General features: G+C 40.9%; 1 protein-coding gene across 2 annotated transcripts; it reads right to left on the reverse strand.

Annotated features, from left to right (window-relative positions):
• Positions 1-8201: 8201 nt before the first annotated feature.
• On the reverse strand, positions 8202-225940 carry ARID5B (AT-rich interaction domain 5B). Of its 2 annotated transcripts, XM_063133076.1 has the most exons (10): positions 225861-225940; positions 225198-225452; positions 183086-183311; positions 122014-122244; positions 69250-69362; positions 58280-58481; positions 53365-53417; positions 41523-41620; positions 22353-22551; positions 8202-13244 (listed from the first exon to the last, which is right to left on the reverse strand). In XM_063133076.1, the coding sequence occupies exons 1-10, from the start codon at positions 225879-225881 to the stop codon at positions 11094-11096; spliced, it is 3549 nt and encodes a 1182-aa protein (XP_062989146.1). In that variant the 5' UTR covers positions 225882-225940; the 3' UTR covers positions 8202-11093. The 2 variants fall into 2 exon arrangements, with proteins under 2 accessions (XP_062989146.1, XP_062989147.1); XM_063133077.1 differs by lacking the exons at positions 122014-122244; positions 183086-183311; positions 225198-225452; positions 225861-225940 and adding an exon at positions 70706-70911.
• Between the last annotated feature and the right edge of the window lie 62418 nt (positions 225941-288358).

Raw genomic sequence — 288358 nt, forward strand, 5'->3', positions numbered from 1 at the left:
ATTCGGCTCACTGGCCCAGCCCCTGGCCCTGTCCAACCAATGCGACCAATCAGGGGTTGGCATCTGCTGGGGCATACCTCCAACGCAGCTCCGGAGCAAGGTGACAGACGGCAGATTCCATCGTCACCTCGCTCCAAGTGAAAAAAGTCGGGGTAAGTCCCCAACTTTTTAAATCCGGAGCTTCAGGGGAAAGCCCTGGGATGGTTCTGCGATGGCTGATGCATCGTATAAATGACAACGCCACTGTGGATCCATCCTGGGGCTTTCCCCTCGTCCAGACAAGCCCTCGGACAACAAATAGGGTCTTTGCTTTAATCAATTTTAAGTCTTTTGCAGGCTGACTTACAGTCAGTGAACAAAACTATGATTGTACATCTGCATCCCTCAAAGAAAGCTTTTAAGATGAAAGATGTACAGATTGTCGGTATGATATACTTAGATTCAAATGAGGCCCAAGTTATCCTTGCGCATAAGTAGGCCTACTTATGTAAGCTGATATTTACTGGTAAAAAAAAGCCTGTCAAAAATTAATGTCAAGGTTTTCGGGCCAGCAGTAAGGCCCCGAAGCCTAAAATTTTGCCTGTCGTTTCAGAGCTGTGAGCTTTGCTGCTTTTGTGGTAAGTAAGTAGAGGCACAGCAGCTGGACAAAGACTGGCCTCTTCAGTTCAGTGTTTATGCTCCAACGATTTCATTTCCGTAGCCAGCGTAACTGTAGGGGCCGATTTGCAATGTTCTATTAGTAAATGTTCTAGTGCGCAAAGAGCGCAAATACCGCGATATTTCCACCGAATAATAAAAATGAATTTTCCTAATGACAGTAATCAGTCCTGGAGCATACCCAGTGGCCTTTCCAAAACCTGCAGTGAAAGCATTCGTTGAAATGTGAAATCCCTACAGAGGGAAAATATGGCGAGGGTTGTGCACGCGCGCTTGTGTTTTGCGTGGAAATTTTACATTAGCTCCTAATGTGTGGCAAAGGAGGCTCTCTCAAGCAAAACTGCAATTGTAGCAGTTTCTGTTTATAGCTGTAATTCTTTCCCCCTCCTTATTCTCCATTTGGGAGTTGCTGGACAACAAAGAGAGATTTTGGCTGCTGTGCAATCATTAGGAGCTGCTGTTCCTTGAACACACGCTCACTTATTCATAGCTCTTGGCACTCTGCTACCAAACAACACTGACCAGGAACCTCCTCTTGAAATGAGTGCATGGGAGGTGTGGGGCAGGAACACATGCTGGAGATGAGCAGCCATTGAAACAGAAATGCCAGCAATCTCCTGCCCTTCAAGTAGCAGCCAAAGGAATGAGGCAGGTTCTTTATGTCACCAATGGGGCACAGTAGTGCCTTTCTGTGGTCCAGTCAAGGACCTGAAGCCGGCTGTTTTCCTTTAAAAAAAATTGTGATTGTAAAGAGCTCTCCTTCTCTGAGTCTTTTTTTAAAAAAAACACATTTGCAAAAATGGTCAGTGCAGACAAATGAACTTACAAAAGATATGCACATCAATCCAATGCTGCTTTCAGATGCATGCATGCTGTATTTCTTGTCTTTAATGGAAACTCAGACGGGCTTTTATCATCCAGGAACCTTAAAAGGGTCTGGCAGCAGTCCAGCTCCAGATGTGGGCAGAACGAGTCATGTGTCCTCACTGGTGGCTCTGGATGAGGTTGTGCCTCTAGTCATATCAATGAGGCCTGAATGTACGTTGTGAGAGGGCTTGGGAATGTATTCACAGCTATGCGTCTGTGTCCACATGCCCCACTTGGAAAGGATTTCCCCTTGAAACATTTTTTTTTACATTTAAAAACCTGTCTGGGGAATTAAATGTGAAATCTGGGGGCGGGGGGAATGTACAGGCTTCACAAAAGAAGCAAAAGCTTTTTGCAAAGGTTGGTTGCTGCTTTTTGTTCACAGGACAAAAAATGCACACAATGCCATCTTGTGGCGAAATGTTTGCACCTTTTTTCTTTTCTTTTAAAGAAAGGTATCAAAAGCATTCTCCATGCTAGTACATCATAACAGGCATTTAATATTGCACAATCACTACGATCCAGCACAGACTGAAGTGCACTGAAGCCCGTCGATTTTAATCGCCTACTTTTGGTGGATTGTGACATTGTAGCACACAGAACATCCCATCAGAAATGGGTGGTGTTACCATCACTTCTATTTCAAGCACTGGATAGTAGAAGTGGCATTGATGGCGCTATATAAATAAATAATAATAATAATAATAATTAGAGTGTTAAGACTAGCATGTGGGTGTCCAGGGTTCAATTTTCAACTCAGCCTTGAAGCTCACTGGGTAACCTTGGACCACTCACCATCTCTCAATCACGCAGGTTTGTTGTGAAGATAACATGTGGGAGGGGAAAAACCATGAGCTCCTCGGAGGAAGGGCAAGATACAAATGCAATAAATAATTAAATAAAAAAATATATACTCAGCGATCGGAACTGAGCATGAACGAGGGCCAATGCACATAGCCAGACTGTGCAAGATGAGAAAACTACTGAACTGTTTGATCTTAGCACATTGAATATATTATATGAGACATTTAATTGACCTATTGAAGTATACATTGTAGGCCTATTTAAGTGTTCTTGACTTATCCTGAAATGTGGTTGCATTTTATTACATATTGTTCTATTCTGATTTTCTTGTAAACTGTTTTAAGCATGGTTTACAATGAGAAAGCAGCAGACAAATATACGGAAAAACATGTTGTACTTGATTGAATTTTACTGATGTTGAAATGGCTTTGTTTTTGGGGTTGTTGTTTTTTACAAATCATGGTTATAGTAATTTATTTTGTTAAGTCCTATGATCAAGACAATATTTTATTTTAGATTGCAATCTGACAGTGTTCTGTCATTCTGGCTAATTTTCTTTTATGTAGTATATTGATCGGATCATGATGTGAGATAGTGTTCTCTTTCATCTAAGTCTTACTTAGTCACTGGTGAATCGAGATGAGTCAGGCTTCAGTTCTACTACCTCAACATAATACTTGTAAGATTTGCCACATTCTTTCAGAGCTTTGGATAGAAGGCGCTATATAATCACGAAGCATCATCAGCATTTCAGAAGGATGGATTAACAGCATGTTGCTGCATAGCAGATGTGGGGAATTGTGTCACCACCTCTTGTCAATTCTGTGGGAGAAACCAGTGTGCCATCAGAGGCCCTGCATTGCAGGTTACATGTAGCTCTCCATAAATGCAGCCAGCTCAGTTTTAAAATGAATGAGATTCTTTGTTTTCATTGTTCTTAAAGAGCCATTCCAGAATGAGTTACTCTCTTCTGTTCTCCAACCCAACATTTTCAATGGAGATAAACTGAAGTCCCTGCACTCATTTAGCTCCCATCCAAAGCCACCAAGTACAATATTTAACTCCTCCCCATTCCTACACCACAACTTTGCATAGTACTGAGAAAAACTTCCGGAAGTGCAAAGGAATGGATCTTCTCTGTATGGAAGAGGTGATGTGATTTTAACACAAACAAGCCACTCCCTTGTATGGGATTTGTGTGGGGAGACGAGTGCAAAAGAGCAAGATGTGGTAACAGCCATAAAATCCAGTTTCAAACAACAACCATAACAAATCAAATTAGTAGCTTTTAAGATTGAAAACGTGTGAGCTATGTCTGGTGAGAAATAGGTAGGAAGATGCCTTCTACCAAATCAGACTATTTGTCCATCTCGTTTGCTCTTGTCTTCTCTGGCTGAGTGCAACTATTGGGGCTCCCTTTCTCATCACTGGCTACCAGAACTCCTTTGCCATAGGATCTTCTGGATGAAAAGTATGTGCTTTACCACTGAGCTATGGGACGTGCCATAACCAGAGGTCTTGCTGAACCATATTTCTGATGGCCAGAAGGGGAAGATTTGGGGCCTTGCTAAACCTACCTTTAAATCCGGGCATGTGGAGGGGCCAGCCCGTGCTAGAAGTAGCGCGGGCTGTTGCTCCTGTCTATACATGACACACGATGGGGTAAAGGAAAGCCCCGTTGTGTCAGCCATTTTTTTAAACATTTAAAGGGGCACCAACGATAGGGTAGGCTTTAAAAAAAAAAGGGTTCCCCGCTCCCCCCACGATGTCCGATGCCCCCCGCCCGCCATGTCCGATGCCCGCCTGCCATGTCCAATGCCCCTTCACCTGCCATGTCCAATGCTCCCCCGTCCGCCATGTCCGATCCCTCCCAGCCGCAATCTCCCTCCTCCCCAGCTGCGATCTCCCCACCCTGGCTCTGCTCTTCCCCCCCATCTCTCCCGCCGGCCCCGATCTCCCTCCCCCCCCACGATTCCCCCCCCCCGACCAGATGGGCACAGCACGGCTTCTCCTGGCTACTTGCAAGTAAGCCGTGTAGCTGGGAAAAGCCACGGAAAAGGCTCAGCCCGGGGCTGTGGAAATACCGGGCCACAACCGGTGCTGGTTATCCTGGGCCAAGGGAGGGTTTAGCCCAGGCTGACCCTGGGATCCCCTGTGCATCATCTGGATGCACAGGGGTGAGCCCAGGTATCAGCCTAAACCCTCATCTAGCAACGGCCTTGGGCTGCCATGTCGACCAAGAGCAGGGTAAAGTGTGAAAAATAGATTCTGCAAAAGTAAACAATATTTATTTGCATAATTTATACAGGTTGCAGAATTCCACTTTTCTGGTCATAGAATTCAAGTTATCTTGGCCTAGATTTTTTTTTCATGTTTAATGTATACTTCCCTGCCCATCCCCACTCTTCAGTAGAAAACAACTGTTTGTAAGCAAACAGCTGGATTCTCCCTCTTGGTAAACTGTGAAGTTGCATTTCTTTCATCTGACTGCAAGCTTCTTTTCTCTAAAGAAACTGCCTTTGAGCGGGTGATAGAAAGTTGAAAGGGTTAATGGCGCAATCTGTAATCCCTTGGGTGAACAAGGAACTGTTTATAGATATATTAAACACAAAAGGGGACAGATAGTAACATTTTTTATTAAATATTACAGTGGATCAAAAAGTACAAAATATCTTTTGCTTGCTATGTGATTGGGAAACTATTGGCACATAATACAGTATCAAAAGCATTAATACATACAATTTGGAAAACATACAAAAATTGAGTGTTTATAGTTGGCTCAGCTTTTCTTTCTTTCTGGTAGTGTTTAAACTTATTTAATGTGAAAGGTTACTCAATAACCCTTTAATTTGTTTTAAAAAATGGGAAACTATATAATATTACTGGGCCATTTTTTTTCTATATACAAATAATCACCTTACAGAGCATATAACCTACAATAACTTGAATCACAAGAATGTATACACTATTTACAACAAAATAACGTTCCAAACAAAGTATAAACAGCTAGTAGATTATGCTGCTTTTGTTAGACCATATTTAAAACTATGGGAGGGAGGGGAATACATGTAAAATATCAAATACATTTACAGCAAACACCGGTTAAGTGCTCATGATGATAGTTTCAATACTGTGGATCTCATGTCAGTGAAATATTTTCCCACTACAAGTGATACACATGGTGAAATGGGGCCAGGTTTGACAATGCTCACTGCCACAGAATCTGACCAGGCGCATTAATCAATGCGTAGAAATCAATCTCTCCCTTTAAAGGCACACCCTGCACTAAAGGTTGGATCCATGTTTATTCATATTTAGAGTAGACCCATTGAAATCAATGTCAGTCATGGTAACTTAAGTGCCATTGAGTTGCCATGACTGGCATTGATTTCAATGGGTCTACTCAAAGTATGAATAAATCTTGATCCAATCCAAAATATTTCTGAAGCTACCTAGCAGCTTCCATTAGCCCACAAAACAGCTCAGGACAGAGTTTGAGATTATAGACACTACCCAAGAAAACATTAGATGTGACTTTGGGCCCCTTTACATGTTGCATGGAGTAGCATGGCTCCTATGACACTCCCAGTAACATCCATCCAGAGAGTCAGGGTGGATTACAAGATTATGTATTAACCTAGCCATACTCCACCTTGAAGGTTACTATTAACACTGTGGGCAGTTGTTTTCCTGAATAGTGTAGGAGCAACCACACAACCCTAGATAAGGTGAAAGTAGAGCCAAATTCACATTTCATTCTCTTGTCCACAAAAATGTAGACACTACCCAGAGTGATGTGGGTATCACCACAGAAGTGGTAATGATCCCATTATTCTCGGTAATGTATTAAAGCAAGGCCCAGGTCACAGTTATGCCTTTGTTGGTTTGGGGGCTGTGCACTGAAGGATTCATGCAACAAATAAACTAGGCTTTAGCTTTATTTTGGGCTTGGATTAAAATGGCAAACTCCTCTATCTGTTCTGATGATTAAAGTGAGATTCCAGTTGCAAAAGGCCTCACCCAACACAGTTTCCCCCCTCCCCATTAAAGTGAATAGTTTCTAACAAGACATTATATGAAAAAGGATTTTCTTTGTCTTTAATCTCTCCAGCCTTCAGAATCTTTAATAAATCCTGAACGTAGTGAGTTGGAATTGCAACATTTCTTGGAACCATCTCTTGGTAAATAGATTTATTACTCTGTTGCCAATTAGATCTCACTGTTTCCTTTACCAACCTACCAATAACAATAGCTTGATTGCACAAAGAAAAACTTGTGCAATTTCATTCAATAATAAGGCCCCATGAACTCAAACAAAGCCCCATTTAAGACACAAAAAGTAGTTATCTGCCAGTGGAAAATTTAATACTTAATAGAAATCATGGATCTTTTTTTTCAGAGACCTTAGATACTCCCATTGCTCTTCATTTGCCCTCATTTTAGCCAGTATATCATGAGCTTCCAAAAAAGAAAAGAAAAAGTCTAGATTTCTATGGAACAAAGGAAGGGGGGGAATTAAATAACCCTGCATCGTGATGTTTTGGAACTATCGGAACCATTTCCAAAACAATGCAATAAAATTGAAATTGGAAATGTGCAAAATAAATACATGAGGTTAAGACTTAATTGATTATAGGCTGCCACAGCAAACTTTCAAAAATAAGAATCATTTTAGACCTATGGGATTTGGAATAAGAGGGTAGTGACAAACCTCCATATGCACACTGAAGTCCTGGGCACATGGGCAGTTCCATTCATTTCAATGGAGGCCGGGGGCGGGGGGGGGGAGGTCCGCCTGTGCAAAAGGATTGTGCACAACGCTACCCTCTCCAGGGAAGTGTAAGGGGAAATTGGTTGTGGTCGGCGTACCTCTCTGAGCAAACCAGAGCTGCCTTCACATGCAGTAAATCACTTGATAAGGGTGAGTAGGTTTTATGGAGCTGTGCTGTTCTAAAACAAGGAACATCCCTTAACATAAGAGATATCAGGCAATCCTACATGCAGATTATCCTGAATGAATCAGAGATGCGTTGCGTTCCCTGGATTACAATACCGGGCACATTATTCTGACAATGTTCACTGCAGGCAGGCTTGGATAATCCTGCCAGCTTCCCCTCCCTCCCCAACCTCGATTGTTACATTACTCAGGTTTAGTGCAATTTTACTAACAATGCCTTCTGTGGCATCTGATCAACCGAGATTGTGATTGTTGTTTTCTTTCATGTCTGGAGCACAGCAGAGAAACAAAATCTGCATTGGCACATTTATGTTCTAAATTCTACTAGCCTGCTTATGCATCATCAGTTAATATCATTTTACCACAAGAACATAAAAGCATTTAATTGAAGATAACATTGATCTTTAACAGTAGATGTCTATTATTCTGGATTTTCCACCAGATTGGTATATTAAATAGGTTACATTTATATATTGCAATTGGCTTCATATCACAGGAATTTTTAATATAGGTTATCTGGCATGCATGCACGGTGTTGCTTAAGTAGTTTCCACTAGTTTCCAGTAGTTTTGATGATTACTGCATTTGCATTGCAATCTGGGATGGGTTCAGATCATAACCAATGTTCACATTGTAAAATGCTTCAAAGTTCAGCCTCTCTGTGGGGTAGCTGTCCATACTTTGAGCGCCATAGCAGAGAAGTCCCTCACAACAACACAAATCCACACCATCAGAGGAGGACTATTTTCCCATGGGAAAAGCCACCACTTCCACTTAGGGACTTTTCACTCTGGAAATTATGTCTTGTAATTGGGGGAAGTGGCTGCATTTTGGCCTTTTGTGGAGGCCCACAAAACGCTGGCTGATCCGGGTTTAGCTTTGGCCTGCTGCTTACTGTGCTGCAATGGCCTATGGACCAAGGAGGTGGGGTGGCCTGTATACATTTGGCTGCCATTGATGCTTTGAGGTGGGAACTCAGCAAATCAATGAGAGAGCCCTGAATCTACAAGCCCTCCACGAATGGGCCCTGTGTCGTTAAAGCTATGCTGTGGATTCCAGTCAGGCTAAGCTTCCATTGCTTCTTTGTCTTGAACGGAGTCAGCTACGGTCACATCATGTGAAATCCACCCCTCAAGTGGGAAATGCCCACTGTACTGCCGCATCATAACAAGGGGCGGGCAAAATAGATCTACAGAAGTTTTAGACTTGCAACTCCCAGCATTCCATAGGAAATGAACCTATGGCATGGGAGGCTGTCCCAGGGAATGGGGGTGGGGAGAAGGGCTTTGTTCCTCTTTGGCCTTCTGTACAGCTCCTGATTCCAAGGCTCTTTCCCCCCCTTGTGCACCTCAGGCACTTTCTTTTACATGACTGTGTTGGCGCAAGAAAAAGACTCCTTAATACTCTTCTCCGCATTGTGAACAGGAAGAAATGGTTCAACAAAGGCCTCCCCTTATTAAGCCCCTGGCTGCTCACTCAAGGACACAGGCAAAGGGCTCTTGGAACTAGGCAGGTCGGAGGAATCCATTCCCTGCAAAGTCCAATATGAACCGACCTGATCCACCCCTCCTGGATTAAGGTGTGGATCATTATCCTCTGGATCTTGCGTTTCTCCCAATTTTGTGATGCAGTTCTTGGCTCAAAGAATGCATCAAAATGCGTAGTTTAGAATAAAATGATTTTAGAAATGCCGACTTTGGGAGAAAGTATGTTTAGAAATGTGGATTTTCTGAGAAAATGTGTTCCAAATACATATTTAAATATGTATTTACATTTTTGTGTGGAATTTTTTTTTAAAAAAAACACAGCTAAATGCTGAAATGGATCGAAATTGCCTATGAATGAACACATGCAAAACTGACACAGAGTGTGAAATACTTTGATCTACCACCCCCTACTTTGAACTCTTCTCCCACTATATGCTCAAAAACAGAGAATGTAGAGTTCTCCTTTTTTGCACTTTAAGAGCTCATGCACAGGCCAAGACAAAAGCAAATAAGATAGAGAAGCCAGTTGAGGGCCATAAACTGAGGAATCTTAAATCTTGTGGTTCACACAGTGTGTGTATGTGCGCGCTAAAAGTGCCCTTTGCCATGTGCAAGCATCGTGGATATGCTGAGGTGCTCATGTTTGATTGGCCCTTCAAAGCCTTTGCTCAGTTCAAATAGGTTCCCCTTTAGAAATCAGTAGCTGACCCTTTGTACCGTGGTCCTGATCCTGCAACTATCTGATCACTCTAGCCTGTTGCAGCAAAATAACATTCTCAGTTTGAGCTTCCAGCAGGAACACTCTCATCAGAGTCCATAGGATGGACGTTCAGGCTTAGAAGTCCCATTGTCCTGGAACTTTTGTTGAATGGGACCACAGAGTCAAAAGTTAATTTCCTGGCTTGAAGTGGTTTGTAGATTAAGCTGCCATTATGTTTAATACTAAATCACATGTTTAAAGTACTTTGTAGGAATGAGATGGGATGGTCAGCATTTTGTAGGACTGACTGCAAGGAACCACCAAGCAGAGAGCACAAGTGGTTCTCACAGCTCAGCTCGCCCCTTGAATGGCCTCCGAAATTCTGCACTGCTCCTTGTCATAATCTCGTTCTTAGGAAGGGCTTCCATCCTGACCGATCCCCCTTCAGCAGCACAGAATTCAGACTAAAACGTTCCGCCACCACCACCACCTTTCTCTTCTGATGGCTGACATTCTCTAAATAGTTTCACAGCCCACATGAAAGATCTTCTAGACTCCGATGTTATTGAGTAACTTGTTGCCAGTGCAGCCCTCAGTATGTTCCCTCTCTGGTATGTGGGACAGTTTCACAGCCTAGATAAGGTGAAGTACAATTCTTAACAAATTCACAGACCATGATACAGGAAAGGCAAATCTCAGCGGCTAGTAAAACAGCAATGTATTGAAAGAACCGTTCTGATGGGTAAGGAGATGGCTCAGTACTTTTCAGCCCCAGGTCGCTGGAGAAGGAAGTGATGTTAGGAGTAAGCTATACCAGTGCTTCTATCCATTAGAAAGGTTCATTGGAAATGGATGCTTTTGCTTTGTAAACAATGACATAAGCAGAAGGGAAACAAGGGGAGGGGGCAACCTAGACACCATTTTAAAAGCCCTCAATAGCCAAAGCCTTTTTTTTCTTTTACCAAAAAAAATAAAATAAAATAAGTAGCAGATAAAGTGAGACTGTTTAATTTAAAACAAAACAAAGTGTAGGATAAGTTGAAAAGAAGGGCTTATACAAATTGTACAAGTGAACTTGACACTGGTCATTTTTGTTTTGTTTTTGAAGCTGATATGTACAGTCTAATTTAACTGGTTCCCCCCCCCCCGTTTTGATAGTGTTAAGGTGAAACTCGATGCAGTTTTACTATACATTGCATTGATTTGAATTCTGAAAACTCAGGAAGCAAAATGGTACTTGAAGAAGCAACATCCACAGATCATCTGCAAACCTTGCACTACTTGGGGTGGGGGAAGAAACAGGTATTTTTCTCCAAGGCCAGGAACAATGCCTAACCTACCACATGATCTGCTCTGACAATTCTTTTCAGCAAGAGATGGATCCTTTCCAAACCCTCTCGTGCAAGATGACACGGCCACGGAAGGAGTAGACGTGGGAGCCATAGGTGAAAAACAAAGCCCAACTAAACAACAGTCTTTTCTCAATCAAATCTGAAGCATTCAACAATGCGGGACAAACTGCTTATTGGTTAACACAAATATTGATTTTTTGTTTGTTTTAAATTTTGCAAGACATCACAGGCTAAAGGAATGTAGTTTGTTGTCATTGTTAAGGGAGGGTTTACAGTTTTGTGCTTGGGTGTACAGAAGACAGCTGAGAAGGTGGGAAAGCAGCCTGAGGATTGATAGCAGCCAAAGGATAAATATTGTTGTGCAAAAGGTCACCATACGAACTGCCTACAGGTGTTGCTGCAGCTAAGTGCCGGTAAAGCTGCTGCGAATTTCCAGGGGAAGTAAGGAATTGTCTTTGCACCATGAATGAATGGAGAGCCAGTGGCTGCATTAGCGGAGAAAGCACAGTCTGATTTTTCAAGTACTGCAGAGGATGAGAGTACCCAGCTGGGATGCGGTTGCTCAGGCCGCTGCACAAAGTCCCTGGGTACAAGCTTGTGAAGATGGGGCTCGGGAGAGGGAATTTGTGGCCCTCCAGCATGCCACTGGGAGGTAGGCCAGGCACCGGTTTGCTGCCCTCCACCTCTTGCTCGAGACTCTTGTCTTTCACAGGGGCTTCCTTTGGTAAGCGGAGGGGCGAGACAGCTCGGATCTTCTTTTCTGAAATGGCTTTGTCCAAATCCTCCAGGCTGCGCTTCAGAGGCCGAGCTGCCCCGATGGTCTGAGCATTGCTTTTGTGGCTTAGGATGGGGTGGACCATGCCTTCCATCTTCCTCAGGCTCTGCTGCTTGCTGGACCTTACGAGAGGCTCGCCATGCTTCTTGGGGGCCGCCACGGTCATTGGAGAAACACGGCAAGCTTTGGGATTACAGTCTAGGCTTAGAGAGGGGCCGTTCAAGGCTTGGAACTGGGAAAGGCTTTTGCTCTCCGGCTGTCCGCCTGAAGCATGCAAGAGGGAAGATGCCAGCGTTTTGGCAGTCTGTTTGTGTGTACTTTTCGGGAGACTCAGATCTGTCGGCTGATCGTCGGACGAGGCTTCCATGGGGCTCTTTTTCTCTTGCTGATGCAAAGGCGGGTGATAGGATAAGTTACGTTTGTCTTGGTGCTTGTGCTGAGGGTACATTGAAATGTTCTCTGTATCTCTGTACATGTCTCGCGGCAGGTACTTCGATGCCTGCTCGTTATTAAGGTGGTGTTCGGTTTGCCTGTAAAGGCTGTGCAGGTGAGGAGATGAGTAAAAGTCTGCCAAGAAGCTGGGCATGTGGGAGTGGTGCAGGGCCCTTTTCTCACTCATCCTCTCTTTCATGTCCTGGATTTCTGACTTCAGTGCATAGGATTCAGCCAGAGTACTCAGGTGCTGCTTGGAAAAATCACAACATTCCAAATCTGCTTTCTTTAGCAGCGTCTCATGCCTGTACGTTTCATGAGAGGGCTTTCTATCATCTGAATTCTTGGATTTAAAACTCTGTACGTGCTGGATCACCGACGGCCTGCTGACTGCCACAGTGTCCATCACAGGGGCATGAGAAGCCTGTGGCATGCTTGACAACAGGTCTTCTTTGCTGCTTAACTTCTTCTTGCTGATCAATGGTGGGGGTGAGCCATAGGGATAGCTACATGAGAGGGTTGCCCCACTGACTTGCGACAGGAGCTTCTTCTTTGCCAGAGGTGACATGATGCCCGGGTTGCCTTTGGAGTAGAGTAGTGGTGTGTAACCAAAACTAGGGTCACCGTTAAGGGAACTCGGTGGTTCTTTCTCTTTGAACATGTCAAAATTCTGTACGACAAGGACTTTGGGACTCTGTTTCAGTGCATTGTGTATGTCCTCATTTCCTAACTGATCCACTTTAACAGTGCAGTTGGCAATGTAGTCCGCCATCTCAGGGAGCTTATCGTCTTCCATCTCATTTTGACTCGGCAGTGGGAGTTGGATAGTGGGGAAGCTATTAAATGGAATTTCATGGGTATCACTTTCTAAATTGTCAGCAAAACAAGGTGCTCTTTCTTCCTGCTTTGGCTCATCGTGGCCTTCTGATGGACTGGGTAGTTTCCCGACTGCAGGATCCAAGACAACCTCCTCTTCCGGGGGCACCAAAACACTTGAAAAAGAAACACTGGGTGGCATTTCCTCTTCCTTGACTTCCTCATTGCTTGAGCTGGTTTCCTTGAAGTCCGTCTTTTCCAAAGATTTCGTCTCAGTTATGTCTGACTGGGAAAGCTGGGACCCTTCTACAGACAACTTCATCTCCTCTGCCACAGTAAGTTCAGATAAGCTTTTCTGGTCTGGACATTCTTGATCCTTCTCTTGTTCTGATGAAACCTAATAAAACATTTCAATGGACAACTTTGAGAAGAATGCAAGACTAAAAATCCTCCAAACCCCCACACAGAAGGTAGTGCCATCTCTTGGAAATAAACTTGTCAATCGTTGTTTTGTTATCTGAACCTTTTAATAGCCACTATCAGTTTTAAACAGACGCATAGACCTTATGGAAATATTAAGAGATACAGACCTATCTTTTAATGCCATGATAAACCTTTTTAAAAAATGTTATGAGACCCCATAAAATAGGTTCCACTGATGTGCTGACCAGGCAATATTTATGCTGAAGTCGTCTTTTAATTAAGGGGACAATTGCTGTGCTCACAATGCAACCTAGGAACATATAAAACTGCTCCCATATTCCACACACACGCACACACAAGCCCAAACATGATTGACTTGACTTCTTTACCTCTATTTTAGATCTAATCCCATGGTACTACTAAAAAATATACTTACCAAGATGATCCAGCCCTATTAAAATATTTAAAATTATTTCGGGCAGAAGGGAGGTAAGCCATCACTGATGCCTTCTGAACAATCACCGCTGTGACTAAAATGGGGGTCTCTTTTATTTAGTGATTAGAATAAAGTTGTCAACATGCAGCAAAAGCATTTTTGCCCTCTTCCAGATATAGCTGTCCTGTTATAGCCAATGAGGCTGCATCCCTTTCTGCTCCTTCATTAATAAAGCTTGTGCACTCCTTTCTTGCTATTCATTCCATTATGTAGACGAATGAACTGTGACCTGGGAGGTCATTAGAGTGCGCCATATATGATACAGCTGACTGACAAGCCTTTTCAAAATTACTGCCATTCTCCTCTGGCATGCTTCTTAGTAGAAGGCAGTCATAAAGCAGCAACATTGTCTGAGCTCTTCTATTATTATTGTTCTTTTTCTGTCTCTCTTTCTTTTTCCCTTTCTTTCTTACTTTCTTTCTTTGCTATAAAGAGGAGGCATCAGGGAAGTTATTATCTAAATGCTGCATTAGAGGGTGTCGTGTGAGAGATGGATGTAAGGCAGCGAATGAATCACAATCTTCTCCAAGATTTATGCCTTTACAGCTGCTTTTAAATTTTCCCGTGTGTTGGGTTTTTCTATTTCCTATTAGTTAAAGTGTCCGTTACTCATTGTGACTGCTTCCATAATTTTTTCCGCAAAGAAACTCAAGCTAAAAGATGCATTTTGCAGTCCAAATACCATCATTAGCCCTTTTGCAAAAATTCAATCATTGGCCTCTAGAGCTTATACAATTACATGAAAATTCCAGACAGATGAGCAAAGCAGACGGAGAAAAACTCATATTTAATAACTGGATGTCCTGCTCTTTTTTTTCTGTAGGGGAATACTTTGATTTGAGTTTTTAGCTGTGTTAGAGCAGCGGGTATAGTAAGAATAATAATTTGTCATGTTGTACTGAGTTACAGTCATAACAACAACAGAGTCAAGTGTAACACTGAATTGTAACCAATTAATGGCCTATTCACATAATCATTTTTGAGGTAATAGAAGGTTCCTTAGAAGATGGCTTTCAGCCTCAGTGTTTAAATTGAAAATATGAGTTATTATGTTTTGAAAAGCATTTTAAAGCATGTGTTTCTCAGGATGTGGAAAGTTGAAATCATATCACTTGGAGAGTACTTCCACAAGACAGTTTGACATAGCCTAAAGACAGATCATTATCAAGAAAGATGTGAAATTATTTTGGTGTGTACAGTGGATCTTATTATTTTCTTTGTCCTAACAGCATTGAAGGGCTGTTTTGATAGGGAGCTATCAAATACAAGAGGGCTTTTGATAGGGTTGCCATCTGGCCAGTTTTTAAAACAGCCTTACCAAATCAGACTTTCATTAAGACACAGACATAGCTGTTAGCAATGCATGTGTCCAGCTTCCTAATAGAATGGAATGCTGGAGCTAGTTGCAATTTTTAATTTCACAGGGACTGCATGGAAGTCAGATGTATGCATGTATGTATGTTACCATTAATTCACATTACACACACACACACACACACACACACATGATAATCAATTGGTTTTTCAGTCTTCTACAACCCTGGATTCCCAGATGTTGTTGGACTTTGACTCCCATCATTCCCAGTGAGCATGCCCAGCTGGCCATAGGTGATGGGAACTGTAGTTCAACATCTGGGGACCTAAGGTGGGAAAGGCTGGGTTAGATGTGAAGGTTAAAAAAACATGCCCTTGAGTAAATCAGGCAGCACAATTTTAAAATGCTAATTATCAATCAATTGATTAATCAATCAATTAAATCTGCATAAATGTGCTATGTTTCTGAAGAGAAACACAGACTTCCTTTGTTTCTAGATGATGCATACATGTGTTGCAGCAGGCATAATTTCAGAAGAAGCATTCCCTTCATTGTGAATGAGATGTCTTTAATCAGGTGGCAGCTCTAGTAAATGGTTACGAGAACATTAAGTTCTCATAACCAGCTGTATATTTTCCTGGAATGACAGAATCAGAGAAGTGGACTCCATGTTTCATATAAATCCAACCTCTTGCAACAGCAATAGGATCTATCAGTCTAGTGCCTCCATCCTTGGTGTTCTCTCACTGGAACACCTACAGTTGGTGGGGGCGTTGTGCTCTGGAAAGAGCAGCCATTGACTGGAAAAAAACATGTAAAGATGAAAAACAAACAGCCATGCAGAAGAATTACAGGTCAGGCTGGCTTCAAATTGGGCAGGTGCCATCCCTATCAAAAGCTCTCTTCTCCTTTGTTCTATATATGTGACAAGCTGATATACCTGCCGTTGATCGGGCCCCTTAACATATATGCCTGCGAGGTAATCATCTTAAAGTAATAGGCTGGTGCTAGGCCTATGAGTTAACTTTTAAACAAATTAAATTTGTTTCTTTTTTCCTCTCTCTCTCACCCCCAACAAAGGTCAGGGCTGCCTTGAAGCCACAGCTCTCTGTGGCCTGCTTAACCATCTTCTGCTCAGGGCTCTTGGTGGGCACTGAGAAGCCTCCGAGGGCGGCTGGGTCAAAGGCCTGTGCCTGCCTTGGCCCACGCTTCTCGCCCCACCAAGGACTCCAGCAGAAGGCTGTACTAAAGTTCGGTGTTGGGCCAGGCAATTGCCCCTCTTTGTCAGCCCTACTCAGGCCTGAGGAAGAAGCTGCTGCCATGATTTCCCTTGTCCCGGCAGAAAATAAAAAGTATAACTCCCACCATGCCTTTCACTGCAGTGCCCAACTTGCCCAATGGGAGTCTTACTGCTGAGGCTCATGGGAAGTGAAGTCTCGCCAAGCCGGCCCATGCTGCACTGCACAAGTGGTGCCCATAGGGAGCTGACCGGCTGACTGACTGATGGTTTGCTCAGCCATTGCCTTTGTCAATGGGCCCGGAACTGCGCCCATTCCCTCCCGCTCTTGATGGTGCCTAGCGACCAAGGCAGCTGGCCCCAGGTGTTCTCCCTTCATGCCCAGGATGGCAAGCCACTTCCAGATGATGGCGCCAAAGCCCGGTAAATGTTCCCTCATACCAAATGCATGCTGAGAGTTGTAGGCATAAGCCTAGGACCCTGAATAACACATTGATCTTTGAACACAGTCTGAGATGTGGTGGGAGACTACGGGCATGTGGGCCTTCTTATTTGTGCCACCCTGATTAAGGATTTCTTTTTCCTAGGCAGGTTTGCCTAGTGACTGCATTAATGGCTTTCCAGTGCCAAGTGATTTCCCCACAAGGCCTTTTAACTAATTTTTTATGCTGTTTCCCCCCCTGTTATAACTAAACTACAACATTCCAAGACAGGTACAGGAATTACTGAATAAAGTTTATGACTTTTATGTAAAAGCCTGACTATACCATTGAAGTAGAAGAATGAATGGAGGAATGACTGATAGCTGAGGCTAGAATGGAGTGGTGGGAGGGGGTTAGTGGCAGTTGGAAAAAGTCAGGTAGAAGGAGAAGAAAGACAGTTAGTGAGAGGTCAGGGAAGTGGGAGTTGAGTTAGGATTGAGAGATAGAGACCTGGTTTGGACATAGTGACTTGGTTTGCTAACCCATGCTTCATTTAAAACCAGCCACTCTACATGCCAGTACTACACCTCCCAGCATGCCTTTGGTGGCCTGCTGGTGCATGCATCCTCTGAGAGACGCTACCCTCGTTTCATTGCCGATGTTGCTCTTTGATATAGCGTCGAGGAGTAGCATTGCTGAAGAGGGGAAGTAAGCGGCTGTCAGTAGATGTGACCAGCTCCAGCCAAGTCCTGCTGGGACTGCCGCGGCCTTCGCTTCTCACCCACCAAGGGCTCCATCAGGAGTCTGTACTGAAGGGCCAGGACTGGCCTGGGCACTTGCCCCCATTCGTTAGGCCTGTTTCTGTGCATGCATAAAGTGTTTCTCCTTCCTAACTCTTAAGGGTGAAGGCCACTTTCACACTTCTCCCAGATTCTGAGAAAATAGTGATATCAGGACAGGGTGCATTTGAGCATGTTCAGAGTTTGGCCTCTCAAAGTCATGCTGTTGTATCTAGTTATGATTTTAAAATCATGCACGGCAGGTGGGAGGAGGCACTGCAAATAGACGCTGCCCATTTATATGAGCGTGTTCAGAAGAGGGCAACCAGGATGATCAGAGGTCTAGAAACAAAGCCCTATGAAGAGAGATTGAAAGAACTGGGCATGTTTAGCCTGGAGAAGAGAAGATTGAGGGGAGACATGATAGCACTCTTCAAATACTTAAAAGGTTGTCACACAGAGGAGGGCCAGGATCTCTTCTCGATCCTCCCAGAGTGCAGGACACGGAATAACGGGCCCAAGTTAAAGGAAGCCAGATTCCGGCTGGACATCAGGAAAAACTTCCTGACTGTTAGAGCAGTGCGACGGTGGAATCAGCTACCTAGGGAGGTTGTGGGCTCTCCCACACTAGAGGCATTCAAGAGGCAGCTGGACAACCATTTGTCAGGGATGCTTTAGGGTGGATTCCTGCATTGAGCAGGGGGTTGGACTTGATGGCCTTGTAGGCCCCTTCCAACTCTGCTATTCTATGATTCTATGATTCTATATGGGTTGTTTCCTTTTATGTGGAATTGGGTTGAATGCTGGAAATCGACCTTAGATGTCTGGGTTGTGAAAGGCATGCAGCAGCCACTCGCCCACTCACAATGGCCACCAAAGCCCAGTAAGTCTGGCCTCCCAGCCAAGGCATGCTGGGAGTTCACCCAAGGCATGCTGGGAGTTGTAGCTGTAATTCTAGTTTTTTTAAATTAAATACTTAAAAAAAAACTTAAAACTTCAAATTCTGTGTTTTTAGATTTTTCTGGTACATTGTACAACTAGACCTATCAGCATACCAAATTTAAAGTTTCTAACTCATCTGGAAGTGGGTAAACATTTCTGGACATACATTGAGGCAAAAGGTTTTGGATGTGCACTGCCCAGAACTATGGGAACAGTCCAGGAAAAGGTAGTTGCAACTAACTCTCCGAAAGCAACAAGTGTATTGTACTTCTGAATAAGACTTCCTCAAAACGAGCAATTTATTGCACGCTCTTGTTGGCCACTCACGGAAATTTGCAGGTCTATTATCATCATCATCATTATCATCATCATCAATATTTATATACCGCTCAATTATCTAACACAGATTCCAGAGCGGTGAACATAGGTATAAATAGTAAAAGAAAAATTGTAAACCACCCAGAGAGCTTTGGCTATTGGGCGGTATAGAAATGCAATAAATAAATAAAATAATAAAAAAATTAAAAAAGCAAATTAAAATTGTTCAGTTCAAAAAAAAAGGAACCAGAAAAACAGTGTCTAGTCAATTGAAGAAGGCTTCTCAAAACAGAGTTGTTTACAAGAGGTGCTGGAAGCACATCCTAGTGCCCCTCCAGGGGCAGAGAGTTCCAGTTATACAACTTCATCAATGTCCAGGACATTTCTTGCGCTATCCCCTAGAAATCTCGCTTTTAAAAACCCCCAGAGATAATGTGGTAATATCTTGGAAGTAGGGGGATCTCCCAGTTTGTAAACTCGGGTTTGCGCTATAATTCTGGCACTAGATGGCGCATTCTCATTAAAGAGAATGGAAGTGAATGGAGTATGCAGAGATAGGAAGTATTCAATTCAAACCACATGGCTGCCTGTATAATTGAGCTGATTGTAATCCCAGAAAGAAAGTGGAAACAGAAAGCTTTGGTAAGGCAGTGGGATTTTTTGTAGAGAATCTTATTGTCTATTGATTGCATGAGATTTAGTTGCGTGCAACTAACATTTGCTGGGTTTTTCCTGTTGTCTTTTAAAACTTTCCAAACCACCTAACAAACACTAACTACAAAGGACACACATGTGGAACTTCTTCCCTCTCCTTTGTATACCAGGCTCCGCAACTGCAAGAAGAATTTGGTTCACAGTATTGTCGCTTTCCATACCTGTGTACAGTTCATTTTTCTGTATAAACAGAGATAGTTTGAACTTTTCAGGAATGCCCCAAATCTCAACATTTACTTTTAATTCTTAAGATTTGACCAAAAAATATTCTTGGTTTGGAAATTCAATTTCAAAAACAAAAAGGCATAATGAAAATATAGTAATACATGGGGTTTTCACAAACAAGAGAATTAGCAATATAGTTTTGGAACATATAATAACTGATTTTGCAATAATTAAAAGCTTTGCAAGGTTCTTGATGAATTTGTGAGAATTTGATATTAAAAATAACCACATTACACAGTCTGACAGAAGAAAGAATTATATTACTATGTTCTTGCTGTAGGAAGCTCACATAATTGCATTTTGTGCTACACACTTTCTACTCTCCATCTAAGAACTTGACCTGTGACACACATAAAAAATAACTGCAGTTTAAGACACAGGAAATTTGAGATACCGAACGACAAAAGCAAGGAAGTTCAAAGTTTAGATTGACACTCCATTGCTAGCTTGTTACGCTATGCTTAGCTATTGCAGCACATGTGGTATGTAACATAACTTGCTGATCCAACCCTCCTGCAATAAATAACAAGCCATAAAGGGATGAACGAGGAAAGGAATGCTAGACTTAACTTTGTATTTCCTTGCTTTTGGCAATTTCTGTTGCAATCTTGTTATTGCTTAAGCAAATCTGCATAACCTCTTTTATGTCTCTTTTAATCTTTTTCTTAATATGTCTTGGTTTACAATTAAATTAAAAAGAAAAAAAAAGCCCATTCTAAATACTCAATTGCAAAAACTGTGCCAATCATAAATGTGAAAAATATATTTCCAAGTCAGTGTTCTCCCTCTCACATATCCCCAACACAACCTGTGTTCTTTCTGGAATTGCTCCTCATTCATAACACTGTTTACACCCCACACTCCAGTTCTGCTACCATTTAACTCACGCTTTATGGCTCACCTGGACTGGTATGCTTCCCCCTCCCCCATTATTTCAATATAATTCAGTGGCTTTTATTATACTGCCCCCACAAGGTAAAATTGCAAACTAAATTGTCCTGAAAATGATACTGTAGAGAGGGCTGTGCTGTGATAATTTGCAGTTTTATTATGTATTATTTATTTGATTTGTACCCGACTTTTCTACCCTCAAAAATGGAACTCAAGGCAGCTTACAATCACAAATAAAACTTGATTAAAACAAGAATAAAACAAACATAATAAAACACAACAATAATAGAATAAACATCTAACCCATTGGACCTGCTTACACAACAAAGGCCTGTTTGAATAAAAAGTTCTTTGCCTGCTGGTGGAAGGACAGCAGAGAGGGAGCAAACGCAGCCTCCCTCGGCAGGGAGTTCCACAGCCTCGCTACCAAGAAGGTCCACTTACTCATCAACACCAAACCTGCCTCTGAAGTCGGTAGCCTTGAATGAAGGGACTTTCCTGAGGATCTGAAAACCTGGGCAGGCTCATGTGGGAGAAGGTGATATTTCAGGTAGCCTGGTCCCAAGCCGTATAGAACTTTAGAGGTCATAACCAGCACTTTGAATTCAGCCCAGAAACAGACCGGTAACCAACAAAGCTGTTGCAACAAGGGAGTTATATATGCCTGGTAACCAGCCCTGGTGAACAATCTGGCTACAGCATTCTGGACTAGCTGAAGTTTCTGAATAGTTTTCAAAGGTAGAACCCACATAGAGTGCATTACAGTAGTTCAAATGGGGTGTAACTAAGGCATGGATGACTTTGGCCAGATCAGACATCTCTAGGATGTTTACTAGCCTCAGCTGTGTAAATGCACTCCTGGCGACCGCTGAAACCTGGGCATCCAGGTTCAAGGAAGTCTCCAGGAGTAACCAAAACTGCAAGCCTGAGTCTTCAGGGAGAGCATAACCCCATCCAGCAAAGGCTGAATCCCCATTCTTTGATCTGCCTTTTGACTGACCAGGAACACTTCTGCCTTGTCTGGATTAAGCTTCAATTTGTTTGCCTTCATCCAGTTCATTACTGACATCAAGACACCAGTTTAGAACCAGAAAAGGTTCCTTGGGTAGTGGTACCAGGACACTTTGCCACCACCACGACCAAGGGGACAAAGGGGATGGGGAGATACAGGAAAAAAATAGCAAATTGTGGCAGCAATTTTCCTATGTCAAAGTAGTTGTGAAGATCTGGATTTAGGCTGCCCAGTAATACAGATACTCTCACACAACGGCTAAATAGCCAGAACTTATTACTTGCCCTCCAGAAACACAAAAGTGAAAATATTATTGATTATAATTCAGTTCCTCTGAATATACTGAGGAACGTTTTCCTAAACTTCTTTCTAATGTTAGGCTTTTTAAATGCACATATGTACATAAAACATTCGAATGATTATTTGCATATTACTAGATGCCTTCATAGTATCAACTCAGGTTGTGCAGAAATGGGACTTTTTCTGTGTGTCATCTTTATACAGATACATATTGGTTACATATACATCGGGACACACATGTATCCATTCTCATAGCTCTTTAGAACATATGACCATGTCAGTAAAAATTAACATGGGACTAGCGCTTATAAAAGAGAATTCCTGTTAAAGAGCTCTGGTTCAAAAGATGATTTCTGGACATTATGTGATCAAAGAAGCCTTGTACAAACAAAAAAGATAAGAAAGAAGAAAAAATAAAAGACGAAACTAACCTCAGGTGCATCCTGGAGTTTCTGTGCATTGTCTTTTTCTTTCTTGCTCTTTTGGTTTTCATTTTTTATGCGTTTTGTTCCAGACAATTTCATCTTACTTTCCCCCTCTTGGGTGACATTATCTTGTTTTCGAGGCTTCACAGGAGGTAGTGGCTTATCTTCCTCTCCTTTAATAAATCTTTCATATGGCAGGATTAATCTAAAGAACAAATAATTGATCAGTTCTAGAAGTTCTCACAAACAGGGAAAATAAATGTTTTGGCTATAAGGCGTTCATTGTTAAAAACTTGCAAAAACTGAAGATACGAATGGTAAAGGTCACAGATGTGCATTGGAAAGTAGCTGTTCCCCCCCTCCAAATGGTTACTTAATTGAATTAGTGGCCTGGTTTGCACATCATGATAATAGTTGATAAGCAGCATGTTCATGCATGCTGCCCAATTGGGAGTGGCTAAACTAATCACCAAGCTTTTGTTGGTGGTAAGTTTAGCATTACATGCAAACCAGTAACTATGGCTTGTCTTCTCCCCGGCAAGCCAGAGTCATAAGCCGACAGAACATGTAATACTAAGGAAAGAAAAGGAACCTCTCAGGCAAGCACTTGAGTCATTGCTGACTCCTCGAGGGACGCCTGCTTTCGCTGACGTTTTCTTGGCAGACTTTGTAGCAGGGTGGTTTGCCATTGCCTTCCCCAGTCGTGGCTGCCTTTCCCCCAGCTAGCTGGCTCGGAAGGATAGAAGGCTGAGTCGACCTGAGCCGGCTGCCTGAGAACCAGCTTCCGCTGGGATTGAACTCAGGCCGTGGGGAGAGTTTCAGCAACAGTAACTGCCGCTTACCACTCTGTGCCACACGAGGCTAAACAAAGGTTTATATTTGTTTCCTCTGCCTACTGGGCCGACTAAAGTCAGAAGCTCCCAAAAGAAGTTCCATATACATCCTGGAGGTACATTAAATAGTAAATAATCACAACTGGGCTAAACTGGAAAACCCAGGATGGATTCTTAGAAGAGATGTGCATGAGTCTTTGGGCCTTCAATTCGGTCAACCCAAATCTTAGATTCCCACAAGAGATTTGAGATTAGACCCACCACCTTTTCTTCCAGCCCTTGCCTCTTGATGCTTCCTGCTCTCTCCACTTTGCTATCCCTCTGATACCTAGCATGGCTGCTTATTATTATCATCAGTGTAAACATACTACATAGTGATACTTGCATACTTAAAAAACACAAGCACAAAGTAAAGCAGGCAAGGGTGGGAAGGACTTCAGCAGGAGTGTGCACAGGACCCAACCTCCCTCCCCTGATGTATATGACACCTGCAGTCATTTCATGAAAGCCTGGTCATGCAGAACTTCTATTATGTTGGACTACTGTGAATGGGTCATCAGGAATCCCTTCAATATCTAGTGGACAAAATATAATTCTATCAAAACAAAAAATGGGGTGTAGAACATTTTTACCAGCATGAATTTCCTCTTTATGGAAAATGGAAGTGTGATGGGGCACATTTTATCAGTGAACTTCTCTTTCTCTAGGAAAAGAATAAAGAGAGGCAAGCAGTTTTTGCCAGGAGGTAGTTGGCACAGAGGACATGGCTCAGGGAAGTAAAAGGTTTTTGTTTTGTTTTTAAATCAAAGAAGTTTAATTGCAGAACTTTGTCTTCTGAAGTGTGCAAAATTGCTTTCGAAGAGAAAAATAATAATCAACGCTTCAATCAACAAGTTTCCCCTCCACAATGTGGTTCTTGATCCAAAAAGGGAAAATTCACCAATGTTATTAAAAGGAATGGTTTGCATTACAATCTGAGTTTCAGCGTCAGTGATTAAAGTTTTTATAATACATTCAACATGATTAATGAATGACTCATAGCAGGAATAATGCAAGACTGTGATTTTTTTAAAATATAAACGTTTATATGGCAAACGTGTATTTTTAAAAGGTATCTGTGAAGAAAATGTACTTTGCCTTTTAAACAGCATTAATCTGGTCAAATAGACTTCCTTAATTATAGCTTAATCTGAGAGTTTAAGGAAGAAAACGCTTTTGCTCAGACACAGATTTTTTTATTTTTTTTTGTCATTCCAGAATCAGCTTTGAGTCATGCAGTTTTGATTTAGATGTTAAAACACAGTTTGGCTTCAAGAGAGCTGGGATTAGCTTGCTCGCGATGATAGTATTTCACATTTTAATAAAATACAACATAAATTATGTTAAAATATAAACCTAATTTATGCCATATTAGAAACAAAATTCATTAACTGAGCATGCTCTGACATGGGTATGTGCAGAGAGGCGTGAATAATACTTTTGAGCCCTGAATTTGGCAGCCGTCCAGTAATGAAGCTAAGCAATGCCCATGGGGAATATTGGTCTTCAGATCCCATTACAAACTGAGTTTAAACATGTTACAGCTGCTAAAACTGAAAACGTCTCTCTCTATGCATGCTTAGCAAAATAATACGGACTTTGCCAAATACTTGCTTCCCACTGTAACATTACAGTTAATGTTTATGTAATAAAAAAAAAGAAGCATAACAAGGCAGAATAAGAGGGGGGAGGGGAGAAATACGATCTTGTTCATACTTGAGGCTGCTAAATTTCATTTGTAACAAGCACAAAATATTCAAGGCACACTCAAACATCTTCCTGTGCCTGGGACTGTAAGCAAAGGAGGCGAGGTTGGGTTTCATCCAGAGCAATATTTATATCTTTTCTGCCATGTGTTAAATATTTAAAGAATCAGATTTAACCAAAATACATTTTTTGTGGCAATAGTTGTTAGCACCGCAGAAAGGATTGTTTGACTTTGTTTGGTTGCCATGGGAACATGCAGCCCATTTGAAATCTACATATTCCGTTGGTAAATGTTTCAAAAGCAGCTCATAGCTTTAAATTAGAGGATGATACTAAACCATCACTAGCCCTTTTAATAAAATATTCTGTGTGATTATTGCCCTCACAGTTAAAGCACGAACAAGGCCAGACTTGACAAGATTAATCACTGTTAGCGCTCTTTCTGAGGAACCTTTTATGGCAATTTTAAATTTTGACCACCAAAAAGAAAAGAAAAGAAAAGAAACCCAAACATTCTACCTCTTTGTTGTCATATACATCCCCAGAACTCATTAGGTCCAGGGATAATTAGGAATCTGGGCTGATGAGAGTTCAACGCTGGGAGTATGTTTCCATTTTAGTCATTTTTCACTGAGCTCAGCAGTTGGCAGAGGTACAGTGGCAAAAAATACATTTTGCATAGCTGGTCGAAGGCCTAGAGCCAACAGCAGGAAATCTGGAATTAAATGTTTCTTGTATCTGGAGAGAGGCATGACTAAGGTAAAAATTGAATCAAAACACAAGGATGGCTTGTTCTAGGGCAATAGCTTCCTTTCCTTTTACATAAAATGTGAATACAATCCTACAGCAATGAGGTGGTGGTAGTGGTGATTTTTAAAGCAAAGCATAGGTGAATATGCATCATATTTATTTATTTATTTATTTATTTATTACATTTCTATACCGCCCAATAGCCGGAGCTCTCTGGGCGGTTCACAAAATCATAAATTTTAGGATTAAAATGAAGCTAAACACCATGAACAATCGCAACTTGATGGAGAGGTTTCTATTGGCTAGAATTTTCATTGAGGTTTTTTTCTCCCTCTTCAGTTGCTGTGTCACGGTACAACATAATTGCCCAGAGGATGCGATTTTATCATTTGATTATTAGAAGCTGTTATAGAGCAATAACGCTCACGGAACATTCAGACCTTCAGCTAACGTACTATTAAAACATCACACACACAGTGTACTTAAGCAACTGTAGGTCAATACTGCCCAAGACAGGAAGAATGTGGTTCTTTGCTTTACAAATACCTCCACAGAATGCAACATGCCTGAAATTAGCAGCTTGATTTTGTGTTAAATAGCTGTCACTCAGCAGAAGATTTTGATCAACCTCTGTATGAGATAAAAGGAGGTGTTTCACAAACATTACCAGAAAATGACCCAGAATGCATATAAACCCACAACCCCCACCCAGATTAGATTTGAAAAAGGTTTTCATTTCACAAGAAGTAGGGAGAAGAGTCCACAGACTCTTAAGAAGCAATTCTGCGGAAATAGGTATATGGCATGCATGTCAATCTAACATTTGATGATGATGATGATGATTACAGTGCCGCAAACTACGTAACTTCTTTGAAGAGTTTCATATATAGTTTATGTCCCTGCCCCCAAGGAGATTCCAATCTAAATTTTAACAAAGGGGAAGAACATAGATAAAAGGGCGGGAGAGGACAGGAAGGCAAGGGTATTTATTTCCAAGTAACCCAATGAAGGTTGTCTTTTTTGTCAACACCTTTATTGTAAGTGTAATTCATATATTCAGATTAATTGAATGCATTATTTATAGAATAATTAACATAACTATAATGTGTAAACAGTCATGTATTAAAGAACAATCCTTCTGCAGGCAGCAGATTTCTGAACAGCACGAGGCTATTTTTCCCCTCTGGAATAATACAAGAATAACATTTTCCAGCCCAGAGCAGAAACAGTAGGGAAGTATTTGCCATCAACTGAGCTTCTGATTAAATTCAATGGCTATGAAAAGCAAGATTATCCTTTTTAAAAAGTATAAAATAAAGGCAACTTTAAAAATCAATACAAGTTGGATGAACAAACCAGTGTTGTATTAATCCTGACTTAGTACAAACAGAGATCCATTACATTTAATTGTAGCTATTTTTCCCTCTCTTTTAGGGAGGAAAAGATTTTGTTTAGCTAAATGTTGAATTAAGTAATAGTCCCTTCTATTCTGAGTTTTTAGCTTTCTATATCCTCTGATGTAATGAAAAATTCAATGTACTTCTCCGCAACAGAAGTCAGAGGTCATCAAATCTATTACAGTAATGTAAGTAGTCTGGCTTTCCGCCAGCCTTTTAAAAAGAATGGGAGGTGGGGGAAGAGAACCATGGAGGCAGATAATGTTATATTTACAAATTCTAAAATCCTCTGGGGACTTTGTCTCATCTCCAACAATAGGCAGAAACTTCATATTAAAAAAATGTATTTCACAGCATGTCAAACATGTCTTCATCATTAGTATTTCATAAAAGGCATTAACAGAGGAAAAACCACACATCTTTTATCCTTCATTAGCCAGCATTCTTCCTTCATGTCATGGGAAAAATGTAACTCAAAATCTTTTTTTTAAAGTGATAACTACTAATGTTTCATATACTGATTAATGTTTGTGCCAAATAATTACTCTTTTAAGCCAAAACTCTGTTTCACAGGAAATAGTAGCACACACTATTTATAGTAATAATAATGAAAGGGGTTAGAAGAATGACTCCAGGAAAAAAAATGCATGAAAGGAAAGGAAATCAGGAGTCAAGGCTGCCAGCTCTATCTTTAACCATTCACTGTGGCCTGATTCTTGTGGCATGATTAGCACTCAACCCCTGCCTCTCTGCTAATGTAAGAATGTAGAAACCACATGGGAAGAAAGGGGTTGTGCGGTAAGAATATGGGGAGGAACATAGCTGAATCATAGAGAACATGCTATGCATGCACAGGGTCTGAGATTCAATCCCTGACATCTGCAGTTCAAAGGATCAGAGGAGCAGATGATAGGAAAGACATCTCTCTGCTGAAACGATAGATAGGTGGTACCAATCAGAGCACACAATACTAGGTTAGGCAAATAATCAGCTCTGAATTGGCATAGAAGAGTTTCCTAGGTTCCAATGCCAATGCAGTCACAGCCATTTCAGCCTCTTCTTCCATTACTGGACTAGTATGATGGACCATGGGGAGCTAAAGGTTCTAAGATGAGGGAGAGTTCCAGCAACACGAGTTCACACTTCCCTATTTGTTGGGGTGGCTGAGCATGAATACTCCTTTTTCCCTCTCTGATTGTTCCCTGTTTATTGGTTGTTTGGGACTGTTTTCTAGCAATTCCATTCATCTCTGAGGCAGGGCAAGAGGGCACTCAGTGCGCGGCCCCTGGCACACAGCCTCCCATTATCATCACAAGGTTTGCTGAGTCCATCTGAGAATTCAAGACAAAAGTACTAAAGGGTGAATTGAATTAAATTAAGGGCTTAAAGCTCCAAAACTTAAACCAATTGTTCTAGGGTAGTTTAACTGACCTCAACAGGAGTTATACCGCTGCACCGAAATTTACCTCTTTAATGAGAAATGTACAGTTATACTTCCTGTATGCCAGCTATGGTTCCTTATTGGAGTAATGTATGGAAGCAATCTAAATTGCAGTCTTAGTTATCCATCAATAAAACCAGTGTAACAATAATCTACTTCATAAGGTTGGTGAACTAGAAAATATTTTTCAATCCCTGGAGAGAATACAACACAAATGTGTAAACGATGAAATAAATGTTCCCAATAGCTTATGGAACTAGCTAGTTATTCCAGAGGTTTAGAGATATTCCTATGCACATCAGCAATTAATCTCTCCACTCCCCCCCCCGAAACACACACACACTTTCTTTTCACCCTGGAAATAACCCAACCCCTTAGCAACCAAGATTAATAAGAGAAAGCCACTAGTACAGCTACATCGGTTCATCATTAGCCACCTGCTTCCTCTGAAAATCTTGGAAGAGGAGACTCTCACAGACAAGCTGTTTAGAGCTAAGTTGTGGAGGTGGGCCATTTCTTTCAGAGGGGAAGTTGCTATGATCTTATAAAACAGCAGTACAAGCAGGAACATGAAATGTGTGCCTAATAATTTTCACCCTTTAGTGTTTCTATCTACGTGAAAACCAATACAATGAACAGCACTCTAACTATCAAGAAGAACTGTAGTTTACAACAGATTAATAACACTGGGACTGCATGTAATAACACATGCATGACTGTTCTCTCCAGGACAGTATTTCCTAAAGGGGTTGTTACAGCAACAGAGTTTGGCCATTTCTTCAAATGTTCATGTTAGCTCCAGCCACTGACCTGACAGTGCATCTCTGTTTTTAAGACATTTTATCTTCACAATACTACATGGGCTCAAGAGAAGGGCAATGCCACACTGAATCTCAAAAGTAGTTGAATTTCATAATTCTACTATTTATAGCTTGCAACCTGTATCTGTGTATCACACATTGAAATCACATTACATAACATCAGGATCAAATTGATGGGGCATATTAATATGGATACCTGAATGTCTATAGCCCATGCTTAGTAGGATATGTGAATGGTTGGCACCGACACTGACACTCTCTCAAGGTGCTTCTAACACTCTGGCATCCAACCAAAGCTAAGCATTTTAAGGTCCCATTGATTTTGATTGAGAGATTTAATTATATGCTTAATTTTCCCATAAAAAGCAGTGCAGCTTCAGTTTTATTCTCATGTACCTTCAACCCACATTATAGATACCTCATGTATGTATTTGGGTGTAAGTGTAAGTACCTATACATGATTAGTTCAATGCATGTAAATCTGGTAATGCTCAACCTCCATCTCCCAATTTTGCCAAGTAATGCTCACATGCTATTGGGCTTACATGCATTGGATTGTACGTAAGGGGCACACAAATTATGCCCAGTGTGTATATGCAAACCATGCTCAGGGCAGGGCATGCCTGCCCGATCTACTGCCTCACCACACATGGAGGATGTGCATAAAAGGTATGTGAGTCAAGGACTTCAGTACTGATATTTGGCTGCATTGTTCCACTTGTATTAGCAAAGCAAAGCATGTCCTTAGAATAGGATCTGCACTGTTAATAAGTCTGTAGCAAGGAAGGCGTTCAACATTATACAGGCAAGGGTTGTATTTCCTCCATCTTACTCAAAACCTTGGTACTCATTCCCAAAGCAAGACCATCAAAGTTAAACTTCCAAAAGAATGGTGCTCTCATGCACAAGGAAAACTTGTACTGATCTAACATGTATGACTGGCAAAACCAACCAGGGTGCTTTGTTCCCAAACAAGATCTCCTCATTGCTTGTGGAAAGCTCTCCTTATTCCTTTGTTCAACCCAGTGAGAAGGTTACCAGGTACTTCTCATAGCACCGAAAGGCAGAAAAGCCTGTATGTAAAAGGAAGTCAGCTGGATTTAAGTAATTTAGTGATTAGGGATGGCCAGTTGATATCAATATGCTGTTGAATTGAAAACCTAAAGAGGTAGTGTAAAAGGTTACACTATTAGGTGGAAAATTAACCTTGCCTAACACAATCCTTTGGCTTCCATACAAGGTAGATATGAGTATTGCTCAAGTCCAATTCTTCTTATCTCTTTTTCTTAAGTAGATTCTCAGCATTCACTAATGATGATTATCAAACTTCTTCAGACTATAGCTGTACCAAAACTTTTCTGCTTTCTGTTTTTGATTGGAAGCTAAATAGCAATTTCTGTAGAGTGCGAATTTCTCTTGATTTTTTTTTTTTGGCCAATATTTATTTATAAATCCTGTTTGGTGTCATTATTTTTCCTAGCTGCCTACTACTTCAGCACACCTTCCCCACCCACCCCCACTGCTTCTTTTTCCTCCTTGGTTTAGTCAGCCTGGGTGATCTCAACCAATCAGGGATCATGAATTGAATGGAATGATATGCCATATAGCCAATCCAACAGCAACCTAAACAAATGTAAGGTTTTGGCAAGGGGTGTTGAAAAATAATAAAAAGGGAGATGTGGTTTACAGCGTTGCCAAACATGTCTGTGAAAAACCCTGAACAATTTCAGCTCAGCTCTAGCTACCTAAACTCAGGCTACCTAAACATGGTTCTATAAAACATGTCTGTTTGCTTTCTAACATCTTAGGTTAATTTGGAATCAGGTTTTCAACAAATTACAATCTGGTGACTGGTCTGCTTATGTCTATAAAGACTAGAGCTCTCCCTCAATGACTGGACAAGATGCCCAGAGAATGGAGAAAACTGATTCTTGTGACTTACTTTTAAATCCATTCACAATGGCTGGACAAAAAGTAGTCTAGCCAAAGGAAAGGTCCTTCTTTAAAACAAAAACAAAAAAAAATAACAAAAAAACCCATCACCTCATACAGGCCTGGTTCAGACCACACGCTAAACCATGCTGCTTAACCACAAAGTGGTGTATTCCCTTAACCATTTTGTGGTTAAGCAGCATGGTTTAGCGTGTGGTCTGAACCAGGCCATTGTTCTTACTACCAGCTTTCAGACTGTCACCAAAATTGCAAAACAAACTGTGAACAAGTATTGCAAAAACACACAATGTTCTAAGAGATTCTGACTACAGATTTAAGAATCTACTTTAAGGGGTAAACAATTGCATTCTTCTGTCACTAGATACTTTAATTTTAATATTTTTTTAGTTGTAGGAGAGGGAGGAGAGAAACATGCTTTCAGACTTTTCAATAGTTCTTTTGTTAAAGCATCCATTACTCACATAATTGAAAAGATGTTTGTTCAGTGGCATGCTTGAGAGTACAGTTATTTAATCTTAATGATAAAGCCCCGAGGACAGAAGTATAAGTAGAAACCCTCTTGTTATTTATCAAACAGGGGGGGAAATGCCAAGGCAAATAATTGATCCTCAAACACTTGCTTGGTAGAAAACATGCAATGCAATTCACAGATTGCAGAGGTTTTCTTAGAGACTGTTAGAGGCCCCGACTCCTGCCAAAGTCAGATCAAGTAGTATTAGAGGCCTGAGGTGATCACTAATTGTTATTTTAGATAATAAGTTTTTTATTAATCTGTTTTTAGTTACATTTGGCGGAGGTGTTTCACTTCCTTGTGAAATTATATTTATCTTCTTTTGCAAGATCAGCTTGCAATAAAGAAGCAGATACAGGTTTTCAACAGGATGGCGCTTGAAGGAGAAAGTTTCGCCTATGCAGGGCACCTATTCGCTAATTCCTGTGATGCCACAAATTCATTGACCCATCCACCCCTGCCCCCTGAAGCAGTTCGCTGGAGTCCTTTCTTCTTTTTTTTAAAAAAAATCCATTCATTTAAACAAAAAACTAAAGTGAAAAGATGAATGCATAAACAAATAAACATAACACTGAGTTCTCTGAAAATAAAGAAGCAGTGCCAGATTTAGGAACAAGCCAAGTAAGCCGTGATTTAGGGCCTAATATTATGAGGGGCCTCTTAATACGTTGGAGATAACTAAGATTTATTATAATTGAAATTGCTTTGGCTTAAATAACTGTTCATATAAAAACCACCACCAAAATTCTGAACCCTTAGTTCCCCATCCCAATCTCATCAACTTCACTTCCACAGCTGCTGGACTACTCACATCATTCACTGTTTGCCCAAACTCACCTCAGACCTCTGAGGAGACAATGGCAGCTCACCTAACAACACATTTTTCCAGTCAGTTTCAGGCATCCTTCTCCTCACTACTTTCCCATTCCAACTCCTCCATATACCACCACACAGGCCTGCAGCCAGCCTTGGTGTTCTGAGGGGAGCCACAAAATTTAGAAGGGTGTAGAATTTCAGAGGCTGTGCCCATATGTGACCCCCATGGTGACTTTAAAAAACATATAACATTAAGCCTTTTTTCATCCATGACGCTATCCACAGCTGACAGTTTTGCTCTATGCACTTGGTTTTAAGTCTTTGAACTTTACTTTTCTTTTGTCACTCGCAATGACCAATATAGATAAATGTAGGCTTCAATCCTATGTCCACCTGGGAGTAAAAACCAACAAAGTTAGTATGACAAAGAAAAGCCTGCTAGATGTACTTTACATCATAGAATAACACTTGATTAATTTTTGTCTCAGGTTGTTTTTATACTCAATAGCCTAAATCCAAAACTTCCTATTAATTATAGTAGTAAAGATACCCTTAAGAATTTTTATACAGATAGTATAATCTTCCATTTTCTCTTCTAGGAGACCAGCTAATAGTGCTTACAGATGCCTCCTTTGATAAAGTTATATCTAAATTCTTTAAGCAACCTGAAAACTTTTTGGTTGGAATACTAGACTCTCTTGTGTATTACATTACTTTACAAGGTAAGAATATGGCTTTACAGCTGCCCGTTTCTTTTACAGGAACCTGTTTCTAAGGCCTTAATTTGACCTAACTTAGTTTTGTGAGTAAAAATAGATTTTGCTTTTCATATTGTAGGACAGGGATATTGGAAGAAGAGACATTTTGCCTTATGCAAGAATCTTATTGGCAAGTTTAGTTGGCTATTCTGTAAAAGCCAGCATTTGAACTCTTCAGATGCTTTACAAATGAATAGTTTAAAAGCAAGACAGATTAGCTGATTATTTTCCATGCCAGGATTCATAGTTGTAAGACTATGAAGATCCAGCTATAAGGCTGAAAAGAGGCCTCCAACTTGTTCTCCAAAGTATCAGATTACATTTTAAAATATAATAAACCTCTTGCTGTTATGGCTGTAGAATGAGGCCCTTTAAACCAAGAAATCAGTGTAACCAATAAAAAGGACCATCTGTCTGAGTATGCGGGGAGTCCGTAACAATAGCTTTGAGGTGTCAATTACCCCATTCATTTCAATAGGTCCTAATCCAGATGCCTATGATATTTTAAATGTCAACATTGTTAACCGACATCAGTGCTTATTAGTGCATGTAAGAAAGGAAAATAACCATACCAATGTGAATAACTTTTTCAATGTGTCCCAAAGTGGATGAAGGATGACAAAGCACTAGAGGGGATGAGATTTTGGGGCGGCATAGAAAAAGGTAATATTCAAAGTTAGCAGCATTTAAAATTATATAGTAAGATTGCTTGTGGGGGGAGGATAATTATTTTATTGTCCTGCAAAGAAAGGTCCAACAGAGGCTGTGTTTCCAAAGTATGGGAGATATACGTAAAAACAGCAAAATGAGGGAGACAGGAAAGGAATATTCTTATAGACAAGTAAGAGAATGTATTAACATGCAGCTAGGATAACACTGCCCCACATGTCTGAAAACAGCACCTTTCTGCAAACAAATGTAGGAAGTTTGGACACCCTCCAAAGTAATCCGTGAAAATCAAGGCTAACCAGGGTTCCAGATGAATTGAGATTAGAACTACACTGACCAACACAACCAAAGGGTTATGGCCTTTGCTGATATTGGATGGCGTCTTTGTAGAGTTAAAGCACATTAGCTCCCAAACATTCTCCTCAGAACTTTGCTCTGCAATGTTTAAATTTATTACTTATTCCAAACATTTCTATACCACCTTTCTGGAAAAACCAACCAAAGCGGTTTGCCAAAAAAAATAAAATATTTCGAATAGTCATCAAAACTTTAATGAATATTATTAGTTGCAAAATATTTTATATCTGTATCACATAACTTTTGGGCATTTGATTTTAGTATAACATTTAAGTTTGAGATGTGATTTCAATATTTCAAATTTGACAGAAGGTGTTTGATAGTTTTTGCAAACTGGCATGCAATGGTATTTAGTATTTCATAGCTGGCATGCAATAGTATTTAATATTTGTGTTTCACAGTTGTTACGCAATGGTGTTTGACAGTATTTGATAGCTGGCATGCAATGGTATTTAGCATATCACATTATTCAACAGCTTTTGCTTTTGAGATTTTATTTATGAGCCTTGCCAATTGATATCAAGAGATGCCAATAAGTCTAAAGCACTTGAATTTTGAAGAAAAATGGAAAATACAAGCTGCAATTCCAAAGACAAACATAAAGACAACAAATAGTCTTGTGATACCTTAAAGACTAACAAACTTTTTCTGGCATAACATTTTGTGGACTACAGCCCATTTCATCAGATGCATGGAGTATTATGGAGAGTTTCAGGTTTGTATACAGATCTGGAACCCCATGTAAAGAAGCAACCATCTGCGCAGTCCAACACCTGGCAGAAATTCTCTAAGACAAGTACTGTTGTCAGTTAATATAAAAATGTTAGGGTAATTCCACAGCAGATAGAAAGCAGACATTTCGTATGCAAATAGTTCAAGATGTCCTGATTACTAAAGAAGCTTTAAAAAAGGATGCTTGTATTACTATTGTTTGAAACTAAGACATGAATTCGACAATGTCCTTTACAAAGTGAAGGTGCAGAAGATGTGCTGGTCCCTTTAAGGAAAAGAACCTTACAGGAAATGAAGATCAGAGCAGGAAGTTGCAAGAGAGAATATCATAAGGGTGAAACTACATGTTATATAGTAAGTGTGTAGCACGACAATATGTACTTTTTTCAATGTTAAATAATTGCTGCAGGGGGGCAGGTGAAGGACCAGGATTAAGATTGTAGTGCATGAAGAGATGGCTTTAACCCTTTCCCACACACCAGTCCCAATTAATACCCCCCAGCTACTATTTGGCATGAGAAGTTACCATTGACACCAATGGCAGCTTCCCTGTGGTGTCAAATCGAAGTGAGGGGATTTTCATTGGGACCACAGCTCAGAGGGAGAGGCTCAAACGATCCTACATGGTTTGGGTCCAGGTTACCTACAGGATCACCTTCTGCCATGCAGTCCGCCCCGCACACTCAGGCCGTCTGGGGAAAACTTACTTCAGTCAGCCAAAACTAGGCTGACATCTGCTACCCAGAGGACCTTTTCTTCTGTCCCCCCAGATTGTGGAGCAGCCTGCCAGAGGAGATTCATAAAATTAACTGTCTCTCTCTCTGTGATTTTAAGACAACTTTGAGGACTAGCCTTTTCCGGCAGGCCTACCCAGATGAATGTGAAATCAAGAATTTTTAAGATGTGTTGATTCTTGTACTAATGTTGTTCCCCGCCTCGATCCAAAGGGAGAGGCGGGTAATAAATTATTATTATTATTATTATTATTATTATTATTATTATTATTATTATTATTATTATTATTATTCCATACTGTGCAGTCTCTATCCTGATCCCCTCCTGAATCTGCTCTTTAAAGTTGAAAAAACATACATGCATCAGCAAAGTACCTTATGAGCAGAGGATTGTGAGAGTTTCACCTCTACACACCTTAACTAACCTGAGATTATGGGAGAGCCAGGGACCTCAATAGACAGAAGGGGCTTGCGGGTTTCCCTTTCATACACTTCAATTATACAAGGATTGGGGAAGGATGAACAACCAGTATAAGGATATGTCCTATATACATGTGTGTGAACTTTTAAAAACAACATTCCTAAACCATTCCTGTGCTTCGGTATCCCTAGAAGTAAATCTTAATACTCTGTGTCAGGCAGCATTACAACTCCTCAGATTTACTTTTCTGGAAACGAATGAACAAACAACGAAGGGGGGAAAGCCCTCTTGTATAGACAATTTATAGAAGTATGCATGACCTTAAAGTGTAATTTGTTTCCTTTCTAATTACATTTTGTTTAGGAAATCTGAGCTCTCACATACATCATGAAGTATTTCCTTGTAATCTGTTTTGTTTTTAAATCCCTGACAAAAATCACAACATCCTGCTCATTTACAGAATTATGTGTATTTACTCAGGGAAATTAAAGTCGAGCATCACACATTGTGCCTGTGTAGAGATAAAAAAAATAAAACCCCAAGTGAAAACCACAACTGATTTGCAATCATTATTCCTGCAACATGTTGTGAAGAACACCCTTCTAGGAGAAAATTGACCATTTCCAATGCTTTCTAAATCCCTGATGATACAGAATAGAGAGGCAAGATCCTGACAGTGTAGTGTTAAGAATGTCAGAAATGCAAATGTGTGTTGCTGGAATAAGAAAGGGTCCATTAGAACCACTTCATCTCCATAAAGCAAAGCACATACTGTTTTTACTTTATGCAATCACCCAAGGTAGCTAACTACAGTGAAGAATTAAAGCCTCATGACCAAAATAACAACTTGTACACTTTGTATGTGTTGAGTCATGTACATAGCAACAGCTCTACAATGGGAAAACATTAATGCTTTTTATATTGGTAATCATCTGTAACACAAGCAATTAAGTACAGTACTAATGGACTATGGCCAAGAGCCTGGTACTAATATTAAAAACTGACAGAGATGAATAGGTTTGGAAGCAAAATGGGGCTGACAAAGACATTTTTATGAAGTGCTTGGTCTGATTTGATTTAAACCAATCAGAGAGGCAGGTTCAGACCAGTCAGCCCTACAGCGACAATAATGCATTCATGGGCATTATACAATTCCTGCTACGCTTTAAATAAAAACATCCATTGATTCGACTCAGAGCAACCTGCGCTTGCATTATTGCACTCATTAATAAGGCAAAAGCAGGCCTATAGTGCATATCCAAAATAACACTTAGTGAACCCACCAGCAACATTGCCTTGTTTAAAAATGAAAATGTTTACTGGAAGTGATCCACATACAATTAAAAAATGACAGTCAATAATGCATTCAAGTCATGTTCACTCTTTCTTTTTGTGAGGGGGCGCATACGCACCCTTCAACAATACAAGCAGGGGGAGTTATGAGTAATTTGGTTGTTTTAGAATCACTTAAAGATCAGAGACGGGGAAAGCTTTTTATTGTCAGACCATCTACCCCAGTTTCCCCCAACCTGGTGGCCTCCAATAGCCACGCTTGTTGGGGGATGATAAAAGTTGTAGTCCACCACTTCTGGAGAGCACCAGGTTGGGAAACGCTGAACAAGTCCAATACTCAATTTGTTACTACTAGCAGTTCTTCAGCGGCTCAGATAGAGGTCTTTCCTAGCCCTGATACCTAAGAACCATTTGTTAAAGATAGCAGGGATTAAACCTGAGGCTTGAGGCACTGCTAAACAAGTGTGACATAGCACTATTCCTTTCTAGTCCAAATAATTAGTAACAGATTATTCAAATGCTCAGAAAATTATGTGAACTGTAAATCCATTCTAATACTGTTTTTACATGCCAGTGTATTTTGGGTGGGGCATCTGCCAATTTTGCTTATCAAAATTAATGTCCAAGTTAGTGTCCTAATTAATTAATTAATTAATTATGGAATTGTTTTATATGTTATTGTAAAGCGCCTTGATGCCAGAAATGGTGAGGCGGCACTATAAAAATGCTTTAAATAAAATAATAAATAAATAATCAAGACCGGGAGCGCTCCAAATGGACTAAATACAGACATGTCCTTTCTTTCCTAAAATTTATTCAGAGGATTTGCAAAATGCTATCCAATACGACGAGGCAAAGCTTCCTGAAAATACTGAATGACTTTCCAGTGTGAGGCACTATCAAACTCATCAGAAAGGTACATCAATTCTTTCCCGATTTTCTCTCATTTTTTTTTTTTAAACTAGCGTACATAGTAGGCCTTGTACTGCAGAAAAAATAGTGTAAACTACAGCTTGTTTTGCCACCATTTTAGGAAAACCTAGTTGAATAGTGAATTGCTCCTGAGGATAAGCAGAAACACAGCATCATCAAAAACGGAGAACTTTTGCTGGTAAAGTAACATCCCAATCCAAAACTGATGGGACCCAATTCACAAAACCTGGAGTAGAAATGGACAGATCAGCCTCTTTCTGTTCCAAGTCAGTTTCATAACTCCCTTCTGTCCCATTTCTGCCCTAATCTGCAGTTTTTTAAAATACACACAAAAGAATCATATTTAAATATACATTTTCTCACAAAATATGTATTTCTGAACTTATTTTCTCTCCAAGTACTTATTTCTAAAACGTATTTTGTCCGTTTGGTACCTTTTTTGAGCTTAGAAGTGCTTCACAAAATTTGGATAGGTCAGAACTATGGAAAATTATTGTGTTCTGATCCATACATTGGTCAGGCATGAATCAGGCTTGTTCACCTCGAACTGTGAACTGAACAAAATCCTCATGCATCCCTAACTAGGAGTACAGCATAAGGCACCCATTACTCCTAAGTCAGTTCTCAGGGAACAAAAAACAGAAACATGAGTCAGAACAGCAGAAGCGTCACACCACCCTTGATTAACCCTTCAAAGTATGGGAGTGGGGTTCCCAGATGTGAGCCCCCGAACACCCTCTGCCATTTTGGCACACTGAGGGAAAATTCATGCCCCACTAGTGCCTGTTTGGCAGGGGTGTGAAGGGAGGACATTCACACCAAACAACTCTTTCTCTGTCTTCCTATTATACCCAAGACATGATCAGCACAGAAGATCAAACTACATGTTAAGCACATTTTAAAAACAAAATACATACCCCTGACCAATGTATTTTTCCAGGAAAAGCAGACACATGCTGAATCAGGATTACAGCAGGTATGGATGAAAGGTGCTACATGCCCCTGAGGATGATCCCTGCATGTTTGCGATTTCTGGAAAAATCCAGTGACCAGTGAAACATGCTTCTTAAATGTGTGCTGACCTTAACACAGGAACTGGATGACCCCTCTACCTGGCCCTTCGTGGGCCAGATGACATGAGGGGGCATGGTTACTCCCCCCCTTACATCATTTGGTTCCTGGCCGAAATGAAAAATTCCCAGGCCGGGGAAAGCCCAAGAACACCAAAGCCATGTCCCCAACCAAAGCACTAAGCAAAGAGAATTCCCATTGCTACCTTTCATGAACGATGGGCCAGATGGGGTGGCGTAGTGTGCCTTAACATGTACTTTGACTCTGAAAAGGGCCTTCACTCTGGACCCATCTTCTATTGGGGAACCAACACCGCCCCTCCCATGCAGGCAGTTGCTGAATATGTTCTCCCCCAACCCCGCAACCCTATTTTAGAGGAGGTTAACGAAAAGCAGGTGAACTGAGGCAGGTGAACCAAACTCCCATTGAAATCAATGTATCATAAGCAACTGGATAAACTAACATAGCCCACTGGCTATGATCTAAGGAGCACACAGAGAGAGTAGTTCTTGATGGCTCCCCATGAATACCAGAAGTCCAAGGGCAAATCTACACCAAGCAGGATATTCCGGTATGAAAGCAGTATATAAAAGGCAGGAGTCACACTACTGCTTTATAGCGGTATTGAAGTGCACTGACAACTGTTGGGGCCCTTGACATATACCATATACTGCTTTCATACCACTTTCATAGTGTTATATCCTGCTTGGTGTAGATGTGTCATGGGCCCCAACAGTTGTTAGTGCACTTCAGTACCACTATAAAGCAGTAGAGTAAATCCTGCAGTGCACTTCAATGCCACTATAAAGCAGTAGTGTGTCTCCTGCCTTTTACAGTATCTACCGCTTTCATAGTGGAATATCCTGCTTGGTGTAGATGAGCCCAGAAAGTAAACAGTCTGACTTGTAGTATTCAGGGGGAGACATTATGAACTCTTCTTATCTGTACAGACCATCATCTGTATAGATCCAGTCTAAGTCCTATTTCTTAGCCATGCTAGAACATGAGAGAAAGCTGTTATATCTATCTGTCCATCTATCATACAAATCAGATTACCACCTTAGAATTTAACCATTGTCCTATATGCAATATATCACCTTCCTTCTATCAGTCTGGCTGATAGCTAATGCTTTAGAAAAGGCATGTATGTCAAAAAAGCATGCAGTGCTGTAAGATGGTGATAAACAAACACTTTCTTGGCCCCTACAGGCAACTAGTTAGTGATCTGGAGCATGAGATCATATTGCTCATTTCAGAGCTTGAAAGCACACATATTTTATTAATGGCCATATTTTCTCAAAATTCTTTTAAGGAAGCATCACGACCATATCATGTTATCAGATGTGCGTTGGATACCCAAGCTTTGGAAACTATTATTAACTCAGGGTACAAAATCAATGCTTATAAAACAGCAAGTCTGTTGCACTTTAGAAAGATAAATGGTTGTCAGCTGCAGGAAGAAAGGAGAGAAGAGAACATTAAAGGAATATGGAAGAAAGGGTTTCCCCCCCCCCTATAATGGGATCATCCCAGTAACTTGAAGACTGCTACACATTGCTCTATTTTCATATATTGTAGAATGATTTTTAAAAGACAATAAATAGCTCAAACAGTTATCACCATATCTTCCTCAATTCATTATCTGTTTTGCTTATTTGTTACATCTTCTATATTAGAGAAGCTTTAGTAAAATGAAAGTATGAAGCAGGAAGGAATCAGATTCCGAGCTTGTTTGCTTTCCTATTCGACACACACAGAGAGAGCTTTAAATTACAGCATATTATAGAACTAAACTGCTGGTAGAATATTTACTGTGCCTTTGTAAGAGGCCTTCTCACTTCTCCCCCTCCCCACCCCCAATTCTTTACAAAAGGCTTTGAAGGCCCTCCAAATTAATTTTTCTCCTTTATTAAACAAGCATTTCATATTTGTTATCTTACCTTTCATAATGCCTACGAGTACATGTGGCTGCACTTGTGCTTCCAGGGTTACCACCTAATTCATCATAAATATGTTTCCATTGTCGACGGGCTGTTATCTGTAAAAGTGGCAATGGAAAATTTAATCTTACATCTTTACAGATTTGTGTGTGTGTGTGCAGTGTTTGAGTTCACAGCAACAAATATATATGCGAGACATTTAGAACAGCATGTATTACAAAGCACTGCTAAAGCCTCTGCAGAATAGATTGAATGTGTATCTATGGCTCCTTTTAAAGCAAAAGATGACATTTTATAGATTTGTTTCACATAAATCTTTTTTTTGGGGGGGGGGTTACAATTGGGTTTTACCGCTGTCTCATTATCAAGCCATTTTACTATTTTGTGTGCGCAATTCCTTGAAAAGGAACTTCAATCAATTGAGGGCCATTAACCATCAAAATGTATGCAGACAAATCCCTTGGTAAATTATGAAAATGAATCTCAAACTAAGCACAAATAATGATTACATAGTTATTTTAACAGTTAGTGAAAATGAATCCATTGCAAAGCCTTAATCCATCACAGGCTCCCCTAAATCCACATAGAAACACAGTCTGTGTAACTCTATATGTTACAAGCTGTTTATTTTCATCCGTCTATGTCAGTTAAATATATAGATCAAATGGTAATGAAATCCAAACACTCTCCAAGGTTAATATCTGAGCTATGTCCTATATTTGACTAAATGGAAGAAAATAAACATCTTATAAAGTATTATGTTCCATGCTATCGTTTCTGGGAGGTGGGAGAGGACAGAAAATAGTACCGATATAATAATAGACGGAAGGGAAGACCTGGCAAAATAATTGTTTTGAATGCCACTTCATTATTTTATAGAGCCTGCAATATTTTAAAACAAGGAAGAAAAACAGGAATAAGAGAAGCAAATTAACCCTTTATTGGCTGCAATAAATAAAGGGGGTTGGTGGAAAATTTCAGAGAAGGGTTTTTTAAAACCTGTGGTTGAATTTTGTCATTTTTGTGGAATGCTGTGGTGCTTAATATATTCAGGCCCGCAGGCTTCTTTACAGTTACCCACAGTGCTGCCGATGGAGTTCACGAAGGAGCCGAAGGCAGCAATCAAAAGAAAACAAATATCAAAACTTGCAATCTGGGGGCCTATAATTTTAATCTAAAAAAGAGGAGATGAGTGGAGCAGTTAAATATTATAGGTTAAATGGCGCCTTTCCTGCTCTGCATAAAGATAAAACGCTTCCTTTGCAGAAACCAGGCTTCAAAAGAAAAGACATGTTATTTGGTAATGTTATAATTTCAGAGAAACATCCTTGAAGCTTATCTTTGTTTTGTTCTCATTAGACATAACCACCACCTACTTCTAGCTGCAGATTAAATCAAAATGCCTATTTGTTCATCTGTAGCATGAAATACCTCAAACTTTGATAAAGCTGCCTTATATGTGGGCAAATTAAATATTCAGTTACAACTTATCTCCAAAGGGTTGGTTTTTTCCCTTCAACTTGAAGGAGCAACTGCTTTACCATAGACATTGCATGTACGCACACCATAATCCAATCAATGATCCCCCTCCACACGCTGTAGGGATGTTGGGTGCATAGATCAGCTGTTCCTCGCCTACAATCTCAAACACATGGAGCGCAACTGCCAACCTACTGGTCTGCTTCCCATATGGGAAAAATCCACACAATATGTCTGTGCATCTGTACATCTACAGTTCCATTTATGCATATGCTACGCACTATACATGCAGAGATGCGCAAAATGGAACAACAGGGCAAATTAGCCAGCTTCTCTTCTTAGGGCCCATCTACACCAAGCACGATATTCCATTATGAAAGTGGAATGAAAGTGGTATATAAAAGGCAGGATCTACACTACTGCTTTATAGTGGTACTGAAGTGCACTGTCAACTGTTGGGGCCCATTGACACATCCCATATACCAATTTCATACCACTTTCATAGTGTTATATCCTGCTTGGTGTAGATGTGTCATGGGCCCTAACAGTTGTCAGTGCACTTCAGTACCACTATAAAGCAAGTGTAGATCCTGCCTTTTATATACCACTTTCATACCACTTTCATAGTGGAATATCCCACTTGGTGTAGATGAGCCCCATGTCTAGCCAACCTAATTAATATGTAAATTTGTATCTGAATAAAATGTACTGCCATCTTGTGCAGAAGTAGCCCAGAGTATTTTGTACTTAGAATAGTTAAAGGGAGAAAGGAGACTTAGGAGAGCCGGTGTGGTGTAGTGGCTAAAGTGTTGGACTGAGAGTCGGGGATCCGGGTTCTAGTCCCCACTCAGCCATGGAAATCCACTGGGTGACTTTGGGCCAGACACACACTCTCAGCCCAGCCCAGTACATAATCCAGAGGAGGATTATGTACGCCGCCTTGGGTTCCTTGGAGGAAAAAAGGCGGGATATAAATGCAATAATAAATAAATAAATAGGAGAGTTCATGTCCCTCATGCGTAAGGACAAAAGCTAGGGTGGGACACCCTCCAACTACAAGTGTCCCACCCCAGCTTTTGTTGCATTATTCCCAACCACTGCCTTCCTTTATTTAGGTACCTCATGTGTAAGGAGACATAGGAGAGTTCATGTTCCTCATGTGTGGGGAAAGTGTGCCTCATGTGGAATAGAGAGGAGAAAGGGGATGTTCCAGGTATCAAGCCAAACCCTTGCACACACATATACAGAAGATTACATGGGGATGTGATGCTTATGTGCCTTCAGGATGGCATTTCAGCTTCTAGGGGCATTGTGGCAGTTCTGTGAAAGAGAGACAACGAATGGGTAAAACCTCAGCACAGCGTATCTGTAACAGCAGCCGCCAATCTGTGCTGGCACATTCTGTACCTCAACAACCTGAGCTGCAGCCTTCCCTGACTGCAAGCAAAGTAATAGCTGGGTACATGAAGAGCATGGGTCTTTTCGCTCAAACTGGACATCCTTGTTGACATATTGCTTTTGTCCCAGGCCTGCCTAAAGGGAACTTCTGACAGACCTGGGCAGGTATGTGTGTCTGAGCTTCAGGGAGTGATGTGCCTTTGCCTTCCTTTCCCATATGACATCAACTCAACATTTATTTTGGAGCCTTACATGTGCTTCAGTGTGAACGTGAAGTCCCAACACACGTGGGCTTCTTCATTTTGTGAAGGAGGCAACTCTGCACTCATCCCTTTGCATGCAGTGACTTGTTCTCTCCAGTGAACTGGGTAGGTATGGGAATTATGTTGCCCAATACTCTAACCACTATGTCACACTGGCTTTGAAGATGAATGATCTTCATCCTGTTCTGGTTAAGCCAGTTGCAGTTTGACTGTTTACTGGAGGGTTGTTGTTCTTTGCTATCCCTACAGGGCAGGCCCAAAATAGTATGTACTTTGCACTTCTTCTCCATGAATGCTTCACCCCAACTAGCCCCCAGAACTCTTGCATACATGGACAAGGTTCTCAGAATAGCAACTTCATTTTGTTTTTTAACCAACTAAGGGTGCAATGCTATGCAAGTTTAGACAGAAAAAAAGTCCTACAACCCCCAGCATCCCCCAGCCAGGTGGCTAAGGAATGCTGGGAATTATAAGACTCTTTTTCTGTCTAAACATGCATAGGATTGCGCTTTAAGGCTCTCAAAGATCTATAGTGTAGAGGGGAAGCCATCCAGGAAGCCAGCACTGAATAAGAACATTGTGTTCTGATGACCCCTGGGGGTTAAAATAGTTCTTGAAATCATTATCAGAGAGTGTTCAATCAAGCCCACTAAGGCTCAGTGAAATAAAATGCCATGAAAGCCAATAATAACTCATCTTGGATTTTGTGCCAAATTGCTGCTAGTTTTGACGATCAAGGTAAAAACGCGCTGCTTGATTGTGCTCATTGCACTCTTTCAATTAAAATCGAATAACCCCAAGATAAATGTACACTTTAGCAGAATAGATGCTCCTCTCTCCATCTGTTAATGTTAATTTTTAAGGTGTGGAAATGTTTAATAGAACACTTATTTTCTAATCCAAATTCAATTTGGTTTTTGGCAGTTATGCCTGCTCCAAAATCAATAGGCAGCATTACTTATTTACCATAGTGATTGCGATAAGTTATGCTGACATGGTGCTGAAATATCCAGTTCCTGGAAGTCTTGACACTATGTCTTATTTAAATTTTAAAAATAAGGATTAAAACCTGATGTCATTATCTTCTTAAAGGATGTGAACAACGCACTATTTTCTGGAAAGTTCAGAAAGCACTGTCACCATCGTATTTAGGGCATGGCTAATCACATTTAACATTAATATTGCCCACATCAGCAATAAACTTCTCATTGGTTGATGTCCTTTCAGTAAAATCTCTTCTCCCCACTCCCACCCCACATATTTAGTTAGTGAAGAATGTGCTAATATGATATGGGGGTAGTATAGTTTACTCAGTAACACCCCAACTACTGTTCAACTATGGTATATTCCACACCAGGCCTAACAAAAGTGGTTCACCAAGGCGGCACTATCCCGGGGATCGCCCAGGGATCGTCCCTGTGCGTTCACATGACGCACAGGGCATCCCGGGAGCAGGAAGGGATGATCCTTCCATTTCCCCGGGATTTTGCCCTACCCTTCTAGCTCAGTTTTTCTGTGGTCCTGGGTTGATCCCGAGACCGCAGAACGTGTGGCCGGGCATTGCGGGTTGTCCTGGCTCCTCACAAGTAACCGCGAAGAGCTGGGGGCTGGACACCCCTACCATCGGGGGTGGAGTGGGGTAGGGTTTTTTTCTAAAAAAAAAAAATACTCACAGTTTTTGCATGAGTAAAACTTTTGCGTGAGTAAAACGATGTTGTGCGTTGCGTGTAGACCAGAGCGACAATCTCGCGATCATAAAATCACAGGATTGTCACCCTACTGCCCCCCTCATCTAGCTGAGGCCCAAGTCAAATGTAGCCCACCAGTCATGTATAGCAGCCCACCAAGGGCTCAATAAAACCACAGCTTTCTAGGATTATACAAATGTAGGGTGTTTCAAGCACCCATCAGACCACAATTCCAATACTAGACTGCAGCTTCTCACAAGGTTACTACTGTAGCATAACACTGGAAAGGGGAGGTATCATGACAAAATCAGGTACCAACTAGCATAGGGTTTGTTCAGTCTCTACCCTGGCCATTTTACCGTCAGCTCGCCATTTTAGATTAGCAGAGATCAACAGGAAAGAATAGGCACAATTTGTTCTTTGTGAGTACTAGAATTGTGAGTATCAGAATTACTGACTTGATGTGCCTGACACTCAAAAAACGCAAACAGAAAAACAAACAAACTGCCCCTTAGAATGGCAGCATCCAAATAGTTATCTTGCATTTGTGTTGCTCAGATATCCCTGAGTGGTGAGAAGCTGAGTAGGAATATATGTGTATATATGTACACAGAGACCTTGGCCACAGCTAGACCTAAGGTTTATCCTGGGATCATCCAGGGTTCGTCCCTGCCTGAGCACTGGATCCCCTGTGTGTCACCTAGATGAACAGGTTTGACCCCTGGACGATCCAGGGATAAACCTTAGGTCTAGCTATGGCCCAACAAAGCATAATGGAAACAAACAGACTCTTGCAGTAGGCAGTGAAATTGCTGATCCCCAGAATCCAGATTACCAAAGCCCTTCAGGCTATTTCCAAGATCAACCTACCTAAAAAACCTCTGACTCTCCCTCTGGATTGAAATTTGCTACCAACTGTATATTCTCACCCATTTTACAGGAGGGGTGATTTCCTGGCCAGTTACAGACACTGGCCACCTATTATTCTATCAGGTGAACCAATAGTGGCCCATGCTCATCAAAACAATGAAACTGTAAACAGTGGGCCCATTCAGAAGACACCTTAAACCATGGCTTTAACCATTGTGGTTAAGCCAGAAAGCCAGTCCGTGTTCAGAAGACACCTTAAACCATTGCTTTAACCATAATGAATAAGGCTTTTTGCTTTATTTGCTGTGGTTAAAGCCGTGGTTTAAGATGTTTTCTGAATGGGGCCAATATTATTGCATCTTATGTCCAAGCCAGCAATATCAGCTCGCTAAATGAAGCCTCCATGTTCCAAGGCAGTATAATGTGAGTTCCAGATGTTGGGGATAAACACCAGAAGGGCATTATATTCATGCTCTGCTTAAGAACTTCCAGAGGCATGTGAATGGCTGCTTTGGAAACCGAATGCTAGACTAGATGGTCCTTGGACTGATCTAGAAAGGCCACACTTATGTTCAAAGCTTTGTACAAGCTAATTTTATGAACTGCAGGTATAACCTTGCACCTTGCTAAAGAACAAGCAGCTGCTGAGTTGAAAAGCAGGCATGAGCTAACCACATACCATTAAGACCACCCAATGGGGTAGCATATCTGAAATCCCCACAGTCAATGCAAATTTTAAAAAAATGAATTTTGGGGCAAGCAGAATAACTTTGGAAATTGTGTCAGTATAGATATCCTTTGATTTAAAGGATGAATGGTGCCCAGAAGCCTTGATTTGAATCTAGTGTAAAGGAAAAATACCTCCAGGATGACAGTATTACTTCCAAAACACTGATGTGCTGTTAACTCAGAGGAAAATAAGCCATTTATTTTGAGTCATCACAGAAAAAGTTTTTCTACATTTAGATTTTCCAGCCTGTATATAGAAGAAAACAAGACATATGCCTGAAGATAGTACATTGCCATTATTTTACCTTTTGTTCAGGCCTGTAATACATCTAGGCCACAGCTAGACCTAAGGTTTATCCTGGGATCATCCAGGGTTCGCCCCTGCCTGAGCACTGCATGCCCTGTGTGGCACTTAGATGAACAGGTTTGACCCCAGGACAATCCTGGGATAAACCTTACATCTAGCTACGGCCCTAGTCATTTGTTCAAGTTAAGTGATAGCCAATGCTTTATTGCAATAGCCAAACTGTGGTGGGCTTATCAATACTCAGCTTCACTGCCAGAGTTGGACAATTGCCTGCTCTGAGACAATAAACCAGTCATCATGGACCAGTGTCTTTTAGGGGGTATCTGGTAATAGCAGTTTCACACATTTCTAACCATCGTAATTCCCAAACGGATAATATAAACTGTTAGCCAAACTACAACTACTGTTCTTTGGGCAGCACACACCATGCATGTTGTCCTGAATTCAGAACTTCAGAACAACTGTCCAGTGTACTGAAGATTCTCAGTAAAAATGGTACAAACGTTTTTGGCCCTTAAACACAAATAAGCAGCAAAGGAGTTCTAAATAAAATACAGACATAACATGATTCGTCCCAGGTCAAATCAGCATGAAGTGCTCATATGGGATTTAAATTCAAGTTGTGCGTGTAGTGAAAATCTGCCAGTAAGATCTGCATCAGATGCAAGCCATTAGGAATCCAACCCATGTAATCTACATTATACTTGGTATGGGAACCAAGGGGCTGAACATGCACTGCAGCTTTTGAGGAACTCCTTCAAACCAGAAGCCACTTCTGCCTAGAGATGGGTGGTAAATTCATTCCGTCGAGTTGTTTTTACGGATTTACCCAATTGGCACCTCCCAAACTTATAAGCAAGCTGAGGCAGAGCTGAATACTGAAATTCACATTATTACAGGCTTTGCAATGCAGCTTGTCTTGGGAAAATGCCACACAAAAATGTGCCTATTAGAGAAAAGCATGCACAAAATGCATATATTTAAGAAAAGTGCACAAAATGTGTACATTAGGAAAAATGAGCAAAAAAAAAAAAAAAGTACAAATTTCTGTATGGAGTTTTAAATTTAAAACTTCCAAACTTGTGTGGAAAAAGGAGAGAACGTGCAGCACCTTAAAAATCCGACAATTTGGTGAGAATCTGTCTCTACTACTACACCACTGAAAAGCTGCTCCTGAAAGTAGGAGCATCATTACACAGGGGATAATCGCGTTTGCTTAACGTCTCTTCTCCGCCTTATTTTGAAAGAGGAAGTAAACAACTTGCACGTGGCCCATTCAGTGGGCTGTTTTGACCCTGCTGCTTCTCCTGCACATAGCAGGAGATCACAGCAACTTCCATCTTTAAAAATAAGTCGGACTAACTGGGGTGTTTTTTTGTCGCACGAAGGGTAGAAGAGGCGGGAGACGCGCAGGAGGCAGACGACGTTGTGAGAGGGACCCGCGAAAATCCATGACTGTCCAGTAACGAGTGTGCAATAAAATGCTTGTCTGATGCAGCTCTAGGAGTGCCCTCCAGAGGTACATCCGACATGGCACTAAAAATGGAAGGGGAAAATGTAGACATGCGGCTCTTGTTCAATCCATGTCCATCAATGCCAATATGAGCAGCTTGTGTTCTCTGCCTCATAATTCACCGAGGAATACTTTCAAATGCACCTGCTTTAGCTGAACTGTTCGCAGCAAAACATGAGTTGCTGGCTGGGCAGACATCCCATTGGTCAAAGTGATGAAAGCTTAAATCAGAACTGCTAATTCCTACACATGATGAAATTTCAATATGTAAGCTTTACTCTAGTGGAAAAGAAGAAGACCTCAAAGGTTTTAACATGGTGAGAAAATACAAAGGAAGTGTCATTTAAGGAGATAAATATAATATTTTACGTGCATGATAATGATGACAAGTTAGATACCATTAGGGAAGAGGGATTATAAAAATATTGTTTATTAATTTTAATAGACAAAATGATCGGATTGTTAGAAAACTTTAAGGTCCAATTTTACTTCTCTTTGGCAGTGCCCCACACTGAATTTATTTTTCTTTGCTGCTGTGTTTTTGTGTAAATTACAACCCTATTTGAATAGGACATGTTGAACAATGTAAAATCATGCTTTAAGATGGTAGTCATTAACCTGATGGCTCCAAATTAATAAATTTGTCTAATTTCATTCTCTAAGCACTCCAGAAAGGCATCCCATATGCCATCAAATTTATACACTCCTTCGTATAAATGTCATATGCTCCTGGGATGCCAACTCTACAAGTTCTAGTATCCAATCATCAATATTGAATGGAAGGCTGGATTTTGAACCTATAAAATCAGTTGCTTAGCAACTAAAGATGTATGGTCAAGTTTCTTGTGATATTGCTAGGGATACAGTTAGGTGTAAATGACTGTTTTACTGTTAACTTGTACTTATGTAAATGTTCTGATAATTGCTGCATGTAGGTAATTGGTCAAGACTGTAGCATAGTGAAAACTAATACTACTGCCATCACCTTAAGGGGGTTGTGCAGTATATTCTGTTACTTATTTTTATATGAAATTCATATATGTATTATTTTCTTTAAGACTTGAAAACAAATAAATCTTTGACAACTTGGAACTGTGGGAACATAAATTACTATACCTGTTTTATTTGCAAATTTGCAGGTCCTTCTTAGCAACCAATTAGCAGTTTATTCTATCTGCAAGTGGAAGACCTACCACATTCTTATTTGCTTGGTTTCTGTAAAAAGCATATAATCCAAAGCCACACCCACTCTCTATTCTCTCTCTTTCTCTCTTTGAGTATTCTCCTTGTAATGTGCAATCCTAAACTTGCATAGAGAAAGGAAGTTCCATCACTCAGTGTGACGGACTTCTGAGTAATTATCTTCAGAAACTGAATGTAAATGTATTAATTCTAAAAAGAACATTCCCACCATATGTAGAATAAAGCTGGTACTGCGCTTGTAACTAGATACTTACTGACCCCGTTCACATGTAATTGCAACAAATCAAAGTTTAATTAACCCACAATTTGCCATGGTGCATGCCAGGTGCATTCTGCTGACATTTTGAATAATTGGGGGTTGCTACATGACATCCAAACCCAGACAGTATAAGTTAATCATGGGTTAAACAACCCACAAATATCTGTGGTTTGCTTAACTGATAATTAACCTATAATATCTGAGTTCAGAAATCATGTTGCAACCCCCAATTGGCCCAATCAGAGGTTAAATATTCAATAAGGCTGCAGAATGTGCCCAGCATTCACCACAGCAAATTTTGATTTAATTAACCCATGATGTACTGTTTTTACACGCAAACAGCCCCAAAGACTCTAAGGAACTGCCATCATATTTTGTTGAAAACAACATTCAAAGAAAATCGGGGGAATAACTGCTAATCCAAAAGCATCAGCTCTTTTTGAAAACATAAAACCTTGTTATGAAAAAGCAAACACAAAATACAATAAAAGATAACTATGAACAATATATAAAACAATTACAATTACAGCGTTCACAGAGTTGTGTACTGAAATCAGTCCAACAGAAGACTAAACTTTAAAAAGCTTTCAGAAACTGAAAGATCTATTCAATTCCCCCTCCCCTAAAAACTATCAGAACTGAGTACCTGCAGGCACCATTGGGGGAGGGAATTCCTTATAGTTTAGAATCTAAACCATGATTTGAGCTTCCAAACAGGCAATAGACAACCAATGGTTAGAGTTGCTTGCCTATTTTTGATTTCCATCTTGTCATCACTTTACTTCGTAAGTTCACTTCTGTCTCCATGGTACTGGAGCCCCCAGAGGTTGGACAATAGCCAAAACTCTTTTTAATTTGTCAATTAAAAAATGACAGGAAACCATGTGATAGGTTAGCACATTAAGGTTGCCATCTAACACACACTTAGTTTGAAGTAAGACCCACTGAACTTAGTGTGGTTTACTCCAAGTAAATAAGCATAGAATTAGTACTCAAATACAGTCTAAAGAAAGTCAGCTAAAGGATGAGTTAACAAATACCTGTCTGTGATCGCTATTTTCCTTATTAAAACAAAAAGATCATGATCACAATTATGGTAGCTGATAGCATAGGTATTAAAATGAGAGAACAATAGGCTTTGTTCTAAGGGTCAAATGCTAATGTGATTGTATTTCAGCTTAAATTAATTTCAGCTTTTGTTTTTCTTTGTTACTTCATATCGTGCAGATGATGCCCAGATGTATACTTGGTGAACAAAGCAACATGTAATAAATATATTTCTTTTTATATATTTTTCACATTCAACTGTGGCAGGAAATGCCCAACCTAATCTGAGCTTCATGGGCAGAGAAAATATTTCCAATGATGATTGTCTTATGTCAAATGGATTTTATTACAGATGCCATCTCTATGTGCCATATTAGAGCAGCTCTTTCTTTTCTTTTCAAGATCTTAATCGCTGTTTGTTGCTCCAATATTTTATTGGTTTGGAATACATGCTGTAAAATCCACAACCATCAAATTTCCCTGTGAGCTAAAAATAAAGTGGCCATGTCAGATATGGTTAGTTGATAAAAAGCGTCAGTCTCCCCACCCCCAACCCGCACTTTATACTTTAGATAACTTCCTGTTTATGGGGCACTGATCCTTGTCTAATAAAGATCTTTTACCATTCACAGTAAGGAAAGATACTGCACCAAGCTATTCCTTAATGGTCAATGCTGATTACTTTTGAAAGCATTTAATACATTTCCCATATTCAACATGAACAGATGTCAGGGACTATGCCAAGTGAAATTTTGTTTTATGCAATCTTGGCTTGTTGTACAAGAATAGCCCTTTCTCAACATGGGAAAAAATTACAGACCCAACCAATTTCCTTGACAGGGGAAGAATTACATATGTTTTCCACTCAGAGCTTCTTTTTTTAAAAACAAGTTTACAGTTTTGCCAAACCTGGAACTAATTGGGTCTGTTTCCAAAAAAAAAGGCCCAACAAACCCAAAGTGTGTATATGCATACTACATGATAATTTCCTTTGTGAGTGTGTTTGAAACGAAAAGAAAAAACAACAACACCAAAACGGGAAAGTTAGATTGTACTTTTTTTCATTTAAGTGACTTAAACACTTACTGTTTCATATCCTCCCAGTTTTTGAGCAGCTTGAAACATAGTCCAAAGGTTAACTGTTAGAGGGACAATAAGTATTTAGATAAGCATTGCATTAACCAAAGTCTTTCAAAGAAATGCAAATCAAACAGTTTTTCTTTTACAATGAAGCAAAAAGATAACGATCACATCCACACACACAAAAAGGTTTAGAAAAAACACACACAAACAATCTGCAAATGACATTTACTTAATTCAAAGAATAAACATTGGGTTTGCACATAAGCCATTCTTTTCTTAAAATCACAAGGGAAACATTCTATTGAGATACAGTTACAGGTATAAAAGAAATGATTGCTGAGCTTAAATCATTTCCAGGACAAGAAACAAACAACATTTCTTTTTAAAAATAAATAAATTAAGCTTTGTTTTATATGTTCCTATATAAAACCATCGTGTTAGTTATTAGAAACGAGTATTTCTTTTAAATGTGATCTAGCTAATGTAGCAATAAACTGGAGTGCATACAAAGCAGTCATTGATTAAGCAACTATTCAGTGCCACTCAGATAAGAGACTTGGCTGGGATCCAGAGATCCTCTTCCGCATGAGGAAACAGGCTTCTACATGTGGAGCAGCTATTTTCTTCATGCATAGAGGGTGAAGAAAACCGAGATGCATCCAGAGAGTGTCTTCCATATTGGGGTAGCTACGGCAAGCAACCTGACCGCTGCACCCCAGCATTCTCTAAGCCATCATAAGGCATCTCTCAGACCATGCACTGCTTTATTTGCATCCTCTAAAATGTTTCCACTCCCTAGTAACTAGATGAGCTGCTTGTGCATGCACAGGAGGAACCCTGTTCCATACAACTACTGCTCGCACATCATATGCAAGAGCCCAAGTGTATTTCCCCCCCTCTTCCAAATAATGTATGTACTATCAGACAAATTACTGGCTAGTGGTTATGTGAACATATTGCTGAAAATGTAAGGAGCCTAATTACTTGAGCCCAACACTTAGCCCATAAGTTTCAAACGTCATCTCTACAGGGAATACTTCCAACATCAACCTGTTTGTTGAGACACCTCTGGGATCTATCATGGGAGTGCTGCATGTTGAAGAATATACTGGGCAAAACTCTACGATGTATACTTCGTTCACCCAGAGCACTTGCTAGGTCTTTTGAGCCACTCCATGAGTACTGAGAGTGTGCCTTAAAACACATCCAACACTCCCCTGCAGCTGCAAACAGTCTTTATTTCAGGGAAGTTGTTCATTGTTATTGATCTTCTTACAGAACAAAAGCTTCCAAGGAACACCAGGGTCCCCTTGAACACCATCTAAAGAACAGTGAGCTAGCTCATCCAGTTGAGATTTTGAAAAGCTTAATGGCAAACACCCAGGAAAACTCCTACTGCCCTACAGCCTAGCTTGAATGGATATTTTGGCAGGATTTGGCCAAAGGCAAGTCTATATATTATATTATTATTATATTATTATTTATTTATATAGCACCATCATGCCCTGGCTAAGCTACAAAACATGGACAGTATTATAAAGAAGCAGAGCTGGAAAGATGGAAACAGTTGCTGAGACAATAGTTGCTGAGACAACACCCCAACCTGGTGTTCTCCATATGTTTTAGACGTCACTGCCCATCAGGCCCAGACAGCATGGCCAATGGTCAGGAATCCTGGGAGTTGTAGTCTAAAACATCTGAAGGGCATCAGGTTGGGGAAGGCAGGTTTCATTGTACAATATCTGCATTTGCACCTTAATGCTTGACATTTCGCTTCAAGTATGGAATTCAATGCCTCCATCAGATTTATTTTTAAAAAGTTCAAGTTCTTTCCTAGGCCTTGTGGTCATGAAGGTAAATTTTAGAAGGCAACAGGAACATTTGTGAAAACCTTGAAGCTAGAGAAAGTCCTGTGAGGAATTTCTACTGGTGGGAACAGGGGGAGAAAACAATTACAGTTCCCCTTATTCATTCATCCCTTTCAATGTACCCTATAAATGGCTATCATGTATCTCCATCATGAGAGTTTCCCCTTCTTTCCTGCTGATTGCCCTGTTTTGCAGTTGGAATACAATACATAACAACCGTGTATACCAACGTTTTAAATAATTTCTATTACTGCTGAAGCGAGTGTCTAATGAAGCTAATTTGGATGACATGATTAGACTAGATGACTTATAGAATTTTGGTTTACAACAGCAAATACTCTTAAGCATCCATAGGGCCAATCCTCATGGACATTTCTGAATTGCTAACTAAAACTTGGTCCATTATAGATATGTGATAAGGAAATTTGCAAATTTTTAGTATTTCTAAATGATGTGAATGTCATTCATTGACTATTAGAACTCACATCAAAGATCTAATATAGAAAGATAGACTGAAAGATATTTTGATGTGATAATATTTTCCGGTATGATCATGATTTATTTTGTAATTTTATATATGACTATGCTTTAATTTAATTGTCATTGTTAAGTTTTAAATTAAGAGGGAAAAGTGCAAATCCTCAAAACACTTTTATAGTATTCTATATTGAAAGGTATAAAAATGCAGTAAAAAAATGGATTTAACTGCATTTTTGTCTCCCTTTCCACTGTCCTGCCAAGCCTCCATTATCCCATGAAAGAGCTTCTTATACCAGCCCTGTATGAATTGCCTCTAGAATATTACATAAATTATGGGTGTTCCCCAGTGAGTAGTACTCATTACTGAGCCAGATAGCAGAGTAAAGAAAACTCACTATGCTTATTTACCAACAAAGGAATTATAGAGTCTAAACCGGTTCTTCCAGCTCAATTCAGTGTTTACACATGTCAAGGTAGACAAATACAGTGAGTAATCTTGGCCATCATATGAGAAGCTCAGTTACACTCAAGTAATCTTGTTGAAACATACATGTAGCACTTAAAATCTTGCAGGACTGGGTATATGTCGCATACTGATAAATGTCAACCAACCCAGTTTATTTCAGCTACATTTTGCAGAATAATCTCAGCCTAATATTGGATTATTAAGATCCAGTAATTTCCCCCCACAACCAAAACCACCTCCTGTTTTTTAAAATGTGTCTTTTTATTAGGGACATATAAGAAAAAACACATAATATTAAACACACACAGACATTCATCTCAAAACATTATAAATAAAAAGCCTCACTGAACCCTATACTCTCCCCGCTAAGCTAACAAGAGCTTGTCTTAGGCCTTGATTTAATCGGAATCAAATGCATAATGCAACAAAGCTGTTCATAGTACATTAATTTTACTTCTATTTCAAGCAGCCAGTTTTTCAGGCAAACATTGTAATCATTTTGGAGTTATATAAGTTTCTAATGGCTGCTAGAGGTCTGTTGCAATCAGTGTCAATTGCTATTAGGTATGTAAATTGTTATGTAAAACATACAGGTTTGACATTCTTCATCAAAATAACATACGGGTTTAATCTGGGAAGATAGGTTTGAGCAAGTAATATTCCCAAGAAAGGCATCCTCCCTTTAGAATAATTTAGATACTTTATAGTCTATTAAAAACACACCTTTTATACTTTGTGTAGTTCATTCTTCCATGTTAGAGAATGTTTATGGAGAATTTAATTACAGTTGCATGTTCTCTATCAATTATTGCTTTACAAACTGTGACACTCAGAAGTGTTCATTTGAAAGGAATTCTTAGCATTGCCTTTTGTGTTTAAACAAATCCTGTCTATTTTTATAACCAGTTAATTATGATCTCTAAACTCTCTGACCTCTCTCGCATACTTTCTGGCCACCTTTAAATGTCTTAGTTTAATATCTGTGGTTCTCCCTGCCCCAGAAAAAAAGTAACATCTGGGTCCAATAAAATTATGCCATATTATTAATTCAAAGAAAGACATCAGCTGCAGTTTATATCAAAGAGAGAAAACAGGAACCTTTTGAACATGTTTATTTCTGGTCACTGGCAGTGTATTTTAAAATGGTAACAGTGCAGTCTGCTCAGAAGGATGTCCCACTAAATTCAATGGGGCTTACTAACACGTAAGTGGGTATAGATTGCAGCCTAAATCTTCAGCAGCAATTGCCCAGAGGGAAGAGACACTATAAGACCTGGAATGGAAAATATATGGCCAGCTACAAACAGAATGGGTTGGATCCAATGGTAGTCTTCCAGTGATAGAAACCAATGGCGGAACAGTTTTTCCCTCCCCCCTGCAGCCTCCTCACATACCCCAGAACTGCTCCAGAGAATTGGGGGCCCCTCTGGAACAGATCTGGGGGCACACAGGGAGCTGCAAGGAGGAGAAGAGGATGGGGAAGTCCCGTAATGCAAGCAGATGTCCATTATGGCCTTAGCTAGACCTAAGGTCTATCCCGGGAACAGGGTCATCCCTGTTCATGTAAATGACACACAGGATATCCTGGGAGCAGGCAGGGACGATCCCGGGATAAACCTTAGGTCTAGCTAAGGCCTGAGTCACATAGCTACTCTGGTTTTAAGAGCCCCAGCCAGTATATATGTATGTATTTTCCTGTATTTTATTGTCTCGGATCCAAAGATGCAGTATTTCTGCCTAAGGGAGCGTTGGGCTTGTGTTTCTCAAATAGCATTCCCCCCTCCCCATGCCACATGGCAAACCACTTTGTAAACTGAGGAGACTTTCAAAAGTAGTTTACTTTATGGCATAGGGGACTGCTACTCAATTATTTAAAACGGCCAAAAATCCCACTGGCCATGCCAAAGACCTCAGGCATGGCTAAACAGCCCTTTGGATGCAGGCCATTAGTTTTCTAATAAGTGTACAATGCAAATAAAAGGAGAAAGAGAGATCAAGAGGGCCACATCAGCTAACAAAGTTGGCCCTCCTTACCAAGCGAATCAAACCCAGAAGCCATATTCTTCTAAAAGTAAACTCGAAACAGAATGAAAATTCTACTTACTCTGCTTAAAACCAAGGTAGGGTATTCGTTCAATTGGTGTTTTTCTTTCTTTCATATATTTATAAAGTGCCACAAGGAATGCCTGTTCATCTTCTCTGCATTCGTCACCTACAGAAACTTTTGATTTATTTTCACTGGAGCCCTTTTTACAGTTGTTGTGATTTTTGGTTTTGGACAAAGGCAATTTAGCCTCACATTTTACCTGGAAGAAAAGAGGAGATGCCAGATTAGATCTTGAAAACTGCCTGATCCAGACTTCATTCCCATTTAAAAGATAACCACCTTCTGACCCATTACAACTTCTCCTTCTCAGAATGTCAAGCTGCAGCGTCAGTGTTGTTGTTTTAACAATAACACTCTGTTCTGCTCTTTAGTCACACTAGTTCCAAATTTTGACATCTAGAAAGGTTTGTAATGCAAAGAGAACAAATGCCAGATCTGCCTTATGGTTGTGGGGAGGACACATTCCCCCTACTTTGCGGATACACCAATAACTGTCCTATATCCAAAAAATTCATCCCATTTTAATATGACCAAGGAACAGATCCCAGTATGGGTTTATGCAGATAGAAGCTGCCTCGATTGTCAGGTTTAGCTGCCCAGCCAACAATGCTTCTGTACTTTTCCCCAACGAAATGAATGGTTACCAAGTAAACTGCACTTGAGGACACTTCATTGCAGAGAGTTTGGGCAGCTCCTACCATGCAGCAAGGTGAAGAATTTAGGGGGATAGATGAATGTGGGAATTGATGTCTGAGTGGTGCAGGGAAACTATTCAAAGTGTTGGCCCCTGCATGGTGGAAGGTGCATTTCATGCTCTGCTTCAGGCAGCAGAATGTCTTAGGAAAGGGATGGCCATATGGTGCACATGTCCTTGGGCTGGAGCAGTTTATTGTTACATTGCATTTTCAGGCAGTGCTGCTTACACTAAATGTCCAGGCTGACACTGCCGTCCCTCCACCCCCCATTGCCCATCATGATGATGGGCGGCTTGCTAGTTAATACGAAAATCAGGTTTGCAAGGTTTCAGCATATTCTAGCTGCACCTCACCAAAAGATGGAACTCAGAGTGGGCAAAACTATGCAGATAGGAGCTGCCTCAGTCCTCCATGGCTTCCATTGAGTTCTGTGGGGCAAAATACAAGGGCTTCCACATCAGATATGACTGAGAAGTAGATGAATCCTGCCATTCACACCAGGCACTGTTTGCGCTGATTTAATTTCATCTCAGCCATGTATCTTTTCACTTTCTCTCACATAAACAAACAGCTGCCATTCACCTATAAGTAGAAACTCTCAGGCACTTGGGAACACTGTGGTGGTGGTGGTGGTGGTGGTGGTGGTGGTAAGGCAAAACATACCCTGGCTAGCTTGGCCCTCCCTCATACAGATCTGCAGAGACTGAGTTCAAGGCATCTTTGTGTGTAAATGCAGAGACACACATTGTGCCATCCCAGGGGTGGGGGTATGCATTCTCAGCAAGTTCCATATAAACACAGGGGCGGGGGGCATGTAGCCCATGGGACACATGTGCGCCCCTCTGAAATTCAGCAGCGTTTAACAATCCATCCACATTGGTGTTTTGCTGCCGAATTTTGGCAGCAAACCTCAACAGAGGTTGAAAAAAGGTCAAATTCAACTTTACTTGTTCCCTTTCAGCCTCTGCTGTGGTTTGCTGCTAAATTTCAATGGCAAACCACCCCTCCCTCCCTTTTTTTTTTTGCCAATGGTGCAGCGGCAATAACAGGAGTGCAGCCCTCAGAGGGATGGAAATTGGGTCCCACACCCTCTGAAGTTGCCTGTCCCTGATATAAATAGACTAAAATCAATAAGACTGTTGGGGGAGGGGCAAAATGTGTTCCATTCCAGCACTGACCCTCTATCCCCCAGCCCCATCCTTTTCAGCTGGCACCTAGCGCCAATGCCTACTTGTTGTTAGCCTGGGCTGTCTTTGTTTGACCTAGCTGTCTTTCCCCACACTAAGTGAGCAGGCATTGTCAAGCAGCCCAGCCTATGCACTCCAGAAGGCACCTCCATAGATAACCTTCAACTTCAGGTGTGCTGGCAAACACTGTTCTATCACCAGCGTTGAAGTAATATCCAACGGCCAATCTGGTTAACCTCAGGCAGCAAAAAGTCTTGGGGCTCTGTTCAAAGCCCCAATAAACTGTACCCGTCATCAAGGGAAGGGGACAGTTTTGCTCTTGCCCCGGAAGGTATTCCATGGTGCACCAGTTTACTTTTCTGTCATTCATTTCTGTGGTGAAAGGAGATCACACTGCAGTGGGAGCAGAACTCAAAAACCCTCAGAGATACTGGAGGCCCAGCCTCCACCAGCAGGAACTATATGGTGGTTGCACTAGAGTTCACTTCTATTTTTTAATAGATACACATGCACCAAGGCAGTGCTGAAAAGCAAATATCCTTTTCCTGTGCTGTTGCAATAAAAGAGCAACTCTGGCCTCACATCTATAAACATTTATGGGAATATGGAGGATTTTTTTAAAACAAAAACAAAAAACAATGTTTGTATCAGAAAAGATGGTTGTATATGGGCTCATTTGAAAATAAACCTATAGTGGACTGCCAGTAAAGGAAATAAAATGGGAAGTTAATTCTGGCACTTAAAAATAAAAGATGTAGTTTAAATGATTCTGTATATTCTTTAGTATACAAAATATCCATCAAATCAAACTAACTGCAGGTCAAGCGTGTGCTATGATCAGCTAGCCATGTAATTTTGTGATGCATAATCAACCATTTTTATGTGATTATTTGTAATAAAATATGCTTGTTAGGGGAGATCAAGAGGGATACATGATCTACTTTGGAAACCCTTTTAAAAAATCATTGCTATGTAAAAGAGACCTTTGAAGACTGCATAACCTAGTGAGAAAACTTCCTTCATATGCTCAGAACTGGAGCAGTTTTTCTATAAACAAAGTATCCAGTTTCAATATCTCGGGGTGAGGCATGAATTGCTTGCATTAAAATTCAGCAAGAAGCAGGGTATATTAATTGAAGTTGGAGTTTTTAAAAAAAGAAGCAGCTGCCAACATGACATATTTTAAAGTGTTAACTTCTTTAGATTTATTTGAAGAGAAAATTTGTAGCCCTCGTGATTATGGGAAATAACCTGAAAACAATTGTTTGCTGAGGTATTGCTAAAGGCTTTGAAAACTGAGGAATTCTTTTTTGGGCTTCTATTAATTAAGGAGGGACTCAAAATACCCAATTTAAATATATCTTAAAGGACACATTTATAATGGCACTGAACCGTATCCATAAACTGACTGGGACTATACTTAACACACATTCAAGTAAACAACGTACCCTCAGTGCTGAGGGAAAGAGTGTATGGTCTGGTTCAGACAACATGCTAAACCATGCTGCTTAACCACAAAATGGTTAATGGTATGCATTTACCTTTATGCATTCTATTAACCATTTTGTGGTTAAGCAGTATGGTTTAGCGTGTTGTCTGAACCAGGCCTATGTATTTGTAAGAGAAAGTATGGCTCTGTTTGTATACTTCAGAGCCAAAAATATGTAGCATTTGCAATTTATAAATAGTTAATCTACAAAATGGGAAAATATAACCTTTAAATTAGGTTAGGTGCTAAGAACAATAGATATACTTGGGGTCACTGCTCTCAGGCACTTTCTCAAGATGGTGGCTTAGTGCTGCTGTGAGAGAAAAAGGAGTAGTAAAGTAGGACACTAAGCTTGGGAGTCTCTCTCACCATACCAGTGTGAATTCTTACCAAAAACTGAGAATGATGAAGCTCTGAGGTGAGGGTTCCAAATTCTCAATTCTGGTTAAAAGGTAATTGAACCCGTTCCTTAACTGAAGCCATGATGAAGGTCATTGTTACTCCCATTTTACAAATAAAGATCTGCTATCCAACCCAATCCTTCATTTAGATCATGGATTTTAACATGGGTTTCCCATCTTTAGCATCCAAATCCTAACATATTCACATGGAGGTAAGTACAACTGAAACCAGTGAGATTTAATTTGACATAGACGGAAGGGGACTGAAATGCAAGGCTCACAGTAACCACTTGCTCTTTATTTATTTAAATATTATATTCTGCTTGCTCTTGTTAGATGGTTTTACGTGTTTCCTCCAACATGCCCTGACCTGATATTAAGAAAAACATTGTTAATGTATTGGTTTCGTGGTGAGAATGCCCCTAAGGTGTGTTTTGTAAAGAACAATGATGTAACCCATAACACACAAAGATTGTTCTTGAACTATGGAGTAATCTCTTCATTTAATTATCCCTCCTGCCTACAACAAACACTTTGTATAACTATTTGCATACTCAGCGGTAAACAAGCAATCTGGGCTGTTTTGAGGTCACTGGGGAAGGGAGAAGGCTGTATCTTCCTCCCCAGTGCCCCTGACACTGTTGCTGATCTCCAATCTCTCATCAAAGATCACGGAAGAGATTCCTTTGCTTTATTCACAAGGGGATCCCTTGCTTATCTCTGATGAAAGACTGGAGAAGGGATAGGAAGTACTGCCATGGCAGCATATGCGGGGCGTGTGTGTCTGGCGGGCCACACTTTTTGCAGCCCTGCACTAAACTATATATTTTACAGCTACATACATGACAGGAATCCTGGCTCACATGATGGGGAAAAGAAATAAGCCTGAATTCGCTTCAGCATATTCCTAGGTTCTTTTTATGTACAAACCCGTCATTGTGGTTTTAAACAATATCTAGTTTGTGAAACAAACCAGCAAAAAAGAATCTCAGGTTTTATTGTTGGCTTGTTTAGTAATTTATGAGAGTCTATTTTAAGCCTCACTTCCTGGTTTGACAGGAATCTGCTAAAGTGAAACAGAATTCTGGTTTATTCCTAAAGCCAGTCTCACAGGAGGAGAAGTGTGTAAGCCTGAGTTTTATTGGTGCTCCTTTCTGTCCATGTACATAGTGCTAAATCATGGTTTAGCATTATGTGTGAATGCGGGATGGGGGTGTCCCAGTATTAATCCTTGGAAAGTTATTTAAAGTGCTTATCATTTGAAGTTTGTATTCCATTGTTTCCACCAAACAGGTGGAATTTATAGGATTTATTATTTACCTCCTAAAACTTGGAACAATGTTCCTTGATCTGAAAGCCATTTTTATACCCTTTCTTATAAAAATGCCCGTCTGTTCATGTCTAGCCTTGTTTTTCAGACAGTTCAATATAAACATCAATATACGTACATGGACACATGGGGAGGGGGAGGGATACTTATATGAAAACAAATTAATATCAAGGGAATTTGTTCTGTTTGACAAATGAGTTAATAACTGAAACAAAGTATATGAAATTAGTATGGTATTCAATTCTTGGTAGGAATGATGTTAATGTGTCCATCAAATGGTCAACAGAATACTCTGATGAATCTCTCTTAGGCTCACTGACATTTAATTCAGATGGACTTACTTCTGAGTAAACATGCATAGGATCAGATTGCATATTTTAAACAGAAAAATCTCATTTGCAGAAATTCATCACCGTGGGAAAGATAATAGGAATTGCCACTGTGACCAATGTATAACTTGGACTCGGGGAGTCAGAAGTGGGACAGGCAAAGAGATTGGTTCTGGTTTAGATTACGCTAGTAAAAGTTCTGCACACAAAGACAATTTACACCACCAATGAATATAGCCCGGAGTTCTTATTCAGTCTTCTGGAATCACATCAATAGGAATTTGCATGGTTTGGGCTATTTTGGTATTGTGGTAGCCAGAAGGAATAAAGAGATGGGCAAAAAGCATGGGAATGAAGAAGGCCCCTTCTTGGACACATATTCAAGAGTGAATTGTTCAATATATCTTACTCGTGGTCTACAATTGTTTTTATTACATATGAATGTAAGCCTATGCAGCAGGGCTTTGCTATTTTATTGTTTTACTCTGTACAGCACCATGTACACTGATGGTGCTATATAAATAATAATAATAATAATAAATAATAATAATAATAATAATAAATGAAGTTGATTCTCACAACTTTCTACTCCATGAAGTGACCTTTATGTGGCCACCTTGCAGTGGAGATCTATGTGCACCCCCATCTTCTGAACAATTGGACACATATTTAGTTTCAGGGGCTGACACAAACAACTTCAGCAAACTTCAAACTGCAATCCTATGCGCCTTGGTAGGCTGCTCCACTGAAATAATTAGTAATCGCTTCCAAGGGAACGTAGTTGAACTCTAAAAAGAACTTTGCCGTAAGTCAATGTGAGAAACGACAGCTTGATGAAAGAGCATTTGTTTTGCTCCCTGGGTCAATCCCTGGTATCTTCCATTACAAGAATCTCAGGTACTAGGGCTAGCAAAGAGCCAGCCACTGCCAGCCAGGATAACCGGTCCTTCACTAGACGAGCCATTGGTCAGTTTCAGTATAAGACTAAATATAAGACTCCTAAGAAAGCTCCTTCTAAGTCTGCCAAAATTTTGCCTGTGACCTTTGTGGTTGTTTTGCAGAATACATGTGTTCTGCAACTTTGTGTTGGCTACACCCTTGTGGAGTGTGAGTCAATTTTCTTATAATTGCAGAACAGGAGCAACGTGCACTTGAATTTTAGTTAAGCACCTGCCAGCAAGTTATGCTTATTTTCTCCTGTATTGTCAAGAACTGCCTTGACGTTTCTGATGAGTCAGGATATGGTTGTTTTAAAAAGCTAAAAAAATCCCATACAAGTAAATATGCAAATTAGCAGCAGCCTTCACACTACATTCCCTTCATGACCCTTTCTGATGAACAAATTACCTAGCTCTTCCCTCTGAGATAAAAACAGAAACCTGGCCTCCTAAACACGAGTGCTCCCTCAGTTGATATATCTCATATTGTGTTCCTGAAGGCATAACCTAGGGACATCATGGGAAGACCAAAGCTCATTGGTAAGAGCAACAAATTGGTCCTATGAGCATCTGAGATCTCTAAGCACTACACTTGAGCCTTAGGATAATAAAACACAGCACTGTAATTCAGTTACTTAAAAGGCTGCCCCAGCTGGAATTTATTCAGACCTATTGAAACCAAACCAAATGCCTTTGTATGGTAGGTAATAAAGTCCACAGAATTATTTGCTCACAGATAAAGCTAAACAATCTAAATGAAACTAGAGTCCTGATAGCTTAAAGAGCTTTTTGCTGTATGACAGCTAAAAATATGATATTTAGCACCTGGGCATGGCCTATGCAGGACGTGCAGCCAGAATTCAGCCAGGATCGCACGTGGTCGCTAAGGATTGTTGAGTCTTTTGCTGTCACTTGCCCCTCATTTCGTCTGCTGGGCTCCAGTAATAGGAGCTCAAATTGGTGGTTTATCGGGGTGGGCAAAAACTAGATCTCTGGATATTTTGGACTTCAACTCCCAGCATTCCTAACCATCAGCCACGTTGGTAGGGGCTTCTGGGGGTTGAAGTCCAAAACACCCACCCCTAGATTTGATGCTGCCAGCCAAAGGCCTATATACAGCAAGGGACTAGCCTGGCACTAACAAACATTGTCAAGCCGATAAAATATTTGCACTGCTGGAACACCGCAAGTCCCTCCCTCAAGCAGATAGCTGCCAACATGATCCACTATGAGAGTGCTCAGTCAGGAAGAGAAGGCCCAGCTTGTATGACTTTCTCCCCTTTTTCTGAGGGGAAGAAACTGCACTCTTGTGGAGGATCCAGTTCACACTGGATGCTTTCTGCATGACGGAAGGGAGAGGCTCACACTGCTGCTTCCCCACAGTACTGCAGCATCACCTACAACTGAATGTATGAACCAAAGGCAATGAGGTTGATTATGACATGATTACTGCTCCAAAATAGGATACAGCTTCCATTATTCACTCAAGGATGTCATCAGCACATTCATTTAGTTTCTAGCCTTCAGAAAGCAAGTTACAAGATGCTAAATAAAAACAAGCAAACAATTAAATAGGGATGTAGCCAGTACAAATTCATAACGAATAAATAAGGCCACTTAATTAAAATATATTTTCCCATTTCTCCATAAACCACATGAAACAACAAGTAAAGTTTATCTATGTGCTCAGCAAAGGCTTCTAAGTAAGTGAATTAGGCAGTTCTTCAGAGCAGGGATAGGAAACCTCAAGCCTGCGGAGGCAAGAGTTCCTTCCACTCCCCAAGCTCCACCCTCTCTCCAAAACCCACCCACTGGAGGCTACCAGGGGCTTAGGGAGGAGAGGAATCCCTATTGTGATGTCCAATCAGTGGGGAATCCCTTGTGTGCAGCCCCCATCCCTCCAGTAAAGAAGGAGGGAGAAGGTTCTACAATCAGAGTACTTTTGACAATATGACATAGCCAACATCATGGCCAATGGTAGTTGTACGTTGAGAAACACCATTACAGTAGATAGGGGATGAGGAACAATATGTGGAAACAGCTGTTTCTTCGCTTAAGGGTGGGGGTATGCAGGGAAGCAAGGATGAATGGAGAAAGCAATACCCAAGCAGGTACCCTCAGATCATTAAAACACTATTTTTGTCATTGTTTGTAATGGTCCTCTGGCATGCAGAGCATACTCTTCTTAGGGGATGCTTTTTATTATTATTTATGCCCAGCTCATGAAGGGCAAGTTTTGGAAGGGAGATGATCACCTGTCCTTTGAGCAGTTTAAAAAATTCAACAAAAGTAGAGCATCTGCACAGGCAGGCTCTTTGAACTTTTATGCACTCCACAGCAATGGAAATCTGAGAAACTCATACAATGTTTTATAGAGTTCGCAAAGCTTTCAGACATCAAAAATCAGGTTTTTAACCAGCATTCCTTTATAACATGATACCAGTAGATCTTATTACACACAACAGCCCACATAAAATTTAGCAACACAAAATTAATTACATGTCATCATTATTTTAACTTTAGAGTTTGGTTTCTGCAATCACTTTGTGTCAATACGTTATGATCAGTGAAATATCAAGGAGACAATGATAATAATTTAATCACAGTAAATGTGACATAGGATATAACACAACCATTTGACCTCCTTAAACTCAAATCATTTCAAGACATTCAATGTGAATACCACCACCTCCACACACCCCAAAACGAAGCCTAACCACCATAAAAAGTAGTAGCAGCAAGATTAATTCCACACAAAACCCTTTCTATACAAGAATTACTGCTTGCTGGTTTGCAAGTACATCACTTCATTTCTTGCCTCTTGATCAGAGATAAGGAACCTTTCCCCCCCTATGAAGTGCAATTGATCCGCGGGGGGGGGGAAATCAATGGGGGTCCAGTTATAAATTATCTAATTAATTAATTGCATGAATTGGTTAACTAATAAATGGCCCCAACTGACTGACTGATTGTATTACATGTTTTAATTGCTTTATACCTATCATAAATAAACACAAATATTGTAATGCCTAGGAAGGTATTGTTGAGGGGTTGAACAAAAAGCACCATAACAGGCGACCACCAAAGGAAGTAAAGTAATTGTTATTCAAATTTGTACATATTAAACCAGTAATATGAGAGTAATATGCAATCAAAACAATTCACAATTCACATACATATTGTTGAGGGGTTGCCATCTGCTGAAGCTCTGGCTACTTAGGTTAGGACCCGCTGGTTAACTGGAACTATACTCCCTGGAGAGGGAAGCAGGTGAAGACACATATCTGCTCCTTCTACCAAGGAATATTTCTGCTGGAGCAGGAAAAGCAAGTGGTGGGGGAGGGGTTGGATGCCACTCTCAGGAGCTGTTCAGAGCACCTTCCACTCAGGAAAGGCCGGTGGGGCACAGTGGGGCTCAAATGTGCTCAGCTGCTCTCCTCACCAGCCCTTCCCATGGAGTGGGGGGAGCTCCCTGGAAATGCCCTGGGGTTGGATGGATTAAGCAGCAGGCAGTTTACACTGTAAATGGAAAGCTCACATTAGACTGTTTATGCAGAAACGGCTGGATTCTGTCTTCTGATAGGCAGCAGATGCTGAGATGGAAACATTCTGCACAAAGCAACAAAATAACTAGGTGCTATAATTTACAGCCATAATGGAGAAAGCCATCATCTGGGTGCCATTTTCTAGCAGTCTGTATGATCATTATAATGTGTGCTGCTGTTTCTCTGACTTCACTGAAAACTATTTTCTTTGAGGTGATGAGAGACGATATGAAAATTATTTCTGTAGAGGTTGTGATGGATCATTCCTGCATACAAGTCATCACTTGATATTTCATCAAGTGATGAACATGTGTATGTCAATCAACCCTTAGTAATCTGAGATCCATGCATTGTTCAAGCAGAAGGGGTGTTTAAAAGATGTGATCCAGTATGTTAACAATCACCTTGAATTTCTACATTGACCTTTTTAAAGACAGAACTTCAATGTTGTTTTAGATAAAAAAAATATATATGTGTTTGCTGAAATCCAATATTCAAAAGGCAGTTCATATTTCATACATGGTTATTTTTGATTATATTTAAATGGTAAAGTGAGAAGAGCTTTGAGCAGTTTATTTTTCTACATTGAAGATCAGATTAGTAGGTTCAAATCCTTACTCAATGTGAAGCTCATTGCGTGACTTTTGGCCTGACCTGCCACACAAGATTGTTGTGAGGAAAAAATGAAGAACCATCTATCCCTTCCCTCTTGAGTTCCTTGGATGAAAGACAGGATATAAATTTAAATTATTAAATGAATATTGGAGGAAACAATGGTTGGGTGTTCAAGGTATTCGCAGTAGATCTCATGTAAAGCTTTAAATCAAGATTCTTTTGCCAATATGCTTATAATAATCAACTAACAGACTGATGGCCTTATTAATGTCTTATACTAAGGCAGTCTTTAATAAAAAGCAGGGGGACCCCCCCCCAAACAACTGCAATCTGTGCTCCTTTAAATGGAAAATACTCTTGCTTGGAAATGTTATGCTAGAAAACACAGGCAAAACTCTATCTAAAATGAAGTTTGATTAAAATTACTAAGCATCTTACCTTGGCAAGTGCTTTGCCTTCACAATTATTATTGGAATCTTTAATGCCATTGAGTGAATCTCTTCTTTGTGGGCATGGCTTCTTTTTGCGTGGTCTGCCTTTAAGATTTGGCGCTGAAAAACAAACAGGGAACAATTTCAACACAACTTCATACAAAGGGTTAACAAGGCAGAACACCTTCAGCAGCTGAGCAGTTTTCTAGAAACAAGCATATGAAGAGTATGCATTTTCCCTATTATATATAAGGCCATCACCAGTAGTTCTGATTTACTAGGTCACTTATTTTTATATTATATTCCCACCCACCACCCCAAGCTAATCTGTTGCTGCTTGCTTCTAATAAGGATCCTAAAGAATGTTGAATAAGCACAAATTGCTCTCTTGCAAAACAAAAAGTACAAAATAGCTGATTAGTGAACATTATAGACACAGACAGAAACACTGAGTTCTGTAAAATGTAGGCATTCGCTGAATTCCCTTCTTCTGGAAATTTCCTTAGAGTAGAAGGTTTTGATTAAGTAATATTTATTTCTGGCAAAGATCTTCTAAGTTACAAAAGCAACTATTTCTAGATACAGCAGAAGGAACAAAATAATAGATTGGTACTTCCGTTCTGTACAGTTCAAGATGTATGGCATGAGATGAATGCAAATGAAATCCTCACTTTACTAAATCCGTGCTTAATGCAACACGTCAAAGGTCTTTATTAAGACAGCCAAGAGAAAATCAAGTATAGAAAATCAAGCCATTCAGAGTTGGATTTTGAGCAGTATATATAGGTCATAAAAGGAAAGTTTAAACTTAGCTGCCTTTTTAAAAACAAAACCCCCACCACACTGCTGATTATGACAAATCTATGGGGGGAAAAGAGTGAAGTAGTTGTTTTGTTCGGTATGAAAAGTGATCTCTGTGTCCTCAGCCACCAGACTTCAACGACATTAAAAATGATAAACAATCATTAACTTGTGATTATAGTGGAGATAACTTGCTGCAAACCTCTCTCTTTTAAGGTAACCATTGTTTTCATTACTTCTAGGGACGATTACAATAATGTCAGAAATCTAAACACCACAAGCCTCTCGAGTGGCTTTCTAATTGTTTCTAATCTTACATTTGTCACACAAGTGGTTTCAGGACATTTTACATTTTAATTAGCTCTCAGATGCAAGGCTGCTATAATTTGATACTGATGCTCTGAAATAACAGTTTCCTGCTGGTGGTGGTTCAAGGGAAGAATGAAAACAAAACAAGCCCACCGCCCTCAGTTTAAAAGCAAAAGTCCTACCCATCACCCCCCCCCAACAACCGCCCCCACCCCTCAAATGTTTCATGCTTCAGCACTGTCATTAAGTGCCTTACAAAACAACTCCGAGGTTGTCATCTGAGGCTGGCATGCAAAATACACAACACACACACACACACACACAAGCAAAAGAGAGTAAAAAGACATTATTACCCATTCCAGTCGACAAACATCTGCTTGATTTATCTCTCGACTCATGAATGCTACAGCATGTGACCGTACGCGCGCTACATCCCTGGAAGTCTCAACTCGGTGTGCATGTCAGTCTTACACAGAATGAACACTTGGAGAATTTGCTTGGCGCTTACAAATCCCCTCCCCCCCCAGCTGCTCCGTTACTCATATAAACACAGATGAGTGACTCGAGCAGAAGAGAGTGGATGTGCACTCTGGACTTCAGCTCTCTCACTGCTGACACGCTGCCAAGAAGCCTGCTCCCTCGTTTACAAATGTAGCTCATGATTTCATCCTAATTGTTTTGTTGCTCATGACCTCCTTGGTTGACACTAGTTGGAAAGCACACCGAGTTCCACAAAGCCAGGGCCATATTTAAGAACCAGAGAGAGAGAGGGGTGTGTGTGTCAATAATATTTCCCTTCAAAAGAGACTGTGTAAAACCCAAAGTGCTTTCTCGATTTATTACAGCCTGATGCGAGCACTAAAACTTAATGACCATCGTAGAGTAAATGGGGCAAATTCACGTCTGGCAAAACCATCTGAAGTTGCTCAAATGACAGGGATTAATTCTGGTGCAGGATCTTGGTTTCATAAGGATTACTTGTTTTATGGTAGCCAGAATGAAGCACAGCTAATTCCTAGTGTGGCATTTTACAAAAATACAGGTTAGCCCTGAGTTAGAGGGGCCTACAATGTCATATTGTGCAAAAACAAAACACACAAGCCCCAACACACTTCTAATTTTAAAAGATTAAATTAATTAATTGAAAAGCTTCAAATGGCAGAAAGGGGCAAATTCCATCTTGCCTCAACATACAGCTTATATTACTGGGTATAGACGGTGATAAAGAATTTCTCATTTCTTCAGTCACTGAGGAATTTGGACGGAAATGGCTCCTTCTAGAATGTTCTGTGATTACTTCATATATGACATAATACAACTTTAAATCCCATTCATATCAGATGCGTAATTAAAAGGAAAGCATCTCTATGAATCAATGACTGTGGTATTTTACTGCGTAGCAAGAGGCACGTCTGACATTAAAGTAATATTTCCATTACCTAAACCACTGCACATGCCATCTGTACTGCTCCTAAGTGAGCAACATTTCCCTCGGCTCGAAAAGCAAATAGCTGATAGCAAAAGATTTATATTATCTATTTACAGTGATGACAGTATTATCCAAAAATATTTGATAGATCATTGGGTTAAAAAAAAAGAAGACCCTTCTCACCAAAGTTTTTAGTCATCAAAAGTATTCAGAATGTCAAATGGTTATAGGTTACACTGTTTTTTGTTTTTTGTTTTGCATTAATTCTCTGAGAATGTCAAAAAGGTAAAACTAAATAAATCCATATCAACATGCACAGAAATATCTCTCTCTCTCTCTGTGTGTGGACATACTTAAGGTCAGATGAGCCAAATCTCTACAGAAATGTGTCAGGGAAAGTAAAGCACTTAGCAGGGCCTGCTAAGAGGGTGGAAAACCATGTGAGATGTGGTGCCTGGGGGCCTTCTGGTAAAAAGGCAACCCAAGCTTGCCTTTTCTGCACTGATTCTGGGAGTCTGTTGCCTGCTCTATCTTTGCACCCTGCAATATTCAACTCTCCATCCAGCCTTTCTTTTTTCTGCCATTCCTGACCAGCCAAGCATGTACCACTGCGAAGAGAAAGTACTAGAAAGCAGAAGCAAACACAGTGATCTGGGCAGTTGCCAGGAGTTGCATAGTGGAAAGTCTCGCCGTACAGTGGGGAGACTTGCACAAATCCTGCTTATACAATGAATACTTGTGGAAAACCTCAGTGCAGCAAGATAATTATATGTGTGCGTAACAGACACCCCTATCATTACTTCTTATCTGTGAAATGGACAAAATGAACAAAGACCCCAGGAGAATGAGACAGCAAAGATTCTGGCCAAGTACATGGGAAAATAAAGAAAAGGTAATAATTAGAATGGCTGGTTTTAAGCAGTTTAATCAACTCAAACTTTAGCTGATTAGTAGGTGAGTGAAAATTTTATTCAGTCACACTATGAGTTAGGGGGATATGTATTTGAGGCTATTTTAAGTTTATTCTGTAATAGGGAATGAAAAAGAAAATATGAACATAGTTTAACTATGAGTGGTACTTTTGTGTATTAACTTGTAAGTTATTACATACTTAATTTCAGTGACTTCAAATGGAAACTTAATTCGGTAATATGCAAATTGATTTGATAAGCTAATTAAGATAGCTGACAGCCCTAGTAATAATATATACAAGTTTAAGAAACTACAAGAATCGACCTCTCCCACCAAATGAATGTATAAAAGCAAGGGGCTGGTTTCAAATGCAATGAACACTATCCAATAAAACAGCAATTCTTAAAGTCTCTTCCCCCCCCCCCCCACAGACCACTTGGAAATTGCTGGGAGGTTCACTGGACCACTTTTTGTACAAATCAAAGCATACATGTTATTCGTGTTTTAATCACTTTTTTTCCTTCATCGCTGCATCGTTGTCAAAACAAACACCATATTATGAAAACTATGGGTCCTGGGCCATGCCATTGAGACATGTTCTCTTAACTGCTAAACTGAGGAGGGGGGGATTATAAAACTGCACCAGCACTCCTTAGCCTGTTCAATAATCTGGCCCTAGTCAAAACAGTATTGATCTCAGTAATCAGAAAAAAATAAATGAATCGCAGGACCAAGTAAAGATATTCTTGACTGTTCTGCAGCCTTTCCAAGTACCTTGTGAATGGTGCTTAGCTACAGACCGTAGTGCAGTCTATTTCTGAGATAAGCCATGGTTTATTAGCCCATAAACAAGCCATGTGTCTACAAGGTCCGACTTTGTCCCTTCCCTATTCCCCCACCCCCACTCACTTTGGCAAAGATTTTCCAGTTCCTTAACCAATTTCCCCTTGTACAACCTACAATGGCCATGTGTCAAATAGTCATCTATTTGAAGGGCTGCCAGAGGACTGTCCTCTGTTTTGAAGGCATAATCTATTTGAAGGGCTGTCCGCTCCAACGCCATCATAAAGAACCATCAGGAGAAAGAGCCCAGGGGCCTTGAAGTTGCCTATCAACAGCACTTGGACAGCAGATTGAGCAAGGCCTACAGGTCACCTGGTCAGTCTTCCACACTATGGTGAGATGGACTATAATTCTATTTAAATTATAATTACTATTTTTAAATCTACATCTATATAAATTAGCATATGCACATTCTATGCAAATTGGTGTCCTCTTTTGGTGATGCAATTCTTCTTTTTTTGGTGATTCATAAATGACCACCCTAGTACAAACTGGGAAACTGGTTTAAGAAACCAGGAAAGCTTTGCCAAAGCCAGGCATATGAAGGGAGGAGGAAGCACTCAAGCACATGTTCCTTTCACAGGCTGATAACTGAGATTGTTACATTTAATCAGTCCCTTCTCTTTATGAAAACTAAAGCCCAGCTCCATGTCTGGTATCAAGTAACATCCAACGTGGAGGAAGTTTCTTTTGCTGCTGAATGCTGCAAAACGTTGCAAGTACATCCAGGAAAAGGCATGCCTTGATGAAATGCAGTATGTCCCACGTATGGCTTAGCACTGCATAGAGTTCAACAGCATCCCAATCAACAATGGCAAGAGAGGATGAGGTAAATGGCCAATTTAAATGCTGTACAAAGACACTTATACATATACATATATCGGTATTGCCACTTGAAAAGTTTTTGTATTCTTGTTTGTAGAACAGTTTCTGAAGAAGGAAATAAATGTTTCTGAAAAGTGCTGGCTTGGTAAAATTAGGCACTTCTTGAAGAATTTCTTCTCTGTTGTGTGTTGCACAACATGCTTTCCCTCTTTGTTTCCTCAGTTTAAATACTGTAAGTACTTTATTTTGCACTTGCACTAAAATACAGCTGCTTGAAACATGTCTCATTCACACACACACACACACACACACACACAGAGGGAGGGAGAGAGAGAGAGCGCATCCACCTTGATATATCAGCCTGTCATCTCTGTTATAAACCACTGCAACTGACTCCATTGGCATGACTGAGTGGATAAATAGTGTCCATGATTTACACAATCCTTGTCTCTCACAGTTTTCCCATTCTTCCTGTTATGTCCCTAATCCTGACCTTTCTGACACTAATGATTTCTGTGGAAACAGCATGATGACACAATCAAAGATGCGGGGTAGGGGTGGGAGGAAGGGTCTTTTTCAAAATAAGTGCAACAGCTACAAAAAAGGAAACTCAGCTAATTATTGGCAAAGCAAATTGCCCTTGATACAATACCAAATGATTATTTTTCCACCTAGCTACTTCCTGATGTTAAAGTAGTCTGATATTCTGGATGAGGTGAAATGGTGTGAAATGGAAAGTTTGCAAATAACAAGAACTACACAAGCTATTGCTGACAATTTGAGCTTAACAACTCTTTCCATTTTAGAATGACTTAACACCATCCATAGCTACAAATTCCCAAGATAAATTCTTTTGTGGTTTTTTAAAATAATAATAACGGGACATAGATTTCCTGTGTTAGGAAGGGATGATAGCAATATGAAAAGTTACACTAATAAAGTGAAAAACAGTGCCCCGTGCTCTTACACCGGAGTGCCATTGTTTAAAGGAAATAGAAAGCAATTAACCCATCCTATCTTTACTCTTTGTCATAAGGTTGATGAGGAAATAAAACGTGTTTGGTGAAATAAGTCTGATGCCTTAGATATTTCAAAATGCACTAGGTTGAATATTAAAAACTGTTAAATTCAATTAATGCCCTAGTCACCATCAACATCTGGAACATCTTGGTTTCAGTGCAGTTAAAGCAGCTTCTATAGTTGTCGATTGCTTGCCACTGGAGGCTGATTTTCTTCAGACTCAGGAGGCATACCAGAGTCACAAATCCTGTCAAATATGAATAGTGCATATATATATATTTCTTGACATGCTCCCATTTAAAGTGCACTCAATTACTTGGATTAAGATAATCCTCATTTCCTTAGCAGAATCCCAGTTACAATCATCTGTGGTTCCATAGCTATTTAGAAAACAGAGAATCCCAAGTTTATGATTTTTTAAAAATTGTCTCGCTCTCATGGTTGGAGGCCTCCTTCTTAAGACTCTTTTTCCTATATGGGTATCATTCCACATTGGAAATCTGTCTACAGAATGCATGTACACCAACAAAAGTGACAACTGCACACGAACATTTTACTGTATGCATTCATGGTATACATGAACTGACAAGCCGCAGACAACTAGGCCCACCACACTATTGGAGCAATTAAACTAGAACAGCAGTCTTTGGACATGTCTACACCATGCCTATATCCCAGAATCGTCCCGGGATCATTCCTGTGCATCCAAATTACACACGGGATCCCAGGAGCAGGCAGGGATGATCCCTCCATTTGCTTGGGATAATCCTTAGGTGTAGAAAGGGCCTTTGATAGAACGAAGTTGAGGAATCATAGTCCCTCAGTGAGCAGTATGCGGAGTAGAGAACCTACAGGACATTGTCAACTGTAGTTACAGCATACTAGCCATGATGAAAACCATAGTGTATAAAGTTTGAAAATCTGGTGATGGAAGAAAAATGCCTGATGTGGTCTTCCATGGCAAACATAGTAGCTGTAAAGCAGCCTCCCCCAACTTGGCACCCACCAGATGTGTTGGCTTGCAACTCCCATCATTCCAGCCATTCCCAATGGATATGCTGGCTGGGAATGATGGGAGTTGCATTCCAACAGATCTAGACAGCATCAGGTTGGGGAAGGCTACCATAAGGCAACAAACATGTCAGCTCACAAAGTGGTGGAACAACAGTCTTTGATACAACAACATTGAGGAATCATAGTCCCTTAGTGAGCAACAAGAGGTGGGGCCCCCCACAAGACACAGTGAATTACTAAGCTGCAGTGGGAGGGAAGAAATGCCCCAAATCAGATAGAGAAATCTTGCAGCACTCAGACAAGGTTCCTAATTTCAGCAATTGCCCTCCTCCACTGTAGTCTGATAGGACACAGCTCACAATGTTCTATAGGGTCCCCCTGACCTCTGGAGAGCCTTTCGGGGAATACAGGGGATTGCAGAGGGAAATATCTGTGTTGCATAAACCCGTGTCTCACTTGTGCAGTGATGGATTTCACCTATAGCATTTAGAGTGATCAATGTGCTTCACGTGCTTTATTTTGAATAATTCTTACAAAAACTCTTTAAGGTAGGACTCTATCATTATTCCCATATTGCAGATGTGAGCAACAAGGCTGAGAGATAGCGGCTTGCCTAAAGCCACCTGGTGAGTTTGTAGCACAGTTTGGAACAGAGACATCCTACTTCACAACTCAGTCTCTCAGCCACTCTACATTAACTCTCATGCAAGCCAAATCAAGGTACAGAAATGATGTCAACCCATTCTTTTATTGTGGTCCAGCTTCAAGATGCCATACAATTCTTTTCTGCCATGGGCAACAAACAGATATATAAGACTAGCAACTCCAACCTAGATGTAGCATTATATAGGCTTGGAAGGTTCACGTTATAGCATGAAATATTTCTTACTACTATCCGTTGAGTCCATGTCATAAAACAACAACAACAACAACAACATATATTTTGATTGACTTCAAGACACGTTGATACAGACAGGGTGCTAAAAGGAGGTATTAGCATGGTTGAAGTCCAGCTAGCTACCTGGGCATTTTGTCAAAAATCAGTGCTGTAGCCAAAGGCTTTTAATGAGAATGGAATGTATTACTTCATTTGACATACCTGGATCATTTACGCATACTAAATCCAAAGTACTCATGGACTTCTCTGGCCGCTGAACAAACCATGTAAGTAAACGACAACCTACACCATTTCCTGCTCATTTCATCTTACCAACTTAGAAATGTATTAAGCAATTATCAAAGTCCTCTCCTTTTTCATTTCACTCTCATATTTATTTCCTGATGTGACTATTCAGTTCTGGCCTGTAGGTATTACGGTTTCTCAGAAACATTTTAAAAAGACGCTATTTTTGTATGACAGTAATGTACTGTGATAGTCATTCGCCATCCCTCACTTGCCTCCAGCTCAAAGTATTATAGAAATCTCTGTTGCATTTTTCTTTCCCTCCTGTTAAGTGCATTGAAGAGGGCTGAGAGGAAGGGAAGAAGCAGAGCACGGATAACAAATTCTGGCTGATAAAGAAGCCAGATGACTTAATAATAGTAGTTGAAACCTTAGCCAAATGGAGGTCTGGGTGCTATCTGGACTCTTATGAATGAATGAATGAAAAAAATCACTTTTATTAAATTGTAAACCTACAGGTAGAGTCTATTTTGCAATCTTTGCACAGCATCTAGCTATGTTAGGAAAAACAAGTAATAACAATAGTAGCAGCAGCAAACCTGAATCCAAAGAACTGTGCAACTATTTGTATGTGCCTAATTGATGTTTGGATTTGTGTTTCTTGAATTACAACCCCCACATGGCTAACTTTAAAAAAATAGGGGGGATTTCATATGCAGTTTGTGACATTGGGTGGTGGATGAGGATTTGCCATTCAAAGGGGGGGGACTAAAAAAAAATTATTTGGATCACAGCCATTATATCCTGTTGCTCCTATAAACTGCTTGGAGTCGCTTATTTATGGTTCCCAGGAACTTTGTAGGGCCATTTTGTTTTTAAACTTGCCCACCTTTTTGGTGGCCACAAGCTAGCTTTTACCAGTGCTTTCAGCCTTAATGGTAGGAAGAAGCACCGTCTATCTTGATAGTGAAATGAAGAGCAGCTGATGCAAATTGTGACTGGAAGAACATTTGAGTCTGATCGAAAAAGCTGGAATAGGCATACTTTGAGGGTTTACAGAAATGTTAATACAAAACTGTGGACAAAGAGGACCAAGAGGAGAGCTATTTCATATGAATGAATAAAGGGTGTGTGTAAATTAGGCAATAGAGTTCAGGATATCACTACAAGAAGGAAGGAAACAATTCCTTTTCTTAATAAATGGAATTCAATCCAATTCCCTATTATTCAGTGAAAGATGCATGTTTAGAAATTAGTCTCTTTTCTGAATATTGAGAATTGTCTAATTAACAGAACTGAAGTATTTCCAGTGAAGCAATTCATGACATCCTCCTGAGATAATTTACTCCCTTTGCAACTATGCTTGGGAGAGTTGCCATGGCAAATCAACCTAGCTATACTCTTTCTAGCTTCTCTCTAAGTTCCCATCAGCCTCAAAGGCTGGTCAAGTGTTGCTGTAGCTGTGAGCCCCTGTCAAACTTTGCTAAGTTTGAATGGCTTCTTTCAATTTTAATGCTTTCCAGACTTTGCAGAGGGTTATTATTTGTTCCTTTGACCAAAATGCGTTGAATCAGCCTGATCTGCTATAGCTGATCCCTGGCTTACCTAGACCTTTTTTATAACCTGTTTGGAATTTAAACTGTGATCTTTGATCCTGTAGGGAGTACTGGATCCAACCTAATGTTTTAAGTCACCATGGTAACAAATATGTATGTACTGGTCCTCAGATTATACTGAAAACAACTGAAGTATATGAGACACTAGTAAGAGTGGGCTTTCAGTTCCCATAAAGTATTACCACAAGCCAAGCCATAGAGCATTCAGTGATTTCCACCTGTGATAGTATGAAAAGGTCAAATAAGGCCACAATTTAGTCTAAAAGCAGGGGGGATACCCCATGAGATCCAGTAACCTCCCTGAATATTGGCAATCAACTATTTAGTTGATAGAACCCATAAAACAGGCTGAAAATATCTACATCATAGCCCAGAATACTTTTACATGTGACCTCTTTTGCCTCCTAACTTCACAGAGTACATATGCATAAAAATAAACAAAGTGGTATATTTAGATTTATTCCTTTCCAAACTTTATTCTAGAATTAGATGAACTCCAGTGCTATTTTTGGTGATAGCACCAAAATGTCCTTCACTCATGTCCTTTTGCTTGAGCTTCAATTTCCCCCCCTGTTTAGACTGCAGATTAATCTAGGGTGACCATATTTGGGAAACCAAAAAAGAGGACACCTAGTGTGTGTGTGGGGAAGCAGCTTTCTGAGTCCTGCAGAAAGTATGTTATTCCCCCGCCACCTTAAAGAACCCGATTGGAGTGGAGGAGGGGACAGGATTTCATTCTGCACCACCACCATCCACTCCAATTGGGGCCTTTTCTATAATGTCCACGAATGACCCACTTTCCCCTTTAAGACCTCAATTGGAGCTCAGGGTGGGGGAATGATGTGCCTCAAGAAAGCATGTCACTCCCTCCTGCCATGCTAATGGCAGCCTTAAAGGAGAAGGTGTGTCATTCCAGGACATTATTGAAAATTATAGAAAATCCCTCCTGACACCATGGAAAGAACAAAAACCAGGACAAATCCGGGGAAATCCTGACAGTTGGTCACCCTAATTAATCAACTAAAGTTTTAATTGATTAGTAAGTTGAGGCTAATTTTAATTGATGGGGCCAAGTTTTAATCAGTAAGCTTAAAGGCTAGTAGCATGCTTGGTTTGTTTTTGTTTATTGAGGCCATTTTGGTTATGTTATTGCCATAGGTAATGAAAAAGAAATTACAAAAATTGTGTTTTGCTCTAACAATGAATGGTAAATTTTGTTTACTAATGTCTAAGTTCTCACACTTCCTTCAATACCTCAAAAATACACCATTACTAAGGTTTGGTAATATGTACAAGTGCTTAAAATTTAATAGCCAACTGAGTTAAAGGAAGGAAAGGAAAGGAACCTCTCGTGCAAGCACTGAGTCATTACTGACTCTTGGAGGGACGCTAGCTTTCGCTGACGTTTTCTTGGCAGGCCTTATAGCGGGGTGGTTTGCCGTTGCCTTCCCCGGCCATTATTACCTTTCCCCCAGCTAACTGGGTACTCATTTTACCGACCTCGGGAGGATGGAAGGCTGAGTCGACCCAGCTTCCGCTGGGATCGAACTCAGGCCGTGGGGAGAGTTTCAGCTGCAGAAACTGCTGCTTTACTGCTCTGCGCCACACGAGGCTCCAACTGAGTTAAAACAGATGCTTAAAAATCTAAAATTCTTTAATCTGTTGACAGCCTTTTTTATTACCCTATTTCTTTGATTCTAAGATGCACTTCCCCCCCCCATATAAACATCTCTAAAAATGGGGTGCGTCTTAGAATCGCGGGCGTGTGTTAGGGTGTTTTTTTTTCTGTTGGTGGTACTGAAATTAGTGTGCGTCTTACAATCGATGGCATCTTACAATCGAAGAAATACGGTAGATGTCTTCTACTTTCACTCCAGGCTTTCCCCTTTGGTACCATTTCAAGTTATGGCATTAAACCTCCATAGTTCTGTTTCTTGACTTTCTCAAGGGGGAACAGGATGAACTATGTATCAGTGATAGATAGCTGGTCAACAACAGCAATTGTTCTGACAGGCCAAAATGCCAAACACAACAAGGAGGGCTTTCTCCGCTGTGGCACCCCGGTTGTGGAATGAGCTCCCCAGAGAGGTCCGCCTGGCGCCTTCACTGTACTGCTTTCATCGCCAGCTGAAGACCTTTTTATTCTCTCAGTATTTTAACACTTAATTTTAACTTAAATTTAAATTTTACTGTTCTAACTCTGTATTTTAATCTTATATCAATTTTGTTGCGTGGTTTTATCCTGGCTTGTGCTTTTTATACTGTATTTTGTAATTGTGCTTTTAACCTGTTGGTTGTTTTATTATGGTTTTAACTTTTGTGAACCGCCCAGAGAGCTTCGGCTATTGGGCGGTATAAAAATGTAATAAATAAATAAATAAAACAAAACCTCTAATGAAAGCACCCCGCAAGGCTAGACAATGGGACACTCACAAGTTATTAACCAAGGTTCTTTCACAGGTGGCTGATACTTGACAAACACAAAGCATCTAGGAGGGGACTCACGGGTGCTGAAAAGAAGGTGGGCTGGCAACACTGACGGCTGTTCAGCCCTCAGTGTGTATGGTAGCCAGATCTGATAGTCACAGAGCACATCCATGTATTTGTGTACTTATGTGTGTGGCATTTTTTTAAATTAAAAGGCTAGGTTTGATGGGGAGAGGGACGTACCTTGCCTCTCTTACTTTTCTGGCAACGAGAAAGAAAAAAAGAAGCTCTCTCTCCCCCCCCCCCAGTCCCCACCCTCTCTTCTGGTCAGCTGACAACCAGAACAGGACTTGGGGAGGAAATCTTTCTATTGGATTGTGCCTACTGACTTAACCATAACAAGACTAGGTCTATACACTCTTCTGCTATAGCAATGTTGTAAACATATTAAATCATTTAAAAAAAAACTGTCAAAATCTTTTTACAATATTTTATGTGCCAATACATACATATTTTATTCATCACATCAATATTTTGTTTTTAATAAATACAGCTTTTTGCCATGTTTGAACATCAGAAGGGTGCTTTTGCTTTCTTCTGTGTACAGGGCTGCATGGATTTATAACCGAACTTTCTAGAATACATCTGAAAAATCACTTTAATATTGCTATCCTTGCAAGCGAGGTCTGCTACAATCTTCAAACACTTGGTTGAGAGTGATACCAATCTTCAAACACTTGGTTCATTGGCACTGCTCCAGAATAATTGAGATGGTGGCTGCTCCACATAATTTTCTAGCTCACATGTCTATCCATGTGCAACCATATCTAAAAGTTATGTTATGAAATGAGATATTTTGTTCTCAATGTAAAGAAAATCAATTTGCTGTTTTTCCTAGGAAACATGGAGAATGGGCACTTCAGGAGGATGTGCAATTTGCATGTTAACACATTATGGGCCAGTTCGCACATCATGATAAGTCACCCTGAAAATAAGCTAGGGTGGGGTGGTTGTTCGTTCACTAACCCGTGTTACACCCAACAGACAATCAGGTGTTCTGTGGCCTCTCGCTCTCTCCTGGCACGTACCCCGTGGGCCTCTGCAGCACAACCCCAACAGCCTACTTCACTAATGGGAACAAATGAGCTCATTGGTGGAATAGAGTTCATTTTGTAGAAGTAGATTTATGCATATTTAACACTACTTTTCCCACATTAAAGGAGTTACTGCAATTCAGCAAATTTGTGCAAATCTCCCCAATAGTTTGTTTGTTTGTTTTTTTAAAAAAGACTAAATTTGTGCAAATCTCCCCGAGGGTGAAAAGAAACACACATTAAAGATGTGCAAATTTCAAAGCTGGGGAAAAAGTTAAATTTGTGCAAATCTCCCTGAAGGTTAATTTTTTTTAAGGTGTCACTATCTAGGGAGGCAACAAAGTGGAGAAGTAAATTGACTAGGGCTATTTCAAGATGTAATGGGGGAGGGGAGAGATTATTAGCAAGATCATGAGGCATGAGTGGGTTTTTTGCCGCTCTCGCCAGGTTGCTCTATAGCCCTGTTTCACATGTCACAACAAGACACCCTGAAAACAAACCACTCTGAACAACCCAACAACAACCCATGGAAACCATGCTGGGTTCAGATGTCATGACAAGCCACCCTGAAACAAACAAGGCTGACAGCGGATTATGGGTCACCATGCAATGCAAATCAGGTCTTGTGCTTTAGACTGTTCAACTTTTAGACTGTTCTCCCCATCCCACCCCCATTGCCCTGACTTGCTTTTAAAAAGCAGCAGTCCATATGAATTACTTTTTAACATTATAATTAAACGGTGTAAACATACTGGATGGAATTCAAGTATTATAAGCCATGAACTCCTGGATCTGACCTGTGGGAACATATTAATTCCCATTCTCAATGCTATTTTTTAAATGATACTTGGACTATATTCATGTTAGCAGCTTTAACAGTATTCTATGCTGGTGCGCAGGAACTTGGGCTTATGTGAACCCCTTTCCCCCACATAGAGCATTTTGTACAGAAGCCTACTTGCATACCTTCACGTGAAAGTTTGGGTGCTTCCAGACAGACAGCTCCTATCACTACCTATCAAAAGATATTGTGCAACTATTTCATCTTTTCTTCCTTAACAAAGATGGAAGAAAAAGTGGAAAAACAGGAAGGTTACAATTGGAGGACAATGTCATCTGGTCTCTGTGAGGCAGGGGAATTGAATTCGAGAAGTCTAATCTAGAAGCACCCTTCATCTTTCTGTTCTGCAGTTCATCCACCACAAAAGGGGCTGAACTGATCATGTCAATGTAGTGTTCTGGTGTACAAATACATGAGCAGGCATCAGTTCATACAAAATGTTCTATGTACAGTAAAGGAGCTCACAAGCCTGTGAATTCTCCCCTGGACCACTGCATGCAGACTGTACACTGTGTGTAGACTGTAATGTGAAACATCCCTAAGGCAGCCACCACATGCAGATACACAAACACACAGCTTAACCTACATACCCTCTAAATGTGCCCATCTTGCAACATATCTTTGCTAATATATGCTAGCTTTTGAAAGGGGGTATTAGATGTTGAAATTAACATTTTTTATTTTTTATTTTGTATCGATATTAAAAATATGCACTTTGCAGTTAATAGGAAAACATACATGTGAAAGTGGATGTTCCAAAAATTCTGCCAGCCACCAGACCTCCCTCCCTCATGGAAGCAGCCTCGTCACCCCATGCTCTCTACTTTGCTATGTGGAGCGACTCTCTTGTGTAATGTCAAACAAGTGTACCTATTTTCATCCAACAACTGTTCGAGGTTATGTGAAACTGAGGATATTAATAACCTCATTCATTCGAATATGCCAATGCTTAAAAGTTAAGCAGATGGTTAAGCTCCTTGACTAAATAAGAGACAAAGTTCTACAAACTTTTCCAAGGAGACTTCCCATGAGAATAAGGGAAGAGTGTCTTGGGGGGAGGGGCAGGAGCCACCTGGGACCTTAACTGGAATATATGATCCTTGTTTATTAAAGAATATCTCCCTTGCAAAGACAGATTGGCTTTCTGCCACCACACCCATAATCCCCAGTTGGCACCTGGTATGATACATCCAGTTGGCAATGACTCTGAACTTGTTATTCAAAACTGTGCAGAGATCTCTGAACTGGCAAGAAAAACTTTTTCCTTGTGCCCTGAAAGAAGATCCTATTAGAAGATGCAAAAAATGCACATACACAGACTGTGCGTCTAATGAGCAAGGCAAAAGAAGCACCAATGCAGAATGTGACAAATGGAAGTCCAGAAGGCACAGGACAGGTCAACAAGTCTGTCCCCTGTAAGACCTCTGGATGGAAGACCGCCTGGGGAACATATGAAAGCTTCTCTGAGCTCTTTGGAGGAAAAGTGGGGCAGAAATATAATAAATAAGTTAATAAATATATAAATTTAAAAATATGTGCATAAAATTGCCATATACAGAGGCAGGTCACTTGGCGCATCTAGCCCAGCACTGTCTGGCATATGACAAGTGTCCTGCTCTCATCTTACTGGAAATGCTGGACACTGAATCTGTCCTCCGCTACTAAGCTATACCTCCCCCCCCCAGGATACCACATTCTTTTCTCCAGTTGCATGGCCTCTGCATAAGGCAATGCCACGCACACATTTTAACATATATATTCATTAACTTATTTATTACATTTCTGCCCTGCTTTTCCTCCAAAGAGCTCAGAGATTGGGATAAAGAAATAGTAGAATAAGCAGAAGCAAATCTCTGGATCAAAAGTGAGGAAAATCTGTGGTGTACTTATATCAGCATCCTTAGTGATCAAGTATCTTCATAAAGAAAAAAGACAAATGCCTATACGTGGAAATATTGGGGCGGGAAGAAGCACAAAAGGGTTTTTACCGCTATTAAGGGGGGGGGGAAAGGCCTTTGTAAAATTGCTGTGTAGCAGAGTCAGCACTACAAAATGAAAAAAAAAATCTATAAGCAATAAAATGTTACTCATATACCAGCAAGATATTTTAAAAGACACATATTTATATAATGTTCTCTTTTTGGGGTGGGGGCTAATACTGATTCTTAGGAAATAGAGCAAAGTAAGCTGACATGCCGCTACATGTTTTAGTCATTTCCCCATGATCCCCCCCCCCCCCCCGGTGATGTGTAACTATAGCAGTGTCTGTACTTATTGGCAGTGCTCTTTTTCTACCACATGGTATGCATATTTCAGCATCCAGCATTATTAACTCATGACCAATTGTCAGTTGATCATTATCTAACACATGAGGAAGCCAAAAAGAAAATCCTTATTTGGGCAAAAGCTTTTCTCCACCATTATCTATATAATTCCTTCCCAGGCCCTTTAGTTGGTTTAATATTTGTTGTCATCTAAAAACCATGTATATTACATGCATATGTTGTTGTTGTTGTTTTAAAAAAACTGAAGGGAAAGAAAAAACAATCTTTACCATGTTTTAAACACTTAGTAGATATTATTAAACTGAGCAGATTTGTTTCCTAAAAGAAAACTCTCAGTTGCCCTCTAGTGTCGTCTTAATGCTACACCCAGTAAGAAGGAAATCTACATATAAAATGTAACATGCAGTCATTGTTAATAACTGATGGGAATAAACATTCTCAAAGCAAAAGGTTATACAAAAGGTCAGACCAGTTTGTATATTCAATTGGTAAAGCTGTTCCCAGGCTGTACCATTCCAAGTTGGGGAGGGTTGCACGTCTGAATGCTCCACCACGGGGGGGGGGGGGAAATAGCATGCCAGTGCAAAGGCTAGGATGAACGCTTCTCTGTGACAGGCTATTAATGTATGCACAGGGGTTTTTTTAGAAGATGGGGAAGCACTGAAATATATAACCTTCCACCTGCAGCCTGAAATGCTATGGTAACGTCCGGGAAAAATCTGTCCACTGTAAAAACTGGCCTTAATACTCCAGTTCCACTGATTTTAAGTAATGTGTTTCATGACTGGGGTGTCAGACTAGTTGTGATACATTCTCATAATTGCGCCTTTCAGAATGGGAGAAAAATACACACAAGATTTAACACATATTGCAAGAAATAAATAAATAAATAAATAAATAAATAAATAAATAAATAGTAATTAACAACTCTGGCTTCACAGGAGGAAAGGAAACTGCAAAGGCACAACTGTTTCCTATGCTACTCTGATCATTTGAGGAAGCAAACAGTAGGTTCTTCCCTCCATACTTGTTGCATGATGGTATCAATCCAAGTAAGGATTAAGTAAGGAATCTACACTAGAGTAAGAAAAAAGCTAATCCTCAAATATATGCTATGTGATTAGTGTAATGTGTAGTTTGGCTCGAAAAATACAAGAGAGAGAGATCTTCCTGAAGGGGACAGTTCTTATAAATCTCCAAAAGACCTCCATAACGTATGTGCACCAAAGTTGCTCTGGAAAAAGAATTGCAGTGAACTAGTATCAGTGCCAGAAAAGTTCTGCTTATTACCAAAGGCCGGCACCATAGGTAGGCATCATCGGGCACTTGCCAAGACCCACTTCACTGCAAGGGGCCCACTGCCCCTGCCTGGAGTGTTCTGGCCATGCCACTTCTCCTCCTTGCTACCACTGCCTTTTCATGTGTCCCCCTCTAAGAAAGTGAGCAGTGACTACAGCAACAAAAAGGAGCGCTGCTGACCCCCTCTCGAGAGCTGTGCAGATTAGGCCCAAAGAGAGAAAGCAAGCAGATCAGCAGCAACAATAGCTGCAAGGAACAGATGGACCCACAGGGAAGGCCCCCACTGTGGGCATCTTTGCTCCCAAAACCTAGAATTGACACGGCTTATAACTTTTCCGGGTGACATCCCCCATAACAAGGAAACACAGATCTTAATAACTGAGGGGGCTCATATGGAAAAAGGTATTCCTCAACATAGAGGACTACTTATGACTTATGCCTTTTCAGTCCTTCATTTTGTTTTTCCAATCAATGCATCGATGGTGTTTAGCCCATTACATTTACAGGATGTGGGGCAAAGGCTTTTAACAAAACTTAAAGTCTTTCATGAGAAATCACTGTGCATATAACTTTCTGCAGAACTTCATTCCTAACTTAAAACAGCCTGATATGCCCAGTAGCTCAGTATATGATTCCAGGGCAAGATCAATACCAAGCAGGATATAGCACTATGAAAATGGTATGAAAGCGGTATATGGTCTGTGTCATGAGCCCCCAACAGTTGCCAGTGCATTTCAATACTGCTATAAAGCAGTAGTGTGGCTCCTGCCTCTTATATACTGCTTTCATATCGCTTTCATAGTGCTACATCCTGCTTGGTATAGATCTGGGCCAGGATGAATGGGACTCTGTAAAATTTGCTAATATGTAAAGGAAATATAGTTATTTCTGAAAAGGCAATTTATTTGTTTCTACAAATAGGTAACATGTGCAGAGATCGAACATAACCAACCCTGGTGTGTAACTTTCTCCCACCCTACACCTATTTTTTGTGTGTATTTTTAAAAGGTTGTTAACAGCTTTAAACTAAACATTTAATATTAGATTACAAAGTTAATTCTTCACAATCACTTCATTAAAAGTAGTCAATTCAATTTAAAATACAGCTGGAGGGTTTTGAACAATTTCCTGAGCAACAGACCCATCCCTGAAATGCAAGTAACGTCGTATTAAAACAAGCCAGTACGGGAGGAGGGGAAAGACACAAAAACAAATGCGTTTTCCAGTACATCTTTAGTAAAGACGCCAAACATTTATTTTGCTTGACTGTTGCTTTGATAAATCACTATTTCTCAAACAGCCAGTCTTTGTTAGCATTTTTTCTAAATGTCCTGTTATTGTTAACATTGCATGAAGGATGACTACATACTACTCTTTTTTCATTTTTAAAGTACAGCTTTCATAGTACAATTAACTAGTAAGAGTTTTGCTATAAGAATGTTCCACTCCTTCCCACTGCATCATCAGCACCCTTGAAATACTGCTAATATAAAATTAAACAGTGACCTCTTTAGAAATGCTATGCATGACATTGCTTGCTTGCTGTCTATATCAGCCACAGTTGTGCAACTTCAAAGTGTTTTTCTTTCCCAACTTTTCTTCGTCTATGAACCTTTATATATTTGTGCGTGGGTGCAAATTCTTGGTGGCATTTTTTTTAATGAAGAGAATGTAAAGGTCACCTGTATAATTTACAGAAAAAAAGAAATGTAAGCGTGTTTGGAATGTGGAAAACCATAATAACGCTTTCTTATTTTAGTTTAGATGATACTGAAGTTGTTCATATGGTAGTTTATATATAATCAGGAAAATGAACACTGGAAATGTGGATCTCTTTCATTTGCATAATCTGACATTTATATAGCACCTCCTTGTAAGTGGATCTCAGACTGATTTACACTATACATAGTATAGTTGCAGGGCAAGGCCATCACTTACATTTTGGAGCCTTTCAATTATTTGAGTATCCTTGCTGATACTCAATGTATTTTATTAGTGCAACCAAAGTGAATTTGCATGGATGAAATGGAACCCCGCAAGGAATAAAAACATGTCATACTTTAGGCCTGTAGGAGGTCTATCATGGGAAAAGTCAGAAGAATGGCACAGCTGGAGAGAGGCACAGCAGCACAGTACAGTATGAAACAGACTCAACACACATCATCATAAGGAACAAGCTCAACACACGTCGAAAGGAACAAGCTCAACACATGTCATCAAAAGGAAAAAGTCCAAGTCTGGCTGTTATATGTTTGGGCCTATTCAAATCTCCGTACCAGCCACTGTCTACAAGGCTCTAATTCTGCTTGTAAATGACACATTATTTTTCATCCACGTTTATTGCCTTTCTGTCAATTTTATATGGCAACCCCCTGTATAGTAAAGAGTGGCAGAACTTTAAAATGTTGAACATTTTATAAGACACTTTGGCCTTAGCTAGACCTAAGGTTTATGCTGGGATCGTGCCGGGGTCGTCCCTGCCTGCTCCTGGGATATCCTGTGTGTCATTTACATGAACGGGGATGACCCTGGGATGATCCCGGGATAAACCTTAGGTCTAGCTAAGGCCTCTGTGTGTTTTCCAGTAAAAACAGAAGAGGAGGAGGAGGAGAACTTCAACCCTGCACATACAAAGATGTCCATGGCTGCTGTTCATGTGATTTGCACAAGCCTAGGTTTCATTACTCGAAGTCAAAATAGGGGAAGGGAAGAGCAGATTGAATGCCACAGAAAGACATTTGTAATGACATTAAAATTTAACCTGGAACCTACTTTGTGGACACACATATCTAAATGCCTACTAAAAAGTTCCTGTTGACAGAATGGTCTTTCAGCACTGGCTCTGATGGGTCTGCATATCCAAGCATTGGGTTGTTGGCACCAAAAGGCAGGGCTCACATCTGATTATAGTGATACAGAGTGATTACCACTGAGAAAAGGCTGGTCCAAGACTTTGTTACCTGAGATGAACAACAAGATGGCATCCCCAATTCCATGTATATAATCCAACCAGTTTGGAAGTTGGATCTTCAACAATGGAGGCAGGACAATGTCCTTCACTGCACCTGAAGACAGCAGGCTAGTTTAGGGGGTGCAGAGCTAAGGGGACTCAGGGGGCAGAGGAGGGGACACTGCCCTGACCTCAGCATCCACTTCCTGAGGCATCTGCCTATCAAACATCTAGCACAGGGTCTCTGTCCCTCTCCTCTCTTACCAGGTTCTCTAAAGATACATTTTGGCATAACATTGACAATGCTTTCTGGGTGAGCACCAGAGGAAGCCCTGCATAGGAAGCCTTGTCAACAACTTAGGCAGTTGTGGTTTTTTTGGGGGGGGGGAGTAAAGCACTGCATAGTGTAAAGCACTGGAATGATCACTGTATGAAGCCTTGGGGAAGAGATCACTAAGCAGATAAGAATTTTAGAAGTAACCATGTTTATTCTCTAAACTGAAAAGAGAGAGGAGGAGAAGGATAGAATTACGTTGATGCCTAGTTAGAATAATTTCCACTGACCACAGCTAGAACAATAACAGATAGATGCATTCTATAAATGGTGTCTGACTACTCTGCATTCCATACATCACTTTTACTGATTTCAGAGGATGTGAACAATATAAAATCACTGACTCATCATTTACATTTTTAGATAACACTGAGCAAAATTTTCCTCTTCTGTTGAACTTTTTTGAATGATCATCCTACTTTCCAACCACTTGAATAGAAATCCCACTCTTCCCCCCATTCCCAGTTTCAGCTGAGGATTCTTCAAATAAAACCAAATTATTTGCAAGATAGCATCCATCAACATCTTTGGAGAAGTTAAGAAAATAATTACTCCCCCAGTCAAATCAAAGCCCATTTATTTCAGTGGCACTTCCAAGGGAGTATACTTATCACTCCAGCCTTACTGTTATTGGTATATTAATTCTGTCATCAATTAGAAAGGAATTCAGGTTTATGCCCTCATTTCTGAGTTAATTATCCATTCCATCCTATTCTCTGAATCACATTTGTCTTCTTCTGCATTCTATCTTTGCCAGTTGCTTCAAACATACCAGTGCCAACATTCTGAATGGGTTGTGTTTTATCTTCTTTCTTACTTACACCTTTGTTTCACAAGAGAATAGTATAACCCTGCTTACTTCTGAAGTCTTCCTACAATAATGGATGGGCTTCAGAATATAATTCTGAATGCAATTCATTTATAATTGCGGTTAAGCCAGGAAGTAAATGCACCCTAACCCAAGCTCCATACTATAGTATGGTAGGCATAGTTATACATACTCAGCAGCTTCAGGAGTCCTATCCTCTTTCAGGGGGTCATGAAGGCAAGATATAGTATCATAAGGGGAACTGTAGACTGTAAAGTGGGGAGGGGAACAAGGCAACAAACCCATTGCTTCATACCATCTTCTGATAGCTTATTGACAGTAGCTATCTATATCGAATGAGTGGAGTGGGACAACCTGGGCTAAAATAAATAAGTCCTTAAAGTCTGCTGAATGCTTAATACACATCTGCCATTCTGAAATGTTGTGTTGGAGCTGACAAGGAAAGAAATCCATGAGATTCTTGAAGTTATATAATGATGGGACTCAGGACAGGATGAGGCACACATATATAAATAAATACCAAGTTACATTCTGAAAACATAGCTTTTAAATAATAAGTTTGTTCTGACCCTATACTGTCAGCTTCACCCTACCCGGTGCCTGTTTACACTTCCCTGTGCCTGTTTGCATTCTCTTTCCCTCCTTATTGTTTACTACAACTTTATTAGATTGTAAGCCTATGCAGCAGGGTCTTGCTATTTACTGTGTAATCTGTACAGCACCATGTACACTGATGGTGCTATATAAATAAATAAATAATAATAATAATAATAATACCACTAGAAATTCCCTCTCCCCAACCAAAGAATGGTTTAAAGTATATGAAAAGAGGGAGACCACTTCACTCCCCTATATTGCACGTGTGGCCTAATCCATTTTCAGATATACCCAACAATTCTGCAAATCCCTCACTTCTCCGATCCAAGTTTGCTTTGAGAATGTGATGGAGGAATTATTAGACCTGACTCTGGCTTAGTTTGCTTTCTCGGTGTGCTGGCTGTTCTTATCAGGGAGATGTTATATCCTGATTTTTGAGCGACTTTTGTAAACATTTTCCATTTTCAGACTATTCTAGTAATAAGAGAATGTGGGACAAGGTGTGCACCAAATTTCAGCTTCCTATCTGTTGTGGAAATAAATTAACAATTTCAGTACCTGACAAGTACTGAATTTCAAGCATTTTTATATATAATAATAAGCAACATTTATTTTGAAAAACACACACACAATTTTATTCATAAGTGAACATCTCAAAAACATGTTTGCTTAAAAAATTACCCCCAATCCCAATCCATAAAGTGGGTACTTAAAAACTGAAGTAAAGATTTACCAGAAAAAATCAATAAAATGCTTTTATAAAAGAGAGAGATTGATTTGCAGCTTTAAAGTTACAGTAATGTAATGTTTTAGAACTTTCATAAATAATGCTTTTATCCTGATTACAAAATAATACCCTGCCATGAAAACACAGAGCATAAAGCTAGGGAAATGTTCAAAATGTCATCCTTTTCTTTCTTTTCTCTCCCCCCACCCCCGAAAATGAAAAATAACTACCATTTCACTATTGGTGAAAAACATTTCTCATACTCATTAACTATATACATAGTGCAATACTTAATTTCATAATGTGATCTCTCCTGAGCCTATTATCCAGCCATACTTACTTAATAAAACCTTAGTTAAATACATTCCTGTGTTTGTAGCAAAAAGTAGATATAACTACAGTAACAATGCCAACAACTATTAAACTCAGATGCAATCGCGTTTGAAAGGGAAACATTCACAAACAACAGACAATTCAGAAGAATATTCAGTGCACTTGTGTTCAACTGCATTTGTCTCAAAACCTTATGCAACTATTCATTTTCTGTTTCATTTGGCTGCAATCCCAGCTTGTTCTGTGCTATGCCACACTAATTTTATAATAATAAACTGTTTCTCAATCTTTATGCAGTGATACAAATAGAGAGGTTGTGGAAGACATTTTCATTTGATTATCTTCTTAACAAAAGGCAACATCTTGAAATTAAATGTATTCTGAGGAATATGTATGGGGGGGGGATCTCACTGTCCTAGGATATGGGAGAATGCTGCTTTTAAAAAGAGACTTTTTTTCTCTAAACAGCCTTCTAAACTGTCCTTCATCACCCCTGCCGAAGCCCTGCATCCTGAACCACAACAAGGCCTTCCACCAACTCAACATACTGCACTACATCCATTTTTAAAATAGTTCTCTCACCTATTCAGTGTCTGCACCTAGGTTCTGGAACTCCCTTCCAAAGGAGGTTTGCCTCACTTCCTCATGAATGGCCTCCCAAAACCTGGCAAACACCTTCTTTTGCCCTGAAGGCATTTAGAATAGCTTTTTAACTTCTTTTTTTAATCTGTCTCTCTTTTTTCAGATATTTTAAAGTTTTAGATTGTTGCTGCATTGATGCTTTTGGCTTGCTGTTTTCATGTTGTATTTAATGTTAGTTCTACTTATAGTTGTCCCATTTCAGTGAGTTTTTTTCTAAACAGGACTAACATTTGTATTGTTAAATTACTGATTTTGTAACTGACCATGAAGTCCTTGGAGATAAGGCATGTTTTAAAACAGACAATAAATATTTAGATCCTGATGCACTTCAACGTCCAACCAGAAATCAGGCTACATCACACAGCAGAATGAAAAGGGAGCAAAGCCATTCAGTGGAAACAATCTTTTTTTTTAAACAAGTTTCTCAATTTAAAAAATAAGTAGTCTTCAGGGGAAACTACTCAACACATACATTGAATTCAATCAAAAATACAGATTTCTTACAGCACAATCCTATGCATGCCTACACTGAAGTTAGTCCAGCTCAGTTCAATAGGCTCATATTCCCATGTAAGTGTAGTTAGGATTACAGCAACTATCATTACCAGCTTACTCTATAAATGAACAATGGTACAATTGCAGAATGAGTAGGGTGACCATATGGAAAGGAGGACAGGGCCCCTTTATTTTTAACAGTTGTGTAGAAAAGGGGATTTCAGCAGGTGTCATTTGTATGCATGCAGCACTTGGTGAAATTCGCTCTTCATCACAACAGTTAAAGCTGCAGGAGCCCTGCCCTCTTTTGTATCTGATCACTCTACAAAAGAGGGCAGGGCTCCTGCAGCTTTAGCTGTTGTGATGAAAGAGAATTTCACCAGGTGCTGAATGCATACAAATGACACCTGCTGAAATTCCCTTTTCTATACAACTGTTAATGATACAGGAGCCCTGTCCTCCTTTTCATTTGGTCCCCCTAAGAATGAGTAAGCTTGGTTTGAAAATTTCAGCATGGTAGCCAAATGTGAAGAGCCTTTGCATGCTCAAGAAACTTGAATGGAATCAAGGCTTTGCTCCACTACAACTGTGATGAGAAGGCAAAGCTTTAATCCCATTAAAACAGCAGGTAGACCAAACAGAAAGAAGAACACAGGAAGTCATGGGCCATGCAAAAATTCTATGCAAAACGGTTACTTCAAATCCTCCATTTGTCTTTGGAATTATCTTGGGGCTATCTCCTAAAACAGGAAAGGAACTTCAATAACACTTGAGTAAAGTTGATGTGTTTAGTCATGGCGTAGTGCCAACAAAGCAATATTGACTATGCAACAAGTTGATCCCTGCCTCCTCCCTATATTCTGTTGCAACTTCTAAAGCTTGATGTGGACATCAGTTTCTTCCATGGATGATTAATACTATTGCACTAAATTGGAACTGGAAGAAAAGGGATTTCAATGTATCAACTAGCACAGAGGTTTTGAGCTACAATAATTTTGGGAAGCCAGACCACCTGAGATGTACCACTTCAGAGTGTAGATGAGGGAACATTTGAGTGCTTCTTCTACATGCTAAAAACTTAGCATGTCAGGGAGAATTCTACATTACCTCAAGAGAATTCCTTAACTTTTTTAGAAATTTCATCCCTACCAATTTAAAGTATGAATATTAGTTAGTGGTTTGTGTGTTCGCAGACACCATAGAAAACAATTATGCAGGTAATTCAATAAAATATTTACATTTGAACTCATTCCCTTCTTCAACCCCAGCTGGTTAACCAGTGGTGGGCAGGGTTTATCTATCTGGTTTAACACTGGATCAACAGTTTCTGACCCTTTGAGACGGGTTATGTTTGATTTTGCTTCAGTGGCTATTTTAGTTAACGTATACAAATGAGCAATGCCATTTCTCCCTCCCTCTCTGAGAGAGGTAGTAACTTTACAGTAGATAATTAGGTGTACATATTGCTTTGCATTAAAATACAAATAGCATTTACTATAATGGCTGTCTCTCTCAGACCGGGGCCTAGGTCACTTAAAAGCTTGACTCAATTCTACTTAAACTGAGAGGTGAGAAAATCGGAGATTGGATGGTCTCCAAATTGGGGTACAAGTTCAAATCAGAGGAACATATATATAATTATTTACATTATAAATGTACTCCCTTGATTTGTAACTATTTCCCCCCATCCTAATGCCTTCCTCAACTCACCTGCAGTGGCAGCTGACATTTTTTGTTCAGTCACCTCAGCCTCTTTGGCTCTGCAGCATGCTACTTGATCGTTGCTAGGCAACTATTGTTGAATACATGCATAAGACATTAATTGTCTGAGCACTTTTAAAAAAAGAGAAAGAGAAATTCTTCAAAGCTGAGGACACTGTCATATCTAAAATTGGACATGTTCTTTATCACAGCCATCTCTCATAGTTGGTGCACTGTGTGTTTGTGTCAAGGGGTGAAATGAGTCACAAATTACTCAGACATCAATCCCAAAATTGTAAGTAGCCTCATCTATAGCAATGACTCATTCAAAGATTTTTATGTCTTCTTAATCTTCTGCTTTTCATTATCCTGCTTGTCATTTTATATACTTCTGCCTGACATGTATTTGCCCTATTTTTATTTTCTATATCAGCGAGGATCTAGAAGGTATATTTGTAACTTATTATTTCAGCTCGTTTAAAATATCTATCTCCGCAACCCATAATGGAACCAGCAAGAATTCTAATTTGTTTCACTTCAAAGGGACACCACAGCCTCACAGCTGATGCCAAATATTCTGTGTTCCTTTACGAGTAAGTGCAGATTATATTGTATAGTGTATCTTTTGCCCTTCCCTCCCCCACCCCACCCCACCCCCCAGCCACATTCCAGTGTCATGAACAAGCTGCAGAGAACGTAAACACAGACTCCATAAATTGACTCAAACTTTACCAGCTAAACAACTGCAGGATCTAAAGCTAGGTAATAATTTTAATGACTAAATCCCCACTGTCATGACCAAAGCTAACACAAGACATAAGGCACATCTAGTTAACGAAAGTACAGAGTGTATCTCATGCAATGCTTCCATTAAGTGTTTTTGGTAGCTCTGTGAAATGATTGCAGGATCAGTGGGATTCAGCCTAATGAGGATAAGTGTGTTGCTGATACAGGAATTTGTTATTCTAAGCAATTGGCTGGAATCAATCCAGGGAAGCTTCTTTCTAAAATGGCCACTGAATTTTGTCTAAATAGAAATATAAAGAACACTTGGAGGGTTCTGTTGAGGCAGAAGTCCATAGAAATTTAAACGGAAGTATTAAGAATTTTGAAAAGATGAGTGAAATCTTTCGGGATGGGGGCATTCACACACATCTCTGGCCCTCTGCTTATATTACTTCAGCAATTTGGAAGCTGCTCTTCAATGGTGAAACCCCACAACACTGGCAAACACAGTGGATTCATTCACATCAAGGCAATTTACATCACTAAGAAAAAGGATCACTGACTCAAATCAAGATTCCAAATTTGCAGCTCCCTCAACAAGAATGTATGCTAACTGTGTGGTGCATGGTAGCTGCAAGGATGATCCAGCCATCTGGAGACCTGATAGTCTGCGGCCACATGGTAAGCTGAGCTCCTCCCTCTGGCTTTTCATTCAGTTGCAAGAAAATAATAATAGTTGCCAATTTCCATGGCTAAAGGTGGAAATAACCAGTACTCTAGGTCAGGGGCAGTAGAAGGTCACCGACAGCCATGAATCTGAACCTGGAGGATGTATTTTCCAGGATCTCTGAGTTAGTTGTTTGAGTGGTAGTTAGTAGGCTTTGATCAGTTGACCAGGCAAGGGCAGAAATCGACATGCTTACGATTATAAGAGGCCTAGGCAATCCAGAACCCTCATGGTGCCTGCAATCACAGGGTGGATCTGGACATGGACTATCTCTAGACTAAATCCCAGTCTAGCCCCTGAGATTCCAGATTCAAGCCTAGGAGATGGCATGATTTCAGGCACAAGGTACAAGCTTTCCACAATGTTTGAACCACAAACATCTTTAAGCATCTACCATGTGGAAAGCATTAAACTTGACTCCCCCACCCGCCAACACACAATTATCCTCCTTGATAAAGTTATTATACTCATCCATTTCAGCTTTTCTCTTACTCTTTCTATGAGTTCAAAACTGACTATTTAAAATCCAGATCCTCCTCCTCCTCTTCTCTTACTCATTCTCTTAATCATTTGCTAACACACACTTTTTAATTAATGTAGTCATTAAGATTATTATACAAAATTTCCAGGTGAATTGAGAAGTGGAGGAGCAATCTGAAAGACCTATTTAAAATGTACTTTGAGTCTCTGCTTGATTGTTGAGCTTGTATTAGTCAACATACTTCAGCCAGCTTATTTTAAAATGGTATAATCAAGTAACATTTTCCAGCTTTGACTCAACCCAAAGAACAAAATAAGTGTTTCTCACTGTCTATAGTGAAGCTAATGTACCGGGCATTTTGGTGAACTTAACAGCCTAGTAATACTTCCAAAAATATATCAGAACTTTAAAGCTGCTCTATGTACACACACATTTAACTATATACGCCACAAGTCTCTATCCTCACTGGGCATAGCAAATACAGAATGGAAATGGCATCAGTTTATTGATTCTGCCAACCATCAACACAGTCAAATAGCTATGTAAGCAGGAGGGACTGATTTAACAGCCCTTAGTGTTGGTTCACATATGATTTTATTTCACTTTGCATGTGATTTCTGGCAGCTGAATGTGTGAACTCAATTCACTGAAAAGCACCATTTTGGTTAATGAGAGGTGACAAAAATTCTGTCTATGGTGATATATGGGTGATGTCCCATTCACACATGCAAATCATCACTTGACGTTGCAGTCAACTTGCATGTATGAATAATCCCCATCTCATATTGAAAAGTCCAACTGAATGCCTACTGCAAAAATGCATGCATTCATAAAGCCAGTGTGAAAATCCTCAAAACAAAACCAGCCTTTATGGCAAGATTGGGCAGCTTGTGGATCTCCAGGTATTTGGGCCTACAGCTAATGGGAATTGCAGATCAAAACATCTGGAGCTATTACAAGAAAGAAAGAAAGAAAGAAAGAAAGAAAGAAAGAAAGAAAGAAAGAAAGAAAGAAAGAAAGAAACTTTTCTTCTTTGAAAAGCCATTTATTTTGCTGAGTTTGTGATATTAAGTGCTGATTGTGAGAAAGACCCATTCATTATTATTACTTTTTCTTCAAAATGTAAGCATGTTTTACCAGTGATCCCAAGGAATAGATTTGGATGTTTAGAGCAGATTTTTTTAAAAAAAACACCAACCCCTGACTTATCAGTCAGTCAAATGTCAATATTCTCCATGACCTTATCAAATTCAAGTTATTCATTAAGACATTCTGTGTTGGGCACTGATGTTGGCTGTCATCCTTAAGCCATGTCTCCTGGTCATTTAAAGCCAGTTCACACACAGTACACTACACTGTGTACACACAGTGGGATGCAAGAATGAGACATGGGGCTCAATGCGTCATGTCCAATTACCTGCAGGGGGGTCCTCTGTCTTGTTGGAGGTGTTCAAGCAGAGCCAGCCTGGAAAGTCATCCTTTGGGGATGTTCTAGCTCTACATTTCCTGCACTGACTAGATGCTGGACTAGATGTCTTACAAGTCCTCTTTCAACTCAATTATTCTATAACTGAAGATTAACCAGGGCCTACACATAAAGGCCCTAATTCATATCCACTTATGGAGTAGACCCTGTTCACATTATCTATTTTCCACTAATAATGGTGAACAGATCATGTCAGAAGAACCTACTCGTGTAGACATTTACATGTGAAGGGCCCAGGTTTTGTGTGTGGTGAATCACAGCAAATGAAACTGAGGGTCACTCCTACACTCCTGCCTATGTTTGTTTTGAGTCCTATAATTGTATTTGGTTGGTTGCTTTCTTTTTAAGTTTACATTAATGCTGTACAAATCAATTATGTAGGGTTTTTTTTTAGTTTTTCACTTATGTATTATAATGCTTTGTAATTATTATTTTAAATATCAAAATGCTAAGTAAAATTTAGTTGTTACTTGCTTTAGTTTCGTTTTATTGCCTGTTATGGAAGCGATATTCTTGAGTTGTATTTTTATTGTATTTCATATAAATGGTTTATCATATATTTATATGTTGTACCGTGCCCCTGAAAAATGATCTATATTGAGATTATGTTGGGCTCAGTAAATATACTTCTGTGGACCTGGAGGCTTCCTTCCTTCCTTCCCCTCTTCCTACACCTTGCCACATTAGCAGTCTATACATTAAAGCAATTGGTGAAATGCCCCTAAGTCTGCAACACATAGCTGGGAGTAAGCCCTATTGAACATGCATAGGATTGGGCTATAAATTTGCAGTCTACATGAATTTAGGATAGGAGCCTTATACTGCATCTGACCAATGATCCATCTATCCCAGTACTGCTTATCTTGACTGGCAGCAGTTTCCCAATGGTCTCACCAGGACAAGTGACTTCATCCTTTAAGGTGATTTTCACATGATTTAACTTAAAAATTCTGCCAGGTACTTGTACCTCATCCTGTATCAAATTCCTAATTCTTATATATTTGTCATACTTATGTACCACTTAACATAATGACATCTTTAAACAGTTTAAACAAAATACTATAAAACACATATATGCTGCCATATAAAAACAATATAAAAATAAGAAACAATTAACAACTTATATCACGATACAATAAACAGTAAAACCAAGCATTGTCATGGTCAGTTACAAGCCAGAGAAAGCCTGTGTAAACAAGCAGGTTTCAGAAAGTGCTCGAAACGTGCCACAGTTTCCACTTCTGGAACCACATGTGGGAGGTTGTCCCAGAGGGCAGGCGCCACTGCTGACAACATCTGTTTCCTGATATTTATTAATGGAGACATTCTGTTGGTCACAGAACAATCAATCAGGCCTCCTCTGAAGATCTTAAAGGCCAACTGGGTATATTTTGGGGGAGGCAGTCTGCTAGGTATCCTAGGGTCCTGAGTTGGGCTTGGTATGTTAACAACAGAACCTTATGCATGGTTTGGAAGGCAATCAGTGCTATTCTTTTAGAAGAGATGCTATATGTATATACGGAATAATGGGCTCAAGTTACAGGAAGCCAGATTCTGGCTGGACATCAGGAAAAACTTCCTGACTGTTAGAGCAGTATGACAATGGAACCAGTTACCTAGGGAGGTGGTGGGCTCTCCCACACTAGAGGGATTCAAGAGGCAGCTGGACAACCATCTGTCAGGGATGCTTTAAGGTGGATTCCTGCATTGAGCAGGGGGTTGGACTCGATGGCGTTATAGGCCCCTTCCAACTCTACTATTCTATGATTCTATGACCTGGGTGTCCCACTGAGTCTCCTAGCTGCTGCATTCTGCACTAACCAAACCAGGTGCAAGGCCATCCCCACTTAAGAGCACGTTACAGTAGTCAAATTGTGGAGTTACCAGTGCATGAATGAAAGTGATACTATTAAGTAGATATTAGCTTTATTACAAAGTCCTTTGTTTTGATTTGGACAAATGTCTCAACTGCTGTTCTGCTCTCCACTTTTGTTATTTCACTTCTTTCAAATTGTTATAGAATACATTGCACATATCCACCTACTCAACGATCCTCAGACAACGACCCTGTTCATACGACATGTTAAGCCATGGTGGTTAAGCATTTTGAGCTAAACTTTACGGCTTAGCATGTCATGTGAACCATGACTTAGCACATCATGTAAACCATTCCTAACCATGGTGGCTACATAACCACAGTTTAAATACACTAACTAACCATTTGCTGAAAACGGGTTAGCAGCCTAGCCATGGCTAATAATAATAATAATAATAATAATAATAATAATAATAATAATAATAATAAATTCTTACCCGCCTCTCCCTCTGGATCAAGGCGGGGAACAACATCAAATATAAAAATACTATAAAATATATAAAACTGATTAAAAACATGTAAAACTACTACATTATTGAAATAACAGCCAGACGTTTTAAAATTTGACTGGGTAGGCCTGCCGGAAAAGATTGGTCTTTATGTTGTCTGAACAGGCCCAATGTGCTTCTTTCTTTTTGAAGGACTAGAAAAGAAGAGTTGCCTTTGCCCTCCAACAATGCTGGCTACTTCACAAACCCATGGAAAAATGCCTCCCCTTACCTGCATTTTTGGCATATCCCAACAAATACTGCTATGTGTGCAGTGGTGTGTAGCAGAATGCATATTAAATGTTATATTTTAAACCTGAGCTAAACTTTGTCTATATTCAGAGCATGTTCATACTACTAAGGGTAGTACATTTAAACAGGAAAAGAAGTTCTACAACTGCCAGCATTTCTCAACCAAACATACTGGCTGGGGAATACTGGGAGTTCTAGGAGTTTTTTCTGTCTAAGCATGCATAGGATTGCATCCTAAATAGCTTGCAGATCTGGAAGCCTTTGGCCTGTTCCAAAGGAACTAAAACATAAGCCAGAAAAGATCTTCCAATGATAAAAGAAGTAAAAGAAATATATTTACCAAATAATTCACTTACAACCTGATCCTAAGAATGTTTACTCAGAAGTAAGTTCCAATGAATTCAATGGGAATCACTTTCTATTAAATTTGTTTCAAGGCTTAAAGGGGGAAAAGAAACTGAGCCTTTTGGACAATATGACTGCAACATAAAAAAGGAAGATTAAACTACTGTTTGTTATCAATTTTCTTCCCCCATTTGTCACTGTGTTGTATCATCACCCAATTACCCCAATTTCTGCTGAGTATGCCAATTCCTTAAAGGCCCAGCCATAAAACGTATGGACTAATTGTTGAACAGAACAGAGGAGCTATTAAAACGGCAGTACTCCCGCACTTCCAATGGAAGTCAATTATTTCTACATGATTGGTTTTGTACGGCTCCAACTCATGCACTGAAGGTCTAAGACAAATTAACCCTTTCATCAGAGACTGCAACAGAAAACATGCTTTCCCCCCAGTGTTTTTAATGGTATAGAGGTTATACAGGGAACTCCAAAGGTCACAATTTTTTTACTCAAGAGACTACTTGGACTATTGAGTAAAGATTTTAATAAGCTTGTATATGATTTCCTGAATCACGTTTTTTTTTTTTTTTTTTTTCCAATTTTATGTTCTGTCATCTTAGGCTTGCTTAAGGACATTTGCAGAGCGTTACAAACTGTAACGCATGAGCCCATTCCCTCTTTCTAAACAGCCATTCAAGAGAAAGTCTGAAATGTACACATTTCAAAGATTGCTTTCCGAGCACGAAGCCTTTTCCCAGATGTTTTACATTTTGAAATTTCCCAATAAATGAATAACATACTAAGAAAGCAAACAAGAGCTGACATTATTTAGTCTAAAGTTCTAAAATGGCGTAACATCTGTAGTGAAAAAGTACTTTGAATAACTATATTTAACTATCCACAGTCTTCAATTAGATTCGAAAGTAGTTTGCTTTACAACCCACCTCCAGGACTTAAAAGGCTCGAGGCACACCAACGTTTTTGAGGAAGCTGAAAGTCTTTAATAGAGGTGTTGCTCTATCTCTTGACCCAGTGTTGCCTCTGGTTTAACAGGTTTACAGGTTTTGGCAGTACAAAATCCTGCCAAACCTATTTACCAGAGTCAGATGTGGGATAAAAGTGAACATAAGCAAACAATGATCCTTTTTTCAAACTGCCTTCAACTCTCTCAAAAAAGCTATTGTGTATCTCCAGCCAAATGAAACAGCGATAGAAAGCTGTTAAACCAACACCATTTTAATTGTTCAGGCCTTCTGAACAACAGCAAAAGGAATAAAGTTTATTAACACGAAAAGCTCTTACCATCATTTTCTAGTTTTCACAAAGTGCACACACAGATTTTCACATGATTGATCTCAGCTAAGTGCTAAGCTCATTAACACACATAACTAGGGCCAAACCAGAAATTACAGACACAGGATAATTTGTGTTGTTATCGGGTGTAATGGAAGACAAATTCATGGAAGAAAAGGCTATCAATGGCTACTGGTCCTGACAGCTCTGTATTCCTTCCAGTATCAGAGGCAGTATGCCTATGTTCACCAGTTGCTGGGGAACATGGGCAGGAGGGTGCTGTTGAACTCAAGTCCTGCTCATGGGTTTCCCGTGGGTAGCTGGTTAGCTATTGTGCAAACAGAATGCTGCACTAGATGGACCTTGATCCAGTACGGCTCTTATGTTCTTATGAGATGCATGAGCAATATCTGTTTTATTTGTTTTTTTACTAAAAAACAAAACAAAAACAGTGTTGTAGACTGCAATCAGGAGTAGAAGAGTGCTGGGGGGAGAAGCTGCATGTTAATTTCCCTTCCTATTGTTCGTCTAGTCAAAGTCTCCCTCTCCCTTGCCCTGTTGCTTTTCTGGTTGTGGTGGAAAAGACACAGGCCTTAGCTAGACCTAAGGATTATCCCAGGCAAATGGAGGGGTCGTCCCTGCCTGCTCCCGGGATCCCGTGTGTCATTTGGATGCACAGGGATGATCCCGGGATATAGGTCTGGTCTAGCTATGGCCATAGGGTCTCAGTACATTGTTCTCTGTACCTGTGGTGAGCCCCTCACAGCTGCTTTTCAGTTACACACACATAAACACACACACAAACACAAACACACACACACACACACACACACACACTGGGAGACTGTCCATGCACCTCCAATTTAACATCTAGTTTGACCCTCAGTCACATACAGGGAATACTGGAAGTGTTTGAAACCGTGCCAAAATGAGGGCTTCTGCAAAAGGTACTTTGGCCCCTTTCACAACTAACTACAATCTTGATTAAAATCGCTCCATAAAACTTCAGATCTGTCTCCTGCCTCACCCTCTTTTATCTGCTTTATAAATACCTAATATTCACTCATTAACCCAGAAATAGTTTCGCTACATTCTATAATGCAAGGTTCTCTTTTCATTTGCAATGGCTTGTGAAATGCCTTTAATTAAAAAACCTGGAAGAATTCTAAATCTGGTTTGCAGACTCATTTCCAAGGCACTGAGGCGTGCTGTCTCCTTTTTTTAAAAAAAAAAAAAATCCTACAAGATCCATGTAAATGTATGCACGTTCTATAATAGTCACATTTTCCTAGTTGCATTTGATCTAAATAATGCATGAAATGGATTCACATTTCACGTGAAATGTTCACATACATATGCACACTCCCCCTTTTAAAATTAGGCTGGCATTACTGGAATCTTCCTCCTCTCGCCATTTCTGTTGTGTTGGGACAGAGTTCAGTTCCCACCCCCAGCAGACTATCCTTTCACAACAGTCACTATGAAACCCCACTAGCAGCAAGGAGTTAAGTGTTACCCAACAAGAAACAAATCAAAGCTTTGATCATTTTATGTTGCTCTGACAAAGATAAGGATGGAAAAAAGACACATGCAAATTATTTTGGCTAAGAGTAATTAACTAATTGTGTGTTGAGAAAAATTAAACAATGTTCGCATGAGTCACTAGATGTGTTTTTTGTTCTTTGTTCAACTTTCTGGCACACCCTGTGTGCTTCCTTTCTTGCTTAAAAGAAATACACACTGGAAAATATGCTTAGCATTTGGAGCTAAGGGCACAGGCACATTAATGCAAAGTTTGCTGTTCCATATTTAAATACAGCATAATTGAAACTCAGAACTTGCCTGCACACTTTACTTGCATTCTAGAATTATCCTTTTATGGCCCTCTTGTAGGTAATTGTGTAATAGAGGATAAGTCTAGAATATGAATTCTAGAACTGCTGTATTAAGCCTTTTCAAGGAAGGAATGTTTTAGCCTCCCCAACGTGTTATGTTCTGATTTGCTTATCAACCTGGAAGTAGGTAAGCATCTGAATGCTATGGACACCCCCACTGCGACCCAACCCAGAGTGGTGGGTGAAGATAGAAACAGAGGAAGTTGCCTTATAATGAGCCAGTTCACATGACATGATGGGTTATTTAACCCACAAGGACCCACAGTGCATGCAGCCGCCATTATGAAATGCAACTCCCTTTCGGGAAGATTGGGTCACGGTGTGTCATGGGAGCCTTACATGACCCTACTACTAATTGAAGGTTATGTGAGAGTTGTTTAACCCTCAAATAACCCACGATGGCCGGATTAGCATGACACGCTGCTGCATACATCCAGCATGCACCATGGCTCATCGTGGGTTAAATAACCCACAATGAGCCCACCATGTCATGCGAACCAGATCATTGAGTCAGACCATTGATCCATTCGGCCCAATATTGTCGACACTGACTGGCAGCAGCTCTCCAGGGCGGATTCTGTCTTAGCCCTACGTGGAGAAGCCAGTGATTGAACCTTCTGCATGCAAAACCTGTGCTTTACCACTAGCAAAGGGACAGCACTGCAATGACATTCTTTCACACTAGCTCCAGACTTTTGAAGACATGGGCAAGGTCTTTTGGTCATAATGTAGCAACTTGACATGGGGGAGGGGGAGATAATTATTATTCTACCCCCACCCCCCAGTCAAATCAAGAAACATACAAGATAAGAGAGGTCAGGAAGAAAGATGTGTCACTCTCTGGCAACTTTTCTGATTCCCTAGGGAGAATCCTAAATATCTGAACTCCTTCCACAAGCTAATGGCAGGTCACTCTTAAAACAGCTCAGCTGACTGTACTGCAATTATCAGCATTGCTGGCAAGTAAACAAATTAATGAACACATCAATGCAAACTCCTTGGAGTATATATACATTTGGATACAGAAATGGGGAAGACTATTTATTCAAGCTGTCAACCCATTATTATTTTTTTAAAAGGTGAAATACCTTCATTTTTACCAATGATTTCCTTAATTAATGAATAACATTTACATAAATTTACATATTACCAAAACTGCAATATAGGTGGCTTTTTGAGAAGGTGAAGGAAGTGTAATAGTTTACAATCCAATACACAAAAGTTACCATCCACTCTTAGATGGATGGAACATCTTCAATATTTTGTTTTTAATTCCCTCATGTAATATTACACCAGAACCCAAGCTAAACAAACAAGTGTCTCTTTAACTTTCAGGCCTACAGTTCCATCAACAATACTAATATTTAACACCTCCATAGCTCTCCATAGTGTTTGAACTGTTTCAAAAACATTATCACAGTAATCCTTATTAAGTTAGGTGCCGATTATCATCACCGTATTATTGCAGATGGGGGCGTGGAGCTGACACAGAGGACGGGAAGACAGAGAGGATTGCCTAACCCTTAGGCCATGAGTTCATGGCGGAGGTGAAATCTGAATGGGATACTTCCCAGATCACTATTCACATCCTTATTAAGTGAGCTGCACCCACTGTTTAATCTACTGATTAAATCAATTAAAGTCTATACACACATGGTAGTTTTGCAACCAGTCCTTTACTTGGATGTGTGTGTGTGTGTGTGTGTGTGTGTGTGTGTGTGTGTGTGTGTGTGTGAGAGAGAGAGAGAGAGAGAGAGAGAGAGAGAGAGAGAGAGAGAGGATGTGCCCTTCAGTATGCGTGCTTAGGATTGTAGCCTTTGCCTCATTACTCTGGTTGCCTCATTACTTTGCCACTGCAACTTCCAGCTCTGTTCCAATTGATAATAACCAAATGGTTCTCTAGAAGGAACAAAATACAGCTTCTAGTGAATTCAGGTAAGCTGAATTAGGCCTATTCCTAAAAGAGCATTAGCTAAAATTACATTGGCTTTCATTGGAGGAGAGCTTCAAGTGCTGACATGTACTGCATGTCATGTGATACATAATAATACTCTTAAACCAGTCCTGACATAATATCTCCCAAAGCATAATAACCACAAATGACTGCTTTAGTTAAGAACTAGCCAGAAGCAAAATAGAGCCGTGTAAAAGTAGATTTAGCCATAAATACCTCAACAATGTTTTATGCCACTTTGTCTTTAAAAAAATTAAAATTAAAGGAGCCCTATCATAATTAACAAGGAGGGGACAAAACCCCACCACACCATGTTCTTTACTATTGTACAGGGGCTATGAATAGTTATTTCATAGCCCCACAGCTGCCAATGCAGTAAATTATGCAGGCACCAAGAAGCATTAAGCAAGAATAATAACAATTTAAATGAAAGCTGATGTAATTCATGATAAACAGTCATTGGAAAATATTACGTTGTTGTCTCCCCCACTTTTTTAAAAAGTAGGTTTAATCTGAAGAATGAGTCCATATTCTGACATAAATCGCTTCTCTTTTCCATTGTGTTAGCTTTAGGAATGTTGGCACTTACACTGGATTAAAAAAAAAGAGTCTCTCTTCTGTTCACAATAATTACTGATCTCACAGTATGAAGACCTCAGGGAATGTAACAATGTAAATTTGATAGTGTGATTGATTGAAAACTCTTCCAAACACAAAATGCAGGAAGCCCTTCAAAAGCTTCCAACACGAAACACAAAAGGCATACAGGGTGGTCCAAGGGGAGGGCAGAACTTTGGGATAACGTATAAACAAAGATGCTGTCTAAAGAAAGCATATATAACAGATGGCTTAAAATAACCATATATGATTTGGTTCAGACAACATTAAAATTACAAAGGTTGCAACACACAACATTACCTATTGAAGAAGGCCCTGACAGCCCTTTCTCAGGCTACGTGGATGGAACAGATTAACCTGCCCTGAATGGACATGATTCTGCTTCCCTGCTCCATGTATGTGTAACAGCCCTTTGTAAAAGCCAAACAGAAACCTTCCCTCTATCCTGCCAGGTGAGCCGTAATTGCTGAGCTGGGCAATTTATTTCTAAGAGAGATCCTTTCACACTGCACACTGGATGAACTGCCAGTCCCTTCTTCCTCAAAGTTTAAATTATTTTACACCAAAGAGGAATGAGCAGGAAGAACTCTAAATGCAGCAAAAGTCAACTTTCCACAACACATTATCACTTAAAGGAAGGGGGTGCATAACACCATTCAGTCCAGAGTCTGAAATTAGCTAAACGCACCACTGGAGGCTAGGATCTAGTCTAGTGATCTACTGTGGACTGTGTGCATTCAGGCTTCAAGAGCTCTTTTCAGATGCAGGACAGAGTAGGGTGTGCAACATCAGCTCCTGCCATTGGCCGGCAATATGAAGCCTCTGGGTTGGCCAAGCTATTATAAGTACTGGGAGTCTGGACTTCTCCCCTGCCAGGTGAACTGAATAGTGCCTGCTGGTTGCTGTACTCCAATTTCAAGCGCAAGTCCCTGATCTCAGGGATCCCGAGCTAGAGAACAGGCAATACAGATCAAGTCTCAGGGGTGTGGACTGTCTTGGTCTGGTCAAGACATTAACAGTCCTAAAATGTTGCAGCCTCCCGCAGATTTCATTCTGTTTTCAACTGCTCCAATATCGTGCAGTAGGAAACTTCTAAACCACAGCAAGAATTTTACATATGAGATAACACATGGGTTCTTGTGGTTAAGGAACTAGAACAGAGCTCAAAGAGATCTGGGCTTCTAACAGCTCTGCCACATACTTCCGGCATATTATTTTTAGGTGGGAAAAAGTGATTATGAGTTTATACTGCATTCTTGCAATAATTTGATTTGATCATGAGGGGCAGAGTTATGACTGCATGTCCTGTATTTGTCACTCCAGATAGTGTGGTTTAAACAAATGTCCCTTTCATACATACATTCAAGAAAGTAGGCTTTACAATTATGAGGTATAAACATTATTGTGATGATTATTTAATATCAGTAAGCTCTAGTTTGCCTTCTTATATAGTTACTTTAAAGTTGCTTTCTTATCAAATCCCCTTCCCCAAACATTGTTTTTTTGTTTTATAATTTATGATTATTTATAATTTAGATAGACCTTTAAGGTCATGTCGTGTACCGTATCGTGCTGATGGCTCCTTGGTGCTCCAGTCCCTCCTCCAAACCCAGCTATATCTGGGGGCTATCTATATGCTATGGAAGCAGCAGGGTGTCTCCGTATCTGCACTGTGTCACTGATTCGGGGACACTCTGGGGCAAAGAGCCAAACACCTGACTTATTTTGACTTTACCTGCCTGAGCAAGATCAGCATAGCTCTTCCCTTTCTTCCTGGGTGGAAGGCGACCTCTCATTGGTGAACCTAATGGCTGCCGGAAAGCCTGTGCTGCCTCCCTCTGTGTACATAATTTGTTGCCTCCCTGTACCAGCAATATTGCGGGGTTTCACAGTGGAGAGGCGCCATGAAGGCAGTGCCATGGGATAGATATATCACATGGTCCGCAAGCTCCAATGCTATTCCAGTTGCAGTTGTTGCTTAAACCACAAAACATAACTAAACAGTATGAACAATAATAAAAGTCATGATAAAATCAAAAGAAACAAATCAAACCAAAGAGTACCATATACATAATGCCCCCAGTAGAGTCCTAACTCAGATCTAGGCCAAGTTAAACAGGTGAGTCTTTAAGACCTGCCCCAAGGCATTGAGTTCCCACTCCTGCATTTCCCACTCTGGAAATGGCAGAATTGAAGAACAAACTAAATGTTCTTCTAATCATACATAGTGAAGCTGTATGTAATAGGTTTCTTTACTCCACTGTAAGTACATTTGACCCCAGTTCGAATCAGGTCCACAATGCTCGGGGGGGGGGGGATTAAACCTCCCCACAACCCATTTTCATCTCAAAATTCCATCTCCCTACATGGGGGTTAAAAAAAGAAAAAAGTCTCCAATGGTGACTTTTTTCTAACTTCTCCCACAGGGGGTGAGATTTTGGGACAAAAACAAGTGGAGGGAAAAGTTTAAGCCTCCCTTCCCAGATTGCTGCAGTTCCAGTCTGAATTAGGCTATGCATGCTTACGCTGGAGTAAAGCAACCTATGACGCATAGTTTTACGATGTGTGATTAGAAGCATGTTTTTAGTTTGGCCTTGATGCTACATGATGCCTGGTGCTACATGTTATAGCTGCAGCAAAGGCAAATTATCATGCAGCGATCATATCAAACATCTCTGCATGATCACTCTAAAGTGTACGCAGTCATTTGGGTTGGAATGGAACACAGATCTTTCAACTACCAACCCAAAAGTTGAAGCACAATGTGCCTCCGTAGAAGAGATGCCCCTCAATTAAGTTCTGCAGTGGTGCTTGGACTAAGCTGATGAGACTATCAAAATCAAATCAGTATCTAACCAAGAAGGATATTATAGATGCAGTATACAGGAATCAGACTGTTTCTAAAGAGAAACAGAAGAAAGAACCAAAATATAAAGACAAAACAAGTTATTACAAGTTTATATTTGCACTAGAAGTGTTATTGCAGGGACATGTCCTACCATCAGTCTAACTAGTGTCAATTCAGGACAAAAACATGAATGTGGATTAAATTATAGCAGAGTTGCAGGAGGGAGGCACACTGTGACCCCATTATCTGTGATTTTTTATGCTTAGAGAATGCAACTATTTTACACATTACAATGAATGACAGAATGTAAAAATGTGCAAATATTTATTCTGAGATTATGGGAAGCGGGAAGCAATTAAAGCTAAAAATGTTTAGAATGAAGAAATCATTTAACAAAAGCAATTATGCTCAGCATATAAATTGCTCCGTCTTCAAATTGTTATTCCAAAGCATACTCAAATCTATCACTGGTGTATGTGTGTGTTTTTAAAAAGCAACTATATGTATTATTTCACAACTGAAAATCAATCATCATAAGCAACATCTGGGTATCATTAATAGCTTATTCCACAGCTGGATTAACAAAATAAGAAAAAGGCTTGACCAAGAATTCAAAACATTTCCAGATTTCTCATTTTAAAAGACTTCAAATTTATGCTAACAACGATGGGAAAGAACTTTTACATACGCACACACATAGCACATAACATTGCTATTCATTAATCGTACTTCCCTGTGGCTATGCCCTGTTTTCTGTTTTGTGAAAGTTAAGAACTGCAATATTTAGCTAAGACACTGTACTCAGAGTTTTAGAGATTTGCATATTTTTCAGACTGCTAAGGATGCCACATTAAAGCTGCATCTGAAGAAGTCTCAGAATCCATACAAATACAAGTGCTTTTAAACTCCAAGTCACATTTTTAAGAACAGAAACAAATGCTAACATTTCTGGCCTTGCCATGCTTGTTTCTTGGTATAGTATTATGCAGTATTTAAATACATGCCCTGATAATTTTGAGAAGATCATCTTGATAGTCTTGAGAATATCACTTGGTTTAAAGTGATCTTACAGGTATAAAGACAGAGCAATCCTAGATCCTCTGGCCAGGAGGTGTTAGAATAGGGTGGATGCTAGCAGAGAGGAGCGCTGCCGACAGGGGGGGGGTACATCTGCTCCAGAGGCCTTAGTTACATCCATGGAGAGATCTGTAGGTGTAATCTACCACAGAAGTCCCCCAAATGGGACATTCCAGGGGCAGCCTTGGATCTGCTATATAGGCCATAGCTAGATGGTGCGAAATCCCAGGGTGATCCCCGGGATCGTCCCTGTGCATCCACATGACACACAGGGGATCCCGGGATCAGAGAGGGATGATCCCTCCTTTGCCCCAGGATCTTGCCCTCCCCTTTAGCCCTGGTTTTTCCGTGGTCTTGGGCTCAGCCTGAGAATGCGGAATGTGTGGCCAGGCACCGTGGGTTGACCCAGCTCCTCGAGATTCCTCGAGAGGAGTCAGGAGCTGCGCACGGGGCACAGCGCTCCTCAGGAGCACTGCGCCCGTCAGAGGTAGGGTGGGGGGAGTGGGGAAAATAATTTAAATTAAAAAAATTAATTACTTTTTGAGCACAAGCGTTAATTTAAAAAATGGTGGGCGCGACACCTCTCCTTCTGAGGTCATTGCACGTCGCATGTAAACAGGAGGGATCTCGTAATAAACCCATCGCGAGATCTTCCCTCCTCCATCACGTGATAACAGGTAGGTCTAGCTAAGGCCACAGACCCAACCCCTTTCTAAGCCCATCTCTACTCATTCTGCTTGGAAATCTTAATGCTCCAGTGGTGTTTCCCTCACACTAACAGGGCCATGAGAGTATGTTCTTCCAGATCAACAAGAAATGAGGGGTGGGTGTGGGATCATAATGCAATTTTGGGGAGAACCTTCTTACTAGTTCACCAATAAGCCATGTTGGCATCACATCTTGTTCTGCCCTCAGAGGTGCATTGGATTCTATAGTTGTGTCTACACTGTCTGGAAGTTCTGCTCCAAGAAGGCTGGAAGTAGGTCCAATATTACAAACCACTTAAATTAGGAAGAACATGATACATGATTACCCAGCACCAACAGGATTCCTAGAATCCTGCAAATGCCAGGTATCAAGGACTCTTAGCACTTCAGGTAGAGATGGAGAAAGATAGGAGAAACCAGGTAAAAGTTCCCAGTTTACAAGGTCATTGTGGGTTGGTCCACATGTTCAGATTAATCACTTGATGACAATTGTAGTGTGTGACATGTAGATGAGCCATCAAAAACAAAACACCACAGATAGATTTTTGTTGTATCACCTTATATCACAGCCCAACTACAATGACTTTAAGCAGAGCCAGCTCAACTACAAGTTATTTCATTTCATTATTTATATCCCACCTTTCCTCTAAAGAGCTAAAGGGGGTATGCTTACCCCTCCCCCAATTTTATTTTTAAAAGAGCCCTTTGAAGTAGGTAGGGCTGAGAGATGATGGGTGGCCCAAAATCACCCAGTGAGCTTCGTGGCTGTCTGGAGATTTGAACTTGGGTCTCCCCAGTCCTTGTCTGACACTCTAGACACTACATTTCACAGACTCAAACGTCAAGTTATAAAGAGTAACAAGAAATTCACTTACATGTGTGAATTGGCCCTGTGTTAAATACTTGTAAAATTTAGGTATATCAGGCATGGAGCATTAGACACTATCTTACTTTCCTATCTGCCTACCATTTCTTTGCATCTAGTCATAAGCAGCTCTCCTTATGGCTTAACCCATGAAGCATCTACTGGAAATTAATGACCCTTACATTTTTCATTTCCCTTATTGGGCAGTAAAGTACATGCATTTTCAAAAGCTTACTCAAGAATATTAACCAAAGGCTGAATCACAACCAGCTTGTAAAAAGTTCTTTACTGATACATTTCTGTTTAATAGAAATTACTAGCTTACCCAGAAAAAGCAATCTTTTCAGGAATATTTTACCATCCCAGCCGATGTGGGTGTTTGAAAGGAAATGAGTGCATGGATAGAGTCTAGTCATGCGTGAATGCAAATAAAGTGGGATCATGATGAAGAACCAGCCCCCTTTGATCTTCTGTTTGTGGCCTTTTATGCAAAGGGTAAAGTTGCTACTAATGCAGCCCTGCCTTCTGGTTGACTGGGGAAAAGCTGGTTCTTATTAAGCATTTTGGAACACTTGTAGACCTACCATTTTACACAGCATTTTAGTGCAGAAAAGTCTTATCTCTTATTTAATTACTTTTTATTGTGAAATAGCAAGGTTCTTGTAGACCCTTGGGAGAGGAAAACAGTTGACGTTCTTAACATTTAGCATCCATGTTAGCAATTCCTGGAGATGGCTCCTATGGGTGTATACTAGGGTTGCCATATTGCCTGGTTGGCAAAGTTTTATCTGGATTCTAGCCATGCTTCTCAGTGCCCATTTTTACTATTAGCTGGCCAAGATTCCCAGCTTTCTTTTAAAGAGAGAGAGAGAGAGAGAGAGAGAGAGAGAGAGAGAGAGAGACTTCCTGGTTCATTTTGAATCCATTCTTTTGGACTTCCCTGTTTTGCTGCCATTATTATTATTATTATTATTATTATTATTATTATTATTAATTTATATAGCACCATCAATGTACATGGTGCTGTACAGAGTAAAACAATAAAAAGCAAGACCCTGCCGCATAGGCTTACATTCTAATAGGCCTACATTCTGCCTGTAGAAAACAATTGATAAATCCAGAACTTTAGTGTAGCTGTGATTGGGCAGTAACATCTCCAGCCCAAGCAAAAGGTAACCACAAAGATAGGAATTCATGCTCTTTCTAACTCAGGCCATGCTATCTCCTGCATTTGTACATATTACCCATATTCCTAGGCGGAGTATGATAACCCTGCAGTGTAATTCAGTGTTTCCTGGTAAGTATATGTGTGTGGGGGGGGGGTTGTTTTTGGGGGAGAGTATGCAGCCAGGTAGGAAAGAGATGATTATTTGCTTTCCTACTCATCAGCAAAAAAGGAGGGGCGCTTTTACAGGTGGGTTTTTGACTGTAAAAACAGCCTGAAGGGAAAGAGTTCATCACACTTCCCACTTTGCAGAACTCCCACCACCACCCTCAACTTGCATTATCCTTTAAAAAAACATCAATAGCCTTGAAACAACCTGGGGGCTGTCTATACGCAAGGAAAGCCCTGGGGTGGGTGTGCAGTGGTGCTGCATTGATTATACAATGCAGCAGCCACCACACAGCCATCCTGGGGCTTTCTCGCGAACCTGGGAAGAAAAATCATTGGGGACTTAACCAGACTTTTTCTCTGAAGTGAGGCGAGGACAATGCATCCACCCTCTATCCTTGCTCTGGAGTCACAGCAGAGGCATAGTTGGCTGGGTGGATGGCGCCCCGGTTGGTTGCTGTCCACTTGGGCAGAGGATGGCCTGACCGCCAGAAACTCTGACCTTTTGCTGCAGCGTCAGGATTAGCGCGAGGTTTTGCTTATTGTGGCGGCAACCTGCCATTGTATAGGCAGCCAGCCCCCCAGATGTAATTTGAGCCTCAGGATTGCCGCGGTAGAAGTTACTGCTCTCACTCCTCCATCCCATCTGGTTCCTTTCTACCAATGGCTTATTTGTTCTTCCAGCAAAAAAATCATCTCCCCAACCACTATCCCCACCACCACGATACTGCTCAAGTCAAAGCAACAAACAGCCCTCTCTCAGATTCTCTTACAGCCCAAATTCAATGATAAGCTGTATGCAGAAGCCTCATGCTCCACTGACCTGTATGTAGCCACATACACATTGGATATTTGCTCCAGCAAAGCATCACATGATATTACCAAGTCAACCTTTGAAGCAGTGTGTCACTCCTAATTTTCCTATCTCTATGGTGACAGTCAGCTTTATTTCTGTCACAGAGAGCTAGTGATGCAACAGGCTAGATTGTAGAAGAAACTGCATGTTATCTGAAAGGGCTTTTTTAAACAAGTGATCTTGGACTTGGCCATTCATGGAAGTTAGTGGGTCATTTTTACAACATCCTGAGCCTCCAGCACATCTCCCACTCCTTCTCTTGGTTATTCCACTTAAAAATAAACCCTGGAAAACCCGATTCTTCTGAAATATCTCGGGATTTTCTGCCATGTGCAGTCAAAGTTGCATTACAATGCACCCACTACAGGGTGCTGTCCCACTGAACTATATGAGATAGGAGGTTTGAAATTACAGGCCACATGGTTGCTGCTCTGTTCCCGTGTAATTCAGCTTGTTTCAAATGCAGAAGAGAAGCAGGAAGCAGAGCAACGGTAAGTAAATGCAATTTCCCTTTAACCTAAAGGGCTTTGAAGTCTGCATCTAGTATTTGTTTCACACAGACCACAGCGTGCCTTCCTGCCCTCCCTTGGACCAAAAGTACAGAGTGCTTGTTTCACTCCTGCCCAATACCCTAAAGCATATCATGCAACTGTGTCAGTTGGGCAGGAAAGGTCTTTTAGACTGGGTTTTCAGCTGGACTTTGAAGAAATTAGTCTTCCGTTCTGGAGCCCATGCTGCATGCTCTCTGTGGAGGCAGACACCCCCTCATGTGAATTTCCAAATTAGTCCACTCTCAGTTGCCTGTGTTTAGCCTCTGGTTGCCAAGGCCACACTTTCCAACTTCCTCTCCCAGTCCTATATCCCATTGTCTCCACCCCTATGATAATCCTGAGCCCCACTCTTTCCCCCTCCCTCCTAATTCCAGATCTCATTCTGCCCCCCGCCCCCCCCCGCCATCCTGCTCCTAACCCCCAACCCTAAAGTACAGCGTACAAAGAAAACTAATAGTTTTATGTTCTAAACAGTTATAATTTGCACATCATGCAATTCTGACCACCTGGGTTTGGAGTGGCACCCTTATGTGCACACATTTGAAAACAATTAATTGAGAATTCAGCGTGACATCTTGGGGAACCTGGGAATCCTTAGAAACTTAGCAGACGTTCCTCAGTGAGAAAACTATATCTACCAGGACACTATTGGGTGTGTTCAAGGGTTCACTCACAGTTCACACTGGGTAATGATGTGGCGTTGGTATTGTAACACTGCATGCAATTAGACTGGCACATGAGGTAGAGGAGTTCAAATGATACTCCCTGGGCAAGGACTGTCAAGGCAAGCAAGGGGCTTTTCCTGGCAACCACAAGCAGGTGTATTTGCGTGAAGCAGCAGACGAAGCCTGCTGCACCAAATTGACTTCTTCTAAAGATATATACAGTATGGACACAAATAATTCATTTATAAATTTGCATTTAGAAAAAATTAGGTGCTTTACAAGTGATGTTGAAGATAACATAATAATAACAAGAAGAAGTTGTTCCTGCATTCACTGTAGTTAAAAAAATTAACAAAATGGCCAGGTTAGATAATTGCCTGATAACTGTGTTACTGGGAATTGACAAACCTAATTTGTCTGCTCTCATCATTTTCAGGGCAACTCCTAGCTTTACTTCTTTAGGGAAAAAGACACAATTCTCTTTCCTTTTTTCTTTTCTTAAATTCCTACTCTATTAGTCCTAGTTCAGAATAAATCAGGAGAAGACTAATAGAAGAACAAAATGTTCCTGTTTAAAATTCATTTAAAAACAACAACAACCAATTTAATGTTTTAATTAGTTATATGTATTTTATGGTGTTTTTATTTGTATTGTACCCTATCTCGATCCAGAGGGAGAGGCGGGAAATAAATAAATAAATATATTATTATTATTATTATTATTATTATTATTATTATCTGAGAAGAAGCTTCATTGTAAAACATTTCTTTCTCTTGAAGCTTTCTAGAAAGCATAGCAGGTCATATGATGTGAAGAACTGTTTCTTTGCAACAAACTGTATCTGTCACTCAGGTGCTGGAGTTCCCAGGGTAAGTGTACATTGTACACTGTAAATATTGTAAATAAATAAAAACATTTTCCAATAATGCATAGTTCCAACCTGAGTCCTTGGACTACAATAATTTTATTTCCAGATTGTTTCACATTACAGACTTCTATGTTGCTTAATACGTGATCTCTGTATACAATATATGTTTTACTAGTGTTGATTATTCTTAACAGTCTCACTTTCTTCCTCTGCTTCCTGAGGTGTAGCCTCCTCTTTTATGGAAGATCTGTACAGTGACCTAATCTTTGTGGGCATCTTTTCCTTAAACACCTTTGCTAGACTAAAAAAAGAACATTTAAGATTGAAATTCAAGGCATCTGGCCTATTTTTACATGTTGGAAGAATTAGACTCGCATTCCTGAAATCTAGACCACGTCTCAGATCTGATTGATAAACCACCGTACCTTAAAGTAATCCATTTATCTACTGTACCACCATGCCTGTGTTTAGATTTAGCTGTCAACACTTTATACATGTGACATCAATCTACATGGTATCAGTATAAACTGTTTGCGTAACCCAGTGTAGTACATTCTATTGTCCTGTCAATGGGGAGAAAGGATAAAATTGTACTTTATCAGCTGCATGCCGTCAATGTATTAAAACTGACACTGCATTTGGTAATGCAGAGCCAGAATTATACTGAAGGTACTAGATTTACTGTTTAGTACTAACTTACTCAGCAGACCTTGCAATCCTTAGTACATCATGAGAGCAATCCACCCAACATCCTTCATTAATCTCCATTAGGCCTATATAAGACAGTGGTCCATATTGTTTGTTAACGAACATTTAAAGATGGATGTGAAATAAAACCAGATTTTATTTTATTTATTTATTTATTTGTTTTATTTATTACATTTATATACCTCCCCATAGCCGAAGCTCTCTGACTAAATCTTGGGTCAGGGATGTCTATTATTTTTATTTTGAAATTTAATAGTTTTCTTACAAATGAAAACCTAACAAAGAAGACTGAGCTCTGGCCACAATATAGAAAGAAATCACTTGTGTGAACAGGACTCCTCCGAATGCAAATCTATTGGGGTTGTGACCTACTGTCTTAAAAATGGTATTCAACAGTGGATAAATCTGAAGACAGGACATTGGTACATCTCTCTCTCAAATGAGAGACATGACAGCTAATTTACACTTAATGACACTCCCCATGCAAGCACCCTGGAAGCGTGGCAGGCCACAAGCACATCAGACTCACATGGAGCCCCAAAAAGGGCTTCTACAATCATGCGTATCACAATGATCACATAGACTGCCCGCCACTGCTACCCTGGAGGTTCTGACGGATACCAGTAGCACGTCAACATGGGCTCTGCCAGTTCACGGACCCACAGCAGCAGTGGCTTTGTGGTCCTGAGGGAGCCGCTGCAAGTGCAGACCAGATCATGAAGTATACCCCTTGCAACGGTTATGATATTTTCACAATAGCTAACCTATAATAGTTTACCTGATAATAATTATGTTACCTCCTCAACTATGGCAAAACCAAGTTATATTCATATTAGCTAGCCAGCTGAAAGCTCATCATAATTTACTCAGAGGTTTATCTCATAAACGAGGCCAATACTCCTGGACAGAACATGCCAAAACAATTTCTACAGCATCCAGGAACGTGCATCGGTGCTTGCGGAAGCCAAGCTGAAAACACACACAGACACACACTCTATCTCTGATGACAAAGGAATAGCAGTGGTGATATTACTTTCGTTCACTGCTGGTGTATAAACCATCAGAAAGCAAATCAAGGGTGCTACAACACCATCTGATGCAAAGCAGTTAATATTGTAATAGCTGACGATAATCACTACCTAGTTAATATAGCAATGCTTCATAGTCCCATAATTAATGGTGATTTCCATAGAAGCTGAGACAGTGATCCTTTTAAAATAGCGGACGGTATGGCAGTATGATAATTAATCCCCACTGGTTGTGTACATGGTGGTGTCCACTTACCATTTGTTTTTACCTGAACATCATTGGCTATCTGCCATATACTACAAGAGTAATAACTGTGTATCTGTAGCATTCAGACATATAAATATCTTGTACGTTAAAGACAGGCAAAAATATGGTTATTTACTCGCCCAGTCCTAAGCAAGCTTACTTAGATGTAAATTCCACCGAAATCAATGGGACTTATAATTATAAACAAGCAGCAATCAGATTTTATTTTCCATGCCAGATGCCTTAATCGCTAAGGCATGATGCAACCATGGTGGGCGATTACATTTAATGAAGGTCTGAAAAGGCCACTACTTTGGCTGTGGCCTCTAGATCCTGCCTCTGCTCTTCTAAGTTACAGGACAGTATATTTTGCTTGAATATTTGGAGGAACTTCTTAACAGTAAAGAGGAGTTCAACAATGGTGGGCTGTACCTCACTGAAACTGAGAAGAGTTATCTGCTGGGAATGTTCTGGCTCTCATTTCCTGTATTGAGCAGGGGGCTGGACTAGATGGCCTCCAAAGCCCCCTTCGACTCCATTATTCTTTAAGTAAATATGAACCAGAACCTACTCACAAAGGCCCTAACTCATATCCAGTTATAGAATAGACCCTGTCCCATGATCCATTTTCCACTAGGATGGAAAAGGGTGGACAAATCATGTGAGAAGAACCTACCGTATTTCTTTGATTGTAAGATGCCATCGATTGTAAGACGCACACTAATTTCAGTACCACCAACAGAAAAAAAAAAAAACCTAAGACACACCGCAATTCTAAGACACACCCCATTTTTAGAGATGTTTATATGGGGGGGGGGAAGTGCGCCTTAGAATTGAAGAAATATGGTATTCGTGTAGCCATTTACATGTGAAGGGCCCAGATTTTGTGTGGTGAATGATGGCTCACTCCGGCCCCGTCACATAATAACATTCAATTAGTTGTTACATTAATTCCATACATATCAGTTATGTAGGGTTTTTTGAGTTTTTCACTTATGTATCATAATGCTTTGTAATTATTATTTTAAATATTAAAATGCTACATAAAATTTAGTTGTCACTTTCTATAGTTTTTTTAACTTGCCTGTTATGAAAGTGATATTCTTGAATTTTATTTTCATTATATTTCATATAAATGGTTTATAGTATATTTATATATTATACCATGCCCCAGAAAAAGTATCTATATTGAGAATACGTTGGGCTCAGTAAATATACTTCTGTGGACCTGAAGGCTTCCTTGCTTCCTGCCCTTCATTCTACATCCTACAGCCACATATACAGTCTATTTGCTAAGGCAATTGGTGAAATGTCCCCATTTTAAAAGAGCACCTCACAGGTCTTTGCCAGAACTGAGTTCCATAGCCTCTGCAATCCAACCAGCTCTAAAAACTCTATCAAGATAACAAGATATCAAGATAACAAGCTGAAGTCCTCACACACAAGTCTGAATACTGCCACAGAAGCAAATGGGACTCCTTTGGAGTAAGCAGTTTAAAGACTGTAATCATAATAGCACATTTTCTAACCACTACTGTGCCCTGTTGAGAATAAGCTTTTCGGAGTCAATTTTGATGATGTGTCAGATCCAATTTGAGCTGATAGTGCTCACATGAGCGGTCTACTTGCGTGAGCAATACAAAAGCAGAATTACTTTCTTTAGCTGAAAGTAAAGTACTATGATTTTTACATACCGGTCCCTGATACACATTCTGGTAGGTCCCAATTTAAAACAAACAAACAAACAAGCACACACAATAAAAATAACAGGTAAAATTGCTAAAGAGCCCAGAGGTGTCTTTAAAGTTTCCACAAAATGCTGAAGAGGTCAGTCTACAGTTTCAAATTTGAAAGGCTTGCCACTTCTGCAGCACAAGCCATTGCACTGGAAATTTAGAGGCAGCCTTCAGCCACATGCAAAGTTGCATGCGTAGAGCTACATTGGATTGTAGCCACAGTGGGCAAATGCAGCAATTGAGTTGCAGTCTGCAATACTTTTGAGCATCCTTCTATATGGGGGATACAAAATAAGAAAATGTGGTGGGCCACAAAGAACAAGCAACCTAAAACAATGGTCCTCAACACATACATGTTTAAGAACAAATGGAATGGATTAACTTTCAAGGTAACTCATTATGCATCTAAACAAATCTTCGATTTACACTAGATAATTGAGCAAAGCTAAGATGTGCTTTGCTTGTGATAAATAGCTGTTTTTAAAAAATGAAGATTGCTAATAGTTATGGATGCATCCTTGGTCTCTAAGTGAAGATGGAATACTTCTGGCATCCAGCAATTGAAATATACATATCTTTGCTATTTTTGAAAGGTTCATCCATTATTACTACCTTCCACTTGCAAAAATGGAAGCAATTTTAACAACAAAATGTTTTTTAACTTGCAACAAGTAAGAGAAGAAAAGTGACTTACCAAACTCATCACAAATGCTCTCATTTTCAATAAGAGTAGGGTGATCAAACGTATCTCGACAGTAAAGGATTTGTGGGTTTTTGCTGATAACAGCAATGCCCCCAAGGGCTAATACAAACTGGTCTGCTTGTACAGAGGACGGTTTGCCCTGAATGCGTTTCAGCATGGAACGATAGCGACAGTATTGTGGATAGCTGAGGATCAGTACATTTGAATCTTCATCATCTTCACCTGCAAGAGAAGCAATGAAATCACCTTTATTTATTGCCCCAGCTGTCATGTCATCTTATACATTAACCAGGTATTTGGAAATTATGCCAGATTCTCAACCCAAACACTTTATACTGTTTTCTGGTGGGGAAGCAAGGGAGAAGAAAAAACAAAGAGATGGAGAATGTTATGCAATGCTACCTCTTCATATTCAATTCCTTTTCTCTGCTGCCTGTACTGTATTCCTCCCCCTTCTGCAATAATCTAAAAAATATTTGTATTGCTGTAAAGCTTAAATCTGTACAAATACTGCACAACACCTGCACAGACTAAGCATAATAGCGAGGGACTCTACCGCTGCAAGTGGAGGCATGTATGCAAGACACATGTATGCTCTAATGCAGGGAGTTTTTTGTTTTTGTTTTGAGAATCAGGGTGTTAATTATTAATACAAATAATCTTAACAGAGTTTCTCACATCACAAGTTATCCCATCAGAATTAGTGCAGCCAGGTTTTGGGATGTCCAAAGTATTATAAGGCAGTGCAGGAATATTGTGGCCTCTAGTGCAAAATCCAATGTATTGCACAAAATAAAAATAAACGTAATTGTTTGTTTTAAAAAGCAAACACATTCCTAGTCTGTGACAGTGGATTAAAACAAAAATCTGAAATGCTTTTGCCAAAATTTCAGACACCAGAGAAGATTAGGATGGGCATACCAGTAGCCAGGGATTAGGACATCTTCACTAGTATGGTTACCAGGTCTGCTCATATAGATTAAAAATGAGAAGCATACAGTCTTCACATGATCAAACAGCCCACCATGGCTTATTTATTTAAGCCATAGTGTGCTGTGCTGTGTGCAGGCAGCCATTTTGAATATTCAGTGCCGGGCCACAACTTGTCATATTGTGTGAACTCAGGTGATGGGAGTTGTGCAAGGATTAAACAAGCTTTGCATAACCCAACAGCAGACTATGGGTTATGCTAGGGTGGTTTAATCCTTACATAAGCCCTACTGCCTGGGTTCCCACAACACAGCACGGTATGGAATATCCATTGAATATGCAAATTCTGCTTGACACAAGCCTCAGCCTACAGTGTCTTAAATAAATAAGCCACAGTGGGCTGTTTTGATCATGCAAACCAGGACATTGAATATATATAAGCTACATATAGTGGTTTTTGGAAAGTATTCCAATCGTCTAATTTGGAATTATTATTTAGAATAGTGCAGTACACCACCCTCCCTTTTTAAGATTACTTATTAATTATGATGGTGATGACAAAATATGCCCTTTAGCCCATTTAAACTGTTTTTACAGGTTTTTTTGGGGGGGGGGGTATCTGTTGTTACTTAATTGATTGTGTTAATGACTGTTTGAATACAATAGCCATTTAATACCAAACTGCAGCTTTTCTCATCTTTACAGCTTTAAGTTTGCTGCCATTTAATGATCCACTTCTGGATTTTACTGACCTCTTTTCAAAACCATCCAACCAGCACACTGCTGTTGATAAGATAATGGGCAAAGATTAAATAAGACAGCAGCCCAGTTCTCAGTAAAATAAATATTCGGCACCACACATTGTCAAGGGAATTAACAGAGGGGAAGATTAAAAAAAAAGAAAAGCTAAATTTGCTGATCCAAGAAATACAATAACTGAAATGGAGCACTCTGAAATATCACAGCATTGCTTTATCAGCCATTAATGAATGGCAGTGGCAACAGATGGATCATATGAACCAGCCTAAGATATTGGTCTGACCTTTTACAATGGAGCAGGCCAACACTCACCTGCATTTCAGTTTCTTTCCACTTCATTCCTTAAAAACGGTAACTGCTGCCTTCTACCTATGCATAGCTTATTCATGAAGGTCAACAATGACCTTGTGTACCTGGCACATTGTAGTCTGCTGAGAGGGCCTCATCCTTTTTCTAACATGGTGAGCTCAGTCATTGGGGGATAGTCAATTCATCTGTTCAATATTGTTTTGCACTGCCTGCCACCTCCAAGAACAGCTCCATACTGTAGTCTGCTTCCTTGTAAAAGGAAGACTTATGGCGTTTGTTCCAATATTTATTTAAATATATACATGTTGAGTTGTGGGGGAGGGCAAGCTCTCAGACTGATTGGGCTAATCTTCAAAGCAGCATCAGATCAACAGCATATCCACCAAGCTCACTCAAAGATCACTGCTTGTCAACCTGCTGTAAAACTTAAGACATGTATCTTTTCCATTGGCTATATTATAAAGCCTATTATTTTCCACCTGCCTTACACACATAGTTTTCAGCATCCACCACGCAGATAGTTGTGGTTTAAACTCCTGGCTCTGGGACCGTCAACATGGACAAAAAAATGCCTATTAGACAAGTATCTACAAAAGCCTAGAGAGATAAGCCTTGTTTTCACGGAGACAGCAAACCTACGTTTGGCCTGAACTACTTCAGAGTGCAGGGTGAGGTTTGCAAGATTGAGTGCTTCCGCAAGAAGGAAAAAATCTCTGCACACCATAAACTTAGCAGACAGAAAACTAGGCCAGAAACCTGTTTTTTTTCTTCTGTGTATGTGTGTTGGGTGGGTGGGGGTGCCTACGAGGGAGCCCATATAAATGTAAGTGGTTCAGCTCAGACACAGCTGGCTTACCATCTCAGTGAGAACTAAGCCACACATGACACAACGCCCAGTTCCATAACAATATGATTCTTCCATATTTATATGTATTCAGTTTGTTACAAAGTTTCACTATGACCTTGCTATGCATTATTATAGTATCAGACCAATGCCAAGTTGCAAGAGGTAGGCCCATTTTCTACTTCTACAAAATTCCTATATGAAAATTGTTAACTCTCAAATATGAGTAATCTCTTATCAGACCTGAAGATATATTCACAACCGTACGGCCAGAAATCATACGGTTTGGATGAAACAGTGGATTTGGGCTTTAAAGAACTCAGCACCTCCCTTCTTATTCTTTAACGTTTTTTGCCATTATGTTTTCAGACTTTCAAACCATAGACTCCAGAGCTATAGAAACATTAGCAATTTTTTAAAAAATAGAAGCTGGATAGAATGTTTTAAGGATGTTTTAAGGATGTTTTAATCATGTATGCTATGTTTTTAATCAGTTTTTAAATTCACTGTTGTTCCCTGCCTCGATCCAAGTGGAAATAAATTATTATTATCATCATCATCATCATCATCATCATCTCAGACATCTAACAAGACCCCTTTCTGAACACCACTCAAAAACGCCTTGGGGGGCTATGCAGTCGCATGGCTCATGTGTTCTCAACCCCTATAGCAGAACTGGGACTACAAGCTTTGATCTATTCAACTGTGTGATTTTACATAGAGGAACATATTCTGTATGTCGGTCCAAGCTCTTAAGCTGCATCCTAAAAGAGTCACACACAGAAAGCAATATTATGTGCCATGTTGTAGCTAGCAAAAATGACAATTTTAGACCTGTTCTCCTGGAAGGAATCACTTTTCTAAATACTGTTGCCTTTTATCTTCCCACAGAGTAAGCTGTAGAAACCAAAACAATTCCTTGTTCTGCAAGTACAGGTCACACTTTGGCAAAGAGCGCCTGAAACGCAGATATAGAAAAGATTAATTTGTTCTGCGGGAGCGGAATTTGGTGACCACAATTTAATCCATTCTTCGCACACATACCTTTGCCACAGTACCTTCTCTTACCTCACAAGATTTCCCAAGAACTCATATCTCAAGACAGTCCTTTCAGTCAAATTTCATTGCCTCAATTCTCATAAAAAGGAGCTGGTGTATATTTTTATTCTACCCTTTGTCCAAAAAATTCAAATTAGAATTTGTAGATTCACAAAAAGCCTATGAGTTAAATTAGGTTGTATGAGAGAAAGACAGTGACTTGTCCAAGACACCCCTTGTGCTTCACAGCTGAGCAGGGGCTTGAACCTGAGTACCCCACAGCCAAACCCATAGTGGTCATAGCTCATTCGAAGAGCACTTACTTTGCATGTACAAGGTCCTAGATACAAGCTGTCGCAACTCTAGTTGAAATTAAATTACATCAGGTAGCAGGGCTAGGAAAGAAGTCCCCTACAAACCATGGGTAGCTACTGCCTGCCAAAAATTTGAGTTAAATGGATCAAGGGATAGACTCAGTATAAGGCAGCTGTGGTTCCTCCTATCAGTGTTGGGCTTCTAAAGGTGCAGATTGCAGGCCTGGTGTCATGTATATCTACTGCAGAGTGCTGCACTCTATCTTCACACAGGTATCGCTATCTTCAGTCTGGATTAGGAGACCGCATTTTCCTTATGAGCCAGGATGTGGTCAGGTGTTTTTTGTTTTGTCAAGGTATATATAAACGTATCATATAAACCTTTGTTACAAACCACTTTTTTCCAGTAAAGCACATGATAAAGTGACTACATGAAGCTGCTGCACACTATTTTGTGCCAATCTGATGACATTTTAAAGCAACCCAATCACTAAAATTAAAAGCAAGGCGCTGGTTGCAAGACTGATTTTCTAACATTGTTGTTGTTGTTGTATTCATTATCATTATCATTATTATCTTCTTCCTCTTCTAACATAACTCCTAGCTACAGAAACAAAGAAACAAACAAAAACCCTGACTGCCAAACCTAGCTAGACAATGTATGACCAATAAATGCTTTGTCAGGTATTTTCCACCTTCCTTTATTCCCAAAAGGTTCAACAGATCAATCTAAAGAGAGACAAAGACGGAGTAAACCTTACCATTTATTTAAGCAAAGGCAAACAAAAGGTTCTAGGAAGAAAGATTTTCTTTCAACCACGCCTATGTGAGAAAATAAATCAAAGACCTATTTCCCTCCCACCCCCCCAAAAAAATACAAAGAAGAGGGATATCTTTCAACAGAATCCTAACTGTACTTATATATTATTGTTTCACCCTGTCAAGATAACTTGCTGCTGGTATAAGCTAAAATTTAAATATGATAATCACTTCCTTGTTAAGGTGTGTGGCTAGGAATTACTGTGTTAAGATCTTGCTGAAGGGAAGCCCAGTAAGATGTCAGCTTCAGCCACATCATCTGCATGCAATAGAAGATTATACCTTCCCTGGAGGTGCAATCATAAGGAGATACTATTAGCTACCCCTCCAGCTCCCCACTTCAGTAGCAATTTCTGACCAGACAGCAAGAGGGAGAAGGATGCCATGAATATTTGAGTTTTCTCTCAAGTCTCAAAATTCTGGGGTTGACACTGCCTCAACTATACTCAAGATTAGAATTGGTTCATACTGCTGCCACCAGTTTCAGCCAATGAACACTGTATGGGGGTCTAGACGTTTCTTTTCTTTCTTTCTTTTTTAATGAAAACTGGAATACTATTGGGTCATCCATCAAAGGGCACGGCAACGGTGGTCATACCATCATACAACCCACTTTGGACGGGTTGCAGCAGTGCAACGATTCCCAAGCTGGGTCCACCCTCATTCAGCCCTTGTAACACAAGGAAAAAAGCAATCTAATCTAAAAGCAGCCAATTGTGTGTGCACCCAGTGGTTTTGGTAAGTCCTAGTCAATGGAATTTGGGATGATGATGGAGTTTGGTATGAAATCAGCTTCATTTATCTTTAAACACCACTATTCGCATAGTCATTCCCTATGTGTCCAGATCAGAAACAACCTTCTAGTGAGGCAAGTTGAGTTGAAGCCACTGCATCAGGTAACAGATCTTGGGTACATGAAGGACAGCAAAATGGGAAGCAGATAGATCTGACCCATGGAGCACAAACCCCATTGAAATGAAGAAAAGCTGAAGTGTGACCATTCAAATGAGTGCCATTTGGATTTTCTATCTCAGGAACCAAAGTTCCTTGAGCAACTTTGGTCCAGATAGTCCATGAGGAATATTTCAAAAGCCGGTTTTTCCTCATCATGGGTTGTCTCTGGCAATCAGAATGTATAGACAACCACAGCCAAGTCAACTCATATTGATTTTATCACAGATTCAGCCTTAGGAAAATGATTGTTTTAAACTGGCCCTCTAGGAAGGCAGGATCTGAATTCAGGTCAAAGTCCAATGTTCTCTCCAGTAAACAACACACTGACCTTCTCAAAGCAATGCAGGACAATTCACAAAGGGGGAATATGAATTCCTGATCCACCCTTTTTAGATCAAAAGCTCCTTACAGACAGAACAAGGAAATACATAAAAGTAGCTTGCTCTTTGTTTGTGTTCAGAAACATCACACTATAATGATTATTGCTAACCACCATAATCCACTTTTAACATCAGTAAGCTTTTTTCCCCTCTTTAAAAAAACACACAGAACAATCTTCACACCAGGATTTTATAGAGCTTGATGGAAAAAATATGCATGTTCCTTCCTGCACCTAATTACCCCAACTGCAAAAATCTGCCAAGTATTCTGCCCTTTAGTTCTTTTAATCGTATTAGTGCAAATGCATTCCGATGCCAATAGAAACAAACATGTAAAGTTTTTTTTTCTTAACAGATTCCAAATATGCATTGGAACTATTTTTGAAACACTACCTTCCCCTTTCCCAGCTAGCAAACATGAAGGCATAATATGTCTTCTTTGTATCTAATCAAATAGAAAAAAACAATTGTACTTATATTCGTTAGGCAGTATCCCATAAGAAAATAAATAAAGTTACGCTAGTACCTCCAGTGTAACGCTAATGTTAGTTGGCGCAATGCAGTCAATCACTTTATTACGGTCCAAGACCAGCACAACATTAATTCAGCAACAACAACCGTACAAAGTAGTACAGATCCTTAGTTCCCATCTCCCAGAGATTTAACAGTCCTCTGAGGTTAATAGGTTATGACGTGTCCTCATAGCCAAGTGGCAGAATTTAGCAACCTTATAGGTAACTGAGGGGTTTCTATCGGCAAGGAGGAACTTGGTATAAAATTCATCGGTGTTACCTAGAAAGTCCTGTAGTAGAGGATGGATTAAGAAAATAAATAAAGTTACGCTAGCACCTCCAGTGTAACGCTAATAATGTTAGTCGGCGCAATGGATTTTCCAGGGAATCCCGTCACACCATCTAATGCCACTGGTGTTGCGCTAGAGGTCCCTTGTGCTAGCGTAACATAATTTATGTTAGCACTCGTGTCACATTGGATACTGCCCATGACTCTCTAGCTATCTAGAATTTAATAAAGGGGAACAAATTGGATACTGCCCATGATTCTCAAGCTATCTAGAATTTAATAAAGGGGGACAAAGACTATTAAACTGGGGGAGGGCTGTAGGTCAGTGGTACAGCATGTGTTTTGCATGCAGAAGGTCTCAGGTTTAATCCCCAGCTCCAGCCTGAGAACCTGGAGAGTGGCTGCCAGTCAGTGTTGACAATATTGAGCTGGGCAGACCAATGCTCTTCTTTCATCATGGTAGCTTCCTATGTCTCACACTTACCCTTGTTTGGACATAATATGTAAATATCACCCTTTGAGGGATTTATCAGCTTTTGCAGAGCCACTTTTTACTTAGCCATGTAATGTTTTAGAGGCAAAACATTAATGAGTTCAACACATTGTATGATTAAACATAATCTAGTCTGGACCCCACACCTCAACGGGAGCCACTTTTTGAAAGAGTTTATGCTTCCTTCTGATTTGTTATTACATATTTCTCCAAGCTTTATATTCTTTATAACAACCAAGCCAAGAGAGAAGGCCAACTTTATACACCTGCCACTGCTCCCGCCTTTAGTTTAGAGATATCGATAATTATATTGACATTCCCATGTCATTGCTATTCTCTGTAAGGGAGAATTCTATCTTCTAATTAGGCATTTCCTATATTCTGTCCATGCATTTTTGAAAATGAATTTTTAGTGTGTGTGTGTGTGTGTGTGTGTGTGTGTGTGTGTGTGAGCATGTGAAGAAATCAGCAGAACAATGCTGTGCAGATAAGAATACTTACATCTGTTAGTATCATTACCAACATTGTAATGTGAAGCAAGAAAAGGGGGGAAATGGTGAATATAATTTCTCAGAAGGTAATTTTCCTTTCAGCCTAAGTACTCTTATTCATCGCAGTTACTCAATGATTTCCTGTTCTAATTACAAGACATTATACAGAAAGACCTTTGTAGAAGGGGGAATATGCAAGAGCCTAAGTCTAAAGAGCCTGAATTGGATGCCAGTGTTTAAGATTCCAAACTTGTGCATCAACTTTATCAACCCTCCAGTTCCAGCTTTGTGTGATGTATCCTACCACAAATCTAGATCTCTCCCAAGGCAGTTAAGTAAGCACAAATTTATACATCAAAGCGGGAAATATACACTTGCAGCAAAACCCGCAGTTAAACACTTGCAGTTAAACTGCTGAATAAAAAGATCAGTTATTCCCCTCCTCCTTCTCGTTGGCTGAGACACTGGAAGCAAGCCAAGAAGATTGGAAAATATTAAAAAACAAAAACAAAAAACAAAACCCACTTGATTAAAAAGAAAAAGAAAAAGGAGCAGACATGAGGGAAAGTGAAAGCCTGAGTCAAAAGGGAAGGGAGAACGTGAAGAAAGGCTACCCAAAATTTAAACAAATGCCACCGTTTTGGGGGCAAAGCAAACAAACTACTGTGACGTAAATTTTGCATCACTATTGCGCTATTCTGGTTATTTTGAGAGAGGATTTGTACTGTCAGTCAGCTGTTGAAGCCCCACCCTTGCTGATTTGTTGATTCTTTATACAGCGGTCAACTGAAGCAGGTACTGAATGGTGGCGAGCGTTTAGCAAAAAGATCTCTTTTAGTATCAGGGCACTGATCTCTTCAACTGGTTAACTTAAAACGGAAACAAAAATATCCCCAACCAAATACTTAAAACCTCCCAGACTCATAATTTGTTTAACTATATGAAGACAGATATTTTAAGCAAGGTAAGCATGTGTCAGAGACAGCGGGGCTAGAATGAGTAGCCTCTGGATGTAGGACTAGCACTTATCCTACCGAGAAGCTATGATGGGTTTGTCTGTGTGCACATGTGCCCACACACACTTCAAACGCCTCCTCAGGCACAGAAGAGAATTGGGGTGTGCAACATTGGTCCATGTGGTTTACAGTCAGTATAAAGCTTCTGGACTGGCCAGACGTGGTTTAAACATACACTGGGAACTTGGGGCAGAATCCAATACTGCTCGTCTGCTGGCGGAGCTGGACTGGAAGAGGCAGATCGTTGGAGTTCTTATGTGCGTTCTGCCCCTCCCAGAAGCATGAGTTTCTGCACATTTCAGCTTGCCTCTGAAAGTGCTAAATTGCCGTTCCACAAGTGGTAACGACTGGTCCACAAGTGCGGACTGAAAGTAGCAGCAGCACTGTATTCTGCCCTTGGCCTTCTGCCTTTGCCTGGTCTGTCAGGCAGTGCCTTTTGCCTGCTATGCTTCAGGCTCTAGCTTCTCCAGCTCACACTCAAGCCAGGCCATAGCTAGATGGGGCGAAATCCCGGGATGACCCCCAGGATCTTCCCTGTGCATTCAGATGACACACAGGGGATCCCAGGATCAGGGAGGGATGATCCCTTCCTTGCCCCGGGATCAAACCCTCCCCTTTAGGTCCATTTTTTCCACAGTTTTGGGCTGAGCCCGAGACTGCAGAACGTGTGGCCAGGCACTGCAGTTTGTCCCGGGTCCTTGTGATTCCTCGCGAGGAGCCAGGACCCGCGCACAGGGCACAGAGCTCCTCAGGAGCACTGCACCCATCGAGACTGGGGTGGGGGGAGCGGGGGAAGTTTTTTTTTTTTTTAATGTACCTTTTGCGCACGAGCATTTGTGCGCTGCTGGCCCCTTAACTGTAAAAAAAATGGCAAGCGCAACGCCTCTCCATTTGAGGTCATCGCGCCCCATGTGTAAACAGAAGGGGGATCTCGCGATAAAACCATCGTGAGATCTTCACCCCTCTGTCGCAGACTAAGAGGTAGGTCTAGCTAAGGCCCCAGACGGACCTCAGAGAACCTGAGCTGAAGAACACATAAATCTAAAATCTGGATATGGCTACCTAGATTCTTAGCCTGTCCCTGATGACACAACATAAATTAAACGTGATCAGGAGAGGATGCGTTGACACTCTTTTGAGATAGAAACTGATCTACAAATTCTATAGAACAGGTCCTTTCACAAGAGAAATGCAAGACTTTTAGACCAACAAAACCAAATTTCCCAAGCAATTGGCAACACCTTCTTTTAGGGTGCAACCTATGCATAAGATTGTTCCCTGAGTTTACTTTGTTGAAGGGTGCATAATAATGAATACATCTGTCATTGGTATTTATGTGGTGTAGCACAAAACACAGGTAAAAGCCCTGGATGAAGGCTAGAGATGTCACGTGATGAAAACGTTCCATTTCCAATCTGCCCACTGAAGGATTACTCCTTTTATCACCCTGCCTCTGACACATTGTCCACTATCCTCAATTTGGTGTTCACCTCGTGCTCAATTCTAGTGTGATGTGGTTTGTTGAAATCCATGCCTTTGTTCTCTCATCCAACACTTCTAACACCTCCCTGGCCTCAACATTTTCTTTCATTAATTCCCTTGCTTTATCTCACCAACCTTTCAGCTCTTCTTCATATGCATGCACATCACAAGGTGCCCCATCATTAAATGACTTATCATTTGGTAATTCACAGCTGAATGTATAAGTAGTTTCCACTAAGAAGTATTGTGTTGGTGGTTCATGTCAAGTGCTCTGTTGATCTAGAAATGTGTTATAAAATATCTCTCTCTCGCGCGCGTTTAGTCTATGATGGCTGTTTCATAAGTGCAAGTCATCACTTGCAGTGCTAGAATGATGATAAACAGACATGTGTGAACTCATCCTAACTCTATACCTCCCTTTCTCACTTCCCAGTACTGAGTCTGTACTAAGGTAATTAAACTTTCCTTCTCACCCAACCCCAATTCAGTTTAGACTCTCTCTTTCTCTCTCTCTCTCTCTTATTTACTTTAATTAAATAGCAAGAATATTGTAATATCTACTGGGAGTTAAACAAGAACAGGGTTGGATGGCGTTTTTTCAAACTAAAGCTAAATGTAACCATGGTTAGTGTTAGCCTTGTGTTGTGACAAATAAAACTGTCCACCCTGGTTAATGACAAGGGAAGAGAAGGGAAGGTTTGATGGAAGAACAAAGGTGGGTATTGTTGTCCATGGTTAAGAAGGCAGCACCCACTTTACCCCAGCCAATGACTGTCTCCTTGCTTTTGTGCAGTTTAACCTCATTCTAAAATGTTCAACTGGCTTTTTTATGGCTTAGTTACTGGCAGTAAAAGCTTTAAGCTCAAGTATGCTGGCATTTGACCTCACCTCTTCGGTCTTTGGCCATGCCCACCACTGGAATATGGCCCCCACAAGCTACTCCAAAATGGAATTTGGCCCTTGGGCTGAAAGAGATTCAATGTCCCTGTTTTAAATATGTGTGCACACACATACGAGCGCCCCCCAGAGTATAACTGAATATAAGTAATTACAGGAAGACGTTTAGGCTTGCACTCATTTATCAAACTCTGATTGAAAAGAAGAATAGTTGTGGCAGCAAGCGTACACGTACACACACACACACACACACACACACACACAGTATAATAAAAAAAATAAACCAGATCTATGAGACAACTGCCAAAACAAGATTATCACCCAATAAATGCAGTAGAACTCCCATTACATTGATATACAGAGTCATCCCTGTAGCTGAGGATAGCATTTTATTAAACAGGCACTGCTGGGTACCAAAATATTTATTATTAACTGGACATTCTGCATATGTCTCAGAAGCTCAGATAAACATGATTTGTGTGGTATTTAAGAAAAATCCATGGGTAGGAAAAAACTGAAGAAGCAATGTCTTCATGAGGTGTCCACATGTTCCAGTAGCCACAAGACCAGGGCCAGTGCTACCATTAGGCCAACTAGGCAGCTGCCTAGGGCGCAGACCTCAGAGGGACACAATACTGCCCTTTAAGGGTCACAGTTTTATACAAATTAGCTGTTTTAAGAAAAAACATAATAAAAGTAAAATATAATAGTTCAGAAACTCTTCTTGAACAGCTGAATCGAAGTTGGTAATTTGGGGGCGGGGGTTGCAAGTAGCTCGCCTTGCCTAGGGTGCAAAATAGTTTGGCACCGGCTCTACACAGGACATGCAGAAGGACTTCTTTCTCACCCAGCTGAATAAAATCATCCGGTCTATTGGTATCACGCGGGCAGAAGAACTTCAGCAGTTGGGGTAAGGGGTGGCTCTGATCCCCAAACTAGGAAGGTGTTTTGTTTTGTTTTTTGCAGAGATAACTCTGAATTCCCCTTCATTTCCATCACCACTTGCTCCTGTAATGCTACTTGGCGTGCCTCAGCAAGCTAATTAATTGCAACACGTTTAAAATATTAATGGCTGAATTACCACATTAAGAAAATGCAAATAAAATAATTAGCTAACCCCAGTAGGCGAACCTGCAAATCTTTGCTTTGGAGGTTAAAACAAATTTGGGTGAATTATCAACATAATAGGAAAACTGCATTGTTGGGAGGTGTTTAAAGAAAAATCAACAACCCCATGTTTAATGTGCCTGTGTTTCATGCTGCACTTCTGCTATTTGAAAGTTAGTAATCAAAGACAGAGACTACTGGAGATCATAGGGAAAAGGCTATTTTAACAAGCTGTCAATTTTATTGATTTCATATGTAAGTTTATCTCTTAAGTAAACAACAATGCCTAGCAGCCATGTACATTCCATAACAGTATATTCTTTATGTCCCAGTCCAGAGAGCAGAATCTCCAACCCTGAAAAGATAACTGCAGATATCAGTTCTGATTTATTGACTTCCAATTGGAGAAGGGGGGCAGGGGTTTAGTGCTTGGAATCAGCAGGATTACCAAACATCAGGAATTCCATGTCCCCATGTTTCCATCTGGTTCAGTATCTGATATTTTGTTGAATAGTATTTTGAATTGAGCGTGTGTGTTAATTCTCCCCATCATCCCAATGCCATGTTTTGATCTACTAGGACCCTTGTAATAATGCCAAAGTCTAAACTGCAAAATGCAAACCACCGAGCTGTCAAATATTTACAGGAAACGCCCCCATGACATTCCTGGCCACACTAATCTTCACCCAACAGAAGATCAGCACCATCAAAACTGACAGTACCAATCTCAAGGCCTGCTTGATCTTGTATCTTCTACCCAACCACACCGGCCCTGTTCCCATAAATTAGAATAGTGTTTAGTTCAAGGCCTTTCCTGTGCATTTCTTCTGCTATTTGTATACGTGCTCAAGAAATATCACCAAGTTCAGTGAGTTCTTAAAAAAAGTTTAACGTTTGAAATAAAGGGAATACTTACAAATCTAGGAGAGATTGAAACTACTCTTCAATCCCACGCAAATAAAGTCACATAAAAACCCCTGTTCCGTCTAATATGTACTTAAGGCTCCCAGCTGGAGAACATTATTTTACAGATGGTGATTTGAATCTGATCTTTTCTGTTCCCATCTAGACAGAGTCTAAAAACTGAATACATTGATCAAGAACTGGACCTGCATAATGAAATCTTCCATAACATTTATCTCATGAGATCAATTTAAATCACAAATTCAATTTCTGTAAAGAAGATGAAAGAAATTTAATATAGAAAATAAGAATTAGCTTCACAAGCTACCACCAAGACAGCTCTATCTTTTCTAAATAACTCACTCCAGCATTCAGGCGCTTATAAATTTAGCTCAAGTACCACCATTGATCTGGCCGAAGGAGGAAAATACAGAAAGACTAATCAGGCTGACAAGGAAGCCTCTTAAAAATATTAGGCCAGAGCAAGTCATGTGATACTCCCTGAAGCCTATACAAGCTTCCTGAATGAGATTCCTCACTGGTCTTCGCCACAAGGCGACTTTATTAAAGTGCTCCCTGTGATAGAGAATCCTTGCATACACAGACACCTTCGACTTGTCCTCCTGTAGAAACTGAACATCTATCAGTAGAGTGGTCTCCATTTTGGAGCCACTGTTTAACCATTCTAACACCTTCCCTTCTAAACTGTACCACTTCATAGTCCATGGAACTCTAGGGGTTAATTATGTGAAGCTTCCCACTTTAGGGTTTTGTTCTTAAATTTGAGGGTTTAATTAAAATAGAATTAGGCTCAGCTAGGCACTAATTAAAGAGGTGGATGGAGTCTGAAGTTGCAATCCTCTGCTTGTTTTCCTGTGAGTAAGCCCTACTGAACACAGTGGACTTTCTTCCAAACAATAGGAATAGGAATGTGCTATAAGTATAGCATGCTGAAAATGCTTATTTAACAACACAATATTTATTTAACTTTATATTGATGCAGAAGTTAAGATAAAAAGGTTAACATCCTCCATCATCATCATCATCATCATCATCATCATCATCATCATCATCATTCATGCCTCCAGGAGAGTTTGAACAGAAGAGAAAAGTGCATGAATAGGGGTCTAAATGACCCCAGTATCTGACTAATAAATTGCTTTTGCTTCTTCTTCTTTTTTTTTTTACACATGTAGGAGAGTTAAGACTTTTAGTTAGAAAGCAACCTAAAATACATATACATAAAAGGGTGTGTGGGAGATAGCCAGTTTTCAAACGTTCATTAAAAGCACAGCAGGAAAGCATTTCTGTTTCTTAAATATAATACAGAATCCATATTATACCCTTCACAAGCACCAAAAGGCCAAACGAGATTTATAGATCACAGAGAGAAAGAGCAAAAGAGTAACTCTGATATTCTGTAAAGACAGAGATAAGGTATTCTGTCCAGTGTAGAAATCTAGTACCTTTTAAAAGCTGGGAAGCAATGAAAAGTACATACTTCTTTGGTCTATATTTGTTTTTAGAGCACCCAGATTAATTAGGTGCCGTACATAAATTGAAATAAAAACCAAAGTCCTGCTTCCCTCACAATTGAAAAGATACGACATAAGGGAAGAATTCTGGAGGATGATTATTTTGACAATACAAGAACAGATGCCAGGACTTTTAAAGTGCTGCTGTTTTTAGTTTTGTAAGTGGATTGCTTGGGATGTAGAATGTTTTATAATGTTTTAATTATGTTTGTATGCTACCTTGGGAGGGCTTTGCCCAGTAAGGCAGCATATAAATGTCTTGAATAAATAATACACAAAGTTGTTAATAGGCATTTATATCCTGTTGGGACCAGGCTGTGCTTCCCATATCAACTTTCCTATATGAAGTGAAGGACTATATTTTTGATATTGGATGTATTTTTTGTATAATTTGTTCTTCAATAGCAGGTGCCAGCGGGGGGGCGGGGGCAGGAATAGCTGACTAGTACCAATTCCAAGGGCAACAATGTCTATCTTGGGAAAATCCATAAATAACGAACACACATACAAATGCAAAATAATAGATGAAGTGGTAGTCAGCAAGATCAATAATACAATACAGGGGTGCATTAAATAATTAACTGAACATCATTGCTGGATCAGACCATCTAGTTCAGCGGTTCTCAACCTGTGGGTCGGGACCCCTTTGGGGGTCGAATGACCCTTTCACAGGGGTTGCCTAAGACCATCGGAATACACATATTTCCGATGGTCTTTAGAAACTGTATTGACTGAACTATGTCATGTATCATCTTTTGTATTATTAAAGCTATTGTTATGTATTATTTTCATTAGCAAACCATCCCATGACAATGGATTGTGTAGAGAAGAACAAAAATAATTTTATGGTTGGGGGTCACCACAACATGAGGAACTGTATTAAAGGGTCGCGGCATTAGGAAGGTTGAGAACCACTGATCTAGTTTAATGTTCTCCAACCTGGTGCCCTACAGATGTTTTGGACTTCAACTTCTATCAGCCTTAGCGAACACGGAATCATAGGAGTTGTAGTCCAAAACATCTGGAGAGCACCAGGTTGGGGAAGGCTAATCTAATCCCTATTATGGCCAGTCAGATAAGAAGGCCTATTAGCAAGGCATGAAGGTCGGATCTAGCAGCATTTACAAGCTGCAGACCTAATTCTTTAGTCGGAGAGCAACCCAATATGGAAGAGGCATGATCCCTTATACTTGGTCTACCATATCATCAATCAATCACATTCTTGTCTGGATTGAATTTTTATTTATTGGCCTTCATCATGTCCATAGCATCACATGAACTTAATGAAAAAGGGGGGACGATGAGATAAATACCATCTGTACAGTTTTAACAGTTTACATTACATTGCCATTTTACATTACATTGCCTCTCCCAGCAATTTCATGTAGATGTGAAAGAGCATGGGAGACAAGCTAGAACTATCCATAGCATAAATGCCAAAAAGGTATAGTAGTAGTCTCCCACAAAATCACATTCTGGAACTGCCCCATTGGGTAGGAAAAGAACCGTAGAAGCACAGTATTCCCAACACACATCCCAAACAGTCGGTCCAAAAAGCTACTGAGAGGTCCAAGAGAATCGACACTCCTTATCTCTCTCTCTCCTGGTCTAGGTTCTCCAATAGAGCAACCAAAGCAGGCTTTGTCCTAAAGCTAGGTCAGAAGCCAGACTGAAAGGTAGTGACTTCCCTATGTTAATTAAATATTGTGACTTTCTTTGGTCTGCCCCAAACCCTCTCCTTCTTTTTACTTACATGTCTATGGTCCAGTTCCTAGTTTTATTTATTTAAAGCATTTTTGCCATGCTCTTCCATCGGAAAAGATTCCAGAGCAGTTTACAGATCAATAAAGAAATAGGACAGTTTCTTGCCTTCAGGCTTACAAACTAAAATATGACGTAAAAGGGGGAAATGATGGAGACGGTGGAGGAAAAGAACAAATTCCAGCATCAATTCCTATTAACGACCAGATGTGATGGGAAGAAATCAGGTACCCTGATGGACGAGGAGGAAGAGGAGGAGTCAAAGCAGCAGCACCAAAGGCAGCTGGTCTCTCAGCAGAGTTAATGGAATGACCTTGCTTCCCTTCTTTCCCTTTGTTGCACTCTGATGGAATGGAATGTCTACTTGCTAGTGATCCAATTCTCATGGTGAAAGGATGGGTGTATGCTTCCCCTTCTCCCACACATCTAATTTAGGATGTGATGTGGGCACCCACATGAGGGATGATATACATGGAGGTCCAATTTTAATATTCTCCCCTCCCAAAAATATGTGAGGAAGAAAATAATATGAACCAGTCTGATGTGCATATGGCCACCTCACAAAGCACCCATACACTGACAAATAATTTATTATCCTGTCAAGGCTACTAATAAGAAGCTTCAAGACCTGCTGATTATCACATGAAGCAAAAAGGAGTTTTTTTAAAAATACATAATTTAGAAAGACGATTAGGTTCAGATCATGTTCTACCAGACATCTGTACAGCACCATGTACATTGATGGTGCTATATAAATAAATAATAATAATAATAAATAATAAACAAACAGTAATCTTAATGGAACTTTTCTCTAGACTTAACATCTACGTAAATATGACCACTGGTTTGATTTTAGCATGCAAACAATAACATCCAGATTAAAAGGAAAAGAATATGTCTCCTTAATTGGATTAAAGCATGATTTAAAACCCTGGAGAGGATCCCCCAAAGTTCTCCTATGTCCCCTGCCTTCTCATAGGTGCAGCTTAAATTACAAAACAGACACACAGAGAAGCCTTGAGCACCATTCATTACAAAACCCCATTATTGCTACATACTTCCCAGAAATGTAGCATGAAAATACCTTCAATTTCCATTCCGCTCCAATAGTAAAAATGGAAAGCTTTATCTTGGTTTTTCATGCAATGGCCTTTTCATTATCAGCCTGAAAAATTCAGTGGAACTTTGGCCCTGCTTTTTTAAAAAAAGTACAGTAGCTTCCACTCTCAAAGCCACATAATGAGGGGTGGAAGAGTGGAAACAGTCCAGTGATTTAAACACTTAAGCTTTGCTCTTGACATTTATGCCCTCTTTGAAACCATTAATGAAATAACAGCCTTGTTAATTCTTGCAAGGTATAATTTATATAGCTTACATTTTAACACAGACACCCAACAACCCTACATTATATAATGTTTAGTGTTAATAGTATACTAGCCATATCTTAGTCCATATAAAAAAAAGGAGTTGGCGGTCCTTTAACCATAATGCTGATATCTCCAACATCCAAAGAAGTGAGAATAATTACATTTTACTGAGTGTATCTTGTTTGACTTGGATTTTTATAAAGCTGCAAAAACATTGCTTTCGAGCCTGACTCTATTCCTCCATAAAGATTGTTAGAGAAAGCGTCAGAATTCATTGTCAATATGAACCAAAATTAGACCTCTCTCGTGTGGGCATGTGACAGCCGGATAATAGAGTCTAGTAACACTATGGTCAGGCGTTTCTTTCCTTGTTAATGTTTCCTTGTGTGCCAAACATAATGTAAGAGACAAGTGTTAGAATGACACACAGGGAGCAGAATGAATAGAGAGCTTTGGAAAAGATCCTTAATAGAGAAAAGTGCTATGCTTAATTTTCAACAACATTCAACAGCAATTTATTTGCAGCCATTTTCTCTGTTAAACTTTCACAATGGAAGAGGTAAGATGCAGCACAAGACAATTTGTCAGCTGCCAGATAGGAACAAAAGAAGCAATTTTTAATAAGCTCCAGCATTACCTTATTTGTTTTGCAACATTTTAATAACTTTTTTGGAAGCCTATCAAAGAATGAATGAACGGGGAGGGGTGGGGAGACTGAAGTCAGGAAGAAAACGAAAATCTCTGTTGCCAACATTTTTACTGACAAACTTGTGCCAATCGTTTACCTAGCAAGTACTGCTCTTAATTTTTTTTTAAAAAAAATAAATGTTGGGAATGTTGTTGTTCTCATACACCAGTTCCCCTAGTTCAACTGATTACAGGTCTATACAGTTTATGACCCATCAATCCAAGTACAGCCCGCCCACCATGGATTGTGGCCTACAAGAGCTTAATAACCACCATCCCTTGATTTTGTGTTCCCTGGCTGGTGACTGTTTGACTTGGTATGTCACAAGTTGGACTGCTCTGATTGAAGCTATCAGCCGATCCCTATGCACAACCATGAACAGCTGGCTTTCACAATGCCATTGGGCAACCCATTTGGCTGCATTAAGGCACCATTCGATTTCCAATTTCTCATCTGTAGTGTACCTGATAGAAAGTGCTTCTCTTCCTGTTTTGTAGGAGTAAAATCAAAGGCAGAAAATTCTGTGAACTGGGTGAAGACACAATGTCAATTGGATCAAGAAGATGAACACATCATTTTGAAAAGAGAAGGTCCCTCTCAAGATTTTAACAGAGAAAATACTAAATAAAATAGAGAGATGGGAAACAAAGGGAAAATCTTGATTAAGATTTTAGGGTACCTGTTTTGGGTGTCCCAAACACCTTTGTTGTGGTCCAGAGCATTTTGGGGGGTGTTAATTCTCCTCAACAAAACACCAATTCTGACTCATACAATAAACTATGTCTTTATACAGGAACAGGCCTCTGAAGACATTTTCTTTGGACAGTTCCAGCAGGCCATACCCATAAATTCCAATGGGTGAAATCATTCAAGTGTCAATCCTGCTGACAAAGAATTAAATTCTTCACCTGTAGAGCAACCTTGAAGTCAAATTTTGTGAGGGAGAAAAAGTTGCTCAGAACAAACAGTGAAAAATACAAAACTAAGAGAGTGCTTCTAATCTTGCATTTTAGCTCTAGGACCAGTCAATTAGCCTCAGCCTCTATTAAAAATATACTCTTAAATGGCTGGGGGTAGGTAAGGGGTAGGTAGGAAGGAAGCACTACTTCAAATTTCATTAACGGGGTGAGGGGGAAAGGGGGAGTGGTGATATTTTAGTGTGATTAGCAGAGATATCCTATACATGTCTATTAAAAAGGAAGTGTTTTATTTCAGATAAGCGGTTATAGGATTGCAGCCTAAGTTGTTGTTTTTAAAAAGGGAACATATTCTAGAGAACAATAGTTGTGGTTACATTTTTGTCCTTTGTGGAAAATATAGCGATGTTACTGAAATATAGTGATGTCTGCCCTGTCTTCCATTTATTTCTTTTTTTTTTTAAGCAAAAGGGTTTGTGGCTGTGTCACACATACCTAGAACATAGGGCTATGGAATGATTTTTATATATTTATTATTGCATTTATATCCCGCCTTTTTTCCTCCAAGGAACCCAAGGCGGCGTACATAATCCTCCTTTCCATTTTATCCTCACAACAACAAGGCTGTGAGGTAGGTTGGGCTGAGAGTCTGTGACTGGCCCGAAGTCACCCAGGGGGTTTCCATGGCCGAGTGCGGACCAGAACCCAGATCTCCCAACTCCCAGTCCGACACTTTAGCCACTACACCACACTGGCTCTCAATAGCCATGGAGCTCGCCAGCTACACTGGTGCTCTTGTGGCTTTAAACACATGTGAGATGGAGGGAGGAACTCCCTTTCTCCCACCCTCCTTAAATGATACCCCTGTTGTGAGAAGGGAGCATTTTCAGAGATGGAACTCCAAAGACAGGGCCAACAATGGGTGAAGTGTGCATGACTGCGGATTGCAGGTTGCTATTTCTTGGTAGCAGAACAACTCAGGAGCAGGGAAGCAGCTGTTGATTTTGTGGCAAATCAGAAAAACAAAGCCTTGTTTCTAAAAAGGAAGTCTAGCACAGGAGATAAAAGCTCAGTCTATTCGGAGAATGCAACTATCATTACTTCTTTATGTGTTGTCGTTAAGTACAGATAGGTACTTATTTTGATAGGTGCTCATTATTGCTTCAAGAGAGGCATTTTAAATTCCTAGGTTGTTGTTTTTTTGTAAAGCCCTAACCATGAATTTTAATATATTTATGAAATCCAGACACAATTTTCCCACAGTAATACAGCAATCTTTTCCATTTGCAAGAGATTGAGCCTGAAGCATTGTTTTAAGGTAACAAATATGCAACAATGGATAGTTCCAGTGATAAATCTGAGCCATGTATGATCAGGCTGATACCTGTCTTTATTGCCCAGATATGGTTCTGGAATATGGGTAATTAAAAGAAAACAAACAAACCTTTTGAACATGCTTATCTTGCTTTCGCCTCACCAATGAATAGCTACAATCAACACTTCAGGCTGAAGGATATGGTCTTCCAGAACAGAGATTATTATTTTTTATCAGCAGCTTTTACAGCGTGGCCCATTCAGACGACACACTAAACCATGCTGCTTAACCACAAAATGGTTAATGGAATGCTTAACCATGGTTAACGGTGTCGTCTGACACACATTTTCCCTAAACATCTGCCCCGTTAACCACATTGTGGTTAGGCTCACTAACTATGCTGTACAACATGGTTAGCGGCACTAACCATGGCTAAAAGTGTTGTCTGACACATGTCTGTGGTTAAGGGTCCATGGTTAAGGCATAGAGCTTCCAGTACAGAGTTGCCTAACTAGGTGGGGCCACTCTAGCCAGCGGGCTCTATGGCTGCTCTGGACTGCTGATCGATATGCTCGCTGAGGCTGCCATTTCATGTTTCGCATTAGTTTTTTGGAGCGATTTTTGCTCTTCTTAGCAGAGCATGCTTACAGGAGAGCTTTTTAAATCCCCGCTTGCAATTTCCCCATACAAAGCATCCTTTCCTCCTACCTCGTTGAAGCACCATTAGACACCTCAGGTTCTGATTACTGTGGTGGCGCTGCCTGATGACGCAGCTAGCGCAACCATCCCGGAAGGCTTCTGCCTCCCCTGTGATGATTGTAGAGGTATAGCAGGCGTGGTGATGCAGAAACAAAAGGAACCACTCACCAAACGGGGCAATACATGCATGTAATTGCTGATTTCATTGGTGCCTGCTCTAAAATGACGGCCGTAACTGCCAGGGCTTCTGGCGCTAGGGCTGCTGGGATACAGGGTGGATCAGTTGGAGGAATCAGGTGCTCCACTAACCACTTTGTGGTTAGCGTGTGGTTAAGGAAAACTTAATCACAAAAGGGTTAAAAGTGTTGTCTGCAAGCATTCCGCATGTGGTTAGTGTTAACCACAGCTGAACATGGTTAAGCTAACCACAAAGCCCAGGGTGTTGTCTGAACCAGGCCAGTAACTGAGACTTTGCTACATTTTCAGATGACCGGATGTGTATGTGCATGGTGCAATTTAAATAGTGACCTGTTTTCTATGGAAGCAAGAAAGAGAGTCACTATTTTTATTTGTTTTGAAACCCACACTTTCTCCAGCGGTAAAGGGTGTATTACTTCACTTACTTCAAAATGTGCAACAGGAAGTGTTTCAAAGGAGCAGGTAAGTCTTAAGTCTGGTCATGTGCTATAGCAATCAGAATTTATTCCATCATAATATTCACAGCACAAATTGTGATGCACAAAATACAGTCAGCCAGCAAAGTGGTACAGCAGAAGTGTGGTGGGTTCAAAATCTAGAGGTTGATGGATCAAAACTATCCTCTGATAAGCAGATGTCCATTCAGAATGTGGAAAGTCTCAGTGGTAGAACACATGCTCTGCATACACAAATCTCAGTGTTCAAATGCTGGACATCTCCAGGGTAAGGATTTCAGAGTAAATACAGATATGACATAAAAAGAGGGCTCACAACAGATCCCTTCCTGGTGATGTGAGCCTGGTATCCTCATAGTTTTGAAGCTTAAATGACAGATATGCATATCAGCAAATCTAATGTTGTCTCAGCCATTAGTTTTGCCCCTTCTCTGTGTCAGACAGGGTACTTTTATTTTATTTTTAATTTGCTGTATGTGTATACCTATTTATTCATTCCTTTATCAATTTTTTAAAGTGCAAAACTGCTCTGCGGAACAGCAGGGAAGTTTCTTGTTGACACCATGAGCACCAGCAAATCAGCACCATGATCTGCTGCAAACTTATGGAGCCATTTTCCTCCGGAGTTTGACCCTGGAGACTAACTGAATGCAACGACGGGGCTTCAGAACTGTACCTGCTGATATAAAACGATTGCATGTGTCTTCACCTTCGGGGCTTGGAAAGGCAGTTCTAGGTGAGACCTTGGACTCCCACTGCAAGTTAGAGTAAACAGTTCTGAGCAAGATGGGCCAATCAATAGTCAGGCTCAATATAAGGTAGCTTCATAATGTATCAGGGATGAATGTGTCCTATGTGTACCTATCTCAAAGAATAATGTTGAAGAACAAATCTGGTGCAATTTAGTACAGCATTCCCAATCTTTTATTTATATACAGAACAAGTCAATTTAATAACTGCAAAATGTTGTTTCAGGCAAAGTAATGGACACACAATAAAACTATTCTTTTCCCAAAAGGTCATACTAGGAGAAGCATACATTGTGCTCAGCGAGGCTATTATTCCTCCAGAAAATAAAATTGAAAGAAAAAAATGTATAATAAGCATATATTTTCATCGGAGCCCCTGGGCTAATTTAAAGTAGGATCGCAAGGCAATCAATCATAGGCTAAAATTACTTCATTTTCCAAACTGTTTACACTTTCAAAGTTACAAACCCACTTTCTGCTATTTCAACTCACGATTTACAGCGACAGATTTAGACTGCCCTTGGCTTCCTGCCAACCTCCAGTCATGAGGGAACTAATGATATGAACAGATCAGTGTTTTATAATGGAGAAAAGCGCATGTAAATTTCCAGTATGTCTGCAAGTAATCAGGGCATGCTGACTATAAATGAGGATGCCTGAAATTTATTTTAGGAGAAATATCTTAAAGCTGCACTTTTAATCTGGGCCAAGTAAGAGGGGGAAAAGAGAGAGAGAGAAAGAGCTTTTAAAAAGCACTCGCAAGACTGCTTAAAATTTATCCTAAGTAAACTATTATCCAAACAACATGTTAACGAAGATCACAATAGCCAACTGGCGTCAGTGTTTCTATCTTTAGCAGATCACTCCCTCATCATGCTTATGTGAAACATTAAGCTGCCTAGCTCATGAAATTAAAATACACACACAGAGTCACTCACTCACACCATACAGACAAAGAAATGTTTCATAGTGTATTACAGAAAGAAGAAGCCTTTGCACCCAAAGAAGGACAAGGTTTATGGAATGCCAGGAGTCCAATATATTCATTAGAGCACTTTTATCCCACCCTTTAACCAAAAAAGGCTCTCAAGGCGGCTTAAAAAATATTTGTTAAGACAGTCCCTGCTCACAGGCTTATAATCTAAAAAAATATCTAAAATATATGCAGCTAAGGGGACTGGTCCACATTTTTCACTCATTTCAAAAAGTGCACCAGAATGGTTTAAATACCCCTCTCCCAAACAGATAACAATAAAATTAAAGTCACGCCATTATCATTTCAGTACAGTGATGCAGACAATGTAACGACCTGGTTCGCATGTCATGGTAAGCCACCGTGGGGGTAATTCACTTCTGGAGCTCCGAGACATGCGCTGGACAGCGTTTTGAATGTACAAGCCATGGTGGGGCACACTGCAGCTTGACGTGTGAATTCAGACATCATGGGTTAGTTGAGGGTTAAACAACTCTCGGATAACAACTCTCAGATAACCCACAACACCTGGATCCGCATAACATGAGAAGCTGCAGCGTGCCCCCACTGGTCAACAAACTGTTGACCAGTGCACATCTCAGAGCCTTGCAGGTGAATTAACCAACAGTGGTTTATCATGACATGCGAGCCGGCCCACTATGTAGTACTACAACAGTCAAGAGGGGACTGCACCAATTTTGAACAGACAAATAGTAAAGGTGAAAATGTAATACATGCAATGTTGCTGATGATATATCCTAATAGGTTTCAAGCCAGAAAAAGCCTACATTAAACAATATAAATAAGAATAGCAATCAAAACATAATAATTATAGATGATGTCTAATCAATAAGCCAGAATGTAATGTCAAGATACTTATTGAAATAAAATCATAACTGACCTAACCCTGAAAAGGAGATTTATCTGTAGACACCTTCTGTGTGCAAAGGTAGCAGACGCGCATCCGAATGTGCCTAAAATCTGTATTGTGACAACCATCAGACCCCACTGAATTAGTTCAATAGATCTTTTAATGTGCATGGGGATGCATAACCCTATCTGAGGCCACTAATTATTACACACGAATGGTTACCCATGACTAAAACGGAACAGAGGTCCATGAGTCTAATTCCAATAAAATATTATTCCAACGTTTTTAAGGTCTATCTTGATTAGAAATAGGATATGAAAAACAGATTTGAGGAAACAGTTAAAAATCTAGAATACAGTAGCAGTAGTAAATAAACATTATGGGAATCCTCAATTGCTGGTGAAAATAATTACTCTGCACATGATACAGCCAAAGCCTTTAGAGCTCTTAAGTTCCACTGATTTCATTACAAAGGATTTAAACATATACTTATATCTACAGCTCAAATTAATGGAATTTAAGTGGGTTAAACTTTGGTTGGACTTTGGCTTCGGTTTCATCACAGTATCTGACATCAAAATTGTTCTTTTCTATTCATGAATCTTGGCCACCCATATCTTATTTTAAGCTCCTTTTTTAAAAAAAGAGAAAAACAAGTCGAATCGTAGAATAGCAGAGTTGGAAGCGGCCTACAAGGTCATCGAGTCCAACCCCCTGCTCAATGCATAAGTGAACTAAAATAGGGACATAAGCATGATGGCAGAAACAAAGTCTTCATTAAATCCAATTCTGACTTATGGATATTTCGGTTTCAGTGTTATTACATGCCTCAATTCAATTGTATAATTGGATAAGGCCAGAAACAATACACTGACCATGTTTTGTTTTAACGTCCCATGGCTCTGAGGTTCCGTAAATCACTATCAGTATTTGAAACACTGTCATGAAGTGGGAAACAAAAAAATTAAAATAAACTAGCTGAACAAAATACCACACTTCACTGTCCAGAAACTAAATCGTTTTATTGGCAGAGATTCTCAGCGCCATTATGACTGAGAAACCCTTTCTCCTTTCTTGGTAAAACATCTGATACTTGGAGAAACTACCTAAGGCCAACAATTAAAAACTGCCTGAATTGGATAATAACCTCCTGCCCAGGACTGGGATATACAACTTGAAAAACAAAAGCTGTGCAAGAGAAAGACAAAGACATTATCCTTTATTCCAACGTGTTTCGGGAGTCTCTCTCTCTTTCTCTCTCTCACACACACACACACACGATACAAGTCTTACAAATAAAACTGTTGGAATCTGTTCACCTTTTATCCACACTCAAAGGATGAGAACAGACATAACATAGAAATGTGACATGTGGTTTGAAAGAATCTTGGTTTGACCATGGAAACATCTGTACATTGCAAGGTCATACAGCAGCCTTCCCCAATCTAGTGCTATCCAGATGTTTTGGCCTACAAATCCCAGGATCCTCGACCATCAGCCATGCTGGCTGGGACTGATGGGAATTGAAATCCACAACACCTGGAGGGCACCAGCTTGAGAAAGGCTATCATGGAGCCCACTCTGGGTGCAGGAGAGACAGTTCTGCAGTGTCCCAGCATGTTTGAAAAAATGCCAGCAGTAGAAGTCTTTCCTATCGGCAGGTACCCTCAACATCACCAAACATGTTCCCCCATTTCTGGAACACTTCTACAACTTTTAAAAATGTCTCAGATAACAGGGATTTTAGTTCTTTTTTATAAGTTGAAGGATGAACACACACATATGTAGTGCTTTTTAAGCCCACATAATGCATGTATGGAAGAGCAAGTTTAAAAGCTGGTTTAGCGTCTGAACAACATATATGTAAATTCCAAACAACACATGTCACGGGTTACCTGTGACTGGATCTTCTGACTTAAAATTAACTAAAATGTAGTGTGTGTGTGTGTGTGTGTGTGTGTGTGTGTGTGTGTGTGTGTGTTTAACCTTGTCCCCTGTGCGACTTCCATAACTGAAATCACTCCCCAAACTGGGATAAGGCAGGCACAACACAGGTATCATGGATTTTTTATTTATTTATTTATTACATTTTTATACCGCTTAATAGCTGAAGCTCTCTTGCATCACATACACTTGGACCCTCAGGTAAGTTGTAAACCTGGGTTCACACTGCAAGGGAAGGAACCACTGCAGCAGGCTGGACTACTGTGATGTGATGTATGTGGAGCTGCATTTGAAGACAGTCTGGAAACTTCAGCTAGAATGTGAACACCTGGATTTTGTTGGAGACAAGGTGGTCAGATCATATAATGCCTATATTGCACAAGCTGCAGTAATTACCAGTGCATTTTCAAGCCCAATTTAATGTGCCGGGGTTGACTTTTAAAGCCTTAAATGGTTTGGGAACAAATGACTTGAGGGATTGCTTTCACCCATATCAGCCTACCCACACTTTAAGATCAGCAACAGAGGCCCTTCTCACTTGCCCACCTGTGAGGGAAGTTAGATGGGCAAGTTCATGAGATAGGGCCTTTTCTGCAGTGGCCCCACATTTCTGGAATGAGTTGCCACCAGGGATCCATCAGGTCCCATCATTGCAGGCTTTAAAGAAGGTTCTGAAGACTTACTTGTTTACTCTGGCCTTCCCGATTATGTTTCACTGGACTGTTCTGGGTTGTAGCTGCAACCATGCTCTGTGCTTTGAGTGTTGTCTAGGCCAAATGTCTTATGATGGTGTTTGTTGGCTGTTTCATTATAGTATCCATGTTTTATTATAATTAATTTTATAATTCTACGCTCCCTTGGGAGGGATCGTACCCTGAAAGGCGGCCTAGCAATATTTTAATAAATAAAAAGACATCTTCTCCCAGCAACAATGATGAATAAAATGAACTTCATTTGGGCCAAGTTGTGCAGCTTCCCTCTGCTTTGATACTGAAACTTTTCCAGATTTTTGTCCAGGTAGGGCAGATGGCCAGCCAGATCTCTTCCCCACCAGAGTACATCAGAAAACCTGAGGGGGCGGCGGCATACGTTTCATGGCAGGATGCGGGAAAGCCAAATAATGAGATCAAACATTCATTCTCAAATTTTAACTTCATTGCCAGGGATGTCCCTGATATAAACCTAATTTTAAAAGCCCTTGTCTCTGATTGTTCCTCTTTTAGAAGGCGCCAGTTCCTCAAATTAAAGCACAGGAATTAAGAACAAAGAACAGTGCTTAATTTCCAAAGGAGAGTTGACAGGGTTCAATCCTGCCTAGGAGACACATCCTGCAGACTGGAAGCCCCACACCAGAACACCAGATGTTCAAGGACATGCTATAGTTGTCCCGTTTGACAAAAATGCACTCTGCATATGCCCACGGGGCACCTTCTTCTCTGTTATCAATTCACATATTCCAGACAAGTCGTTAACAACAGGTTCCTATGATGAGCCCTGGATCAAAAGGACCTCTTAAAAATACTACATATATAGGTATCATATGAGGTTGCCATACTGCTCATTTGACTGGATTTTACCCAGATTCTAGCCATGCCATCAAGGGCCTAATTGCAACATTAGCTGGCAGGGGCCAGGATGCCAAGCTATAGCTCTTGTAGAACTAGAGATAAGAAATTAAATGTGCAGAGATAAGAAAAAAAATCTTCCATTCTTTCCGATGAAAATCCTGAGCCCTACGCTTTGCTCCTCCTTCCTCATCCCAGATCTTACTCAACTCCTACCCCTGAACAATAAAGTATACTGTACAAGGAAGAGTAATACTTTACATTCTAAAAGGGCTAGGGGAAACTTTGCATAAAGTTTAGTAACTCAAAGCGCAATCCTATACGTGTCTATTCCAAAGTCAGTCCCACTGTGTTCAATGGAACTCAGTAGGATTGTTTAGGATTGCAGCCCATCACTGAAATCCTATGTCTATTTACCTGGGAACAAGCTCCACTGAACTCGTGGGACTTACTTTTGAGGAGACATATATAAGATTCTACTGGTATTGATTTTTTATCACTGGTATTAGTATCAGAGTCAGAGATAAAAATGCCATGTAAAGGAGTTAAGACTGAACAAAAAAGAGAAAGGAACAAACTACAGGCAGTGGGGGATATAGTAAGGAATTCCCATGCATAAGGAAAGGAAGGACAGGCTGTGAAAGATAATGCTGACCCTGCAGAAGAGGACCTATACCTTTTATAGTTGTTCAGGGCTCCAATCACAGATGACTCTGTCCTGTTTTTGAAGATTCCCTCTTCCTCCCGCACAACACAGTTCACCCCATTCATCAGGGTCCCCCAACCATCTATACTGCATTTTCAGAGGGCTGGGTGGGCTGCCATGGGGAGGAGGGGGCAGGAAAGCTCACTTCCTCCATTCCTGTTGCATACACTTAAATCTGGATTCAACCCCATGCAAATTAGGCTACCCAGTTTTGGGAAACTGGATATGACAACCAAAGAATCATGGAAAATGAAGTTCCACCACAGCCTGTCTCCTCTGGGAAGTCCACTCTAGCCATCATCTCTTCGTGTCAGGATGACCATGGACAAAGAGAAAGGAGGGACATATATCTTTCTTCACAGGAAATCTGTTGTGAGGGCAACTGGTGTTACAAAGAAGGGATCGATAAATACGAGTGTCTCCAAGCCCCCCTGCCCCTTTCCCCAAAACCCGGAGGGAACTTTATCAAAAGTCAAACTTTGATCATGAGGTATATCTGACCTATGTTAGAATATATAATCAAATAATCATTCCGAGAGAAGCCAAAAAGTTTCCACTTTTTCCCAATGCAACAGATGAGTTCTTCAGTTAGCTAATCCAATTTTACATCCTAATGTAGATAGTTCAATGGGACTTTACCTGCAAAGTAGGCAGAAAGCTAATCCACACGTGTAGGAGCATCCCTTGATATCTCATCACTCAATGTGAGCTCAAATGTGTTTGAAGTCCTACATGACCTAAAGGTCTTGTCTGTAGGATGAGCATGACTTTCCCACACCTGCAGATTGTCACTCAATGGTTGCATCATCCCAGTGAACTTACTCTGATTTTAATTTTTTTTAAGTGAAAATCAAATTTGAAAACCATGGTTATCGTTTGCCCAAGTCAAGCCCCACTAAACTCAACGGGAGAGTGTTAAGCACACGCACAACTCTCCCACCCCCATAGAAATCAATGGAATTCTGTCTTCAGGCACAAAACCTAAACATTACACATATTCACAGCCCACGAGGAATTAATGAGAAAGATGACGTCTCACAGGTTGTTCAGATGTAACAATCAGTATGGTTTGGTGTTACATGCCTGAGCACTAGGCTTGCTTGCTGGCACGTTCCTGCCTCCTCTCCCCTACGGTGATTCCCTCCCTTCTTTGCTGGTTTAAGGCAAGCTATCGCTTGCCGAGTTGGATGAAACTGCAAACTGTGGCCTACCTCAAACCAGTAGAGGGGAAGGGGGTAGCAACTCCGTTCCGACGACCCACTGAGCCACGGTGGTTAAGCATTTTGAGCTAAACATTATGCTTTAGCATGTCCTGTGAACCATGACTTAGCATATTGTGTGACCCATTCCTAACCATGGTGACTACATAACCACGATTTAAACACGCTCACTAACCATTTGCTGCAAAGGGGTTAGGGGCCTAACCATGGTTTAGCATGTTGTCTGAACAGGCCTAGCATGAGAGCCAAATAGTCCAAGCAGCCTCATCCACACAATGCCAAATCATAAGTTATCTGAACCACCGCTACACCGCTGGTACAGCCATCTCCCCAGCCATGCTTGCTGGCATCGGATCAGTCTCTGGATGCATATTTGTAGCTCCTAAATGTGCCAACAAAGGGGTTGCGGGCCCCAGGACATTTTGGTTTCTCATAGAAGCACACATTCAATATGTGTGAAGAATAAAAGAAAGCAAAGCAAAGCAAGAAAATGCTGTGACTAAAACATTTCTTCAGCTCTCCGTTTCAATTTTCACTTTTATGACATCATTTCCCCAGTTTTCTAGCTTATAGGGAGAGAAAAAGATATAAAAGTTGGGGGAGGAACAGGGAAGAACCTATCTTTGCACGTGTGTGTGTGTGTGTGTGTGTGTGTGTGTGTGTGTGTTTAAGGTCAAATTGTTTTCAAATTTTCTTTGTACAACTTAAAGAAATGAGGATGAGGCAAAAGCCCAAATGTTTACTTTTTAGGTCACCTCTAAGTTCATGGGTTTTGTTGAAAACTTCCCCAAAGATTAAAAAACAAAACAAATATAAGTTCAGCATAGATACAAGTCAGCTTTATAAACAGGAGAGAAACATAAATCGCTTGATGTAATTTTGGGCTGGGTAAAAAAAAAAAAGGCTGCTATTAAAAGACATAAACATTCATTTTCAGTCACTCTTCTGAGTCATACGGAGCTAAGAGTCAGATCTAAAGAGCTGGTCTGGGTTCCTGTACTTCACTCCAGTTGAGAAATACTGTAGAACATACAGCACAAAATGTCATAATAAACAGAACTGAAAAGGGAGGGGGAGAACATGTTTTTCTCCTCTCTCCCACCCCATTCTCCTACAACTGAATTTTGCCTGTATACGTAAAATACTTCTCTCAAAAAATCAAAGCCAAAAGGCAGTGCACCAAACACACTTAACAGATAAATCACTGTTCTTGATTATAGAGGATTTTGTTCATGTGTGCGCGCTTGACAACAAAAGATGCAGCAAGCAAAGAGTACACCCGCTACACATTGTGTCAAGCTACATTCACATAAAACAGAAGAGGAAAAGGATCTACTTTTGAAGATCAGTGTACTGTCTGGAAAACTTTTTTTTAAAGTAATAACCTCTTTGTTAGAGTTCAGGGCTTTCAAAACTTGGAAATGCTCAGCTGTTGTAAAGCATTCTGTGTATTAAATGAGTTAACTGGAGTTAACATCACTAAGATCACTGTAAACAAGAGTGAATCGCTGGTTTTGTTTTTGTGTCCTTTTTGAACTGGAAAGCCTAAGCACTCCCAAGCCCCCCCCCCCTTCTCGCCCCTTCCAACATACAAAATAGCATTGCTTCTATAAACCTATCCTCGTCTCCTTGCCAGCAGTTTCCATTTAATTAAACTGACAGCAAAACAGGGCCCTGGCTAATGTGATCCAGACCAGTTTTCCTACAATGTAAATTCTCAGGCATGAAATTACATCTGAAGCAGACACAATAATCTTTCTATATCTCAGACATAAATTTAATCTACACTAAAATAACATTTCCTTTGTCTAGATCGGTCTGGTTTAGAATTCAATGATTTTAAAAGAAAAGGTTTGGGGTGGTACTTGATTTAAATTCACCTTGCAGTAAATTTGGGTGTTTTCCCCCCACCACCTTTGGGTAAACAATTTGAGGGTGTAATCCTATGTATGTTTAGACAGAAAAAAAGTCCTATGACTCCCAGCATTCCCCAGCAAGCCATGTTGGCTGGGCTATGTTTAGAGTTAGGAACGTATACTGGGTTTGTTCGGATGATCGCACAAGGGGAAGAAGCCATCGAGAGTTCTCCCCTCCATGTGCAGAGCCATCATTTGCATAATCCATAATGCAGCATGGGGTGGCATGTTATGCAAACCCTGGGCGGGCATGGCAGGGGGTGACTTCGTATCTACCCTGCAACCTCTACTGCCTGTCGTGGGTTGTAGAGTGGCTAAGAAGTCTCCCCTGCTGCACCCTGTGCCGGGTTCAGACAATACACCAACCCATGCTGCTTCACGGGTGGTGGGGTAGTAGTGGTATGCAAATAGAAGTCACACACGCAGGAGTGAGGGGAGAAGCAATGATGGTTTTCCCCCGTGCACGATCATCCGAACCCAGTTACTGAATCAGACCACGAGTTAATCAAGGACAGTTTTTTGCCCATTCAGAAGACACCTTAAACCATGGCTTTAACCTCAATGGTTAAGCCAGAAAGGCAGGCTGTGTTCAGAAGACACCTTAAATCATGGCTTTATCAATGGTGAATAAGGCTTTTTGCTTTATTCACCATGGTTAAAGCCATGGTTTAAGGTGTCTTCTGAACAGGGCCATTGTCAATGATGACAGGCAGCAGCTCTCCAGGGTTTCAGGCAAGAGGTTTCCCAGCACTACCTGGAGATGCTGGGGATTGGACCCGGGACCTTTTGCATGCAAAGCAGAATGTGGGTGACTTCTATTACTCTAGGGGCTATCTATATGCACCGAAAGCCCCAGGGTGGCTGCACGGTGGCACCACATCGATTATACGACGCAGCAGCCATCGTGGGGCTTTCCCACAAAGTTGCAAAGCAAAAAAAGTCAGGGACGTAACCTTTTTTCTCTGGAGCGAAGCAAGTACGGGAGCATCTGCCGTCTATCCTCACTCCAGACTCATGGCAGAATTGTGGCCAGGCAGGTGACCCCTGATTGGCCATCGTCTGCCAGGGCAGGGGGTGGGCCTGGTCACCAGCAACTCCACACTTTCACCGTTGCATCAGTATTAGCTGCTGCCACCCTAATGCAGTAAAAGCGCATGGTTTTGCTTATCGCAGCGGCAACCTGCTCCAAGACTTATAGCCAGGGACAGGAAGTTCCCCACCCCCCAACAGACTGTCCTCCTGTGGGCAAAACACTCAGGGTGTTTATATAGAAGAGCCCCTTTGAATGTTACCCTGCTTATGTGGGATCCACTTTTCCACGAGCAGCTTCCTATGGGGTATCCACTTAAATTACTTGATCGCATGAATGGTGGCCTGTTTGATGGCTGCCCACATGGCTGCCCACATGGCTGGGCCCTGCCCAGATGGCTAAAGGAAATGTGTAAAGGGCCCAGTGTAGGATTTTAGACGTGGATTCCATCTCACAAGCTGATTCCCCCCCCACACACACACACCCTGTTTTCGTTGATAACACCTTCCTTACGTTTTTGGAAGGATCAAAGGGAGCCGTTAGAAGGGTATTGGAGGGAGGAGAATTCAGCCCCTAAGCTACAAGTTGATTGTTCATTACAACCAGCCATGGAAGACTAGGTTTGCTTCCTTTGTGTTGTCCTTCTGCCGGCAGGCAAATACGTTCTTATTCAACCAGGCCTTTGCCATGTAAGCTGATCTGTTGTTGAAGCGGGTTCTATTGAGTGCTGTTCTTACATCTTTTGTTGTTGTGATTTTTAACCTATTTGTTTTTATGATGGATTGAACTCTGTTTTATTTTAATATTAGTTTTAATATTGTTAGCCATCTTGAGCACCACTTGTTTGGTGGAATGACGGGGTATAAATCAAATAAATAAATAAATAAATAACATGACATTTATCACACAATTTGCCATTGCGTAGTTGATTTGTTAAAAAAACAAAAACTGGCACAGCCCCCCACCCCCACAGTTGGATCAGGACAGTGGCATGGCAGGGGGTCTTTAACTCTTTGTTCCCATCAAGATCGGAAACACCCCTGCCCCCATGTCTGCTATTTGCAATGGGAAAAATGGTTTCCTACAACTGTGAATAGCTGGTACTGGGGAGGTGGTGATTCCAGTCAGGGCCATGGGGGCAAAGAGTTAGAGCCCCTCTTCTCCCATGCCATGATCCCAATCTGGCTTCCCCTCTTTGTGATGGCCATTTATTTTGTAAAATAACAACACAAAAGCAAACTACATGATAAATATCACATCTAGTGTGGCCCTGGAGAGTGTTGGTAATTAGCTTCTCAGACATGCTGATTCAGCAACCCTGGCAGCAGTTCCACATATTTATTTGCCACAATGAACATCTCCCCCCCCCCCGCCGCCTCGCCTCGCCTCTGGAAAATGTGCTGTGCTCCAGACCTGCATCTCCTCCTCTTTTCCAACCTGGAAACATCTCGCAATATAAAGTGTGTGACATGCTGCGTCATGATGTAAATTGGTGTAAATTACACCAACCCCAGAAGCTGAAGCTAATGAAGTTGATTAAGGGCAGAAAAACCTGTATATGATAAGATAGCATCACATATTTTGCAATAATGGACATTACCAGGGAGGAGACAAAGAGGAGACATGGGGCTACCATTTTTGGTGGCAGTAATGAGATTCCTATAACGACCAGTTCCAGACTAAAGCTAGAGACAGATCATCTTTTCTGCAAGCTGAAGTTTCCCTTGAATCTCCTATTCTCCATCCTTGTTATCTGTGACCAACAGAACTTTACGTCTTTACACAGAAGGTGTGGGAGGAGCGTGAACCAAGAGGCTGAGAAGCCCTTTAGATTAAAGGGAAATTGTGTTTGCTTACGGTCACTTTGTTTCCTGCTTTTCTTCCGTATTTGAAACGAGCTGACTTACACGGGAGGAAAACAGTGACCATGTGGCCTGTAATTTAAAACTTTCCAGCTCATATAGTTGAATGGCATAATGCCTTCTAGTGTACGTTTTGTAGCGCAACTTCGACAGCACATAGCAGGAAATCCCAAGATATTTTTGAAGAATCGGGTTTTCCAAAGGTTACTTTAAAGTGGAATAACTGAGGAAGGGAGCGGGAGACATGTAGGAGGCTCATGGCATCATCAAAGTGACTGGCAAACTTCTGTGAGCGGCCAGTCACGAGCATACTATAAATCACTCATTTAAAGAAGCCCTGATGGAAGAATGGGGCAGGCAGGAGGCCCATTGGCTGCTTCCTGCTTCAGTGCCTTGACATCTTCAAAGGTAAATCAAAAACAGCGGCTTGCTGGGTTCTACAACTGTGTGCTAATTGCTTCATCGTGGATGGCCATAACAAGTTTTGGGCCTTTGTAACACAACTCAGTGAAAGAGATCATGTTTTGCATGCAGAAGATCTAGGTTCAACCCCTGCAATCCCCAACTGAAAGGAACACATGGAGAAAGGCTAGGAAAGACCTCTGCCTAAGCCCTGGGAGAGCTGCTTTCAGGTAAAGTAGAAGGGTGTGGCCTAGATGGCCTGACCCAGCATAAGGGAGCATCGTGTGAATGCAATACTTTTGCAGGGCTCCAGCAGATGTGTGCTAATTTAATAAGTACCCTTAATTCATTCAATGCCCAATAACAGCGCAATAGCCCCAACATGTCTAAAACTGGCTGCACATTACAATTTGTCAGTATGACCTGCCAAGGTGCTTATTCTCTCCTGTGAAGTTCTTCTAAATGCTTCCTATAATGACAGCTGGCATCGTGCGCCAAAAATTAGGAAGTCAGCTCTTGGTAGGAATGAGTTCAATCGTAGATACTGTTTATAAAATCATGTGCATGAATAGTAGGCACCTAGAAATTGGTTATTTTATAAGCCTGAGTGATGGAAAGGACAGAAATATTCCCCATATCATTTCCTGCCCAGTTGAGTATGTGGAGCAAACAACACCGGTATGTGCCCAGCCCCAAAACTCCTGCTCCCTAGATTACTTCTAAATATTTGGGATTATTATTACCTGCCAGATCAGGTATGCAGTACTGCCTTTGACATGCCCAGTCACAACGTTTACATGCTCTGGGCATGTCAGGCAATCTAGTTTAAAAGTACTGTTGTTATCATCATCGCTTTCTTTTCCGAGGATAATTAATTGCAGTGTTTTCCTAGAAAGTGGAAGTGATGGAGTTGTTTACAAAAATCAATTACCCACTCACCCACCCACCGCCCTGTTTAAAAAAACAACAATCCCACATTCATAGGAGATGCCCATGCAACTTTGAAGGTCTCAAAGCAAATGTTAAGAGCAGGCATGAGGAACTTATTTCAGTCCAAGGGCTGAACTGAATAGTGAAGTTCTTGGGGGGCGCATTCCAAGGATGACCAGGGCTAAAGGCAAAAGGGCTAGGACCAAAAATTCCAGCATATTTTAGCTTAAAGCTCTTACTGCCAGTAATTCTGAGCCCCATCACATCTAGTTCAAACCTGCCGCTCCCTGAAAACAGGAAGTAATAGCCCCATTCAGTCCAGTAGGAGAGAGCAGCAACCGGACTTTATCTGGGTTTTTTTGCTGTGTAACAAAGGTCAGAAGGGGCGAAAGCCGCACGAGAGGCAGACGACGTCATGTGAGTAATCCGTGAGCGCCCAGTAACAAGCATGCAGTAAAATGCTTGTCAGATGGAGCTTTAAGCCTAAGAAGAAGGTATTTCAAACTTTTAGAATGGGAGCAAACTGCACAAAAGCTCGGAAACCAAGAAATGGTTTGGTGGTTGCAGGGGAGGGAGTGGAGCCAGGGGAAGGGGTGTAGTGCTCTGGAGATCCCTGAAGGCCTGGTTTGGGGCCACAGAAGGTCCATATTTGGCTCCTGGGCCTAAGGTTCTCCCCCACAACCCCGGGAGAGAGATACAAATACTGATGCACTTTGGCCTCATAGCCATATTTGGCAGGAGTTATGATACTAGAATTATACCAGCAGTGAGGATGACTCCTGTTACAAGTGCATACACACTCTGAAGCTGTTATTTATTAACATCAATTACAGCCACAGAGGCACATGATACCATGCACACATCCAAATACCATCAGTATTATACTATCTGTGCCCACTAAGCCCTGCAAAGGAAAGTGTTCAAAGTCTTTGCTTTTCATCATCACTGGTATTAACCTTACCGCAGGCCTATCTATGCTATAAATATGTCCATTTTACTTCCCCCAAAGAATCCTAGGAATTACAGCTTGATGGAAGTATTGGCAAATCTGAATCAGAGAGGAAATGTAGGAGGAAGACAACAAAGGCTGTAGTAAGGAATAATAACAACTTGGCCAGTGTTATTTCGACACCTACATTTTCACAAGCAAATTAGCACAACTTGACAACTTGCAAGCCTACTTCTGATTATGCTCCCAATAGGGCAGTATTATGTCCGCACAAGGCTGGTGCAAGGCAACCCAACAAATCATTTAATGGTAAGTCAAACATGACTGTGTGAAAATAGTCTTGGCATGAGTTTAGACCTTTTGAATTTTCTCTGTGGAGTGCATCCTGGTCATCCATCTTTGAGGATCCATGTGCACAGAGCGCTTACAATGTGATGCAATTTGTTTACCGATATATCAGTAGCCTCTCAGGGCTTTATGCTGTCAACACACAACCTTTTATAAAGGAGCTCCGATTAAAATCTGATTTTTAAAAAAATGTTATTAAATTAACAGAATGGACACACCTGTTGATCGCCTCGTGCTTTCAATCCTATATCAAATTAAATAAGCCTGTGTTTTAAATCTGCAAATGGTACGAGTTTCCAAACAAGCTGTAAGTTCCTAATATACTACTTGGAAATTACACTTCCTTTAGAAGAAAATAGGGCAGGGACCATAAAGAGAGGTTGTTTTTTTAAAGATACTTTGTCCCTTTGGACTGAAACCGTGAATCATTAGCCACCTATTTATAGTGTTTATCCATTTAATATATTATATTAACATTTTTCTTTATGTGGTCTTGCTATTATTTCCCCCTTATCGATAACGAAACATATCCACACTCCAAAGGCATATCGTGTGAGGGCCAAAGGCATTGGCTGAGCTCAAGTACATGATGGTTTGCATTTCTATTATTTGTTGAGCATCTGGAATTGCACATATTTTCCTCAAAGAATTTCCTTCTTGTTTGAAACATGGTATTCATCATAATAAAGTATGTACCCAGGAACTCATAAATGGAATAAATAAAAAGGAACTTCAAAACATCCCTCCCACTACTGAAGGGATTTTTTTTTTTGGAAAAAAAGTTTTAAAAACAACAAAATGTCCACCACCTTGCATTGCTGTTTTGAAGAACTGTAAGTTTTTCTTACTGCCTTTTAATATAGATATGTAAACAAGGTGTATGACTGTAGGGTAATGTTCTAGTCTGAAACTATTTGAGCATTCGAGTGAAGCTATTTAAAGAATGGAGTATTCAGTTCCTCAGGCCAGATGCTAGTATAAATATGAAACTATGCTCGCACTGCAGAATAAAGGTATTTTTAGATTCTAACTACAAAAAAAAAACACAACAAATTACTACAGCCCATAGAGATATTATGTACTCCCACCCACTCACAACCCCACCCACCCACACAAATTAGGACCCAATTTGCACATAATGTTGCAATTCCTGGGAATTGTCAAAGACGAGTGAAGCAACAAGCACATTGTCACCCATGTGCTCATTGTTTCTGCTTTCACTTAACAACCCAGGAGTGCTCCGTTTTCAGTTGTGTTCTTCATGATGTGTGAACCCAGAATGTCTGGGTTGTTTATGGGTTAACCGATCCAGAGTTAACCCAACAAATCAATTGTTGGTTAACTGTGAATTGTTTAACCCATAAAAGCAACCCAGAGCTTTTAGGTTAACACATCACAAACATGGGTTGGGCATTCCTGGGTTGTTAAACAAGTGCATGGTAGACAGTGCACTCATCGCTTTGCTCATCTCCAGCAATTAAACAACCCCGGAATTGCAACATGATATGCTAACCAGGTAATTCTATGGTCCTTACAGCACCATTTCAATATTTTATAGGACCCATTCATTTGTCCAGGAATCATTAAAAAGAAAAATTGAACTAATTCCACACAATCAAGGCTGCTTTTGGTGGAATAGTGATGACAGATGGTCATAAAAATGTAAAGGTACAAGCTGTAATATGCCAAGGGGTCTGCTGTTGAAAGGATGGAAAAAAAGAAGGCATTCCCCAGCTGAACACAAGCCCTTGGGCTCACCCAAAGTAGCTCTTTGGATACCAGCTTAAGGGTCCTAGTATTGGGGCAACTTTCACTAACCTGGCTTCCTCCAGATGTTTTCATCTACAAGTTCCATCAGCCCCAACCAGCATGGCCAATTATCAAGAATGATGGGATTTGTAGTCCAAAACCATCTGGAGAATACCAGGTTGGGAAAGCGGAAGAACTAAGACCTACCAGGACCACGTCCCCAACCATGTGAACCTCAACCCATGTGCAGTACTTATTTTTGGCCCGCAGTAATCCAGAAGAATGGTGCTGTCTTGCACAGTCTATGACTGAAAGTGACAAGAACAAGTTGTTACATTACATTTGTCTAGCTCAGTCCAGCAGGAGTTGCAACGCAGCCCATCAGCCCAATACAGAAGAACAAGAACATAAGAGGAGACATGCTGGATCAGACCATGGGTCCATCTAGTCCAGCATTCTGTTCATACATAGGAATCCCACAGGCAGGACATGAGTGCAACAGCACCTTCCTACTCATGTTTCCGGGCAAACAGCATACATATGCATACTGCATAAGCATAGCATATAGCCACCGGGAGTAGTAGCCATTGATCTAATTGGCAAATGCAGTTCAATGTAAACAAGTGTAAAGAGATGCATGTTGGGGTGGGGGGGAACCCAACCAAGTAAAACCTGATGGGATCTGAACTAACAATAACCAACCAAGAAAGAGATCTTGGGGTTGTTGGTTGCCAGCTTGATGAAAATGTCAACCCAGCGTGCGGCCGCTGTAAAGAAGGCCAACTCCATGTTAGGTATTATAAGAAAAGGAATTGAGAATAAAACTGACAGTATCATATTGCCTTTATACAAGTCTATTGTGCAATCACACTTAAAATACTGTGTAGAGTTCTGGTCACAATACTTTAAAAAAGATATTGTAGAGCTGGAAAAAGTGCAGAAAGGGGCAACTAAAATTATCTAGGGGCTGGAGCAAGTCCCCTATGTGGGAAGGTTACAACAGCTGGGATTGTTTAGCTTGTGGGGGGAAAGGAGGCTAAGGGGAGACATGGGAGAGGTATACAAAGTTATGCATGGTGTGGAGACCATAGATAGGGAGGCTCAGAATACTAGAACCCAAGATGAAGCACAAGTTCAGTTCCTATCTTATTCTGTCCCAAGCCTTATGCCTTTCTGGCTGCCTGTCCTACAACAGTCAGCTTGTCCTTTCACTAAAGCAGCCTCCCTCAACTTAGTTCCTTCCAGCTGGCTTTGGACTTCAACTCCCATCAGCCCCAGCCAGCACGGACTATAAGGAATTCTGTGAGTTATCATCCTAAACATCTGGAGGGCACCAGGTTGGAAAAGGCTGCACCAAAGCAATTCCTGCCCCATGCTCTGGACTTCATTGTGTTATTAATATATCTCACTCTCCATCCATTGTCCCCTGTTGAGTTTGACAAAACACTTCCACAAAGTCCCTCTCTTGTTAGAATAAATCTAAATGGTTACCACTTTCCCTTAGAGATTTAAAGCATGTTTTTGTTTTAAATGTGTTAATCTGTACTTGAGGGGAAAATAACCAGGACTAGAACATCCAGGTTTCGCTTGTTCTGCTGTTCCATATTAAAGTGTGAAAAGATAGTGCGGCAGTGAATTAGATGCTGAAGAAAACAGACAGATGCATCGTCAAACTATATCCCTCTCTTCCTTTCGCTGCCCTCATTCAAAGGAAAAAAGAGGACAGGGGAGAGCTAGAACAAGGGCAAGGAGGAATTTTTGAAAAAACTATATTTTGGATTTAATATAGTATCTCCGTATTATACAACACAGTATTTACTCGCCCACCCTTGATACACTCCCACCCACCCACTGTTGCTAATAGAATTCATGAGCCTATAAAAGACAAAGAACACTCTCACCCACCCCTCTATGAGCCATATGAGATGTAAATATATCTCCAGATACCAGTAACATTAAGAATCACTCACCTTGCGGCTTATATTACACAGTCAAAACCCTCACCCTGAATCTGTTTACACTTATAAATTCACAATTATAGGTCATACATATTTTTTTATTTTTTATTTTACACATTTGAAAACAGCACGGATATTGTTGCTTCATGTATTATGGTGCTGCCTAGGGATGTTAAATTTATTCCAATGCAGGCTCTGCTCCCGGAGTTCATTCATCAGATATTTCATGCTACTGTTCTGTTAATGATTCATTTATCCCCAGCAATATTTATATTCCAAAGTGTGATGTCTCTAGCCGACAGCACAATGCTTGCCTGAATTATCTTTTTCTCCCCTTCCGTCTTTCACAGCGCAACAAAGTTGAGCACAGTCAAATTGAAGATGGCCTTTGGAACACTGTCAGAATAATACTGCTTACCAAGCATATCCAGACACGTTACTCAAGCCACATGTAATGCTCAGGCTGTCAACGGGCCCACAACGTTATTAAACTAGCAATCTCAAAACGAGGGTGTGATATACATACTTAAATATTAAAGGGGGGGAATAGTTATGACACAAGCTGTGGTAACAAGCTTTGGCCCCATTATGGCATGTACTTCAATCTTTGAAGCAACAATTTCATCTGCGTCTTCCATAAGTTGTCAAAACATCTTCCTTCTTTAATGTGCAGTCCTATACATGTCTACTCAGAAGTAAGCTCCACTGAGTTCAATAGCACTTACTTCCAGGTAAGTATGTATAGGATCATAGCCAACACAGCATTCTGTATTGCCCACAACTGAAACACTTGAAAGCTATCGTCATGTCTAACACTGACCAGTACAAATTAATTCAGGGAGGATTTCATTTAGCGTAACAGATGTTGATGAGTAAAGGTTTACACAATGACAATGTACCCAACTGGATCTTGCCAATAAATCATAATATGTATGCAATTTCTCATTGTTCCACTTTAATACTGTGCTAGTGACTTATTGTACATCAGTCCACAAAAGTTACTAGTTAATTATTCTGCCAGCCCATACCTATAGGGCACATTTGTGACACAGCAATGTCTTGAAAGGGCAAAGAGTTAGGAGACCTTTCCTCTTGGATCACCTGGATACAAGTTTGCCCACCACAGGCAAACAGATGAGTGGCTATTGCTCCAAATACCTTAAGGAGCGACTTCTTCCATAGCAACCTAGCTACGTGCCTTACATCATCTGCTGAGGATCTTCTCCAAGTGCCACCCTTGTCATGAAATGTGAAGCATCCTCATTGGTTTATTTCAGATGCCAGGCAAAAAAAATTTTTTTTTCACCCGGGCCTTTTTAAGTTGCTGAAGGGTTTTCATCTGCCAGTTTTTAAAAGTATTTTATTGTTTTCAAGATTTATATTCTTTAAATATGTCATCTGCCCTGGAATCTTTGGAAGAATGGGAGTATAAAAAAAAGTTTTTAAATAAATAAATAAATAAAATTTGCTTTGTTTACCTCCTTGATATCCATATACATATTTGATAAAACTTTTCTGTACATACAAGCCTGGGTAAGTGGTAATATTATGTGCTCTATATACTAATATTTTTCTTCCCCTTCTCCTTCTAAGGAACTAATTAATACCTTTTGTATTTGTATGTTTTTATATATATATGCCAGATGTTTGGCCACTGAAGAACACTTTCTTGTGGAAATGCATCTGGCCACTTGAAAGAGAGCACTTTTTAGCAACTCATTCAGTGTAAAATTTAGTAATATAAGTGCTCCCATGCAAAAACATTGCTAATTTCAACCTATCTAAATTGTATTAAATTTTGTACATTTCTTTGTCCTTAATTTTGTTCTCATTAATAATCCATATTCTATTGGCATTAAGAAAAAAAACAACCTCACATGTAATCAATAGGAAAGCAGATTTGTAATAGTGCAAAATCTAGGTAACGTTAGAGGCCAACATTCCTTCTGTCCAAATTGAGGGGCACCAACACTTTATAACGCAACACAAACTGTCTGGCCAGATATGTTGGTGGCTGGATTAGGCAACAGAAATTCTCCATTAATTTGCTATACATTACATGTGAATGCCATGTGTTTATAATCACTGTTACAACTAGGGAGTTTCCCCTTTATTTCTAACTAGCTGTACCCGGCCACGCGTTGCTGTGGCTCAGTCTGGTTAAATGGAAAAGAAAGAAAAGAGAAAGCGCACGTTTCTAATATGTTTAATTTCACAATGCTTGTGGGTATACAAAATTTTTTGTTGTTCCATTGTCTGTGCAGATATAGAGATTGTCTGGTTTGCCGACTCTAGAACACGCAACATATAATTGTCCATGTGAGAACCAATCCGTGTCTAGATCTAAACCGCACAATTCTAAAGATTGGCCCTGAGCTTTGTTGATGGTGATTGCAAACGCCAATCGAATTGGGAATTGCAATCTCTTACATTGAAATGGCATATCCGTTGGAATCATAGGAATGCGAGGAATGAGGACATCTTCACCTTTGAAAGGTCCTGTCAAGATTGTTCCTTCTACGACGTTGCTCAGTAATTTTTTTACTGCAAGCCGCGTGCCCTTGCAAAGCTTTGGCTGGTTGATATTTCGCAACATGATAATTGGCACGCCGATTTTCAATTGCAGTACGTGCGGTGGCATCCCTGGCAGATCGAGTGAATTCAAAAATTCTGTTGGATAATTAACCGCTTCATCTGCTTCCACAACAGTGTCGACGGACTTGTATGTGACTGCCTCGCTTTGAAAGTTAGACTGAATAATATTGTTAAGTTCGTAGACGTCTTTGTTCTTGGCTGCAATCACTCAGCCAATCGTGATTCTTATAATTGGTTTGAATATTGGGAAATACTTTTTGAACCAATTCTTCTTTTGACGTGACAAAATTGCAGAAGTTATGAGGCAATGAAATTCGTCCTGAGGTCAGATCAACCGGCACCCTTCCGTTCCCAATTTCCAGCAATTGACGTGAGAATATCTCAGCTGATCGATCGTTTTGCAGCTGGACACGCATATTTGAAGTTAATTTTAATGTCTTTACGTGTCGCCACAAAGTAGAGTATTTCAGGGAGGCATTTATTTCGTCGGCTGGTGTCGTTCGAGGAATTACAGGTAATGTTTGCCTGAAATCTCCTGCAAGCAATATTAATGCGTTCCGAAATGGTCTGATGTTTCCACGCAAATGTTGCAATGATCGATCAAGAGCCTCGAGCGATTTTTTTTGCGCCATTGTGCATTCATCCCAAACAATAAGTTTGCATTTTTGCAATACTTTTCCCATGCCGGATGCTTTGGAAATGTTGCATGTGGGGGTTTCAATGAATTGCATGTTCAATGGCAATTTCAAAGTGGAATGAGCAGTTCTTCCACCTGGTAGCAATGTTGCAGCTATTCCGGAAGATGCAAGAGCTAAGGCTATGTCATTTTGGGATCGAATTGCTGCCGGAATCAATGTAATTAGGAACGTTTTACCAGTTCCTCCTGGCGCATCTAAGAAGAAGATTTCTCCAACCCCATTATTGACAGTTTGCATTATTTGATCGTAAATGCCATTTTGCTCAAGCGTTAGCTTAGGAATATTTGATTGCACATACGAAAAAAGATCACCCGTGTTGTAATTTTGTTCACGACGCAATTCTACATGGAACGAAGCACGCGTCATTTTGACATAACGTGAAGAAAGCAGTTAACGTTGTAGCCAGTGGATTCAGGGCTATTTGTTGCACATTTGCAGCTGTGAAATAAATGTGTTGTCCATTTTCTAGATGTACTGCTAAGTGAACAACAGCTGGACTTCGTTCATGTATGGGAATGAAAGAATTCGCCATACAGCTTCATTGCTGCTTATGTATCTTCCAGCCTGACCAGCATGTGTTCCTTTTACGTCCAACAGATGGTGCTGTTTTTCAAAAAAAGCATGTTTTTACCTGTCACAGGTGTGGTGAGGAGGTTAGTGGGTTTTGGCCCCTCTGCTAGGTCAGAATCTCCTGGCAGTTACCTTTCTTCAGAACTTGGAACTTCCATAGAAGGCCGCAGTTCCGAGAAACATCGCTAGATGGCGCCAAATAGGAGAGAACATGGAAATAGGAGAGAAGGCAGAGGCAGTGGATTGGCCTACTGGTTGGTGATGTCACAATGACTTCTCTCCTATTTGCATAAGTGGCTTGGAGGAGGCCTCTGGGCTTTTATATACCCTATTTCTTCGATTCTAAGACACACTTTTGTCCCCATCTATAATATAGTTACATAAAAAAATGCGCGTATTCGAATGCAACGTTGTGTCAAAATTTCAAAGCAATCGGTGAAGAACTTTCGGAGATTTTAGATTAGGAACAAACAAACATTTACATTTTTATTTATATAGATTGCAATCCAATCTGCTTTGTTCAAATCTCTGACTTTTGTGTTACTACCAGAAAGTTACCATTTCCTGTGGCAGGTTTTCAAGACCAACCTGAAAAGCAGCTCATCACAATTTCACTTGTGCGCATGTTGGACTGTTCTCTCTCTGCGAGGTGTCTGCTCCCTCAGTTGTTTTATTAATTAGTCTCACACACCTCCAATCCAGAGTCCTTCCAACAAAGGCCTCTGAGTTGTCTTTTTACAGTGCCAATACTAGGACAAAAGCATCCTCAAAACACTAGCCAACCTATATGCAGATCTACTCAGCTTACACACAGTTTGTTCTCAACCGCAGATTTTTAATTTTCTGGTTGAACAGGAATTTTTTTTTTAGTGCTCAGTTCTATATATTGGGCATGATCCAAAGTTAAGCACTTCTAAGGCTGCGCATGTCAATGACCTCTTAAGATCCATCGAAGTTATGCACATACTTTAGGGTCTCACACTGAAGTCAGTGGAATTGACTGCACAATGCTTATCCCATCTATAGCCAGAATACATAGGGCAGTGTAATAGACATTCCACTACACTGTTGGCTTCACTTTAAAACTTTGTGGCATTCTGGAGTACCATCTCCATTTATACTCATCCGTTTTACTATAGCCATTGTTAATTAGCTTTAAAGTATTCCTTTAAAAAGAACCCCCACAGGAATTCTGTCAGTGTGATGACATCAGGTGAAAATGGCATCTGCCATTCCTCAGTGAAATTCTTTTCAGTTTTGAGACTTTGAAGAAAATGAAAACTGTTGAAGTACTTGGGGGGAAGATGAAGCAATAGCTCAAGCAGTCTCAACAGAAGGGAAAGCAAGGGCAAAACAGATGTACAGAATCTCGGGCAAGGTGTTCAGAAAACGAAAACCCTATTTAATTGAGATCTTGGAATTATTGTGCCAATACGGAAGGGAGAAAGAATTCATTCCACAAAATTTAAAGATAGCACCCTATTTATCTAGAATCTTAAAATCGGAATGCTTGATACAGAACTGAAGAAGCCATTGTATTTATTAGGACAGAGAATGCAAAGGAATTGTAAAAGCACACCGCTAGTAGCAAAGTCAAAGCAGTTATCTGCAACTAGACAATGCGCCCCACTGAGACACTGAAGAGTATCTTGGCCCACAAGTGTTTCTATACAGCAAACTCTTGTTACCATCTGCTTCTATAAGGCAAGCAATCTATTTCACTTATATCCCTCCTTACCTTCAGGACACTCAAGGCAAAATACGCAGGGATCCCAGGTGGATCCCTATCGAAGCACTGACCAGACCCAGAACTGCTTAGCTTCAGCAAGTTTGTTACATCAACTGGATTCAGATCATACCCTGCTTCTGTTGGATTGGAGGTGGGGGCTGGCCTAAACTGTATGCAACCAGACTTAAAGTGGCTGCCTTTTGCCTCTGGGCGAAACCTTAGACTCTGGGTATGAATCTAGTCCTACTATAATACTGCCACGGAACAGAGTGCTGGAACCTCAGGGATGGCTCTGGACATTGAGATCATAGAATCATAGAATAGTAGAGTTGGAAGGGGCCTATAAGGCCATCGAGTCCAACCTCCTGCTCAATGCAGGAATCCACCCTAGAACATACCTGACAGATGGTTGTCCAGCTGCCTCTTGAATGCCTCCAGTGTGGGAGAGCCCACAACCTCCCTAGGTAACTGGTTCCATTGTCATACTGCTCTAACAGTCAGCAAGTTTTTCCTGATGTCCACCCCAAAGGAAAAGTATTGTACTAATCCATAATGCCTGAAAAGAGGAACATCAGATCTCTTTTATAGTGAGATGCGGAACCTGCTGTACAGGAGTGGCCTGTGCATCTCACCGTTGGGAGAAGATGCAAAAATTGCATTTCAGATGTTACACAGCATGTGCACATATGCACAGAGAGTGGGTTTTCTAAATATATTTGCCTTGCACAATTTCAGAAATGTTGGAAGAAAATCTCATGATGATCCAATGGCATGATGGAGTTCCAACAATTATAGTACAGGAAAACTTCCTAGTTAGCAAACACAACAAGTTTATGTACTACAAGACTGGCCTGTAATAACAAAATCAATCTTCAAGTTACAAGAGAGAGGAAACAGAAGAAAACATGTCAAACTGTGTTACAGTACACCAATGGAGTTTTAATTACCTGCTTTTCCACCCTATTTTTAGAATGAGTTCTTAGGGATATGAAAGTGCATGTAGGTTATACTTTCCAAAATAAAGTAATTTATGCTACTTCTATTAAAAACTAAAGGCACATTTTAAAAATAATAATAATACTGGTCTTACAAGACATTGAGAGTTCCATATCTTGTGTAATTTAAAGACAGGGGGATAGTTTGGAAGGATGTCAAAATAGGTGATTAAATACTGACTGTATCAATTTGATGAGCTATGCTTGATGAACAAAATGTGGTAGACTGAACTCTCTCACTCAATAAGGTTAGACCACAAATTGAAAAGAGGCTCTGGCCAAGCCAATATATAAGGAGGCCATCTAGAGCCAGTCAAGGGCAGGATTTTCAGCAGGTTTAAATATACTGTCACCGTTATAAGTGTCAAAAGTAATGAAATACAGCATCCCTGGAGATAAGTAAAAAACCAACAGTACTTGAATCATCCAAATTCTCATTGGGCAACTGAATAGTCCAGAGGGATTCAAAGATCATGTGGTCAAACATAACAGCCAGTGAACCCTTTCAATCACCTTGGTTAAAGCTACAGCTGTGGCCCAGAAAAGTTCAAGGAGGAAAATGAATCGCTGGACAAAAACTGGGACAAGTAAAAAAAGAAAAACAGGAAAAGAGAAGAAAAAGAGTCTTGACAGCAGGCATTTAGTGAGATGCAAGGTGCTGGCCTTAAAGCCGCTTCTGCAACGCCATGAGCAACAACCAGTTTGACTAATCTTACGATTCTTACAAGAGCATCGCAAGAAGACAGAACACATTGCTTGGATGCCAAAGACGATATAAGAAAAGGATTGAGATGATAGAACCAAGTATTAAGCAAGCTACTATGGAGTTTCACAGTCATTGGGCCAAGCACCCTGTAAGATTGAGTTCATGTTATATCGAATACACATACGAAACTGAGACTACTGGTCTATCTAGCCCATGACCATCTACTCTGATTGACAGGGTTCTTAGACAGAGGTTCTTCAATGACCTGCTACCCAAGATCTTTTAAATGGAGATGCCAGGGATCAAACCAGTGACCTTCTGCATGCAAGCATGTGCTCTCCTACTGAACTATGCCCCCCCTACACACACACACATATGGCCTCTGATCAAGTTGTCTGATGATTCTGCGATTTCAGGACCAATCTATATGGACAGACACATTTATTGGAGACCAGCATTAACTCCATGCCAGAGAATCCCCACTGCTACACCTAACAGAATTAAGACACCTTGAGGGATGTTTACTTACTTGATTTATGTACTGCCGTTCCACCAAGAAAATAGTGCTCAAGACAGCTAAGTTTAAGACTATGTTTAAAATTTTGCACAAAGGATGGTGTGAGGCTAAGGATGGAGTGCAGACTAGGGAAGAAGTTAGCTCATGTTAAATGGGACAGATACCAAGGGTTCAATCGCCACAGATATAGGCCTAACACATAACTGCATATGCAGATCTCCCGACAAGCTTTACAATCTGAAATATTTATTTATTTTAGTTCAATTTCTGTCCTGTTCTCAGGTTTTGTGCTAAGTAACAACAGTTAAAAATAAAATAACACATACAGAGACAAATTAAAAGTAAATAAACACCCTATTAACTCCACATCTGCTTAATTCTAGCCACTGAACGCCAGAGCAAAGAAGAATCATTTACAGCTCTTCCACAAAATATGCAGGATGAGACTTCTGACATTCTCTAGTGGAAGGGAGTTCCTTTTATAACATAGACTCAAGCCTATGAAAGCCCAATACAAAACAGTTTGTGGCCAACCACCAAGACTAGCCCAAAAGAAGTGAGCAGCCCAAAATATCAGAAATGAAAGCAACAACTATTTTGGTGGTGGTACATGACACTTGACAATAACAGCAGATGAAAAGTTGTCAGAAGATCTATGAAGAATGAAGTGAACTTTAATAAGACTAACAGAAAAAAATGGGACATGTGGGGGGAGGCTAAACAAAAAGAGGAAAAAAGCTGAATTTTAAAATCATTCAAAGAAAAAAACTAGATGTCATGGGAGTCATTAAGCTGAGCAGAAAATCAGCGTATTGAGTTTAACCACAAATTTAAAGGAATGTGATAAAGGAGAAATGACAGAAACAATGTAAGACCTAAAGACAACAAGTAGAAGTACAAATATTGATGCCTCCAGCGTCAAATCAGAGACTAGCATAGATACAGAAAAGCTAGATCCATTCTTGGCAGATCAGTACACAAAACCATTAAAACCACACAAAGAATTTTAGAATTGGTTGGACTTGGACCAGGACTTGGCTCAAATTCTTTCTCAACCATGAAGATCACGGACTGAGCTTGGGCCAAACACTATTCTGTCACATGGGCCAGATCTACACCAAGCAGGCACTTTGAAAATGTTTTGAAAACTGTATATGGAGTGTGTCCCCAACAGTTGTCGCCACTGTTATAAAACATTTTAAAGCAGTAGTGTAGATCCTGCCATGGTCTGAGAGCACATGAAGCATGCTCCTGCCATTTGAGATACAATGGATGGCCACAGGGGAAATGTCCTAGTCTGGGAAGGTCCCTTCACTATGGGATGCTCTCCCTAAGGAGGCTCAGGTAAAGACTTCTAAAAAAAACCTAGGCTTTTTAATCCTCTTTGGTGCTTTGCTGCTTTCTATTTGTCTTATTTCTGCCAATTGCCTTTATGCTGCTCTTTTAAATTGTCATGTTGTAATGTTATTGTTTCAATTGTAATTTTAATTTTGTGTAAGCCACCCTGGAAATCATCGAAGGATGGGGTATAAATCTGTAAAAAAAATCAACCAGTCAAATGATGCAGCGATCTTGTGGAAGTTAAACTGGTCTGGGTGTGATCAGTGCCTGAATATGAGACTGCCGGACAGCCCTATGAACACTCGTCCTTGAGTTCTAAGATGAAAGAAGAGTGGGGTATAAATGTAAATAAATGGTTAAATGAGTAAGTAAATGATTAACTGTAGTTTATCAATGAAACAGCTGGTTTGTCTTTTCATATTCAATCGAAAAAGGAAAAAGGAAACTTTTTACTGCATGTGTTTGAGATGGAATAAACCTGCTTGTAAGGTGAGGGGTTTAATGCTGTTCTAACTAAAAATCATTGCAAATTTATATTCCTGCATAAAAGATGCTTGGGCCTCACTGTCTCACAGTTAGGATGTTTCCATATTACCCAGAAAGCTGAAAATGTGGTAGACATCATCCAAGGTACCATGATGATGATTAGAGCAGTTTGAAAAGGGGCCAAGTAATTAACTGTTAATTATGGAGATAAAATGTGTATAATACATCTAAAACATGAAAGTAAATAAATATATAACCTACACCAGTTTATTGTGAGGAAGAAAAAATTCCAATAACTGACAGCTCATTAGAGGATGGGTAGAATCAACATGCAATTTTAAAAAAAGCAAACATGGTTTACCTAGAACATCAAAACCAGTAAATGAAGCCATTTTCAAACTACAAAAATAAGTGCAGTCGGCTCATTAAACTATGGTATAGGCAACCATTAGTTCAATTTAACACCTTTGCTTTCAACCAATTAAGCAATTAAACAATTAAACAAGTACAATATCTCAAATGCAGGTACAAAAAACAACAACAAAGTGTTCTGTAGTCCCAACAAATCTATTGTGACTTAAATTTTTGTAGGTAAGAGCCTAACACAGTAGGCTCAAGGCTACTCTTTCAGGGTGAGAGGACTCCTTGCTATCAGCATTCTTCTAGTCTCAATACAGCTGATATTGTCTAGGTATTTAATAAACATAGTGGATTCTTTCAGTTAATTAGATAATACAAGCCACTTATAGCTTGGAAAAGCAACTTAAATCAGCTATCCAAAGCAAGGGAGTAATATGCTGCCAGCATTATTATTTATTATTATTATTATTATTATTATTATTATTATTATTATTATTATTATTTATTTATTTATATAGCACCATCAATGTACATGGTGCTGTACAGAGTAAAACAGTAAATAGCAAGACTCTGCCGCATAGGCTTACAATCTAATAAAATCATAGTAAAACAATAAGGAGGGGAAGAGAATGCAAACAGGCACAGGGTAGGGTAAGCAGGCACAGGGTAGGGTAAAACTAACAGTATAAAGTCTGCACAACATCAAGTTTTAAAAGCTTTAGGAAAAAGAAAAGTTTTTAGTTGAGCTTTAAACACCCTTTTCCAGGTGAGAGCACCAATGACAGACCGATTCAAAAACCCACATTTTACATTTGCAGATGTTGGTCATCTCAGCTCTAATGCTTTACTCTAATGTTGAAGGCACAACCACACAGGGATTTCTAAAGGGGTGTGACAGGCCATGGATACACTGTCGGCTTCTAGAATTCACACACTGATCGGGTTCAGACATAACAGCCAAAGTAGGGTTTGATCATTGGTCTTACACATGCCTTCTTCATTCGTGTCTTAGGTTGGACAAACGACAGTTTGCCACTGCATCAAAATCAGCAAACTATGGTTTGAGTTCACCCTCCAAACCAGAACTGGAAGCCCATTTCAAACCATGATTTCCACTTCAGGTTTGGAAGGCAAGAGCAAACCATGCATTCTGATAAAGACAAACCCAAAACAAGTCAGGGAAGGGATCGGAGTACGCCAACCCAAGGCAATTTGGCCATCAGGGCACTTAAACCATCTCACAGAATATGCTCACATACCTCAGCCTGGTTTTCTGCCTTTCCTTTAGACTCCACATCTCATAGATGGGGCAATCGGCACTGGCTATGGCATGTGCAAAACCACATTTGTGATGCCGAGTAGAAAAAACCCGGGGAGGGTGGGGAGAGGAGGTAAATGCTTTTTCCACAGACGGCTTCACACACTCCAGTTTAAAGTTAAAGCAGAAAAGCCATTGCCCAGACATATCCTCAGCTATTGAGCTGGAGACATAAAGGGTTTATGTCTGAAACCACATACAATAAAGCCATATGAGCACGAAAAGACGACGAGAAGCAAGGAGGGAAGAAGCTGGCTGTACTACAGCGCCCCAATAAATGGAACCCTCAAGCACTAAATTAAGTCATTCCTCCCCTACACCTCTTCCTTCAATCTCAGCTCTGACTCCTCTATCTTTTACTTCTTTTTCTAAAGACACGTTTGGAGATGAAGCCATTTGTAACTGCCTGTCCTCAGACAGTTTGTGGCAATGTAATTGACAACGAGCCCACTGCAAAAAATGAAAATGCTGTTTTAATAACCTTATCCTAAAACACATTCTGCTGTATGCCTCAAAGGGTTTCAATAAAAAAAAAATCAACCTGTAGAGACATATTTTCTTGGCTTAAACACCAATCCGGAGCATATAAATGTAGTCCAACTATAATGACATATTTATAGGCCAATAAAGCTTACACTACAGCTTTCATACTTCACTTAAAGGAACTCTGTAAGAAGCAGTGTTATATAAAATAATTTGATCCACCCCCCTTACAGACTGTGCAGACCAAGGAATATTTGTTTTAAAAAATGCAACTCTCCCATGTTTAATGGACTTGTTTACACCACATGGTTGCTAAAAATCTGTAAAAACAAATAACCTCTCATACAGCTATTTTCTTCTGGTTTACCAAATATGGGTATATGAATACATTTTTTTTAAAAAAAGTTAAATAATTCTGAAGTTAAACCCCCCCCCACTAAAAAACAAAATAACTAGAGGCCCTTCAGTGAATGATTTAATCAGTCCAATTCTTCTGGAAAAACAGGTTCTCATGCTCATTATGAATAATACATTCCACAACCAATTCTATTTTTATCTATACAGTATTGTTGCTCTTCTGTTATTTTGATAAACATCTAAAAGAACAGCTTAATTATATAAACAAAATTATGGCTGCAATCCACAGCCCTCTTACTGAAGAGTAGTGCCTTGGACTTGGATGGGGTTCCTCTGAAATAAAGGGACTGAGGATTCTATACCAAGAACCTCCATGGGTTTTCTTTTTCTAGCCTACCCTAGCTAAAAAGATTTCAGGGAGAGGGGGTGAGGTTACAACAGCTTTCCCCAACCCTCCAGATGTTTGGCCTACAACTTACATCAGACCCAGTCAGCTTGGCCAATAGGGATGATGAGAGTTGAAGTCCAAAACATCTGGAGGAACTCATCTTGGGGGCTACCTCCCTGCTCCTAATGCCTTCAGAAATCCCTGTATCCCCTTGTCCTAGGCTGCTTACAGACAAAGCATTTATGATGCTGTCACACTGCCTTATTCACTGAATTTAAAAAGGGGATGTCCATCAGAGCTGGTTTAAGACATTTTGCTGCCAGAGGCAAAGACCAAGATGGCGACCCCTCCTATTCCATGTTCAAAAGCTGACTAGGCTGGCAGTTTAATCTTTCTTCAACCCTAGTGATGGGACGGCATGTTCCACCACACCCAAAGGCACCAGGCTAGCTTAGGGGACACAGGGCAGGTGTTTGGCACCCAGCTCTCTCCTCCAACATCTTGCTGTTGCCTCCCAACATCTGCTGCTTAAGGGGACTGCCTCCCTCTGTCTAATGGTAGGACTGGCCCTTCAACTCATAACCCTCCCGTGTTTTCCCACCGTTTCCTCTATCCTTTCTCTTACTGCAGAAGATCTGTTAAGAAAGGAAAGTTAGGATAGCTCCGCAATGCCTTCTTATGGGTGGCATTAGGAACCCCCTGGCTGGAAGCACCCTGACAAATCCCAAAAACAGGCTCCGGTGAACATCTAGCATCTCTTTTACACCTCCTGCTCTCAAACGCCTGGCCTGGCCTCTTCCCATTCTGTGCCCCTTTGTCACGCCTCTTTAGCCTCTGGCAGCAGTGACAGTGTAACAGGTTTATACTGGTGCAAGAAGTGGAGCCACAAACCTGCATGGAATATGTAACACCTAGCATACATCTGAGGAAACATGACACAAAAAAATTGATGCCGGCTGAAGGCATAACTATCTCGCAGATCTAATAATGTTGGAGATGGTGTGTGTGTGTGTGTGTGTGTGTGTGTGTGTGTGTGGTTGAAGAGGGGGCTAATTAAACAACAAGCCTCACTTTTTTGCATATTCATGACCTAAGGACTAGAAACTTGTTTTGTTTTTGTTTTTTAAATGAAAGCTGACATTTTCAAAAAACTGAATTCTGTATCCAGGCAAATACCACATTCAATATTTTCTCTACACTCCCTGCAAAATCATGGCACATACACAGCCCTGGCCTAACATCTGGATGGTTTCTGGTGTATCTAGGAGTAATAAATAGCACCATGGCTGTAAGATGTATAAAAAGGCAGAAGGAATATAGCATTAATGCTGCCATCCTATATCCACTTACCTGGGAGTAAGCCCCAGTGAAATGAAATTGGACTTACCCCTGAATAGACAAATATAGGATTGTGCTGTTACTGTCTTGAATTTTAACAACTATGAGGTGTAAGATTTAATAGAAAATCCCACAGTATTAAATTGGGATTAAAAAAAAGATGGAGATTTATAGAAGTTTGCAAACTTCTTTAAAGAAGTTTCAGGCAGAATAATACCCTTTCAATGTCTCCCATTCTGAATACACTTATTAGAAAGATTCCACTGAAATCACTGAAGCATATTCCTAAGTAATCTTAGGACTGTGGCCTGAAAGTAATTTTAAAAAACATGTTTTTATTAGGGATATAATATTCTACTGAATTCTATGAGAATATTAAAGGCCACCGGAACATCAGAGCTCTATGAAATTCTACAGGGAAAAAAATATTGTATTAAGGCTACCATTTTCAGTTAAATTATTTGCTCCCGCCGCCAAAAAAAAGAAAAAGAAAAAAGAAGATAAAAGTATAAAGAATATGGATAGATGTCTGTACATCTGCTGAACAGAAATTACCAAAACGTACTAGCTAACTTACATGCAAAAAATGGGAACCTCCTCACAAACATGCACACACACAAAACCCTCTTTCTAAAATGCTGTTAAAGAACTGTGCTACGTGATATGACACCTTCTAGAGATTACCGGGCTTCAAAACAAAGATTGCCATTGTTTTGCCCTAAGATGTTATAGGGATAAAGACCTGGTTCAGAATTCTGTCTGTGATGTAGGAACATACCTATATAACATGTGGCTTGAGGGCTTCTACACACAATGCTCCAATTTGCACAATTCTTCCTTTCTCAAAAAAGGAGGGCTGGGGAGAAGAAAATGTACAAAGAAGCTCACAACCAAACAAATACATAAGGCTGTGTGCATGACTGATTTTATTTATTTATTTATTTATGTAGTGCCATCAATGTGCATGCGCTTTACAGAGTCTCATGTTATCAGAGACATGCAGTGGAAGGGTGCACTGCACGCCCTCCCCACTAACCCAAGGGAACAAGCAGCCTGATAATAGTGTGAACCAGGCCAACACATTCTAAAACCTAACTTCACTTAGAGCTTGATGATGGCTGAATAGGTTGCAACAACCCAGGAAGAAAAGAGTTTGGAGGTCATGAGCAGGACCATCGCTCAGTAGCGGAGGACTTCAGAACTGGGGATAAGCAAAATTCCTAACCACGTCCCTGGAGAACCACTGCTAGTCAGAAGAAACAATACTGGGCCAGAAGGACAAGCAGTCGGACTTGGTTTAAGGCATCTTCCTACGTTTCAGTTTTCACCCCGTAGAGAGGTCACCAGCTCACATAGTTTCAAGGAAATGTTTGACTCGATCTCAATTCCTATTCTTAAAACTGGACAGAGGACAGCAGACCACTTCTGAGATAGCTTCTCCTCTAGGAGGAGACCAAGGTCAACTTCTGACTTTACCAGGGAGATAGGCCTCCCAGACCAAGCTTGGCAGACCAGAAGTCCCTCAACCCTTGGCACTTCTTATCTTAAAAACCAAAACACTGTGCATAAGCAACAGGCCAAATGTTAAAGAAGAACAAAGCACATAGGAACAGGAGGAACATTCCTGTGAGGTCTTGCCTACTCCTGCACAAGTGCGTAGTCCATCCAAAGCTGTTAGGGTCAGCTGGATGGGTAGACTGCCCCACACCCAAACTCCAGAACATTAAAGTAAAAATGCTGCTTTTCGCTCAGGTGAACAGAGGGCAATCTTCATCTCTGGGGCGTATTAAAGCAGTGTTACCCTTCTGAGTGGGCCTTTACAGATTATGGCCATGGAAGTATTGCTGCTAAGCCCTATATGAAAGTCATCCTGAAATTAACCTTGCCCTCTTCCACTTCAATCTTATGCAGGTGCAAGCCCCTTTGAATGTGCCAAGTTGCAGAGATCTTCTGGGTACCATTATACATTCTATTAGTAAAGTTTCCGTGGGAAGCCACAGGAAGGGACAACATCATCTGGGAATACGCAAATAATTCTAGTGTTTAACACTCTTGGCATCCAAGATACTGGCTGGGAATTGTACATCAACACCTCTGGAGGGCCCCAAGTTAGAGACCACCCTTTCCAAGACACAGTGTCTCAGGAGGGAGGAAAAGCAGTGAAAAGGGTATAAAATAAAATAAAAAATAAAACAAGTCAGATGTATACATTCTTCATAAAGTAATCCTGCATCCTGTGCCAATGACAGAGGGCCTCTCTGCTAGGAGAGGGAAGCCTCTTGCCTGAGTGAAACCAAAATTTGAACATGCCTTCTGTCAGGAGGTGAAGACTGCCCTCTGTCAATCTTGAGGTGAAAAGAATTTGATAAATCAATGCAGGGATAGCATTTCAATGGCCTATTAGCCATGAAGGCTACAACAGAAGATTCTCAGTGTAATGAGGAAGTATGCCTCCGATTACCTGATCCTGAGAACGGATAACAGGGGGTGGTTATTGTCATCATGCCCTGCTTCTGAGTATCCCAGGGGCATTTCTACAATCACAGGGACTAGAAACTGCTCTTTAAAACAAAACAAGCAGAAGTTATTTGGGTTAACAGAAGTCATGTTTGCATTCCAGGGCATAAACTAAAACTATACTCGCTGAAATCAAGTCATGCTTGCAGTTACTTTTGATTAAAGCCTCATCCCAATTCATACAATCTGATGGGATTTGTGAATTGTTTTCATGGCTTTGCTAGACAAAGCTAGACCTTAATGAAGAATCAATTCCTTTGGGTTATTTATTGATGCGGAAAGCAAAATATATACAATCCCTTTCTTCTTTCATTCCAGTAATGTTTTGGAAGGTGTGGGGGCGGGGAAATTAATATTCATTTTTTTAAAAGTGTAACAAGCTTCCTTGTCGTTTCACAGAATGTGCCCATTACCTAAAGCTGTATGTTTAATTAAATTAATGTCCACTTGTGCCCATGGGCTTCATATGGGCCCAGTTATTGACAGCCCAATCAGTCATGCAACATTTTTTTTTTTTTTAAGACACAACTCTTTGGATACTGAGCTGAATTTCTGATGCTCTCAGTAGCACAAATCCACTATTCAAGTTCATATTCCATTATACATTGGTTTTATATTTTTAATCAGTTTTATGCATTTTATGTTTGTATATTTAGTGTTGTCTCCGCCTCGATCCAGAGGGAGAGGTAGGTAAGAAATAAATTATTATTATTACATCCGTATTTATTTATTTATGTGTTTGTTTGTTTGTTTATTTATTATGTAAAGAGGAAGTTTTGTAATATGAGGATTGTGATTTTTTTAATTAAATATACTTTTTTGGCTGCTGGATAGACATTTCTGGATTGTCAGCTTTGTTTTGTTTTATTGTTTTGTTAAAAGTTTTGTTCATTGGTGGAAAACAAAGGCAGTGTGCAATAAATTTACAAAAGAAATCTCTCTTAAAACATTACATTTTTCAGACATGCACAGCAGATGTTAGGAAATTAACTGTAAAATGGAAAGCGTCCAGTATCACTGGGGACGCTAGCCCATACTGGTAATTACATAAAGAAGAAGAATATTCAACATCAAGACCCTGTAAAAGACTTTTGATCCATGTGAGATTCAGCTACTGCCAAGGTTATTTTTTGTGGGGGGTGGGGAAGTGAAGACAAGGCCAAAAAAGGAGAATGGTCTGCTCACATAGAGTGCAACAGTAGAGTCTTCATATTAGTCATGCCAATTAGCAAGCTTGACCTGGAAGCTTTTACAAGGGAATCAGGGAGTACCACCTGATCTGTTCCAGCCTATTGTAGTTAAGCAGTTTTGAAGTCCGGCCATAGCCATTTTCAGCCAACATTTCCTTGCTGTTCTGGGTGGTTTCCCTTCAGTTCCTTCCTTTAGCTGGAGGGTGGGTAGTGGTACACACGCTGAACTTCAGCCTGATCTCCCGGCCTTTGCCATAACATTATGGAGGAAACGACAGTGCACAGACTGAGTGAGAGGCGAGATGCCAACTTCAGTTTTACATTGTTCAACCACCACCCCTTTTTAAACATTTGTCTGTCTTCTATTTCCTCCATGCACTGTTTGATTTACATCAACGTCCTAAACATATTGGCCTACAGGAATTAAAAATTCACACTTCCCTAAATGCAACAGTTAATGTACGTATTCCTCTTTTTGCTCACTAGTGGTGGCCTGTAAGAAACTATGAACCCCCACATAGCCTGCAGCCCATCTAGATACCACCAAACAAATGTCTACTTTAGATAGATAGGGAAAAAAGCAATTTTCAGTCAACAGCACCATACCTATTTATACCCGGTAACAACTTAACCTTGTATCCAATATATGTCAAAGGCAATTGTCTCACCAATATAAAGTCGGCTCGGGATGGGTATTCACTTTTAACCTTTTTAAAAAATCTTTTATTAATAGCCTACCCTTTGAGCTATTTAAACATCATCTTTTACCCCCAAAAATCAACTGGGCAGATACATGATCTTGCAATTCAACTCTGGAATATATTTTCTCAATAAACAAACACTCTTACCATCCGTAATGGGGAAAAGGGGTAAATTCTATGACAGGAATCCAAAGAACTGCACAATTATTTCAGGACACTGAAGGGGGCTTTGCAGGACTGGTCCAAGATATTTTGTTGCTTGAGGTGAAAATGGTGCTCTGTCTCCATTCTATTTAAATAAGCCAAACTAGGTTGGCAAAATAATTTTACTTCAACACTGGTGATGGAATAGTGTCCTCCACCATACCTGAGGCAGTCAGCTAGTTTAGTGGGCTCAGGACAAGCTCTATGGTGTACACAGCACTGTCCTCTAATGGAGGGGAATGCTCAAGGTCTCAGGAGAAATAGCTAGGTGAGCTGCTGCCCTCCAGCATCTGCTGCCTGAGGCAATTGCCTCACTTCACTTAATGGCAGGGATGGCCCTGTACCTGCTGCTTTATAAATGGTAGCCCCTGGTGCAATACAGTCAGTTGCTGCTGAATTAACAGGACCTTAAAGATGTGTTTGTGATTAGATACGGTATGGTACCACTGGAGAACCGCTCAGTGGATTGTGCTCCATGTTAATTGGCGGGAAGGGACTGCCATTTTACATTCCCACCTCAGTGACCAAGATGTCTTGTGTTGGCTCTTTTATAGACAATTTCAAGGTTTCAGGTTAAACAGGATGGGAACCAAAGAGCATGCCCAGTAAGATTACTTTATTCCCCAATCCCCTGCACTGCTGACTCTCAATGCAATATCACAAACTGATTTTGAAGGCTTTTCCCATTTCAGATGCAGCTTGATACCTTCCATTTCAGAGGCAGCAGGACTGAAGGGGTATGTGGGTCTATTTGAGAAAAGCAAGCACAAAGACCCCATTGGACATACAGAACTAGCTGCAGGATTCTTGGATCCCAGCTATGCATTTCTTCACAATCCAACAGACAAGTGCAATACGAAACTGGTCCAGTCAGATGACAGGGTTAATTTCATGGGAGCACACACAGAAGACAAAGGAGTACTTACCAAGGTCGGCCTTTTCCTTCAAAATGTCTTTAAAGTTGAGCCCGCTGTTATGTGTGGATTGCCTGAACCTACTCAGTGCTTCCTTCTGCCCATTCTTTCCCAGATCTGTGGGTCTGATGGCTTCACCCCGGAGGCCACGTTTCCATTTTGAGAAGTCTGCCTGGGCCCATTTTGCCAAGTCTTCAAGCTTCACTGTTACCTTCTCTGAAGCAGCAATAACTTCATCCTATGAGAGACCACAAAAACAAGAAGAGAAAGGGTCATGTTAGGTTCAACAATGTATGGTAAAAGTTACCATTCTTGTTCTGTGAGATCTTATTAGAGCTATTTCGCAGGCTATTGCCAGATTAATTTTCACAGTCACTAACAGAATATTCTAATCAAGTGGAGACCAGTGTGAAGTGGGTGTGTATTTTTGAGTGCAGTAACGTCTCTGCGTCTATTCCCCTTTCACTTTCTCACACCCATCCACTCGTCACATGCAATGCTCATATGCACACACCAGTCATATGCACATTACATGCATACGTACAACCTAACAATTGATCCCATACTTTGCTTCAAACTCGTTTTTCTTCCAATCTCCTTCCCACCAAACATCCACAGCCTCATTTGTCCCTAGGTCAATATGCTGACAGTTTATTCCTAAACATCTGTGTGACTGAAATGTTCATAACCATTCTATGACACTTCAGCAGCTGAGCCAATGTCTGTGAAGGCCTCGGTTTATTATATTGAATCACACGCTCTCACAGCTAATAGGGACAGAGATTTTATGGAGTTTGTTTGATGGCGGGGAGTGGGTCTAAATTGACAAAATGGTGTGTTCTGTGCTTTGATTTGATCTTTTATAAGAAGGCCAGGGAACCTTTTTCAGCCTTAGGGTCGAATTGCCACCAGGGAAACCTCTGGTGGGCTGCATGCTTGCAGTAAGCATGGCTGGAGCTCAAAGCAAGTGTAGCCATCCACTCCCTTACACACACACCATCTGCACCATTTACACACACACACACACACACACACACTCCATAGCATTAGCGCGCATGCACACACACACACACACACACACACACACACCATTCCCTCCACACCATTTATACACATACATACATACACATGCACCCTTCTCAGTACCCATGAGGATCTGCTGAGGATGTGGGGGAATTTTCATCCCCCTTGTGGTACACTGGGGGGATTTTTAAATCTCTCTACCGAGCATACCATGATAAAAATAATGATTGGATCCATGTTGATCAGCTGAGAAGGCCGGATGGAGATGAAAATACCCTGGAAGTGCTCCAGGAGTGTCTGAAAGGTCATGAAGAGGGAAAGCCGCAGCCCAAACATAAATGATCTAAGTGAACTCCTCACAGGCCCATGGGCCAGAGCTTCCCCATGCCTGATCTATGACTACAGTACGTTCCATAAAAGGTTAAATTAGGCCGGCCATGAGTCCTGCCTCACACAGGACAGTAGTGGATTAGAAGGGTTGCCCAGTCCAATATTTAGCACCTGAACAGTAGGTTGAACAGCCACACAGGTCACCTGATCACAGTCTCCCACACTACGGTGAGATGAATTGTATTTCTATCTAAATCATGGTGTTGATTTCTAAATTTGCATCTAGGCATATAAATCAGCACGTGCAATTTTATTTTACAAATCGGTCTCCTCTTTTGTCCTCTTTTTTGTGGGGGGTGATGCATAGATGGCCACCCTAGATTAGGCTAGCTTTCCTTCATGAAACGATACACTGATATCACATCACACATTCTGTGGCTTTTTAGTGTTGCTGTCATTGAAGTCATTACCCAGGAATAGCAGGGCTGATATCCTGAAAGAAATTAGAAACCAGGATTGAGGAAAGAAATATTTAATGTATTGCCAAAGAGTTGTGGGCCAGGGTGGGGGGTGGGGGGAGAGAGAAAACTCACTTTTTGAAAATGCAATTAATCTGCAAATGTAAAAAAAAAAAATCATAGCCAGATGACTAATGGTTCTAGCTAGTCCTCATTCACATAAATGATCTAAGTATATATAGAATTCCTGGAACTCTGACTCACCACAAAATGCCTGTTTATGATACAGTTTGCCCAGCTTGTTCAGAAATATTGAATTTAAGTTTTATCCTAAAAATTAAATGAAACTGTGATGTAATCCCAAAAGAAATACTACAGAAATTCTGCAAGTTTCCTACCAAAAGCAAACTGGCACATTCTCAGATTTCCTGCACATGTTTTCAAGATCAGAAATTAACAATAGTTCACCCCCCCCCCCCCATCCCTACACCTGCTTTTACACATGTATTTTACAGAAAAGCTGCTTAAATTTAGTTGAGCCTGCAGAGAATACACATGAAATAAGCACTTCTCCTTTTCTTTTTATTAACAAAACAGATCCTGTTACAACACAGAAAACAAGAATTTCTAAAGTTGGACCCTTCCAGGAAACAACAGGCTCTTCTCACACATGATGAATAAGCAGAACTGTGTTTTATAGAACATATGATGGAAGCAAAAGGCTTTCTTTCATTTCTTTCTCCTTTTTTAAACCCTAGCAAAATAAACATGTCATGATTTAATTCAGACATTCAGGATGCTTTAAGAACTGGGAGTGCTGTAGAGATTGTGATTTTAATGGAGTTACTTTGAACTAAATTATCTGAGGATTTGTCACCTCCAATCAACCTACCTTGCATTCATTATCAAGGAACTGCATACATCACAATTTCCACCCCCACATTTTTGTCCTGCCATTCCTTCTCAGGAACTCTGGATGGCATAAATGAGGCTATCCTATATCATCCTCACAACAACCATATAAAGGTAGGTTCAGCTAAAAGTCATGATTGGCCCAAAGTATACAGTACATTTCATGGTTGGATGGGGATTTGAGCCTGGATCTCCGTAGCCCACATCCAACACAAGTCCACTATACCATATTGGCACAAAAATAAAGGCACAGACCAGCCTTCCCTAATCTGCTGTCTTCCAGCTGTATTGGACTATAACACCCACCATCCTCAGTCAGCAGCCATCCATTCATGTTTTTTCTTTCTCAAATGCATACATTCCTCAAGTAATAAAATATTGCTCAACTGTCAACAAAACAAAAGGTGTGGAAGGGTTATTGTGAGAACCTACCAAGGAATCTACTTTTGCTTGGCGGTGGGGGTGGGGTGGGCAAGCTGATTTATGCAGCAATCCTATGCATGCTTACTTGGGAGTTATTCAGTGAAATTGACTTCTGAGGAGAACATTTTTTGTGTGTGACTCAAAATGTCTGTCCAAGGAGCTGCCTGCTACTAGAATAAGGGTGGGCAACTTGTGGCCTCCAGATGTTTTGGCCTATAATTGCCATCATCCCTCACTATTGGCTATGCTGGCTAAGGCTGATTGGAATTGTAGGTCAAAATATCTAAAGGCCTGCAAGTTGTCCACCCGTGTTAGACCAAGGTTTAAAAGAAAATACAAAGAGTTGCCCTGGATTGTTCAAAGACTAATCTAGAGCAGTATCCTGTTCACTTAGTAGTAAACCAGCTGTCTGTGAGAAGCCCATTAGGAGATGAATGCAAAGTGGTGGTTAAAGTGTTGGACTGGGACTCAGGAGACCCAGGTTCTGGTCCCCACTCAACCATGCAGCTCTCTGGGTGACTTTAGGCCAGTCACTGATTCTCAGCCTAACCTACCTCAGAGGGTTATTGTAAGTTCCCTTTGGTTCCTTTCAAGAGAAAGAAAGCTGGGATATATATGTAGTAGTAGTAATAATAATAATAACAACAACAACAACAACGGCAGCACCCTACTGCTTGTATTCCACAGCAACTGGTGTACATTAGCATACTGCTTCCAATACTGGAGGTAATTTACACCCAACATGACTAGTAGCCATTGATAGCCTTATCCTATATGAATGTGTCCAATCTCCTTTTAAAGCCATCCAAGTTGGTGTCCATCATTACATCTTGTCATTTTTAATGTTCACCGTTTTTAACTTTTGTAAACCGCCCAGAGAGCTTCAGCTATGGGGCAGTATATAAATGTAAATAATAATAATAGGCAGATGTGCTTCAATGTAAGCAAGTGTAAAGTAGTGCACATTGGAGCAAAAAATCCTAACTTCAAGTAAAACCTGATGGGATCTGAGCTAGCGGTGATCAACCAAGAAACAGATCTTGGAGTTGTGTTGGACAGCTCAGTGAAAATGTGAGCATGCTGTAAAAACGGCAACCTCCACATGTTAGGCATAATTAGAAAAGGAATTAAGAATAAAACTGCCAATATCATACTGCGTCTATACAAATCTATGGCGCAATCACAGTTGGAATACTGTGTACAGTTTTGGTCACCATACTTTTAAAAAAAGGTATTATGGAGCTGGAAAAGGGGCTGGAGCATCTCCCCTATGATTGTTTAACTTGGGGGAAAAGAGGGGAAAGGGAGACATGATAGAGGTTTTCATACTTATGCATGTTGTGGAGAATGTGGATAGGGAGACATTTTTCTCCCTGTCTCAAAATTCTAGATCCTGGGGTCAGCCCATGAAGCTGAGTGGTGGGAGATTCAGGGCAGATAAAAGGAAGTACTTCTTCACACACCACATAGTTAAACTATGGAATTCGCTACCACAAGATGTAGTGATGGCCACCAATTTGGAGGGCTTTAAAAGGGGTGGCAGATAAATTCCTGGAGAAGAAGGCTATCAATGGCTACTAGTCCTGGTAGCTATGTGCTGCCTCCAGTGTCAGAGGCAGTAAGCCTATGTACACCAGTTGCTGGGGAACTTGGGTGGAAAGGTGCTGTTGCACTTGTGCCCTTCCTTGTGGGTTCCTGGTTGACAACTGGTTGGCCACTGTGTGACCAGAATGTGGACTAGATGGACCTTTGGTCTGATCCGCCATGGTTTGTTCTTATGCTGTTTTGATTACTTTAGATAATGGCTTGTCTCTAGATTTTAGAGTGGACCCACTGAAATAAATAAAATTTAAGGCAAACTAGCATAAGTCACATTTATTTCAATGGGTCTACATTAAGTATGACTAATCTGGATCCAGCCCAATGTGTGTACAGTTTTTTTAACATACAAAAAGCACTATACAATGATAATTATTAACTAACCTGATGTTTAGCAATTAGCATCAATTTTTTCTCTCCTTTTTTTTTGCACTATCTCTCATAAATTACTGCTTTAAAGAGCTGACCATTATTTGATCAACATTTAACAAAGTCAATTAACTAAGCATGATTTGACCAAATAACCAGCAGTACAACAGTGTATATGTGTCAGGGGGACAACAAGAAACCCCCCCCCCCAACCTCATCTGTTCCATACTAGCAAACCCAAGCTCCCATAAAACACACACAGCATTTTTAGAGTCTGTACATAAAATAGTCTGTCTGGGCACAATCAAGGCTTAAGTATCACCTCTCACAAAGCTCAACAATACGAAAGTTCTGGGAAGCAATTATTTTTCATAAAACACTGAGAGCCAGATCAGATGTGGCCTTGGTAAAAGTGCTGTTTTCCAAAGAAGCTGTTATGACCAAATGATTATTACTTCCATTACCAGTTTGTTCACATCCTTTCCAAGAATTGCTATGACTAACTTTTGGTTGGCATTCAAAGTGAGCAAAGCAAACAGTTTAATAACCCAAAGACGAGTACAATCATTACTACATCACCAATGAATAATCCTGTTATTGAGAATACAACCTTTATACTCTGACTCCGAAGCATACAAGGTACACACAGAGACCATAAACTCTGTATCACTGTGGAACTAACTATTTCCCTTCTCCTAGCTAACTCAACACACTCTCCCTCCCAAATTTATTTCATAACATATTCAGGATTGGTTGAAAAAAAATCTGACGAAGTTTGAAATGTCATTGTCAGAAGCTACATCAGAGTACAAAACCCATATTTACATCAATGCATATTCCTTCACACCTTTTTCCTTCGCTATCTCCCCTCACTTTCAGAGTTCAAAAAAGTAAGCTCTTTGAGGCAGGGAACTATCTTTTTTGTTCCTTCCCCCACCCCCTTGTACTCTGTGAAATATCATGCAGTTGTTTTTTCTGTGGATTATAATTTGTTTTATAAATGAAATGTTTAGTTTATAAGGAACCTTGAAGGACACATCAGGGTGGTATTATCAAACAATGACAACTATAAAATGTGGCTTATAGCAAGTCCGACACACCACAATATTCACCACTGTCACGAGATTATCATAATTTCCATCAGTGCGTAGGGCCAGAACAAAAGATCACTGCAGAAAAGTTATTATCACGTCACAATATTAGTAGAATTAGCACATACACACTGAAGACACAACCCAACCAAAGAACTTTCAATGGGAGGGATTTAAACACATGCTTATCATGTTCCTATCTGAGCATTTGTAGCCTCCCACTGAAATCAATGGGGCTTGGAAGTATTTAACTTAGGCTGGACTGTGCACATTGTGTCAGAACATGTGGCATCTAATGCCACCTCTTCTACACCATGGGAAGGAGTAGAAAAATATAAGTGCATCTTTGTCCAGAGCCCCTCTATGCAGATCTCTAAAAGGCAAGACTTAATTTGAACCTGAGGAGTTCAGCCAAAGACTCAATTTTAGTAGAAAAACACAGCCCTGGAATATCAAATTAATAGGAACGCACCCCAGAACATGTGCTGAGTTTTGTTTTGTTTTTACTGTTGACAGTATGCCTGCCATATATCTTGGGTTAGGAAAGGCTTGCAAATTGTCAATTGCCTGGTGTAAAATTGCCCCATTCCTAGGTGAATGGCTAGGCAAAAAAAGTTATTTTTACATGACTTTTCAGCCAAATAGTCCCCAAAATAACACAGGTTAAAACATGCAAGAAAATGATGAAATACTATTAGAAGAAATCAGAGCCAGCCCAAAACAGCAAAATCTAAAACAGTATCTTAAAAATAACAGAAGGTGCACAAAATTGTGAGGCTGGAATAACTCAGTTTTCATTAAAAGCCTGAGGGAAGAAAATAATATTCAGAGAATTCCCCCCGCCCCCCTTGTAGGCCAAAATTTCTAACATAGGAATGTATGAGCTTGCAGACTGGTATTTTTTGGGCCTACTACCTAAAGAACTATGAGGTAGATATTTTGGACTGAGAAGAACGGAGTTCAAATTGCTACTAAGCCTTGAACCTTACTATATAGTCACTTCCTGTCGTCTGAATTTACCTCAGAGCATTAAAAACAGGATAGTCCCACATATAGCATCTTCAGGCCCTTGGAGAAATGGGCTGATAAAAAATAAATCACATGAGCAAACTAATTTGGAAGGTTCAATTGGGGGGAGGGCAAACAAAGTTCGTTTACCTCCTCCCCCACCCCCATTACCTTTTTAACTATATACTGTATTTCTAATCTTGGAAAAAACATGCAAAAAGCAAACAGGATCATTGCCTCAAAGGAGTTTGGTAGATGGACATTCGGAGGGCGAATGAGGGAAGAATCCATCTAGAACAGGAGCAGTCACCTGGTGTTGTCCTTGCCTGCCCCCCCCCTCTCTGTTGTTTCAATTTGCGATATGGTTTTATACTAGCTGTATTGTTTTTATGCCATTTTCAAGCTGCCTTGAAGGCCTCTTTGATGCTAAACACAAGATTAGAAAACCCAAACCAAAGTAAGTTCAATTGCTATGTGCCTATAAGCAACGGTTTGGGCATGGTAAAAAGTTAAATTTGTCCCCCTCAAGCAATAGGCAGGCTTGATGGACTGAGGATGGATTTGTGGAAGGGGGGGATGACTTAGAGTGCGCCTTCTATGAAAAAAATTGAGCTGAATTTTGCAGTCATCAGAAAATGTTAACATTGCTTTGCACAGAATGGGAAGATTCACACATGCTAAACTATGGTTTGGCACTACGTGCATGAGCAACCCCTGCAAAACCTCAGACACGCACACATCCTACTCCTACTGGCCAAGAGGCAGAATAAACCAATATTCAGTTTTACTTTGCTCAAAACCTGGTTTGTTGCTCAATACCTGGCTTATTACACATGAACCACAAATGGTGGTTTAGAATAAACTCTAGTCAACTGCTAAACAAACCAACTATAAACCCTTAACTACCTTGCTTGTCAAACTAGAGTTTATTTTAAACCATGTTTCCTATATAAATAAATAATAATAATAATAAGCCAGGAATTGGGCAAAGTGACACTGAATGTTAGTTTATTCCTCCTCCCAGTGGGAGGTGGAAAGAGCAGTTCTCAAGCCTGTGACTTTACACAGCCTTTTTTCTTCTTGTTGTGCACATAATGCTAAATCATAATTACAATCATCGCCATGACCCAGTGCTTAGTGAGATTTCAGAATATAGAGAAATGGCTGAATAAAATTTCACGAGGCATTGCTCACATACTCAGAGCATTTGTTTGCAATCGTAAAGGCTAGAAACTTGCTGTTAAAAAGTCATAACCATTATATAAAATAAAAGCCAGAATTCCAAGAAGGTGAATCCTGTATCCATTAGCCTTATTCATCAGGCGAAGGGAGGGTGAAATGGTGCAGAATTGTGCAATACACACAGCTTTGTGCATGGTGTTCACATCTCATCTTACTTATTTATTTCATTTTCTGACCCCTCCCTATACCTGAAGGCTTAAGCTGAGTCACAGCTTTCTTAAACAGTACTGTAAATGAATTATCACAAAACTTTCAGACCATTTTGGGATTAAATATTTGCCATCCTCAACCCACCCACGCACCCCATTTTATGACAACTTCCAGTATAAATCTTTGGAAGGCTTTGCTCAAGTAAAAAAGGTTGCAACATTTGTCTCTGTGCTAATCTGCCTGAATCTAGAAGTCCCTGTTGCAACACAGTGCAACAATGAGGTCTGCTGAAATGTGACTTGTCAAATGGGCTCATCAATCAGTAAGTGAAGGTTGACTTTGCTAGAAGTATGGTAGTGCATTTTTATTTGTCAGAAGTTAATTTTAGAACCCCCAACATTAGAAAACAAACAAACAAATAAACAAACAAAAAGAGGTGGAACACTAAATGTCACAAGATTGAGCTTTTGCTTTCCTCCCCAGAAATATTACACACATTGAAGCACAAAATCTAGGGTACACACACACACATACACACCAGCTTGAAATTCTTGCTTGCCTTCTGAAATTCCTCATCTCTTTCATTTTTGAACCCATGATCAAGGTTTATAGTACACCTTACAAAACAGGAAACCCTGTGCTCATAAAAGCCTCGGTGTAATGAATACGCTGCCATATTTAGTCTCAGGAGACCAGGATCCAAATCCTCCCTCAGTGAGTGACCTTGGGCCAGTCACTGTCAGCCTAACAGGGTTGTTCTGAAGATAAAAAGTGTGTGTATGGGGACGATGACAACAGAGAGGACAACGTATACCTATACATTTCAGAGGAAGAGTGAGAGACAAATGTCCTCCAGAGCAAATGGTGTGTGTGGTGTGTAAGGCATTGCAGGGGAAAGCAGTGAAAATCACCTCTCTGATTCCATGAATGGGAATCTGCCTTGCAAAACGCTCTGCTTATGAAGCTTTGCATTTTTTTATTTTATAAATTTTATATACCGCTTTTCATTTCTAGAAAATAATCCTAAACAGTTCACAAAATAAAATCAGAACAAAATACTATAAAAGCAATCAATAAAACATCTCATTCTCAATAACCAGGGGGAGCAAGTTGACAGTACTAATAGTCAGGAAAGCGTCTGGGCAAATAAACTTAAGCTGTTGTGGAAGCACTCCCCACTAGGTGCCTACCTGATCTTAATGGAGAGATTATTCCACATGGTGGGTGCCACCACAGAGAAAGCTCTCCTTTGCACCACTATCAAATGAGCATCAATAAACCGTGGTATGGTAAGCAAAGCTTTTCCCTCACCCCACACACAGAGGCTGGGTTTACATGTCACGCTAACCCATGGTGGATGGCAAGCTACACTGTACTCAGCTCCCATCAGGCAAACAGGCTACACAGAGTACTCTGTTTCACACACCCCTCACCCCTCCTCCTTCTATACTACTGCCAGGCAGGAATAGAGATCACTTGAGAGGAGCAGAGCAGTGACAGTGTTTTTGGCTGCTCTTGACGAGGAGCTCTGTAGGCAAACTTCGTAACCCATGTTGGTGCGACAGACAACACTCTAACCCACCATAGGTAAAATAACCCTTACTGCAGGCCATGGGTTCTCAGGGTGGCTTATTTGGGGTGGGGAGAAATCCCCCATGGGAGGCATCCCACAGACAACACACTAATCCATCATGGGCTGTTCCAGAAAATAAACCATCATGGATTCGCATGCTGCATGAACCCAGTCAGAGTGTAAAGACCAGGCAGAAGAAGGCAGTTTCTTAAAAAACCTGATCCTGAGCTGTTTGGGGCCTGGTAAACCAACCCTAACACATCAACCATGCCTGGGTAGCTAATTAGCTGCCAGTACAGACACAGGAATCATATGAGCATGGTAGGAAGTTCTACTGAAGGGCAACCTCGCATAAGGTGTCCAATCTTGAGGTTACCAATGCATGGATCACTATTATCCCTATTTAGGAATGGTCGTAGCTGTTGTATTATCCAAAGTTGGTATTAGGTGCTCCTTGCCACCAAGGCCACTCAGGCCTCCAGTGACAGAGATGGATCCCAAAACACCCCCACACTATGTCTGGATCCAACTTATTGTATGTAAATGTTAGACCTGCTCAGCAAATCCCCCACTCTCAGCCTCATCTACAGAACATGGGGAAATAGATGAGGCTTTTAAGAAGTGGAAACAGCTCAGTCGTAGAGCACCTGCTTTGCCTGCACAAAGGTCCCAAGGTCAATCTCCAGGTAGAATTGGGGGGAAAAACCTGCTTCAAATCCTGGAGAACAGTTGCCAGTTAGCATTGGCAGTACTAGGCTAGATGGGCCAATGATCTTACTCAGTATAAGCCAGCTTCCCATGTTCCTATGGTCCTTTTAAGGCTTTGTAAGCTTTAATCAATTCTTAGAATGGTGGGAATTAATTAAATTCTTTAAAATTAGCCATCTTACTATAGTACAAAAAGCAATAACATTCACGATTGGCAAGAGCCAAAGCATTCCAGGTACTAAAGTTATTACAGACATCTTGTAGGCAAATAATTATTTTGTCTAATTGCCTATTTAGACTGAAGATTATGGTGCTAAAATTTTGCTAATTATCTTCAGTTATGAGAAATACAGCTTCCCTCTGGTACTATAACATTTCTAGCTCTCTTCTTGTGCTAAATATGCTGCGAAAAGGCCAAACAACAACCAGGGCTGTGTACATTCTCAGTGTTTGTGAGGTTGCTGTTTATGCTCATTGTCTTGCTATTGAGGTTGCCATTTGACACACTCAGGATCTCAGCTTCACCTGGTATTATTTTTAAAAGCAAGTTTCTAACCCTCATGGCTTCAGGAAAAAGTCTGAAAATGCATGGAGTTGCTGGCTGTAAAGGCTCGGATATGGAGGGATAGTCATCCATGAGCATTATATATATGCCCTCCCACATTTCATTTTTGTTTTACCAATTAGGAACTCTGGCACTAAATGACAAGCAGCTCCTGGGCATTCCATGCCACTAAATCAAAACGGTTATCGATCAACTGGCTGGGACTGAAACAAGACATGTGCTGAGAAAGCAATTCCCATATGCTGAGAAAGAGAAACACGCATGTTTAGAATGGCAAGAGGCAGTGCCATTAGGCTGGCCCTTCCATTAGGCAGAGTGAAGCAACTGCCTCAGGCAGCAGATGCAAGGGGGTTGCAGCTGCAGCCCTCTGGCTATTCTCATGAACTCTCTGGCTGTCCCTGGCTGTGGAAGGGCAGAGCGGCATACCAGAGACAACCTGTCTTGGACCCCCTAAATGTGGCCTGTGATGGAGGTCGCTATTCCAATTGCCAATTCAGTACATGGACTGGGCAAGGGCGCCATTTTGCCTCTTGTCTCAGGCAGCAAAATTTTTTGGGCCAGCCCTTAAAGACAGAACAGCCAACTGAAGCAGACATGCACTTGTTAGAAATGAATGTAGGAATAATGAAGCAAGCAATAATCAATAGCTGGCCAAGCATAAAAGTGACCAGGTGGGATTTGGACACATTATCCAGAGCAAAGTGATTCTACATTACATACCGGCACATCTCCATCTCACCCTCCCTGTAAGGATATCAGAGCATTACACCTAGGATTATCCCATTTTATCCTCACAACAGTCCTGTGAGGTAGACTGGTCAAGTGTGGTGCCCATGGGTATTACGGCTGAATGGGCATTTGAGTGTAGGCTTTCATGGTTCAGGTTCAACACCATCCATTGCACCAAGCCTGCTCTCCAAGAGAAACTGACATTGCATTAGAACCCACAATCTCTTACTCATGTTGTAATGCTCTAATGCAGAGGTGCAGACCCCTGGGCTCATGGGCCAAATCCAGTCCACTGGGCTCCCAATCCATCCCATGGAACCTCCTAGGGTTGGTCTAGGGGGTGGGCCTTGGCCTCCAGCATGGAAAACAGCCAAAAGGTGCGGGTAATGATGTCAGTGGGCATGGCCACAACCATTGGCATCATCTGGCCCATGGAAGGTCTGCCACCTCATACCAGTTCTACACCTCTGCTCTAACACATCAGAGTAACATTTATCACCAATTAGTGGTAGAATTGCTACAGAAGCAGTGAGCTACAAATGGAAGAGGGCACTCAATTCAGAGCCTGAAGTAAGCACTGAAGCGCACACAAAGCTCCTGGATAAGCAGGCTTTTACAGGGAGCCCAGTACAGTTCCTTCTGCACACACACAGAGCCAATTTTTCCAATGAAATGAAAGGGAATCTGCTTGCTGGTAGGGAAGCTTGAAGAGATGGGTGCATCAGAGCTCCTGCACCTACAATGAATCACTTGCACTGGGCTAAGTTTCAGAAGTCAGCCTGTCAATGGCAACCACATGGAAAGTTGACTATCCTTATCTAGTACACAATCCAGCTGCATCCTGAGATTCACTACCTCACAATATTGATGTGACCAGATGCTCCACCATGAGCTCATTGCAGGGAGAGTGGGACAAAAATTTAATTAAGGAACATGATAATAAAACCAGCAATGTTTGTTTTTCAAGGAACCCCAGAACTGTTGTTTTTAAATGGATACTGTTGTTTTTATACTGTTGTTTTTATGTTTTTGATGGTTTAAAATTCTGTGTATTTTTAATGTTTACTGTTTTTAAGTTTTGTAAACCACCCAGAGAGCTTCGGCTATGGGGCGGTATATAAATGTAATAAATAAATAAATTAAATAAAATAAATAAATGTTTATGAATATGCATGCAGAAAGTTAGAGAAGTCTGGTCCTTCACAGTTCCTAGTCTGTGGCAGGGAATCTAAGGACTGTTAGTTTGGGGGGCACCTTTAAGTTCAGCATTTCCCAACAGGGTACCCTTCACATGTGTTGGACCACAACCCCCTTCACCCCAGCTAATATGGTCAATGGCCTTGCTGGCCAGGGATGATGGGAATTGCAGTCAAACCCAACTGGAGACCACCAGGTTGGCGAAGATCATGGTAATGTGTTCCTTTTCTTTAATTCTACAATGCCGACAGAACCCAGAATGTAGAAAACAGAGGGACCCCTATATAAGAATTCTTTCCTATCTGTTCCCCTATACATACATCCTGTTACTCCATCTCTTTGCAAATATTTCCAGAGTCTTACTATAAACTCCAGCTTTTACTCCCCCCCCCCCCCCCCCGCAAACAGATTATTGTTCCCGGTTTGCACAATCTATTTTGGTCTGAGAATCTGGGCTTTGAGATTCAAAAATATGTATATTTTAGCACAGCTGCTATGCCTGCATATTACCAACAGCAAGCAACACAGAAGAAATGTAACCATTGAGCAGTTTCAAGGATTTTTGCTTGGAGTCTTGCTACCATACAGACGACAACAGGGCACCATTGGAGGCACATTTAGCTTAATAGGGTGTTAACTTCAAAGCCTGTGTGTGACCATTTGAATGTTGAGCAATTAAAACTTGCTAAAATGCAAACACTCTGCTTGCGTCTTTAAAAGAAACTAAAGAGACAGGTAAGCCTAATTTAAGTTCCAGCTCCAAACAGAGGTGGAGAAAGCCTTCCACCTAACAAAAAAATAAATAAAATAAAACTGGGGTGGGGTGTTTTGACGAAGACCCTCCAGCAAAAAATGTCAAAGAAAAGCGTGAGTCTGTACTCCTTGAGCAGCTACTAATCTTGCTACTCTTAAGTTAAAAGGAATTTACACTTTGTCACGAGTGAAATACAAATGACATATCACTCGCATTTGCTTCAACGCACAAGACAAAACATGCCGTAGACATAAAAGTGGCCTCTTATTGTGGATTATTTGACAAGACAAGCATTAAGCTGGCTATCAACATTGCACTCCTGTTGCATAATCACCTAAAGGCAACGAGGAAGTACAAATCAACTCTTTTGAGAACTTCTCTTTAAATACAACCATGTAATTTGGGAACGACACCTCTTGCCATTTTTTTTAAAAAAGTCGGTTCACCTTGGGCTTGGCTTCAAAGCCTATGGAAATAAACTGAAAACTATCTCCATACATTCCAACCTTTCCTGTTTACCCAGGACAGCCTCAGATTTTCCCTTGATACTTGCCCTTGAAATATCACTGCCTTATTTTGCTTTTTGGGGAGCTTTTGACGCATGTTTTTAAACATTAAAAAACATATTTTGTAGGTTGTGTGTCAATGTATGGGATAACATGTATGCAATCGTCAGGTTTAAACTGCTGGCCCTGCAAATGGGGCGGTTTTGGTTCTAACAAACACAACATTCTAATGCATACAACATGTAAATGCACTTGTATGAACATATATTATAGAGCAACTATAATTTCCCAATAGATCTTGAAGAAAAAGCTCAAACCTCCTCTTTGCTTTTGAATCAGGAGTGGGCAACCTGTAGCCCTGCAGTTGCTGTTGGATTACAATTCCCATTCTCCTGGATGATTGACCAGGGCTGATGCAGAGTTAGAATCCAATAACATCTGGAGAAGGGATAAGCCACCTTTTGGGAACATGGGCATATTTGAAAAGATGAGAAACTGTCCTGGCCATAAGCATAAAATGGCTGCCATCCACAAAGGATAACTAATCTACCCAGAAGCATTCATGGGAAATTAAGATGGCAGCATCTAGAGACTCTCACTTCACTCTGAAGCAATCCAAGCTGCCAGTAAAACAAATATAAAGATACTTTTAAAAACAAAAATTGAGAGGAGCATCAGTTTGCCCACTCCTGATTTGGAGAACCACAGGTTCCTCAGCTCTGTTTAAACCATGGTACCAGACCCAAACTGCAACCAAGTTGATTATTTCCTAGATTGTGATCCTACACATGCTGGGAGTAAGCCCCATTGAACTCAGTGGGGCTTACTTTTGAGAAGACATGGATAAGACTGTGCTGTTAGTGATTCTCTACATCGAAGCAAAAATCCCACACCCTTACTGAGGATTCATCTTCTGGAGACTGCAGGATTATGATCAGCACACACTCCCCCTATTTTTTATTTTTTTGTTTGTTTCTTTTGTGAGCAAGTTCCATATGTTTCATTTATATAGCCCGTAGATGGTGCTGTGATATTGTGCGCTTCTGGAAGTACCTCACCTCTTTGATGGTGGTTTATATTTACTACTGTATTTTCAACGATTTATAAAACAGCGGAATAAAACTTAAAACAGCCGGGAGAGGTACCAGAGGTTGATGACATTGTAAAAAAGACCTGTGAAGTTTCGTGAATGAACCATCATGAGCGCATGATAAATGCCTGGTACAGAAACGGCCTTAGTTGTCGAAATACAAAATGCCATGCCAGTCCACTGCTTTTGGCCCAACACCCCCATAACCCCTCATAAGCCTGTCCGGATAGTCAATGATATTAGATGTAAGCTGCAACTGTTCTAAAAGAGGTACAGCCAGATCAATAGTGAGATTAAATTAAAGTTCTATCAGGGTTCATAAGAACAGAAGTAAATACTTATGGATAGTTTACCAACACATCCCACTTAGGAACAAATCCAATGTAGATTAAATGAAAAGAGCATAGAGGAGGCCAAGAAGAGCCTACTACAATATGTACTATAGCTTGGGTGGTAATCCTAGTATAATAATAAATAGCAATGTTAAGAGTACACCAGAATATTATGATTTCCAGCCATCAAATATATTCATCAGCCCCACAGTCCTTAAATGTGATCAAACCCCCCAATGCATGAGCTAATGTTAGAGGAGTCATGAATCACTAAGGCATGACTGAGATGGTGTTGACTCCTTTAATGCATAATCATCCATGCGCTCATAATTGCATGGAGGAGGGAGAGTAGGAACATGGCTGCTGTTCCCCTACCCCCACCCCACAATCATCCATGTGTGAGGGTCATAGATGTTTATGGGCCATGGGAGCTTTTTGCTAAGGCTCATAGCCATGTTGCAGGGAGGGGAGAGATTTTAGGTCAGGCAGGAAGGGTTAAATCTCCCCTTCTCACTTGCTGTGGTTCCAATTGAAATCCCACACTCTTCTCACCCCTGCTCCATTTTATTAACTTCAATTAATATACCTATCTATCTATTAACTCCAATGTTTTTTCTAATCATGTATTTAGCATCTTTTAGTTGGTCCCCGCTCTCAACTACTATTATATACAGAAAGCTGTCGAGCTGGTGGTGGGGAGATGGGACAACTTCCTGTATTGTGCAAGTTTCTGAGATTCCTCTCCTGGGGGCTGTCTTTACGGCGGCAGGTTGCCACCGCGGTGATCCAAAACACCGCACTTTGCTGCTAAACTTGATACTGCAGGGAAAGCGCCGGTCATGTCCTCTGCTTGGGCAGAGGGTGACCAATCAGGGGTCGCCATCCACCCAGCCATGCCTCTGTTGCAGTTCCAGAGCGGGGCTGTCTTGACGTTGTCTTGTGTGTCTTTGCCTCACCCTGACTTTTTTCTCTGGAGGAAGTCCCCAACTTTTTTTCTCTGTAGCTTCAGCAGAAAGCCCCAGGGTGGGTGTGCAATTGATGCTGCGTCGTATAATTGCCACCGCACACCCACCCCAGGGCTTTCTGAGCATTTAGACAACCCCCTGGTGTCTTTAAGACATGGCTATGTACCCAGAGAAAGACCAGCTTTTTGAGTTCTATCTTTACCTGTTTCCAATTCAAGAGCAAGTGTCATTTATGGAGTGGGGCTGGGGCCAGGGCTGGGCAGTTGCCTCCTCTTTGTTTCAGACTGCCTGTGATCGCTTCTATTCTGAGATAGAAAAGCACAGCCCCCCCAAAATCTCTTAAAATATTCCGGGAGCTTTCCAATACTTCCAGAAGCAGACATTTGAATCTTGCTTTGAATGGCTTTCACCCCCTTCCCAAAGCTGAAATGACAGCCCTGCTGCTTCTGTCTGAGCAATCTTAAGTTTATACTTGTGGAGGTTTGAATTTTCTTATTAATTACTTGATTTGGGTGGGTGGGAGCCATCCAATATCAGAAAAAGGTTGAGAACTCTTGTTACAAAAGGAAGCCCTTTTAACTCATAATGCGGAATACTTGCTCATAGGAGTATGACTCAGGTCTCGTTTGGGTAATTAAAGGTTTTACAACCGAGCACAAAATGATCCCAGATGGAGAGCTTTGATTAGAATGCTCAGAAATATTTATTCGAGCTAGAAAGATTTCAGAAGTAATTTAAGAACTAGTTTTACCACTGTAGTATCACCAGCATGGTTTCAGCAAAATGAATACACCAACAATGCTAAAAGGATATAGGCTGGTTCACAAAGTACTTTTTCTGTACACGTGAGCACTACTCCAAGCTATTCATAATGAGTAACCTGAGATATTATAGATATAGTTGAAAAGCAACTCCCATAGTAACAACCCCACCTTTTTCAGTAGCCACACGTCCAAAGGAATTGCCATAGTCTATTCCCCAGATTTCTCAGTTCACACATGATGGGAGAGTTCAGACATCACTGCTCCCATGTACACAAAAAGATGTAACTTGTGAACAGGCCCTTAGCAAATGCTGACTGTGTTAAAACTTTAAGCTGGCTCACACGTGCCTGTTTAATCAATGGAAGGCTGCAACATCCAAGAGATTACTTGCACACGTAAGTGGGCCATTGCAGGCATGACACCAGAGGGAAAGCTTGGGTATACCCTCACAGCAATACTTCTTTTTGCAGCATCAAGTCACAAATTCAATTGCCAGTCAGCAAATACAAAGACATCAACTGATAAACATTATACCACTCAAGGCAATGGAGTATGAGAGCTAAAAGTCATATGTCTAAAACCCCTGATTTTTAAATGCTGGTCAGTTACTTTGCTACTATGATTCTCAAGAGAAATTTTACATATCATGGCTTTTAGATCTCTGTCCTTTTCCTTTAGATCCCTCATCAAAACCTGCCTTTTCAACTAGGCTTTTCACTGACACCCCCACCCCCACCCCCAAAACTCATTCCCAGGAGTAATCTAGCTGTGACTGCATTTGCTCACGTTTGTCCTGCACTACTCCTGCCTCTCAATCCTCTCCCTCTGCTGACTTTCCAACTATTGGTTTTAGATTGTAAGTGTCTCATTTTAACATATGGACTCTGTAAAATGCCTTCTACGCAAACAGCAGTGTGCGAATAAACTAGCAAAAACTCTACATGATGTTTCTCTTATGCAAAGTGCTAAGTACTTTTTCATTTGTGAAACAATCCTGTGAAGCAGCATTGACACTACAGAAGTTAGAACTGTCCAAAAGCTACCTGAGACCATGCCTAAGCAAGGATTTTAAACTCAGGCCTAAACCTTACTTCAGATGCAGCATTAATGGATCTGCTTGAGCATATGTCTCAAACAGCAAGAGTATCATAGACACACACAATCCAAGTGGATAGATAGATAGACCTAAATAGGCAAAACCAGCAAACCACCTAGCCATTTTGAAAGCTTGGAGATTTATTTTGAATAATATCTTCCAAACATGGTACACTCTCAAGCCACCCACAAAACTATAGTGGCCAGAAAATTCAGTGATGAACACTAAATTAAAAAGAAAACTCCTTCTACCTTCTGATGCAGGTATACTGAATGTGCCAGGGGAGGAGCAAAAGGAAGTGGTTCAAAGTAGTTGTTGTTGCTAAGACCTACAAATGCTCTGTGTCACTGATAGGGTGACCATATGAAAAGGAGGACAGGGCTCCTGTATCTTTAACAGTTGCATAGAAAAGCGAATTTCAACAGGTGTCATTTGTATGCATGTCGCACCTGGTGACATTTCCTCTTCATCTCAACAGTTAAAGCTGCAGGAGCTATACTGCAGCTATACTGTGATCAGATTTAAAAGAGGGCAGGGCACCTGCAGCTTTAACTGCTGTGATGAAGAGGGAATTTCACCAGGTTCCCCATATATACAAATGACACCTGCTCAAATTCCCTTTTCTGTACAACTGTTAAAGATACAGGAGCCCTGTCCTCCTTTTCATATAGTCACCCTAGTCACTGATACACTTCTACATCAAGAAGACTTCAGAGTCACTGACCCAGATTGTTTCTGAATTGCCAAATGTATTCCTGTTCCCTCACAGTCATATCAGAAAACCAAACACTTTGCGGGGAAGGATAACGTAAACAGAAGTGTCGTTACTCTGTGAGAAATTGGCAGGTTTGCCATTATTCAACACAGCAACCTCGAGGAGCCTAGACCATATTGCTCAAATTGTTCACTGGTTTTGACTCAAGGAGTTTATTTTGGAATAAAGGCACAACATGACGGTCCTAGGTACAACATAAGAACACACCTGCTGGATCAGATGAATGGTCTATTTCAAGAATGTGGAATGAGTGGCCCTCCAGAGGTTGTTGGACTTCCATCATCCCTCACCATTGGCCATGCTGGCTAGGGCTTTTGGGAATTGCAGTCCAACAGCTTCTAGAAGGTCACACTTTCCATATACCTAGTCTATCTGGCCCAGCATTCTGTCCTAGTGGCCAACCCAATGCCTATTAATTTATTATATTTATATCCTGCCTTTTTTTCTCCTTAAGGTACCCAAGGCGGCATACATAATCCTCTTCCTCTCATTTTTATCCTCACAACAACAACCCTGTGAGGCGGGTTGGGCTGAGAGTCTGTGACTGTCCCAAAGCCCATAAACACATGAGTGCAATAGCACCCTTCCACTTAAGTTCCCAAACAACTAGTGTTTAGTGGCATATTGCCTCTGATGCTGGAGGTTATATATGGCCTTTATAATTACTAGCCATGAGTAGTCCTGTCCTCCATAACAACAACATATACAAGGTATAGAAAAGTGGTGCATCCCCAAAGGGCACAGGTCACAAAATCTAGGAACTGGTAGTAAAACAAACTTCCAGTGCTTGAAGAAAGAACTCACCTATTTCTTCAAGTCTGAATATGTGTAGGGTAGGCACTCAGCCAACGTTTTATGGATAGAACCAATACGACTATGTTCTCACAGGTAGCCACAATTTACTGAATAGTCCTTAAAATTGAGATTTGTCTAAGTTCCACCCATAACCTACTGCATTCTATGATGGCTCCACCCCACTGCAGACCAGATATCACCCTGGCTCTGCCCCAATCCTCAACATTCATCCCTGGCTTCCTGACCAGTCTAGCTCTACTCCTGGGTAATATTATCAAGATCAAAAGCTGGTAACCTCCTCTCTGAGTTGCAGCTCCCTTTAAAGAAAACGACAGCAGAACAGAGATGTTAATAAATAAAAACACACAGATAAGAACTTGGTATATGGTGACAGATGACTTACACAGATCTTTAGAAGATTAAAGGAATCGGCTGTATTCTATTGATGTCATCTATAATTATATCTCTCCACAGACACGAAGAACCACCCAGGCTGCATGCTTACTGTATGTATTTAAAATACCCAACAACAGTAAACTCAAGATTAAGTGTTTATTTATTTGCATAGATAGTTTCAGCTTTTCATACCAACAATCCCTACAAAACAGAGCTTCTGCAGTATAATGGCTTGGAGGTTGTGCAGTGAGCCGGAAATTCCCCCATTCAAAACAAATCTCTTCGCCACATCTGTTGGCCTTCGAGAAGTCAACCCTACGTTGGCTTCAGCCCTTCCCACCACACCCTTCCCTTCTGCAATTTGGGCATTATACTACTGACCAACCTTACTGAATTGCTGCTAGATTATCTCACACCTCCTTAAAACAAATGCTTTGAACACTCCGAAAGTGTTATATAAATGCTAAGCATTGTTCTTCTTAATACTCTTGGAAGTGCTCAAAAAGCATGTGCAAGGAAACAGGAGCCTTGATGCAAGCCATAAAGTGAACGCTTGTGGAACTCTGACCTAAATTAATTAGGATTGCTGGATCAGAGCCATGCTGGATCAGACCAATGGTCCCTCTAGTCCAGCCTCTGTTCACAGAATGGCCAACCTGTTGTCGACCAGGAAGCTACAAGCTGGACACGAGTGCAACATCTTCCCCATCAACTGGTGTACATAGGCTTACCGCCTGTGATACTGGAGGTAGCGCAAACAGAAGAATCCAATCTCAATTAGGGTTGCCTAATTTGTTTACCAGCCTGTGCTCCTGCCCTTTTTACGGCAGTTTCATTTGCCAACAACATTAACAGGCAATAATACTCTTCTCCATGGAGGAGAAAACATCAAACTGCAGTTAAATCCACAAAAACTGGCCAACCCAGCTTTTTCCCTGGTCGTCTGGCAACCCTAATCCCGATAAAATTTGCGGCATCCGGCCTGCTTCATTTTTATACAAGTTCACCAAATCAAATAACTGTAATTATGTCACTTGGGGCAGGGGAGGAGGGGAGAGTGTGTGAACAAAATAAATAAATAAACAGTACCCAAAATTATTATCTGGTGAACTTGAAGTGATGTTCCAAGACAGGCATGTCTCTGGCCAGCGCTTTCTCCGAGAGCCTTTATGCTGCAAATATTATGTCATTGTTGTCTAAGCAACCACTGGCACAATCTTCCGAAAGCAAAGACATCTAGATTGCCTGACTCAGCAGATGGAAGGGATGGGTATATCCAAGAAAAGGAGGGGGTCAGGTGGTTAAAGTAGGTTTAAAGCAACTGATTACATTTTCAAACAAAGGTGGTGGGAATGAAACAGAAGAAAGCAGTTGGTCTCAACACAGCTTATTATCACAAGTGCTTATGCCTTAATTGGGAGCAAGAAAGAGAGAATATAGCACACTGGTGTTATGCATGCCATGCAAATAACTTGTATGAAAGCAGGGAAGGAAGCTATTAGGAATCACAATAGAGAGATGGTGAAATTTGTACAACATTTCCAGGGGTCATTTAAGGAATTTGGGGAGGGGGGGTCAGGAATGATTTGAGCTTTTGCTTGAGGCTCCCAGTGAATAACCACAATAGTAACATTATTTACATCCAAGGGGACAGCAGCAGGTGGAAGAAACATCATGACCTGCTGCAGTTGGACTCCCCCCCTTCAGGAGCAGGACAATCCCATCAGCCCTGTTCCCAGTCCACTTAATTTCTCTCTCTCTCTTTACCTCTTCCCTCCTGGACTCCTTTTCCTTGTGTGTCATGTCTTTATTAGACTGTAAGCCTGAGGGCAGGGACTATCTTTTTTGCGAAGTGTAAGCCGCTCCGAGCTTTATTTATGTTTATAATAAATATAAATATAAATGTATATTTATTATAAATATGATAATGAATTTATTTATTTATTTATTTGTTACACTTATATACCGCCCCCATAGCCAGGGCTCTCTGGGTGGTTTACAGAATTTCTAAAATTAAGATAAAAACGAGTATACAAAATTTAAAATTCTAAAACACAGAACATATACACATAAAGCATTAAACAAGGAGACACAATGAAAGGAAAAATCTCTCTCATTGACAATGTTGACAGATGTTGGCTGCCACTTTTCTGCTGCTATAATTTAATTTTTGTGAACCGCCCAGAGAGCGCCGGCTATTGGGCGGTATAGAAATGTAATAAATAAATAAATAAATAAATTACATTAGACAGCTATCTCCAATCCTTCACACACCCCACACCTTCTGAAGATATTAAAAACAAATTTGCTACCGAAGATAGCTGGGGGGGGGGGCGGCGGCAGTATTTTATAATCTATAATATACACATTTCCCTGTAGGAAAAAAACCAAACAAAAAGCACAATTATGGTGGGATCCTATGCATGTTTACTCAGACATAAGTCTGAGTTCAATGGGGCTTACTCCAAAGTAAGTGCACATAGAATTGCTATATTAGGCTGCAACCCTATGCATTGGAAATAACTCTCAATGAACACAATGAGACTTACTTCCAAGCAGACAAGCACAGGATTGCACTATTAGATTATTGTCAGAGAGAATGACAGAATTGTGTGTTCAAGTTAGGCAGAAAGGGTTTTAAAGAAAGATTTCATTTATTTAAGATTTGGAACTAAGAGTGGGAACTTGGCAAAGAGGCCATTGCATAAACCAGTGATGGGCAACCTGTGGCCCTCCAGGTGTTTTGACCTACAACTCTCATTATCTATGACCATTAGCTATAGTGGCCAGGGCAGATGGGAGTTGTAGGCCAAAACATCTGGAAGGGTTCAAGTTGCTCACCCCTGGTATAAGCAAACATTCCCAAACTGGAAATGATTCACCTCTTGGAACTCACATGGTAGATATATCAAAACACATGATCAGAAATATGAGAAGTATCTCTCATAAATGAAATGGTATTAAAAATAGTTCCTCTCTAGGGTTGTCACAAAAGTCCCTGGTAAATCTAATTGAGAAGTGAAACTACAATGGGAACATGGTGGTCCCATGAAGTCTACAAAAGTTACTAGCCCTCAAACTGTTAGGCTTTTAAAAAACAACTATCCAACTTGTAGAACAATTTGCAGTATATCAGTAGCCTGGAAGAAATAAAAACATTCAGATATACACCTGATCTACATATGCAACAGAAAAAGTTGGGAAACAATTGTAAGGTGATAAAATGGGCTGCACCACTTCAGACTACAAGTGGGATATTCACAATTTTAATTCTCTTCTTTGCAAACTACAAAAATTTTCTACAGTCCGTGATAAAAAATAAATAAATGCAAAAAAATTGCATTTGAACTAAGTATATTTTTCCTTACCCGTTTTCTTGGTTTATTTAATTATATTTAGTAATGACTTACATTAAAGACATTTCTAAGCGATGTACAAAAACAAGGCTTCATACAGAGGACAAGGTTACCTTTCTTTGCGAAAAGGAACTTTTTCACTAGGCGCCGAAATCCCAGAAAGGTCAATGCCTGCCTAATTTGTAGTGGAGTTTTCTTTTGTAAGCATGTCCCCCAAAATACACATTTTTACACATAGTTTCCTATAAAATATGCATTTCTGTGTGCATTCCCTCTGAAATATGCATTTTATGTACATCTTTGAGCAGAGACCTGCATTGTAAAAATGGAAGAGCTGTGTTCCAATCCTGCACATTCACCTAGGGAGTGTAAATTAGGTCCATTTACTTAAAAATGTAGACCAAACGAAATCCTCAAACTTCCCTCATTTAAAGTAGCCCTCACATGTTAATGTTTTACAAATGCTTCCCTGCCTGGTCACCCAGAGGCAAATCTTATTCGATATCACTGACCAGGCAAGTGTCTACCTACAAGCCCAATGTGGATGCATGTTATTATTTCACTTCTCTTTTTCAAGCTGAATTCCTTATCGAAAGCAGTATTATACAGGACACGTTTTAATCACCTTCCTCCACCCATCCACTGTTTTCAGTGCTTTGGACTCTGGAGAGCATTTGAATCCACTCCCTTTCAGTCTAAGCAATCACACTTTACAGCCTCACTAAAGCCACAGCTAGAGGCGGGTGTCCACATGATGCACAGGGGATCCCAGGATCAGGGAGGGATGATCCCTCTCTTGCCCCGAGGTCTCACCTTTGCCTTTGAGCCCACTTTTTCCGCGGTCTCAGGATGATCCCAAGACCGCAGAACGTGTGGGCGGGCATTGCGGGTTGTCCCGGTTCCTTGCAAGGAGCTGGGATGCGCGCATGGGATGCGGAGCTCCTCAGGAGCTCTGCGCCCATCGGGGGTGGGGTGGGGGAAATTAAGTTTAAATTTAAAAAACCATACCTTTCTGCGCATGAGCATTCATGCGCTCTTCTTCTTTAAGATTTTTTTTTTAAAAAATGGGGGCTGCGACATCCTCGCCCTCCGAGGCTGTTGAGCGCAGCCTGTAAACAGAGGGGGAGATCTCGCGATAAAAATATCACGAGATCTTCACCCCTCCATCCCGCTAGACCACTAGGTCTAGCTGAGGCCTTAGATACGTAGGTAAAGACTTACATCATACTCCTTACAATGACAGCCAATTGCTAAGGATCTCACATAATTTACACATATTAGGTGAAAACACATATTAGGTGAAAACAGACTAGGGTTTTTTAATCCTTTAATCCTTCTCTCATTTTTCTTTATATTTTTCTACAACTATAGATACCAGCGAAACTGTTCTGAATTAGACAAAATTACTCCACTTAGAAAGACTGAGGAGTAGAAGTATTTCCATTCTCTTCCCTGGAGCCTTCATAAATCACCACTACATTTGAAAAGTATCATATTATGTGTCATCCATTTTGTTTTTCTTTCATTGGCAACCACCTTGCTGGCCTATAAAAGGCAGGATATAGTTTAAAATAAATAAATAAAATTCAAAAAGTACCTTTTATTGATCCCATGGACAGGGCCGGTGCCAGGCTATTTTGCGCCCTAGGCAAGGTGAACTGCTTTCACCCCCCCACCCCCCAGCATACCCCCCACCCCAGCGTACCTCCCCACCCCCAGTAGGCGGAGACAGGCGGGGATGGAGGCCACGTTACCTTTCCCTCGCCCGAAGTCAGAACGTGCATCCCGGCTTGGCTTCGGCTGGGCGGGACGCTGGGGTGGGGTGTGGGGGGTGGGTGGACGGATGGATGGCTCCCCGTTCTGACATCCGGCGTGCCCAGACGCCAGAACGTGGAGCTGTCCGCCCGCCCCCCACCCCAGCATCCTGGCTTGGTTTTGGCTGGGCAGGCGCCCAGCTGAAGCCAAGCCAGGGACGCTGGAGTGGGTGGGGGCGGAAGGGCAGCTTCGGAACGGCGCGCCCGGAAGCTGCCCTCGCTCGGCTAGAGTGGCTCTGGGAGTAGGAGGGCGACTTCCGAGCGGGGCGTTCAGTGCCCCCCTTACCTTGGTGCTCTAGGCGGCCACCTGACTGGCCTCTATGGCAGCGCCAGCCCTGCCCACGGTATTGATAGGGAACTTCTGAGCAAGCTCACAACCTTTGAGCAAGGCAAGATATCATTCCTGCCTGAAGCATTCTGTGAAACACAAAAGCTTGCTACACAAGCTCTACTCAATACTTTTGGTCCAATTAGAAGGAATCACCTAAACTATATTTAATCTTATCTGTTAAGAGTGACTGCCATTCCTTCCTTGTTTATAATCTGTACAGTAAAAGGAAGCAGGCCACTATGTTACAGCTATATAGAAGGGCTACAAAGGACTCGAAACTTACAGTAAAGTATTGCCCTATGAAGATTTTGGATTTCATCTATGTACCAACACAGTTTGCTGTGTTTTTTTCTGCACCTCTACAAACACCAAGCATCTTTTAAGAGCTGCTCGAGTTTATTGTTCAACCATGAACCAATGTCCCCAGTTCAAATTTCTCTCTCCTTTGCCACAAAGTCACATGGCCTTAGAAAAGCCACTATCTCTCAGACAACAACAACCAATCACCATTGTCTACAAAATCCACTGTAAATCAAATGTACTCGTGCTTCATCTACATATAGCCCAATCCTAGCATCCACTTCTTGGTCACACACAAGTGTGACCAAAAGATGGAAACCAGGACCCTTTATCATTTGTTTTCAACTATTATGACTTCTGAGCTACGCCTGCCTCTACATATTGACGGTTGCATTTTGCTGTGAATGTTTGGAATTAATCCGCATAGGACCCTTCAGTTATCCCAGCTGAGCGGCAGCTTTTGCTAGCAGGAGGGGAATATCTAGAATACAACCAACAGAAGTTTGGCATTTTTAAAAACCAATAATGGTATGATTACTGAACCCGAACACATGCAAATTGGAAGCTTAATTAACTGACAATTGTCTCTGAGAAATAAAGAATTGCCATTTGTAGTTTTGCAAAGAAAATGGTGCATATGGCGTTCTGGAAGGCGTATGACAAGCTTCCCCATCTGTGGAATATGACTATGCAACTTACGAGTTGTCAGATAATAATAATCAGCATTTATAGAGCACTTTCTGAGTATTCAATACACTTCACATACATATTATTTTAGGCCCGGTTTAAATGTAATGCTGGCAACAACTCTGTTTAACATAGGGGCGGGAGAATCTGCAGACGTCCAGATGTTCTTGGAGTACAATTTCCATCATCCCTGATCATTGGCCATGTTGGCTGGGGCTGGAATACATTGCTACAAAGGGGATAGGGCTGCTAGTAAATTTGTGGCAAGCAGAAGGGAAATTTGAATCTGGGACTACTGGGCTCACAGCTTGGTCTCTTGCAGCTCATCCCAATGCATATTTTATTGGAAATAATTGCCACTGTGGTTCCATGGGGCCCAACAAGTATGTTTAGGATTGCAGTCACAGCTATGACACTATGATAATTCTCAAGCATAGGTGTCACAATTTTCCTGTGCTATTAGTAAATCTGGCAGGGTTATGAGGGCCAGGTTTTGAAATATTTCACTTTCTAATTTCTTCTGCAACTCCTTACCTACGCACGCACACACACACACACTTTCAGTTGGGCTTCTATCTGTCTTTGTAAACAGACATTGTGACCAAGGCAGAAAATAAGGTTCAGTCACAGTGTTTTCCTATCAGATGGCCTACTGAACTCCAGGAACCATTTAAGTTTAGGCAAGCTGACAAGAAATTTATTGCTCTTTTTGCCTTCTCCAGTTACCCTGAGAAAAGCTTTTTTGTGCAGATTACATACATATTTTTCTTACCAAGGAGTAACACATACTGCATTAGGAGAATGAAATTATGCAAACCGATTTCTTTTTTGGCTTTTGTTTGCATTGTGTCCCATTGTGCTGGGAAAAACAATATGCACTTTAATTAGCAAATATCTGTAAATAATTTACTCGCTTCTCCATGCCACAGAACAATAGGGGCAGTTTTCACATACATCTACTGAACATGTACACTGGGTTGCTTGCCATAATCTTCTATTGTTTGATATCTCTATCAATCAGCACATCACTCAGGGTGGACATTAAAATGTGCAGAAGGAAGCCAAGGCTCAGAGTGTCAGAGTAGAAGCCCCAAGGCAGGCAGTGCCCATACTTAAAAAAAAGAAAGAAAGAAAAAAGGATAGGTTTTGCATATAAAAGAGGTTTTTATGTTTGTTGGTTTGTTTTAAAGCAGAATCAAAATAACTTCCTGAAGAAGAGAAAAGTACCCTGGTTTTTCACACCAACTTATTTAAATTTGAAACTGCCCCCCAGTCAATCAGTCAACAGAAGCTTTAGTTGATTACTCAACTGATTAAAACTTGCAGATTCTAACAATTACAATGAAAGCATTTAACAATCTCAGTAATCTTTACAACAACCCTGTAAGGTAGGTCAGGATTATTATCCCAGTATTTGCAGACTGAAGTGCTAAAGTTGAGACATAATGACCCTGTTCAGTTGATATGCTAAGCCACAGTGGTTGGCTCAGTGAGTCGTTTGAACCATTGTGAACCATTCCTAACGGTGGTGGACACATAACCACAGTTTAAATACACTCTCTAGCCATTTGCTACAAAAGGGTTAGCGGCCTAACCATGGCTTAGCATGTGAGCTAAACAGGTCCACTAGCTTTCTAAGGCTACCTTGTGAGTTCATAGCAAAGGTGACATTTGAACACAGGACTTCCTGATTCACAAACAGGACATAATGGGGGCAGACACATATGTTTATTCATGTGTCTGTTCCATTTGTGCATAAAGTGAGGTGAGGTGATTTTTACAACAAAAGGTGTGCCTGGATGATGTAAAGTGATGTAAGAGGTGCCAATCACTATGTTCACTCCTTTTATGAGTTACTGGGCCATTTGAGAAGAGAGTTATTTGGGCATCATCATTCTAGTAAGATAATTTTATTGGAACATGGTACATACTCATTATACTTTGCCACATTCCTAGAACTTACCTGTCATTGGTCAATCTTTCCTTTGCAAAAATATTTATATGCAGGGATGGAAAAGCATGAACCCTATTACATTTAGAAATCCAATTAATTAATGACCTCTATGCTTTGTGTCACCTTTCCATAGAAAAATGTTATCTTTATTTAAAGGCCCGTTTTTTCCACTACAACTCCTTCACCTCAGTACTGTTTGATTAGATAAACACACACTCCACCCAAGACAAGCACCTGTGAACGGCCACCAGAGCTATTGTGGACTTACAGATATATTTGAATAAAGATCTGACATCAGAATGAATTAGTTCAAACCCTCTCCATTTGTATTTTAGGAGCGTATAGGGCTTGTTGTGAAACATGATTCATTTTTTTAAAGCAAAAGCCTCCGATGGAGCTGTTCCATAGTAGTAACAGACTTTCTGTATCAATTCAGCAGTTTGCCAATTGGAATATTTCTCCTCACCCCCACCGCAAAATAGCTAATACTTTTGCAGGCAGAAAAAGTTACTCTCAGAAATTCCAATTAATTAAGACACCAACATATTTTCAAAGCCTTTCTTTTATTCACCCCCTTCTCTTAGCTTATTTAGCAGCCATTTTTATCTCCTTACCGGTGAAGGGATGTGAGTCCTCCCTCACCTAACTTACCCATGCTTCACTGCTGTAGTAACATTACTCTCAGTTCTGGCTCCCTTCTACTATCACAACCAGCTGGGAGAAAAGAGTCTTCAGCAACAGAGCTTGAGAATGTAAGGAGGGGGATGATGGATGGTTCCATTCATAGAAAGGTAAGAAACTGCCTTATACCAAGACATTTCATTGGTCCATCTTGGATCAGTATTCTCTGCACTGAATGGCAGCTACTCTCCAGAGTTTCAGGGTCTTTCCCAGGCCTCTCTGGAGATTCTAGGGCAGCCCTCCAGATTTCATTGGACTACATTTCCCATCAGCCCCAACTAGCATGGCCAGGGTTATGCTGATGGTAGTTCAACATTATCAGAAGGACCACAGATTCCCAGACTGAACATGGGCCCTTCTTCAAGCAAATCATTTGCTCTACACTTTCTGCCCCTTTCCCTCATTCATACAAACTTTCTGTTTGCAGGGACGGGAAATATGCACTCATCTTAGTAGATGAACGGGGCAGACACATCAACCAAAAACTGGCCCTTAGTAACCACGTGTATTAGCACTACTAGTCAAATGTTATGGCCACTGGATTAAGGTAATCAAATGTCAGTGTTCTCTTGACCTTCTGTCAACGTAGTAACTATAGAACAAGAAATGCCATTTGCTATGACCAATGGTATATATACCAGTCTTCCAAAGGTTAAAACTGGATGGGAACCAGTGCTCAAACGTACAGTATATGGAGAGAAAGCATTTAAATCAAACGTATATGCCTGTTCAAAGAATTTAGGGCATCCTCACGTAGAATAATGATGAAAAGCCTCAACATGAACTGAAAGAATCAGATTTCCTGGAACTTCACCTCTAGGCAATGATTGCTCCCTTCTCAAACACTCTCCAAATTAAGACACCCAAGAAGTTGAGCCAGAATATACTTTCTTAATCCCAAACATTTTGTACCTGCATTATTAGGAAACACAAAATCTGTATGTGCTTTAGCCTCCTGAGCAATTCAGTTAGTATGATTAAGGGATAAGTAGCACACACTAAAAAAGAAAGCCAATTTATCTCACTTGTGCTTAGGAATATACTACTGTGTAACCAAGCAACTAAAAATAAAAGTATAGCCTAATTAATTTGCCCCTATGCTTATTTAAAACACTCAATTAGAACTTTAAAAAAATCCATCTTGCTCAGTATCTTACTATGCTTGAGGGTGTATCATGTAAAAGCCTTTTATTCTCCAAAGACAAGAGTTTAATGTTTAGAACCACTGATCAGGTTGGGAACAGCAACTGCAAAGAACAGTGGGTACATTAAAGTTCAGTCTTAGACGTCTTTACTTACAGCAGCATAAGGACGCTGCTATAAGGATGCCAGTTTTGGGACACCTATGGGGACAGAGACAAAGGTGCAGAATAGACATCAAAGCTCTTGAACTATACTGACAGTTATTAAAACCACATCAAATTAACTCAACTTTTGTTCATTATTAAATCATGATTTTGGGAGGGTGGGTAAATGAAAAGCTGTGTATTGATTGCTCAGAGGCTCACAGTGGGCAGCAGGTCAGATGGAGTTTCTCATTGGCTATGTGCCTGCAGCCAAAACAGTGTAGCTCAGCGATAGAGTACATGCTTCTTATGAAAAGTTCCCAGGTTCAATCCCTGGCATCTCTTGCCTGAAGCCTAGGAGAACCACCACCAGTCAGTGTAGACAATACTGATCAAAATGGATCAATGGTCCGCCCAAGAGGTCCTTTATCTATGTTCCTAAGTAAAGCACATTCAAGCCCCCAGGATACTATGAGTGGGGGCAGAGAACAACAGAGATTGGCAACATCAGATAACAACAGTCAGCACGCTAAATACTTTCTGAGCAGGAACAGCCTGAATAATGGGAACCTGGAATTTCAGAATAGCACTTTTGAAGGCCCAAAATCCTTCTTAACTTGCCTCCACTGCTAGTTGACACCTTGAGAGAGGGGTAGAATTGGTAGAGAGAAGATTAACTTATTTCTGAGTAATGAAGCACTGAAGCATGTAAGGAATGATTGAATATTGGGAAGAGGAGGAAAGGACCAATTATGTGGCCTACTGATGTCAGGCCGATAGCTGATTAGCAATATGTGGCATTGCCCACTAACTCTGGTATCCGTTTCGTTGTCTCCATGGCCAGTAGTGAGGCAGACTCAAAGTCGAAATTTCAAGGACTGATTGTGCAAGTATCCATTTCAGGAACAGGTTATGATGAATATCAAGCATGCATTTCTAATACCGCAATTACAAGTCTGCCTCATTTCCAAATGTGAATTAATTTGAGCAAGCATGTATGGGAGATGGATGTTACGTTATCATCACACGCCCTTCCTTTTAGAGATAGAATCTGCACATCTGAAACTGGGTCTGTCACCACTACTGATGGTGACAGATGAGTGAAGGGTGCACACTTCTGAAGTCCAATTTAAACCAAGGGTGTTAAAGTCGGAATATCCTAAAAACACAGGATTAGTGTTAGTAACAATGTTTCCACAGAGCAGAGCAAAAAGGAAGTGGAAGTTCCCTAACACTGTATCAGACCAAAAGTCCATCTAACTAAGAACACTCAGCGTTTATAGAGTGACTTTGAGTGCGCAAAGGGCTTCACTTTAGATGCACCGCCAATGTAATTCTTACAACAGCCTTGGGAATTAGGCCAGTGTTATTACTCAAAATCACAAACTGGACAAAGTGGCTGAAATGATTGGATATGAAAACAGAGACTTCCCAGTTTATACTCCTAGGGCATGTATGTTTAGACAGAAAAAATCCTGTATCTTTCAACATTTATTTATTTATTACATTTTTATACCGCCCAATAGCCGAAGCTCTCTGGGCGGTTCACAAAAATTAAAACCATGAAGAACATAATAAACAACCAACAATCTAAAAACACAAATACAAAATACAGTATAAAAAGAGAATGGCTGGAGAATGCTGGGAATTGTAGGACTTCTTTCTGTCTAAACACGCATAGGATTGTGCCCTTAGCCCCTATATTACATCAGTTCTCATTTAGCCAAACATGATCTACCTAGGCTGGCAATAGCTCTACCAGGTCTTAGGCAGAGGTTTCTTCCAGCCCTGGTTTTGAGAGCTGCCAGAGATCAAACCTGGGGTTTATCTCTCTCTCTCTCTCTCTCTCTCTCTCACACACACACAGTTCACATGACACAATAGCCCACTATGGCTTAATTTACCCATGGTGTGCGTGCACGCTGGCTGTGTTGCCTGGCATGGTGCCTGTGGTCCCCCTGCATGCTGTGGTTTGTCATGTTGTGTGAACTTAGGGTTATTTGAGGGTTCTGTAACTCTCGGACAACTCCTGTTGGCTGGCTTCACACAACACAGCCCCTCAGATATATTAAGCCACAGTGGGCTGTCATGATGTACAAACAGACCCAATATGTACTCTTATCACTGGCTGCGCTGGGTTACCTCACACATGTGTGTGACTGCAACAAATTGCATCCCTAAATTGTAGATTTAGACCACCATTTGTACTTGAAAACCAATTAAGTCAGCAAATTACTTTACTCTAAAGTAACAGATTGAGGATAATGATGGTGATTAATTCACACTCTGTTTAGAAAGCTCTGAGTGGCTAGCATGGAAGGATTTCCCAACATATTAATTAATTATTACTATTATTATTCACTACATTTCAATATTGCCCAATAGCCAAAGCTCTCTGGCCAGTTTACAAAAGATTTTAAAATATAATACAAAAACCGTGTACAATGGAAAACAACAATTTAAAAAAATCCTGGTGAAAATCTTATCATATCCTGTCAAATGCCTGGGAGCAGAGGGAAGTCTTAATCTGATGCCGAAACGATGACAATGTTGGCATCAGGGGGACCTCAGTGAAGAGAGCATTTGACAATCAAGAGGCCACCATGAAGAAGGCCATGTCCAGGATGATGGGAGTTGCAGTCCAACAACATCTGGAGAGCCACACAGGTTCTCCACTCCTGACCTACACTAAGTGGCAGCCGCTCTCCAGCATTCGAGACAGGAGCCTTTCCCAGCCATACCTGAATTGGACCTGGGACCTTCTGCACCCAAAGCAGGTGCTCTGCCACTGAGCTGATTCAGCCTTTCCCATTAGATATGCTTATTTGTTGCAGTCATGTCCTAACAAACCACACACACTCATTGTGGGTGTTTCAACCATCTTTACCCCAGAATGAAACCACAGCAGGGTGGTTTCCCTGTGGGCGCAAATTCCACAAGCTTTGGCTATTGGGCGGTATTAAAACTGTAATACATAAATAAATAAAGTAGGGAAAAAGATGGAAGCCTGGAGAAAGCAGCTAGGTTTAGATTCTACCTTAAAACTGTCAACAGCCTAAAAAGAACCCGTGGTGCAATTAGATAATTTTAGACTCTGGGCTTAATACTTTTCCTGGGGCTGGGGTAAGATGGGGTCTCTCTTTAGATGGCAATATGAATTACCTCGTGATCTTTAAAATGTGGTCAACCAGCCCTGCTGTGTCTGGGGGCCCTTTTGCTCATTCTGCTAAGTGTGGCCCTTGACATCTGCTCTGATGGCACCCAATGGAAGCTGGTGGCTCAACAGGTTTCAGTCAGAACCAGTCCCAATCAGCTCACAACTTGGATGGCTCCTTTACAGCTCTCGTTGGTTCCGACTGAAACCCCAACCAGATTTATTGCCCCACTGACATCGGAGCCACCAGCTTCCACTAATGGCATCCCTACAAAAAACAACTAGAGAGCTATGGCTCCTTGAGGAAAGCCATGGTGGTGCCCCACAACAAAATGCAACAGTAAGATCAAGTCAATGAGATGGGACCCTGGAGCGCAAGCCATCCCCCAACCCCCGGGGTGCACAACCTTTGCCACGGCGCCTGGGCATTGCACATGCGCACAAACAGGGATGGGGCAGTCTGGACTGCTGCTGTAGTGCCACCATTAGTGATACCAAAAGTCCAATCTGGGCTGCTTCTGGGTCATTGGGAAAACAAGACGGCTGCAGCAGCCACCATTAATGTCCGCAAAGCAGCAGTTCTGGCAATCCCCTTCCTTATATCCGACCTCTGATAAGCCTTCTCACGTCCCCAGCCACCCAGAAGCAACCCAGATTGCTTTGTCACCCTACTCCCCTGCCCCTCTGGTTTATCTCTGATCCCTAAGGGAAGGGATTCCCTTGCTAGCACTAGCAAGCAAATCTCTTGCTTATTTCTAATCTCTCCGAGGTTGGCAAGGAATGGGAAGTGCCAACACAGGGACAGATGCAGGGGGTCTGGTGGGCCACTAGAAATGGCTTGACTGGTCACAGAAGGCCCAGAGGTCATACTTTTTGCACTAGTAGAACTGGAGCCTTTACTACATGAGGCTTTTAACCTGCCACTTTACCAAGGCTTCCGCTTCCAGATTCTTGGTGGGATTAAGTTTAGCTCTTTTACACACTTTTTTTACTCAGAGGGTTTCTTCCGCTGCCTCTCTACATGTTCCACTGCACAGCCTGTAGGTGGCACTGTGATATAGCGTAACTATGCTAGGGTTTCATTCCTCCATCCAGATAACACCAGACTTTTCTTAATCAAAACAAAGCCGCATAAATGATTACAAGTGTAAAATAAATAAATAAAAATGAATAAATAAACTACCATGACCAAGGAATCACAAGGACACAATAAATGCCTCACATAGAAAGGCTCTGGAACATCAAGTGGCTACTCGCATGTAGTATATTACTTATAAAGTTCTGCTTAGCTAAAAGAAGGGGTTTTCCTTCTTAAATGAATTCCTGGAATTGTTATTTGCCACTTCTTGGACATGAGCAATACTTACGTCTCAAAATGCAAATACTTATTCCAATCAATTGCTGGTGAGCTTGGCTGGCTAGACAGAAAAACCCCCAAAGTATTTGGATCTAAACTGATTTACAGCACAATCCTATGTTTGTTTACCTAGAAGTAAAGACCCACTCTACACAATGGGATTTACTTCTGAGTATATATGCGTAGGACTGAGCTGCTTATTCTCCTAAATACACACAACCAGGAGTAAGTTCCAGCAAATGCAATGGGATTTACTTCTGGAGTAAGACACTTAGGTTTGCACTGCATGCCCCATTTAATCTGAATTTGTTAGGCTCTGGAATTACCATATCTTGACTTCCACCAAAAAACAAAACTACTTCGCATTTATCTAGCACTTACAAGTGTTAAGAGACTTCAACATATATTACCTTGTTGCAATCCTTAGAAGAACCTTACTGCTACCAGTATTCATACCCCCAAATTGCATGGTGGAGCAGGCTGAGGCGCAGAGAAAGTGGGTTATCTAAGGCCACCAAGTGTGCTCATGTTCAAGATTTGAACTAGGGAATTCCTGATTCATTGCTCAGTCACTCTGCTACACCACCTTGGCCTTGTTCCAGCCCAGCATGGAAGAATTCACATACATTTAAGAGCAATAGGACTAGCCACATGTTTCAAGTTTAACACAACATGCTCAGGAGTTTTAAGTAACAACCAAAGAGGCACAATTGGCTCAAGAGTATCTACTCTAACTAACATAACTACTGCTGCAGATGATGGACTCTGAGAATATTTGGAGATCTGAAGGTTTTCACAATGGACCATAAGACACTAGTCAAAAGATAAGAGGAACAACTTCTTCCACTACAGTGAAAGGAAAATTTGCTGCCTGGTCAAGAGTATCAAGTGTATCACGCTTCTATTTTCCTTTCCATGTTGGCCCTGTCACAGCTTTTTGACATGCGGGAAAAAGAGTGGCTTGATTTATATGCTGCAATAAATCCAGTAGTATTTTTATTAGCTGGATATATCAGAGGAACGGGAGACTTCTGAACCTCAGGATGATTTTCAACAACACTTAGGGATACTGTGAAATACCCCACCAGCCATATTTCTCCATGAATCAGGTGGCTGGCTCTTGGTGGGGTTTGGAATTCTGACTAATGAAGTCAAAATCCCGACATGGGACAAAGACCAGGGGAAGTTGGCATGATCCGATAAATGCTCGAGCCCTCTCTGCATAAGCACTGAGACCTCCCTAAGGACAATGGGTTGATGTCATCACCAGAGGCCTCAGTGACATCTCTCAACAACCCATGGCTAGATCTTCCAGTATACGGAACCATTGCTGGCCAGATCCTAAAAGTATACATTATACAAGAACACATGAAACAATATCCTACCAGAAGCTATTTCTAAGTAAAAGCACTTTCAAACGGGCCAATTTGGAGCAGGTGGGGACTCCATTTAATCCTTCCCCCCCTCTTGCTTCTCCCCTCCAAGCTGTTCCCCCCCCCTCCCAAATTCCAGACAGTTCTGCTTAGAAACAACACCTCTATGGAGCCGGGTTTCTTACATACATGTAACATGGAGTTAGGCCCTTATACTCACATACTTAAAAGTTGTGTTTGCTAGAGTAGAGCCTTCCTGGCTTCCTGGTGGGTGGGTTGGTGGAACTGCACATTATGTAAAGTCATTATTTACACCCAGTGCTACTCAAATCACACATACAGCAATCAGTTGAAATATATCATCAAAAACATCTTACTAAGACTGCAAAGCTGTATGCAGAATTATCTAGAAACACACCACCCCGGACAGTGGAACTTGCATCTAAGTAAATAAGCACTGGGTTGAGGTGTACACTTACAAGGACCTATGCTCCATTAAACTTAGCGGAATTTTTTTTTGAATACGTAAGTATGGGATGTGCTATTTCACACAACATGAAATTTCCTATGGAAGTCCTGTTTGTCCTGTATGATGAATGCCTGTTATCTCAACATGGCACAACAGATATGTATGCATTTGTCACATGTAGCAACCTCCATTCACAGATACAGTCCTGTTCAGAACCAGCTTCCATATAGGAAATTCATATTGTATGAAGTTGTCCAAACACATCATTCACTTTGCTATTTCATCCTAAAAGCAGCCAGCACTTGTATGTTACAATTCTGAGAAATTTATAAATAACCGCTTACAGCCCTCATCAGACAAGCAAAGATACCTCCAAGCGACAATCACTAACTCTCCCGAAAAGAGCTGATCACCAGGTTGAGATAAGATCCAGCACTCTGCTAAACATCAGTTTTATTCTGAGCAAGTGCCTCTGTTGACCCTTGACCTCACCAAAAACCTCTGACATTGCAGATTTACAATCCACATTATGAAGGAGTGACCGGGGGAGGGGACAAGATCTGACCACACTTTATCCACTGTGCTCAACATATAATTAAATTTCGTTACACAGTTCTTTCCCTAAGTCCTGCCTGTCTGTTATTTTCTCTATAAATTATCCTCAAGTGCAATTTCCATGCCCGGGACCCAGCAGACGTACAAAGGGTTACATGAGATTTCTCAGTTCAAAACGGCCCCATCTCTCAGCTTCAGAAATAGCTGTTGATGTCATTTACATAAAAGAATTATTACTGTGGTTAAGTTACTTGAAATAACTGCCCTCTGTACTCAGAAAGAATGCTGAAACGTTTCCTTAAGTAAGAAACTGCCAATCAGCAAGCCAACCCCACCTCCCCGGTCTTTTTTTGGGGGGGGGGGGTCGCTGCAATGCACATTTCTAAACGGAATTTATTATCCTAAACATTTTAAAATCAATGATATATATAAAAAAATCATTTCAGCGTCTATAAACAAGTTAATGGAGTAAGTGAAAACAAAGTACAGTTCTTAATGGGAGTGTTATGTTGCCCTCTCTAGGTTTTGGCTCTAAGTGCGAGAGTTTCTATAGGCTCTTTGCCAAACAAGTATCATTCCGTGCTGTTGCTGTTTCTACTGCTGCTGCTACTCTGCTAATGAATGACTAGGGGGGGGGGATGACATCACTGGGGTGTAAAACTGAACTGCATCAAGAAAACTTTCTACCTGCTCCCTGTTCAGTCACAAGCATTCCATGCAAAGCGTTTCCATCATTTCAAGGCGCGCCATCATCTCCATTAAAAAATGATTTTCATATGGCTGAATAATTCAGAGACACATTGGTTCAGGCCCTTAATGAAATACACCAGTAAAATCATACAGCTAATTGCTAGCAGTTTGTTTTTTTAAAAAAAAACCCAACCCAAATTAAAATCATGCGTAATATTAGGGATACATATGCAGATGAGAATTCGTGTACTGAAAAAACACTCTGGCTTGTAATAGTTGGATTAATTTTCTCTGATGTTCATACCACAGAAACATGAGATGGTCATTAAGGCATATTAAAATGATTTGTCCCCCGGCCTCCACCCTTTCATTAAAAAAAGAACACACAAAACTTGATTGGCTTATAAATATTCACTATATATATATATATATATATATATATATATATATTCCTTGTCATTCACACAAACCCATCCTATGCATGCTTACTCAGAAGTAAGCCCTTCTTTACACAAATGGAACTTACTCCATAGGATTGCCGCCTATTCTCCTTAAGGAAGCTCCTAGTATAGAGTGTGAATTGTAGCCAATGCTACAGCCTAACTTAAGTCCCATTCATTTCAATGGGTCTACTCTAAGTAGGCCCAACATTGGGCAACACACTGTATTTCTAAAGCTGTGTGTTAAAAAGGGCAGTTGCATTGTAAACATTGGGGTTGCTTACCAATCTGTGGAGAATGGAATGTAGCCATAAGCAGCGAACATATAGATATATAGCAACAAACAGAACAACAGGAGCTGCAATATTATGCACACTGACTTGGAAGTAAGTCCCATTGAACTAAGTCCAGACATGCCTGGAGTCAGACTGGAAGTGAGAAATTGTTATTGCATATATATGTGTGTGTGTGTGTGTGTATTATTTATTCTAAGTTATCCAAAATGATTTAATAACATTTTTCAATGGTTTCCTGTCTGGTTTAGTGACCTGTCCATTATTCCTGTAGTCTTTTCAAGGGGAGAAAGGGGAGGGGGGAGAGGATATTTAATCCTTCCCCTTTCCAGATCACAGACCATGTTGAAGTAATAAATTTGAAAAGCAAATAATAAGTACTCGTGAAAGGAGGAGGGGGAGGAGAGACAGCTGCAGGGGAAAGGTGAAGGGAGGGGGGAGGGGGGCAGATGAGATCTTTGCAAAAGTGGGCTCCAACCTGCACAGTTTCTGGAGCCCTTTTCCTCCTCCCCCCTCCTCTAACTTCTCCCTATTTCAAAATGTTAATGCAGGAAAGTGGGGGGGGGAGAGAAAAGGGACACCAAAAGTACACACTTGATGCGAACGATGCTGAAAAAAAGGCAGAATTTTATATGCGAGGGAAAAAACGTGTGGCAGGGGACCCTTAAGTGGTCATCATAACGTGGCTTGTTCCCCCCCCCCGCACCCCGTCGCCCCCAGCAAACATCTCATGTAAAGTGAACATTGCACAAGACAGAGAAATTAAGGAGTACATAATCCGAATGAGTAACTCGATCTCGGAGGGGGGAGTAAGAGGCTTGACTGGGGGGGGGGGGGGACCCATCCTACAATTAACTCCATCAGACTATCGATAGTTGAAGGAACTGGCAGCTCGGATTGTAGAGGAGGAGGGGAGGAGGGGGGGCGTTGTAGACATCAGGAAGGCTGCAGCCAGACTCCCCGATCGCCCATGATCTGCGCCTAGGAGGCGGCTACATCTGGCTATTGTTATTATTCCGATGATGATGCGCCTTTGCAAATTCGCCCACCTCTCTCCGCATAAACACAGCGCCGCTAGTCCTCGGCCCTTAAAATAGTTCCTTCTCAGGAACACGGTGCAGAGTCAGCTGACTCGAGTAGCCAGCAGAATTGCGGGCATACATGAAATTACAGATCTGGAAGAATACAGTGGAAATGCGAGCCAGCAGCGGCGGCGCTCCAGCTCTTCATGTCCCCCACCCCCACCCCCCGCGCGTTCTCGATCTGTCTCCCCAAGCGATCAGGAATGTCTCCACTTTGGCCTTTCGCCCTCGCCGGGCACTTTCCCGGATCCCAAACTTTCTCGGGTGGAAACCGACCAGGTCTGGTCACGACGACGAGCGCGCGCCGCCAGCCCCCTTCAAACCTGCTTACTCAAAAGTAAGTCCCATTGATGGCCATCGGTTTGCATCCCACCCAGCGACTACGGTTGGGACTGCAGCCCCACTCCTCGCGTGTTCCCATGGAAAGCAAGTCCCACGCTCCTCCCCGGGGAGGCGTGTGCAGCCCGATCCTATGCATCTTTACTCAGAAGGAAGCCCTACTCTGCTCAATGCGGCTTCCACGTAAACGTGTATAGGATTGCAAATGCGCATGGGATTGCAGCCGTTCTGTAAGAATCTAGGAAACAGCCAGAGAATCCACTCATCTCCTCCCCCGACGCCTTTTCTGGAAAATGTCCACTTTTTATAGTAATTGTGTTGAGCTTTTACATTCAGAGGAACCACCACGATCGGTGTGGCTGTTATTGCTTAACGTGTTTGTGCTGGTGATTACACACCGGAGAGCTTTGAAATACGCCCAGGCATATCTGCAAGTTATTTGAATGTATTATTTCCAGTACCTGTCATTTATCACTTTATTCAACACGTCTGTGCCAGCGAAATCGCTTTTGATCTCACTCACTGCCTCCGTTTCGTAATTTCCGCCTTCTTTTCCAACATATCAAAAATACTTGAAGACCCCAAAAAAGAAACACGCATATAGACACCCTTCACACACACACACACGATCCTCCGAGGTGAACAAGATTTAAATCTACTGGAGGGGAGGGGAGAGAACCCAAATACAGCAAGCCCTGAAATACCGAAATGAAGCGAATCAGCAGGCATGTGACGAGGACGCTTAAACAGCAACGTTAGGAGGAGGGGGGAGAAGGGTGATGTAAGTAAAGATCACCTTCAGCACAGACACCAAGTTATTGGATCGCGGCTTTAAAATGTGAACATTCTGGCTCTTTTAAGATGACAGGCAAACTCTGGCGCTAGCAACCCGCTGCAGCCCTTCCTCAATGGCACTGGCCCTTTAAAAAAACAGAAGCTCACGTTGCCGGCAGAAGGGAACATTTCAATCCTGTCCTTTAATAAACATTACAAGCAAGGGAGGGGGGAACACACAGAGAGGGAGAGAGACATTACACACACACACACACACACAGAGTGACACAGGCACAAACACACACATACAGAGAAAGAGAGAAAATATATGTTTACCACCTCGCCATGGTCACAATTTCTGCCTTGGGGAGTATCTTCTGGTAGAAAATAAAGTTTGGAGCTGGATAAAAGTTGCCTAGAAGTCTTTTCTTCCCACAGCAGTTGTAGCTCCGCTATGCAAATCGGATCTTCTGGCTTACATCTTACAAAGAAAAAATCGCCAAGGGACAAAATTCTTGGTCTGCCTTCAAGGTGGAATTGAAAAGCCTTGTAGAAAATGTAAGGTCCGTGTAAGCCACACGGAGAGCCGACCCACTGGAAGGAATAAACAAGGATGGTGGGGGGGGGGGGGGGTGAGGGAAAAAACCGTCAGTAATTGCAGATCAACCAATTTTTTAAAAGCATAACCAGTTCTGATCAGTACACACATTTATAAATCAGTGGAAATAAGGTTACAACCTCTAAAATGAGGGGGGTGTTTTGGGAGACAGGGTGATTTTCCTTGGGGTGGGGAGTAAGAGAAATCCGATCACAGTCACCATTATAATAATCTGTGTCTCTCTATATGATCAGCAAAGGCATTTTTTTTAAACGCGGGGGAGAATGGCAATTACAGAGGGGAAAGTTCTTGGAAAGTTTGGAGGAGATGAAGGTGGGTGGCTAGGGGGTCTGGGGTGCCGAGATCTGGGGTGCAGAGGCGAAGAAGAGAAGAGAACCGAATACCTGAACTGAATTGGGCTCCATCTCGACGTTCTGAATTGATTGAACTCAACATTCTCTCCAAACTTGTTGGCTTGAATGGATTGCATCAGGTCCTGGCAGGGAAAAGCGATGTCTCCCAGCAGCCGGCTCCAAGCCTCAATATAAAACGCAAACCTTACATCCCAGGCTCGCCCAAAATATCCAAAAATTCCGCAGAGCGATCATCGCGACTCCCAATTTCCAAACTACGTAGAAAACACAAAGCTTTTCGCTCGCTCGCTGCCTATCTGCACAGGCGATACAGCTCAAACCACAAGCAGCCCGCAGCGCGGAGGCGAATGGATCAAGGCAAAATCGGGATGGGAAGCATTTTTTAAAATCGTACAATGCCCGAACCTCTCCAGAGACAATATTGTACTCCCTGGATGGCCCCAAAGGGCCGGACTAAAGGGTCGTTCCATTTTTGCCGGGCAGAAAGGCGGTCTGGTTGAGGTGTTCATCTGACAGGACCTGCTTGTATATGTCTAATATAAAGAACATTTCCTGCAGAGAGTCAGAGGCGCTGTTCTTCTTTCTAATTCTCTTTAGCAGATTTGCTTTTATTAGACATGTAGATTTGTTTGATAGTTAAATTACGTTCCCTTACTGCCATATTTCCCCCCCACACCCTCAGGAACTTGATCGGTTAGATTAGCTGCCTGGCGCTAGAATTTTAACACGGGGACGATGGGGTGGTGGTGGTGGGTAAAGAAAGTGGGTTATCGATTATATAAACATATAAATATTAATGCATTTGTTCTCTTTTGCAAAAAAAAAGGGGGGAAGGAGTGGTGAGCTCACAGCACACAGAAGCACACCGATCACGGGATCTTGCGAGCAATATTGAACAGGCAGCGATTGCATTTGTAAGAGGACAGAACAATAAACGCTGCATGATAAATCAATATATGAGGACCGACGGGGGCGACTCGGCCGTATCGGCGACGCACATTCTTTTTTAATTTTGAAGTATAGGCACACACGCACATCGCAGTTACGTGTTTACAATGCAGATCTCCAGCGAGGGCGCGCACAAATACTAATGTGTTTATATAACCGAGTGGTACAGGAATACTGACTTTGAAAGCGTAGGAAGAGCGACAGATTCCGCCCCCCCCCCCGCAGCAATAGTTTGGAAGAGGGGTGAGAGGAACATCCATTTGGAAACTCGTTAAATGCAACCCGAAATTAAAACTAACCGGGACTCTGGAGGGGGGGGGACGGACGGACGCGGGGGGGGGGGGGAGGAAGCATAAACAGTAAAGACAATCAGCTGCTTGTAAGGGCGATATTTATTTACTGGATGTTCTAGAGCTTTGCAAGGTCTTTGCATGCAGTTATTATGCAAACCCAGAGAAACTTAAGAGCCATCGAACCGGGAGGAGGGGTGGGAGCGAGGGGTGGAAATAGAGGAGAGAAAGAGAAAGACAGCGAGCAAATGTAATCAAATAGCAAAACTGATCGAGCCCATAGTAGCAATCTCGGCTTTTCCACCAGCAGCCTATAGAAGGACGCTTTTTTTTTTTCGCAGTGTTGATAGAAAATGGTGCATTCTCTCTCTTCCCCCGGATTTTACACCGTTGGCACCAAAGCTAACGTAGTTGATCTCCTCCTTCTCTCTCCCCCCCCCCTCCTCCAAAGTAAGCATGATGTACAGGGAAAATAACAAATACAGGGAAATAAAGGTCTGTACAGTATGACAGTTGTAATCTGATCCGTGATAAAATTACAGGATGTCGAAATGACTGGCAAGCTATTTTTAACGCTTTCGCAACGTTTCACCTCTAAGTCACAGCGTCTAGTTGAAACAGGATTACTTTAATGAAAATTATATTCACGTGGCTGAAGTTAATACAATCGGAGGAGGGGGGGGTATTGTGGGGCATGAATCTTGGGCGACTCGAGGTTTACAGCAAAGATCTCTCTCCCCTCCCCACCCCCGATTCTCCCGCACGTTCACAATGCCGGTTCCTATCGCAGTGCGAATTAGGGTAGTTAACCTTATCTAATCCATATTTTTTCTTTTTAAAGGGCAGTAACAGAAAACAAGATCTCTCGTATGTTCCTGTTCAGGCAGGGAGATAAAGGGGGGGGGGGGAGAGAGAGAGAGAACATGGCAGAGCTTCAAATTACAATAAGTAATAAAAGTCCCCATGCCAAAGACCGGAGAGCTGTCGAAAACTATTTTAATAATTTAAAGGGACAGTACAGCTCCGCCAAATGCAGACGATTAAAAAAAGAAAAGAAAAAAGGATATTCATATATTCCTCCTTCTCCTCCCCCCACCCTCAACTCGCTGCGGCTGCATTAATTGCCCGATTCACCAACGAGTTAAGCCGGATTGTGTGAGTTTTTAAAGCCGATTTTACAGCCTGATGTGATTCATTTAGGCGCGCCTGGACCCCTTAGAATCGATGGGTTTAAGTCGAGCCCACCGCTGTGCCGGATCGGGACCTTAGTTGCAATCCTAAACAGCTTTATGGCCCGATCCTATGCATGTTTACTCGAAATAAATTGCCAGAGTGCTCAATGATGGCTTGCTTGCAAATACAGATCCGATTTAAGACACACTTACTTGGGAGTAAGCAAGCACCATTGAGCTCAGTGGAATTTACTTCCGAGTAAGCCTTTAAGATTGCGCCTCACTGGATAACACTGTGGTCCGCAATGCCCCCAAAACACAGTAATAGCAGAGAGTGATCCACTTACTCGAGAGCGGCCCCATTGATTTCAATGGGTCTACTCTGTAGCAAGCGAGGGGAGTAAACATTCCGAACCACCCCCACCCCTTATGAGTAATACGTGTCTTCTTCAGTCTGCTTTGCATTGTTCTGGTAAACATCTTAGCCGTTTTTTAAGGAACTGGAATTGCAGATTTTTTAAAAATTATTTTTTACACAAGATCGTATTGAAGATTGACTCTGAGTCAGTTTCCTGTATAAGCAATGCAGCAGGAGCAGCAGCATATATGCAGGAAACTTTAATTTTAAACGGGGGGTGGGGGAGAAAGTCCTCCGGGCATCCATCTATTGTATATTATTAACATCCTACCCCCCCCTCCCCACCTTTCCAAAGCGTTGCACAACGTTTTACACAGCGGAGGAGCAACTTCGGATTCCATTGGAACCTGTGCTAGCTAATTGGAAACACTGTATCACTGTCGGCCGATTCTTAAAATATCTGCTAGAGGCTGTGGCGTAAACCTCAGCAGGGGAAATAGAGAAATACACTAAAAGGGCTTTTAGCCCCCTGACGTTCACAATTGCACCGGCTACTTTGGGGGCGGGGAAGAAGTGTTGCCATCCCAGTAGTAATCAGACGCCCCTCTCCTACCCCCTCCTTTCGGGCGGCTCCCCCAGCATGAGACTTCTCCAACCGGGCGCCCTCTAGATGTGTAGTCCGACACATCTGGCGGGCGCCAGGTTGGGGAACTCGCGCATTCTAGCCTCCCCCTTCTCCCCCATTTTGGGTTATGTGGCCACTTTCCCCCTTAATCGTGACGCCTGCTGCCGCCAGTACTACGTACCTGTAAATTATCTCTTCTACAAATACCCAGGCAGAGAAAGTTTCAATTAAGATAAGTAGATTGTATTGAGAACTGTGTTCTTTGAAGTAATGTAGTTAATAGCCTGTTTGATTTCGGCTTGCGCGAGAGTAATAACGTTGTATTCAAGGCTCCATCAATCACCCCAGCAGATGTAAGGCTCCAGACACTGACGGGGGGGAGAGAAAGTCGTCCTCCTGCAGCGCAAGGCCTCTGTCTGTTAATATAAATACACATCATGATGGGGGGGGGGCGGTAAAGGGAGGCACGTTGCATATGGGACAATTAGGCTGTAGCCTGCAATCCTATACACTCTTCTTGGGAATTAAGTCGCTTTGGATCTAGTTGGACTTTTGCATAGACACACGGATAGGGCTGTGCTCTTAGAATTGGGAAAACTCGTGGTCTCCTTAGCTAGGACAATCATTAGGACATTTTTATTTGATATTTCCACAAACCCATCCGATTAATACATCACATTGTTTTTAGATGTGCCATTGGATCTATATGTAATAGGTGAATGAGCCAGACACCTGCTTCCTCCAGGGACACGTACAGCACAACTAATACACCTCATAATAACAATAGTTTGGATCCTGACCGTCATGCTCCGAGCAGACCCACTGAAATCAATGTTAGCATGACTAAGTATGGATCCAATTCAGTGATGATGACGATGATTATAAAACAGGATTATGGGCCAGGTAAATAACTCCTCTGTAGTCCTTTTTCACAAGATATAGTCTGGTTGGTAGTCGGAATTTTTATTCAATACCTTTCGGATTGGAAAGGGGGGGGGGAATCAAAGTGTGTTAATAACTACATTCATTAGGCCACAGGCTTCCTAGAGGTGAGTTTACTCGCCGCATAATGACTACACTCATTAGACAACAAGATTCAAGTGCAAGAGGTAGAGCGACTGCATCGGTTTTGCAAGCCTCATTCCCTTAAAACGACTCCCCTCATTTATTTATTTACTGCAACCAAACCGAAGCGTTTCCTGACTTCAATGCTATTCCCACGTTTTAAGTGCTTACTTTAACGTACGAGCCTGTCTGTACCCATCACCTAAGAGTAAACCCATTCAACTCAATGGGGCTTACGTCTGAGTAGGCACGTCCAGGATTGCGCTGTTAGTCAGCAAATTTATCTGCTAATTGCTGCACACCACCGCAAGTGGCCCGACGCTGCCATTGCAGTTCCCTTTTTATTGGGGCGTAAATTCCTCGATAAAGGCTGGGAGCAGGAGTAGCGCAGCGCTCGCTTGGTCGGTCTCCCCCCCCCTTTCTTTTTTCTTTTTAAAGCCGCTTTCCCCTTTTTTTAGCTCTTTATAAGGAGATGCTTTTCTTCTCTCCCCTCCGCCCCCCCATCCCGCTCTCCCCTCCGCAAGAGATCAAAAGAGAGAATTATGTAGCCGGCGATCTCTATCAACATGTCAGACACGTCATTGTGCACGATCGGGCGGAATAAGGCGAGAGATATCCAGGCCCCCTTTTGCAGATTTAATGTTGTGACAATAACAGCCTGTTAGCTCTGTGTGCATAAAGGAAGCACTGCCCATTGTTTCCAATCCGAGGAATCTATTAGCAAATCTTCTTTCCCAACAGTCCAAGATTTCAACCTCACCCCCCACACCTCTTTCCACCCAATGAAAAACAGATTTGTTGCCGGGGGGGGGGGGGGAGAACGGCAAAGCTCGATCATTCCTGAGGATCTATTCCCCTCCCCTCGCCAGCTTAATAACACCCCCCCCCGGAAATGTCAGCCCTTATTCATTGTTATGGTCACCTCGGGGAGGGATGTGCGTAGCGATCATTCAGTATTAACATAACCCAAGATCCAGCTGTGATTGCAGAAACAAGCAACAAGTCTGCTGATTCAGGTCTCAGGTCATCGCTTTTTTCATGCGACCTCTAGCGTTCAAAGCATATTTAGCATCTCGATGGGGGTTTCGCCCCCCTCCCCTTCAGCTGAGCGGTTCGTCGTTTTTCGGCTTGCCAAATGCCTTACGTGTTTGTGTGCGTGATGCGCCTGCGTGCCTTCCACAGATTTCGAATAAATTACTTGCTGTAATGAAATACATGAAATTAGCTTTCCCCTGATTGTTCTATAGTTGAAGTGTCACTCATTCTTTGAGTTGTTGTTGTTATTAAACTATAGTAGGCTGACCATATGAAAAGGAGGACAGGGCTCCTGTATCTTTAAGAGTTGTATTGAAAAGGGAATTTCAGCAGGTGTCATTTGTATATATGGGGAACCTGGTGAAATTCCCTCTTCATCACAACAGTTGAAGCTGCAGGTGCCCTGCCCTCTTTTAAATCTGGTCACTCTAGTATAGCTCCTGCAGCTTTAACTGCTGTGATGAAGAGGACATTTCACCAAGTTCCCCATATATACAAACGATACCTGCTGAAATTCCCTTTTCTATGCAACTGTTAAAGATATAGGAGCCCTGTCCTCCTTTTCATATGGTCAGCCTAAACTATAGCAAGCATTTTCATATATCATAACTCACAACCTGCTTTTCAGATATCTTTACAACAGCCCTGTAATATAGATTGATTGATTGATTTTATTACATTTATATACCGCCCAATAGACGAAGCTCTCTGGGTGGTTTACAAAAGTTAAAAACAGTGAACATTAAGGAAGTATACAAAATTTAAAACCATCAAAAACATAAACAGTATAAAAACAACGGTATCCATTTAAAAACAACAGTTCTGGGGGCTGTTAAAAAACAAACAAACTTAGCGTTGCTAAATGCTGTTAAATGCCTGGGAAAAGAGAAAAGTCTTGGCCTGGTGCAGAAAAAATAATGTTGGGGGCTCATATACACCAAGGAGGATATTGCACTAAGAAAGCGGTATGAAAGTGGTATGTAAAAGACAAGAGCCACACTACAGGTTTATAGTGGTACTGAAGTGCACTGACAACTGTTGGGGCCCATGACACATCTACACCAAGCAGGATATAACACTATGAAAGCGGTGTATGGTATGCGTCAATGGGCCCCAACAGTTGTCAGTGCACTTCAATACTACTATAAAGCAGTAGTGTGGCTCCTGCCTTTTATTTACTGCGTTCATCCCACTTTAATAGTGGAATATCTTGCTTGGTGTAAATGAGCCCCAAGACTATAATACCATATTACATGAGGAACAGGGCGGTAGAATATTAATTTGTGTAAGGCCATTTAGTAAGTTCATGGCAGTGGTGAGAGTGAAACCAGGGTTTTTCTTACAGTTTATTCTATTGCTGGCTTTAGGGTGGGTGGGGCACTTTCTTGCCCCACAGCAGGCTTACCTGGTCACTGCGTCATTTTCAAGACAGTGCCGCTCAGCTATGTCTCCAATCAGCAGTGGGAGAGAGCCATTTAAAATTTCCTTGGAACAGGGGTGGGCAGAAGATAGATGTACTGGTGGGATCTCTGAGTGACTTCTAGCAGATTGGCAAGGATTTCAGCTGATTTATAATAGCAGCAAGAAACTTACTCCCCTCCCGCAATTTAAATTATACTGCTGAATTAAAGCAAGCTTGGGAAAACAGGGAGTGGATTTTTTGAGGACCATTCAGCTGTGGCCCTCAAAATGAATTCTTGACCTCAGAATTCTTTAAGTACTAAGTTTCTGTCATTTATATCAGGCTCTGGTTGGTGTAGGGTGACCATATGAAAAGGAGGACAGGGCTCCTGTATCTTTAACAATTGTATTGAAAAGGGAATTTCAGCAGGTGTCATTTGTATATATGGGGAACCTGGTGAAATGTCCTCTTCATCACAACAGTTAAAGCTGCAGGTGTCCTGCCCTCTTTTAAAATGGTCACTCTAGTATAGCTCCTGCAGCTTTACCTGTTGTGATGAAGAGGGAATTTCACCAGCTTCTCCATATATACAAATGACATCTGCTGAAATCTCCTTTTCTATGCAACTGTTAAAGATACAGGAGCCCTGTCCTCCTTTTCATAGGGTCACCCTAGGTTGTTGGATGTCAGTGTTCTAGTAAAAAACAACAACAACAAGTAGATCCTCCAAGCCTGAAGTCTGCCGGCCTCCGCCTTGGAGCACCTGACTAGACCTGACATTGTGAGACATTTAAAATGGTGGCTTGTAGCTACCACCACTTGGAAGGGGAGCTTAAGGCTGGCCCTGGTGGGCCCTGGCAACTGTCCAATTAACATGCCAAATGTTAATACCAGCCCTTGCTCTCTTCGTCACTATCCAGATTATAACTATGTTGACATGTTTTTATGACAAGTTTTAAAATGTTTTAAGTATTTCACCTCCTATTAGTGTGCCTTCATGCTGAAAAAGGTTTTCCTCTTAAAAGTGGAAGCTGCCATACACTGAGCCAGGCTAAGGGTCCATCTAGCCCAGTATTGTTGACACTGACTGGCAGGTTTCCCCCACCCCCCAGCTCTATCTGGAAAAGCCAGGGATTGAACTGGGACCTTCTCCATGCTAAGCGGGTGCCCTGTTAGAGCTACTATAGCCCCTCCTGAGTGCATAGCCTTGCCCAGAAAAAGTGGCAATTGTGCAATTCAGTCCCATGCAAATTTACTCAGGAGCCCTTCAATAGCAGTTACTCCCATGGAAGTGTGCATAGGATTGCAATCTTAATGAGAAGGGTAGTTATCTGTTGGACTTAGGGTGCTTCCAGAAGGCAGGGGGTTCTAGTGCTACCAATGAAAAAGCCTTGTTCAGCTCTTCTATCATTTTCTTAATAGATTTTCTGCAGTAAGAATAAAGATGCAACAAAAGGTGGGAAAACGTGGGAAGGTAATGAGAGGAAGATGGCATCAGCATTTGGACACACCCACCCCTAAATTCCATGAATGAGGCAGGATAAAAGGGAGATAAAAGGGTTCTAGTCCTCACTTGGCCATGGAAACCCATTGGGTGTCTTTGGGCCAGTCACAGACTCTCAGCCCAGCCTACCTCACAGGGTTGTTGTTGTGAGGATAAAATGGAGAGGAAGAAGATTATGTATGCCACCTTGGGTTTCTTGGAGGAAAAAAGGTGGGATATAAATGCAATAATAAATAAAACATCTGAAAGTATCCTCAGTCAATTGATACAAAAATCAATACAAAATTTGAGGTTTTGGGTTGCGTCGCTCTCTAAATAACTTTTGCTATATTTGAACAAACATTTGCCTTGGTCCAGCAAAGGAGATCCATGTGAAGAAGATGACTTTGATGCATTTGGCAAATACAGGGGTAGGTGTGCGTTTGGACCTATAATCTGGGACCTAAAGTTTTTCCCCCCTGCAGATGGGGATGCACATTCTCCTATAAGGTCATGTTGTGCATAAGACATGAGCTGGATCAGGACCACCACTAGCAAACACCGGTTGCATTCTGGAAGTATGCGTTTCTGGATACCTCACCCCCACTTTTCAATCTGAAGGTTAGTAAGTATGTCTTGGGAGAAGTCCTCCACGTGTGGCCTGTCTAATGCTGCTTCAAGTGTGTGCAGGGAAACTCCCAAAATTTAGCATTCTGTCTCATCTGTGCCTTGGCTTGCTCTGCTGCACTCAAGTGCTGGCTGCGATTCTGAAGCAGATATCATGTTGTGAGTTTCCAGGGAGAAAGCTAAAAACATCCCATTTCCAGAATTTTTATAGTAATCGTGAAGCATTGGACTCTGTGCATGCCAAATTTCAGCTTTCTCTGTGTTGTGGAAGTATCTTCACAATTTGATACCCCATCAGCAAGTGAGTCAGAAAGGCACAAGATCCTCTATTTATATTTATATGGATGATACATTTCCTTGCTGCACAAGGTATGTGAGTTTATTGTATCCACAGCCATTCACCTTGCAATTTTTGGCAATTTATTGTGCATTTTTCTCATACCCCCCAAAAATATGTTTGAATAATTTGTACATTACTATTGGGCATAAAGTGCTTTCCATTCGCTTATTGGTTTGTTTGGCCAACAAACAAGTGGGTCTTTCTGTTGGGCTCCATTTTTACAAAGAGTAAACATAGTTTCCTACAAGCCAAGGAACCCCCAGTTCTACACATGTTTGAGTTTTTCTGGTTGCAGAATAATAATAAGCAAGCTATAAAATAGCCATCAGTGTTAAAGTTGCCTGGAACTCCACCCTTTGATCGCCAGTCCCAGATGTAGTATTATTAGCCTGATGCATCTACATATACCCAAAATATACCCCTTGTTTGGGGTATGTGTAGAATCATCAAAAACATATTGACCTTCTCCAACACAATCCCTGTCTGGATGTAAACCCATCCTACTTCTGAGTCTTTGTCACATGAGTGTGCTGGAATGCTGGGAGAATGGGATGTTGCACAACCAAATTTGCAAAGAGGCAGGTAGCAAACAGAAGGTTTCTTGAGCTGATAGGCTGCTTTCAGCTTGGTGACGGGCAAGTTGTGCAGGCCCATCTTGAGAGCGTTGCACTCTCTCAAGAGCAAGTACACTAAAGCCCCGTGGAATATATTATACCATAATGGCCAGATGCAAAATGGGTCAGGGCTTCTGCACTTTTAATAGTGACATAGAAGAGGAAATTTCAACATATTTGGCTTATTATTATTATTATTATTATTATTATTATTATTATTTATTTATTTATATAGCACCATCAATGTACATGGTGCTGTACAGATTACACAGTAAATAAGCTTGTCGTGCAAGCTGATGGTTGTAAGTATTTAACAATTAAAGATGCAGGAACTCTATCATCTTTTGCATCTGGTCACCCTACATGATACAGCAATACGCACTAATACAATCACGTTCCTTAATATTTGGGTTGTACAGGAAGAGCAAAAGGCAAGACCAAAACAAGTGAAATAAATCTGTTATCTCCAGAATCAGAGGCAGCGTGCCTCTGAATTGCAATCACTGGGGAACAACAGTGGAAGAAAGCTATGGCGCTCATCTCCTGCTTGTGGGCCGCCCGTAGGCATCTGGTCGGCCACCGTGGGAAACAGAATGTTGAATTAGGGAAAACTCTACACTAGAGCCCGTTTAGTTTGTCAGGCACAAACCGCAACTGTGGCTCTAAGGACACGTGATAATGAATACAGCACAGTGTCAACTGTCATTGAAGCACATGCAGCCCAGAAATGCACAGTGTCGTAATTGCAAGAGAAGTAGGAGGAGTTTGAATGGTCATGTACATTTATGGATTGTGTTTATAGTGGGAACACATGTCACAAGCCACAGTTTACTGCTTCAATTGCGGGAGAAATGGGACGGCATGCTGCCATTTCAATTGTTGGTGTTGGTGTTTCAAGTCTGCTAACTGTATGCATACCTTTGCTGCTGTGCAGGACTGAAGGCTTTAAAATAAACCCTGTGATTATTCACTACTGCACTGCTGTGTAGGTGCGTATTGAAAGATGGCTGCAAAAAATTAAATAAATCATGGATTTCCTGCCCACAAATTCCATGGAAATCAGTGTGAGGGAAGAGCAGGGAATGGCCCCATTCAGAAGACACCTTAAACCATGGCTTTAACAATGGTGAATAAAGCAAGAAGGGCTGTAACTCAATGGCGGAGCACCTGCTTTGTCTGCAGAAGGTCCCAGGTTCAATCCCTGACATCTCCAGGTAGAGCTGGGGAAGGCTCTCATCTAAAACCTGGGAGATCTTCTTCCAGTTAGTGAGCAAAATAGACCAGCGACCTGGTTTGGTATAAGGCAGCTTGCGATGTTCCATTTCCTCTATTTAATCGCATTCTCTTTAACTGAGAAATGGAACCAAGAGAATGGCGGAAGACAGACCGAAGCAGGCTGGCTTCTCATTGGCTGGGATCACCAGAAGCAAGGGAAAGCTTTAGCTCCCATTGCAGTGGTGTTCCCAAGGGCACCCCTTTACTTCCGCTCTGTGAGTGAACACTTGCCATGCATTTTTATGGGGCGACTAAAGTGCTCCTAAATTAAATGCTGTACAAATGCTGTATGCGGCTTGGGACCACAATATCTGATGGAACGCCTCTCCCTACATGAACCTACCTGTATACTGCGCTCAACATCTAAGGTCCTCCTCCGAGTGCTTACTCCGAGGGAAGCTTGGAGAATGGCAACAAGGGAGAGGGCTTTTTCAGTGGTGCCCCCCCCCCCCAATTATGCAATCATCTCCCCAATGAGGCTTGCCTGGCACCAACATTGTTATCTTTTCGGCACCAGGTCAAGACCTTTGTCTTCTCCCAGGCATTTAACAACATTTAACAACATATGCTAAGTTTGTTTGTTTGTTAATGGACCCCAGAACTGTTGTTGTTTAAATGGATACTGTTGTTCTATACTGTTGTTTTTATATTTTGATGGTTTTAAATTTTGTACACTTTTTAATGTTCACTGTTTTTAACTTTTGTGAACTGCCCAGAGAGCTTCGGCTATGGGGCGGTATATAAATTTAATAAAGAAATAAGGAGCACATGTAAAATCCGCCTTACACCCTTGACTCGTGGTGCCACAACCTCACCAGCAGATTCCACAGGCCAAGTCCACAGAGACATATGGCACCTCTCGCATCCATCCATCCATCATCGGCATTTTGCAAGTATATACTTCTTTATGATACCTCTGTCAATGTAACATCCCCCTCCTTCCCCATGCTACTTGGGAAAAACCAACAAAACAAGAATTTAAATTCCAGTTTAATCATAAGTTGGATTTTCTCCTGCAGGCGCTGGCTGTGTTTCTGTGTGTGAATATTTGTTGGCATTTTCTGGCCAAAAGAAATTTGCACAATGTTGTAATGTTTCTGTGCTTTCCTTTTCAGCATTCCAAGGTTTTTACTTAAGCTTCTAATAAAAAGCTATTTTCAGAGGAGAAAGGGGGGAAATGTTGCCATTTAACAAGTCCATAAAGCAAAGTAAAACCATAAAACACAGCAATGACAAGAAAAGAAAAATAGTAGATTACAAAAGGGAAATAAGATACAGTTGAGAAATAACAGTGGTTGCACTAACTATATGTTAATTAAAGTTGGGCTATTTTTAAAAGTCAAAATCTGATTCCACCCCCACTCTCAAGCACTGAAAGTGTTAATTTATTAAATCAAGTTATTTTCATGGCTTATAATGAAAAACATTTTGGTTAAAATTACCTAGGAGACAGGAAACCATTTCAACTGAAGTTTCTAAAGCCATTATTTTTTTTACAGGTGAAATAAAATCCTCCAAAATCCAGGGTTACAGAGACAAAGGGCGTGCAGCTAGGGATGTGCAAATCAGCAAAACCAAAGTGCACTGCAGTTATTCGAATCCCATTTTGAACCTCATTCCTACTCAAGCCTGTATCAGCTTGCAAGCTTTGTTTTTTTTCTTTGTGCGTGAAAATCCATGTATATTTATGCTTTTTTCTCCTATAGATTAAAGCATACTTGTGCATGTTTTTCAAATGTATGCATTTTTTTCATGCGGATTTTTCAAATGTATGCTTGTTGTAGAACACATTTATTTTGGTCCACAAATCACATTGAAAGCTTTGAAATGTACAGACTTCAACCATGGTTTGTGTTCGAATCCATGTTCAGTCCAGAAGTGCGAACTGGTAAAATCCTAATAAAAACAAACTGAAATTAATTTCTCAGACATCCCTACTGTATATACACCAGCTAATGCTTGTATTGGGCGACATATTGATGCTGCATACAGTCATTATTTGCATCTCATTGCTTATTTCACTTGTGCAAAAGTTTGTTTCTCTTTGCACAGGAATATTTTGAAAGATTGGTGTGCACTGTACACACATGACCTGACACCCTGGCTGTTGGCCTATGCCTTTCTGTTTGGATGCTTCCAGATGGAAGGTCTACCAATCAGAAGGCATTGTGCAGCAATTCAATCCTTTTTTCCTTAGCAGATTTTTGGTGTTAAGAAAAAACATGGGAAAATTGGGGGGGAAATGAGAGAGCTACTAGTGCAAGATGTTATTGGCTACAAGTGCAAGATGTTATTGTCTGGACTCCCTGTAAAATTCTGTGAATGAGGCAGGACGATGGCAGAACAAAAGCCTCATCTGGAAGCACCCTTTGCATCAGGGCTTCTCCCAAGAAGAAAGAAATTTCAGGCCAGCCTTTGATAGATTCTGTCTCTTTGTGAGAAAAGAGTTTTGGAGACTTTCAGTGTTTTGTAATATGTGTGTTTACAAATATACCAGTTGTGCATTAGGAGCAAGCAGTCACCTGGACATGTAGTATTAATCTAGACATGTAGGCTAAGAAATGTTTTAAATAAATAAATAAATAAATAAATAAATAAATAAATAAATAAATAAATAAATAATCCCAAAACAACACCAATCCCCCCAAATTAACAGCCTGTGCATCCTCTCAAGGCAGAGCTCAATTCCAATTTTAATGATCTGGCCCAATTTGAAACAGAAAACTCTTTCCTTAGTTTTTGCTTATTCCAACTCTCTCCTGATGTATTTAACTTGAATATTGATGTTCTTCACTTGCTACCTAGACACATTGCTGAACCAATGCTTCAAACACCATGAGACATGGGGACATTTCCTTCAAGATAACAATAGATATTATCCAAAGCTGTGGGCAGTGAAGGTGTTGATCTATTTTATTTGTTGCATTTCTTTTATAGGCAGATTTGGCCTAGAGACTTCTAGAAGGGTACTGCCTGGCTTTCCGGTTGCCAAAACACAAAGGGGGGGGGGAGAGATGGAAAAAAGGTTCTACGGTAACGAAACTTCTGAGCAAGTCACTCTAAGGGTGAGGATCAAGATTCCCGCCCACCATGCTGTCTCACCTCTTTCTTGAGGTGGCTCTCTACGAAAAACTAGTTGCTGACCAGGGTTTTAGGTTATGCCCACAATCCAATACAGATTTAGCTACTCTGAGTAGACCGCAATCCTATACTAACTTGGGAGTTAGCCATGTTGAACTCAATGGGACTTCTTAAGGTAGGCTTGTGTTATTAAACCCATTCATTTCAATAACCATACATGTTTACTGATTGGCCTCAATGCAGATAATGTTAGCCATGTTTAAGATAAATATTACATAAATCAGTGGGACTTCTATTTTTATTTGTTTATGCAATATTCAATGTATATTTCACTTTCTCACTATACATCCCTTAAGAAAGCCATCCACTGGCTACTATTTCTGGACTGGGGAATACAACACACACACTCAAAGTATTTGATATTTTAAGCTCCATCTTAGATAAGGAGTGGTTTTATCCCCCCAAACATAAGGAATGCATTTGGTTTCTTTCACCTGTACAGCTATTAAGCAAAGTATATACTCTGGGTTGAACCCAGATTTAATCAAACTTCGAACAGACCCATGGAAAGCAACAAGGTTTAAGTTAGTCATGATTAACTTAGTCCCATTGATTTCAATAGGTCAATTCTAAGTATGACTAAGTCTGAATCCAACCTTCTAATAATAACAACATCTTTACTCCTGAGAGACAAAACAAGAGGGCAAAACAAGTGATGTCACAGATGCAGCTTGTAAAAACCCAGCCCCCAAATTACTCAGGAGACTGAGGAGAAGGAAAAAAAATAATTCAAGTGGGATTTTGAGTGGTATCAAATAATGCTCTGTCATGTCTTATTAGTACTACCAAGGGTAATAGAGGAAACAGCATTATCATCTCAGATGTCACCCTTGTATATTCATTTAATTAAAAACCAAGATTCTTTTCAGGTTACATGAATAAAAAAATAAATGTGATTAAACGTCAGTTCAGCAACAGTGATATTCAATCAGGTATGATTTGTATACTGGCTCAGGGCACAGTTTGCTAGCTATGTAAAATTATGCCCTATTATGTTTGATAATCGTGTGTACACTTGAGAAAGAAATAACACAATGAAGGACACCGAGTAACTTTTACCTTCAACATCAAAAGCTGAATTTTCATTTCAAATCGAAGTTCTTGTTGCTGTATCCAAGAAAACCAGCCTTCCCCAACCTATTTTCCTCCAGATGAGTTGGACTACAACTCCCAGTATCCCCAGCCAGCACAAATTGTTGGGGATGCTGGATGTTGTAGTCCAACACATCTGGAGGGAACTAGATCAGGGAAGGCTGCAATAAGTTGTCTGTCTGCATGTCCTTAGAGAATCCTGAAAATAAATATTAACTTCCCTTACTGAAAAATAGTTGCTTTTATTAAAACACACACACACACACGTACCAATAACCACAGACTAAAAAAAAAAAAATCTATTTCATGGAAACAACAACAAGAGGCAACACGAAGTTTTTATTCATAGCACACAGAAAGGAAGCATGCCTGTTAGCGGCTTTGAAAGGTCATTCCGTTTTCCAAATAATGCACAGGAAATAAGCAGTGCAGCCTATTTCATATTTATCTCATGTCAAATAATTTACCTCAAACTGTTTTTAGTAACAAAATATGATGGCTCAGGGGGAAGGGAGGGGGGAGGGGAGGGGAGGGGAGGGCAGTGGAGAGGGGAGGGGAGGGGGGAAGATTTTGATGCAGACAGCCTGAAGCAGTAAATATCATTTTCAGAATTCCATTCTGTGTGGCAGCAGTGAACACAAGCCTTGGAACCCAAGATTTTAAATCAGTCTTAATTAAATAATAAGATGATAAGTGTGTGTGTTTTCTAAATGAGAAGAATGCTTAATTTTAAAATGAGATCAAATGTATTAAGAATTCCAAATTAAGAGAGAATCTCGACACTATGGGTTGGATACAGATTTAGAAGCATGCAACTGGGCTGGTGGCAGTTTACAGAGGAGTAGCAAACTTTTTTTTTTTTGCTTAATGGACACATTCCATTTTGTGGAAACATCTGGGGGTTACATGCCAGATGTGGGCATCCCCACCCGCTAAAAGTAGGCAGGATTAAAGTGTGTGGGGCCATCCCACACACTCTTTTTCACATATATACACACTCACACCCACTCACACACAACCACTAGACCACACTCAAATAATGTATGAACTCTGCCATTGAGCCATAGGACTTTTTGCTAAGATATATCCAGGTTTGGAAATTCAACTTTGCTCTTTTAAAAAAAGAACACTGACTTCCAATTCTCGGCATTTCCAGGTAGGGCTGGAAAAAACTCCTTCCTGAAACCCTGGAGAGCCACTGCCAGTCAGTGTCGACAATACTGGGCTAGATGGATCCACGGTCTGACTCAGTATAAAGCAGTTTCCTATTTCCTAAGAACTCAAGGACGAAGAGAGACAGGCCATCTGTTAGAAGTGAATATAAAACAGTACATTTTGAGACATCTGCTTTCAAACCACTTCCACAAATGTATTCTGTCTTCATCCTCAAGCACTGAAATACCCCACTGGAAAACTCAAACCGGCCCTGAGCCTGAATTTAACATTTCCTTGGCCTGGTCTACCCATGCATGTTTACTGTTTGACTGCAGCATCAAGTGGAATGTATGAATGAACCAACCCAGCCATAACACCACACATAGAACTTTTATATCAGCTCAAACAAAACTGAGCTTCTCAATTTAGCCAATTCACAGCAGTAAGCCAAGGGCTGAGTAATCATATGACGAGAAACCAAGGCATGCATATGTACATGCAAACCAGCTCACACTTCAGAAGTTCACCGAGATCAGTAGTTAACTCAACTTTCAGCATCACCCTCTGGATATTAGTTTGGAGGCAAAGCAAAAGGCAGTTAGAGGAATCAATTGCCCTAAAGGTGGGGTCACATCTCTGTGAAAAAAAATGTATACATTTGTTTTTTAAATCCTTGAGGTGTAGGATCCAGATTTAGTTAGAACAGACCCATTGAAATCAATGAGACTTTAATGAATCATAACTGAGGCTGTTGTTGTCCATATAAGCTTTGCATGGGAAGAACACTACCTCTGATATTGGAGGTAGCACATAGCCATCAGGATTAGTAGCCATTGATAACCTCCTCCAGGAATTTATCTAACACCCTTTAAAGCCATTCCTATTGGTGGCCATCACTACGTCTTGTGATAGTGAATTCCATAGTTTAACTACAGTATGTGTTGAGCACATAGTTTAACTATGTGAAGAGCACTTCTTTTTATTTGTCTTGAATCTCCCCACCAATCAGCTTCATGGGATGACCCCAGGTACTAGTATTATGGAAGAGGGAGAAAAATATGCTCATGAATGGATTTATATTACTGAATTTTCAGTACAAGCCAGTTAGCATGGCTGGCTATTTTAAACAGATTTAAAATGCACCATTTAACTTATAAATAGCAGAGACTGTGGAGAAATTATTTCCCCTTCTACTGGGCTCTTATGAGCATGTCAAATTAAGCCACTGATGGTAAAAGGAGCTTGTTTTGTAAATTCTGCCTGGTTATTTGACTATTCTTAGAATGGGAGCAGGTTATGGAAACTTTCTATCTTCAGGGAACTGGTTTTCTATGTTGGCTTGTCTGCTGAGGAACCCTGTCTGAAGGCTGCTCTAAGGTGTACACTTGTTCCTGTGGGACACTGGACAGGCTTGTCAGTCCTTACTGTCACCCCTGCTTTAACTGTGTGGTTTAGAAGACATCCAACACTCTCCTACGGGCCGTATATATCTGCACAGGGAGATTGGCAGGTGAAGCGGTGTCAATAACAAGGAGGAGGAACAGCAGAGCTATCAGGATCCAGCCATTGATAGTGGGCCTCCAGCAAGGGTGTGAGCCTCGGTCAATGCCCAATGATGCCTACCCCTGACACTGGCCCTGACCAGAACACAGTTTGCAAAGCATAAGGATAAGATTATCAATCGCTACTAATCATGATGGATGTAGATTACTTCCAAGATCGGATGCAGCATGCCTCCCAATAACAGTTGCTAGGGAACATGCACAGGAGAAGGCTCCTGGGCTCATGTCCTCCTTGTGGGCTTCCCACAGGCATCTGGTGGCCAGCCACTGTGGAAACAGGATGCCGAATTAGATAGGCCTTTGGTCTGACGCAGCAGGACACTTCTTATATTCTTAACCTTTCTAGCAAACCTCTCTAGCCTCCCATCTGCACCCTAGCTCTGTAACACACTCTGTTCTTTGGACCCTTTCCCAGGGATATAAGGAGACTTGAGTTCTAACCATTAACCAACTGAGCCCCCGGAGATGATGGTATTTATTTTAATCCTCTGGAGAGACAGATGCTCTCACTCTCCTTCTTCATTATATACCTAGCCTGATTATCTTTAACTGCACTGAATAGCCTACAGTCCTTCCGTTGTGTAATTGTGTCATGTACATTCATTTCCAAGGGAGCTCTGGATGATGCTGTACTTAAATGATGAATAGGGCAACTAATGACTATAGCAATCGCTCCCTTGAGGGGAAAAAGAAGAAGAAGAAGGAGAAGAAGAAGAAAAAACCCTTGCTTATTCAGAAAACACTGGCCCTGACTGAAATGGATGTTTATTATGTTATTTGCCAAACTCAAGTGCACGTCCCATTTTCACTGTCTACACTGAATACATCAGAGAAATTATTAGCATTATTTAAACAGCACTATCAGTGTAAAAGGCAGATAATAGAGCCAAAAACGAAGAAAAAAGCAGGTCCCTGAACTCAAGAAGCTTACAATCTGGGGGGGGGGCAGAAAAGGGAGGTGGGAGAATGGGAAAGGCAGGAGCAACCTGGGAGAGAGGATGTATGCAAATACATTTATACATATTTAGGATTCAGTTTGGTTTGAGATGAAGACCGAAGGTTTAGATCAGCCTTCCCCAACCTGGAGCACTCCAGATGTGTTCAACTACCATTCTTATCATTCCCAAACAGTATGACTAGTGGGGAAGGCTGGTTTAAACCATTGGCTTCACAGAATGATGAGTTTTAATATGGGTGTTGTTTTTTTAAGGAAGAGAAGTGGCATTGCAGATGTGTTCTGGGAGGGAGTTCCAGCAAAGCAGAATGCATGGAGTCCTTTTATTTGTTCATTTGTTTATGGGGATTTTTACCCCACATTCTAAACAATTTCCAAGGGCAGCTTACCAAAATAACAACAACAACAACAACAACAACAATAATTACAAGACCAATACAATAAAACAATTTGAAACAAGCATACACCACAGTACAATCACAAAACCTAAAAAGCAGCATTAAAAACCCAGCAGACATTAAAAACAAACAAACAGGTTGAATTAAAATGCCTGGGAAATTAAAATGATCTTAGTCTGCTGCCAAATGATAACAAAAGCATGTGAGCCTCTCTGTGAAGAGCAGTCCATAATCAAGGCTCCACCACTGATGAAAAAGACCCCTCCTGAGAAGCCACCTGGCACACCTCAGATGGCAGAGGCACCTGAAAAGAGCCTCTGTGGCTCTTAGCATGGGGCAGGCAAAAATGGAGAGTTACAGGTGGTCCTTCAGGTTTAAAAGGGGAGGAGACCTTTGAAGAGGGGGAAATACAGCTTCCTCACAACTATTTAATATGTTTATGAGGAGAGAAAGAAGAGGTTCTGGGCACCACACTTCAAGAAGGATGCAGACAAGCTGGAGCATGTTCAGAGGAGGGCAACCAGGATGATCAGGGGTCTGGAAACAAAACCTTATGAAGAGAGACTGAAAGAACTGGACATGTATAGCCTGGAGAAGAGAAGATTGAGGGGAGATGATAGCACTCTTCAAATACTTAAAATGTTGTCACACAGACGAGGGCCAGGATCTCTTCTCGATCATCCCAGAGTGCAGGATACAGAATAAAGGGCTCATGTTACAGGAAGCCAGATTCTGGCTGGACATCAGGAAAAACTTCCTGACAGTTAGAGCAGTATGACAATGGAACCAGTTACCTAGGGAGGTGGTGGGCTCTCCCACACTAGAGGCCTTCAAGAGACAGCTGGACAACCATCTGTCAGGTATGCTTTAGGGTGGATTCCTGCATTGAGCAGGTGATTGGACTTGATGGCCTTATAGGCCCCTTCCAACTCTACTATTCTGTGATTCTATGGGGGCATGGCAGATGGAGGAAGATGGGGACAGAGGTAGAAAACTTGGGGTTTGGAGGGAAAAGTAGGGGTAAGCTGGGAGATTTCACTTCTCAGATTGTGTGAATGCATGTGTGTTTGTTTCTCTGTGTATGCTTGTGTGCACATGTGGAAGAGATGAACACAGGAGAGACAGGGAACAACAAAATAATAATAAAACCTTCCCTCTGCTTTGCCCTCTTCCCACCAAAATGTCTTCAAGAGGGGTTAACAAATCAATGGAATGGGTTTTGAGAGATTCCTTAATAGCAAACAGAAAATGCAAAATAACAATATACATATACTTACTGTATAACTTTAGACCTTTTATGTATTATCTTTTTGTTGTTGTTGTTGTTTCTTCTGTTTTATTTATTTATTTATTACATTTCTATACCGCCCAATAGCCGGAGCTCTCTGGGTGGTTCACAAAGCTCTTCTCGTGTGTCTGGTGAATGCAGAACATATTAGTCACAGGTAAGTCCTGTGTTGGGCTGGTTCAGGGTATATTCAATTCAGTGTGCACCATTACATGTTTACACAGAAGTAAGCCTCACTAAGTTGAGTGAAACTTACTCCCAAGTAAGTGGGTTCCTACTGACTCAGTGCAGACAAACACACAAAAGTTATAGGGGGGAAAGGGAATTCAACCTGTTTCAAAAGGTGGTGAGAGATTCAGGGTGATTAGTGTCCTAAAACACTAGTTACCTTGGAAACGGAGGCCTTGAAAGTATGTCAGACACAATTCCAGTTAAGGGAATATTCATTTGAGTGAATATTTAGCATTTTAATAGCACTTTAAAGCACTTCACATACATTACTTCAGTAATCCTTGCAACAGCCCTCTAAAGTAGGTCAGTATTATTATTATCTTCTCTGTATTGTAGTGTTCCTTTGTGGAGAGGGAGGGGGGACTGAGGCTGAGAGAAAAATGGCTTTCTGAAGGTCAACTAATGTGTTTATGGCTGAGGGCATGGTGGCATTTGAATAGTTTACACTCTAAGCCCTGGGCTATGGTAAAAAATGGCGTCCCTGCGGTGAGTTCTCCTGCCAGTCCCCACTTACCTCATGTCCTGTTGTCATCATCACATTTTGCATTTCCCCACCTTGCCAGCCTTGCTCTGTCTGCACAGTGAGGGAGGGAACATGCACAATGTGATAACACAGCAGTTCCCACACGATGCCCCTGTTCAGAAGACACCTTAAACCATGGTGGTTAACCACCGTGCTTTAAGGGGTCTTCTGAACAGGGCCATTATGAGGTAAATTCAACATGGAAGTGCCATTTTAGGAGACTGCTTCAGGTCCCATGAAATATATAACTCCAGTCTCAGAAAAATGAAATAGCCATATCTGGCATGCTGTGTGTGTGTCCTTACTGTAATGCCCCATTTATGAATAACCTGCTTTACTGGGGTGATGGCCAGTATATCTCTGGAAGTCTAGTGTTTTGCAGTAGTCACTAAGCATAGTCAGGAGAGTTGCTGGGCTATGAGCTTTTCATCCTGCCATCTTTTCTGTCGTGGTGCGAAGCTGTCAAAGTAGGCAAGATGATACTTTTGATTGGGTCAATTCCCCATTTGGTGACAGGGTGCAACAAGCTCTTACATCAGTACAAATTGGTCCCTTGAAAAGGTATCACCTTACCTATTGAGGGAGCAATTCAAATTCCCTCCCCATGCCTTTTCCTTGTGTGTTTTAGATTATAAGCCTGGAGGCAGGGACACTCTTGCTACTGATATTTGGAAGCCGCTCTGAGAGCCTTTCCAGCTGAAGTGTGGGGTTAAAATGCTGTCACTAATCATAATCAGTGCTCATGCAGGTTTTTGAGAGAGTTGGGCAAGACCCCCTCAATGGTCCCTTTCCCTCATTGAGTCTATCTTCTTACCACCATTGTCCCCAGCTGCTCTTGCTCCTCATCCCGTTTCTCCTCATTGCTGTCATTTGCTTGCTTGACAGGCAGAGAGCCAATGAGCAAAGAGGCAGCGGCATTTATTATCCCTCCTTCTCACCATCACCATTATCTAGGCCGGGGTAAGAGGCAGCTGAACAAGCAGGTTGGAATGGTGAAGTGGAGGAGGAACTCCAGGGTGCTCTTGTCAATGGACCTCTGTTGGAGTGTGGATCCTCAGCAGGTGCCCAACCCTGCCAACCCTTGAGCCAGCCCTGCAACTGGGGCTGTTGAGAGTTGTAGTCCAAAACATCTGAGGGGCACCATTTTGCCTACCTGAGTTAAGAGTTGCCTTTCCCTGGGTTTGAGCAATCTAAATTAGGGGTGTGATCCGCTCCGATTAGGAGCGTAGAAGCAGTAGCGGATTGGCCTGCTCCGCCTTACCCAGAGGTGGAGTAGGAGCGGACCGTGGACCCCCTAGAAGCAAGGCGAAGAGAAGCGACCATTTTTCGGAGCTCCGAGTTCAGGCGGAGCGCTCCGGTCGCCATCTTGAAAACATTTCGCCATAGGATTGCATTGCGGCAAATAATCGCGCATAACTACGATGTTTTTGAAGCTATCGCTCTGGAAATTCTTGTGCTCAGAGAGTCGTGGATGGGGGTCATTTTGAGACCACTCTCACCTCTCTGCGTTGTCCGGTTCGCGTGCTATATTTTTTTGAAAATCGGGTCAACCGCGCGGCTCAAACTGCGTTTCGGCTTTTCGCCCATAGGATTGCATTGAGGGAAAGAATCGGGGATAACTGGGGGGGGGGGTTTAAGCTATCGTTCTGAAAATTCTTGTGCACAGAGAGTCGTGGATGGGGGTCATTTTGAGACCACTCTCAACTTTCTGCGTGCTGTGGTTCACGTGCAATATTTTGTTAAAAATCGGGGTTTGGGTTTTTTTTTATTTTTTATTTTATTTTTTTGGAAGCGATGACAGGCACATTCAACTCCCAATCCTGATGAGAATTGATCTCCTCAGAAAGCATCCTCCTCCAATCCCAGCGTTGGAGGGGGGACTAAGGCAGACCCACCCTGAGAACTTTCTGTTTTGTGTCTCTTTGTGGGTTGGCGTTCGTGGAGGGAACACTTACTTAGCTAGTGCTCCTGCTTTGGAGATAGATTAATATAGGTTTAGTTTGGCGTGTGTGTGTGTTTGTTTGCTTCTTTCTGACTTGTAGCTTAGTTTGCCCTGTGTTTTCCCCTTACTTTGATTTAATATAAACTTTATTTTTGAATTTTGGAGTGTGTGGTTGGGTTGGTTGCCCCCCCCTTCCCTGTATTAAAGCCTGACTGTTCTGCTTTTGTGAAAGCTTTCTTTTGAAAGCATACACACACTTTTTGTCCCATTTCCCTACATTTATATTCTTAAACATATTTTATTATATTCTTTCACATAGTCTATTAGTATATATTCTCATAGATATTATATTAGTAGTATTCATATTTTGTTCTTCTTATAGTAGTGGTTGGTTCTTTTCCCCCCTCCCCTCTCTTAAATCCTGATTGTGTTTCCTTCTATCTTCTATATACCAAATATACCAAAAAAAATTGATTCTCTTTTTCTTCTCTGTGTAACTTGGACGGAGTGGGCTGCTTTTGTCAAGTTCAACAGGCAGCCACAGATTGAGCATTTTGGGGAAAGCATACGCACACCATTTCCCTATTCTTAAACATATTATATTATATTCTTTTACATAGTCTTAGTAGTCTATTAGTATACATTCTCATACATATTAGTAGTATTCATATTTTGTTCTTCTTATAGTAGTGGTTGGTTCTTTTCCCCCCTCCCCTCTCTTAAATCCTGATTGTGTTTCCTTCTATCTTCTATATACCAAATATACCAAAAAAAATTGATTCTCTTTTTCTTCTCTGTGTAACTTGGACGGAGTGGGCTGCTTTTGTCAAGTTCAACAGGCAGCCACAGATTGAGCATTTTGGGGAAAGCATACGCACACCATTTCCCTATTCTTAAACATATTATATTATATTCTTTTACATAGTCTTAGTAGTCTATTAGTATACATTCTCAATGCTCAAAGGAATCTCACGGTGAAGCCCTCATGGGACTGTATAACTGCCACAATGCTGCAGGGGGATTGGTTTGTTGAACGCTCCCCCGTGTAGAACGCTCCTCATATATCGAAAACTACACCATTGTGGAGGAAGCTAGGCCAGAACCTTTTGATGTATCATAGCTTTCCCCCTCATTGAAGCATTCATTCAGGTCCTTTCCTGCATTTGGAATGGACATCGCCCCAGAAGGCTGTTGCATGTTTCCTCTGAATGTGTAGATTGGCTCTAATATTTCAGAAGCATCCTAAAGCAATTGGAATGTATTGGTGGTTGTTTATAGAACCCTTATTTCAGGTTTTGGGAAGGAAGTATTGTTTTTTGTTTTGTTTTTAATTAGACATTTTGATATTATGCCTCTAGTTGGTTAGTGTAATACTTAACACAGAGAGCAGGAAGCATTCTGAAAATGAAACAAAACAGGCAGCACTTCCCCTAAGATACAAGGTTGCATAATCTACCTTCTTTAATTGTTGCACTCCAGATTTGTTGGGCTACAACTCCCAGCACCCATAGGGGATACTGGGAATCATAGACTAACACATCTGTAAAGCACCAGCTTGGGGAAGGCTGGTCTACTGAATCACTCTATGGGTGTCTCTACATAAAGAAAAGAAGAAAAACCTCCCGCAAAACCCCGCAACCTTACTGTGGGTTTCTGCTTTTGGGTTCTTTACAGTATTAGGATGGACTGCTTTATACAACAGACACATGGTTTGAATTGAGGGAGCCCCTCTCTTCCTCCCTGGCATGTCCACAAAGGAGTGAGTGAGTCTAGTTTTCATCGCTTAACTTTCCTCACAGCCCTCAGGAAAGCGAGGACTTATCTCTGAGTAGATGTAAAATTGTGCTGTAAGTCTGCAACCCTAGGAACACATTCTTGAGAGAAAGCTCCATTGAACAGAATGGTACTTACTCCTAAGTAGACATAAGATCATGCTGTAAGTCTGTAGCCCTCAGCACCCCATTGAACTTTGTATCTGGTCAAGACGGCAGGGCTCCTGCAGCTTTAACTGTTGGGATCAAAAGGGAATTTCACCAGGTGCTGCATGCATACAAATGACACCTGCTGAAATTCCCTTTTCTATACAACTGTTAAGATACAGGACCCCATATTCTCTTTTCCATATGGTCACCCTAGCTCCCCCTAGCTAGAAGAGATTTGAAAGCTTAGTGCTTTCTTTCTCCTGTTAAGAGTGTACACATGTATTGCTGCTTTTAACATTTTTATTGCAAGTCGCCTTCTGAGGGCTTATCTTAAAAGGCGAGTTAGAAATAAATAAAATAATTACATCGTGGGAAGGAAAGGTCACAGTTTATCTCCTATTTTCATTCCAAAGTAAACTGTGGACGAAGGGGATACAATTCCCATGGTGTCATTTGGGCAACAGTGCCTGGATTTCTAACATCTTGGAATCTCTAGTTAATGCACGTGGCCCAAAGATACAGAGCCTGAAAACTAATAGAAAAAATTGTCGTCAGCCTGTATGTGTCTCCGTACTGCAAGATTGGGTGCCCTGTTTCTATATCATCCACGTCTTAGTTTATCCTCATGTTCCCTTTGTTTTAACAGCAGTATTAATGTTATGGAAGGTATTACATGCCTTCTATGGGGAATGAATGGAACAATGACCACTGAAAAGAGTGACAAAAATTCTCATTGGCTTTTACAAGTCTGGCTTGTGTCCCTAGGCTCCTCTCACACTTCTAGACATCTCCATTTCTTTCTGGGCTGACATCTCACTTAACTTTATTATGTGCCATTCATCAGGGTGGAACAGCTAACTATTCAGTAAGATTATGGATTATTTCTGCAAAACTAATTAACCCCCAAACCATCACAAATAGTTATACAACAGAAGGCCAAGAAACTCCAAAACACATATGGTTCTCTGTTGTTACTGTTGTTTTCTTTCTAACAGTGCTCCAGCACAGAGTAATCCTTTAAAATTAAATTATTATTTTAAAAAACACCCTCATTTCCCCAGAAGAAAGCGAATTGTCTTGATGAGAATGAATGGGTCTATTGCATGGTATTATCTGACAAACTAATGTCAGCCTTACCTGGGAGTAAACCCCAATGAATTCACTGGGACTTGCTTTTAAGTAGACTTGTAAAGGCTTGCACAATGTTTTGTTTATTTTGCAAAGTAAAAAATAAATAAAAATCAGAGCAAATCTGATTTACTTGACAGAAGTAACAGAATTCAGCTTGTCTTAGTATAACAGTTGGCAGGGTGGCCATGTGTCCTAATTCACAAAGGGCAGTCCTCTATTTGTCAGGCTGTAAGAGGGCAGTTTATTTGAAGGCATCCTCTAGTCAAAGGGCTGTCGATCCCAAGTCTGGTTTAAAGATCAAAACCCATAAAAAGGGAAAGCCCAGGGGCTTTGTAGTTGCCCATCAGCAGTTAGCACCTGGATGGTAGGTGGAACAGGCATACCGGTCACCTGACCACCAACTTCTCCACTATGGTGAGATGGATTGTATTTCTATTTCGAAATTTACATCCATGTCTATAAATCAGCACATGCAAATTTTATTCAGATTTGTGCTCTCTTTTGTCTCTTTTTGGTGAAGCATTTCTTTATTTTGGCAAGGCGTAAGTAGCTACTCTGATTGACACATTATTATGCTTCTGAAAGTATCGAGTATATGCAGCCAAATCTATAATCAGCCATAAGGTGCCAAGTTTTAAGCATTCTTTATTCAGGATATGCAACACCTAAAACACTCAAAAGTGCTATATAAAAGCTAACTATTATTATTAAAATCTAACAATTACACTTTTATTTTATTTATTAAAAGTATTTTTTAAAATCTGTCTTTCCTCCAAAAATACCAGGATGATATACAAGAGGCACAAGAACAAAATATGCCACAGAATAATAATAATAATAATAATAATTTTATTTATTTCTTACCTGCCTCTCCCTCTGGATCGAAGTGGGGAATAACATCTAATATAAAAATACCATATAAATCAAATGCATACTACTGATTAATATATATATATATATATATATATATATATAACCGATACAATGTAATAATCGGACATCTTAAAATTCATCTGGGTAGGCACAATATGATAATAAAACAGCACAAAAAATATTTAAAAAATCAAAAGCATTAAAAAGCACAGCAAATAGCCACCATATTGATAAGGAGATACCAATTTTAGCTCTCCTATAATCTTACAAGTTCGTAGACAGCAAGTTCAAAAAAAGTCTAGCTTTGTTTTGTTTTTGTTTCCAGCTGATTTCCATTTTGTTAATATAATCTTCTTTGCAAAGTTATGGAGACAGCTATTGGCAAAGTTGTTACCAAAATTTAAGCTACATGATTCAGAGACAGAGAACCAAAGTGGGGTAAGATATATAGTTGATATATGATTTCCAAAGAATCTTTGTGTAAAAGCAAAGTCTGGTGATGCATTCCTCTTTTTTCCAGAGCCACGACTCTGGTAGGTTTCATCAATTATTATACTATTATTTTACTTCTCACACGTTATTGTGCAAGACTGCAAGCCAGATTATTTTTTAAAATCTGCAAAAAGTTAATGTTTAATGGCTCACTCGGGAGTGTTGTTTGATGTTTACACTTCCTTTGACTAACCTAATTTGTAGAGTGAATTAAGGTTATATAAGACCCTGGCTTGGAAAATGAGTTACTGGTATCCATTGCCCAGAAACTATCATCTTGTTCAGTCCAACATGCTTCAGAATAAACTATTTCAATTTTGTGTTCTCTTTTCTCCCCTGGCAGTATTAACACCCCTCTGAGCTACTTCTGGAAGCTATACTTGCTTGGATGGTAGCTGTTACACCTTGATGCACAAGCGTCTTCTGAAAGAGCCCAAGAGCCTCAGCCCAAACAAAGCACCGCCTGGCCTCTGAACTGACAGCAGGATTGCAACAAGTAACCTATTAAACTAGATTGGCCTGAAACCAGAAATAATGGGCAAGGGGGAATGGGAGGGGAAGGTTAAAAGGTAGTTAACGGCTGTTCTAAACCCCTGTAAAATAGCTGGGTGTGTCCAGAACGCTCTGCTGAGGTAAGTAATAGTGGCTGAAGGAATATTCACTATACTTTCAGGAGGAGGCATCTCGTAAAAAGAGAAAACAGATTTGTTTCCAGTTTGTGTTAGATGCTGATGGATCAATTCTAATTATTATTTCTACCACCACAAATTGGTGGACCAAAAGGCAGTATTCCAATGCAAAATAAAACCAGACAAAACAAAAAGAGCAATATTTGACAAACTTTGCAGTCATAACCTTATGACCTTTTTATTCTCCCAGTATTTTAACACTTAATTTTAACTTAAATTTAAATTTTACTATTTTAACTCTGTATTTTAATTTTATATCAATTTTGCTGCGTGGTTTTTATTCTAGTTGTGCTTTTTATATTGTATTGTGTATTTGTGCTTTTAACCTGTTGATTGTCTTAGTATGATTTTAATTTTTGTGAACCGCCCAGAGAGCTTCGGCTATTGGGCAGTATAGAAATGTAATAATAAATAAATAAATAAATAAATTGCCGTTATTCTCATTTTAGGGAACTAAATGAAGACCATGGTGTAGAACCTCATGCTTCTGGGCCAAATTTAGCCCTCCAAAGGTCTCAATCCAGCCCCCAGGGATTCACCAGAGGGCCATGCCCCCTTTCCCCACTCTAACTCCTTTCCTCCGATGGCAAAATGTTTTGTAGTTTCCCAGATTTTGTGCTGCTGTTGTTGTTGTTGTTATTTCCCGCCTTTTTCGCAGTACTGGGACTCAAAGTGGTTTACAAGATTAAAACATGTACAATTAAAACATATAAATATAAATTACAAAAGTTAAAATAGAATTAAACCGACAGTAAAATTAAAAACATGTAATTTTTTTTTTAAAAAAAACTGTAACAGCTTTAACACCGGTCCAGTATAGCTCCAAAAGCCTGCTGAAACAAAAAAGGTTTTGCCTGCCTCCGAAACTGTAGCACAGAGGGAGCCAGCCTAGCCTCCCTGGGACGGGAGTTCCAGAGCCTTGGAGCAGCCACCGAGAAGGCCCTCTCGCGCGTACCCATCAGGCGTGCCTGGGATGTTGGTGGGACTCAGAGAAAGGCCTCCCCAGAAGATCTCAGAGCACAGGCAGGGAGGATACAGTCTTTCAGATAACCTGGAACCGAGCCGTAGAGGGCTTTATAGGTCATAACCAGCACTTTGAATTGTGCCTGGAAACAGACCGGAAGCCAGTTCCTCACCCCCACATTCTAAATGACTGGAATGCCTCTCCTATGGCTTTAGTTATTGGCAGTAAAAGCTCTAAGGTAAAATATATATTTTGTAATTAGCCCCACCCTTTTACCTTTGTCTCTACCCCATTTTGTCTTCAACCCTGCCTGAGCGGAGCCCCCAAAAGCTTCTCCGAATGTGGTCTCCGAGAACTTCTCCAAAATTGAATTGTCAATGGACCCCTGTTGGGGTGTGGATCCTCAGCAGGTGCCCAACCATGCCAACCCTTGAGCCAGCCCTGCAACTGGGGCTGTTGAGAGTTGTAGTCCAAAACATCTGAGGGGCACCATTTTGCCTACCCGAGTTAAGAGTTGCCTATCCCTGGGTTTGAGTAATCTAAATGCTCAAAGGAATCTCACGGTGAAGCCCTCATGGGACTGTATAACTGCCACAATGCTGCAGGGGAATTGGTTTGTTGAACGCTCCCCCGTGTAGAACACTCCCCATATATCGAAAACTACACCATTGTGGAGGAAGCTGCCAGAGTGAATTAATCAACACCCCTGCCAGAGTGAATTACCAAAGCCCAGCAAATAGGTCGATTTCTAAATGGGATTGGAACCCAGGTCTCAAAGTTCAGTTCAGTTGCTCAGGTTTGCCTCATATATTATGTCAGCCATGCAATTGCTACCGAGAATGCAAGTTCTGATGGTGCTCTGGATGGTGTTATTTCTGTGGGTTCTTCTCATGTTACACTAACTGTATAGGAACCAGTGCGTGTGGCTCCTATCCATGCCACCACAGTAACACAGGAGTTGCAGAAATTACATCTCCTCACACTAGCATTGCTCCAGTTTCTAGGATAAGCAATGCTAGCATGGGAAGAAATTGTAGTGTCTTAACTTCAGCAGCAAAGGAGAGGTTCCCACACTGCCAACTGAACAGAAGAAGGGGGTCTCCATTTTGTTTTTCCAACTTCCACCCTCTCCCAATTGGACTAGGTGTCTGTGGATCATTCAGAAGACATCTCTTGCTTATAGCGACTAGATAATTTGCATGTTCGGCATGTTTCTTCAGACAGTTGTTTGTGTTTTCTGGATCTCCAGTCAGAAGTCCTAATAGGAACCGTTTAAGATAATCAGGCACTGTAAATGAATCTTTATCAACATCTGAAAGATGATATGGCCATGGTGTTGAACCACCTCCCTGATTGGTTATTTTTGCATGCCCTGCCTGTGTGATGTTTATTCACCAATTGCCAGTATATGGAGGGAAGAAGCGTCTCCTCCCCGTCGCAGAGCCAGAGTAGTGTTGCCAATGAGGGAAGCAGGAGTGGATGCATCGGATCATTCAGAGGTTAAACCAACTCAGCACATGTGCAGAAATGGCATTTTTTAGATACAGACTGCACACACTCCGAAGCTCAGAATCAATTCCGAATATAATGGCAAATTCATAATACATCGATCCAAGATCACTACAAAGGTGAACATTACAAACCGGCAAGTTTCGACAAACGAGCCGACTAATTATGAAATTTGGCAGCAGCAGCAACCAAATCCAAATGCGAGCTGCTTCACATAGACAAGTAATAGGGATTAACTGGTTAGATTAAGTGATTAAAACCCTTTTGATCAACTGAAAAGTTCTGTCGTATTAATGGGGCAGCAACTTCTGTTTTCTAAATGGAGTATATTTAATAAAAATAGTTCTAAAAACTGCAGATGGAAGGCGTCTTAAAACCTTCCCAAACCCCTATCCACACTTCAAGGACCACTGCTGGAATTCTGCTGCCCCCACCACTTTTACTCTTTTATACTGTTCAGACATTAATCTGAACTCGTGGAGAGGGGGAAATGAGATTAAATCCACTCGCTGCCCCTGCCTCTACATGTTTTGGCATAATGACTGAAACAGTCCATCAGTATACAAATGTACATTCAGTGTTGAAGTGGAGCTGGGCCTCACAGATTTGAAGAGCTGGACTTCTTTTATTAGCAGGGACACTGATGCCATCTGCCATCTCCCTCAGATTTTCTCCATTCCCTCTGAGTTTAGTTGCAAGTCTCATACTAGCTGGGGTGGGTAGGCCATGAGCCAGGTCCTCAAATTTAGGCCATTGGTACCACTCGGGGGGGGGGGCATGGGTTCAAATATGATTTATTTATTTATTTTGCAAGATTTGGATGCCTAGAGATGGAAAATATGTGACAGCAAGTCATAACTCTTTGCCTTTTGTCTGATATTATTGGATTAGCAACTCTAGGTGGAAAAAATGGTTTTCATATTTTTGATAAATAGCACACAAATTTATCATAATATTTTGAAAAATAAATCTAATTCCACCATATTGATTAAATTCAATAGTATTTTAAAATAATTATGATTAATTGTAATAATAATATAGTCCTTATAATAATAACAATAGTACTTTATTGTATTCCTTATATATTGATATAGATTATATGCATAATTTTCAGTGACAATTTCTAATAGTAGTTGTTACATCTTACATAGGCAATGTATGTTATGATTGAACATAAACACAATTTTATCATTCACATTCGTCATAATCATCTTCTTCTTCTGAATAGGCGTCATCACTCTCTGTGTCTGTTTGATTTTCACAGCTGGGAAGTCTGCACATGTCAGTGCACTTGAGGTCATTTAGACAGCAGACACATGTCGGCAGTTTGCAGTTCCTAATACAGTTGCAAGCTAGTAGATCTAACACAGCCTGCAGTGCTGGCTGCTCCTCCATCCAATCCACTACCAGTTGCTCTGCTCCATCTTGTTTTTCCAACTTCCACCCTCTCCCAATTGGACTAGGTGTCTGTGGATCATTCAGAAGACATCTCTTGCTTATAGCCACTTGATAATTTGCACGTTTGGCATGTTTCTTCAGACAGTTGTTTGTGTTTTCTGGATCTCTAGTCAGACGTCCTAATAGGAACCATTTAAGATAATCAGGCACTGTAAATGAATCTTTATCAACGTCTGAAGGATGATATGGCCATGGTGTTGATGTCAAGTTTGTTTTAATCATTGTTCTTATGTGCAATGATGTTTTATCAATGATCTTGTTCAACCTTTAAAACTGATAATTCTCTTTTCAAACTCTGGTTTTCTCTTACAACATCCTGTAGCATGACACTATCAGGTTGGGCCAATAATTTTCCTTGGTTGTCTGGGAATATATGGAGGCTGTCACCGAACTCGGATTCCAATTTTCTTCTAATATGCTTCTTGGTTGATTCGTCTATTCCTTGTATTCCTCTGCGTATCAGGAGGGTTTCAAGCCTTTCAGTGAGAGTCATCACACGTATTACCTCTTTTTTTTGGGAATAATCACAGTTCTAATGTATTGAAATAGTTCATCATATGCTTCATCTCTCATATTTTTGTAGTGATCATCGGTTTGAATGCTAGATGCATGATCTTCCTCCTTTGCTTTAACCCTTGTATAGTTCTTATAACAAGATGCATGATAATGGGCTTCCGCAGCCACTATATCCCAACTTAATCTTAATTAAGTGATCTTAATCACCATGTTTAGTTTTTTTAATGGTTTTTAATGCTTTACGTGTGTATGTTCTGTGTTTTAGAATTTAAAATTTTGTATACTCGTTTTTATCTTAATTTTAGAATTTCTGTAAACAACCCAGAGAGCCCTGGCTATGGGAGTGGTATATAAGTGCAATAAATAAAGAAATAACTACAAACTGCTAAGATCTTTGAATCACAATTAATGTTTGCGCAATCTCGAAGCCTTTTGTCAACTCTAAGCTCCGTGGCCTTGATTAATTTCTCACGTGTTGATGTTCCCTTTTAGCATTTTATCTTTCCACAAAACATACATTCTTCAGCATACATGTTTGACTTTAATGATGTTCTTCTGTTTAAGCATTTACTCGTGTACTCACTCATTCCAGCATCATCACTGACACTTGCTTCAGCTTTTCGCTTAATACTCTGTACATCTCTCTTAATAGTAAACAGGCTACTGCACTTCCTGTGGTAAAATACTTTGGGAACCGTGTTGCTTTCTACATTTCTCGCAATGTCTAACAGTGGAATGTGATTCCTTACTTGAGCTGCCCCTAACAGAGTTTTCCATGATGAGTAGTCCTGCGGGCTTGTCAGCGTATGTCCAGGTTGGACATTTGACCATAAATGAATTATACACTGGGGATCAGAGGGACAGGATGTGCTTGTTTCAGTCTTCTTCATGATGCTGCACAGTCATTCACACCAGCTCTGAACAAAAAAACCCCAGTACTTAAAACATGTATGTATTTTAATTGGTGTAATTATTATAATCATAATTATTATAATTATTAATTTATATAATCAGAATTACTGCAATTGTTATGTTTAATTATCAAAAAAATTCCATTTACATCAAGGTATCTTGGGAGTGGAGTGGTAACACACAAAAGGCAAAGAGTTATGACTTGCTATCACATATTTTCCATCTCTAGGCATCCATACCTTGCCAAAAAATCATATTCGAACCCATCCCCCCAAGTGGTACCAATAACATGGTCGGCTCAAGGCCTAGGGAAGGGAACAAATTTTCTTAGCAACAATATATAGTTAAGGGCTCTCCCTGTTGAAATGCAAAGTATTTGGGGATGGCTAGGGGCATGCCTACATCTTAAGGTTGTAGAGAGAGGGAGGAGGGAGGATCGCGGACTTACCTGCTTTCACGATCCTCTCCCAGATTCTTGATGGCCACGCGACATCACGGAAGGAAAGAGGACTATTACGGCCACCATTTCCCCCCCAAATAGGAGCGATGTGCCTGAACCTCAATATTTAACACTACATCACTGCTTAAATCATGTAGTTACATGTGTGGGCTCTACTCTAGAATCAAGCCCCTGCTTATGGATTGGTCACTGGTCATGCAGAGAGAGCCTAAGCACATACGATTTCTACAGAGATAGGCTTTTAATCCATAGTGGGTATAGATGGTCCCAGCCCTGTGCAACGAGGGGTGATTCTGCTTCATCCTCTATGTGCATTCAGACAAACATCTGAACAATGCTTTCATTGAAAGCAGTATGTGTTCACTCAACAATAGAAAATGATGTGTTATATTGTTAAAACATATTGTGTTGTTATAGTGTTTTGAGATATAGTAAACCGCGTGAGTGGACATTTGCCTAGGATGACAGGATATACATTATAATATAAACAAATATAAATTAAATAAAAGGCATAACTTGCTTTTTCAGGGAACCTATCATACTGAGAGCATCCCCAGTATCTACAGTTGTGTGTGCTGGTACTCTTTTAGGACTTTACAATGAATGTCCTAGACAAGGGTGGAGCTTGATGTCACATGACCTCACCTTTAACACGCAAAGGTTGTCTGAAAAGGGGTGCAGGGAGGCTTGCCTGAGGCCACTTAGTTCATGGAAGAGGTAAAATGTGACACAGGGACTGGATTCGGACAACACGCTAACCCATAATGGTTTAAATAGTCAACGGTTGGTTGTTTAACCCACCGTGGGTTATCGTATTGTGTGGTGGGAGTTTTTTAACCAATGGTTGGTTATTTGGTTGAAAGAACCAAAGCGAATAAACAACGCTGTGCAGAGCTGGCTATTTGAACCACTGTTGGCTATCGTGTCATGTGGAGGGCACTGTTGGTTATTTCCTCAACCACCGTTGGTTATTTTGTCAGCCACAGAGTCACAAGGCAAGAGTGGTCAAAGTGGTGGCTGCTGCTCTCGTCCAGCCATCAGGATAGATTTTCGGCTGTAATGGCTGATGCGATACTAGCAGGAGGACTGGGTGGGTGGGTGAGAGAGTCAACTCAGTGTGGACTAATAATCAACTCAACATTGATCCTAATCCACACCATGGTTGGTTATTATCATGTCATGTGGGGAGTACTCCCTAGATAAACAACTGTCAAGTTGATTATTACCCCACCATTGACTACCATGTTTTCTGAACACAGCCAGGAACTTTCCAGCTCACTTTCTTAGTCACCATGCAACACCAGCTCTGTAGATTTAAGTTCTAGGAGCCATGTTTTACTGGAATAAAGAGGAACCTTTAGAAAAGGCCGAGGTTCCTATCACATGAAAGGGTTGGCTCTGGATATTTCCTATATAATGCATAGATTGCTTCTTCTTTTTCAACTTCATTTTTATACAGATTTCCTCAAAATATAGTGACTTGGATCAAGAGTAGTCCTTCCATGAATGTGAAAGGACTCCTTTTGTTTGTGGAAGGGTTGGCAATCCAATGGAGGCTGCCATTCACAGAAGGGGGGACGGAAGTTGACTTTCACCAATTCCCCCTGAGCCACCTTCTAGGCTGTTCCAGAGGCTGCCCCATAGACCAGAGGAGGCGGCAAGCTAATAGCCCTTAGTGTGATACAGCAAAGCCTTCAAGCAAATCTATGCAGCTGCCAAAGAGCTGGACACATTGAGCCCATCCCATCTGAATAAAGCCATGCCCACTAGTACCTGTAGGTATGGCCTATGCCAGGTGCACCATGTACCTCCTTAAGGGAAGGATTTGTCTATCCCATTTCCCTGAGGGGCTGTTCCCCAGCAACAGGGAGGGGCAGGCATATAACTGTGTTCCTCAGCCTACTAATCTCCCCTGGCTTCGAACTGAATTGACTTCAAAACTATGCACTGGTTAGGAACATCTGCCCTTAGTGATGGAAACTGTTGATGGGGTCTGTCTATTCTATTCTCCTGAGGGCTGGGGACTACCCCACAGCAGAGCGGAAGTCTGTCCCTCGGCCTGCTAATCTTCCCTGCATTCAAATGGTATGGATTGCAAAGCTATGGGGCGGTTAGGGAAGTCTGCCCCTAGTGGCTGAAGATGTACTGCATGCTTCAACCAGATGGACACATTGGCTATATTAAAATTAATTAATGCATTTTAAAAACAAAACCCCAAGGTGCCCACCCCTAGGATCCCATTAGTAGGCATTCCTAGTTTCAGGTGTCTAGGTTTCAAGGTCTTGGAGCTATGGCGGCGACAGACAGACAGATAAAACACACACATTGTTATTATGGATCAAATTTTAAAAAGCTTAAGTCTCAGCTGATGGTCCAAGTATACTAAAGCACACTTTCATGAACAAAACAAAAACAAAGAAGTAAAAATAGGAGGCACCTTGAGCTAAAATTTTTTTAAAATTCAGTTAGGGAGCAATCCTATGCACGTTTAGATCCAAGCTGGCTGGGGAATACTGGGAGTTGCAGGACTTTTTCCTATCTGAACATGCATAGGATTGTACCCTTAAGCATTATTTTTGGAGTTTGCCTCTAGGCACTGCCTCTACCCCACTTTCCTCCCCCCACAAGGATCATAAGAACTTTCAGTTCTGTGTTTTGAAACATTACTTATTTTGGGCTCACTCTAATATGCTTTCAACTGACTCTTGATCAGCTGCATTAGCACACAAACCTAAGAACAAAATGTTACCAATGTTAAATTGGGTCCCTAAAAGAACACAGCAGCTTTACAGAATTAAGGAACTTGTGTTAAGACCTCTTTCTCACATCTTACTAATTTGATTAATAAGTACACAAGAATCAAGCAAATAAATAAATATGTTGGGGGTGGATGGGAAGAGAAGAAGGGCAAACATGGTCTTTTGTTAAATGCAGCCCTTGTGCTTACTAGAAATGCTACATTGCAGATTTTTACAATTAACATTCCTGCCATGTACGCAACTCTGGATGAAGCTAATAAATTCTTTCAAGCACACATTCAGCTTATTTTTTTTAATCATTTGATGTCAGTAGTGGGCTATAACATTCCTCTGGTTCTCCCCCCCTTTCACTTCCCACTCAAAAATTAAGATTTTATCAGCCCCCACCCCCAAAGCCACAACTACTTTAGGGGGTTGTATCCTGGTACACATTAATTTTAGATTGTGAGAAACATCAAGTAGAGTATTTTGGTTCTGAATTATGAGAAACCTATTATAATGTTACAGGGTTTTTTGTCTGAATTAAATATATGTATGTGAGTGAGTGAGTGTGCGAAATTAGAGGGAGTTGTGGTTCACAGAAAGTATTTCTGTTCTAAACAGTCCTCTGTAATAAATGCCAAAGTGGGTGAAAATGCTATGAATATACATAAAAAAAAGATTATTCATTTTTTTAAGGCTATAATGCAAAGTGGTTTAGCATTTTGTGCCTAATAATAGATGACTCCTATCACATTTCCAACCTTTATTTCTACCATCTTTGAAGTCCGGCCATATAAAGTGTGTTTGTAGAACCACAGGAAAGTTAAAGCAAATATGAGTTAGAGTGATTCATAGGAGCAGGAATTTCCAATGAAGCCTGGGGTGGGGTGGGGGAAGGGGAGGGAGGCCAGCGCTTGTGTCTGTATCAAAGGAAATGAAATGTTTGCAATATTTTCCAGTTGATAAATTTATTAAAGCATTTTGGAGTTATGTAGCTTGAACATTGCTGACATAAACAATCTTTGACCTGAAACAGATTATATTAGACTCTGTGGGGGAGGTAGAATTGGAAAGGGTGGGAGAATGAAAATTCAGAGATTTCAAAAATCGCCACAAGGTTATTGTGACCCTTAATTAACTGAATATATTAGCAGAGTGAATATTTTTAAAAATATTTAATCATCTGTTTATTCCTCAGGGCAATGTGTTTCAAAACTTCCTACCTTCAGGAAGCCCTTTTCCCAACACTGACAGTCTGCTGAGAAGTCCCAATTCAGACACCGCAGAATTCCTGTATGCCGCAAAGGATTCTGGGAAGCGTTTAGGTATTCTCTCAGTTCAGGGATTCATCCGGGCCTACTTGGGCCTCACTATAGCTCTGTGTAAACAAAGCGTATGGCCAGTGTTAGCCAATGTAGCCCCATTGAAACGAATGGGACTTACGTTAGACTAACATTGGATACAACCTCATGTGTGGTCTCTAGAATACAGCCAACAGTTTCCCCTCTTTTTTTCCTTTTTTTAAAGGAAAACCTGTCTGCCATTTCTAATCTTCTTTTTGAGGAACCCCAGGAAAATCACCAGCTTAGAAAATAACCCCCCTTTTTTGGAACGAGTAAATTACTTTCTCTTTAAATCTCGGCCTACCTTTTTGAATGAGCTTTCCACAGTGTTTCTTCTCCCCGCCCCACTGTGGGGCCATGGTTGAAAAAGAAATTAATTTGTTGCTTGTTGCTACACATTGGCCGTCTTTCTGCTTCAAGAATGTAAGCAATCTTTCTTTGTTTTCCAGATATAGTTAATCTGGCAGTTAAAATACTTTGGAAACATTTTGATGACTTATCTGGAAAAGTAGCTTTGGCGTTTTTCAAAAGAAAAGCTTAGCACTGTACGCAGGGGGAAGATAAAAGATACAAGAAGTGTTTGTTCTAAGCGATACTATTCATTTAGAGATCATAATGTAACCCCACCCAAGCAATTATTGTGAAGAGAAAAAAAGAAATCGCCACATAGCACTCTCTGACACAGTCTTGACTTGGGAAACAACACAATATTTATATATGCCCGTTACTGTTATAGTTTACTGGATTGCAAGCTGCTTTTATTAGAGTCAGCTGAACACTGTTTTGCATAAAAAAGAGGCCTGTTTGACATCAAGAACACATTTCCATTAATACATCTTTGACAAAGTAAAATAAAATCGCATTAAGATGATGTAAGGAGATACGACAATGAAATCTCTGTGAGATAACTTTGGCTCAACAATTTACAGTCAAGTCCCTACAGGAAGGAAAGCAACAGAATTTTACGCCGAGCCTTCTCATGTTTTGAAACTTTGTAAAAGCCCTGCAATGAAATCCTTTGTTCAAAAATATCTGAAGGGAGGAGGCAAAGGCGGAAAGGGGGAGAGAATGAATAAATAAAAAGGAACATAGATGTTTTAAACTTTTTTTTTCTTTCCAAAAAGTAGGAGGAGATACGATAGATTAGAATGATATTTTTGCAATAATACAAACAAGTTTTGTTCTCTGGCCTAGCCTATAATCATCATGATTGTTTCAAGGGACTTTCCAGTTCTGAGCAGCTGACAACAAGGTTTTAGATTACATGGCAATTTAGGAATGCATGAAAAGCCAAGCAGTTAATATAATAAGAGTGTGACCCTAAACTTTGTGAACTTTAAAGCAAAACAAAATAATGCTCACTTTCAAAAACTTGATTTTTGGTATGTGTGATTATTGTTTTATCCAAATAGTTCAGAATGCAATGTTTACTCAAGCTTTTAATTCCCCCCACCCCCAAAAGAGATCTTTGATGCCTTTCTTGTTAGATTAGTCATTAAAAGGAAGGCATTGATGGATGTTGATAATGCTGTGGATTTTATGACTAATCAGGCCTTGGCAGCTGCAATATTTTCTTCTGTAGTGAAACTTTAATATTCTTTCAGCCTTATATAAACTCCCCTCCCCCTTTAGAACTGTGTTACACAAGCTACTTATTAAGTATTACAGAAGACTTATTACACAAAAGTTAGCACTTTGGCTTTAATACCTGACCAAAAGAGGCAACGTTTCTCTCTCCAATTGTTATCATCAGTTTAAGGCTGCAAGTTTAATTGGGTTAGGCTGCTGCAACCCTATATGATACACACATACCTTGGCGTAAGTCCTACTGAACTCAACAGGACTTAGTTTCTGAGTAGATATACTTAGTATTGCACTGTTAATCGTTAGATTATTAATCAACTCTCTCTCTTTATGTGTGTGTACATGCAATTTAATAGGGCTGCAAATTAAGGTCATACTGCTGTTTCTTTTCTTTTTTTAAAGCTATTTTGGCCCTTATATACTAATGCAATAGGGAAGGAAACTGATAATATAGCAAAAAAATGAATGGGAGCTTTTGCTTATTCAGCTCTGTATGTTGTTATTTTTGTTGTTAATATTATTGTTGTTGTTAATATTATTGTAGCAGTGAACATGGCATTTTACAGAGCTGTTGATTTATTTATTGCATATATATCCCAGCTTTCCTCAAAAGAGCTTGGTGGAGTTCATGGTTCTCCCACATTTTAAAGTCACAACAATCCTATGAGGTAGACTAGGCTGAGCAAATAGCGACCAGCACAATGCCATACAGTGAGCTTCATGGCTGAGTGGGGATTTGAACCTGGGTCTCCTCAGTCCTAGTCTGACACTTTAACCTAGACTTCCCCAACCTGATGCCCTCCAGATTCGTTGGACTGCAACTCCCATCATTCCCTGCCAGCATTCTTTGAAGAACACTGCTCTAACCATTTCACCACATTGGATCTTCAAATATAACACTACACTCACTGTCCAACATAAACAAAATAAAATTGCAGGTCCCTGCCCCAAAGAACTTACAGTTTAAAGCTGAAAATGGGTGGAGTCTTCAAAGGCAGAGGACGGAGCAATGAGTCTAGCAATACTTTGGCTCTGTTTCAGTCAGGAGTTTGTTTTAAGAGGTAATTTTATCCTTCAGTATCTAAAAAAACAACAACCAAAAAACCCAAACCCATATATTGAGGTTTTGGCAAATCAGACATTTTAAAATTTTGATTAATTCATCAGTTAAAAGGCGGATGATGACTCAGCTAAAAGTTATCTGATCACTGGATGGCCCTACATGCAGTCTATAAATACAATTTAAATAATTACTCATCTAGCTGTGCTGTGAAACACATGCTAAATTTAGGGAAGAACCTAAATCGAGTAGATTATTTCCCCAGAGCCTTTGATGTGTCATACTTGGGCTCCTGGCAGTAATCAGAAAGGTGCAGTTAATCTCAACTTTCTGAAGCTTTGATGCATTGTTAGTGAAGTTGCAACAGCAAACAGCAGGTGTCTCCACTTGGCTGAGCTAAAACTTTAAAGAAGGGCCCATGCAGGGAGAGGTTTAGGTAGTCCTGGCCTCCTTTTATTTCCTATTCTCATTCAATTGGGTATTGCACAGTTGGACAATTAAAGATGACACTAATTAGTTTTTGTATAATTACTGTTTATATGAGGATCCTTCTTTATCATTTCCCTTGGGATCTACAAGTTGGGTAAAACTGGAGGAACTGGCCAATAAAAAACCCAAAAAACAAAAAATGTGGCTTTTAAAATGTTTATTATCATTGCCTAAGAACTAACAGAGTGTAATAGAGCAAGTAAGAGCTGCACCGAGTGTTCGAAACAACCATGTGGTACAGCCTTGTTAGAAATATAGCACAAGATTACTGGAGAGAAGTCTACATTATTCTGCATGTTATTCCACTTCCCCGCAGAAAAGTAATACACCAGGAAGAAGACTAGCCTAGACCCTTTCTCCTTGATGTGTCAGAACAGGAGGGTTTAAACATGTAATCTCCCATGAAGTAGTTTGAACCAGTGGAGGCTGGTGGCTCTGAGGTCAGTGAGGCTCCGTATCTGCTCTGAGTTTCAGTCAGAATCAGTCAAGTTCTCCCTGAAACCCAGAGCAGATTCACCACCCCACAAAAATTGGAGCCACCAGTCTCCATTGGTTTGAATTGGTACAGTCCAAACTGGAATGTATGGTATGGTCATTCTAGGTAGATTGACTATGGTGTACTGGGTGAATTGCTATTTAGTCGCTAGGCTTTTGGACTGGAACTCAGGAGACCCGGGTTCTAGTCCCCACTTGGCCATGAAATTCATTGGGTGACTTTGGGCCAGTCACTGGCCCAGTTTGTACAACATGAGGGTAGCTTGTTAACCAACCTCATGTATACTGGCTGATTTTTCTAATTACCCTCGCTAGGCACATGTTGACATGATGTCTGAACCCGATGTGGATGGTTTGTTGGGATGATTAACAAATCACCCAAAACCCATGGCCTATTGTAGAGTTGTGGGCTGGTCATTTAGACAGCCCCCTAGCCTGCAACCTCAGGTGTGGTAGAGAATGTTAAGATTCAACCCCCAGTGTGATTGAATTCTGTACATGGAATGGGAGGCCGCCGTCTTGTCTAAGGTGGCCACTTATAAATTGCTAAAAAAAAAAGGGGAAATGCATCACCAAAAAAGAGGACAAAAGAGGAATCTGATTTCCACGCAATTTGTATATTCTAATAAATTTACCTAAAATTATTATAAATACAGTACCTATCACCATCAATCAATCAAACAAGTTTATTATGGTAAAATAACCAGCACAATACCTCTCACCATAGTGTAGAAGACTGTAATGATGGTCTGTGCCTTGCTCAGTCCAGGTGCTGTTTATGGGCAACTCCAAGCTCCAGCTCTGCCTTCTGATGGTGCTTTCTCTTTAAACCAGATTAGGGTTGGACAGCTTTCAATTTTTTTTTTCATCTATCTTGTTTTCTGATATGCTGAACATGTTTTATGAATGCACATTATAATAATATTTTTTATTATAATGACAACAACGCTACCACCAGATAAATGATACATACCTACAGCAGCATCAGAAAGCACCCCCAGACAGTGTACACAGCATACTGGGGAGAAAATGAAACAAAAACCAACAGCTTAAGAAACCCAGTTTATTTCCCACCAAATGCCTTGCCAAACAGGTGGGTTTCGAAGGCCAGGAGCGAGCGAGAAGCATAAATCATCAAAGCGATGCTGAATCTCTAGCCATTTCATGATTTAGTTGCAGCCAGGATCCAGCAAGAGGTGCGAGGCTTCTGTTGCATGGGCCAGATGGTACGCGCATAGTTTACCTGGCACAAAACACGCCTGCTACCCAAAAAGTGCTAAAGTCTTTGAAAGAAAATATGAGTGTCAGTCCAAAATGGAACAGATTGTGGCAGCGACATCTTGTATACATATGTTTCTAGAAATACCAATTGGCATCCAGATTAGTTTTCTAAATGGTCTCAGGGAGAGAAAGAGAGAGACAGACAGAAGAGGAAGGAGGAGGGGAGGAAAGTCAGCTGGCATCAGATTTTTGCTGTTTCAGCATCTGTTGCTGATTCTATTAATTTCTGTTTCCTCGGGGTTGTTTTTCTTTCTCTTTTTTTCTTCTTTCTGACAGAGCGTTTTTAAAAGCAAAAATGGATTTGGTTGTGCCCAGACAGCTTCAATTAGAAAAAGGTTGTGGATTCTTAACGGGCAGAATGCTGCTAGGACAAAGGTGTTACACAATGATCAAATGGCAGTAGGTCCTACAGAGGGATGGGATCAACAGTGTGGCAGAATCACATCTGATCTAAAAGGATGCCCTACCTGGTATTCTTGCCACATCTATTTTTCTAGCATTGCATATATTATGAGGATTATGTTTGCCCAAATGTACAGGAGATGGAGAAATGTCTTACCATCTAATGATTAGTCTTGTTACTAGCAAGTTGCTCATCATTAAGGCAGAGAAGGAGTTGCATGAAGGTAGGGTGACCATATGAAAAGAAGGACAGGGCTCCTGTGTCTTTAACAGTTGCATAGAAAAGGGAATTTCAGCAGGTGTCATTTGCATATACAGAGACCCTGGTGAAATTACCTCTTAATCACAATAGTTAAAGGTGCAGGAGCTATACTAGAGTGACCAGATTTAACAGAGGGCAGGGCACCTGCAGCTTTTACTGTTATGATGAAGAGGAAATTTCACCAGGTTCCCCATATATACAAATGACACCTGCTGAAATTTCCTTTTCAATACAACTGTTAAAGATACAGGAGCCCTGTCCTCCTTTTCATATGGTCACCCTACATGAAGGGAGGGCTGATCCTTGCAGAGCCTTGCCAGGGAGGCCTGGACCATCCCATGCCGGGGCCAATGGTAGTGACGAAGGTGTTTCTTTCAACACAACAGGCTCCACAAGAGCAGTGTTTGCCTTTTCTCCTGAAGGAATCGATGGCAATTGTTCTATTATTATTATTATTATTATTATTATTATTATTATTATTATTATTATTTTATTTGTATCCCGCCTTTTGCCCAATGCTGGGCCTCAAGGCAGCCTTACACAGTTTAAAACATACATTGGGGCGGGGGGGGAACAAAACCATAAACGTTTAAAATACACAACAAAATTATAAGACATTAACAGATGGAGGGCCAGATTATTCTCCAAAGGCCTGCTGGAACAAAAATTTTTTAACCTGCTTCCAAAAGCCCATCAAGGAGGGAGCCAGCCTAGCTTCCCCGGGAAGAGAGTTCCAGAGCACTGGAGCAGCCACCGAGAAGGCCCTCTCCCATGTTCCCACTAAGCGTGCCTGTGAAGATGGTGGAACTGAAAGAAGGGCTTCTCCAGAAGATCTTAAAGCATGGGCAGGCTCATAAGGGAGAATACGTTCTTTCCAATAACCTGGACCCGAGCCATATTGCAAAGAAGTGTTGGCTTGTATGACCTCAACGGACTCAAAAAACATACATCTGATTGTTATGGAACTTTTAGGATTTGCTCTACCTCTATCTGGGATGGTTTTAGGGTTAGGAGAAGGGGTGGGATTGGACATATCAGCCAGAAACACAAAATGTGCCCCAAACAATGCAAGGCTGTGGAGTGGTGCAGTGTAGTGTTTAGAGCAGGGGTAGATAACCTGGTACTTTCCAAATGTTTTGGACTACAATTCCTAGAATCTCTAAAAACTGGACATACTAACTGGCAGTGCCAGCTCCTTGGGCAAGACCCCCTCAATGGTCCACCTTCTTCAGCGAGTCTACCTTCTCACCACCATTGTCACCAACTGTTCTTGTTCCTCATCTTCTTATCATTGCTACCACTTGCTTGCCTTACAAGCAGAGAGTCAGGGAGCAAATAGGCAGCGGCATATACTGTTCCTCCTCCTCTTCCTCCTCCTCCTCCTCCCCATCACCACCACCACCACCTGAGCCAGAATGAGAGATAGGTGAACAAGCAGATTACAATGGTGAAGTGGAGGAGCAACATGAGGGGGACCTCTTGTCAGTGGATCTCTGATGGCACCCAACCATGCCTGCCCTTGATAACAGCCCTGCAACTGGGGATTAATGGGAATTGTAGTCAAAAACATTTGAATGGCATCAGATTGTCTACCCCTGCATTAGAGTAGGACCGGGGAGGCCTAGTTTTAAATTCCCACTCAAACTAAGTTACTTCACAGGGTTGTTGTGAGAATGAAAGTGAGAGAGAAGGATGTGAGCGCTGCCTTGAGCTCCTTGGAGGGAAGGCAGGATATAAACGCAATAAAAAATGAACTTCGTCTATTGGACAGTATAAAAATACAACCAACCAACCAACCAATCAATTATACATTTCTAAAACCCTTAAAGTGGGAAAGGAGGAATTTCTATTGTCTGGGCAGTGGGCAGCAGTCTGAGGAGAACAAGCCAGTCACCAGGGCCAATGAGTATGACAGAACAACCAGGAAGACTTTTTTGCTCCAGCAAAGGGCGATACAGGAAGCCCTCTTATACTCTTTCGTGCCCAGAAGGAGCCAATGGTTAGCCTGGGAGGTGCACAGAGTCAGTCCAAGGCCTAAACTACTTCACTGAGAAGCTGCCACCTGTAGTTCAGTGGTTCACCACATGGTCACATACAGATCCAGCAGCTCCTGACAGTATTTATGCTTGCAAAATGCCACTCTGTTGATCCAGCTAGGGAATTCTGTGCTCATATCTTTAGCTGCATGACGATTCATGGATACAAACATATGCTGTTCAGTTCCGAGAGCAAGCATAATCCCCAGTCAACTGATTATATAATCAGGAGTTTGGGAGAGGGAAGGGCTGGGGGCTACTAAATCAAGCCCTCCTCCTCCTCCTCCTCTTCGATTGACGCTATTTGCCAGTGATCTGAGGCTGCTGCATATGTATGTAGTTGGATCATGACTCCTATATCTTACCCATCCTCTTGCGAAAAAGGCCTTTGTGCAATATAAAGGATAACTGTATTTATTTCTTGATAACATTACTGGTGAGTAGAAAGGGATGTAACGCTCAGAGTAGCCAAGCATGTGACACTATAAATAGCAGTGACAGTGCAATTTCATCAACTTCATTTGCAGGGTATGGCCCCAAATAGCAAACTCCTGATTCATGTGTGATAATTTTTATTGGGATGGCATTAAAAGATGGCTATTTTAGCAATTAACCTTTGAAATGAAAAGTTCTTTATTTTCTCTATGAATTTACTGTTAAAATGTCTTCTCTTCCCTACATTGCCCTTGGCATTTAAATGTCTTTTTGTTTTAATGGTTCAATCACTTCCTGCTGAATTCTCCTTTCAACGTAAATTGGGAGCGGTGGAACCAATGAAAGACATTGGCTTCCTAAAGCATTCTTATTCTGATCCAGCAGAGTATGCATTGCGAAGGAGCAGGAAGCAAGGGATTGTGCTGGAGAGCAAGAAAACTTTCATCTGGAAGAAAGCCCATCAAAAACTGCCTCTCCCAGGAACCACATTGCTGTTATCCCTTGCTTTAGGGGTCCATCTATTTTGTGACATCAGCAGGCATTACACCAATTGCCACCATCATCTCAGATCTATTTTCATGCCTAACAAACAACATTCTTTAAAGGGACAAAAGCGGCTGTGCTCAACAGGTCTATGCTGCCTTTCCTGATGGACAGCTCCTAGTGCTATCAATTAAAAGCCATAATGGGGCTATTCTTTTTTTCCTTAATGCATTTTCTTTGGTTTTCTTTTTAAAGGTGGAGGAATATCAACAAATATTTGGCACAGAGTATCTCATTATTTTTAAAATGGGAGGGTCAAGCTACAAAAAAAAAGGGATTCTTTAGCTCAATGGGACACATTTATTCAGCATTATAGACAAAAGAATCATTATTGGAATATAGGGAAAGAAGTTGATTAACATCTATAATTGATTATAATGTAAGTGACTGGAAAAATGTAAGAAGTATTGAACTGAGAAATATTGATTTTATTAAGATTTCCCTTTTTTGGGAATTACAATTATTCTTTTGTGTTAGATGATAGTGCATTTTTAAGGTATAAAAAGAATAGAAAAAAGATGGAAGCAGTGGTAGGAAAACACAGGAGGAAATATAAATGGCTGATGACATTGTCTGGATCCCTCTGCAACAGCAAAATAAGACCCTTGTCTGGAAAGTGCTCTACAAGCAAAAGCATCAAGAATGAATGTGGGGCACAGCAGTGAGCAGCACCCCCAATCACCCCCCCCCCCAATCCAGTTTCCAATGACATAGCCACCATTTGGTGAGTGCTTTGCTAGTTACTGAGTTAATGTTGCATCTGTGTTTTCTAAACCTTTGGTATCTGTGGCACAGTGTTGTGGTTTCCCCCACATTTGGGTTAACATTGGAAACACAGCACACTTTTACACTCAAAAAGATCCCCATTCATCCACCCATCCCTTCTTCTAATCTCACTGTAGCCCTGTTCAGAAGACACTTTAAACCATGTCTTTAACCATGGTGAATGAGGCTTTCTGGCTTAACCACCATTGTTAAAGCTGTGGTTTAAGGTGTCTTCTGAACACAGCCTGGCTTTCTGGCTTAAAGCTCTGGTTTAAGGTGTCTTCTGAATGGGGCCTCAGCTTTCAAAGCAAGGGCTGGGCAACTGTAGGATAGTCCTCACAAGCAGTGGTGATGATTCTAGAACACCTCAGTGTCCGTCTATTATAGCTTGGTTTGTTTCAGGGACTCCTGGTGTGTTCTTTCTCCTTCCCTCATCATAATGACGTCATTGCTTATCAGCAGAGAGATGGGGCATCAAAGCTCAATGGAGCCTCTCTTCTCCTCTCCAATGGGCATAGAGCGTCGAAAGCATCCAGCACAATGGCCCCATTTTTCAAGGAAACTCCTTTTGTTACACACCATTTGAAAATTACTGTGCTGTTCTAGGAAGTGATTTGGACTAGAGATATTGGCATGAGAGGCATATTCCCAAGCTTTAAAACATAAGATCCAGGTGGTGGTGGTTCATAATACTTACCTCAAGTATAAGGTGAGCGTTATGAATTCTTGTCCATTTTGGACTTTCATATAGGCCAGGATTTATCATTTAGACATCCAGCTCCATGGCCCCTCCCACCCCAATTTATCCAGCCACTGTTAGCTCTGGCAGCAGGAGGGATGGAAATAGGACTCTCAATTCCCCCCTCCCCACCCCGTCTGCCCCAACCCCCCACCCCACCCCGGCAACATGCTGATAGCACACGAGGCACAAGTAATCCCTGTAGTTTTCCCAGGGGGTTCTGACATATCAGTAGACCATGAGAAATCTACATTTCTCAGGGGCTACTTGGGCCTGGCACCAGGGCTGGATTAAGACACGCTGAGGCCCTAAACTATATCACGATTCAGAGGCCCTATGCCATAAAAATAAAGAGAAAAATATGTATTACATTACAATAGGAAGGTTAATGAAAGAGTACCACCTAGCTTTGGGGGATGTTTGTAGTTAAACAGTGGCCTGGTTCAGACAACACGCTAAACCGTGTTGCTTAACTACAAACTGCTTAACCACAAAATGGTTAAGGGAATTCCCTTAACCATTTTGTGGTTAAGCAACACAGTTTAGCGTGTTGTCTGAACCAGGCCAGTGTTAGATAGCCTTCTCTGAAGATGTGCAGACAAGGACTAAGAAAGTAAGTTGATTTGAACTTTATTTATTTACTTATTTATTACATTTATATACCGCCCCATAGCCGAAGCTCTCTGGACAGTTTACAAAAGTTAAAAACAGTGAATATTAAAAAGTATACAAAATTTAAAACCATCAAAATATAAAAACAACAGTATAAAACAACAGTATCCATTTAAACAACTGTTCTGGGGTCCATTAACAAACAAACAAACTTAGCATATGTTGTTAAATGCCTGGGAGAAGAGAAAAGTCTTGACCTGGCGCCGAAAAGATAACAACGTTGGCTCCAGGTTAGCCTCATTGGGGAGATCATTCCATAATTGGGGGGCCACCACTGAAAAGTCCCTCTCCCTTGTTGCCATCCTCCGAGCTTCCCTCGGAGTAGGCACTCGGAGTAGGACCTTAGATGCTGAACGCAGTGTACGGGTAGGTTCATGTCAGGAGAGGCGTTCCATCAGGTATTGTGGTCCCAAGTGGCTCTATTGCCTCCAATACTAAATGCTGCATTTCTACGCTTTCTCTATATAAGGCAACTCTGTTATAAGTCACACCAGACTTTCCAACATATTATACCAAAGTGGTTTCATCTCAGTTACTTACATCTTAGTTATCTTCAACATATTTAGAGGCCCCTCATGAGGTCCTAAGCCATGGCTTACGTGGCTTGTTCCTAAATCTAGCACTGCCTGGCACGTTACGTAGCCGCACACCAGGTGCCATAAGGGGAAAGGTATCTCCCTCTCTTGTTTGTGGTTGCTGCCAAAGCAAGGGAGGTAAGTTGGTAGACAATGGGTGGGTGTGGGCGGGAGGCGGTTTAGGGTCTGGCTAGCTGGGAGCTGGGCTCAGAAATCCATCAGATTGGTTTGAAAAAAAAAAAAAAAAAGGCCAGCTGTTTCCCAGTAGGTTGGGAAATAGCTCCAGTTAGTCCAAGCTAATCCCATTCAAGTGTGTGGGAGCAGTAAGGAGCTCAGCCATGGCTAATTTGAAAATTTAAAATATGTTATATAAATGTTAAAAATGATTGTTCTGGCTGATTGGCCTTTTGGCCAGGATAAAATTGGCAGAGAGAGGAAAGAGAACCCATTGTGGTGCATATATCTACCCAGCTAGGTGATGAAAGGGAGCATTTCAATAATGCATTAAGCCCTTTCATGCAAATTGCCACTTACAGAGAGCTAATAAATGATTCTCTGTTAAGATTTTATTATTACTGTTGCTGTTTTTGTTTTGCATCTATACTTAAATGTCTTTTTTCCCTTCGAGGATAATGTCCGCGGGTTTAATGTTTACCTTTGTCACTCGCTCTCTGTAGAAATATTTCCATAAAGTGTTATCCCCCCTCCCTTTGTTCTACTGTGTTAATATATCATTAAAATGAACTGCTTGAGGGTGAAAATTGTATCATTTAGTTGGATGCAATACTAATAGGCCACACTTAGATAATTATTATATGTCGCATTTTTATAATTTCAAAACACAGATTGTATCAGAAAGCAATATTTAAGGAAGAAAAATGCACTGATATTGATTCCCTGCTCTGACATTTCCATCATATTTATTTGCTCCTTTGTAGGCCAGGGATATACTAGGATTGCATATAGATTCCTGCACACAGTTTATACAGGCAGCATGGAGTAGTGGATAATATGTTGGATTTGGATACAGGAGACTTGGGTTCAAAGCCCTGCTCTCTTACAAGCTCACTGAATTAATTTGGGCCAGTCACTCTCTCTCATTATGCCTGACCACCCTCACAGGGTTGTTTGTAAGGGGAAAATGGGAATTTCGTGAAAGCCAGGATGGGCATCCAGTGGACCTCCAGCTGTTGTTGGACTGCAACTCTCACCTCCCTTGTCCACATAGGCAGTGGTGGGGGATAGTGGGAGTTGCAGTCCAAACTCCAGAAGACCACAAGTTGCCCATCCTGATATAAGCCAATCTGAGCTCCTGGGAGAAAAGGGGACATACAAATGTAGCTTGTACATGGAATTGAATTATCTGCTTGGGATCTGAGCATCAGGGCTGGCCCTACCATTAGGCAGAGTGAGGCAACCTCCTCAGGTGGCAAATGCTGGGAGGTAATGGCTGCAGTGCCTGGGCTGTTCATCCTGAGGTCCCCAGGCATTCCCCTCTGTTGGAAGGCAGAGCTGTGCATTTCACAGGGCCAGTACTGAGACCGCCAAACTAGCCTGCTTCCTCAGGTGTGATGGGGGATACCATCCCAACTTCTCTAGATGAAATGTGGAGAAGTGCCATCTTGTCTTTTGCCTCAGGCAGCAAAATGCCTTGGGCCAGCCCTGCTGAGCAATTGCATGTAGACATAGGTGCCCACTAGTGACTACAAATCATTTTAATCACTCACCTTCAGAATTCAAAAGGACAAGGAGGCCAGGTTCAACTTTTCAAGAATGCATATTTTGCAATTCAGCTCCAGTAAAAGTAGTATAACCTCAGTTTGGGTGAAGAATTATAGTTTGTGCAAACAAACCACTGATAACAAACCTTGACTAAAACTGGCATCTCCGTCAAATTCTCCCCTTCTCTCTGGTACCATGTAAGAACACTCACCTTATAATATGATGTCATCACATTGTGAGTTTCCTCACACTTGCTCCACATTATAGAAGCAAGCAAAGTCAAAACGTGATAACATCATGCCATGGAAACCATGTGCCTATGCATGACATGGGAGAATTCAACATGGCAGAGGTGGGACATTTTCAGAGTGTGTAAAGATCTATGGTTTTGATCACAAAACGATTGCTTGTTGTCAAAATGAAATATAGCCCCACTTGGGACCACTTTTGGATTGTTATGACCTCTCCCACACTACAAAATGGTGGATGAGGTATTTCTAAGCACGTAATAATAGTATTTCAGTATGAATAATATGGGTCAATATGATATCTCTGAAATGCAGAATCTTTTTAAAAATATCTCTCTCAAAAGCAACATTTCTTAACAGTTCTTAATATTCCATAAATAATGTGTGCCCAAAACGGGATTCTGCTAGTAGTTAAGATACCTTTGACCTCAAAGACCATAGTTACATGCTGTCTCTGCCCATTTCACATCTTGCTTTGGGTTTCCCCAAGTCCTAAATGAAAATTCAAAGCTGCAGATTTAAACAGTTCTCATTCAAAAACTAAAATGCCACATTTTCAAAACCAACTCAACGGCTGGATAAATTTACATTAAGTGAACTATTCTGAAATGTAATCTTCAGGTTTCTCTTCTGTTCTGTATAAATAAAATGCTGAAGAACCTACACATTCCCTTGTTTTCTACATTGCACATTTAATTCAGTTTCAAATATAACAAAGGATTTCTAACAGCAACTTCGCAAAACTACAATCCACAGTTTTCTGTCAGTGAATCCATCATATTTAAACTAGTTTCAAACTGGTTTAAGAGAGGCAGTGTAGATGTAACTGTAGAAAATATCATTGTTAGAAAGAGCTCTTCTTAATATTGTACCTTATTACACCATTCTAGAGATAACTTTTGGATTGTATTAGTTCCTAATCTTCCATTATCTTAAATCATCAAAACATAATAAGAAATTAAAAAACAACTCCTGTGTACTGTGTATGTCAATAAAGCCTAATGTTCAAAAGATTACCAATTGTCAGGTGTAAACAGAGTGCAGTAAATGATCAATGAAGAAGTGTCAAATGTTAAAGCTATCTAATACCTTCTAAAGTGGGTTGATTCTCATAAATCTGTGATAAATGACTTGTAAAATCAATTAGGAGCAATAATATTCATTTAATCAAGCAGCAAGGGAAAGACAGAGAATTTATTTATTTATTTATTTATTTATTTATTACATTTTTATACCGCCCAATAGCTGAAGCTCTCTGGGCGGTTCACAAAAATTAAAACCATAATAAAACAAAGAAAGAACTTCATAAAGAATTACTATTAATTCTTTTTAGATTCAACATTCGGCTGTGATCAGGGTACATCTCTCCTTTGCTGAGATCTGCTAAGTAACAGACCTGGTCCTGCTAAGTCTCTTTTTGAGAAAATAATGAGCATTGGAACTTGCATGAGAAATGGTTCCCCCCAACATACATTATTTTGCTGCCCACAAATAAGGGTGGAGGATTTTGAGAGAGCATTTACACACAGCTTTAGTAGTGGCTTGTGTTTCCAAGAGGCAATGGTTCTTTTTATGATTGAAGGTTTCTCTAAATAAGCGATTTATTGTATGTCCGTGATTGGCCACTCACAGGAGTTTGCGGGTCCATTACACAATATTGTCAATGACCAGGGTATCTCCCATGCTATACACTGAAAATCCCACTATTAAAATAACTACTTTTAATGGGGTAATATCCAGAAAAGGCGGGATTTTGTGCCACTAGATCATGGGTTCTCAACAAGGGGGAATTCTCCCCTGGGGGGGATTTTAGGGTTCGGGGGGGGGGGGAATTGGGTCCACTATTCAGCAAAGTATGATGTCCTGTAGATTATGTCTTCCTACACGTTATTAAAAACGTCCCAGAAAAGTGTCATGTCGTCTGCAAAAGCCAGGCCTTTGCTCTCTTTTCCCTCCCTCCCTCGCAATCCTAGAAGTTTCAAGCTTCCCATTTAAAGGGGCAATGCAAAGCATGGGAGCTGAGAATGTAAAAGGGGCCATGCTTTGCGTTGCCCCTTTAAATGGGACTAATATAGAAAAAAAAATAAAAGATTTTCAATATTATATGCATATTATTTGGAATGCACCATTTGAGTTAGACTATCTTGGGAAGCGGAGAATTATATTCTGAACAATGGTGAAAGGGGGGAATGGAGCAAAAAAAGTTGAGAACCACTGCACTAGATGGTGCTGTCTCAATGAAAATGAACAGAGGGGAAGTATTCAATTCAAACTATGTGGACTAAAATACTTACAATCCCTGACCAATAGGTCATGCTGGCCAGGGCTGTGTATTCTATTGATCCATCAAGAGCAGAATTCTATCTTCTAGTGTATAAATTAGCACGAAGACGAAGTGCTACGTGTTTTTGCACTTACCTTTTCAAACAGCAGGAGCAGAGTCACACGTTCATTTAAGTCAGCGATGGCTGGTCCTCAGTCTTGTAGGATCTGCTTTTTTTTACTAGAACCTTCAGAGCCACCAAATGGAAGAAGGTGCAAAAGGCAAACATTTAGCACAATTCTGAACCCAGGAATTTGCTTTCAGTACCAGCACTTGAACTGAATGTACAGTCCTTTCACACAAAATCTATTCCTACCCTTCCACCTCCAGCTTTCTTCATTTCAGTAGTATAATTTGGGGAGGTGGAACATTTTTGATTGCCATTGGTAAACAACTGGGAAGCAGAAATCCTTGTCAATCTAGTTCAAATCACCCAGAGATCCACCAGTAGATCCTGTATACCTTCTGCCCAACTGTGGTTTAAGTGATCAAGTACTTAACTTCCCTATGGTTTACACAGCCACTGGAATGAAATGGCGGCTCTTCCTCTGCGTTGTCCCATGCCAGGGAAGAAAAGAAGGGGCCATCCCATAATTTATTGTACTGAACAAGGGAGTATGAAAGGTACATTCTTTGAAAGGGCACTCTGTCCAAAGGTAGGGTTGCAGGGTCAAAACCTGGAAACTCCCTAGTCCTATTTCTCAATATGTCTAGAACCTTATCTCTTGTCACCACTGTTTACCTGAGTTCCCCAGACTCCTTTCCTGAAACTATCAGTTCAGATGCAGGTATATGCCCTGCATCTTCTGAAGTGAAGACAGATGCAAAGAATTCGCTCAGCTTCTCTGCAATCTCCTTATCCTTCTTTAACTCTGTTGCCATTCAATGGTCGAACTGCCTCCCTCATCTGTTTTTAGCAATATGCTCCTCAAATTCTTTCCTTTTTCTGCATCCTTTATTGTCTGCTTGCATTTCTTTTGCCCAACTTTGTGTTCCTTGTTGTCCAATGCCTATAGGTGCAAAGCATGCAATCAATATACCTTGTAAAATCTGGGAATTTTGACCATGTGACTCAGATCTATCTACAGTGGATTTTTCATGTGTAGGTGCTATGCAAACAACAGTCCCCATGGCAACATCTGATGTACTATGGTGGGTGCAGTGCGTGGCCTCATTCTGCTCCCTGCCTCCCACAGCAGGTATGTTAAGCAGAACCAGCTCTTAGTGCCTTCTGGCATCCATGGAAAGCAGCACTAAGCAACCACTCAATCTTCCAGCAGTCCATTTAAAACCCAAGTGCTAGTGGTCAAGGGCAAACATTACATCGATGCCAGAAAAAAACTGCCCACTGTGAACGGACACACAACAACGCATCTGCTCCTAGAAACCTTTTGTCTTCGTCCTTTCATCTTGCCTGAAATAGTACTCAAACATTTTGAGGCTGAATAATAATCGTTTGGAAAGTGGGTCATCATCTTACTTCTCTCTGTGTTCAGTAAAAGCAGAGTTCACCCTTCTCTGCTGTGAGAACTACAGCAAGATTGTAGAACTTCATTGCAGAAAGGACAACAGTGTGGCTTAGTCTTCCTGGGGCGACCAGTAGAAGCACTTACGAGATCCAGTGGCAGCTGCACACTGCTCACAGATTGAATCCCTTTCAAAGCTGATACCTCGCTACATGTGCAGTGCAACCCTAAATGTGTTTACACAGAAGTAAGCCCCAACAAATTCAATGAGACTAACAGTTCAATCCTATGCATGACTACTAAGAAGTAAAACCCACTGAGTTCAATAGGGCTTGCTTTATTTATTTATTTATTTATTTATTTATTTATTTATTATATTTTAAAACTGCCCAATAACCCAAGTTCACTGGGTGGTGTATAATACGTTAAAACTTAAAATACAGACAATAAAAGAAAGAAAACAGCACATAATAAAACCCAGATAAAAGCAGCAGCAAAGAGTAAAAACACCACAACACATAAAACCAAAGCAAAACCAGCAGATCTCAAAGTAGTTCTTAAAATGCCAGAGAATAAAAGGGTTTTCACCTAGTGCCCCAAATATCATAGTGTAAAGTTGGAACCACCGCCCCCAGGGCTAACTGTCATCTTGACCCTGTGGGGAAGAACAAGTGAGGGAGACAGGAGCAGGCAGAGACCTTCAGAGCCTGCTTCAGTTGGACACCCCCCCCCAACAAATGGGGCTAACTGTCATCTTGACCCTGTGGGGAAGAAGAAGGAGCTGTTGATCTGCCCCTCCATTGGGAGATGAGAGGTGGGAGCAGGGCCTTCTCACCAGCCTGAACAGTCTCCTTACTTTCTTTTTATTTTCTCCCTCTTCCCTCCCCATCCCCTTTTCCTTGTGTGTCATGTCTTTTTTAGAATGTAAGCCTGAGGGCAGGGACTGTCTTCTTTACTGATCAATTGTAAGCTGCTCCGGGAGCCTTTTTGGCTGGGGTGTGGGATAAAAATACTCTAAATAAATAAATAAATAAATAAATAATAATGTAGCCACCAGGCAAGCCTCTCTAGGGAGGGCTTTCCATAGATGGGGTGCCACCATTGAAAAGGCCCTTTCTCTTGTTGCTATCCTCTTTGCCTGGTAGGTAAGTGTGCTTAGAATTGCAGTCTTACAACTGCAATCCGAAACACATCCAGTAGGGAGTAAGTCCTATTGAATGCAATGGCATTTAGCAGGCATGCATCACATTTGCACTGTTAGTATTTAGTCAGTGTGCACAAGAGTGAAGGATTTCATGTGTCTAAATGAACTGGTAAGCTAGGCTAGCTAGAAGAAAGAGATGAAAGAAATTCATTCACGGCTGGCATTTGGGAAAGCCAGGGTGTTTTCAGTTTGGGATATGATTGTGTGAATTTCAATGTGCTCAGAGAAGAAAGGAGGGCATTTAGCTTCATAGAAGCACAGGGCTAGAAAAGGTTTCTAAGGTAAATCTTGCAGTGGGAACTAAGGGGAGGCCACCTCAAGGCACAGGGCGAGGACTGTAGCTCAGTGGGTAGAGCACCTGCTTTTTTGCCACTCTTGCAGCTCCATAGCTGATCGTCACAACCCACAATAAAATTGGTCCCCCGGGTTTGGACGACATGACAACCCATCATGGGTGAAAAAACCTACAACAAGCAATGGGGACATGCCTGCTCCTCCACTGCAGAAAGACTCCTACAGAGTCTTACTCAGAAGTAAGTCCCATTTAGTTCAAGTGGTCTTACTCCCAGGTAAGTGTATATAGGACTAGGTCCCCCGTAAATGTCTGAAGCAGGCCCTCATAGGGTGGATGCATCAGAGGGTCAAAATACATTACTGTGCCATAGCATAAAAGATAGCAAAGAACAAGGACTTTCTTGCACGGCATTGGAGATGTAAGTGTAGCATAATGCATCCCAATGACTGAAGAGCCTGCCTATACAAAACAGCAAACTGTGACCTTACCTCAAGGGAGAAAGCTTGGCCACAATTACCCATGCTCTGGTCAACAACCCATTAAACAACTGGAATGATTTTCAAAACGATGGTGGAATTGCAGTTAGGACTGCAAGGTGATTAACGGGGACTAGGTGGTTTAACTATTTTATGCCATTGCTTTGTCACCTGCACTGGTTCCAGGTCCATTTCCCAGCCCAATTTAATATGAGAGTGTTAACCTTTAAAGCTTGGGACTAAGTTACCGGAAAGACCATCTTCTCCCATATGGACCCACCCCAGATCTTAACATCTCTTTCCAAGACCCTGCTCTGAGTGGCCCTGCCAAACAATAGCCACTTTCTATTGTGCCTGCTCTTTAACATGCATGGAAAGAGCAATCATATCTCCCCACCCAGCTTCCATTTTGTTAGACTGAACGGGTCTCACCAAATACATGAAATCCAGATAGAACTCTGCTTATGGGAAATTTGTCACTCACTTCAATAAGGATAGGATTTCATGCACCAGTTTCATTACACATCCAAGCTATTCACTGGGCAGGTTTGGCTGTAACGCTAAACCACAGTTCAACATTAAGAAGAAAGAGCCGTAGAGAGCATTGGGCTTGCATGGTTTCCTCTCCTCCTCCTGAGGAGGAGAAATTCAGATGTGTTCACTTCCATTTTAGATTAAACCCAATTTTAGCATGTCATCTGAACTCTAGCCTGTGGTTAATCATAATGATGGTTAGTTGAAACAAGCCAGCTTTATAAACTATGGTTTGAAGTTAGCTTGTTTCATCTAAACATAGTTAAGATTAACCACAGTTTTTTCCAGCTTGGGACAACATGGCAAGCTGCATCTAATGAAAAATGGAAGCAGGAGCTTCTGACTTCTCCATGTAGCCACATTGGAGGAAGGAGGAGATGGGGAGTGTGTTACCTGAGGCTCATTGTGGGTTGTCTTTGTAATGCTAAACCATAGTTTAGCATTAACGTATGTGTGAACCAAGCCAATGTAAGGTAAGATCTTTCTATATAGCTATATAGATATCTTCTTTGAATCTTTTCTCATCCCAGCCAAATGAAGTAAAGACACAATCCTTGCTTCTTCTCCTTCTCCCAATATTTTGATCCACAAACCCATATTATTCAATTGCCAAGAGAACAGCGCAAGCTAAAGGCATCATAATTCAGGTCTACTTCTGAAAAAAGTAAGACCCTATAAACTGCTTGGATGGGAGACCATCATGGAACCACATTTCAGCCTCATGGAGGAAGAGGATGGTATATGTGAAAATAAATAAAAAATAATTTGTAAAAAGAAAAACTACAGGCAAATTGGAAACCCACACTCCGTGTTCTCATCTTCAAAAACAAATGGCCTTTTCTCACCTCAGTCTGTTTTTCTAGAATCCTCAGTTTTCAATGCCTTGAGAAGGGGGAGGGGAGGGTTTCATATAAAAAAGAGGAAAAAAAGAAAGAAAATCTTTTCAAATTATTCATGACTTATATCTAGGCCATTCCATCTTTCAATTCAACTGGCAATGTTAAAAAAGGGATTTTGATCTTTGTTAAAAACCGTTTTGTCTGAGGATCTGGTAAACTTCTTTCCAGCAGAATGACTTCCTTACAAAGTTTCAGTATTCAAACAGAAGAAAAGGCCATTGTGTGGATGAGATAAGTTAACAAAAGCAAGGGGTTAACAAATGAGAAGCAGATTCTAAAGAAAAATTCGAGAAATCATAATAGTACTCAAATGGAACTAAGCCATGTTTAAATGACAAAGCAAATTCAGTGATGCTTTTGAAGACTAGACATGGCCAGACGTACCTATGTGGACAAGAAAAGAAAATATTTGCTACTATGTACAGTTAGACTAACCTGAGCCCATTGATTTCATTGGGCTGAAGTAATACCCAACTTTGTGTTGTGATGGAGCCAGAAACACAATCCCATGAAAGCCTCACTGCTTGGCTTCTAATGGGAAAAAAAGAAACTTCCTGGTACTGCCAAGCAAGCTGGGAGGGTAGAACATGTGACTGGGGGCTGCAAAAGATGATATATGATGACTGTGGGGTGGCCATGTATCCTCTTTAACAGAAGACAATCCTCCATTTCTGGGGTCTCCAATGTCATGCCAACGGGCCCCAATGTGTCTTTGAACCTCTCTCTTGGTGTCCACCCAGCAATCTACCTTTCTTGATTTTCATTTTATTTCATTTCTTAAAATTTTATTTATTTTTTTAACTGAGAGGAAATGGCATGCTGAAAAGCCAAGTGCTGCCCTCCAACTCCTTCTTTATTTGAGTTCAAAGGAGTGCTTTTGTGTTTTGGAGCTCAGCCCCCACCTCTGCCTTGCAAATTAGGTTCTTGGGCAAGTTACTTTTCTTTTAGTCTCAGAGCTCCATCATACCTACTTTTTTCCCTGGTATGCATCCGTAATTTCCACCTCTATTTCATTAGCGCATCAAGTGCTGGTCACTTTCACGTGCATGCATTGTTGCGCTATTTCAACTTGTTTACCTTTTCATCGCATCAGCTTGCGCTTTCTGGTATTGTCGCACCACCCCGCCCCTTCTCCTTCCCCCTCCAGTTCATTGGTTCTTGGGGTTGATGGACATTCTGATAGACGTGGGAGCTTCCCCCTGCCCCCCTTGCTCTGGTTTTGTTGTCTAAAGTTTAGCGATTTAGTGTTTCATCGGCTGGGCACCTCGTACAGCGGGCAAAAAAAAGAGGGAAGTTGAAACGGGTGGATGATAGAGCAATGAGAGTTGCTCCAATGGATTGGAGCAGCAAAAGTCCTTTCGACCAACTTGGTGTGCTGGAGAACCACCCCTGCCCTCCTCTTTTGTCAGCAAGACTATGCTTCAGTGCACACACACACACACCCCTCAGAAGGGATGGTGGTGGTGCAGTGAGTGCCACTTGTTGCCCAGCCTTGGCCTAGGTGATGGGCTGGAAATGATTCATTCTTCTCCCCACTCAGTTCTTTGGGGATCAGGTCCACAGGGAAGCCGCTAGTGTTTTGGGAGTCTGAGACAAGAACTGGCTGACATGATAGACATGAGTTTGAGCCCTGGAATCATATTTAGGGTACAAAAGACTCCCTACAGATTTGATGGAGCAGCAGACATTTCTTGGAACGTTAATGCTCTACTTATGTCTATGCTCAACTTGATGTAAATCTTTTATCGTAAAGGTACCATAAGCCTTAAGTGACCTTATTCCAAGGTAACTAGCCCTCGCTAAAACATACCCCTAGAGTTTTTACCCCTGGGAGAATTGGAGAACAAAGGATGCACCAACTATTTTATATTTCTCTCCTTCCCCCTACTTAAATCTGGAAAAGCTGTGGGTGTAGCAGCTCTCAGAAATTCTCCTTCATTTAGTCTGGGTGGATCAACAGAAAACATAGGTTAAAATGAACATTGAGTAAACCTAATACGGACACTGAAGGAAATGCTATCTTGTTCCATTTTAGAGTAATAAACTACAACTTTTTTAGGAAACCAAACACACCCACACACCCTTCAATTTCACCCTAAAGCTTTAGTTGATTAATCTACTAATTAAATCGATTAAAAGCTCGAAGGCCTATTATTAAAATTTCTAATCACACCTCTTATACTTGGAAAAAATACTTGCTCTGCTGTTTCAAGAGGAAGCTGTTAGTAAACAGGTGGCAAAAGGGTATAATTTCCAGTATGTGCCCCATGGGGGGATATATATCAATTGATTAATCAAAAGAGACATTTTCTCACAGAAGAAAACCTTTACAGACTTTATCAAAGGTACTGAATAAACCATGAGCAATCAAAGTTCAGTGTTTGAATGTCACTCAGCTGCGCTCACGGAAACCTTGTGCAAGGATCTTTCAAATAACACAAACATCTCACTACTTAAGTTATTAGTAGAAAGTGTTTATCATGTTGGAGGGTTTTTTGTGTGCCGTTTTGTGAGTGCAATATGGAGTCCAGGGATATATGGGGAGGGAAAGAAGTGTGAGACATATCTGGAAAGATTTATTTGGTTGCCCTGGCTTTACCTTCTTCCATATTGCAGCAGGATGCAATTGCATCACAAAACGAGAGAGTGAGAGTTTAAGACACCCCCCGCCCCACGGGGCTACTCTGTCAACAGATGTATATTTTGTGTCATAGGGTGAGTTCTGATTTTTGGCATGGTTCAAATTGAATGGGGGCGGGGGAGAAATCGTTGTAGTGAGAGCCTTTTGGCTAACGGCTGTAACGTCACTACCGACTCCCTAATCATATCAGCAGAACACAACCTTAAAAAAAGATTGGTGAATGTTGTGCTTTGTTATGAAGGAACATAAATATAAATGTATACGTACCTTAAAAAAAAGAAAAGGACCAACAGCCCAGCTGATGTATGAGTGGAAGGGCAATACTGACAGCTGATCCAGCGCTTGCCTTGCTGATACATATGTCTGTCATGGAAGTTTTACACAGAGGGTGAGAAGCCTCTTATGGCTGCTTTTAAAATCCTTTGTCTACCTTTGTCCTCACAGGCCTGCCCACAATGCGTGCCATGTTTGCATGACTTCCGCAGCCTCTAGCCATGTAGCTAATTCCTGACACAAATGAAAAGCCGGCAATATCCTGCTAAAACCCTTGCTAGATTCACCCCAGCTGTCCTATATGATTCACCGTTGAAGACCAACTTTCAAAATTGGGCGCCATATGTTTAGCTGAACTGTCAAAACTACAACGGGGTCCAAGGAGATATTGTGAACAATCACTGCTGGGATTGTGTTACATTAAAGAATGCTCTGCATGGTATTTTGTCTGTATTCCCTGAATTATAAAAATAAGCAACCACTTCCTAGAAACCAAACTGGTTCGCAATGTAGAAGCATAGTTTGTGGGTAGACCCTTCATTTGCAAATGTCTGCCAAATTCTCCCCACCTCCATTAG

The sequence above is a fragment of the Elgaria multicarinata genome, chromosome 8, assembly GCF_023053635.1.
Source record: "Elgaria multicarinata webbii isolate HBS135686 ecotype San Diego chromosome 8, rElgMul1.1.pri, whole genome shotgun sequence".
Lineage (NCBI taxonomy): Eukaryota > Metazoa > Chordata > Lepidosauria > Squamata > Anguidae > Elgaria > Elgaria multicarinata.

Bases quoted from the DNA above. Each gene is read 5' to 3' on its own strand.
- ARID5B (XM_063133076.1), bottom strand. From the start codon at position 225,881: ATGGAGCCCAATTCAGTTCAG. The intron at 53,418-58,279 runs GTAAGTAGAATT...TCCCTCTAACAG, and splicing joins CTACCTTGGTTTTAAGCAGA to TTAACCTTTGGACTATGTTT. The intron at 22,552-41,522 runs GTAAGATAACAA...TTTGTTCTTTAG, and splicing joins ACTCGTAGGCATTATGAAAG to ATTAATCCTGCCATATGAAA.